Below are 288358 nucleotides of genomic sequence, written 5' to 3'. Positions count from 1 at the left end.
GCAGGGCAATGAGGATTAAGTGAATTGCCCAGGGTCACACAGTTAGTAAGTGTCAGGTGTCTGAGGACAAATTAGGTCTTCCTGAATCCAGGGTCAGTACTTTACCTACTGCGCCACCTATCTGCCCCCTCAGTCTTAATTTCAATGCTGATTTTCAAATTCTACAAGAAAATGACTACATCCTCATGAATTGGGATTTATCTCAGATGAGAGTTGATTCTAGGGAGTCCTAGAAGTTCTTTTGTCTAAGAATACTTTTTGCATATGGTCTATTAGAATGGAAAGGCCCTGTAGGCCCCTAGAGGACCTAGGTTCAAATCTCACCTTTGACATGTGTGACTTTGGGCAAATAACTTAACCTCCCTGACCCTCAGTTCCCCAACTCTGTAAAACGAGGTGGGGTGGCCCAGATGGTTTCTGGGATGTCCTCCAAATATAAATCTAAAATCATGTGAAACCAATATAAATAGGCCTCGTTCCACTAATGTTGTCAGCTAAGCAAGACAGTACTCAATCCTTACAATACAGGTCTATATTGAAGCATGGAATAGAGAGGGGTTGATGTTGTTTGTCGTTTGTTCTTGAAGAGGACCATGACATCGGGGTGATGTCATATCTTGCACTGAATTGGATTTAAATGATGTAGGGCTGTGTTAGGTCACCAACCTCACTTTCTCCTCCAGAGCCATCTGGGTCCAGTGGTAAGATATACATCAGGACCACTGGAGATGGCCCTGGATGTTTTAAGGCAATTAGGGTTGAGTGATTTGCCCAGGGTCACACAGCTAGTAAGTACCTGAGATGAGATAAATAAAGGATATAAAATGTGACCTCTCAGGGACAGGTGGTAAAGTTAATAAAGCACCAGCCCTGGTTTCAGGAGAACCTGAGTTCAAATCCAGCCTCAGATACTTGACACTTACTAGCTGTGTGACCTTGGGCTAGTCACTTAACCCTCATTGCCCTGCAAAAATAAAAAATAAAGGATATAAATAAAGGAATAAATAAATAAATGAGGTAAATAAAGGAATAAAGGATAGGTATTCCTAAAGAGTTCATCAAGTCTTGGCTCATTCTCAGTCTTTAATATTCCTGCTCTGGAATAAAATTCAGGGTTAGATGGTTTAGTGCTGGAAATAAGGAGTCCTCTAGAATTGAGGTGGCCCAGAACCACAGGTGTGATGGTAAAATGTTTAATAACCAGCCCTCTGAAAACAACTGACACATTTTTTGGTTTAATCTACATTATTAACATTTTCTCCCTCACTTTCTTTTATTTTTCCATCACTTTCTTAAGTCTAGACAATCAACAAAACAATCAAGCCCTGATTGTCAACATTTGCTCATTTCCAAAGTATAAAATGTTCACGCTGAAATTTTTGTAATTGACTAGCTCTAGCATACTTCTTCCCAGAACCCTTTCCGCCAGCTTTTTGGGCTAATTTAGATTTGGACAAATATTAGTCTGAGAGTAGCAAAGCAAAATATGCAGAACAGTTTCTTTTGGAGACAATTCTGCAGAAGAATGGAACAAGTCAGAACTCTATTCACTGTATACCTTACAGTATGGACAATTAAATTTTAGGGTTAGACAGGGAATGGAATAGACATTTAGTCTCCTTACTACATTTCTTCCAACAGATACTTAATGTACCCATTTCTTCTTCAACCTTCTGGTTTTAAAATTGAATATACTTTGGGTATAATGAACCTTGTTTTACAGAGGAGGGGGACTGAGGGCCAGGGATTTGCCCAAAATCACACATCTCAAAGAAGAGATTTGAACCTAGGTCCTCTGGGGCATATGGGCCTTTTCTATTCTAATAGACTACTTGCAAAAAAAATATTTTTCCACAAAACAACTTCTAGGACTTCCTAGCAACAACTTTTGTCTGAGATAAATTAATTCTCATTATATTAATCAGGTTTTGTCTGTGGACTGTTGGGTCAACCAATTAAAGTACACTATTAATGACAAATGAGTAGACATTCTATTTTGAATGTTTGTTTCAGGGTGACATATTATCTGAACAAGTGTCCCAAGTAATATCCGGTCTTGTACAGGATATCTGTTTATTTTTTTAAATATAGGAATTATCTGGTGCACACTCCCAACTAGAACAAAAGTCACTGCTGCCTAGTCATCTTACTATTATTATTACCATGATTATTAACATGTATGCAAATTATGTTATAAACCTTTAAAGTTGGGGGCAGCTAGGTGGAGCAGTGGATAAAGCACTGGCCCTGGATTCAGGAGGACCTGAGTTCAAATCTGGTCTCAGACATTTGACACTTACTAGCTGTGTGACCCTGGGCAAGTCACTTAACCTCCATTGCCCCACAAAAAAACCTAATAATAATAATAATAATAATTTCCCCAACCACTGCATGCTAATGTGTTCCAGGTCTCACCATCTGACTTGCTCCTGAACTCTGGAGATTCCCAGGCATTGTCATGTAACCCATTAATATTCACTAAAGAACCCTGGACCTTTTTAATCTTCTCTACAGCTGAACTCTCTTCTGCTGTGTCATCCATCTTTGGTGTGGTTCAATTCCACCCCCACCCTGTTTAGAACCCCTCAAACTAGAATTTGTGCTCCCTAGGCGAGAGCAGATTGTCTTGTTTTTGGATTCCCGACTTCATTCAAGTCTCAGCTAAAGTTTTATCTTCTCCAAGATTTTCCCCTTAATCTTGGTGCCTTCACTCTGACTTTATCAAGAGTTTGTCCTACATATGTCTTACTTGTACATAGTTGTTTGTATATTGTCTCCCCCAATTAGACTGTGAACCTCTTGAGAGCAGGGACTATCTTTTGCCTCTCAGTATCCTCAACACCTTAGTACAGTGCCTGACATGTTGTTCGTGCTTGCTGACTTGACTAGATGACAATTTTTGTCTGTTTATATCACTATCATTTCACACAGTGCTTGACACAAAGTAAAGGCTTAAATACTTTTAAAAATTTGCTAATAATAGGAGCAGTTCATATTTATGTAGTGTTTTATAATTTTAAAAATGAAAATGGTAATAGTATTCCCTTTTTAGAGATGAGGAAACTAGGACTCTGAGAAGTAAAAATAACTTGCCCTTTATTAAAACAAGCAGCTAGCAAAACTACTATGCCAACATGCTTTTGAATATCCAGGAAATAGTAGAGGGTGACTCACGGCTGCTATCTCTGCAACCATCACTTTATACTGTATGCATACCCTATTGACAATGTATAGATTGCCCTTGTAAATGAAGGACAATACTTTGGACTTAACATCCATCAAAGGAATTCAACTAAATAAGCACTTATTAAATGGTTACTGTTCGTCAAACACCCGAACTAGACCTTAAGGATAGGAGGACAAAAATGAAAGCAGCTTGAATTCTCTAGGGGGAAACATGTCCACATATACATAAATACAAAATGTCTAGAAAATAAATACAAAGTCATTTATCGTAGGGGAGGGGCACTGGCAACAGAGGGAATCGGGAGAGTACTCTTGAAGGGGAGACTTGAACAAAGCTAGAGATTCCTTCTGAGAGGCAGAGAGAGGGAGGGAGTATAGGTGGACAAACCATGCAAAGCAACAAATCCAGGAGACAATTAACAACAACTAATGTTAATATAATGCTTGCTAAATGGCAGGAACTATGCTAAGGGCTTTACAATTGCTTTCTCATTGGAATGTCATGGGGAATAACAAGTAGGCCTATTTGTCAAGATTGCACAGTAATGTGCAAATTATTTGGGGCAATCGATAATTTTAATAAGGGTTCATTTTGCAATAACAATGGTCATTCCTGTGTACATCTCTGACCCTACAATGACTTAAAATGACTTAATTTTGGTCAGATGAAGCTGGACCGAACTAACTTCCCCATCTTTGGTTAGCTGTGTTAGCTGATTTTGTCAGAAAGATGTTGTGCCACATGCAAATGTCCTATAGCTTGAATTTGAATTCAGCACTTCCTGAATCCAGGTTCAGTTCTCTATCTGCTGTACCACCTAGCTGCCTATATACTGTAATAGCTATTGATTCGGGAAAGTTAACTATTTCAACAACTGTTCAAGTCCACAATAAAACAGGATCATTTTTTAGCAGATTTCAAAGGGAACTTTGGATGAAAATGAAAAACAACTGAAAAACTGCTGGATCAATGATTCCTCAGAAAACAAGCAAAAGGCTTCAGAGGAACCATAGAGTTGAAGGGATTGCTATTGGTTCTTTTTTAGCGTAATTCATGTTGGAAGAATAATGAAAAGATCAGAAGGAGGAGGAGGAGGAAGAGGAGGAGGAAGAGGAGGAGGAAGAGGAGGAGGAGGAGGAGGAGGAGGAGGAGGAGCAGAAGGAGAAGAAAAAGGAGAAGAAGAAGGAGAAGGAGAAGAAGAAGAAGAAGAAGAAGAAGAAGAAGAAGAAGAAGAAGAAGAAGAAGAAAAGAAGAACGTGCTAATTGATGGAATTCGATATTTTGAAGTTGGAAAAGGGTAATTTTTACTAATTAAACTCACTTTTTCATTCAAGATTATATAAAGCATTATCAGCAGAAGTCCAGGTGAGCCTGTAAGACTCATTGAGAATCATCAAACTATAAAATATTAACAAGAACAAAAAAAGTAGTCTTGTGGATTTTTAAATGTCAATGGGCCAAAAAAAAAAGTCAGTGGGTCTGGAAATCTTATTCACATTAAGGAAATGATGACTTCTAATAAGTATATTTGTATATATTGGTCTAGAATTTAAAAATTTCCCCCATGGGGATGGATGCAACAACATGATCTTGTTCCATACCACATCACAAAAGGTTAAAAAGTTGATCCAAGAGATAGAGATAAAAATGCTTCAATCTCCTATCAATGACTAGATTTAAACCCTATTGAAAACCTATTGGCTAATTCCCCAACTGATAAATGTCCAAAGGAAATGAGCAGGTAGCTTTCAGAAGAAATCTAAGATACCAATATTTTACATGTTTTTTTCAGTCATGTTCAACTCTTTGTGAATCTAATTAATAAAGTATTTTTTCCCATTACATGCAAAGATAGTTCTCAACTTTTGTTTATACAAGCTTTCCAATTTCAGATTTTTCTCCCTCCCTCCCCTCCCTCCCCCCTCCCCTAGACAGCAGGTAATCTGATATAGGTTATATATATACATATAATAACATTAAACATATTTCTGCATTAGTCATGTTATAAGAGAAAAATCAGAGCAATGATGAAAAACCTCAAAATAGAAAAACATCAGCACCAAAAACAAAAGAAATAGTATGGTTCATTCGGCATCTACTCGACAGTTCTTTTTTTTTCCTGGATTTGGAGATCCTCTTCTATCATGAGTTCCCTGGAACTCTTCTGTACCATTGCATTGGTGAGAAGAATATAGTCCATCACAGTAGATCAACACTCAATGTTGATGATACTGTGTACAATGTTCTTCTGGTTCTGCTCATCTCACTCATTATCAGCCCATGCAAGACACTCCAGGATTCTCTAAACTCCTCCTGTTCATCATTCCTTATAGCACAATAGTATTCCATTGTATTCATATACCACAACTTGTCCAGCCATTCCCCAATTGATGGATATTCCCTCAACTTTCAATTCCTTGACACCACGTAAAGAGCAGCTATAAATATTTTTGTACATGTGGGTCCCTTTCCCCTTTCCATGATTTCTTTGGGCAAAAGACCCAAAAGTGGTATTGCTGGGTCAAAGGGTATGCACAGCTTTATCGCCCTTTGGGCATAATTTCAAATTGTTCTCCAGAATGGTTGTATGGGTTCACAGCCCCACCAACAATGCATTAGTGTTCCAATTTTTCCATAGCTTCTCCAACATTTATTATTTTCCTTTTTTGTCATTTTAGCCTATCTGATAGGTGTCAGGTGGTACCTCAGAGTTGTTTTAATTTGCATCTCTCTAATCATTAGAGATTTAGAGCATTTTTTCATATGGGAATAGATAGCTTTGGTTTCTTCATCAGAAAACTGCCTGTTCATATCCTTTGACCATTTCTCAATTGGGGAATGACTTGGATTTCATTTAGTTCCCTATATATTTTAGAGATGAGGGCTTTATCAGAAGTAATGGCCATAAAAATTGTTTCCCAGCTTTCTGCCTCCCTTCTAATTTTGGATGCATTGCTTCTGTTTGTACAAAATTTTTTTAATTTAATGTAATCAAAATCATCCACTTTGCATTTTATAATATACTCTATCTCTTGTTTGGTCAAAAACTGTTTTCCTTTCCAAAGATCTGATAGGTAGACTATTCCTTTCTCTCCTAATTTACCTATGGTATCACCTCTTATGTCTAAATCATGTATCCATTTTGACCTTATTTTAGTATAAGGTGTAAGATGTTGGTCTATGCCTAATTTCTGCCATACTATCTTCCAGTTTTCCCAGCAGTTTTTGTCAAATACTGAGTTCCTATCCCAGAAGCTGGAGTCTTTGGGTTTATCAAACACTACATTACTAGTGTCATTTACTACTGCATTTCCTGAGCCTAGCCTATTCCATTGATCTACCACTCTATTTTTTAGCCAGTACCAGATAGTTTTGATGACTGCCGCTTTATAGTAAAGCTCCAGGTTTGGTACTGCTAACCCACCTTCCTGTGAATTTTTTTTCATTATTTCCCTGGATATTCTTGATTTTTTGTTTTTCCAGATGAATTTTATTATTTTTTTCTAGCTCTATAAAATAATTTTTAGGTAGTCTGATTGGTATGGCACTGAACAAGTAAATTAATTTGGGTAGTATCGTCATTTTTACTATATTAGCTCTGCCTATCCATGAGCAATTGATATTTTTCCAATTATTTAGATCTGATCTGATTTGTGTGAAGAGTGTTTGGTAGTTGTGTTCATAGAGTTCCTGGGTTTGTCTTGGCAAGTAGACTCCCAAGCATTTTATATTATCTACCATTACTTTAAATGGAATTTCTCTTTCTAGCTCTTGCTGCTGGACTTTGTTGGTCATGTATAGAAATGCTGATGATTTATGTGGATTTATTTTATATCCTGCTACTTTGCTAAACTTGTTAATTGTTTCAAGTAATTTTTCAGTTGATTCTCTAGGATTCTTTAAGTATACTATCATATCATCTGCAAACAGTGATAGTTTCATTTCCTCCTTGCCTATTTTAATTCCTCTAATTCCTTTTTCTTCTCTGATTGCTAAAGCTAACATTTCTAGGACAATATTAAATAATAGGGGTGATAATGGACATCCCTGTTTCACCCCTGATCTTATTGGGAAGGCCTCTAATTTATCTCCACTGCATATAATACTTGCTGATGGCTTTAGGTAGATACTGTTAGTTATTTTAAGGAAAGCTCCACCTATTCCTAAACTCTCTAGTGTTTTTATTAGGAATAGGTGCTGTATTTTGTCAAAAGCTTTCTCTGCATCTATTGAGATAATCATATGATTTTAGTTGGTTTTCTTATTGATGTGGTTGATTATGTTAATAGTTTTCCTAATGTTGAACCAGCCCTGCATTCCTGGTATATATCCCACCTGGTCATAGTGTATTATCCTGGTGATCACTTGCTGTAATCTCCTTGCTAATATCTTATTTAAGATTTTAGCATCAATATTCATTAGGGAAATTGGTCTATAATTTTCTTTCTCTGTTTTTGCTTTGCCTAGTTTTGGTATCACCACCATATTTGTGTCATAAAACGAATTTGGTAGAACTTCTTCACCTATTTTTCTTTTGTTGTTGTTGTTGTTGTTGTTGTTTTGTTTTGTTTTGTTTTGTTATTTCAGGGCAATGGGGGTTAAGTGACTTGCCCAGGGTCACACAGCTAGTTACGTGTCTGAGGCTGGATTTGAACTCAGGTCCTCCTGAATCCAAAGCCAGTGCTTTATCCACTGCACCACCCAGCTGCCCCCGCCTATTTTTCCAAATAATTTGTATAATATTGGAATTAATTGCTCTTTAAATCTTTGGTAAAATTCACCCGTAAACCCATCTGGCCCTGGGGATTTTTTCTTAGGGAGTTCATTAATGGCTTGTTCAATTTCTTTTTCTAATATGGGTTTATTTAAGGATTTTATTTCCTCTTCAGTTAACCTGGGCAGTTTGTATTTTTGTAAATATTCATCCATTTCATTTAGATTGTCAAATTTATTGGCATACAGTTGGGAAAAATAATTCCTAATCATTGATTTAATTTCCACTTCATTGGTAGTAACATCACCCTTTTCATTTTTGATACTGGTAATTTGGTTTTCTTCTTTCTTTTTTTGAATCAAATTAACCAATATTTTATCTATTTTATTGGTTTTTTCATAAAACCAGCTCTTAGTTTTATTGATTAATTCTATAGTTTTTTTTTGCTTTCAATCTTATTAATTTCTCCTTTGATTTTCAGGATCTCTAATTTAGTATCTAATTGGGGATTTCTAATTTGTTCTTTTTCTAGCTTTTTAAGTTGCATGCCCAATTCATTAAACTCCTCTTTCTCTTTTTTATTCATGTAAGCATTTAGAGCTATAAATTTTACCCTAAGCACTGCTTTGGCTACATCCCATATATTTTGGTATGTTGTCTCATTACTGTCATTCTCTTGGATATATAGTTATTGATTGTTTCTATGATTTCTTGTTTGGCCCATTCATTCTTTAGAATGATATTATTTAGTTTCCAATTGATTTTCATTCTACTTTTCCCTGGCTCTTTCTTACATGTAATTTTTATTGCATCATGATCTGAAAAGGATGCATTTACTATTTCTGCCTTTCTACATTTGAGTATGATGTTTTTGTGCCCTAATACATGGTCAATTTTTGAAAATGTGCCATGTACTGCTGAGAAAAAGGTGTATTCCTTTCTATCCCCATTCAATTTTCTCCAGACATCCATCATGTCTAACTTTTCTAGTAATCTATTCACCTCTTTCACTTTTTTCTTATTTATTTTTCACCTAGATTTATCTAATTCTGAAAGGGGGAGATTCAGATCCCCCACTAGTATAGTATCACTGTCTAATTACTCTTGTAACTCATTTAACTTCTCCTCTAAGAATTTGGATGCTATACCACTTGGCGCATACATATTTAATATTGATATCACTTCATTATCTATAGTACCTTTTAGCAAGATGTAATTTCTTTCCTTATCTCTTTTAATGAGATCTATTTTTGCCTGCGCTTTGTCTGAGATAAGGATTGCTACCCCTGGTTTTTTTTACTTTAGCTGAAGCATAATATATTCTGCTCCAGCCTTTTACCTTTACTCTATGTGTATCTCTCTCCTTCAAATGTATTTCTTGTAAGCAGCATATTGTAGGATTCTGGTTTTTAATCCACTCTGCAATTTGCTTCCGTTTTATAGCAGAGTTCATCCCATTCACATTCACAGTTATTATTACTGTCTATTTCCCTCCATTCTATTTACCCCCTTGGTACTTTCCCCACCTTCTTTCACCCTCTTCCTCCTCACCAACGTTTTACTTCTTACCCCTGCCTCCCCCAATCTGCCTTCCTGTTTTATCACCCCCCTCTCTTTTCTTTACCTTTTTCTCCCTTGCTTTTGGCTTCCTTTCTATCAGTCCCCCCCTTTCCCTTCCCCTTTTGCTTCCCTAAAGAATTAGATAAGTTTCTTTATCCCAATGAATGTATATGTTATTCCCTCTTTGAATCAAATCTAATGAGAGTAGGACTGAAACAATCTTCACCCCTCCTTTCTTTCCCTCTATTGTAATAGGTTTTTTTTTTACCTCTTCATATGATATAATTCATCCCATTCCACCTCCCCTTTCCTCTCCTCCCCATAGACTCCCTTTATAATCCCTTAATTTTTTTTGTATCATCACATCAAAGACAATTTATATTCATACCCTCTGTGTAAAGTCCTTCTCTCTGCCAAAATACATTTACAATTCTTAAGAGTTATGAGTATTATCTTCCCATGTAGGGATATAAACAGTTTAACCTAATTGAGTAACCTTTTTTTTCCCCTCTGTTTACCTTTTTAAACTTCTCTTGAGTCTTGTGTGTTAAGATCTAATTTTCTATTCAGTTCTGGTCTTTTCATCAGGAAAGATTGAAAGTCCCCAATGTCATTAAATGTCCATCTTTTCCCCTGAAAGAGAATGATAAGTTTTGCTGGGTAATAGATTCTTGGCTGCAATCCAAGCTCCTTTGCCTTCTGGAATATCATATTCCAAGCCTTGTGGTCCTTTAATGTTGAAGCTGCCAGGTCCTGAGCAATCCTGACTGTGGCTCCATGATATTTAAATTGCTTCTTTCTGGCTGCTTGGAGTATTTTCTCCTTCACCTGATAATTCTGGAATTTGGCTACAATATTCTTTGGAGTTTTCCTTTTGGGGTCTCTTTCAGGAGGCGATCAGTGGATTCTTTCAATGATGATTTTATCCTCTGATTCTATGATATCAGGGCATTTCTCCTTAATAATTCCTGGAATATGGTGTCTAGATTCTTTTTCTGGTCATGGCTTTCAGGCAGTCCAATGATTCTCAAATTGTCTCTCCTTGATCTGTTTTCCAGATCGGTTGTCTTTCCAATGAGGTATTTCACATTTTCTTCTATTTTTTCATTCTTTTGATTCTGCTTGACTGATTCCTGGTGTCTCATGGATTCCTTATCTTCCAACTGCCCAATTTTAATTTTTAAGGCATTGTTTTCTTCAGTGAGATTATACACCTTTTTTCCATTTGGCCAGATGAATTTTTAAGGCACTGTTTTCTTCAATGAGATTATGCACCTTTTTTTCCATTTGGCCAAATGAATTTTTTAAGGCATTGTTTTCTTCAGTGAAATTATGCACTTTTTTTTCCCATTTGGCCAGTCAATCTTTGTGCTTCCTTTTCCAAGCTGCTGATTCTTTTTTCATAGTTTTCTTGTTTTGCTTTTGTTTCTCTCCCCATTTTTTCTTCTACCTCTCTCAATTGATTTTTAAAATCCTTTTTGAGCTCTTCCAGGAAGGCTTTTTGTTCTTGAGACCAATTCACCTTCCCTCATGAGGTTTCACATGTAGGCAATTTGAGGGTATTGTCCTCATCTGAGTTTGTGTTGACTTCTTCCCTATTGATACAGAAGCTCTTAATGGAGAGGGCTCTTTTTTGCTTCTTACTCATTATTGCATCTTATTTATTTATTTTTTAAGTTGAGGTCTGCTCTGGGGGCACCAGGGTCCCTGTTTTGGGCTTCTTGTGCAAGGGTATAGGTGCTGTGTGACTGGCTTTTTACTCTGAGGCCTTTATAGTATGTGCAGTTCGCCCCCCTGCACTTCCTGTCTGAGTGTGCTTGGCCAGGCGCCCGATCCCTCCTGTCCTCTTCTTGGCCCTACAGCTGGCAACCTGCCCTCCCAGCCGGTGCAGGTAGGTTTTTCCACTGTCCTTCTTGGCCACCAGATTTTTGAGCCAGGTTCCAGGGGCCTCAGTTGTTCAGCTGTGGCCCACAGCTCCTGCTGACTTGCCCCGTCCCCCTCGGTGCTGGGCTGCTGCCCTGCGCTGGGCCTCCCTTTTGCCCAAGTCAGACCGACCTTTTCCGGAAGTCTTCTAAATTATCTCTGATTGGAAGACTGTGTCTCTCTGTCTCTTTGCAGGTTCTGTAGTTTCAGAATCCGTCCAGAGGCTTGATTTAATGTTCTTTTTGAGGAAACAGAAGGAGAGCTCAGGCAGCTTGCTGCTTCCTCTCTGCCATCTTGGCTCTGCCCCCTCTTTGTGAATCTAGTTGGGGTTTTCTTGGCAAAGATACTGGAATTTGCCATTTCCTTCTCCAGCTCATTTGACAAGATAAGGAAACTTGAGACAAACAGGATTAAGTGACTTGTCCAGGATCACCCAGCTATTAAGTATCTGAGGCCAGATTTGAACTAACCCCAGGCCTGACATTCTGTTCATTGTGCCACCTAGCTGCCCAAGCTAGCTATGGGGGCGGGGGGGGGGCGGGGAATGCTCTAAATCATTAGTAGAGAAAAACAAATCAAAGTAACTCTGACATTCTACCTTATACCCATCAGATTGGCAATATTGATCAAAAAAGAAAAATTATACATGCTGAAGGAGCTGTGGAAAAACAAGTACATTATTGCATAGTTGGTGGAGCTGTGAACTTGTTCCACCCATTGCCCCTTCAAAAAAATATTAAAATGTTCATACCCTTTAACCCAGTGATGCTACTACTATGTTTCTACTACAAAGTATGTTCAAAGGAAGAGGAAAAAGACCTATATATACAAAAAAATTTATAATAGTCCTTATTGTGGTGACAAAGAATTGGAAAAAGAGGTACCCATTTGTTGGAGAATGGCTGAACAAGATAGGGTATGTAAATATGATGGAATACCATTGTGCTCTAATAAATAATAAAAGAAGCAGGTTCAGAGAAACCTGGGAGAACTTATATCAAATGATGCAGAATGAAGCAAGTAGAACTGGGAGAACAATTTATATCATGACACCCATATTGTAAAGACAACTTTGAAAGATAGCAATTCTGATCAATAGGATGACCAAACACAATTCCAGAGGACTCATGATGAAACATGCCACCTCAATCCTGACAGAGAGCTGGTCTGTCTGAATACAGATTGAGACTTAAAAAAAAAAAAACACCATGGCCAGTGTGTCTAGACATGTTTGTAACATAGGTTTTATTTTCATGCTTTCTCAAAGGGGTGGAGGTGGGAGGGAGAGGTGAATCTTCATTTGAAAATAAAATTGAATTTTAAAAATCTATGGGCTGGGGCATCTAGGTGGCACAGTGGATAGAGCACCAGCCCTGGATTCAGGAGTACCTGAGTTCAAATCCAGCCTCAGACACTTGATACTTACTAGCTGTATGACCCTGGGCAAGTCACTTAACCCTCATTGCCCCACAAAAAAACAACAACAAAACAAAACAAAAATCTATGGACTATAATTAAATCTAGACTTGAAAAATAAATCATCCAAGATATGCTTAATGTCCAACATAATAATTAGTTTCATAATAAGGAATTAAAGAATGTTTTAGTCTTGTAAACAATGCTAAATAGAGTGAAAAAGTGGTTATAGCTAAAAGACGTCATATCGCATATTTTTTGGAAGAGGTAAAAAGTTGTAAGGTTTACTGTATGAATCAATAAATGTAATTATCTTACTTTATCCTAAATAATTCACACACCTATAGCCTGCATGAAGGATAGTAATATAGACATTAGCCCATCCTGGCTGCTATAGATTGATATTTAAATTCAAGATCCTCATGACTCCTGCTTTAGTAAGGTAAAAGAAGACTGTTTATCCAGAACTTTGATACAAAAATGGGATATTTTATCTAATGGCAAGTTTTAAGGAAAAAAGAAATGTGACATAATTTTGTGCCATCAACCATACTGAAATTCAAGTTGGATTCCTTGATTTATTTAGCAATGGAATGTAGTGGGGTTTTTTCCTTTCTTTCATTTTTTTTTTTTTAATAGTGTGCTAAAGGTAAAATGTGCTGACTTGGTTAAGGAAACTGGCAGATTGAGAGAAATCAGATTGTTTCTCATAGTGAATTTGATCAGAATAATGTTAGCTGTCTGTGACCTTTATTAAAATTACCAGTCACCTGATGTCTGTCAGTCTGCTGTGATTGTAATACTCAAACATATTTAGAGCAGATATCTTTTCTTAGCTTCTCCTCCATTGGAGCCCCATGGGATTTGATGTCAAGGTGGAGAGAGAATGACTTGAATCTTGAGATTCTTATTCAGTTTCTTTGTAACCAGTTCAAATGTACACGTGCTTTTTATAAAATGGCTACAAGACCAGCATGATCTTCCTTCCTTCTGATTTTTTTTTTCTTCTCCCTTTGCCTTACACAGCTGTTTTTCTGCAGTTGTTCCTCTTTCCTTTACAGGGAAAAACAGGCATTTGTTTAAGGTGTTTTTTTAAACAATGTAAAGCCCTTGTTTTTTTCAAGCCTTTGTTTCTTTTCCCCTTCCTACTGCAGTGTGCAGTATGGGTATGTTTATTTTCTTTCTGTCAATTGTTACTTGTAACATTCTGCAGCCAAGTTTTGTCAGAAAATAATTTAGGTGAAAAAAAAAATTAACAAGAGAGAAATAGTTCATGCTGAAGAAACAAATGTTTTGGCAGTTAATAGAGTAACCTCCACACTTTTAAGCAAAACAAAGAAACTTTCTAATATAGTGTTTATAAAGGACAGCCTTTTTGTTATAGTTTTGTGTCTGCATGTTTTTAATTCTTCAGGAATTAAAAAGATAGTTGTAATTGCACAAGCAAAGCTTAGATTTGGGCTTTCAGAAGCCAAAAATCTAAAAGGGAAACTCTATATGAAGTTTCATAGTTTTTTTCTCCAGGCTTTGAAAGAAGTGTCTCAGCAGTAATTATGTTGACATGCATTCACTGAACCAAGTATCCATCAAGCTCTCAAAACTACATGAAACTATATTGTACAAGTAAATCTTTCTGGTGATCACCAACTTGAAACACAAAATAAGAGATTTGTCAAGAGGCTTAACAAGAATAATACCCCAAAATGTGGAGGAGTTCACTTAAGAAGTCGATAAATGCAAGTTTCAACTTGGCTGCCTTCAATGAAACTACCATTGTTTAACATTCTGTTAAGGTGTTTAGAAACTAAGGCGTGCAAATATATCCTTCAAATCTATATCTAGTAGAGATAAAGATCATTTGTGTTCTTTCTTCTTCCTGAACTACTACACCTCACCTATTCTCTCCTCAAATATAGAGTCTGGGGACCCAACTGTTTTATTCTTCTATTTGCTTGGCCTTATTCCTATTTGTTTCTATGTATCAAGTATTAGAGGTAATCCTATGAAAAGGCTATTGAAATTGACATTTAATAAGAGAAGAATGGAGCTGGGGAAGACCCCAATGCTGAAAGAGGATTAAAGTTAATTAGTTTAGTCATTTTCATTGTTACTTTAAGCACAGCCATTGAGGGTCTAGGTAGGGGAAAAGATAAATTATGATACCATGGTGGTCTTGTTCCAACACATTGATTCATTTGAAAGAATTAATTGAAATGATAAATAGTTTTTTTAAGATAATATCCTGGATTGCTTAACTCATCTTTTTTTTTGCCTCTTTAATTCAATAGACATTTATTCATATCAGTTGTGTATAGAGCTAAATGCTTACAATTAGAGCTCAGTCTATTTTGGAGATGTTTAATCATTTCAGTTGTGTCTGGTTTTGACCCACATTTGGGGTTTTCTTGGCAAAAACACTGGAGTGGTTTGCCATTTCCTTCTTCAGCTCTTTTATAGATGAGGAGACTGAAGCAAACAGGGTTAAACAGCTTGCCCAGGGTGTCACAACAAGTATCTAAGGTCAGATTTTAACTTGATGCTTCCTGACTCCTGGCTCCGTGCTCTATCCACTGCACCACCTAGCTGCTCCTAGCAAGGGGATAGGACAAATAAATATAGTAATAATTAATGCATTGATCAGTGCCTAAAAGAAACATAAACAAAGAGGACTTGGTTCTAATTCAAAGATAGAAATTTGTTGAGCTGAATTGAATTGTTCTGTTGGGGGATTTAATTCCAAAATGCTACCCATCCATTCAGCCTGTTGATCTTGGAAGAAAAAAATTTTTAGAATTGCTCAGAGTTTGTAACTTACTTAATTCTACAAGTTTTTGTTAAGTCTTTACTTGATGCAAGTCACTGGGCTAGGTGCTATGTATACAAAGATCAAAAATTGAACTAATCACTTCTCTCAGTGAGTTTACATTCTATGATGAGTATGTCAGGAATAAACTGCTTTGAATATACTTCATATTTGGGGGTGAAGAGAGAGCACTAATAACTGAGCATGAATCAGGGATCACCTCAAGTAGAAAGTGCAACCTGAGCTGAGTATCTAAGAAAGCTAGGGGGATTTCAAGAACATGAGCTTTCCAGACATGGGCCACAGTCACTGGGGCAGGAAGGGAAATGTCATAGAAAGGAAATAGAAAATAGGTTTGTTGGCTAGATCCTTGAAAGAAAGTGATGGGGAATAAGTCTGGAAAGACAAGAGGGAGCTAGATTATTAAGGATTTTAAATGCCAAAGAAACCTATCATGTATTGTAGCGGTGTTAGGAAACCTCAGAAGACCTTGGGGGTCATGTAGTCCCATACCTTTCATTTACAAATTAGAGAACTGAGATCCAAAGGTGAAATGATTTGCCCAAGGTCACAGAGGTAGTAGGTGGCAGTGTGTTGGGATTTAGACCAAAGTCTTAACTCTAAATTTAGCATTTTTTTCACTGTACCATGCTGTTTTTTTAGCACAGGAGTGACAGTGCCAGACTTGTACTTCAGGTTATTTTGGCAGCTGTGTGAAAGCTTGATTGGAGAGAGTAGAGACTAAAAGTAGTGAGACCAGTTAAAAGGATATTGTAGGGGGGCAGCTAGGTAGCACAGTGGATAAAGCACCGGCCCTGGATTCAGGAGTACCTGAGTTCAAATCCGGTCCCAGACACTTGACACTTACTAGCTGTGTGACCCTGGGCAAGTCACTTAACCCCCATTGCCCCGCAAAAAAAAAAAAAAAAAAAAAAGATATTGTAGGAGTCTAAGTGAGAGGTGATAAGAACCTGAAGAAGAGAATGTATGAGAGAGAGAGAGAGAGAGAGAGAGAGAGAGAGAGAGAGAGAGAGAGAGAGAGAGAGAACTAATAATACATATCAGCCAGTTGGGTGTGAGAGGTGAGAGAGAATGAAGAGTTGAGGATGACTTTGAGGTTTTGATTTGATGATGAGCGTGACTTCAAGGATGATAATTCCTTCTGCTAATAGAGTCCGGGATGACTTCAAGAGGGGTAGTTCCTTCCACAGATAGAGACATGTTAGTTGCAGAGTTTAGGGTGGAAGATGAGTTCTGTTTTGTACCTGATGAATTTAAAGTATCTACCTGATGATAGATCTGGCAGATGGTGATGCTGAAATGGAGTTCACAAGAAAGACAAGGTCTAGATACATAAAAGTGGGAGCCACCTCCATAGAGACATTAATAATAATAGTAAATAACATTTATATAGTGCTCTAAGGTTTTCAAATTACAGATATTGCCTCATTTGATCCTTATAATGTCCATGTGAAGTTGGTGCTATCAATATCCTCATTTTATAGGTGGAAGAACTGAGGTAGAAAGAGGTTGTGACTTATCCAGGGTCAAATAGTGTCAGGTGTATGATTTGAACTCAGTTCTTCTTTTCTCTAGCACTTTATCCACTATGTAACTTGAGTCTAAAGGATAAAGGAATGGATAAAATCATCAAGAGAGGGTACAGAAAGAGAAAAGACCCAGGATGAACCCTGGGTATTGCCACAATTAGGATTGGAAGAGGGATGATCTCACAGAACAGAGCAAAGAGTAATGAGACAGGTGTGAGGAGAACCTGGAGAGAGTATTTTAAGGAGGAGAGGGAGAAAACAGTAGCCAGGAGAGAGGGTGCTCAATAATGACTAGCTACAAATAGGACAAGAAGGATGAAGACTGAACAAAGGTTGGTGGAGTTAACAATTAGGGGACCATCGGTGAGGATAAAAACCACATTGCAAAGGATTGAGATTAGAGTAGGAGGTAAAGAAGAGGCAAGGAGAAGATTATTTTTTCATTTTAAATTTTTATTGTTCTTTTGTTTTTAAATAACCTTCATTTCCCAGTATATTCCTCCCCATTGTTACATATAATCATCTCTTTTTTGTTTTGTTTTGTTTTTTAATTTTTTGTTTTTTGTTTGTTTGTTTGTTTGTTTTGTGGGGCAATGGGGGTTAAGTGACTTGCCCAGGGTCACACAGTTAGTAAGTATCAAGTGTCTGAGGTCGGATTTGAACTCAGGTACTCCTCAATCCAGGGCCGGTGCTTTATCCACTGTGTCACCTAGCTGCCCCCCACAATCATCTCTCTCTCTCTCTTTTTTTTTTTTGCAGGGTAATTGGGGATAAGTGACTTGCCCAAGGTCACACAGCTAGTAAGTGTTAAGTGTCTGGGGCCGGATTTGAACTCAGGTACTCCTGAATCCAGGGCTGGTGCTCTATCCACTGTGCCACCTAGCTGTCCCCCATAATCATCTCTTAAAGAAAAAGAAAAGGGGAGGGGGAACAGTTCTGAAAAACTGACTAGCAAATCCACCAAATCCTACAGCATATGCAGTGGTACACAAACCAATATCTGTAAAGACAGGACCAAAGGAAGCAAGCAAGCATTTATTAAACATCTACTACATGCCAGGCACTGTGCTAAGCACTTCCTAGTATTATCTCATTTGATGCTTAAAACAACCCCAGATGGTAGATGTTCTTCTTCTCCCTTTTTCATAGATAAAGGAACAAGCAGATAGAGGTTAAGTGACTTGCTAGACTCACTCAGCTAGGCTGGCTTCAAACTATCCACTGTGCCACCTAGCTACAATGAAAGGAAAGGAATACATGTTCATAGTAGAGAGGAGAAACAGAGAAATAATATGTAAGATAACAGCTTGAGGAGTAAGCAGAGGCCAAATGGAGAGATTTTTGTTTTGGGGATTTTTTTTTTGTACATTTGTTGGTTCTTAAGGATGGGGAAGATTTGGGCGAGTTTATAGGAAACAGGGAATGAGTCAGTGAATATACATTGTGTGTGTGTGTGTGTGTGTGTGTGTGTGTGTGTGTGTGTGTGTAAGAAATTGAAGATTAGGGTTGGATAGAGAATATTCTCTAGAAGAATATGGGAATGTTAGTTTGCTATACCTCTCATTTTCCCTCTCCTGCCTTGCTTTCTATTAGAACTCAATTCTCTCCTGTCCCTGAGTTACAGAGGGAGATTCAAAGGTCTCTTTGAACTTGTTATACATGATTGAATGATATCGATTTTTGCATATATAAGCCTAATTTGTTTTTGGCATTTAGGACTGGCTGGAAAATTTCAAGCAGACACTGCTAGCCCTGAACAACTTGCCAAGGGCCAGCAGAAATAATTTTGTGGGTTGGGGGTAGGTGGGTGATGGAATAAAGAATACTCCTTTTCTGGTTATTTTTCAGCCTTCTTATCCTTAAAATATTAGACTGGTTTACTCAAAAAGGAAAAAAAAATAATGTACATTCACAAAGTTGTAGTTGATTTTATTTGGGATCTGTGAAGCAAATAAGTAGATCACGATGATAATGATGATGCCAATAACAACAATGACTAAAGAGACTTGTGCAGAACTCTCCAAGAATTGGAAACTGACACTTTTATATCTATTTGTAACTCTTTAAGTACTTACTGCTCATAAGTCAAAATAAAGGAAAGAGGGAAAAACAAAAACAAAATACCAGTTCATAATTGTTAAGGTTGACTGTTTTGTTTTGTTTTGTTTCTATCCACTTGAAACATTTGGGAAAGGACCTAGAACACAGATGTGAAGGGTAATGGAATTTAGCTACTTCTGGGTTAATGTGATATAGTGAAAGCTAAGTAGTGAAATGGATGGAGCACAGGATTTTGGGTCAATAAGACTTGAGTTCAAATCCTGTCTCAGATACTTACAAGCTATGTAATCCTAGGCAAGTCACTTAACCTTTCTCAGACTCAGTTTCCTCATCTATAAAATGGTGATAATAATAGTATTTACCTCATAAGGTTGTTGTGAACATCAAATGAGTTAACATTTATAATGTACTTTGCAAACCTTAAAGTACTATATAAATGCTATTTACTATTATTATTATTATTATTATTATTATTACTATCAGGGCATGTAGGTGGCACAGTGGATAGAGTGCTGGGATTGGAGTTAGGAAGATTCCTATTCCTGAGTTCAAATCCATCCTTAGACACTTACTACCTGTTTGACCCTGGGCAAATCACTTTACTCTGTTTGCCTCAGTTTCCTCATCTATCAAATGAGCCGGAGAAGGAATTGGCAAACTACTCCAGTATCTTTGCCAAGAAAACCCCATGAAGAATTGTAGATGACTGAAAATTACTGAACAATGACAACAATTATCATCATCATGTGCAAAGTTGTCTTAAGTAAGTTTTATGAGACACCCTAGATCTGTGATTTATTCATCTTGGTGAAGTTCAGGATGAAAGATTAAGAGAGTTGTCTGAGACACGTTGGGACAAAGAGGTTAAGTGACTTAGGACCATGCCATTATTAAGAGCAAAAAGCAGGAGGCAGCTAGGTGGTACCATGGATAAAGCACTTGCCCTGGATTCAGGAGGACCTGAGTTCAAATCGGACCTCAAATACTTGACACTTACTAGCTGTGTGACCCTGGGCAAGTCACTTAACTCTCACTGCCCTGCAAAAAATAAAAAAATAAAATCCCTAAACTATTAAGAGTAAAAAAGAATCTTACAGTACCTGAGTCCAATACTTATATTTTACAGATGAAGAAACTAAGGCACAGAGAGATTACTGACTTGTCCAGAGTAACATAAGTATCTAAGTATTGCTCTGGTCTTCCTGATTCCAAGTCCAACACTCTAGCCACCATGAAATCAATGCCTTTTCTTTTTTTTTTTTATTAAGCATTTTTATTTAAAGTTTTGAGTTCTGATTTCCTCCCCATTCCTCCCCTCTCCTCTTCCTGAGGGGATAAGAAATTAAATATAAGTTATACATGTGCAGTCATGTAAAACATTACCATGTTAGTAATTTTGTATAAGAAAACTCAAATAAAAGAAAAATTGAAAGAAAGAAAGTGAAAATAGCATGCTTCAGTCTGTGTTCAATCAGTATCTTGGGTGTGGATAGTATGCTTCATCATTAGTCCTTTGGGAATCAATGCCTTTTTTAACACTATTAAGTAGTTTAGTGAAATAATAGGGCATGTTGGAACCTACATAAAGTATTTTAAGTGAACTTATTTGAGGTACAATTAGAATGAATACAAGTATAAGTTTAATATAGGCTACCCACAAAACCAGGTCAGGGTATGTAGTATTCCCAATAGAATGATATATTTTTATTGTTGAATTATATATTTACTCATAGTAAAACAAACATCAGTATTTACGATGCAGATGATTTGTCAATTTTCAGAAAACCAATTAAAGACTTTCCATTAAAAGCCCAAGTTGATTTTTTTAAATGATACAAATACTTTCTGATTAATTTCCACTTGGTAGATTATGTATTATCCTCAATTTAAAAGTTTGCAGTTTTGCATTTGGATATTTATGGGACATTATTTCAGTCAATTCTAATAGGCTACAACTCTCCTTTAAAAACTGTACTCAATCATTAGTGGCCTAGATCTTTGGACTCCTGAATACCAATGTAGCAACTGTTCTACTATACCCTATTTTTAGGACACTTTCGTTTTCAATTACAGATGAGACTTTCTATGCGGATTCAGAGTGGAAAATATTAATGAGTAGGAGGAGAATAGTCTACCCACTGAGCAGAAAGAACAGTTTTAAGCTTTTCCTGACAGGCAGTAATCCATATTTAAGTGTTTGTGGGCCCCTGAGGAGTTCCCTTTAGTGGAATGCTCATTTGATCACTTTCTGGAATGAACCCTTGAGTTCCTACTTCTACATCACTAATGTATTTTTTCCACTATTAATTATGCTTAATTGGCATATTAGTTTTGGGATTATTAATAATAGAAATGATAGAAATGGTAAAGAGGGCCCTAATTTTTGTAGGCTAGTACTCTGTGGATGATAAATAGCTTAGATCATTATTCATCAAAGGAACACTAGATGGCGTTTGGGGAACAACAGAGAGGAAGACATTCCTAGGAAATTTTTTTTTTTAATTTTATAAATCATAATAAAAAGAGAATGTTCTCCATTTAGTGAATTGTTGGGAGCTTCTATATGTTTCTGCTCAAATTTTAGAAACAACTTTTCTTTGATTCAAAGTCAGGTGAGACAATCAATCTGAAATGAAGCTTTTAGCTCCAGTTATTTCAATAATCTTCTGATAAATTCAATAAAGAAATGTTAATTCTGCAGAATGCTATGCTAGGGAAGGAGGATAAAAATGTAAATGAGCTCCTCACAGTGCTTATAGTCTAATAAGGGACTAAAGCAAAGTAGGCAGACTGAGTCTTGACTTGCAGTTTCATTTGGAAGTCATTCAGACAGAGCTGGTATCCTTCTTTTAAATGTATCTATTGATCCAAATCACAACAAAACGAATGTAACCTGATTGTCTGGAGAAGAATATGCAGTTAGAAAGATAACAGCATTTAGAACTAGAAGGGAGGTTATATAGGATAACCCCTTCATTTTAGGCAGCAAAATTATATCTATGTTGAGCAAAGGTTGTATAGTCAGGAAGACCTGTATTTGAATCCTGCTTGAGATACCTACTTAGCTGTGTCCTATCCCAGACTCATCTGTAAAATGAAGGTAATTATAGTACCTATCTTGCCAAGTTATTGTGAACATCAAATGAGATAATACTTAAAGTGTTTTGCAAATCTTAAAGTGTTATATAAATGCTAGTCATTAATATTAAAGATGAGGAAATTATATAAAGGGAAATCAAGGGACTATCCCATGCGCATATAGATGAGTAGCAGAGATGTCATTTGAATCCAGGTCTTCTAACTCCAAATCTAGCACTTTTCACCACTGAACTATGTTGCCATCCAAGTTTTGTAGCCATTAGTCTATACCAATTATAACTGGTAAGTATAGATTTCCATATCATAAACTGCTGTGGAAGATGGTCATGTTAAAATGAAATCCGTCAGTGACACAGCATTGGTAAAAGGGGTATGGGCCTCTGGTATCTAGAAGCTAATGTGCTCCGGTGCATCTGAGGTTTCATTAATGTGGGAATTCCCTATAACAACGGAATAGGCAACCCATTAAAGAGGACTACCAAAACACAACGGTCTCTAATGGAGACAAGGGAATTGCAATTTGGAACAGGAAGAGTCTCATGGACTGCACAGCCTCTTGAAGCTGTTACATAAGTTGTTTTGCAAAATTACAAGACATCCATAAAGTAGGTTGGGGATGCTTTGGGAGTGGTTACATCTTGTTCAGAACAGCAGGCTCTAGATACAGTAATGGGGAGTTTCCAGAGAAATCACAAGACTGGCTTCAACTGGTTCAAACCTATTCCAATCATGGGGTCAGGGTCATGTAGCTCTGATGGCTTCATTCAACATGTCCTATGCATCTCTCAACTATGTTCTCCCATACTTTTACCATAGGGACTCCACTCAATGTACTAGGGGGCCTTCTTCATATTCTTTAGACATTGGGAAGGTTCCAGAAGAGCATAAGGACTATGCTATCTCTTGTTGATCTTACCTTTCATGGGTAACTAGCCACTTCTTCCAATCATACATTTCTCTGATAACATCCTTTATTTAACTTTTATGTAATAATACTTTTGTTGTTCTTACTCAAATATACCATATACTTCTTCATTATTCAACATTAACTATTTTTTTCTGGGGCAATGAGGGTTAAGTGACTTGCCCAGGTTCACACAGCTAGTAAGTGTCAAGTGCCTGAGGCTGAATTTGAACTCAGGTCCTCCTGAATCCAGGGCCAGTGCTTTATCCACTATGCCATCTAGCTGCCCCCTGGGTGGCACTTTATATGCTCTTAGGTGACCAGGAAACTTCAACAAGGCAGGGAGAAGTCTGTCAGTTCCCAGCAATAGCTTTACTGCCATTTAGGGAAATTTAACCCTTCCTGTCAGGAAACAGGAAACTCTGATTCTATCACATCACCTCTATGCCTTATTTATTTATTTTTAGATTAGAGCACTATTACAGCTAATGTTAGCCCACATGGAAATTTAGCCAAGTTTTCCTACCTTACATCCATTACTTGTCAGCAGTCTTTTTAGAGATAAAGGCTACTTTTGCTAGTTAATGAATGGGTTAGGGAGTAACATGCATTCAGGAAAGAGATGTGGGGCAGCTAGGTGGCTCAGTGGATAGAACACTGGCCCTGGATTCAGGAGGACCTGAGTTCGAATCCGGCCTCGGACACTTGACACTTACCAGCTGTGTGACCCTGGGCAAGTCACTTAACCCCCATTGCCCTGCAAAAAAACAAAAAACAAACAAACAAAATAACTTGTAGGAAAGAGATGTGGATTTTGAAGTCAGCTCCTTAAATTATACCACATGGGAACCTGTCTACTCCTACCTCCATGCTAGCTTTATGACAGACATGGTAAAAAAAAAACCAAACAAATATGTGTGTGTGTGTGTGTGTGTGTGTGTGTGTATGATCTTTGAATTCATTTTATTTTGATTGGCTAGAGAAAAAAAAGATTATTTTGAACTATGTTATTTTTCTGGCATGTGCTCAAGTAAGGCTTTGAAGACTGGGATGGTTTATTCCCATCAGATATGTATCCATGGACAAGCCACTTAACTTATCTGGACCTCTTCTTCTAAAGTTGTATATAGAATGGAGAGGGATAGAGTTGAGGTGGATAAACTAATCTCTAAAATCTCTCCAAAGTTTAAATTTTTTGCTTCTTTTTGTTGTGACCTCCAAGAACAACTCAAAAAATTTTTTTTTCTGGTTCTTCTTCTTCTTCTTTTTGTGGGGTAATGAGGGTTAAGTGACTTGCCCAGGGTCACACAGCTAGTAAGTGTGAATCCAGGGTCAGTACTCTATCCATTATGCCACCTAGCTGTCCCTGGTTCTTCATTTATAGAAAGAATTGTTGGAATCAGGATAGAATCTCACAACAGAGGACATTTTTATTTTTGGTTCTTATTTTATAGAAAAAAAAATTGGAGTTGGGATATAGCCTCACATTGAAGGAGATTAAATTCATATTTATGTGTTTGCTAAAAAGTCAGCCTCCTTAGTTTATAATCTCACCATGTAAAAATGACAGAATTATAATACTCTAACCAGTTAGTTCAGTATCCTTTGTAAAATGAGGGAGTTTTTTCTAAGACCCTTGTCAACCCAAACCTCAATTGCTCCTAAGGCTGTGCAGCCTGAGGACATCCTTTGTGAGACAACTTAATGAAAGTCAGGTTACTTGAGAAATGTAATCATTGGCAAAGATGATCTCGTTCACTGAAGCATTGTGAGAATTAATGACATTTTGAAAGAGCTTGAAAAGCCAGGAGTAAAGGGTATACATTGACAATCACCAGGGCTTGGAAAGTTCATTGAGATTTCAGTAACAAGAGACTCATGCTTGTCTCTTCTTCAGGAGCACAAGAAGAAGGAAGGGCGATGCAAAGTGTGATTAATGCTTTTTGTCTTTACCAGAGACCAATCACACGTTTCTAAAGGTGACCTAGCATTCTGCCTTTATATCTCCTGATAACTTTTATAAAATAAATCAGTCTCTAACAGTCATCTGCCTTATTTGCAATTCTGAATAGCCTAGTAACATCATTTAATTCCATCAGAATAACCACACAGTTTCTTTTCAAATTTCCTTCCTACTTTTCTAATCTTCTTATGCATTACTTTTTGTGATGCCGCCATATTGTACTACATAATACCCTCTGTTCAAGACTTTGAACTGGCTGTCTCCTGCCTTACCATATACTCTTGTCTTTGACTCTATCACTGAGAATCCCTGGTTTCCCTCAAGATTCAGTTCAACTGAAGCCTTTCCTGATCTCCTTACTGTTAGTGAAATCCTCAGGAAAACTTGTATTTGAATCCTGCTTGTGATACTTACTAGGTGTGTGACTCTGGGAAAAATATCACTTAACCACTTTGAGCCTCAGTTTCCTCATCTGTAAAATGAGAAGGTTGGATTTTATGGCTTCTAAGGTCCCTTCTAGCTTTATATCTATGAAATCTCCTGTTTCCACGTAATGTTCATTTTGTATACATTTATGGGTATATATTTTGTCTTCCTTACAATGTAAATTATTTGAAGGAAAAGACTGGCTTTTTTTTTTTTTTTTTTTTTTTTTTTTTAAGGCAATTTGGGTTAAGTGACTTGCCCAGAGTCACACAGCTAGTAAGTGTGTAAAGTGTCTGAATCCGGATTTGAACTCAGGTCCTCCTGAATCCAGGGCCGGTGCTCTATCCACTGTGCCACCTAGCTGCCCCTTGGCTTTTGTCTTTTTACACCTACAACATTTCCTGATGCCTAGCAAGTGCTTAATTAATGCCTGTTGGCAGACCGACAAATCAGAGGAGGTGAAATAAATCAGACAACAGTAATCCCTTTGCTAGCCTCTCCTGCTACTCCTTTGACCCATTGTATTCTAAACCAGGGACAGCTAGGTGGCACAGTGGATGGACTGCTGAATCTGGAGTGTGGGGCTCATCTTCCCTGAGTTCAAATCTGGCCTCAGACAATTACTAGCTCTGTGACCTTGGACAAGTCACTTAACCCTATTTGTCTCTGTTCCTCATTTGTAAAATGAGCTGGAGAAGGAAATGGCAAACTATGCCAGTATCCTTGCCAAGATAACCCCAAATGGGATCATGAAAAGTCAGACACAACTGAAAAATGACTGAACAACATTTTAAACCAGACATTGAGTCATTGATAATATAATTACTCTCTTGTATCTTCAGGAATGAGAATGAAAGTTTAAAAAAATCACAATTAATTGAAATCCATAGACAATCTCATTTTGGTCAACTAACAGGCAGGGAAATTGACTTCCTCTTGATTTGAGTTTTGTTGTCTCTTTCTGGACCTGTCCAAAAGTTAATTGAAGGAAGGGGAGAAGAAAATAAACATGGGGCCTCGATCATCAGAAAGTTGGTATTCTGCCTGAACAACTGTGAGTTGGGCCTATTACAAAAATGACAGATTACTGCTACATGAATCTGGGAACAAAGGCACCAAGTATAAGGGAGTATATTCATATGACTGACTTCTACACTTAGTAACATGAGACTTCAAAGCCCTTCAATTTTTGCATTAGTGACTTTTCTGAGCTTCTGAATGATCTGCTTCTTGTCAGTTTCAGCAGAAAAGGATGAGGACTGAAAAGGGTATGGAGGCCAAACTACCCCTCCCCCTACTTTGGATTATCCCAGAGGGAAATAATTGCATTTTTGATGGATTCTGGATTCATGGTTTTTGACATTCATATTAAATATAGCAATAACTACTTGCAATAATATCTTTTCTTGTGGGAGCAAAATCATGTGAATAGTTAAGGCAGAATGAAAGGAATCATGAAAGTGAGACAGGATCAACGGTTATCACTGGGTTCTTTTTCTTGAAAAGACTAAACTCAGTGATACTGAAATATATTTTGATTTCCTATTAGTAGGAACCTATTAAAGAAGCTTTTCCTAGAGATAGATATGGAATAGAATGCAATCCCATGAGCCTTCAGCTTTTCCCTTAACCTCTGATAATATGAATATAGATTATACTGGAACTGAAGGATGAATTCCAATCTATATAGCAATAACATATTTATATAGGAATCTTTGATCACAAATCACTTTTTCTACATTGTCTTTTTTATCCTTACAACAGAGAAAAATTAGTTTATGTTTTAGAAGAAGAGATTGAGACTTTTTCCATTATTGTTTCATTTTCAGTCATATTCAATTCTTTGTGCCCCCTTTTATGGTTTTCTTGGCAAAGATACCAGAGTGGTCTGCCATTTCCTTCTCCAGCTCATTTGACAGATGTGAAAACCCTGTACATGCTTAGTAAATGATAACTGCATTGAGTAGAAAGAAAAGTCAGAGGTAACGAAGAAGCACAGATGTGTAGAAGCCAGCCCAGGCAAACATAAGAGAGCCGTTTGTTAAATTTTCCACTGTGAACATTCATACCTCAAAATCAGCCAGTGCTACAAATCAGATCTTTATTGGGTTTTTTTTTTGATTGTCTGTATTTAAGAAAGTGATGGGAAAATATTAATGATGCAGATTAAATTTAAATGTATCCTGAATACTTTCCTTCCCCCTGCCCCTCCCTAGATCTGGTTGTTAAACCTTTTCCCCCATAACCCCTAGAAGTAGTTTTCTTTCTGTAGTTTCTAGTGATTGAAGTGGCTAGATGTCCATATCAAAATGGAGAGGATGTTTCAGAAAACAGAGTCACAAATACATAAATATTGAAAGAGTTCCCTAAAGATCTGTCAGAAGGTATGAGAAAAGAACAGGACCAGATTTCTTCTCCATGGCACCAGAATTTTGTGAAATTAGACATAGTGTGCATTTTTCTTTTATAATTTCTAGTCTTCCTACTATATTCTCTTATAGTTATTTTTTTCTTACGTCTACTGAATACTTAGATGAAAAATCCCTCAGGGTTACTTCCTTCTACTTGCGGATCTGGAAAACCTTACTATCACTTTCAAAATGCAGTTGGCCCTTATCTTTTTTCCTATCATCCCTTTTACCCTTATGATTTATTAATAGAAATTAGATATATTCTATTGTCCAGATAGCCTGGGAAGATGGTTCTTTTGATTTTTTACACATGAAATACAACATGTGATGGGCCTCACTTGAATGAAACACTAGACTCACATTCACAGGTTTGTGCACCGTGCTAATGCCCAATTCACTGAAATGAAGATAATATTGAATATCTACCAGGAGACAAACTAGCTTGTAGTTTATAAGTTGGACTGTGAGCTGTAGATAAGTATATAGTCAATGTTAATTCTTTATTAAAACACTGCAATTAAAGGAGGCCAAAGACTGAGCTCTGCAAGTCAAATCACACTGTGGTATTGCTAAAGTTGTACAAGTGCTGTTAGAGTCTTAAAATTTTTTTTCCTCGGGGACAGAGGCTTAGTTGCCACAGCCTAGTGGAAGCTTTGGACTCAGTCAATTCACTATGAAGTCTTCCTCCTCCAATTTATTATTAATACCATTTTTTGTTATTCTGTCCTTGACAGCTACCAGTTGATATGACATTTTGGGGTATAAATAATAATAGGAGGGGAAAGATTCATATATGAAATTATGAATCTCTACTATAGTTCGATCTTTTGAAAAAAAACATAATTCAACACGTTAGTTTAAAATCTGTTTTGTTTGTCCATCTTCCTATAAATTTCCTTCTGTGCTTTTAAAAATGCATCAATGACCCTCATTTCTTTCCTTTTTTGACATCATTATCTCTCCTCCCAAGTATTCCCCCACCACGTTAAAAAAAAACACCAACCTCTCAAATGACATATAAACTGTTCTTCCCATTCTCAATTGTCTCTTTGCTCTTTCTCACACCACTCAATAGCTGAGTATTTAAATGTCATAGGACCGGTTAGGGAATTAGGTAGGGGTGGAGTGAACTGTTATGAAAAAGAAAACTAGAAAAATCTTTTTAAAAATCTTTTTACTGAATGCCTTATGTATGAATTTCTTCTTTTGTTATATTTAAACCATTCAAAGTTGTATAGGATTTCAGAAATGAAAGGAACTTTAGAGATTTTATTTTGTTCTAGTCTAATCTAGTCTATCCTTCATTTATTCATTCATTTATTTACTCATTCATTCATCTAATTTATCTATCTATCCATTTATTTACTTATCTATTTGTTTCTGTATCTCTGTCTCTGTCTTCCCCTCCCCCTCCCTCCTCTCTTTGTCTCTGTCACTATCTGTCTCTGTCTGTGTCACTTTCTATCTCTGTCTGTGTCTGTGTCTGTCTCTCTCTCTCTCATGAAAACTTGTAAAATTCACCACAGAGAGGTGAAAAGACTCATTCTAGGTAATACAGTAAGTGGCAGAGCTAACTGAGGTTCTAAATAAGGTTTCTAACTGAGGTTTCCTGATTCTAAGCTACTAGAACTAAATTCAACAATCATTTATTAATATTGCATTGTATGTCTGATACTATGCTTGGTGCTGACGATATAAAGATGAAAGCCAAACTGTTGTGGGCCGGAGGTATTAGGGAGGTGTGATTTAACCTTATACACACACTCCCACAACACCGCCTAGTACTATTGTGAGAAAGGAAGTTATGGTGCAGACCTAGGCCAGTTTGAGTTAACTTTCCCCTCAAGGAAGTTTCATCTGAGACCCAGCTGTGTTGGCCCTTTGGGCAAGAGGATAAAAGTAGCTTTTAGGGAACTCCTGAAACCCCAGGGAACCTCCTTGCCAACTGCTTTAAACCTTTTTGCTGGTGGTTTTTATTTGGTTTTATCTTCCAGAAGTGCTTTTAACCATCTTGGGATCTGTTCTACCTAGGGTTATTGGAATATATTTTTAGTAAAAGGACTGTTTGAATCCTGGGGCTGTGATTGATCCATCACACCAGATAAGTGACTGGGACAAAAAAAAAAAATCCCAGCATTCAAGAGGCTTACGTTCTACTGGTTTCTCCTTTTGTGGTTTTTGGCATCATTTAAAGAAAAATAATACTGTGAAGAACTTTACAAAATTATCCAATGCCACATTTTTTAAGGCTTCATTTTGGCTTGGTTTTCTGAAACTATTTCCAGAGGGACAATTAGCACTTCCCACTTCAGCTCTTTATCTCACAGTTCATTTTATTTTGTTTCCCTTTCAGATTTGGTTCCCTTATCAATACCTAAGCTCTTAAAGTGGTTCACTAGATCCTGGGCCACTAACTGGAGGATGCAAGTGCTACAGCTCTACAAATAAAAGGCTTCACTTTAGAAAATTTTGATTTCATAAGTTTCAACCAAATGTTGGGTGTCTGTACTAACACAACCAGCCAGGGATCCTGCAAAACGGGCACAATTAGAGCTCCTAGGGTTTGATTATAACTATGCAGCTCAAGCCAATCTCACACCGGGCTGGCCTCTTTTCACCCTGCTTAAACAATTGAGGTGTCCCCAAACTTTTAGGCATAACTCTTGGGGTGGAGTCTTGGAGATAGCACCTTGGATTAGATGGTGAGTTCTTTGAAGGCAGGCACTATTTTGGCCTTCCTTTGTATATCTAGCATTTACACAGTACCTGGTTTGTGGTAAATGCTTAAGGTATGCAAAATCGACTTCTGTGGGAAGCTGATCTACTCCAATACAAAATCAGAAAATCAGAAGCTAGTGTTGGTGCTGCTACTCTGTCCACATACAAGTTATCATACATAGGCCTACATGGGCCTGTGGTATGTGTATCCTAGGGATCTAACAGGCATATATTTTGAGGCCAAAACAAGATATATGTCACTCTTCTAAGGCTTGGTTATGGAACATGTATTGTTGAATAAAGGCAGAATCAAGGATTAGATAGATAGATGACAGATAGATAATAGAAGAAAGATAGATAAAAACAAACAAGTAAATGGATGAATGAATAAGCAAGATCAACAAGACAGAGTATTTCATAGAGATGTAACCTTTATCAATAATATAAAATCAGCCTTTATACATTGGCTCCACTTCCCTTCTTAGTTGGCTTTTTAGGGTTGCCAAGGGTTTCTAATGTTTAACATTTAAATGACGCTTTCTGTTCTGCAATGGGTTTCTGAAATTGTATTTGACCATAGGAACTGGTAAAAGGAAAAGTGGATATTCGGTTTGTGAATTCCTGATTTTCTTTAGTATCTTTTCACAGTAACTAGTCAGGTGCTTCTTTTTCTTCCTTGTTCTGTCAGTTGGTACTTCCTTGGTAAGAAGAATACCACAATATCAATGAAAAAAAAAATATATATGTATGTATGTATGTATGTCTCTCATCTCTATCTCTCCCTGTCTCTGTCTCTCCCTTTCTCTCTCTCCCCCCTATCTTTGTCTCTCTTTATGTCTCTATCTCTCTTGACTTGACATTCATTACTATACCTATTTTATAGTTAGTGACTCTTACCCTAAATCTCTATTCCTTTTATTATGAGCTATTACAAGTAAAATGAAAGTCTAAAACCACTAAATTTGATTATTACTTAGATTCATGCTCTCCAAGGAGTCAACAGGAAGCAGTAGGGTGAATTCAAAGATGTGTAACACTCTTCTTCCTCCCTTCTTACTTGTTCATTAACTTGGTTTGCTTCTCGTGTATTTTAGCCAAATCCCAGAAGAGTAAATGAATATACAGCGTGGGTTTCTAACTTAATCTATGTTTTTTTTTTGCATCAGAATTTCAGACCACTCCCCTTTAGTGTCTTTTGTCATCCCTTTCAGTATAGGGAAGAAAAGGGAGAGTTAAAAGGAAATACTAGCCTGAAAAATTCCTTAATTGAATCAATTGATCCCTGAGGGAAGAGATGGGAAGGGAAACCATCAATGAGATTTTCTTGTCATAAAATATATTAAGTAATGTTGGATTTCTGCCAGAAAATCAAAATCTCCCTCAACTTTTAATTGTAATCATGGATGAAACATTTATATTTAATCTTTTAAATATCTTATTTCTATTGGTAGTTTTTGCTTATATCACCTTCATGTCCCTCTATCTTTCTTTCTTTTGTGGGGAGGGCAGGGCAGTGAGGATTAAGTGACTTGTCCAAAGTCACACAGCTAGTACATGTCAAGTGTCTCAGGCCATCTAGATTTGAACTCAGGTCCTCCTGAATTAAGGGCCAGTGCTTTATCCACTGCACCACCTAGCTGTCCCCTCCCTCTATCTTTCTTACTCAGTGACCCATTCCTTGTAATAAAGAATTTTTTAAAAAATGTGGCAGAGGGGAAGCTACTCAGTAAAACCAAGTAATATATCAACCATGTCTGATAGTATACACTATATTACACACCCACATTTCTCTACCTCTACAAGAAGGAAAGAAGTAATTTTTTTCAATTCTTCTCTGGAGCAAAGTGTGGTCATTATTTTTATCCAGGTTCATTTTCTTTTTTGCTGTTGTTCTTTTCATTTATACCATTGTGATCTTCGTGTATGTTGTTTTCCTGATTCCGTTTATTTTACTTTGCATTCATTCATTGAAGTTTCCCAGGAAACTCTGAATTCTTCATGTTGAAATGTTTACTTCTGTGAGTATCTAAATATTATTCAATAGTAAATTTATATCTTGTATCTTTAAAAACATTTTTTGGTGGAAGGAAAGGCCGTTTTCATCCTGACCTGAAATGCGATTGTATTTGATGATGAAATGTCTCAATTTGTTATTAAGATCAGATTTTTATGTTTATTACAGAAATATTTCAGAGAAGATATGTTTTTCATAAACACTGTCAAAATGATGGTAATTTTAAGCACATCTGATTTCAGTGAAGAATCACTCTAGCATCCCTAGGAGTCAGTCGTCTGAATAACTCCACTGAGAGTGCTACAGAAATGGGAAAACATAATAAAATAGATGGTGAGCATGGTAACTAATAATAGTATTAGATATTGATCATGAGAGTTTAATTTAGAGGTTCTTTTTTAGTTCAGCTAAAATCTTTTAAGAAGTACTGATAAAAGACAGGGGGAAAGCAAACCCAATAATGATGCTGCTGTTTGTATCAACATAATACTGGACAGTTGACAAAGTTTTTTCATTATTAAAAAAATGATGTGAGGGAGGATTTTCCAGATGAAGAAACTGAGGCCCAGCAAGATTAGGTGACTTGGCACAAGGTCACATGGTAGTACATAGTAGAATTAGGATTCAAAGTCTTCATCATCATCACTGTCTTTATGATTCATAGCTGGAATTTATATGTCACTTCAAGGTTTGCAAAGTGATGTGTCATGTTATTGCATTTTGTCCTAAAAATAACAATGGGAAGTGGATGCTATTAGTATTATTTCCATTTTACAGACAAGGGTTAAGTGACTTTCCCAGGGTCACACAACTACCTAGACACCCTAATGAGTCATAGAAATGTAGGATGATAGATTTAGTAATTTTAGTGCTAGAAGAGACCTTAGAGGGTATCCTAATTTTCCAGATGAAGAAAATAAGCCCCAGAGAGATGCCAAGATTACACAAATAAGCATTTATTAGGTGCTTACTATGTGCAGACATTGCTTTTGGTGCTAAAGATACAAAGACAAACAGAAACCAAAACTGCAAGGAGCTTATATTCTTGGTGGGGCTGTGTTTGACAACATACATGTGTATGTCTATACACACATACATATATGCACAAAACATATACATATATATTCAGAGATGCATAGCATTCTTCCTTCTCACTTGCATTTGAGCTTGAGATACTTGCTGTATATTTTCACTGAATCAGAATAAAGCAAATAAATGTACAGACTGAGTTTCTAACAATCTATTTTCTGCATTAGTGTATATACATATGTGTGTGCATATGTTTTTATATATGTCTATGTGCATTGCCTATATGTTTGCATATATATGCATATCTACACGAAACCATATATGCATGTTAATTACAAGTAACTCCAGGGGTAGGTGGGGCACCACTAGAAGAACAGGCAGCTTATCAAGTATCTTACATAGGAAGTGGCATTTAAAGAAGCTAGGTATGACTGAGGGTTGAAGCAGGGTGTAGGTAAAGCCACCCTTCCTGTTGTGCTGGCTCAGAGCTTACATGCTTCAAGAATTAAGAAGCTCCCAACTGCTTCTGGGCATGTGTGCTTCAGTGCTGAAAGACTCTTGTACTTTGGGATGATAAAGCAATTCCCTCCTTGACCACTGAGCAGGAAGAACTAGTGACTCATCAAGGAAGTGACCAGTCCTCATTCCTTTCTCTTCTTTCTTGGCTCTGAAGCATCTTAATACCCTTTAAGCCTTTCACTGGAGGGGTGGATTGGGACTGGTGCCCTTCCTCCATCCCAGCATCATGGTGATTGCTTCCATGTGGGACCTAGACCAGGGGAAGTCAGTGAGGTGAGCTTGAGTCTGGGCCCTGGCTTGCTTTTCCAGCCTTGTGTTTCCTTTCCTGAGTAAGTGAATAAACATTGATTTTGAGGTGGATATATCCATGCTTGGAGGTGACCTAATGTGTTCTAGAGCTTTAGAGATTCAGATGAAGTTGACTCATAGCAAGAGAATATTCTATATTAGGAAGGATGATCACCAATGAGAAGAGCAGTTCAGAGCTGGCTGGCCAGAAAACATGGACTTTAAGAAGACAGGGAAGAACCAAGGTGACATATATCAATACCCTTTTAGAAATCTGCTATAAAGGTTTATAGTTTGATGAGGTTTAAGTACCAAAATCCCATGAGAATATAATGTTAGTTAACTAGTTCAATTACTAAATCCTGTTCAATCTTTCTGTCAATGCATGCTTAAGAATGTTTTATTCTTAGCGTTTCTTTTGAATGGAAGAAATAAATACCCATCCTATACTGATTCATATTTTGGATTGTGTACATTTTCACCCCTTACTTTTTTTGTTTTTGTTTTTGTTTTTTGGTGAGGCAATTGGGGTTAAATGACTTGCCCAGTGTCACACAGCTAGTAATTGTTAAGTGTCTGAGGCAGGATTTGAACTCAGGTCCTCCTGACTCCAGGGCCGGTGCTCTATCCACTGTACCACCTAGCTGCCCCCACCCCTTACTTTGTGAAGTGCCTAAAGATGAGCCAAAAGCAGTGGCTTAAGGAATTTTTCACAGAAGCCTAATAGTGTAAGATAAGGACCCCAAGTCCTCATTTGAAAGCTAGTCTTTCCCAGGACTGAACCTGGTCCAGAATACATGTGCATAGAGCTAATGACACCCTTTTTGGTAAGGGAGTGGGTGCAGAGTCCCAGTCCCTATGGTGTAGCAACCATTTATTATGATATGACTGGGATGCTAGGAGGTATAAATGAGAAGGGCAATGGGGGAGAGACAGTCTGTGCAGAGGAATAGAGATGTGATATTGTCTTGTCTGCAGAACAGAAAAGTCAGTTTGGCTGGTGTGTGAAGGGCAGTAATGTGTAACTAGCCCAGAAAGTTAGAAAATAGTGAATTGTTATAATATTGTCGGGGATAGAATTGGAGGAGTTTTGAAATATATTGTTACTCTTTTTTAAAAAGCAAGATATGCATTAAAATTATAGGTAAATCCTATAATTCTTCCTCATCATTTTCTTCATGATCAGCTGTTTTCCATTTCTGAATAGGCTTTGATCAAGTTATGTCTAGACTCCCAGCTTCAGAATGATTCCTTCTTTCCTAGAATCTCTCTTGCTACTCAATCTTTGACCCAAAATTTGAGGTTGATTAAGATGTTTTAAAGCTTTTCTCTTTAGATGATTATTATAAACATTTAACTTTAGGGTTCTTTTTACTTCGGCTTAAACACTCTTTAAGGAAAAATACTAACAAAATACAGGTATATTATGATAATTTTACCCATAATGGATTCTAGCTTGTACTATAGTTATTTATATGTAGTATTCATCCCATCTCGATGTCAGGAGAAACAGCCTGGCATAGTGGTTTGGGTGTTGGACTTAGATTCCAGAGCACCTGGATTCGAATCCCACTTCTTATGCTTACTACCTATGGACAGACATTTAATTTCTCTGAAACTCAGTTTCTTCATCTGTAAAAATGGGAATACTAGTATTATTTACCTCACAAATTTGTTGTAAGGCTCCAGTGAAATACTATATGAAAACCCCTTTGAAAATTTCAAAGCACAATATAGATATTGATGATGATAATCATTATTATTGTTATTTGCTCCTTAAGGACAAGAACTGGTTCTTTATCTCTTGACCTCGTACAGTACTTGTACAGAGTAGACAATTGTTTGTTGAAATCAAATGCTATTCTTCACATTAACCTCCAGCCTCTTTTACCTTTATAATGTCTAAATATTTATATTCCAAATCAGATGAGATAATATACATGAAAGTATCCAAAGAGGAACAAAAAGATTTATATGTAACATGTCAACAAGTTAAATCAACAAGTATTTATTAAGCACTTGCTATGTGTCAGCACTGTCCTAAGTGCTGAAGACTTTAATATAAGTAAAAAGGAAAACTGACACTGCCCTCAAAGAGGTTACATTCTAGCCAGGGAAGAGAACTCATAAAAGGAAGCTGAAAAGGGAGGAGAAGTTACCCAAATGGGAGCACATTGGATAAATCTGAAGAGTGATGAAAGACTGGTTTGAGTTCTTCCTCAAAACAGAGGTTCTGGGAAGAACTCAGCATGGAAGAATGCTGCAGGGGCAGAGGGAACAGAAAGCTGAAATATGGTAGCAAAGTTCAGAAAGTGAAGTGTGGCTAGTGTGGGCTGGACTTTAAACTTTGAGTCACTTCTGTTGCCTGTCCCAGTGCACTTCACTTTTAATTCATCTTTGCTATATATTTGAAAAAAAAATGTTTATTATGGTCTTCTAATTTCAAACATATCTAGCATGCTTGGGGTACTCAGTAAATATTAAATATGAGATCTGGATGAGGAAACTCTCTAATGACAAAAACTCATCTAAAATCAATATTGTTGAGTGCTTGTGATGAACATTTTCAAAAGGACCACCATAAAGATAATCACAGCTTATATGCCAACATCTGTTAAAGAGGATGAAGATAATAGAGGACTAAATATTAAATAGAGAACTCCATATGAAATCCACATGTGCTTGGTGATACTTGGTGACTTCCAAAGTGAGTACAGAGGAGGAGGATGAAAAAATATATTGGGGGGAAGCTAGGTGGTGCAGTGGATAGAGCACTGACCCTGGAGTCAGAAGGACCTGAGTTCAAATCCAGCCTCAGACACTTGACACTTGATACTTACTAGCTGTGTGACCCTGGGTAAGTGATTGCCTCACCAAAAAATATATATATGTATGTATATATAATATACAATATAAATATACATAAATAATTATATATAATATAAATAAAATATTTTTCATATATGTATATGAAAATATGGCTCAGTATTAAGAAATAAGAAATGAAAGGCTTGGAGATAACAGAAAAGCCACCTCCCTATATATAGTAGGAATTCTTTAAGAACAGAGATCTCCTATTTGTTCTAGTCCCTAGAATACTGCTGATCCTCCTAAATGAGACCCATACTCACAGAAGACAGTTCAACGCAATTTTCCATGCAGGAAAAATCAAGTGGATGATGGATAAATTCCTATTGTGCACATGATACTATCTTTAGATAGAGAAACCATAGAGCTATCCTATCATTTGATCCTCACAACAAGCCTATGAAGTAAGTATTATTGTTGTTGTTGTTGTTATTATTATTATTATCATCATCATCACCTCCATTTTAGAGTTGAGGAAACAGGCCAACCAAAGGTTGTGACTTTTCCAGGGTCTTCCTGATTCAGGACTCCCCCCCTCCATGCCCAGCACTCTATCCACCACATCCCCTAGCTGCCTTATGGAATCATGATTCTTCTTTTCCTTTTCATTTGCCACAGAAAATGTTTAGAATTACGTTGTGAGAAATTAAAAAGGGGGTCAGATATCAGTGGTATCCTGCAAAAGATGAGCCTTCTTCAAAATGGAAGTTATTAGAAGGAATGTGTCTGAGTAGCTGCTTTCTCCTCGCCATCACCATTAAGATTGACGAGCCTTAAAAAAAAAAAAAAGATTGACGAGTCTTTGAAAAGTTGCTTAGAAGTTGATTCAAAGAAACCACTAGTCCTTATTTTAGCACTTGCACCTGCAATAGGCACCCTAGATAGATCCCCTACTTAAACACTTATTTGCCTATGTAAATAGAGGACAATAATCCAAAGTAATCAGCCAACTGGCATTTAGTAAGCATCAGTTATAGGCACTGTGCTAAGCACTAGGGGTGGAAATAAAGGCAAAAAAAAAAAAAAAAAAGCCACAGTCCCTGCTCTCAAGGAGCTCCCAGTCTAGTGGAGGAGACAATATGCAAACAACTTTGTACAGACGAAACCTATAAAGGATAGATTGTGGGCAGGCTCAGAGAGAAGCACTAAGATTAAGGACAAGGAAAGGCTTCTCATAGAAGATGGGGCTTTAGCTGAGACTTAAAGGAAGCCAAGAAAACCAGGAGGTAGAGATGAGGAGGGAGAGAGTTCCAGGCATGGAGAATAGTCAGGAAAAATGCTCCAAGTCAGGAGATAGAGTATCATATCTGAGTAATAGGAAGGAAACCAGTGTCACTGGGTCACAGAGTATGGGAAGGGGAGTAAGGTATAAGAAGACTGTAAAGGTAACAAGGGTCCAAGTTATGAGGGCTTTAAAAGTGAGGGGGGGCAGCTAGGTGGTGCAGTGGATAGAGCACTGGCCCTAGAGTCAGGAGGACCTGAGTTCAAATCTGGCGTCAGACATTTAACACTTACTAGCTGTGTGACCCTGGGCAAGTCACTTAACCCCAATTGCCTCACCCGCAAAAAAAAAAGTGAGAGAAGAATTTAAATTTGATCCTGGAGTGGGGCAGCTAGGTGGGTGGCACAGTGGATAAAGCACTGGCCCTGGATTCAGGAACACCTGAGTTCAAATTTGGCCTCAGATACTTGACACTAGCTGTGTGACCCTGGGCAAGTCACTTAACCCCCATTGCCCTGAAAAAAAAAATTGATCCTGGAAGTGACTGGAGTTTACCAACTAGGAGAATCCAGGGAGCCAGACCTGTACTTTAGGAAGATCTGTTTGACAGCTGAGTGGAGGATAGACTGGACTGGGCAGATGTGAGGCAGGAGGCCAATCATCAGGCTAAGGAAATAGTCAAGGTATGAGATAATGAGGGGTTATACCAGGGTGGTTAACAATGTCAGCAGAAAGAAGGGGACATATAAGAGGGATGTTAAGAAGGTAGAAGTAACAGGACGTAACAAGCAATTAGATATGGGGCAGTAGTGAGAGCAAGGAGTCGAAGGTGACACCTAGGTTTTGAGCCTTGGTGTTGACTAGGAGGACAGTAGTGTCCTAGACAGTAACAGAAAAGCTGGGAATATAATAATAGTAATAACAAACATTTGTATAGCATTTGAAGGTTTGTAACACACTTTACATATTTTTGCATGGCTTTTATTTTTCTTTCCAACGTGTGCTTTTGTGATGTAGTACCTAGATTTGATTATAGCTGGACCACTTATCTCTTCAAATGAAACAACAAATATAAATTCTGATGACTCTGAATAGCTAAGAAGTCATGCAGCTTCTCTCTATTATTCCCTTCCAACCTACTCCATTCTATGAATTAAAAGATTGCTATCTCTTAGATGTACAATCATTTAGAGCTTGGAGCTCATCTAATTCAACTCCTCATTTCTTTCTTTTTTGTTTTGTTTTGTTTTTTTGCGGAGCAATAAGGGTTAAAGTGACTTGCCCAGGGTCACACAGCTAGTAAGTGTTTGAGGCCGGATTTGAACTCAGGTCCTCCTGAATCCAGGGCCAGTGCTTTATCCACTGTACCACCTAGCTGCCCCCATCAACCCCCTCATTTTTACAGATAATGAAACTGCCAGGGTTAGGCAAAGAGCTGTGATCTGCTTTCCCTAAACCTCTGGAACTAGAGACACTCAGCTATTTGGGTTGAAGAAAGTTTGCCTTTAAACTGCAGGTAAATTAGACTGCCAAAATATGCAGCCAATGCCTAAGGTGAGTTTCATGGTAAGTAAACTTGAAAGCAAGATTATATAACCGATTAAACCCCAAATCAGATAATCTTTATGTATCTTCCCTGTATGCCAACCGCTGCTTGTGCCCTGTGAGATCTCAGGATGCAATAAGCTACAGTGATGTGAATATTAAGACATGAGATTGATTTTTCTTTTAACATATCAGCACTTAAATATCCAAATGAATGTTCTTCCCATGCCAGTGATCACTGTAGAAGAGAATATACTATTCCAAAATTACTGCTATTACTCCAAACATTTTTTAGAACTCCCCTTTTCAGTGGAGAGGCAGCTAGGTGGTGTAGTGGATAAAGCAACAGCCCTAGATTCAGGAGTACCTGAGTTCAAATGTGACCTCAGACACTTGACACTTACCAGCTGTGTGATCCTGGGCAAGTCACTTAATACTCATTGCCCCGTAAAAAAACAAAACAAAACAAAAAACCCACCTCCCCTTTTTAAATTATCCTATGCTTATGCCATTCTCATCTTGAATGACCTTTCACCCTTCTCTCCCACAATCCATATTTATTATATCCTTCATGTTTCAGCTTAAAATTCTCTGTCTCTGAGAAGTATTTTCTTACTAAATCCATTCCACTGTTACTGTTGCTTAATGTCGCAGGCATGCCTAGGCCTAGGACCAGAAAGATTGGATAAGCCCTTTTCCTCTCTACTATCTTCTTATCAAAGTGTGACTTTAGCCATCAGGTTTGAATTCTTCTTGTCCTTGGTACTATGAATGTGTCAATGAGTTATAATAGAGTTCACATCCTAGAGCAGGCCTTCAAAGGGAAATGGGGATACCTACATGCTTTTTTCTCCTCTGTTCTCTTACCTTTGCTCATATCATTCTCTAGGCCTGGCATGCCCTGCCCCTTTAATCTTGCATGATCTTCAAAATCCCAGTTCAAAAAAAGCCTTTCCTGATTTCCTCTCATTTGGTCATGATCTTTTCCTTCCCTTCGACCTAATAAAACCCTCTTCTTGCACCTCTTGTATGGATTTATCTTGTATTGTTTTGCGTTATATATATAAATCTAGTTATTTCTTGTGTGGGTCATATCTGCCCAGTTGGATTGGGAAAACCTGGACTACATCTTATTTAATCTTTTCATTCTCCTAAGCACCTAAAGCTCTATAAAGAGTAGTTTGTTTTCCCTCCAGCCTTTTATTATTGTTGTTGTTACTACTGCAATTTCTACTCCATCTTTCCCCCCACCCCCACCCCTTGCTGACCACTTATATTTGCTACAAGAATATGAAACATGGCTTTTCTGAGCTGTAGCCCAGAAGAGGGAGTGACAATCACAAAATGCCATTACTGGTGGAAATTGGCAGGGACACAAGGAGTTGTCTGGTAGTAACTTTCCTCTGCAGATTATGGTACTGCCCAATTTGCTTGGTTTTTGTGTGCTTTCCAATCTAACAAAACCCCAATATCTAAATTAATATGGTAAGAGGATTCAAACCCAGGTCTTCTGACTTCCAAACCAATGTTTATTATATTAAACCATGCTGTTTTCCATTGCTATGTTCCTCTGGGAGAGATATTAGAAAGAAAGAGAGAGAGAGAGAGAGAGAGAGAGAGAGAGAGAGAGAGAGAGAGAGAGAGAGAGAGAGAGAGAGAGACACGGAGGGAGGGAGGGAGGGAGGAAAGAAGGAAGGAAGGAAGGAAGGAAGGAAGGAAGGAAGGAAGGAAGGAAGGAAGGAAGGAAGGAAGGAAGGAAGGAAGGAAGGAAGGAAGGAAGGAAGGAAGGAAGGAAGGAAGGAAGGAAGGAAGGAAGGAAGGAAGGAAGGAAAGAAAATTCTCTGTTTAGTTTGATCTGAAATGACAGTTTAAGGAATTCCTAGAGAGGAAGGAATTAGATCCATTTCTCATCCTTCCAGCATGTTGCTAAATTGTTTACTTTATTATCCTTGGGCTATTAATTCCCCAAAGTGTGGAAAGAAAACTGTATTTGGAATCAGAGGACTCTAGCTTGGATTCTTGATTATTTACTTACTACCAATATCACCTTGGGCAAGTTATTTAATCAAATCTGGGCCTTTATTTCCTCATTTGTAAATGATCTCTAAGGTCCCAACCAAGGCTAAATGTTTGCTATAATCCTTATTTTGTAGACTAACCCTCAGGGTTTTGTTTTTTGTTTTTTGTTTGTTTGTTTGTTTTCAATTGCTTAAAGCTTCTAGAATTAGGTTTGACTTCTTTAATTCCCTTAAACAATCAAGGTGTCTCCACAAATTGGATATGTTGTATAATCAAAGCAGCCCAGCCCTATTCTAATTTCTGGTTACTATAAAGAATGTTGTTGGGGTTGTTTTTATTTATAGAGTATGAAATTTGGCTGCTCAATAATATATTCTATTCTCTCATTTCATAACACTGTTGCTATGAACCAACTTCCCTATTGCAATATTTTTTTTAAATCCAAAAACATGTTTTATCTGAATTATCAGTGTTAAGTAGGGTGCACTTGGACAGTACTAAAATTGAGTCATCTACTACTACTTTTTTTTTTTTTTTTAGTGAGGCAATGGGGGTTAAGTGACTTGCCCAGGGTCACACAGCTAGTAAGTGTGTAAAGTGTTTGAGGCCGGATTTGAACTCAGGTACTCCTGACTCCAGGGCCAGTGCTCTATCCACTGCACCACCTAGCTGCCCCCATCTACTACTTTTGCTGCCCCACATTCTTGCCCCATACAGTACTGGTTCCCAAAATCTCTCAGGAAAGTGCTCCCTGTCTGGGGGTGGAGGGGTGGAGGAAGCAAAATACTTGGATTTTTTTTTTCTCTTGATAAACAACCAGTTATAGTTTCATCAGTGTTCATGGCTCTTCATCCTAATCTTTTAAAATGCTTTTTGAAAACTTAGTTATCACTTACCCACAGCTGCTCCCTGCCCTGAGAGCCCTCCCTTGTAACAAAGAAGTGCATGAAATCAAAACAAATTGGCACAATCCCCATGTTTCCTTTCATACTAGAACTATCTTATTCTAAATCTATAGTTTACTGGAGGCATACAGGCAGACAGATAGATAGATAGACAGGTGACACAGGGCAGGACTTAAAATCAGAAAGACCTGAGTTTGAATTCTGCCTCAGATACGTACTAATTATGTGATCCTGGACAAGTCCCTTAACCTCTGTGCCTCAGTTTCTTATCTCTAAAATGGGGGTAAAAATATCTATCTCACAGGATTCAAATGAGTTAACATATAGATCACTTTGAAAACCATGAAGTGCTATATAAATACTATCTATTATTAGAGATAGGAGCGTTTATGAACTGCTTACTATGAGCTAAGAATTGAGAATAGAAATAAGGTGCAAACTAGGCCTTTAAGTAGCTTCCATATTAAGGGGGGAAGTTAACACATGCAGGACAGCTGAAAAGTGGGAGATGGGAGACGTGACATGGTGTATAGATGACCTGGAAGTGGTAAGGAGAGCTGGTTCTGGGCAAAATTAACCTATCAGAGCCAGAAATCCCAAAGACAAAGTGCAAGGATGGGGGGCTGGGGGTGGGCGTTAAGGAGAAATGGACGTTGATGGCTAGAGTCAAAACAGTATGGTGTGGAGATGGAAATGATAAGGAAGGAAACTTAAGAATCTTCTTTTATAATATCCTTCTCTTTCTACTTTACAATGATTATCTTCTTAGGGCACTGCCCAAGCTCCCCAAATGGAATATGGTGGGAAGAGCTTTATGATCGTTGTTGTTATTGTTGCTGTTTTTGTTTTGTTTTGTTGAGGCAATTCGGGTTAAGTGACTTGCCCAGTGTCACACAGGCAATAAGTGTTAAGTGTCTGAGGTCAAATTTGAACTCAGGTCCTCCTGACTCCAGGGTCAGTGCTCTATCCACTGTACCACCTAGGTGCCCCTATAATTGTATTCTTTTGGGCATGGTAGGCTTATTAGCATTTCTTGCTTAATTCAAGAAAAGGGGAAGGAAGTAAGATGATGGCCCTAGCACTTTGCTCCTGAAGTCAGGTTAGGCTGATTACTTTTGTTCTTTAGGAGACAAAGAGCAGGTTTGCTACATAACAGAAGCTTTTGTGTTTCAGCCAGCAGGTGGCAACCAAATTAAAGCTAAAAGTTTACCTAATCACATTAACAGGTGAAAACATTGGTTTTGCACTTTGGAAAACTGAATGACAATTGCCAGACACAAATTGGCTCTGAAGTCAAAAACCATGAAAGAATTAAAAAAAAAAAATTTTAGGTCTGAGACTTGATTTTTTTTAAAGTTTGTTTTCCATTTTTCTCCTTGAGGTTCCTTGTTATATCTTAATTTTTGTGAAGGGCTGTCAAAAGAATCCTCTAGAGTCACACAACATGATGCTTAAAATAATGAGGCTGCTCACTTACCTTGACAGCTTTAAAAAGCAGAATTAAAAAGCAAATTTTTCTAATGGTTTAAATTGATACTTCATTTTATCTTTGTTTGGTAAAGCTGTTTTCAATTGGCCCAAGAGAAATTCATGGGTAACATTTATTTACTAGATTTTTTTTTTAAGAATACCTCAATTTTGTGGCTAGGGAGCCCTTTAAAAATTAGAACGAAACTCTTCATAATGATAGTGTAGTACTTGGAAAATCATAGAACTTTTAGATGTGGAAATTATCTAGTTAAACATAATTCATATTGCAGAGGGGGGACACTGATGCTTAAGGTCACATAGTTAGTGTCAGAGTCTGTCCTAGAATCCTAGGCTTCTAATGCACAGTTCACTGCTTTCCCCAATATGTCCATACTGCCTCTTACATGTAAGTGTGAATTAAATAATGATTCCATCATTCATTCTCATTCATGTTTGTGACTACGATTCAGCATGATGTGGATATAATATAGTAGCTAGCATTTATAAAGGGCTTTAAGACTTGCAAAGACTTTACAAACATTAGATATTCTTAACTTTTCAACTATTCTGCATGTGTTAACTTCTCCCATTAAGATGTAAGCTACTTAAGGGCCTAGTTTGTACCTTATTTCTATTCTCAATTCTTATTATCCTGACTTTATAGATGAAGAAATTAAGGAAGACAGAAGTTAAATGACTTGCCCAGGGTCACAAAAACTAGTAAGTGTCTAAGGACAAATTTGAACACAGGTCTTCCTGACTTCAGGTACAGCATTCTGTTCACTATGGAGTCACCTAGCACCTTTGTATATACATGCCACAGTTATCCCTTCCACATTGCGGGGATTAGGGATATCACATGCCTGTGATTTGAAAAATGCATTTAAATTTGTTTGGTTTTTCTTTCATTATAGAAAAGAAGTCTGGCTTTTTTTTTTCTTTTTCTTTCATGGGGTGTTGGTAGTACCTTATTGTAAAATTTGGGTTATTTGGTCACAGGCTATTTGTAGGTCAGCGTTAAGTAAAAATATTAGCCTTTGTGTGTTGTCTATTGGTTTTCAAGTTCTTTTTGCAAATTTTAACTTTTTACTTATTTTACCTTGAAAAAAATAAATTATGTATATTTATGGTGTTACGTGTCAAGATAATGAAATGTAATAGATGAGATTTAGCAGATACTCAGGAGCCCACCTGGAGATTAATTTAAACTGATTGAATTGGATAAGGCTACTGACTTGACTGGATTACTGGCTGACTTCTAGTTAACTAGATTCTAAGCACATTGGCTGGTACTTAAGAGTACTTAAGAAAGCATGGTTCTCAGAAGCTAACAATGTTGAACTTTGACCACCTTCTGACCCAGTCAACCAATCAGCTTGAAGAACCTCCCATTGCTGAGAAGGGACAGGAAGGAGGAAGCAGAGGCTGCCCAGGAAGCTCGTTCTCTTTTGGTTCCTGACCTCACAGTGGTGGAGACGAGACTTCAGAGGACTTCACAGGGGAGTTGAGGAAAGATAGGATTGCCAGGTTATACGAATTCTGTTCTCAATCTTTCTCTTTCTTTTACTATCTTTCAATAAACCCTTAAAAACCTAAACTCATTTATCAGTGATTTTAATCAGTTCCCCCCAAACTGGGGGGACAGATTAGAACCTACATTTAGAAATTTAAATTACACCATTAAAAGAAAAAAATGTGTTGATATTATATAATACTATACATATATTTTATGCATTTCTGAGTTCCTAAACTTTTTCTGTGTCATATGCTGGCTTTCACGTGCATCTGCAAAACTCCCAAAAAATTCCTATTTAATTTCTTATGCCAACCCGGGATATATCAAAACCATGGTGGGGAAAGTCGAAATGTGGAAGGGATAACTAACAGTATGTTGCATATGTAAATTATTTGTGATAGAATTGAAAGGGGGCAGAAGGGAGAGGTAAGATGAGTACATATACATAGAGAGTGCCAAGGTAAGATAAATATATATGTGTGTGTGTGTGTGTGTGTGTGTGTGTATATACATTTATACACAAATTCGTGCATGTGTATAAATATATGTATTATATATGTATGTATGTGTATATTGCCAATTATGTACCAGACATTGTTTTAAGTACTCTTGCAAATATTCTTTTATTTGATAGAGACAGTAGAGATCATCTAGTGTCAGTATTACATGTTATTTGATTGGGAGTAATTTCAAAATCTAATCCCATATTTTAAAGATGAAGAAACTGAAGCCTATCGAAGTTAAGTAACATGCCCCAAACCTCACAGAAAATAAAGAGCAGAAGTCCTCTGGCATTTTTTTCCAACTAAGCTACATCCACATGTAGAATATTGGTTTATTTATAAAGCACATTGTATTATTATACATGAATAATATCATACACCTAGAGCTGGAAGGAACAGCTAGTTGGCATAGTGGATAGAGTACTGGGCCTGGAGTTAGGAAGATCTGAGTTCAAATTTGGCCTCAGATACTTACTAGCTGTATGACCCTGGGCAAGTGACTTAACATTGTTTGGCTCCATTTTTTTCATCTGTAAAATGAGCTGGAGAAGGAAATGGCAAACCATTCCAGTATCTTTGCCAAGAAAACCCTGAATGGGGCCATGAAAGAGTAGGGCACAACTAACTCGACTGAACAACAAAAAGAACTTGGAAAGGACCATAAGGGAGCAGTCAATCCAGCACCCTTATTTTTTGAGATGAGAGAATTGAAACAGAAATTAAGTGTGATTTAGTGAAAGTTACACAGCATTTGAAATCAGGGAACCTAGTTTTGAATCCTGCCTCTCTCCTTTACTATCTGTATGACCTTAGGCAAGTATTCTGCTGAGATACAGTGGCTTTGGCCTCCTTGCTGTTCTTCAAATAACACCCTCTGATTCCTGACCTTTTCACTGGCTGTCCCTTTGCTTGGAATGCTTTCCCTCCTCATCCCCTGCCTCCAGCCTTCACTGGCTTCCTTCAATTACCAGCTAAAATCCCATCTTCTCCAGAAAGCTTTTCCCAATCTCCCTTAATGCTAGCGTCTTCCCTCTGCTATGTCTAATTTATCCTGTATAGGACTTGTTGGTACTTGGTTGTTTGCATAACATCTTGTGCCATTATATGATGAGTGACTTGAGAAGCAGAGAATGTCTTTTACCTTTCTTTGTACCCTCATTGTTTAGCACAGTGCCTGGAACATAGCTGACACTTCTTAAATGTTACTAATTGACTGACTGAGCTTCACCCGTTTTCTCACTTGTTCTGTTAAATTAGAGAGTTGGATGAGCTAGTCTCCTTGGCCCTTTCCAGCTTCAGATCTATGATTCTATGTTCCTAATGACTGGTCCAAGCCAGGAATTAAGTTGCAAAATAGTAAATACCTTTTAAGATGTGTGTAGATTATACATTTACTTAACTAACAGTTATAGTTTCTATCTTTTATACAAATGACTGAATTTAATTTTCCTTTTTAAGATAATCACTGATAGACTTGCAAAACTCTCCTTTTTTCTTTTCTCAAAGGGAAGGAACATAGGTTTTTGGAAATAAAGTACTATAAAATATGAAAGCTCTTTCTTTCTCCCTGCTTTTATATATATATATATATATATATATATATATATATATGTGTGTGTGTGTGTGTGTATGTGTGTGTAAGTATTAAGTACGTGTGTATGTATGTGCATATGTGTATATTTATGTGTGTATGTATTTTATATTTATTTGTGTATATTTATGTGTATGTGTATATGTATATGTGCATATTTTATATGTATACATATATATATTAAAATTACTAGAATCTTTAGAAAGTCTTGCTGAAACCCCAGGTTTGTACCAAGATAAAATCAATATCCTTCTACTAAGCACTGCAAGGGGATTCGGAGCAGACTTATGGCACCAGGAACCTGATACTGGCTTTATGTTGGTGGTGAGCTTCAGTGAATAGTCAACCCCAGATATCAATGGACAGTCTGTGGGAGCCTCTCCCTGCCACCTTTAGATCAAAATGTCTAATGGTTGGTTGGTTCCAAGTCCCTTAGCTTAGGCAGTATGTATTGATGGATTGATTATACATACCACTTCCTGTCAGTAAGCATGGAATAAAGAAAAAAAACACTGGATTAGAAAGTAGAAGACCCCAATTCTAGCTCTGCCCCTAAATAGTCATGTTACCTTGAGCAAGTCAGATTGCTCTCCTTGCACTTCAGTTTCCCTCTCTGTGAAATGAGAGACCCAGACAAGGCCCCTTTCAGTTTTAAAATTCTATTATATGTCAAACCTGCCTTTCTGGAGGGATGACTAATCAATAGTTCCCAATGTAGTATGGAACCTACTTTCCTTCTAAATGTCTCATTCTACAGTCTTTCTGCTTTCCTTACAGATTGATACTCAGTCATACTGGAAGGGGCTATGGAAGGCAGTGGGAATTCCTGGTGCCATGGGGGCCAAAGGATCATGGCTCACACCAAAATAATTTTTTCCCATCCAGCTACTCATGACTTGTGGACTGCGAGTGGCTCCTGAAGTCAGTGATATTGGAAAAGGATGCCCTAAAAATACAGTTCTTATCATAATCCTACAAATATAATGCCTATAAGTATATGGATTCCTATCTATTATCTCAATAGGTATATGTATGTCTATTTTAAAAATTCAGATCTGTAATTTCATCAGTGTGGGGAATTTCAAGTGTAGAAACTCCTTCTATAGATAATAGATAAATAACTCATCTTTAATTTTTATAGTCTTAAGGAATTGTCTAAGACATTGAAACTTTAAGTGACTTGCCCATGATTACACAAACAAATATTTATCAGGGTCAAGTTTTGAATTTAGTTCTTCCTGACTCCAGGGCCATCTCTCCCTCTATTCACAGTGCCACTGACTCAATGATGTTACTGACATCAATCTAGGTCTCTTAACTACCCACCTAATTTCTCTAAGTTGTTACTTTGTGGGCTATTTAAAATGGTTCCTGTTAATAAAATATGAGCAATGATAAAACCATCAATTCTTTTAAAAAATAAGTTGTTATTGATGTCTTCTATTTCCTACAACATCATAGCTATAGACCAAAATAAAATAAAATAAACTTTTTAAAAGCCTAGTTTATTCTATCTTGTCCAGACTGGAAGTGCAGAGGTCACTCGCATGCTTGGTCCTATTCTAATGAGAAAGGAGATTTGACCTGCTCTTTTTCTGATCTGGATGGTTTGCCCTGCTTCAGGCAAACGAGAGGTCTGCCACTGGGAGTAAAGAATGGGCTAATTAATGTTGAACATAATGCAAACATCCTATGCGCTCAGCCCACTGATGCTCACAATTCCAAAGCTCAAGAGATTTATCAGCCTCAGCATCCTTGGCAGCTGAGCTTATAGTCATTTACCACCATGCTGGGATAGAACTATAGACTCTTAAGTTCCAGGAGGGAAGAGCCTGCCTAGGTTGTATTCTTTGTATTCCTCATAGAGGCCAGTGAGGTCCCTTACAAGTCTTTGGCCTTTAGAAAGCATTTACTGGGAGACATCCTGAGGTACTACCTAGAAAGTCTGGTTTTGGAATCAAGAATACCTGGGGTCAAGTCTTGCCGGTGACCCATATTAGCAGAGTAATCATGGGCAAATCATTTCATATCGTGGTATCCTGGGCAACTCTCTGAAACGATGAGCTGCCAATTTCCATCAGTGGAGAGAGTTCCTACACCAGAGTTCTCCACACTCATAAAATCACAGGTCTAGAAACTTCATCCCCTCAAAGTTACTAAATGTTGAATATTACAACCAGGAAGATATCATGTCATACAACTAACTTATTTTACAAGTAAGAAAAAAGGGATTAGAAATTCTGTTTCTCTTACTTTTCAAATGTCATAATCATATGTCTTTTTTTCTCCTTTCATAACCATTATATTTCAAAAAATCTTCAGTTTCAGCAATGGTAGGCACTTCCTGTGGACACAGCCCATTTAGACCTTCCCACCCTAGAAAGTGTTTCTCCACAGATCCTCCAAAGAGAAGCTTTCCTCTAGGTCTTTCTACAATTGGTGAGCATGAATAAAATACTCTACCTGCCCTTTTCTTATGCTTTGTTCGTAAGACATGGCTTACTTCCTTTCCTAATCATCCATTTGCTCAATTATATTCCTTTTGCTTCATGAGCATAAGTCATAACTGCTGCAATCTGCTAATGCCCAACAGAAATTGGAGAGTACTACAATGTACAACCATAGAGCATAGCTGGGAGAACTTTTTTTGTAGTGCCTCTGGCTCTTAAGCTACCCACCCCACCTCCTGCCCTTTAAGAGTAAGGGAACAGGGGCAGCTAGGTGGTGCAGTGGATAGAGCAGCGGCCTTGGATTCAGGAGTACCTGAGTTCAAATCCGGCCTCAGACACTTAACACTTACTAGCAGTGTGACACTGGGCAAGTCACTTAACCCCAATTGCCTCACTAAAACAAAACAAAACAAAACAAAAAGAGTAAGGGAACAGGGGGCAGTTAGGTGGCTCAGTTGATAAAGCACCAGCCCTGGATTCAGGAGGACCTGAGTTCAAACACTTGACACTTACTAGCTGTGTGACCCTGGGCAAATCACTTAACCCCCTTTCCCCCCCCCCAAAAAAAAGAGTAAGGGAACATTGATCTGGGGGAACAAAAAGAGGAGGTAATCAGAGTCAGAGTTGGGGAGAAAGATATATAGTTTGGTGGCTGTAGGGAATAGTAGTTAAGGTCAAAATAAGAAAGACAAGGCTTTTTACTGTGGCTGGCTATTGGATAGCTGGCTGGCTGGCTGGCTGGCTGGCTGGATGAAAAGAAGCATTTTTAACCACTTCATCTGTACCAGGCACTGTTTTAGGAGCAAGCAATACAATACAGTACAATACTATACAATTCAATACAAGCAAACACGACAGTTCCTTCCTGTAAGGAACTTATATTCTAATAGAGAAAGACAACATATAAAGAGAAGTTAGCATGTCACCATGTCTTAGAAATGGCCTGGAAGTTATGCAGAATCTTGGTTCTGAGTAACATAAAAATGAAAGTGCACTTATCAGAGTCCAGGGTCCCAAGGAAGAGGCCAGGTTCCTGTGGAATGGAATAAGGAAACTGGTCAAATTATTGCTGTAGAGTTTGAGATCAGAGGTCACTGCCAATGACCACATAGCCAAGACAGAGAAGCAACTACCCTTTCTTTCATTGTTGTTCAGTCATTTTGGTCATGACCCCATTTGGGGTTTTCTTGGAAAATATAATGGAGTGGTTTGCCATTTCCTTCTCTAGCTCATTTTACAGATGAAGAAACTGAGGCAAACAGGGTTTGCAAAGCTAGGAAAGGTGTAAAACCACATTTGAACTCAGGAAGATGAGTCTTTCTGACACCAGGCCTTATACTCTAACCGCTGTGCCACCCAACTACCCAACTGAGTTCCACTTAATGCTGGATCCATCATTCTACCTTCTCTGTGTCATGAGTGAGCCAAGATTCTGAGTCTGTATCCAATGACCTGTTCAATGCATACTTCTCTATGGGAAGTATGCATTGAACAGACTGTAGGAAGTATGAAACTGCTTTCTTATGTCTCTTCAGAGATGAACTGAAGCTGTATATTGCCTAGGACTCCTGGATCCAAATCAGTTATGTTTGGAGGTCAGGGAGTGAGATTTGTAATGTGAGCTCAGACCTTATTAGTTATTTTATACTTTAAAAAACTCATGCATTGTGTCCTTTGGTTGTTAGGTATGGTTATTTCCTTATTGATTTTATATACAAAGGGACTAGACCTGTGATTTCACTGGTATAGGGCACTCCCAGAAGAGGAAACTTCTGGGATTTTATTCTGAATAAACTTATTGATTCTATGCTGAGTAAAAACACTACATGTAACCTTCTGGCATGTGTGCTTGCGTCTTTGGAGAATTAACTTCATTATGCCAAAGTCATATGACTAGTGCTCATTGAATTTCTAGCCTGTCACAACTTTATTCCAATCTACCTTTCTAGTTATTATATGTTATTCACCTTCACAAATGCTTTGGTTCAACAAAACTGGCCTTTATGCTATTGCTTACATATGGAATCATCTCCTATTTCTATGGTAATTTTTTTATAGGTTGTCCCAATCACTGAAGTACAGTCCCTCATTACTTTTTCCTCTTGGAATCTCTAGGATGTTTCAGATCTTAATTCAAATGCTCCCCCCTCTTCAAAGGGACAAATTTCTCCCTCAAAATATTACCTTGTATTTCTTTTACATAAAGGTATTTTAAGTTTATGCATTGTCTCCTCTATGAAATATAAGCTCCTTTGGGGTAGAACTATCATTTATGTCTTTTTTTTTTTCTGCAGTTGCCTTTCTGCGCCTACCACAAATCAGGCACTTCATAAATACTTGTTGATTGATTATTGAAATACAGAAAATTCAAAAATAGGTAAGACAAGCTAGAAGGTGGGGGCTCAAAGTTAAGTTCTAATTGGTAGATATACAAATCTACACACCCCTACAAATTCTGCGGTACTACCATATAATGAGAGACAGAGCTGATGGATAGGCCTCTGATTCTCTGTTAACCACAGAAAATACGCACTTATTTAGCACTTCTTTCCCTGATTGGCAGGTACAAACTGTTAGGGTGAGTGTAAGAGTTCCTGGTGGGAAGGTATCACAGCCACCTGGTGGTTAAAGTAGCAAAGTGCTTTTAAAAATTGTCTCCATAGTAGGCAGAACTGTTCAGAAAACAAATGGGAGCATTCTTGGGAGAAAAAACCAAACACACAGCCCAGGTTTTTCTCTTAATCCTGGAATTGTCCTTCTGCAAAACTGTTTTCTTTTCCTAACCTTTCTCTTTTCCATCTGCCTTTCCCTCTGGGTTCCCAGAACCCAAGTCACATAGTAAGAAAAGTCACCTCTGGGGCCAGCTAGATGGCTCAGTGGATAGAGCACCGGCCCTGGAATCAGGAGTACCTGAGTTCAAATCTGGCCTCAGACACTTAACACTTACTAGCTGCGTGACCCTGGGCAAGTCACTTTAACCCCAATTGCCTCACTTAAAAAAAAAAGTCACATCTGGCTTACCAATATTACTCTGATTCCCCTCCCAGGAGAGTGCATTTCAAAACAGATCCTTGGGAGAGAGTAATGATTAAATCAAATTTACTTCTAAGCCAGAATTTTAGAGGTTAATATCTTTAGGGTTGGTTTTTCTTTTTGTTTTTGTTTTGGAGGGGGGTGGTATGGGAGTGGGGGAAGCCTTTCCAGTGTACTCCAAATGACTCCAATGGAACACTACTGTGAATCATTAGACCTGCCCTGACTTACAAGTGATAATTCCTTCTTTGCTACAGTTCTATTTGTGATATGGGGTTGTTGAGGGAAGGGGGAGACAGAGTTGCCCAATTATATTCTTTTCTGCCAGATACCCCAGAGGAAAATTCAGCCGCTCCTAATGACTTGGAGAATGCATTTTTTCCAGCCCTGGGATTATTTCAAGTAGCTGAGTTAGTAACAACTACAATTTATAAAGCAAAGGTCTTCCTAAATTAGATACTTGTAATTTATAATTAAGCTTAATTGTAGTTGTTGATTAGGGTTGCCAGTAGTAATTTCATGTGCCGTACTGTAGAAGACCATGGACTCTGGGGGTTTTCTTCCCCTCTCTTGATGCTTTTTCATATCTTCAAATAGCTCAGTGAGATAAAGACAGGTTGAGACTAATGGCATAGCAGTGAGTCCCAGTGTGACAGTGACAGTGGAATTTCTAAGAAGAAAAGGGAAAGAAGGGTAGAGACAAAATGAGATTTTTTTTTTACTTCCCTATTCCAGGAGGTACAGCTGATGCTACCTTTTTTCCCCCCAACAGCCAAGAAAGCATTTTATCAGCAATTACTGTTTTAGTAGAGTATTGTGTATGAAAGTAGCATAGATACTCATTTTAATTTGCTAAGAGATCAAGACTATAGAATGAGCTGTAAGCTTAAATCTTAGCATCATAATGCTTTTTGTTCTCAGGGCCTATGCTATGGGAACCCTGGAAATCACTTTTTAGTATGGCTCTATTGTATATAAATATTGTGGTGGCAGTAGAAATGAAAACACATTTATAGAGTGCTTTAAAATGTATAAAGTGCTATCCTCACAATCCTGCAAGGCAAATAGTATACCCATTTTACCAAAAGGGTAACCAACTTCAACATTCTAATGCTGTCTGGCACAGAAACACATTAAACAAACCCCCAGCCTCTAGTCAATTGATTTTTGTTTTCATCTTCATCTATGATTGCATTGATATACAGAATTTCTGGTGAGAAATTTCCTTCTACCAATGCTATCAGCTTCTGTTCTACCATTTGCAATCTTAAAGAATTTCCTGGGGCCCTGAATGGTTACCATTTGAATTTCCCACAATGTACAGTCCCTGAAAACAGTTAAAAGATCAAGAATGTTTATAACTGATCAGACATGCAGCCTTATTCTTCAGTAGGTGTGTTTTTTTTAACCTCCTCATTTGTATAGTTGCAATTGTGCATATTTTTATTTTTATTCTGTTTTGTTCATGTCGAATTACTTCATGTCTTCTCGTATTTCTTTAAATTTTTCTTAACTTTGTTTATTTCTGTTGAGCAGCACCATCTTTCCAGTTATCCAGTTTCTAACCTGTGTAATCAGCCTACAGAGATAGGTTAGAGTCCAATAGTGAAAGCCTTTAAATACCAAACAGAGGAATTTCTGTTTAATCCCAGAGGCAATGAGAAGTCACTAAAAATTCTTGAGCAGAGCAATGACACAGCACTTTAGCAATACCATTTTGTCAGCTATGTGGAAGATGGATTGGTGAAGGTAAAAGCTAGAGAGTAGGAGACCAATATGGAATCTGTTTCAATAATCCAGGTCAAAGGGGAGGGATACCTCTCTATATTAATGGACATGTAATTCAAGAGAAAGGGATGGATGCAAGAGATTTTGTGGACATAGAATGCCAAAGACTTAGCAATTGATTGGATACTGGGGATGGTCATTGTGGATTTTGATTGCTAGAAGAATATGATGCCCTCAACAGAAATAGTGAAATGGGGAGATGGGGAAGGTTTAGTGGAAATGACAATGAGCTCAGTTTTGAGTCTGAGATACATATGGAACACCCTGGTGGAGATGTCTAGTGAGTACTTGGAGATATGGGAATAGTGGACAGGAGAGACATTAATGCTGGATATGTAGATTTTGGAGTCATCTGTATAAGCATGATAGTTGAAGCTATGGAAGTCAAGAATAGAGAGTGGAGGAGGAGGGAGAAGGAAGGGAGAAAGAGACTGAGATAGGGAAAGAAAAAGAGATAAAGAGAAGGGGAGAATGAGAGGGGAGAAGAGGGAAGGAGAGGGAAAAATACAGAACAAGACCAAGCTATGAGATATACCCAAACATAGCAGGGACATAGATGACACTACTCCATAGAAGATTGAAGATAGGTTGTAAGGAGATAAGTGCTGAAGCATGAGAGAAATGTAGCACAAAAACCCAGGGAAGAGAGAATATCCAGTAGAAGTAGAAAACATGCTGGCTATGTGTGAATTGGTCCAATCATTTTAGAACATGATTTGAAATTATGCAAGAAATGCTTGGATATTAAAAAATAAAATAAACTATTTCTACCTTTTGCTTTAATAGCACAATTCTATTCCCTGACATTGTTTTCCCCAATCTAAATAAGCCCATTTTTCAAGAATTCTTCTTTTTTTGCGGGGCAATGGGGGTTAAGTGACTTGCCCAGGGCCACACAGCTAGTAAGAGTCAAGTGTCTGAGGCTGGATTTGAACTCAGGTACTCCTGAATCCGGGGCTGGTGCTTTATCTACTACACAATGTAGCTACCCCAAATAAGCCCATTTTTGCAAGTAAGAAAATCAATTAGGTTAAACTGACAGTGATTATGTCTGATTGCATATGCAATACTATATACTTGAGATCCACACCACCCCCACTGCAAAGGAGGTAGTTGTTTCCATATTTCTTCTCCTGGGTAAAGATTGGTTATTATAATTTTTCAATGTTTGGGTTCATTTTACATTTTGTTTTTGTTTGTGTCATTTATTTGTGTCTGCTTTTCTCTTAGTTATGCTTCCTTCACTCTGAGATTTTATTTCCATGTTTCCATGATTTTTTCCCAATCCTTCATTCATGTCTTATGTAACAATAATAGTCTACAGTTTATCTTCCATAATTTGTTTATTCATTTTTCAACCAATAGGCATGCACTTTCTTTCCATTGTTTTACTACCACAAAAACTGCTGATTGTTTAGGTACTATTTTGGCATTTTTATCTTTTTGACATCCTTGGGGTATATAACCAGCAGTAGTGAAAGGGTATGAAGTTTTGTGGTATTTTGCATACTTCCAAACTGTTTTTTGAATGGTTGAACCAATTTACAACTCTACCAATAATGTATTAGTACGCCAATCTTTCTATAGCTCCTACAACATGGACTATTTCTATCTTTTGTCATCTTTGCCTTAGAGAGGCAATATTACATAGTGGATAGAAAGTTGGCCTCCAAACAAGGAAGAACTGGATTCAGATCCTGCCCTTAACATACCAACTGGTTATGAGACCCTGGGCAATCACTTGACCTTGGTGCTCTAGATAATTTTCTAAGACTATAAGTTGCAGAAAAGGTGTTAATGTGGCATTAGTAGAAGGAATGTTCTCATCTAGGAGTTCTCTATATCAGTGAAAAGGACAGCTAGGTGGTGTAGTAGATAGAACACCAGCCTGCAATCTGGAAGACCTGAGTTCAAATCCACTTCAAACACTTACTAGCTGTGTGACCCTGGGCAAGTTACTTACCTCTGTTTACTTCAGTTTACTGATCTGTAAAATGAGCTGGAAATGGTAAACCACTCTAGTATCTTTGTCAAGAAAACCCCAAAAGGGGTCACAAAGAATTGGACATGACTGAACAGCAATAAATACCAATGAAATTATAGGTCCAGTCTCTATCCTTTATCTGTCATCTCTGCTATTTTGGGAGGGAGGGGGTTGAGATAAAGTCTCAGAGTTGTTTTACTTTGCCTTTCCCTCATTAGAGATTTGGCACAATCTTCCATATAGGTAATGCTAGTTTGCAATTATTTTGATAACTGTTAATATCCTTGAATCACTCTTCTATTGGAGTGAACTTCTTTTTAAGTTACCATGATAGTTTTATTCATTTAATTTAGTAAGTGAGCAGAAAGAATAAAGTGTACTTTTGCTTGGGATTTGTTGAGCCTGGGTAGAATGCCATTTGCCCAGAAGCTAGCATGAATCACCCTTTTGAAATGCTTCAGTTTGACTCATGATGTAAGCACTGCATTATAACTGGATAACTCAGCACAAATCTCTTCAAGACAAAAGTTATCTTCAAATTACCACATAATCTCTTCATGAGAGTCCTTTCTGGTCATTATATAGTGGTCGGAGAATAAATACTTGAATGAAAAAAATGAATGAATGAACGGGCAACATTTATGGCAAGCCTGTGACACTCAGAAATTAAATCTGCTTTAGGGGAAATGTAGGTCTTGATAATCCAAGGAAGCGGAAGCGAGTTTAAAATTTCCCAGTTGTCAAATGGTGTATTTAGGGATTTCCCACACTTGCTAATGAAACCTTCTTTACCTGTGTAGATTAATGGGGCCAAACAAGTGTCTTTGGTTGTTCAGAAATTACTCGATTACTGAAAAATTAGAAACTTTGGGTTGTTGTCCGATTGCCACAAGTTCCCTGAGAAACCTGAAAAGGGGTCTCAGATCACGTAGGATTTCAGTGCGATTTCTTTTTCTTTTCTTCTCTCTTTTTTTCTTTTTTCTTTTTCTTTCTTTCTTTCTTTTTTTTTTTGCAGGGCAATGAGGGTTAAGTGACTTGCTCAGGGTCACACAGCCAGTTCAAGTGTCTAAAGCCAAATTTGAACTGAAGTCCTCCTGAATCCAGGACTGGTGTTTTATCCACTGCACCATCTAGCTGCCCCCAATTTCAGTGCACTTTCAAAAGAGGAAGGAAATTCATGTTAGCAGGATCAACTCAGAAAATGAAGCTGTTTATACAAATTGTCTTGTGACAAATAAACCAAGTCTAGGTGAGAGGTAGAGAAAGCAAGGGTCATGCATATTCCAACAAAACAAAGACTGTTAAGTGTTCAGCATATAGTAAGTTTTGATGATTTTTTTTAAAAAACCAAATGGCGACAAAAAGTATTTTCACTGAAATATTAAATTCTCAAACTAAAAAGTCCAGAGTAATGATGTTCATATAGAAATGGAAACTGAGTCAAGAGCAAGTAACTTTTTCTACATGTGAGTCATATGTTTAAGATAGAAAATAAATGCATAAGTTTTCATGTTTAGTGAACCAACATGTATCATATGATCAGAAATCTAAATCTGGAAGGAACCTCAGAGGCCAGCTGGTCTAACTCTCATTTTATAGATGAGGAAATTTGGGACCAAAGAGTTAGAGGTTTCCCAAGATCACCTAGGAAGTAACAAAGATGGGATTTGAACCTAGGGACTCTGACTCCAGAGCAGTAAGTACTCTGTGGTCTGTATTGTTTTATCAGAGTTAAATTTATTCAAAGTTTTATGCTTTTTTCAAAGTATCTTTACTCATTTTATTTAGGCTTCACAATAACTCTTTGAGGTAGGACAGATTTTTATTTATTTTTTTATTTTTTTGGTGGAGGGCAAAGGGGAAGGTTGATCTGGTCCTGTGATTTCACTGGCATAGGAAGCCTTTGGAGTAGAAACTCCTTATAGTAATGCAACTTGTCTGGAAAAGACACTCTTAGCAGAGTTGTCGGAGATCACTGAGAAACTAAATGACACAGTATGTGTCAGTCAAGCATGACTTGAACACAGGTCTTTCTGTCTCCGAGACTAGTCCTTCATTCTTAACATCATGATGATTCTTTCATCTCAGACAAATGTTACAAACTCCATTTCACACTGGTAAAGAAACTAAAACTTGGGGAAATGAGATGACTTGTGACTCCAGCCCACAGTGAATGTTGGTGGAGCCTGGAAAATGACCCACATTTCTGAACTCCAAGACTAATGCTTTCTCCAATTCTAATAGACTTCCTGCCTCTCGACAGGGAGTACATGATGCCTTCCATAATTTTTTCCTTTTAAAAGGTCCTACTGACTAGAGGATTTAACTCTGAGTCACATACAGCATGCTTTTAGAGGATTTTATCCTGAACAATAAATGAACCAAGGCATTTGGAATCTATTGTGGCTAAGGTACATGTCTCCCTTGCACCATTTCCATATGCACTCCCTTGACTTGCAGGAAACACATTTTCAACTTCTCCATGCCTATTTCCAGGGCCCTTGCCAATCAAAATTCCTGCATCCAGCCTCGGTTTTACCATTCACTCTCATCTCATGTAAACTAGGGTCACTGATTATTTGAGGAAGAGGAAAAGGATATTATATCACCTGGTCTAACAGCAACACACACCACTTCTAGGATTACATATTTCCCTTGTCTCATTGTTCACTGAAAAGTGGTTCAAGGTAAAGTTATTGAGTGACTGCAAATTATATTATCCACAAATCAGCCACAATATTTTATTTAGGAGAATTATAAAAACATAGGGAAGGACCTAAAAGTTAAAGAGCACCCAGTACTGAAAACCTCAGTGTTTGGATGAAAAACAGTAAGTCAGTTGTCATGCTAACATCTGAGTCATCACTGATTAAATAGACAGCAGATGCCTCAGACCTTCAAATATAACACATGCAGAGAGAACTGTTACAGAGTTGTTGAAGAAACCACTCTTTTGCATTTCTTGGCTCCCTAGTTTGTTAAAAATTTCAAGCTTGAATTGCATCAACAGGCTTTTTTTTTCCACATTTAATGATTATAAACTTTTAGTTGTGTTGATAAAGGGGCCAAATGATGAAGAAATTAAAAGAGAATGTGCTTGCAAAGATGTAACTGTACTGAGCTTGGCTTGACTTCAAACTGTGTCATAACCCCTATGACTGCATTGCAAATGTCTGGCTGTGAATGGTGAGTCCTGATGGAAAATAAACTAAGCATTCCACTTACTTGGTAGGTTTTTATTTTAAATCTTTTGAAATAGTATAAACTTCTTTTCTTCTTTTTCTTCATCATCATCATCAACAACAAGTTGTTACTATGTGCTAGTCTGTGAAGACCCAAGGGCAAAGATGAAAGAATCCCTGCCCCCAAGGAACTTATGTTCTATTGGAATAAACTGCATATAAAAGACAATCTGCAGTGGAGAGTGGGAAGGTGGGAACACTAGTAGTTGGAGTGCGTAGAACAAAAAAGGTCAAATTTGAAAGGGGATGATTTCAGAGAAACCTGGGAAGACTTGTATGAACTGATACAAAGTAAGTGAGCAGAATCAGAATAATTCACAAAATAACAACAAAAAATATTGTAGGGGGCAGCTAGATGGCGCAGTGGTAAAGCACCGGCCCTGGATTCAGGAGTACCTGAGTTCAAATCTGGCCTCAGACCCTTGATACTTACTAGCTGTGTGACCCTGGGCAAGTAACTTAACCCTCATTGCCCTGCAAAAAAACAAAAAAACAAAACAAAAAAATATTGTAAAGACAAACAACTAAAGACTTAAATAAACATAAAGGCCAACCACAATTCCAGAGAATTCCTGATGAATCAAGTTACCTAGCTCTTGTTAGAGAGGAGCCCCAATGAGTTACAGAGTCTAGGCATTTCCTACCTTTTCCAGAAATATTTTGTTTCCTTTAAATATCTCCAGGATGTTCCTCTCAAAATTTATGCACTCAGATATATATCCAAAAAGAATATCATGATCTTTTCCTTCTGTACCTTCCCTTCCTCAAGATTTCCCTGTTGAGGGAACCATCTTCTCCACATTGGGATTTGTAATCTCACAAGTCTTTCTTTTTACTTTTTCCTTACCTCCTATATCCAATTTGTGTTCAAGCCCAAAAATCTCCCACATCTTCCCCTTTGTTTCCATTCACACGGGAAGCTGGCATCCCCTCTCCCTTCACTTATTTTAATAACTTCCTATTGGCTTTTCCAGCTTCCATTTTCTCCCTTCTCCATTCCATTCATACAGCTGCCAAAAACACCCAACAAAAACAAAAAGAACAAAAACAAAAAAACCTTCATAGGCTCCCTTTGCCTCTAGGATAAAATACAACTCTTCAGACTGGCAATCTGGCTCCAACCTGCCTTTTCTACCTTTTTCATATAATTTGCCTTTGTGAATGCTACAATCCTGCCAAACTTGACCATGAACCATTGCTACAATTCCATGCATTTGCACAAAATACCTCTAATGCTTGGGAATGTAACTTTTCCTCTTTTGCTTCTCTGGATTGATATCTTTCTTCCAGGGACAACTCAAATGCTGCTTCTTCTTTGAAGCCTTCCCTCATTCTTTTTTTTTTTTTTTTGCCCAGGGTCACACAGCTAGTAAGTGTCAAGTGTCTGAGGCTGGATTTGAACTTAGGTCCTCCTGAATCCAGGGCCAGTGCTTTATCCACTGTGCCACCTAGCTGCCCCCTTCCCTCATTCTTATTACCCCTGAATTGATAATATTCTCTCTGGCTTCAATTTGTAAGACTGTTAAATCTTGTATTTTATAATTTTGTATGAGCTACATTAATACCCTCCCAAGCCCTTCCTGCCCTCCCTTCCACCATGAAACAATGTAAGCTCTTCAAGGCTTAATACTTCCATTTTTTTGTCTTGGTAACCTCAGGACCCAGTGCACTATCCTTTCTCCCCTTCTTTTTACTCCCATGGTGATCATCTTAGTATAGGCCTTCATCACTACCACTCTGGACTATAATTGACTTCCTAGCTGGTTTCTCTTCTCCAGTCCATCTTTCTTATAGCTGCCAAAATTATATTATTAAAGCTCATCTCTTACTATGTTTCTCTCCTGATCAAGAAGCTCTATTTTATCATATTTAGGATTCAGAGTCCCAAATAATCTGACTGCAGCCTAGCTTCCCAAACTTTCTACACATTACTTCCCTTCACATACTATAGCCCAGAAAACTGGCCTACTTGTTGTAGATCACAAAATTATCTTCTATTTCCCAACTCTGTGTCTTTGCTTCTGCCTCTTAGAATCTCTCACTTCTATTCAAAGCTAAATTCAAGGGCCACTGGGTATATGACACTTTTCATGATTTTCCCCAGCTGCTATAGTGCCTCCCTTGAATTCCCCAGCCCAACCCCAAATTACCTTGCATTTACTTGGTATCCATTTTGCAGCTAATTTTTGTGTACATGTTGCCCCCCAATAGAATATGACTGTTTTGTCTTTGTATCCTCAGCAGCTAGAACAGTGCTTGACACAGAGTAGGCTCTTAATAAATGTTTGTTGATTAATTGACTAATTAATCTGAAGGAACATAGTGCAATCCTTTGGGGGAATCTCAGATTGAGGAATTAACCAAGTGCTTTTTCAACCCTACAACCCTGTAAGGCAAGTAGTATGAGTATTATCCTTTCCATTTTATTGAAGAAGCTCAGAAAGGTAAAACAATTTGTCAAAGGTTAACACAGCAAGTGTCAGAGCTTGGACTTTAACCCCAATCTCTGCATCCAAGAAAGGTGTCTTATACAGTTACCTTTTGGAGCCTCATTAGGGGGAGCAAATTATGGAAAGGAATAGAGATTTGGGGAATTGTTTTTTGTTTTTTTACTACCTTTCCCAGAACCAGAGAATTTGATAATCGAAAGGGACCTTACAAATGGATGAATCTAAATACATGGCAGAACTTGCTGTTTTTGTTTGTATTTGTCCAGTGTCAGCACCAACTAATTATTGAAGATTTTCTCTTATGTGAATGCTTGGCCACAGAAAGAAGTGTTGTTGAAACAAAGTGTTGAAAAACTATTTTGAATCTCATAGTTTATCCTGGAACAACTGTGTTGACACTTGCAGTGAAGGTACAAAAGCAATGGGTAAAATTGTTGGTGTCTTATCATGGATAAGTGACACCCAATTATTTGTAGCCATTGTATTCTTTACCATGGGGCAGCTAGGTGGCACAGTAGGCCTGGAGTTAGAATAACTCATCTTCCTCAGTTCAAAATCTGTCCTCAGGGACTTACTAGTTGTGTGACTCTGGGCAAGTCACTTAACACTGTTTGCCTGAGTTTTTTCATCTATAAAATGAGCTAGAGAAGGAAATGGCAAACCACTCTAGTATCTGTCCCTAAAAAAACTCCAAATGGGATCATGAAGAGTTGGGCGTGACTGAAATGACTGAACAAGAACAAATTCTTTACTACCATGTACTTGCAATGAAAAAAAGCCAGGTGTTTGTTGTTGTTGTTGTTGTTGTTTTGTCAGTCAACAAGTATTTATTAGGTGCCTCCCATGTGCCAGTTTTACTTTATGTTTTTTATAAAGTACTAAACATTATTAATTTTATTACATCTCAACCTGTGAATATTTATCTTTTTAATATTCCCTGGGATGAGATGGTAAGTATACATAAAGTACTTCTGCTTCATATTAAAGTTATGGCTGGGGGCAGCTAGGTGGCTCAGTGGATAGAGCACCGGCCCTGGATTCAGGAGTACCTGAGTTCAAATCCGGCCTCAGAAACTTAACACTTACTAGCTGTGTGACCCTGGGCAAGTCACTTAACCCCAATTGCCTCACTAAAAAAAAAAATAGTTATGGCTGTCTTGAGGAAAAGCACTTATATAATTGAGCTGCTGAATTAGCCACTTTTTCCATGGAACACCATTTTTATTTGAAAAAATGACTGACAAACTCGTCATTCAGATTTGGATATTTTGTAGATAATTTCTCAAAATTGAATGAAGTGATCCTGTCACTTCAGGGAAAACAATTGACAGAATTTGTTTGCCAATGATAAAATAAAAGCTTTTGAGCAAAAATTAGAATATTTAAAAACTTTTATCTCTAATCATGACAGCTTTCCAATACTTAATGATTTTTACTGATGAGGGGGTGATATAAATAAATGTGACTTTTTTTAATGAATGTGAATTGATATTACATAATGAGATGTGTCAACATTTGATAGATCTGCATCTCTCATTAAACCAATACTTTCCAAATGAACAATCCATAATGTAATAAAATCACATGTTGGGTAAATATCCATTCAAAGTACAAGACAGACCAGTGGATTTTAATGCACTGGAGCATGAAAAGTTCATTGATAGCATCTCCAGTTTCACATTGTAACTAATATTTAAGAAACTATTACCTGTCAAGTTTTGGTGTATTATCAAAGAAGAATATCCATGATAATATGAAAAGGCTACTAAAATATTTCTCCCTTTTCCAACTCAGTCAGATTTTTCTTCATATGGTTCAATCAAAACAACATATCAGAACAGATTGAATGCTGAAACAGATATGAAAATCCAGTTATCTTCTATTAAACTAGACATTAAAGAGATTAACAACAAATGTAAAACAACTAATCTTATATTCTTATAAATTTATTTTTGAAAGTATTGTTATTTTTATAAAAATATATTACCTATATAAATTTAATGGGTTTGTTTTTAATTTTTAAATGAATTAATAAACACTTTACAATTTATGTTTCAATTTCTAATATGAAATATAAATAGGGCAGGTAGGTAGCACAGTGAATAGAGTGCCAGCCCTAGAGTCAGGAGGACCTGAGTTCAAATTCGGTCTCACACACTTACTAGCTGAGTGACAAGTGACAAGTCATTTAACCTCATTTGCTTAAGTTTCCTTATCTGTAAAATGAACTGAAGTAGGAAGTGCCAAATCACTCCAGTATCTTTGCTGAGAAAACCCCAAATGGGGTCATGAAGAGTCAGACAACTAACTAAACAACAACAAAAATAAATATAACTACCATAAACAAAATTTCTTTGGAAATCTTCAATTTCTAAAAGAAGAGAAAGGTCCTGGGACCCCAAAATTTGAGAATTGCTGGTCTTGAGTTTGTGGAGGGATGAGGATAATGGCTCATTGTTGCCTACCATTTCCTTCAAAGGTTGGTCAACTGGACAGTTTGTAAATGATAAGCTTTTTGTACATTTTAAAAGTTCTGTTTATAAGTGTTGCCATTGATTCAGTTAAACATTCAAATTTTTAGTCAATTTTATAGTAGCATGTGCTATTAATTTGAAATACTATATATTGGGGGTGGGGCAGTAAAATGCATTCTTAGCTCTTTGTGAGAGTCTAAGAAAAGACACTTCTAGCCTATAGCTTTGAAATTGAACATTTATCCTGACAATCTCAGCTTGGGTAAAGCCCTTGGGTGTCCTTAGAAAAATCTGAAAATTTGTTCCACTGAGTATTGTGTGTGTTATTGTCTACTGGGAGCTTTGAAGCTTCATTTGAATGCTTTTGACTTGACTTATCACAAAATAAATACTATGCAGAATAATTGGGGGGGGGAGAATCAGTATTAAGTAATATAAGCTTATTGAGAAGAGACTATATATTTTTTTGTATTTGTATGCCTAGCACAGTGCTTGCACATAAAATACTTGTTAAGCGATTGATTAAAATGTGCATACTTATAAAAAAATAATTTAAAGTGTTCCTCTCTACAATATTTCTTTTTTTTTTTGAGGGGAAATGAGAGTTAAGTGACTTGCCCAGGGTCACACAGCTAGTTCTCTACATTATTTCTATGTGTTTCCCCCTAGATGTCCACCTACCTTGTTGGTCCATTAAGGCTGCCTCTGCTACCAGTGAGTGCCACCAAAGATGTTTAGGCATATATACCAATAATTAGGAAGAATCCTGACCCAAACTTATTCCCAGCCAAGGGCAAAAAATTACTACTAATGTTTGAAAGGTAAAGCCATGATCATACATCTGAGTGATTGTAAGGCACCCATGTCCATGGGGTTAAGCTGAGGAATGAGTCAGGTGTTGTTGTAGTTGAAGTTTCACTTCCCTGCACTTTGCTGGAACATAAGGTACTTCCTGGAAACTTCAAGCTTTTTTTCCCTTGAGGCATGTCTGGCTCCCTTGCTTGGTCCATACTCACCCACCATAACCACAAAGTCTGGATGTGTCATTCATCTATCAGTTTAAACAGGAATTAGGCAAAGGCACAAGATTCTGGGGGTAGCACATGATATCAATATACAGAAAGGGAAAATAAAAATTAGATGATTTTTAAAAAGAAACATGCAAAGGGGAAAAACATTAACAGGAAAGAAAGGGAAGTGATAAAGATGCCTTTCCTAGACTAGATGCACATATATGTTTGTATGTATTTATGTGTGTATGTATATGTATGCATATGAATTTAAATGCATTTCTGAGTTATAAAGTCTCTTTTACTTTGAGACTGCTACCTTTGCTATAATTTATCCATGGAAAATGAGAGGGCTGTCATCAGTATTTGCTATATAGATCTGAATTATACTTGAGGATATCAGTCAGGAGGATACAGTCTCTGACTTTGAACAATTGATACCTCCTAATAATCTATTGTCCCCATCATCAGTGTCCCCTTCCTTCCATCTAGGTAGGTGACATGGTCTAGTGCAAAGAGCAATGGATTTTAAGTTGTCAGAAAATCTGTTTCAAATTCTAACTCTACTATTTAAAACTGAAATATCTGTGGGCCAATCACTTGACCTCATTCTTTCCTTACTTAGAGCCTTTCTTAGAGTCCTTACAAAGGACTTCACTCTTCTCATCTATGAAATGATGGGGATTGGACTAGAGAAAGCGCTTTGGATGCCATACATACAGAGAAGTTTATTTGTATGTGTGTGTGTGTGTGTGTGTGTGTGTGTGTGTGTTTATTTTTTTGGTGAGGCAATTGGGGTTAAGTGACTTGCCCAGGGTCACACAGCTAGTAAGTCTTAAGTATCTGAGGCTGGATTTGAACTCAGGTCCTCCTGACTCCAGGGCCAGTGCTCTATCCACAACGCCACCTAGCTGCCCCCGAGAAGTTTATTTTTGATCCTAGAGGTAATAGTCACTAGAATTTATTGAGAGGTTGGAGCTGGGGGTATGATGCAACTTGAATTTTAGGAATATCACTTTGATGGCTATGTGGAAGCAGCTAGTGGCACAGTGGATAGATCACTGAGCCTACATTCAGGAAGACCTGAGTTCAAATTTAGCCTGAGACACTTACTAGCTGTGTAGCCTTAGGCAAGCCACTTAACCACTGTCTACCTCAGTTTCCTCAATTGGAAAAAAAGGGATAATAATAGCACATACTTCATAGCCTTGTGAGGATCAAATGAAGTAACATTTGTAAAAGCACTCAGCACAGTGCTTAGCACATAGGAGGAACTATAAAAATGCTTATTCCTTTCTCTATTCTCTTTTTCTCCCTATACTTTTCCCTTCCCTATTCCCTTCTCATTTCTATCCTTTCCCTTCCCTACTCTCTTCCCCTCACTGTTCTCTTCTCATTCCTATCCCCTTGCCTTCCTTATTCTTTCTCCTTCTCATTCCTATTTCTTTCTCTTCCCATCACTGGAGGATATACTGGAATGGGGGAAATCCTTGAATTAGAGAGACCAATTAGGAGGCTATTATAATAGTCTAGGTGAGAGGTAATGAAGGCCTGTATTGGATAGATTGGAAGGAGAAAACAAAATCTGAGAATGGAATGGATACTTCAGGGGAGTGAGAATGAGGAGTCAAGGATGTCAGAGGCTGTAAATCCTCTTCTAGGTCTCTTAATATTTCAGCAACATTCAGGGTTTCTAAATTGCCCTTCATTGTTTCTCTCTATAGGATTAACCCAAATATTTTCCTGATCTTACATTTCCTTGATGATGTATTTTATGCCTTTTCTTGATTGCTGCTCACGAAGGGTGGAATGGGGGGGGGAGATGAGAAATATGTTGTAACCTACTTATATCACAATGCCTAGGACCCTTTGATTCATCTGCATTTTTGTTTCCCCAGATAGTGTGCCATGATATGTGGTCTGTGTGTGTGTGTGTGTGTGTGATCACCTAGAGAATATTGGTACTGAAAGATGGGTTTTGTGCTGAGGATTAACTTGCGATTTTTGAAAGCTCTGCAAAATTTCTCAAATCCAATTGACCTGCTTGCTTCCTTACTATTATTGAGCTTTAGGTCCAGTTTGTGGTCATTCTGTTGGGGAAACACAACACAGAAAAGGTAGCTGAAAAACAGGGAGAGGCAGAATAGACCCACAAAGGTATACACCACCTGGGAGGTGGTGAAGTCCAGAAAGTAAAAGTACAGTCAGGACAAGAATGAAGCATGACCCATCTGAGTCTACCCTAAAATGAGACCCCTAGAAAGAACTCACTAATGGGATAAGAGGCTGGTATGGCAGAGGGTTGGTTGTTCTATGGGGAAAAGGCCCCTTTACTAAAGGAAATTCTACTTATAGAATATGTCTTTTATTTATTTATGGTTGTGATTTAGTCTCCTACTAGATATATATGCTCCTTGAAAACAGAGATTATACTTTTTATTTCTCTTCTCATGCCTGGCACAATATTCTGTACACTGATGATACATAATTGGTGAATGAATGAATGAATGAATGAATGAATGAATGAAATCAGTCTTAGAAAAGACAAAATTGGGCTTCTCAGCTTTGAAACAGGGACAGTGGTGGCTAAAGAGGTTGAAGTAGCTTTTGTCTCTGGAATTTTTTTAATGGCAAACTGGGTTTTGAATGCAGAAAAGAAACTATCAAAGCAGATGCTATGTGTAGTTTTCTTTTTTTTTTCTTTTTTTTTTTAGTGAGGCAATTGGGGTTAAGTGACTTGCCCAGGGTCACACAGCTAGTAAGTGTTAAGTGTCTGAGGCCGGATTTGAATTCAGATCCTCCTGACTCCAGGGTCGGTGCTCTATCCACTGCGCCACCTAGCTGCCCCTATGTGTAGTTTTCATGTTACTGGGCCAGAGAGAATGGGAATAGAGAAAGAATACCTATTCTGGGATAAATTTTTAAACTCTTTTATATTATTTCAATGTCTGTTATAAAAGTTTTTGACAATGAAATGTTATCATTAATAAGTAGTAAATCAAAGGTTACGTGATATCATGATCACAGAGTTAGTAAGTATAGGACCAGGATTCAATCCCAAATTCCCTGACCACATAACTAGGGCTCTTTCCACTAAACTATATTGCTTCTCTGCTCTGCTTCTTAACATATCCTCTATTATTCCCATCTTTGGTAGATATCCTACAAATTTTTTAAGATCCAGACAAAATGGCAGTTCTTCCTTTAAATATTCCTAAAGGTGGAAATGACTTTTATGGCTTGAGTGGTATTTTCTTTGTGTCTCTCTTGCAATCATAGTCTATTTTATATTTTATATATTTGTGCATTTATCATATGCCCCATCAAGATTATAAGCAAGAACTCTTCTAGTGTAAGGATTGGGCTCCATTAATTATCCAATCTGCTTTAAAAATATTACCTTTGTTAGATAAGAATACTTCCTGATTGACTCAATCAGTTGGAACCACATGTGAACTGTGCCTATACATCTCCTTAAATAAGTCGAAGCCATTTCAATGAGCTATGTTCATGCCCTAAAGAATTTGCATAAAAGGAAGGCTCTACCTCAGAATTATATAGAGATTTTTAGGGCTGGAAGTGGAGATGAAAGAGCTGGTATCATCCAAGATGCAACAGTCCTGGGGCAATGAGGAGGGAGGGCAAAGAGGGGAAGAAAGGGGCGGGGGGAGAAGGAAGGAGAGGACAGAGGGAGGGAGGGAGAGAGAGGGAGAGGGAGAAGGAAAGAGGGAGAAAGGGAGAGAAGGGGAGAGGGAGAGAATGAACTGAGATGTGGAAGAGAAGAAAGATATGAAGGGTTATTCTCAAAGGAAATGACTCAGGCTTATACAGTCTGTGGACCCATCTAGTCAAGAACTATGGGAAGTCTCAAGAAAAGGTCTGCTTTTTAACCAACAATATAATCTGTTATTTCCTTATGCAATCACTTCAAATAACATGAATTTTGCCTCAAACACAAAGAGGCCAGTGACTAATTAGCTTTAGATATAAATGCAAATTTAGGTACAACACCCAACTCTTACATAAATTTTAGGAAGTTTCCTAACTGGACACTCAGCAATTGTGATCGACCTATTTTAACTTCTCATTTAAAATAAATTCTCTAAATTTGCTGAAGAAGGAACTTCTTGGACCTTAGGGGCCATTATATTGTCCCTAAACTAAAACAAACTAATTGCTCTAAAGGGGTAACAATTAATTACATCTCTTTAGGGCAGCTAGGTGGTACAGTGGATAGAGCACTGGCCCTGAAGTCAGGAGTACCTGAGTTCAAATTCGGCCTCAGACACTTAACACTTACTAGCTGTGTGACCCTGGGCAAGTCACTTAACCCCAATTGCCTCACAAAAAAAAAATTACATCTCTTTAGAACTTTTCATTTCTTAGTACAGTGCTTAAGGAATGTTTGTTGAAGTAAATGTAGTGACATTGACATAATTTAATAATATTTTTGGTTTAATTTCTCAACTGTGAAATAGACCATTTTCAGTATATAAATTAAGCTTTAAGACAGCTGATACAGTTGTATTTATGATGAAAGGTGTAGTTTTCTTTTGCTTCCCTTATTAATTAAATCTCTTATTGATGGAAATCTGAAGTTCTGTGTGGTTTTTTCCCCCTAAACTGATTATTTTTGAAAGCAAAAGAAATCACTTGTGAAAAATGTTGCAATTCTTGTATAACCTCCACGCTCAATAACTATTCTGTAATAAAACTGTACATTACTTAATAGACTGCTAAATCAAAATGTCAGAAATAATCCACTCTTTGAGACTAGCATTGCAGTGGAGACATTTGTTCATGTATTTATTTTTGAATGCAGCTTTGTAAAATATCTGTAGCTTCAGAACCTTCTAAAACTGTTTGTTTAAAAACTTGTTTGTTTAAAACAGGCTTTTCCTTCCTTCCTGTGTCACCTAGTATCTGCTCTATTTAGTATGAATGAATGAGAGAAATGTTTTAACTGTCTTAAGTTAATAATTACTTTTAAAGATGTTTCATAACAGGCATGTTTGGCATATAATCAGCAATGGGAACCTTTTAACACCTTCAAGGATATGAGGTTCCTAGAATTTGTTTCTCAGAGGTGGGAGAAGAGTGTACAATAATATTGTCTACTTGTAAAATGGGTCCTCTTGCATAAGGACAGCTTGTTAAAAGCGGCTCCATTTTAAAGATAAACCCCTTTTTAAGGATAAGAAATTCAATTAAGTCAACATTTACTAGGCACTTATTATTTGAAAGACAACCTAGAGTAGTAGGTGTGAAGGGTATTGTTTACTCCTAGGGATCCTTACTTATTCCTTTTTTTATCATTATCTCCCTGTGATTTTTTTTTTTGTGGGGCAATGAGGGTTAAGTGACTTGCCCAGGATCACACAGCTAGTAAGTGTCAAGTGGCTGAGGCTGAATTTAAACTCAGGTCCTCTTGAATCCAGGGCTGGTGCTCTATCCACTGTGCCATCTAGCGGCCCCTCCCTGTGATTCTTGGTCTTTTATTCCCCCATATGAATTCTAGTATTATTTTTTTCTAGCCTCTGTCACCTAATTCTTTGGTAGTTTGGTATGGAATAAGTAAGTAATTAATTTCAGTATTATTATTATTTTGTCATATTGGCTAAGCCTACTTATGAACAGTAGATAATTCTTGATTTATTTAGGTCTGTATTTTCACAAAAATATTTTGTTGCTGTTGTTTGTCCTTCTTTCTATAAGAAGACCATGACATCAGGAAGTGATATCATGACTTGCTTGAGTTGTATTTAAGTGAGGAAGGGCTGTGGAAGGTCACTGACCTCACTCCCTCCTCCAGAGACATCTGGGTACAGTAGCAAAATATATCAGAAGCAGTGGAGAAGGCTCTGGATGTTTGTATTTATAAGGTTACTGTGTATATCTTGATGGGGATACAATCTGTAGATAAATAAGCATAATGCAAGGAAAATTGAGTACTGAGAGAGCACTAACATGGAGGGGGAATCAGGCAAGGCTTTCTGGAGTAGGTCATATCTAAATTGAATCTTGAAGAAAGAAAAGACTTCTGAGGTATGAGGAGGAGGATGGAGCAAACTCTAAACCTGGGGGGAGGAAGGAAAGGGCAGTTAGTGTGAAGATAAAATATTGCATTCAGGGTATAGTAGTTCGTTTGAGCTATATAACATATCGTTGTGAAGAGAAATAGTACAAAAGAAAGTTGGAAAGGTTAGTGGGAATCAGATTGGGAAAGACTTTAACTGCCACACAAAGGAATTCATATTGTATCCTGTAGTTGGTGGGGAGCAACCGAAGGCTTTTGAGCAAGAGAATACCTTATGAAAAATTCCTTGACAGCTGTGTAAAGGAGGGATTAGAGAAGGAAGATATGCAAGCAAGGAGATTTTTTTTTCAGGCCACTGAGGGTTAAGTGACTTGCCCAGGGTCACACAGATAGTGTCAAGTGTCTGAGGTCAGATTTGAACTCAGGTCCTCCTGAATCCAGGGCTGGTGCTTTATCCACTGTGCCACCTAGCTGCGCTAAACAAGGAGATTAAGAGGACATTCCACAATTGTCTAGTTAAGAGCTGGTGAAAGCCAAAGCTAGGGTTTGTGCCTTTGTGAGCAAAGAGAAGAAGTTTTAGAAATCAAATCAACAAAGGAATAAAAGCACTCTATTCATGGGAGCACATAGGTAGAGTAGATGGATCTGGACTGTAAATTTATTTTTCTCCAGGACATTAGAAAATGTTGAAATTGCATAAATATTTCCTGAAAAAAATACATAAATAATTCTTTGTCTTGCAGTTGAAACTATGTGCACCCAGTAAGAACCCAAATAACTGTCCAGCAATACCTGGCCAGTTACTGGGGAAAAGGGGGAAATACCCCTTTCTTCATGTGTATCAGAGCTAATGGAGTAAAATGAAAATAATATGCATAACGTAAAGAAATCACATGGACATATATAGGCCTGTAATAGTATGTTCTTTGGGAGAAAAAATATGCAGTCATTCTGAGACCTGGGCAGCATTTTATAACGTTTTAGTAATGTGCGAATGTAAACCTTTTGCATTATTTATTTATTTATTTAGATTAATTAATTAATTAATTTTTTTAGTGAGGCAATGAGGGTTAAGTGACTTGCCCAGGGTCACACAGCTGGTAAGTTTTAAGTGTCTGAGGCCGGATTTGAACTCAGGTCCTCCTGACTCCAGGGCCGGTGCTCTATCCACTGAGCCACCTAGCTGCCCCATTTTGTATTATTTATAATTTGACTTGTCTAATGTCATAGAAAGGGTTAAGTCATCCCCACACTTGGCAGCAGATATCACTTATCTTTGGACAACAAACTGCAGAAAGGAGGGAGGAAGGAAGTTGTAGAAGAATAAGAGGCAAAGAAATAGGGGAGGGGAGAAAGATGAAGTAGAAAAGAAAGCAATTTGGTGGGAAAGGAGTGCATTTGCTACCACTAAGAAGTCTCAGGGACCAGCTGTACCAAGCCAAAAGTCACCCTTTCCCTGTCATTCAACATATTTTTTTGGATTTTGCCTGGCTGAAAGTATTATTATAACATGATAGCTATCTTGAGACTAAGAATGCTCCTTAGATTTGTACTCTGTGGTACATATTCTCAACTATTTTGTGTGGGGGAAAACCACCAAATACTTAAAGCTGACTTTGCTACAGCTTCCTGCAGAAATAAAGGAGGGGTAAATATTTCTCTTCTTTTGTGAGGAAAAAAAAGTTAAGATTTACAGAGTTTAGAAAGATACCCAAACCACTTGTTTCTATTGATTTTGTGTTTTAAGTTTAGGAAGGAAGTAAAGAGGACATGTATGGGATGGTAATATTGAAAGTCACTTATCAGGAGTTTAAAAGTTATAAATTTATAAGGAATTTAGTAATTTAGCTGTTTTTCAAGGTCTGAACTTAACAAATGTATCTTGAAATCCAGAGTGTTAAACATGTTTTTGGAATATGCATTATCCATAGCAGATGCTTAATAAATGTTTGTTTAGTGTGAATTGAGTTGAATTTTCTAAGCCGGAGAGAATTCTGAACTCTTGTGACTTGATATTCTGAGGGTATTTTTAATTCAAGAATATGTTTTTCATTCAACCTCAACCCCCCTCCCCCTTTATAAGAATTAATTTTCTAGGGTTATTTCTTGTGTCTTGGATAGACAGGGCAGTAGGAAACACTACTACACTTTGATATAAAGCTGTGTAACTTTGTGTGGTGGTAAGAGTCAGGATCACTTTATGAGAGGTAGTTTGAACTCAATGAAACATATAACCGCCCCGCCCCCACTTAGGAAAAAAAAAGGTCAGCTTTATGGTACTGCTTTTGCCACAGGTCAATTTATTTTCCCTTTATTGTTACTTTCCAAGCAAGAGGTCTTAGAGCTGGCACCAAATGGGTTAAGAAAAGCTCTTACTCATGTTACATGAAGTAGCAGAAATAATCAGATGGAAACAGGAATTGGAAGAAAGGGACTGTGCTGAGGTTCGCTTTGTCTCAGAGTGAGATGCTGCTCATGCGATTTTTCTGATTATTGGTGGACACTACTAGAGCAGGAGTTTAGTCAAGCAAATACACTCCTATTCAAGTGAAAACTCCCACCCCAGCTGAGACCACTAGAGCGGGAGGTGCCCTGGGTGGAACAATACTCTGGAGTCGCGGCCTCTAATTGGAGAGACAGGAAGCATTTAACAAGGGTAGCTCCTCCCCATGACACTGTTTCAAATGCTATACTCGGGTGGGAGGGGCCATCGCGTGCTAATGAGCTGAGTTGCCAGGCAAGACAGGAACTTCGCTCCTGTTCTCTCTGTCCAAGTGTCTCCAGAAATTATGCTGCTCCTCTCACGATGAACTGGCTCTCTGGTTCTCAGGGAGTTGTGTTGACTGCCTACCATCCCAGCAGCAAGGATGATGCCCTGGTTGGGGATAATGCCAAGCAGGGGGAAGAAGCCACCCTGACAAGGTGAGTGCTCCAGCTACGAGAAGGGGATAACCCACTAAACTAAACCGAAACCTCCCATCTGCTCCAAGAAAGTAGTGGCAGGGAAATTGATCAGGGAAGAAAGTCATTGGGTGGTAGCACCCCACTTGGCAGCTGCAGAAATGCTTGGCAGGTAGATTTTCTGGGTTTCTGGCCCTATTCAAATCCGAGTTGGCAGCGTCCTAAGGGATGCCTACTGAAGATGCAGGAGGACTGGGAATTGTAGCAGGTGCAGTCGTGTCAGTGTCGGGAGATTAAATGACCGGGTTGGAGATACTTATGCTTGAATGAGCAGGAGGGGACAGGCATGGGCACTTATTGTTGGCTGAAATGTCTGTCAAGCGGTCGAGGACGCTGTTGTACAACTCGGTATTAGATTAGTAGTATACAGTAGTTTCTCTTCTTTCTGAAAGCAAACCTTTCAGGTAAAAAGCCAGATACTGGCCTGTGGCTGTGTGTTGTACATTCTGCTACATTCTGTTTGTATATTTAGTGGTGTGTGTGTGTGTGTGTGTGTGTGTGTGTGTGTGTGTTTCTCTGTGTGTGTGTGTAACTAAAAAAAAAGTTTCAATTGTCAGGCCACCCAAGTGTGATGAAGTTAATATTAAATGATTTTATAGGCCCAGAGGACAACTGGACTATAAGATCACTGGGTGTACATAGTATCTTTTTCTCTATCTATGTACTTTGTTCTCTTTTCCTTGGGGCTTTCTATTTTTTTCTCTTTTCTCCTAGTGACCTTACTGAGCTGAACATTGACACCTCCTTCATTAGGTATTTATTGTAAATATTTGCCCAGCAGGTGAGAAACTTGCTCCAAAGCCTGCAAAAACAAATGGTGACTTTGAGTATTCACTGAACTGCATTAGAATATTACCTACTGAATGCTTCATAAAACACCTCCCTCCCCCCATCAAATAATAAAATAATAACAAAATAACCCTAATCCCTTTGCCCTTTCTGTCTGCTTTGACCTCAGGAGAATTCTATCTTGCCAACATACATACACACATACACAAATACATACACACATACTCTATTATTTAAATTTTAAATATAGTGACATATACATACATACACACGCACATATATATCTCCTATTATTTAAATTTTAAACTTAATAACTTTAGGGGAGATGACAAGAGAGGAATACCAGCTTTGTTGGTCTTTTGGTTAGGATTTTAGTCTGCACTCAACCCCCCTCCCCCCCACACACACATTGAAACCACACTAAGTTTTCCATTCAGTCTACTACTATTTCTAGGCTAAGAGAAATGGTTGTATAGTAGAAAGAGTGCTGAGACATGAAGTCAGGAGAACTGGGGTCAAATACCATTTTTCTTCCTAACTTTGTGACTGTGGCAACTCCTTTAAACCACTTTTAGTGCCTTAGTTTCCTACCCCGCAAAATGAGGATCAAAGTACTTCTGTGCAGCCTACCTCCCCTCCTGGTTGTGTAGAAAAGGCTTTGTAAGCATTAGAGTGCTCTGGAATTGTTACTTTTAAATGTTAATGTTAAATTTTTTTAGTCTTTTAAAACAAAATTTGAATTTCCTGAGAGAGGGAGTTCCAGTGGTGTCTAGAAAGTGTAGCTCACTGTTTCTTTTAGGACCGAGTGAGCATTAGTGACTATTTAGCAGTAAGCAGCATGCCTCAGAAATGCCATCACTTCCATAACCTGGTCTCACATGACAGCTGAAATGCTTCCAGAATTGTGCAAGGACAGCACTTTGTGGAATGATTTTAGTAAGGGGGTGGTTCCAGGATGTGTCCTTGCCTCAGGCTACACATCCCTTTGTGGAGGTTTCTCCTACTAGATTTTTAACTTGGCTTCTTCACCTTCCTAAAAAGCGGCCACCACTTAGATGGGTGGACCCCCCCCAGTGAAGGATTTGTGAGAGGACTTGAACCAGATCCCCCAGGATGACATAGTCTGGTTAAGTTACTACATCCACCCTGGAGGGAGGGAGCCCCTATATCTTCGAGATCAAAGTTCAATCAAAAATTGTTGTTTATCCTTCATTCTTGAAGAGGACCATGATGTCATGACTTGCACTGAATTGGATTTAAATTAGGGAGGGAGGCTGTGCAAGGTCACCAACCTTACTTTCTCCTCTAGGGCCGTCTGGGTGCAGTGGCAAAGTATAGAGCAAGATGACTGGAGATGGCCCCAGTTGTTTAAGGCAGTTGGGGTTAAGTGACTTGCCCTGGTCACACAGCTAATAATTGTTTTAGGTGAGATTTGAACTCAGGTCCTATTCTCCAGGGCCGGTGTTCTGTCCTTTGTGAAACCTAGCTGCCCTTAACCAAATGTATTTCTCACTTTAAAGGCAATAGCTTGAGGAAAAAGGGAATCAAAGTTCTAAACTTTTGTGGAAAGTCAAATTGTTAACCCGCATTTATTAAGCACTTTCTATTTGACCAGTCAAACCAAGCCAACTAGCATTTATCAAACACTTACTATTTGCTCGAGGCACTGAGCTAAGTAAGTGTGGAGTATAACCAGAAAGAGGAAAACAGCACCTGCCCTCTGGGAATGGTCTGGCTAATGAAGGCAATTGCATGTATACTACTATTTGCAAACAAGTTCCATTAAATACTCGTTCACTTAAGTGGGAATTGTGAAAGGTTTCTCGTTGAGGGTTGGATTTGAATTGTCCAGAAGGAAAACTGGTAAACCCGGAGGCAGATGTAGGGGTTGAGCATTCCAGGCATGGCGGATGGCATGGATTTGGGAGATAGATGTCATGTGCAAGGAAGAAGCATTGAGGAGGGGGCAGCTAGGTGGCGCAGTGGATAAAGCACTGGCCCTGGATTCAGGAGAACCTGAGTTCCAATGCGGCCTCAGACACATGACACTTACTAGCTGTGTTACCCTGGGCAAGTCATTTAACCCTCATTGCCCCACAGAAAAAAAACAACAACAACAACAAAATAATCAGGGGTGAAGTAAAGATGCCCACCATCTCTATTATTTCCCCCCCCACACACACAAAAAGCATTGAGGAAACCGATGCTACTGGATTGTAGGGTATATGAAGAGTAATAAAGTGTAAGGCAGAAGGAAGGGGTCAGATTATGGGGAGAAAAAAAGAGTTATTACCTGGTTAATATCTCTAATTGCTTTTCTTTTTTCCTGCCTACCTTTCTTCTCATCTGAAATCCCCTTCTTTAAAGTCATTTCACTTTCTTAGATTATTGTGCTCTGAAAGCTAATCTTAAAAGGTACTTAAGTTATCCGGGGATTTGAATGTAGGACCCTTAGGGGGATAGCTTTTTTTTCCCCCTGTTTTAGTGGCTGGATTTAATGTACTAAGCATGGCTTTAAAAGATTAAATAATTATTGAGTCTTAGGTTGGAACCCAGTGGTTAGCCTAAAGGCACTGATTGGGAAGGGGATACCTTAAATACCTGGGTTGTAGTCTGTGTCCCCAGTCTTGAAGAGGTTAGTTTTGCTGAAAAATAGGGTGAAGGGGATGCTGTGGTTCAGGAGCTAAACTCAGATTGTTTCACATTTTTACAAGGGCAAAAAGAAATGTAATTAGCTATTTAATTCAATATTTAGTTTAGAAAGAAAACTTTGTTGATTATAAGGTATTTGGATTTAAATATTGTCTCTGAAATACTGTTTTCTTGTTGGATCATGCTTGACCTTTTCTTTCTATCTTTTTTTGTTTTGGAGGCAATTGGAGTTAAGTGACTTCCCTAGGGTCACACAGCTAACAGGTTTGGATTTGAACTCAGGTCTTCTTGACTTCTGGGCTGGTGCTGTATCCACTGAGCCCACCTGGATGGCTCATTTGACTTTTTAAAGACTTCATTGTCAAGGTTCTTATGGTACACTGTTATCTAAAACTTTTTCTAAAGCTTATTCTGTTAGTTGTCTGACTCCCTGAAGGACTTAGTACCAGGTTCTGGAGCTCCTTCCACAAATGCCTTGTTTTTGTTATTTACTCTTCAGTGAACAAGTTGTCCCCCCCCCCCTTTCTAATCTAAATATGAGATGTTAGTTCTTTGAGTTTGGAATGAAATATACATGATCAGGTGTTCCAGAAGGAAATTACTTTTTTTTTAATCAGAAGTCATTTAAGTAATTTTTGTTTATATTTTTATGTCCAAATGTATTAACCTTTTCTTCTGTGAGAGCATGTTTTTCTTTTTTTAAAAAAAAAATTATTTAGAATTTCCCCTGTTACATGTAGAAAAAGGGAAAAAAACCAAATTTTTTCATGAGAGCATATTTTTTTCAACAAATACTGCAATACCTCCAGTCTCTTCAATTTTATATCTTTACTCACTTGTTATTTTAATGGAAACCTTTGTGTTATATATATTTTTTTATTCTTCTGACTTCATTAGTACAGAATATATTCTCAACTGCTATATATTTCTGTATCTACTTTTGTTTCCCCTGCAGTTAATTTATGGTGTCCTTAAAAATCTTAATTTTTGAAAGTTGGTAGTAAATTTTTTTTCTGAAACTTTCAGAGTAAACAAACCCTGTTTATATTAATATTTTCCAGGATTATTGCGGCTGTACCATTTAGCATGCATAACTAAAGCACTGTATTTGCTAATCAATATACAAAATTTCTCAGTCAACTGTACTGTAGGAATAGTACTAATTAATCAAAAAGAAAATCATTACCCTGTGTTGATATAGAGCAGTGCTGTCAAATTCAACTAAGAAATACCAGGTTTGGGGGACATACTAAACCACACATAAGGATCCCTGTAGGATGTAGGTTGTCTTAGAAAATCACATATTAACATTATCTATGTTCTATTGTATTTTTGTTTTGATATTTATTTCCCAATTACATTTTAATCTGGTTCAAACCACGCTTTGATGTATTCAGTGACAACTCTGATGTGTGTGCTCTCTTTGTTCCAGCTGAAGGGTTCCTATTTTGGGATATGAGAAGCTTGCTAAGGGAATATGGAAGGATATTTGGTAAATAACTATTTTCCTATAGAACTCTTCAAAAGTATGTCAGTAGTGTTAGTGAAAAAAAAGTTATGCACTGAATAAGTTTTCTTTTTAAAAATGAAAATTAATCTCTTATTTTCTCATGTAATCATGTATACCAGACTCTAGAATTTACTTCTGTTCATATCCAGTAAGGAGTATGGGAAAGTTTACTGGAAGCCAAAGGGAATGGGGGCCAAAAGAAAAGAAGTTGGCAATTCTTACTTTACATAGCCTAAGATACTATAGAACCCAGTGACCCTGGAAGTAGGCAGATAGATACTGATTTTCTTTAGCATGTACATTAATGAGAGAAATAATGATTGAGAGTGAGGAGACTGGCACATTTAAAGGGAGGAGTAGACGATGCAGAAAGGGAAAAATTAAGGAAAGTTTTCACTAATTTTTCAATCTTCTTTCCCACCAAATATTTTCCTTTTCTTTGCAATTTTAAAAATTCTACATATTTTAAAGGCATATGCTTCATATTCTGATCCAGTCAAAAAATGCAAACAGACTATTGTATCTCATTGGAAATAGCCTAGAAAAAATGGAAAACATTTTGTTCTTGAAACAATACTGTGGTGCGTTCAGAATTGCAATAGCCACTATACCTCAAGAACTCCACAAGTCTTTCTACTGTATTCCATCCTCCACTCAGCTGTCAAAGTGATTCTGTAAAGTACAAGTCTGACCATGTCACTCCTTCTACTCTATAAACTTCAGTGGCTCACCATATCAACTCTTAGCTCAAATAAAAAATACCTTGGCACTCAAAACCCTTCACAACTCAGCCCCATTCATCCACTTTTCTATTCTTCTTATACCTTTAACTGAACTGTAGTATTTCTGTCAGTTATTTTAAAAACACTCTGAGAAGGGTCTATATGCTTTGCTAGACTTCCATAGTGGTACACACACACACAAAAAGGAAGAACCCTTGACTTTGTATCATTTTATCAGTGTTTTTTCTTTCAGTGTCCTTGTGGCAGTACATAAAATATGGCTAATGGGTGAGATCTACATCAAACCAGAGAAAAGTGCTCACATTTTACCAGGCTCTGCATGTTTAGATCTTGAGGTGAAAACCTAGTGTGAAGTGACCTGGTATGCAATCTACTTCCTTTATTATCGTTACAAAATGTTTCCCTTATGGACTTCCCTACTGCTTTTTCATTTCAACAATAAGCATGAGTAAATCAGTCAGGTTTAATGATGTGATTGTACGTCTTTGTTAAACTATGAATTTCTACTTATTCTATGGAGGAAGATTAGTATGGTTGGAAGACCTGGCTTTTTCCAGTCTCTGGTACTCCCCAGATGATCTTAGGCAAACTGTTTTATATGCTTGGCCTTCAGTTCTTCAATCTGTGAAATGATGGAGTTGGGCTAGCTGGCCACCAAAGGCCCTTCCACCTCTAAATCTATGGTCCTATGATTTTATATCATGATTTTGAAAACAAAGTTTAATTGTGCACTTTACCCAGTACTCCATACCAAAAGCCATAAAATAATGTCTTCTTTCCTTCTACAGATCCTAAGAAAAAAAATTAAAATTAGTTGATTCCTAACCTAGCTTCTCCTGTCCCCTTTTCTTCATTATAATCCTGACTGACTTTTGAAAGGGAGAGAAGTACTTGTTTGATTTATGGGGAAATGCATTTTGAATTTCACCAACTAAACAATTCAATTACAAATGAACTTTAGGAAAATAATATTTTCTTAAATTTGGGATTGCCCCCCCCCTTTTTTTGCTTCCAATGATCCATTAATTGAGTGTTTAATTTCATCTCACTATACCAATACCTAGTTTTTCTATCTTTAATGTATTCTCAAATCGAATAGACACCCTTTTTTTTGGGGGGGGGCAGTGAGGGTTAAGTGACTTGCCCAGGGTCACGAAGCTAGTAAGTGTCAAGTGTCTGAGGCCAGATTTGAACTTAGGTCCTCCTGAATCCAGGGCTGGTGCTCTATCCACTGTGCTACCTAGCTGTCCCAGAATAGGCACTCTTTAAAGGCACTAACGGCAAATTGTTAAAATAATATATGTAACTATCCCACTTAATTTTGTAATCAGATCATTTGAATTGAATGTGGGGAATAATATATGGTTTCAGCCCCCATCCATGCCTTCCTCTACTAAAAGACTAGGCAAAAACTATAAATCAATAGCAAAGTATTTAATTGGGATAGAAAAGTGAAATAGAATAATTCTAAATTTCTTCCCTTCCCCCATACAAATAAACACAGGTTTCCTAATAATAGTCATGGCCAAGGTGGGGGATGGTCTGTTTAGCGATCTACTTCATGATTCTGTAATCTCCCTTGTTGATGTTGTTATAATCCTTCTACTATTGATTTTACTAAGGAAGGCTTCATGGCTTCCATACATTCAATCTATGCCTTTAAGAGGAAATGTATTCTTAGAGTAATCCCCTCCTTCCACCCCCCCACCCCGCCAGTGACTCTAGTTACCACAATGTCTCTCTAGAGGAAGCTAGGTATTATAGTGGATAGAATTAGGAAGACCTGAGTTCAAATGTGGCATCAGACACTTTTTAGCTATGGGACTTGGAGGCAAGTCACTCAACCACTTGTTTACTGGTTTTTCAACTGTAAAATGGGTTTGATGATATTGACATCTACCTCCAAGGGTTGTTATGCGGTTCAAATGGGATACTATTTACACAGTGCTGAGCGCTGTGCCTGGCACATAGTAGGCACTTAATAAATGCTTCCTAGTTAATCGGCCTCAAATCCTTACCTAGCTCTGAGGTTACAAAGAAGGTTTTGCTGAAGCAGTGACAAGATGTTCCTGATTCAGCCAAAGGGGCCCCCCTCTTACTCTTAGCTCAGTTAGGACAACTGAATTCTCTGTCTCAGGGTGCTGGCAGTGTGCCTTCTGGGAGGTCATTACCTCCAGCTGAGTCTTTATTGAGGCCAGGGATAAACACTTATCCTTCTCTTTGCCTTTTCATCTTCTCCCCTTATGTCCCTCAGTGACTATCATATGACTGTGCAAATTGCCTCAAAACAATGCCGTAAGCCCCCAGCACTACCTGAGGTTGGGTGAGAGAGGAAAGGCTTTGCTACCATTCTGCCAAATTCCTCTAGAATGTACAATATCTGTGTTTTTCCATCCCTCTTTTAACATGTCTATTTCTGATTTATAGTAATGATAAGCATGCTAGGATTTTTCAGAATGTAGGGATCCTAGCTGAATCAGAGTAAAACATAATCATTTAATTACTTATTCAGTAACATAGGATCAGTGGAATTGAAGATCACATGGCTGATATGGAGATAATTTTTTTCAATTTTTAAAAATTAATAAAGTATTTTATTTTTTTCCGTTACAAGTAAAGATAGTTCTCAAACTTTGTTTATACAAGCTTTACAATTTCAGATTTTTCTCCCTCCCTCCCCTCCCTCCCCCCTCCCCTAGACAGCAGGTAATCTGATATAGGTTTTATATATATATATATATATATACACACACATAATAACATTAATCCTATTTCTGCATTAGTCATGTTATAAGAGAAAAAAAATCAGAGCAATGATGGAAAACTTCAAAATAGAAAAAAACAACAGCATCAAAAACAAAAGAAATAGTATGGTTCATTTAGCATCTATACTCTGCAGTTCTTTTTTTTTTTTTTCCTGGATTTGGAGATGCTCTTCCATCACGAGTTCCCTGGAACTCTTCTGTGCCATTGCATTGGTGAGAAGAATATAGTCCATCACAATAGATCAACACTCAATGTTGATGTTACTGTGTACAATGTTCTTCTAGTTCTGCTCATCTCACTCATCATCAGCCCATGCAAGACCCTCCAGGTTTCTCTGAACTCCTGCTCATCGTTTCTTATAGCACAATAGTATTCCATTGTATTCATATACCACAACTTGTCCAGCCATTCCCCAGTTGATGGGCACCCCCTCAACTTCCAATTCTTTGCCACCACGTAAAGAGCAGCCATAAATATTTTTGTACATGTGGGTCCCTTTCCCCCTTCCATGATCTCTTTGGGAAAAAGACCCAAAAGTGGTATTGCTGGGTCAAAGGGTATGCACAGCTTTATCGCCCTTTGAGCATAATTCCAAATTGCTCTCCAGAATGGTTGGATCAGTTCACAGCTCCACCAACAATGGATTAGTGTTCCAATTTTCCCACAGCTTCTCCAACATTTATTATTTTCCTTTTTTGTCATTTTAGCCAATCTGATAGGTGTCAGGTGGTACCTCAGAGTTGTTTTAATTTGCATCTCTCTAATCATTAGAGATTTAGAGCATTTTTTCTTATGGGAATAGATAGCTTTGGTTTCTTCATCAGAAAACTGTCTATTCATATCCTTTGACCATTTCTCAATTGGGGAATGACTTGGGTTCTTATAAATTTGATTTAGTTCCCTATATATTTTAGAGATGAGGCCTTTATCAGAAGTACTGGCCTCAAAAATTGTTTCCCAGCTTTCTGCCTCCCTTCTAATTTTGGATGCATTGCTTCTGTTTGTATAAAAAATTTTTAATTTAGTGTAATCAAAATCATCCACTTTGCATTTTATAATATACTCTATCTCTTGTTTGGTCAAAAACTGTTTTCCTTTCCAAAGATCTGATAGGTAGACTATTCCTTTTTCTCCTAATTTACCTATGGTATCACCTCTTATGTCTAAATCATGTATCCATTTTGACCTTATTTTAGTATAAGGTGTAAGATGTTGGTCTATGCCTAATTTCTGCTATACTATCTTCCAGTTTTCCCAGCAGTTTTTGTCAAATACTGAGTTCCTATCCCAGAAGCTGGAGTCTTTGGGTTTATCAAACACTACATTACTAGTGTCATTTACTACTGCATTTCCTGAGCCTAGCCTATTCCATTAATCTACCACTCTATTTTTTAGCCAGTACCAGATAGTTTTGATGACTGCCACTTTATAGTGGAGCTCCAGGTTTAGTACCGCTAACCCACCTTCCTGTGAATTTTTTTTCATTATTTCCCTGGATATTCTTCATTTTTTGTTTTTCCAGATGAATTTTGTTATTATTCTTTCTAGCTCTATAAAATAATTTTTAGGTAGTCTGATTGGTATGGCACTGAATAAGTAAATTAATTTGCAGTATTGTCATTTTTACTATATTATATATTTTAAATATATATATATATATTTTACTATATTAGCTCTGCCTGTCCATGAGCAATTGATATCTTTCCAATTATTTAGATCTGATTTGATTTGTGTGAAGACTGTTTGGTAGTTGTGTTCATAGAGTTCCTGGGTTTGTCTTGGCAAGTAGACTCCCAAGTATTTTATATTATCTACTGTTACTTTAAATGGAATTTCTCTTTCTATCTCTTGCTGCTGGACTTTGTTGGTCATGTATAGAAATGCTGATGATTTATGTGGATTTATTTTATATCCTGCTACTTTGCTAAACTTGTTAATTGTTTCAAGTAATTTTTGAGTTGATTCTCGAGGATTCCTTAATATCATCTGCAAAGAGTCATAGTTTTGTTTCCTCCTTGCCTATTCTAATTCCTCTAATTCCTTTTTCTTCTCTGATTGCTAAAGCTAACATTTCTAGTACAATATTAAATAATAGGGGTGATAATGGACATCCCTGTTTCACCCCTGATTTTATTGGGAAGGCCTCTAATTTATCTCCATTACATATAATACTTGCTGATGGCTTTAGGTAGATACTGTTAGTTATTTTAAGGAAAGCTCCTCCTATTCCTAAACTCTCCAGTGTTTTTATTAGGAATGGGGGTTGTATTTTGTCAAAAGCTTTCTCTGCATCTATTGAGATAATCATACGATTTTGGTTGGTTTTCTTATTGATGTGGTTGATTATGTTAATAGTTTTCCTAATGTTGAACCAGCCCTGCATTCCTGGTATAAATCCCACCTGGTCATAGTGTATTATCCTGGTGATCACTTGCTGTAATCTCCTTGCTAATATCTTATTTAAGATTTTAGCATCAATTTTCATTAGGGAAATTGGTCTATAATTTTCTTCCTCTGTTTTTGCTTTGCCTAGTTTTGGTATCACCACCATATTTGTGTCATAAAATGAATTTGGTAGAACTCCTTCTTCACCTATTTTTCCAAATAATTTGTATAATATTGGAATTAATTTTCTTTAAATGTTTGGTAAAATTCACCCGTAAACCCATCTGGCCCTGGGGATTTTTTCTTAGGGAGTTCATTAATGGCTTGTTCAATTTCTTTTTCTAATATGGGTTTATTTAAGGATTATATTTCCTCTTCAATTAACCTGGGCAGTTTGTATTTTTGTAAATATTCATCCATTTCATTTAGATTGTCAAATTTATTGGCATACAGTTGGGAAAAATAATTCCTAATCATTGATTTAATTTCCACTTCATTGGTGGCAACATCACCCTTTTCATTTTTGATACCGGTAATTTGGTTTTCTTCTTTCTTTTTTTGAATCAAATTAACCAATATTTTATCTATTTTATTGGTTTTTTCATAAACCAGCTCTTAGTTTTATTGATTAATTCTATAGTTTTTTTGCTTTCAATCTTATTAATTTCTCCTTTGATTTTCAGGATCTCTAATTTAGTATCTAATTGGGGATTTCTAATTTGTTCTTTTTCTAGCTTTTTAAGTTGCATGCCCAATTCATTAATCTCCTCTTTCTCTCTTTTATTCATGTAAGCATTTAGAGCTATAAATTTTACCCTAAGCACTGCTTTGGCTGCATTCCATAGATTTTGGTATGTTGTCTCATTATTGTCATTTTCTTGGATATAGTTATTGATTGTTTCTATGATTTCTTGTTTGGCCCATTCATTCTTTAGAATGAAATTATTTAGTTTCCAATTGATTTTCATTCTACTTTTCCCTGGCTCTTTCTTACATGTAATTTTTATTGCATCATGATCTGAAAAGGATGCATTTATTATTTCTGCCTTTCTACATTTGAGTATGATGTTTTTGTGCCCTAATACATGGTCAATTTTTTAAAATGTCCCATGTCCTGCTGAGAAAAAGGTATATTCCTTTCTATCCCCATTCAATTTTCTCCAGACATCCATCATGTCTAACTTTTCTAGTAATCTATTCACCTCTTTCACTTCTTTCTTATTTATTTTTTGGCTAGATTTATCTAATTCTGAGTGGGGGAGATTCAGATCCCCCACTAGTATAGTATCACTGTCTAATTCCTCTTATAACTCATTTAACTTCTCCTTTAAGAACTTGGATGCTATACCACTTGGCGCATACATATTCAATATAGATATTACTTCATTATCTATAGTACCTTGAAGCAAGATGTAATTTCCTTCCTTATCTCTTTTAATGAGATCTATTTTTGCCTGCGCTTTGTCTGAGATAAGGATTGCTACCCCTGGTTTTTTTACTTTAGCTGAAGCATAATATATTCTACTCCAGCCTTTTACCTTTACTCTGTGTGTATCTCTCTGCTTCAAATGTGTTTCTTGTAAACAGCATATTGTAGGATTCTGGTTTTTAATCCACTCTGCAATTTGCTTCCGTTTTATAGCAGAGTTCATCCCATTCACATTCACAGTTATTATTACTGACTGTCTATTCCCCTCCATTCTATTTACCCCCTTTGTACTTTCCCCCCTTCTTTCACCCTCTTCCTCCTCACCAACATTTTACTTCTTACCCCTGCCTCCCCCAATCTGCCCTCCCTTTTTATCACCCCCCTCTCTTTTCTTTACCCTTTTCTCCCTTGCTTTTGTCCCCCCTTCTATCAGTCCCCCCCTTTCCCTTCCCCTTTTGATTTCCTAAAGAATGAGTTAAGTTTCTTTATCCCAGGGAACATATATGTTATTCCCTCTTTGAATCAAATCTAATGAGAATAGGGTTGAAACAATGTTCACCCCTCCTTTCTTTCCCTCTATTGTAATAGGTTTTTTTTTTTACCTCTTCATATGATATAATTCATCCCATTCCACCTCCCCTTTCCTCTCCTCCCCATAGACTCCCTTTTTAACCCCTTAAAATTTTTTTTTGTATCATCACATCAAAGATAATTTATATTTATACCCTCTGTGTAAAGTCCTTCTCTCTGCCCAAATACATTTACAGTTCTTAAGAGTTATGAATATTATCTTCCCATGTAGGGATATGAACAGTTTAACCTAATAGGGTAACCTTTTTTTTTTCTCCCCCTCTGTTTACCTTTTTAAACTTCTCTTGAGTCTTGTATGTTGAGATTAAATTTTCTATTCAGTTCTGGTCTTTTCACCAGGAAAGATTGAAAGTCCCCAATGTCATTAAATGTCCATCTTTTCCCCTGAAAGAGAATGATAAGTTTTGCTGGGTAATAGATTCTTGGCTGCAATCTAAGCTCCTTTGCCTTCCGGAATATCATATTCCAAGCCTTGTGGGCCTTTAATGTTGAAGCTGCCAGGTCCTGAGCAATCCTGACTGTGGCTCCATGATATTTAAATTGCTTCTTTCTGGCTGCTTGGAGTATTTTCTCCTTCACCTGATAATTCTGGAATTTGGCTACAATATTCCTTGGAGTTTTCCTTTTGGGGTCTCTTTCAGGAGGTGATCAGTGGATTCTTTCAATGATGATTTTATCCTCTGATTCTATGATATCAGGGCATTTCTCCTTAATAATTTCCTGGAATATGGTGTCTAGATTCTTTTTCTGGTCATGGCTTTCAGGCAGTCCAGTGATTCTCAAATTGTCTCTCCTCGATCTGTTTTCCAGATCAGTTGTCTCTCCAATGAGGTATTTCACATTTTCTTCTATTTTTTTCATTCTTTTGACTTTGCTTGACTGATTCCTGGTGTCTCATGGATTCCTTATCTTCCAACTGTCCAATTTTAATTTTTAAAGCATTGTTTTCTTCAGTAAGATTATACACCTTTTTTTCCATTTGGCCAAGTGAATTTTTTAAGGCACTGTTTTCTTCAATGAGATTTTGCACCTTTTTTTCCATTTGGCCAGATGAATTTTTTAAGGCATTGTTTTCTTCAATGAGATTATGCACCTTTTTTTCCATTTGGCCAGATGAATTTTTTAAGGCATTGTTTTCTTCAATGAGATTATGCACCTTTTTTTCCATTTGGCCAGATGAATTTTTTAAGACATTGTTTTCTTCAATGAGATTATGCACTTTTTTTTCCATTTGGCCAGTCAATCTTTGTGCTTCCTTTTCCAAGCTGCTGATTCTTTTTTCATAGTTTTCTTGTTTTGCTTTCATTTCTCTCCCCATTTTTTCCTCTACCTCTCTCAATTGATTTTTTTTTTTTTTTAGGCAATGGGGGTTAAGTGACTTGCCCACGGTCACACAGCTAGTAAGTGTCAAGTGTCTGAGGCCGGATTTGAACTCAGCTACTTCTGAATCCAGGGCCAGTGCTTTAACCACTGCGCCATCAAGCTGCCCCCTCTCAATTGATTTTTAAAATCCTTTTTGAGCTCCTCCAGGAAGGCTTTTTGTTCCTGAGACCAATTCACCTTCCCTCGTGAGGCTTCACATGTAAGCAATTTGAGGGTATTGTCCTCATCTGAGTTTGTGTTGGCTTCTTCCCTATTGATACAGAAGCTCTCAATGGAGAGGGCTCTTTTTTGCTTCTTACTCATTATTGCAGCTTATTTATTTATTTTTTAAGTTGAGGTCTGCTCTCGGGGCACCAGAGTCCCTGTTTTGGGCTTCTTGTGCAGGGGTATAGGTGCTGTGTGACCGGCTTTTTACTCTTAGGCCTTTATGGTGTGTGGAGATCCCCCACCCTGCACTTCCTGTCTGGGTGCGCTCGGCCAGCCAGGCGCCCGCTCCTGGCGTCCGTTCCTGCCTGACCCGTTCGTCGCCCTCCCGGCCGGTGCAGGTAGGTTTTTCCACTGTCCTTCTTGGCCACCAGATTTTTGAACCAGGTTCCAGGGGCCTCAGTTGTTCGGCTGTGGCCCAAAGCTCCTGCTGACTTGCCCTGACCCCCTCGGCTCTGGGTTGCTGCCCTGCGCTGGGCCTCCCTTTTTCCCCCGAGTCAGACCGACCTTTTTCTGAAGTCTTCTAAATTATCTCTGGTTGGAGGACTGTGTCTCTCTGTCCCTTTGCAGGTTCTGTAGTTTTAGAATCTGTCCAGAGGCTTGATTTAATGTTCTTTTTGAGGGAACAGAAGGAGAGCTCAGGCAGTTTACTGCTTCCTCTCCGCCATCTTGGCTCCGCCCCCGGAGATAAATTTTAAAGATGAAACTTGGGGAAATTGTAACATCAGAAATGTTCAGGGTGGTCTGATTTGACAGTGGTTGTACAAACCTGTCTTCTAGATTTTTTTTGTCCCATTAGCAAATATTAATAGTAATTTATATTACAAAAACACTTCTCCTCTCAAAAAAGTGATTATGAATTGAGGGGCTGACTCTAAGGTAATTGTATCAATTTGCTTAAAGGTGGGGTTTAAGTTCCATTGCTGAAATTTGTTAATAATGTTCCATTCCACCAAAGCCCTACTCTGATGCCTTGTCTGGGCTTGGAGGTAACCCTTGGTTCTCTAAGACTACCATAAGCTCTGGCAGGTTCCACCAAGCTTGAAAGACTGAGTATGGACTTGGTGACAGACAGACATTACATCTGCTTCTGAATATCAGCCTAGATGAACTGAAGAGGCTCATTGCCAATTTAGTAACAGAAGAGGGTGAATTTTTCAACCTTAGCAATTCTTAATGATTATATTTTAATAATTGGAGGGCCTAGGAGCTCTGTTCATGGAGGTAGTGCCCACCTTCACAAAATTACTACTCTAGGAAATATTGAAGTATAATATTTATTATGTAGAGTATATAAATATAATAATTATACGAGACTTCCTAGGACGAAAACACCATTGGCTCTAATTTATCTTGGGGTGGTGATTCCTTGAGAATGGGATATGATATTCCTTATTGCAGTTGTGACAAATCACCAAATGAGATGGGGAAATGATGAGACATATTGTATGTCCTGTAGGACTTCCTTGCACTGGGTTTTATTTTTTAAAATTTTCATTTGCATAGAATTTTATTGTGTTTAGGAAGAACTCTCATTTACCTCCCCACCCCCCTTCCCTTTTCTGGTTTTGTATGTGAGTAAACTGAAATTCAAATTGGATAAGCAAAGGTAGGTGGGAACTGAAAGTTCCTAGGATCTTAGGCTATTTATAGGTAGTCTAGAAACATATGTAACTTGATCAACTTACTCTATAATTAATGTTTTTACTAGAGTTACTAAATGTGCATCTCTGTTTCTCTCTTGACCAGAATACCAAAGTCAAGGTCTTGTAATGACAGATCCTTGAATAGAAGGACATTTTTTTTTGTTTGCATGAAATGTTATATGGTTTCTTGTCTGATACTGTCCATTGATTGTCCATTCAAATTCTTGCATTAATGAACTGGGCTGAAACAAAAAATTTCATTGAACTATATTGTCTTATGCTTGAATCTTAAGAGGCAGTCTTTTGTAAAGGAAACAATGTCAGGTAGAGATTTTTTTCCCCCAAAATGAATTTCTGATAGATCATAGGAGAGACAGAGAGAGAGAGAGAGAGAGAGAGAGAGAGAGAGAGAGAGAGAGAGCGAGCAAGAGAGCAAGAGAGCATATTTATGAAAGCACTTAGTATGTGTTAGGGTTAGGCACTGTTCTAAGCACTGAGAATATTAATACAGCACAAAGAAAAACTGTCCCAACCCTCAAGAAGGTTATAATCGAATGCAGGAAGATATATAAAAGGGAGCCAAAAAAGGAGAATGGGTTATGAGCCCAGCTGGGAGTCAGGGGGGGAAAAAAAAGAAAGTGAGCCATGGCTGGCTTGGCCACTTCCTCAAAAGAAGGGTTGCAGCAAGAATGGGAAGGGGGACCTGCCTATAGGGACTGAGGCATCTTAGAGATGCGAAGGCAGCTGTGGTGGAAGTGAAAATGATAGAAATGTAGATGTCAAAATTGCCACAATAGAATTATTTTGAGACAAATTCAAATAGATTTTTTGGGGGGACTGTTTGGCATGATAAAATGATTTAAAAAACAAAAACAAAAGAAATTTAGGAAGAGTACACCAATATAAATTAATGGGGGGAGGTATTGGCCTTTTTCTCAAAAACAGCAAGTGCTTTTTCAATTGCCTTCAGGATAAATTCCAGTTCTCCTTAGCTCACTAGAATCTGGCTTCACCCTACAGGGCCAGACTTATCTCCTCTGTTGTTATTGTTGTTTACTCATTTTCAGTTGTGTCTGATTCTTCATGACCCCATTTGGGGTTTTCTTTGCCAAGATACTAGAGTAGTTTGCCGTTTTCTTCTCCAGCTCATTTTACAGATGAGGATATTGAAGCAAACAGGGTTAAGTGACTTGTCCAGGGTCACACTGCTACTATGTCTGAGTCCAGATTTGAATTCAGTCTGCTTGACTCTAGGCTTGGCTCTCTAGCCTCTGTACCACTTAACTGCCCCTTATTTACTTTACCCAGCCAATAAAAAGTCCTACTCCTAGAATGTCTTGGGTATGAATACCACATTGCTTCCCACCCCTTTTTGAAGTCTTCTCATCTTGTCTTATTTTAATTTTTTAAAAAATCTCTACCTACTTTATGACTTAATCTATTTTGATGGCAGAGACCCTATGTTTTTGTAGGAACACAGACTTTTAAAGCTGGAGAGGACCTTTACAAACCATCTAGTGCCTATCATTTTACAAGTTAGGAAACTGAGGGTCAGAAAGGTTGTGTGACCAACGTCCCACAGATTACTTATGGCAGATTATGAAAGAATATCCAGGTAGATGCCTTTCAGTGAAATATCCAAGCTCAAATTAAGGTACTTAGTACATTTGTAGAAAGAATAGGCTAGACTAGATAAACTCTAAGTTCCCTCCCAACTCTGGGGTGTAACGGGAGCTTCTTTTTTATCTCCTTGTATTTCCCTGCTGAACAATTCCATAGATGAAAGAAACCCCATTATATGAAGGGTTTAACCAAAAGTTGAAGTGAGTGCTAACCTGTTTACTAAATAGCAAGCTTTAAAGTTTGGAGCCCGGCTTGGGCTTACTTAAAATAAAGTAAGGCTGTGGACAGATGATGACCTTAACATTTTTCTCCTTCCCACTCTCTCTCTCTCTCTCTCTCTCTCTCTCTGGCAGGGCAATGAGGGTTAAGTGACTTGCCCAGGGTCACACAGCTAGTAAGTGTCAAGTGTCTGAGGCTGGATTTGAACTCAGGTCCTCCTGAATCTAGGGCTGGTGCTTTATCCACTGTGCCACCTAGCTGCCCCCATTGTCCATCATTCTTAAAGAGGACCAAAATGACATCACTATGTTGCAGTCATGGTACAGTGTGTCCAACTGTGGCTGATCAGACCAATATGGGCTCAGAAAGGTCTACCATAGGTTGGGTACAAATAGCCCATGTGAATATTTGGTGTGGCACTGTGTCTAAATTTCCACATCTCACATTTCTTTTGTGCTACTGCAATTCTGCTTTGCTCAGAACCCAGCACCTTCTTTGATGCATGTATGCCATGATGAGCAGTCCTGTGCCAGTGTCACCCGTGTCTCACAATCGATTCTAAAGTTCTTGAGAGACCTTGAGAGTGTCCTTGTATTACTTCTTTTGATCTCCATGTGAGCTCTTCCTTTGGCATTCGAACAATGCAGCCAGCCCATCAGAGCTGTGCTCTCTGCAGAACTCTGAATGCTTTGAATGCTTGGCCAGTCAGCTTGAGAAAGGACCTCAAGTGTCCTGTACCTTATCTTGCCAGATGATCTGCAGAATCTTCCTAAGAAAATTCCAATGGAAGCATTCAATTTCCTGATGCTGACATGGTATATTGTGATAATAAATTTAAAGGATGGTCCACACCCTCTTTCATTTTTAGTTCTTATCTTCCTTTCCTCACCACCTCCAAACAAAACAAAACAATTGTGGTGTTCAAAGACCCCAAAACAAATAACATTTTATCTCTCTACCCTTTAAAATATGATAAAGTTCAAAGCCTGATTGAGAAGCTAGGAATATGATTTGGAAGATCCATCTGGGGAAATGAAGTTTAAACCTGTCAGATTGTGCAGGAAGCTTCCATTTCTGGGCTGTTTTTTTTTTAATTGTTGTTATGGTTTTGTTTTGGATTCCTTCCTAGTTTTTGCACATATCTTGGAAGGTTAGCAGTGGAACTGAAGCCAAAGATAGGATCTTCTTTATGAAGGTGAAACACGGCTCTATTTGGAAGGAGTTGCCAGGGATCCTTTTCAGTATTTGTTTTCCTGAACTTTGCCTGGACAACAAGGGGTGTTGGAATGTACTCCACAATTTAATTCCAATATATTCAGTGTCCAGATGATTCCAGATGTAAGGTGTATATGTGTGTGTGTGTGTGTGGATACCTTTAATTTCTCTTGTGTTGACAGCAGCTTACCATAAAATCACCCATTTAGAAATTGGGCAGGAGGGACCTGATTATATTTTTTTGTCTTTAGTAAGACCTTAATGCTCTCTTCTACCCTCTATCCTCAAAACCAACCAACCAACCAACCAACCAACCCTGCCCCCCCCCCAATATGTAGGGAATTCTTAACTCTTGCTTAGGATACACAAATGTGAGAGGTTGCTTTGATATAGTGGACAGAAGAGCAGGCCTTATAGTCTAGTAGAGTCTAGAAGTACCTGCCTTTTAAGTAAAGGCCAATCCCTGACATGTCAGTTCTGTAACTCTGGGCAAGTTGCTGAGCCTTGCAGGTCATGGCAATTCTCTAAGGAAATGTGATTCTGAATGGCATGTTTAGAGGGAGTTTCTGTGTTGGGAGTTCCAAATGACATCACAGGTCCTGGGTAAAACAAAAACAAATTAAAAAGATCCAAAACCTTGCCCACATCACAGGTGAGCTGGACCATTTGGGAATGGGTCAGATCTTTGGGTGACCTGGGTCATTTTGGGAGTTGGTTGTAAATTTGGGTGGAATTTATATTTCATGACCCTATGTTAAGGACGGAAAATAGGCAATATATATGAGTCCTTATGTAAGGTTTCCTTACCGTCATACAATGGCAATATTTAGGAGTTTCATTCATGATTGCTTGTGCAGAAATGATATTGCTTTGGTCTTCCTATTCTGTTCTACATGAGGCAGAAGGAAGAAAGATAGTAATTAAACTGTAATTATACTTGTTGTTGGGGATTTCTTTGCAAAGTTTCCTTTCCCCCAAATAAACGAGTAACTAGAAAGGAAGAATATAATTAAAATAATTTCAAAGGTACTTCATGATAAGATTTATCATTTAATTTCTTTAAGCTATTTATGTCAATAGACATATTTGTATTTTGACATATTACAATATATTACTGCAACAACACTGTATTCTTAACATTTAGCTTCAAAGCTGAACATGGCTGCTAGCATTTTTGTGAGGATACAAGAAGTAGATTTGATAATAACTCAAAATAAATGAGAATAAATGAATGAAAAAAGTATTTATTTAAGCACATACTATGTGCTAAGCACTGTGCTAAAGGCCAGGGATACAGACACAAAAGTGAACCAATCCCTGTCTTCAAGCAACTTGCCTTTCTTGAAAAAAAAAAAAAAAAAAATATATATATATATATATATATATATATATATATATATATATATATATATATATATATATAAACTTGACAAACATCAACAAACATGCACTTTCCATATACAAAACCAGAAAATAGTAGAGAATATGAAACTATTAATCTAGTGTTTTTTTTTAAAGGATATAATACATTTTTAATAGTAGGACCACTATTGCCCAGCTTGTGTCCTTTTCTGAACTTCCAGAGGAGTTTGCATTCTAATGAGTGAGACCACACACTTATGGGATTGGGATGGGCAGGTGGTATTTAGGTTTGGAAAGTCACTGGGTTGGCAGGTGGAACTCTTGGGGAGCAGATTCACACATAATTTCCAGTAGTAAGACAATTTTGATTTGATTAGAATTTTAGAGCTCATAGTTAGGGAAATGTTGTAATTTGTAGGAAGGAAGATGGCCAAGTTAGAAAGTGAACCATGACTGGGCTCAGCTAGATAAAGTGGGCTATTTGAGGCACTGGCCAAACAGGGATCTAGGAGGGCCCTAGGTAAGCAATTCCTGAGTCGCTTAATTTGAACAATTTTTATTGCACTTTTGAGATACTTTCACCATTATCACATTCCATTTAGTATACTCTGTAAATTTTGACTTAACTATTTATCATGAAGGGAGGAAAATGTCAGTCATCTTTCTCCTTCAGCAACATTTGTTGTAGGGAGGTGGGGGAGAGTAGGTAAGGAGAAGACACTAGATTTCTTCAGCTAATCTGGCTGTGAAAAGAGGCTGAAAGGAACCTATTAAAATGAAAGTTTTGTGATAAAATAATGGGACTTGGCAGATGCCCAGGAGTCTCCCTTGAAGATTGATTTGGAATTGATTGAATTGGGTGAGACCTAGAGACTGAGAACCTACTTAATGATGATTAAATTGGGACCACACCTGGCCAGTCCTGAGTAGGGTGTGTTCCCAGAGGCTGTGGACTGGGACATCAACAGGAGACCACTCTCAACCAATCAACTTGAAGAACCTCCCATTTGGGGGAGGAGAACAGGAAGTAGGAAGGACTTCATGTGGGCAGCTAGGAAAGTTAGAATTTCCATGCTATAAGGAATCTGTTCTCAATCTTTCTCTTCAATATCTTATATCTTTCAGTAAATCCTTAAAAGCCTAAACTCTTGCTGAATTTATCAGTGATTTTAGCCAGTTTCCCCCAAAAATTGGGGGGGGGGGGACAGATTAGAACCCACATTTAGATTTTAAACAACACAGGTTCTTCACAGAAAATGTTTTACAGACCTTAGAGATTATTCCATGCCAGCAGTACTTTGTTGATATTCCCTCCCCCCCAAGCAGAACAAAAATACAGTAAATAATCCTGCACACCAAATATTTTAATTAAATTAAACAACAAATACTCAAGGAGGCAGCAAGTTGTGCTGGGAATAACAGGACTTAATTAAGATAACTTAGATTCATAGACTCATACATTTAGAGTTGGAAGGGACTCATTATACAGAGGGGGAAACTGGGGCCCAAGGAGATTGAGTGCCTTTTGCCTACAGATAGTAAGCAAACCAGTCTTTTGACTTTAAATCTAGTGATCTTTCCAGTATCCCAATGGGTCTCAATCTTGAGTATTTAGCTCTGCTAACTCACTATGATGTGAGATGGGCAGCTAGGTGGCACAGTAGATAGAGGACAGACCCTGAAGTTGGGAGGACCTGAGTTCAAATGTGACCCCAGACACTTACTAGCTGTGTGATCCTGGGCAAGTCACTTAACCCTAATTGTGTTAAACATCCAGTGCCATCTCTGGTCATCCTGATATACATCTTGCCACTGGACCTAGATGGCTCTGGAGGAGAGAATGAGGTTGGTGACTTTGCAAGGCCTTCCCTCACTTAAATCCAATTCACTGCAAGTCGTGAAATCACTTTGATGTCATGATCCTCTTTGAGAACAAAGGACAAACAACAACAATGAGTGTGAGGTAGGGCAAGTTCCTTATCCTCTCTGAGACTTAGTTTCCTTATATGTAAAGTGAGGAAATTAGACCTAGCTACAAGTCTACAATCCAATTTTGTGCAAAGACACTATAAAGTATCTGGTAGGTAGTATGCTGAGTACATCATCATCTCTTTGAAGCAGTAAGCTTCCATCTAGCACAAATGATCCTTGAACTCTCCTTCCTGCTACCTACAAGGAATTTGGGAGAAGGAAGAGTCGAAAATGAAGATATGTCCTTTATTTACTAATTCACTGTGTAAAAGATGTTTTTAGTGCCCAACACTCATAAATTGGCAATGGGATATCCGAACAATTAACATGTAAGTGTTGAAGGAAAAAAAATTAATGTTAATGGTATATTGAGTGATTTAGGCTCAAGTGTTCTAGAAACAGTTTTATTTAGTATATATCCAGGCTGTGTCTATGAGAGAGAGATTGATTAAAATTAGCATAATGTCCCATGTCTTCTCTGTTCCAAGACACCGAGTTAATGTTTATAGGAATTTTTTGAAAAAGGAAAAGATCACAATATGTTAAAATACAGTTTGGGGTTAACATTCCAAAAATAGCACTTAGTTCCTTCCTGAATCACTTCCTCTGATCAATATCTTAACCTTGGATTTCTAAAAAAGAAGACACTGTTCCTCTGTAGGTCATGACACCAATCACTTCAGGGGGTAGAGAGGCAATCATTTCATCTAGACAAGAGTTAAGTTTGATTATTACCTTTACTCCATTTCAGAGGAAGATCTTAGCCTTTATTCTTCCCACTTTGCTAAGAGGAAAATGTCTGGAAAAGGATTTAGCCTGGGAAGATATTTTTTCTTAATATTTCTAAGGAAACTAAAAGGAGGTTTTTTGTTATGTTTTGTTTTGTTTGTTTGTTTTTTAATGTTTCCACATAGCTTAATTTGGATAGAAGTACTACAAATGTTTAGGTTTCCTGAAGTTAGTTGTAATATAATCTGACAGTCTTGTCATAGTTGGTAACACATTGTAAAGACTTTATCCTGTGAGACCTTCCCTATTTAGTATTAATGAATGAATAGCCAGACATTTACTAAGCATGTAGTACATCTTTTGGCCCGGCAAGAAGATGGCTCAGTGTGCATCCTGCTGTGTCTGGTAGTGCCTAGATGTGCTGAATGCTCACATATCAAGAGCACAGGGCCCCTGGACAGGAGCTTGAGTGCCTGTTTGCAGCAGAAGACAGTAGTCTGAAGCCCACGTAGCAGTGCAGGAAGATCTTGAGAGTAACGTGAGAATTAGCAAATGCATTGGCAAGTATCAATTCTACAGAATGTGTGTGACACAATTCTGGAAACTTGTGCCACACACTCTGAGAACCATTGCTTTACTGGTTGTCCATATAATGGCAAATTGTACCGTGGATGGTTGGTTTCCTTTATCTACTTGGTTTTTCCTATTTGGATGATCATAGATCTTATTAAATAGGCCTGCAAGCTTACAGGGCTTGTCATCCACAAATTAGTTTTAATATAATAATAAAAAGACTTTTAATGGAGAGGTATTACAGATATGGGACGCCCAATTTAATAAATTCTATCGCATATGTACTATCATTGAGTACACATTTTCATGCCTATCATGCTCAAGGCACCCGAGGAAGATGAAACCAGGAATGATGCACCCAGACAACCATTAAATACCAAGTGGAGCCTTTTGCCTTTATATGAAAGTATTTTCACTCCATGACTTCCAAAACCAATTATTTTGTTGATTTTTTTTCACAGATATAGTAAATTTGTTGAAAGCCTTTTTCACAGTGTGGTATAAAAGCAAAATATTCTGTTTTTACCATGTTAGTAGTTAATTTCAATAAAGATTGAATGAATAGACTTTCTGTACTCCAAGAGCTATGTCAATAACTCTGTCTTTAATTAAAGTGATTTGGAAGTCTTCCTGTCTTTCCAGTTCAGATTGGATATTTTTTTAATGAGGATTTTTTCAATCTAATTCAGATGAGCAATTCACTTTGGTTTTATGAGCAAAATGTAAGAAACTCTTGCTATTGCTAAGTAATGACTCCTTGGTCTCACTAAAGCCAAACTTATTACTCTAGAGACTGAAAGTAAATTATAGGAATGGCCCATCTTAGAGCCAAAGGTCTCAGAACAACATAACCAATTTTGGTTTGAATGAAAAGGTTAGTTTAGTTATTGAAAATGTTTCAAAAGAGAAGGTGTGTGAGGTTTGGTTGGGTATGGAGGTCATATTTGTGAGTTGTTAAAGAATCAATATTTCATTTCCTTGCCTTAGTAATATGGTGATTGTTTACTTTGATATCTTCAGGATATTTCAAATTTCCAGACAAAGTAATTCAAATTTGAAAGCTATGGATATGCCATCATCCTATGTTCTGTCTCACTTTATGAGTGAGTGACTACCTAGCCTAGGCAGATTTGTAAAGCTTCTAGCCAGGGAGTTCCTGTCACTATACTTGGTCATAAAATCATATTCTTAAAACAAGAACCTTAGAAGTCATTAATCTCACCCTTTAATTTTACAGAAGAGAAGACTGAGACAGAAAGAGGTTAAGTGACTTGTCTTGGGTAAAAAAGCTGGTAAATGTCTGAGTCAGAATTTGAAACCAAGTTGTTACTTAAAGTCCAGTGCCTTATTCCTCATAGCATACTTAATGGATTCCATCATTTTATTAGTGTTACTATTTCCTTGGATAGGGTAGACTCTACCCCATTTATGTCTTCTCATTCTTTAATGATTTTTGTTTATTTTTCCCAGAATGCCTTTCTAGAGGATCCATGAAATGCAACAGAGGCCTTCCTTTAAATTTTTTTTTGGGGGGGGGGGTGAGGCAATTGGGGTTAAGTGACTTGCCCAGGGTCATACAGCTAGTAAGTGTCAAGTGCCTGAGGCCGGATTTGAACTCAGTTCCTCCTGACTCCAGGGTGGTTCCTCTATCCACTGTGCCACCTAGCTGCCCCCCTTTAAATTTTTATAAATTTTTATAGGCATCAGTGCAACACCTTGTTCGTGTTTGTTTTCACCTTTTGAGTTAGGAAACAGCTTGGGATCATTCAGGGACTAGGCAATTTCCTAAGTGAAACCATTATACTTTCTCCTCCTTTTCAATTCTAGGTTCAGCTTTTCTTCCTTCCTTCCTTCCTTCCTTCCTTCCTTCCTTCCTTCCTTCCTTCCTTCCTTCCTTCCTTCCTTCCTTCCTTCCTTCCTTCCTTCCTCCCTTCCTCCCTTCCTCCCTTCCTCCCTCCCTCCCTCCCTTCCTCCCTCCCTCCCTCCCTCCCTTCCTCCCTCTCTTCCTTCCTTCCTTCCTTCCTTCCTTCCTTCCTTCCTTCCTTCCTTCCTTCCTTCCTTCCTTCCTTCCTTCCTTCCTTCCTTCCTTCCTTCCTTCCTTCCTTCCTTCCTTCCTTCCATGCACTGATGAACCAAGTTAATGCAAGATTGAGGCCAAGACCTAGGTTTTTCTCTTTTCTCCCCATCAATTCCTTCTCAGGACCTTGGCTGTAGGCTTCCACAACTAAGCTACTGTGTGTTTGAATCTTTAAGTCCCACTAACTCTGTGGTTTTACACAAGCTCCACAGGACATGAACAGGTTCCTCCACCAGACTGTGAAAATTTTCTGTGCAATATCATTCTACTTTATCCAAGTGGCTTTCAAACACATATAAATTGATTGAGGTATTTTTTGAACTTAGTCTAAAGCCTATGATTGATTCAATAAAGGTGCCCAGGCATTTTTCACAATTAATGAATAATCCAGGTATGTTGTCATCTGAGTAAGGTATTATGGCATCACATCTTATCACTTACTCTAAGTAGGGTGGTATAATTGTCTAAGCTGAACCCTTACATATATATCAAAAAATCTCATATGTGCTTAATGTTAAGCCTGGGAGGTATATGTGAAGAGTCTTTAAGTTTTGGTCCACTGAGTCAAAAACAATTTCTCTTTTTTGGTAATTAATAAGTGAGAGGGCCAGAATTTGAATTTGAGACCTTTGATCCAAATCTAGCACTGGTAACACCATTATACCACATTACTGCAGCAAAGATAGTGGAGGGCTAATCATGAGAGATTGATCTTGACTCTGAGGCAGCAAGGAGTATTAGAAATTTTTAAGCAGAGAAGTGGCCAAAATTTTTTCTGGAAGGACTCTTTATTAGACTAATTAGAAATGGGAAGACTTGTTAACAGTTGATTTCATGCCTATGTTAATTTGAATTTTCCATGAAAGGAAAAAGACTTGGGTCTTTCCACCTATGAGGGGTTTGAGGATGGGGGTGGGGTAAGAAAGGAGCAAGAAAAAAAATCATCTTTTTCTCTTTTCCTAGTTCTTCAAGATATCACATTTAGTAAAATTACGATAGAGCTCTGCAATCTAGTTTTTGAACGGGTAACCAAATGAGATTCCTGTTAAAGTAATTTATCTTAAAATGGTGGGGGCTGTTTTGTTGCCTCTGTATTTCTTGTCATCTTTAGTAGAGTTGAATCTCTCAAGGCTCATTTATACCATTATTATCTCACTTCTTAGCTTAGATACGATCTTAGTTAATTATATTTAACCTTCTTTTTATTCCTTAACTAATAGTAGTAAAAAGAAAAAAAAAAGCCTAATCTCTCTAATTATACAACCTTGTTCCATTAAGCCTTGCAGGATTATACTTTGAGAGTGGCTGTGTCAAATGCTTTATTATGAGGTTTGGAATGAGACACTACTATTCATACAGCATCTTAGATTCTAACAAATCATTAGCATTTGAAATAAATTGAGAAACAGTGAATTGTATTGTTTCTGGTAATCCATGCATTTTAATATTGCAATGCAAACACAGAATTGTATTATTTGGTATATAAAAAAAGGAGGGTCAGTCTAAAATTTTAAAGGGCAGCAGCACCATTTACTTTAGGCTGTAACATACTTCCCCATGAGCCAAATCTAGGCTTTTGGGGGTGATTAAAACAAAGGACTAGGGTATGTTTGATTTTACCTTCCGCTCTATACCCACCTCTCAACCCATTGACCCTCTCCATATGGTTAGTGGAGCAGAGTGCCCTGAATTTGCCATCAAAGGACCTGTTATCAAGTCTTGGCTATGACACTACCTATTTGTGGGACCTTAGGTAAGTCTCTGGGCCTCAGTTTCTCCATCTGTAAAATGGGCGTGGACCAGAGCAGGAGTTCTTATTTTTTTTGTGTCATGCAACCCTTTGATCATCTGGTGAAACCTATGGATCCCTTCTCAGACTATTATTATTATTATTATTTTATAATATACATAAAATTAAAAAGAAGTAATAAAAATAATAATTCCTTTACAAAGAAAACCAATTATATTGGAAAACACATACATATACATATACAAACATATAAACATACATGCATACACATACATGCATACATATTTTAAAGTTCACAGGACCTAGCTTAGGAACCTCTGGAGAGGAATGCTAAGAACTCTTCCACCTTGATATGTGTGATCTTTGCCTTGGAATTTCCTTTTACTTGAAGGCCTGGAAGGGGCTTAGAGAAGAAGAAAAATATGCAATATGCACCCTTTAGCTGGACAAACTTAAATACTTAGAAGTGAACCCAGTCACATGTGTTGCTTTAAAGAAAAAACAAAAAAGAACGGATGTGGGGGAGGGGTCCTTAGGACAGCTTGCTGAATCTCTCTTGAAATTGTGCTTTGTGACTATATAGTTGGACGGCCCTTGTTCCCCTTACTGATAAGGTCTTGGGACTGTGGATCCTTATCAAACAATTTGTGCAATGTGTTTATGTCTGATGCATACTTCCCCTGCTGGTCTTCTCCCTTTCCTCATTTCTACTCTCACTTTTCAATGTGGCTTTTTTCCCTCTTCTTTCTTCTTCCTCTTCCTCATTTACCTCCAATGTCTTTCCTTCAATTAATATAAATCGGAGCTTACTTGTCATTTTTATATGCTGACCTGAATGCATCCAGGATGTGTAATGTTCTGGGTATGGGGACAGGACTCTTTTCCATGAAGGTGAATCAGAAACTCTTCTGTAATTTAGATCTTTCAGAATTTTTTGGCCTGTAAAATCTGTCATCATTCTACTAGCTTACCTGGTGTTGAGTCTTTCCGAATTTAGTTAAATTGGTGGTATCTCCAGACCACTATGGGGTTCTTACTTGAAACCTTTTCAGCATGATAGGAATTATTAGGGTCTATATAGACTCTGGGGACATTATCCACTGCAGTGACTTTAAGGGATTACTTAACTGTCAGCACTACCTTTTTTATACCCTGTTCTTAATCATTATTTTAGCAAACTTTTTGAGAGACCTTAAAAGTGCTATATATTGAATCATTCTTGATAGTATTAAACTAAGTAAAATTCTAGAAATTTTGGTTTTTTTTTTCAAAACTGCATAAAATAAGAGGCACACCAGAGAATGTATTTCTGCTCTTAGAAATAATCTAGGTGGCACAGTGGATAGAGCACCGGCCTGGAGTCAGGAGGACCTGAGTTCAAATCTGACCTCAGACACATAACACTTACTAGCGGTGTGACCCTGGGCAAGTCACTTAACCCCAATTGCCTCACAAAAAAAAAAAACAATCTAAAACTGACTGCTTAGTTACCCAGAATGCAAAATGCAATTTTAAATATATATCTTCATCATCAGTGTGTACTCTTGTTTTTTTTTTAACATAGCATATCCAAGTGTGAAGATGGTTTCATATTTTCTTATTTGTGTTTCATTCGAATAAAAGAAATAATAAGGGATATATCTCACTCTCTAAAATAATTGAATTGGTTGTCATCAACATTCTGAAATAGTGCTTAAAAGCTGTTGAGTTGCATATAAAACTTAACACTGTGTAAATACAAATCCATTTAGAGAGGTGAGAAGATAGTGCTAGATTTGGAACCAGGAAAATGTGAGTTCAAATTCAGCCTCTGTCTTTGACTGGCTGTGTGTTCCTGGGCAAGTCAGTTAGCTTTTCTGGACTTCTCTTTCCTCACCTGTTCAATGAGGAGTTTGCATTAGGTGGTCTCTAAAGTTACTTCCAGCTCAAAATCTGTGATCCTATGATTTCTAACATTTATTGGGCCAGCCATATATTGGCTTATTCTTTTCTTTGAAAAGCACTTTTGTTTTGCCTAACCATTATTGGCTAGGGTCCAGAATGTTTCTCAAGTTGTGCTAATTTTCTTTTTCACTGTTTTCAAGTCTAAGCTTTGATGGATTGTATTTGAAGTTCAGATCATTTTGTTTGGAGACTATATAATTTGTGTACATGGCAATGTTCTAATGTAGATATGCCCTGTGAGTTAGGATTTAATAAGCATCATATGAGTGGATAGTATATTTTCATAAATACAAAACAAAGGTACAAATTGACTTTATGACATGCAGTTGGTAGATTTTTGTGCAGGTTTATAAGCAGTATGAATTTAATTCACTTAAAATTTCCTCAAAGCTTTCATTTTAAACTAGGGACTTTTTATTGAATTTGTGATGCTTAAGATGTTACACATGGATTATCTAGCCTAAATGTATCTTTATTATAAATCCTATAGCAGAAGCCAAGATTTCTTTCTTTTTTCCTCCTCCTGCAGTTTCAATTTAAGCAGCTAGTTCAGGAGAAGAAATTATAGGTGATTTGACTAGGATCAACTTCTTCTAAAAATTATATCACTAAGCACACAAAGAAAGATTTTTATAATATGGTGTGGAGAAAGACTTCTCTTCTATCCCCTTACAAGTAGAGATGAAAAGAATTGGAGAAAAAATACTGAACTAGGGAAATGGACTTTTGTCTGACCTTCCTCTCCACCCACTCCACCCCCAACTAGAAAGTTTTATATTATATTGTTGTTTTTTTTTTTTTTTTGCTGGGCAATGGGGGTTAAGTGACTTGCCCAGGGTCACACAGCTAGTAAGTCAAGTGTCTGAGGCCGGATTTGAACTCAGGTACTCCTGAATCCAAGGCCAGTGCTTTATCCACTCTGCCACCTAGCCGCCCCATATTATGTTTTTTTAATAGAATTTCAGATAAAATTTTTTAGTGTCCATATGTTGCTATACTGCCTTTACTGTCTTTAAATGATCTCTGAAAATTATATGATAAGACATTATTAAATCATTACAACTCTAGTGCACTGGAAAAGGAAAATGGAGGATTCCAATATTGAGTGAAAAGACCATAGGATTTTGGAAGTGATATTTTAAAATAATCCCTTCAGTTTTTATAAATTGAGGTCCAGAAATGGGGAAATAACATGCCTATGTAACCAGGAAGTGTTAAAGCCGGGGTTTCAGTGTACTTTCTACTACATCACACTGATAATCAGTTCAGTTGTGGACATACTGAATGGCATATGTTTATAATTATGGCCAGAAGGAGAGAAGACAGACAGGTAAAGAAATGAAGAAACGAGTGGTCAGAAAGCAGGGAAAAGAAATGGCAGAATCCAGGGTCATGCAAACCAAGGATGATACAGAATTTGAGGATTATTAAAAGATCTGGTGATAATAAAGTCATTAGTGACTTTGTAGGGAATATTTTTCTTTCCTTTAAAAAAAATATTGGTATGTTTTTTTATTTCACCCACATTTCCCAATGTGTTTTGTCCATTCCTAGAGTCACCCCTTATAACAAAGAATCAAATCTCTCTCTCTCTCTCTCACACACACACACACACACACACACACACACACACACACACGCACACACACACGCACACAAGCACAACAAAATGTTAAACAATTTAGCAAAACTAACTAAGCCACCAAAACATCTGACATTATCTGCAGTGTTCCATGCAGGTTTTGTAAATAAGGAGGGTGGTACCTTTTCAGACCAGACCAGGCTTGGTCATGTGCAGTAATTTCATCACCTGGTTTTAAATTTTTTATTTCCATTTACATTGCTATAGTCCTTGTATATACTGTTTTCTGGTTCTCCTGCTTTCTCTTTGCAAGGAGTTGAGGCTGACACTTATGTTTAGAACCTGGATCACTAGGAGTATAGCAATTCCCTCAATAGTAATAGTGAAGTTAGAAAACAGAATGGGGTTGGGGGGAAAGACTATGAATTTAGTTTTGGACATTGGCATGCTTATGGAAAAATCAAGTTTGAGGTGTCTTATAGACAGTTGTGGGTAGGAGTCTGGATGCCAAGAAAGAATTTGGACCTGGATAAATCATCCTGAGATTCATCTGCATAGAGAATCCATGGGAACTGATTAAATCACCAAGCAAAAAAAAAAAATATATATATATATATATATCAGGGAAAAGAGAAGATAGTTCAGGACAGAACCTTATGCCACACCCAGCCATGTGTAGTAAGTATGATCTAGAAAAAGATCCAGTTAAAAAGATTGAGGAGTGGTAAGAGAAAGTAAGAGGAGAACCAAGAGAAAGCTGTATCATTAAAATTGAGTAAGAAGAAAAGTATCAAGGAGAAGAGGGTGAGCAAACAGTGACAAAAGCTTCAGAGAAGTCAAAAAGTATAAAGATTGAGAAAAGACCATTAGAATTGGCAATTAAGAGATCACTGGTAACTTAGAGAGCAGTTTCAATTGAATGATGAGGATAGAGGCTAGATTGCAGTTTCTTTTTAATCATTGAACTCTTTAGACTCAACAGTGGGATGTCTAGGTCAAAAAGTATGAATGTTTTATTCATTTTCTTTTTGTTATTTTAAATTCCTTTTTCAAAAGGTTATAACAATTCCTAGGTCGACCAATAATAGTACATTATTGCTTGGGTCTGGTGTTATTCCCTTAACTCTAAGGGTCCTCTTTGTGATTTTTAGATGCATTGTTAAGGCCCAGTGTTCTAAACATGTAACATGTGGATTATTCTCATTTACTTCCCATTAAACACAAATACAATAAATCAGACATTACTACACACACATTAAAAAATTTTATACCAAATAAAATGGTATAATTGGTAAAATAAAACATAGAGGGAAAATAATTTTTTTTTTTAGTGAGGCAATTGGGGTTAAGTAACTTGCCCAGAGTCACACAGCTAGTAAGTGTTAAGTGTCTGAGGCCGGATTTGAACTCAGGTACTCCTGAATACAGGGCCAGTGCTCTATCCACTGTGCCACCTAGCTGCCCTGGAAAATAATATTATTAAAAATAATTCTCTAATGGATTTCTGGGACACTAGACATTCAATAAATCCTGGATGGAAAATCTTTCCAAGATGTCCCTGCCAATGCAAAGGGCATCTTAAAAGAATTAAAGGTTCATAATGCCTTACATCGCTGAATTTGTGTCCTTGAACTATGGATGTACTGTATTTATATCTTTCCAGTTTTTAATAGATAAGAATAACTTTCTGGCCCCTTTTTATCACCTCTTTACCAATATGAAAATCATCACCCTATATCATTTATGAGGTATTTATGTTTACACCGCAATTCATTTTCTCAAACTGTTCAAATCCCATCTGAAAGTTGTGCTTTCTTAAATAAAGTTCCTTTTCTGCCCTTTTTAGGCATCAAAATATTTGTCTATAAGAATGACACTGTATTACATCCTTTGACAGTTAATAAAAACTCCATTCCTTCACTTAAAAATGCTCTTTCTGTCCCTTTTACCACTAAATTGTTCCCTGTGACTGAAGCGGTATCTTAGAGGAAGAGGAGAGAAGAGGACTGGGTGAGTGGATAAGCGATTTAATATGTTCTACTGTAGTTTCTTTTTAAAAGAAGGTTTTGCCTTTACTATTGTAGAATGTTTTATCACAGAAGTTCTTTAAGAAAATTTCATCTACTCCCTCTTCCCTGCCCTACAGATTCCTCCAGGGCTTTGCTCAGGCACCACCTGCTCATTGAACACATCACTCCTCCCTTCTAGTCCCTTCATTAGTCATTTCAACTTCAAATATTTCTAAACCACTTTGCTCTCTCTTTTTGTTACTTGTACTTCTTAACCTATATTATACTTATCTGTGTGCACTTTGTATCTTTCCAATAGAATAAAACATTCCTTCCAGGAAGTATTTTGTTTTCATCCCTAGTGTCTCATACACAGTAGGCTTCTAATAGGTTTGCTGAATTAAACTGTGTCCAGATACAGCAGGGCATATAACAAAGCTTTTCTTCTTAAAGCCCACTGTCGTTTTCTTTCTTTTTTGCTGATTTTTTTCTTTTCATTCCTCCTGGGAAGCTGTTACTACTTGTAATACTGTATATAAAATTTTTCTTTAATAATAATACAAATGGTAGCTATATTATGACATCTTATATTTATCTTTGGATACCAAGTGGCAATTCTGGTGTCCCTAAATAACCATAATAATTGGCATTTATCAGTCAGTAAGTCAACAAGCATTTATTAAGAATTCACAATGTCAGACACAGTTCTTCAAGAAGATCACTGTAGGACATGCATTTTCTCATTTCAGTCTCAAAACAACCTTATAATTCTACTATACTGTCTGTTTTATAGGTACAGTAACTGAAACTCAGAGATGTGATGTGAATTGCCTATGTCACACTCTGTATAAGTCATAGGTAGGCTCTGGACCTAGGTCTCCCTGATTTCCAGACAGCTTTCTAATTTCCTCTTTACACCCTGCCTTCTCAGTAGAAGGGAAGAAGGAAAAACCAAAGGAGGGGGACCAGAGATTCATACAGGCTCTGATATATCATTCATAACCATGAAACATAGGAAATAAATGTCTAAAGAAGATTAGGATAGTAGGCACTATGATATTTTAAAAACGAAGCACTATTTTCAAATCCACAGCCTCCTTACTACAAAAAAGTAATAAAAGTAAATCTCTTAGAATTTTGATAAAGCGTTTTTATGACAAAAATGCCAGAAGATAGAAAAGGTAAAAAAAATCTTTAAAAAGGAAAATACAGCTAACTCTGTTAAAACCTCAGTACATTGAGAAATTTTGCCCTCACTTCCAAAAAGTCTTCCTTACCATAGATATGCACATGAAACCCACACCCATTTCTGAAATCAGCAAATATTTCTTAAGCATTCATTATGTGCCCTGAACTTTCATGGGGGAATTGGATTATGTGATTTATTTTTTAATTTTTAATTTTTGCAGGGCAATGAGGGTTAAGTGACTTGCCCAGGGTCACATAGCTAGTAAGTGTCAAGTGTCTGAGGCTGGATCCTGAATCTCAAAAACAGAAATGAAACAGCCCCTGCCCTCAAGGAGCTTACATTCCCTAGGGGAGACAAATCTAGGTTGTTAAAATAACCAGAGTCTGATCACAGGATTCTATAAACATTTTAGAACATATAGGTTCTCTTCCTTTTTCTCTAATCATCTTTGGAAATAGACTTAGTAATGATATTACTGGGTCAAAGGGTATATAGATAGTTTAATAAATCTGTGGTCATAATTCCAGATTGCTCTCCAAAATGGTTGGGTCAGTTCACAATTCCACCAACCATGAATTAGTGTCTCAATTTTCCAACATTCCCTACAACATTTGTTGCTTTCCCTTCAACCATTGTACTTAATCTGGTAGGTATAAAATGATATCTCAAGGTTGTTTTAATTTCCATTTCTCTAATCAATAATGGTTTAGAACATTTTTTCACATGACTATGAATTGTTTTGATTTTTTTCATTGGAATAAATGCCTGTTGATATCTCTTGACCATTTATCAATTGTGGAATGACTTGTATTCTTATAGATTTGACAAAGTGCTTTATTTTTTATATGAGACTTTTATCTGATAAACTGTCTATAAAACTTCCCCTCAAATTGGCTCCTTTCCTTCTGATCTTGCCTACATTTATTTGTACAAAACCTTTTTTTTTAATGTATAAGGTATTTTATTTTTTCCATTACATGTAAAGATAGTTCTCAACTTTTGTTTATACAAGCTTTACAATTTCAGATTTTTCTCCCTCCCTCCCCTCCCTCCCCCCTCCCCTAGACAGCAGGTAATCTGATACAGGTTATATCTATATATCTCTATATGTATACATATAGATATAGATATATACACACACATATATATATACACATAATAACATTAATCCTATTTCTGTATTAATCCTGTTACAAGAGAAAGAATCAGAGCAGTGATGCAAAACCTCAAAATAGGAAAAAAACACAACAGCACCCAAAACAAAAGAAATAATATGGTTCAATCAGCATCTATACTCCACAGTTCTTTCTTTCTTTTTTTTTCTTGGATTTGGAGATCCTCTTCTATCATGAGTTCCCTGGAACTCTTCTGTACCATTGCATTGGTGAGAAGAATATAGTCCATCACAGTAGGTCAACACTCAATGTTGATGATACTGTGTTCAATGTTCTTCTGGTTCTGCTCATCTCACTCATCATCAGCTCATGTAAGACCCTCCAGGTTTCTCTGAACTCTTCCTGCTCATCATTTCTTACAGCACAATAGTATTCCATTGTATTCATATACCACAACTTGTCCAGCCATTCCCCAATTGATGGGCACCCCCTCAACTTCCAATTCCTTGCTACCACGTAGAGAGCAGCTATAAATATTTTTGTACATGTGGGTCCCTTTCCCCCTTCCATGATTTCTTTGGGCAAAAGACCTAAAAGTGGAATTGCTGGGTCAAAGGGTATGCACAGCTTTATCGCCCTTTGGGCATAATTCCAAATTGCTCTCCAGAATGGTTGGATCAGCTCACAGCTCCACCAACAATGCATTAGTGTTCCAATTTTCCCACAGCCTCTCCAACATTTATTATCTTCCTTTTTTGTCATTTTAGCCAATTTGATAGGTGTCAGGTGTGTACAAAACCTTTTTAATTTAATATAATCAAAATTATCTATTTTCACCTAACTTTGCTTCCTATATCTTATTTATTTTTAAATTGTTCACCTATCCATAAACTCGATAAGTAATATGTTCCATGATCTCCTAATTTTCTTGTAATATTTCTATATGTAGGTCATGTATCCATTTTGATTGTTCCATTTTTCTACCTTTCTATTTTTTAGGCAGTTTTGATAATTATTGCTTTATAATATAGTTTAATATCTGGTACTACTAAACCTTGTTCCTTGACATTTTTTTCATTATTTCCTTTGGATATTTTTGACTTCTCCCAAATAAATATTATTATTGTTTTTTCTAATCTAGTAAAATAATATTTTGGTAATTTAATTGGGATGGCATTGAATATATAAATTAGTTTAAGTAGAATTGTCATTTTTATTATATTGGCCCTGCCTACCAATGAACAATATTTCTCCAGTTATTTAAATCTGATTTTACTTGTATAAAAAGTTTTTCTTACAATTTTTATTTAAATAATTTCTGGGTTTGTTTTGGCAGGTGTACCCCCATATATTTTATATTGTCTAGAGTTATTTTAAATGGATATCTTTTACTATCTCTTCTTGTAGAGCTTTATTTGTGATATATAGGAATGCTAATGATTTATGTGGATTTACTTTAAATCCTCCTAGTTTGTTAAAATTATTCCTTGTTTCAACTAACTTATCAGATGAGTCTTTGGAATTTTCTAAGTATATCATCTGCAAAGAGAGTGTCAAGATAATGGAATGTGACATATGAGATTTGACAGATACTCAGGAGCCCACCTGAGTGGATTACTGGCTGATTTAACTTGATTACTAGTTGACTAGATAGTAAGCACATCTGGCTGGTACTTGAGAGTACTTAAGAAAGCAAGGTTCTCAGAAGATTAGAAACTCTGAACTTCCCGACTGACTAGGGCGGGACCAATCAGCTTGAAGAACCTCCCATTTCTGGGAGGGGACAGGAAGGAGGGAGGAGGGAGGAGGGAGGAGGGAGGAGGGAGGAAGGAGGAAGGAGGAAGGAGGAAGGAGGAAGGAGGAAGGAGGAAGGAGGAAGGAGGAGGAAGGAGGAAGGAGGAGGAAGGAGGAAGGAGGAAGGAGGAAGGAGGAAGGAGGAAGGAGGAAGGAGGAAGGAGGAAGGAGGAAGGAGGAAGGAGGAAGGAGGAAGGAGGAAGGAGGGCCTGCACAGGGAGCACTGTCCTTTTTGGTTCCTAACCTCATCATGGTGGAGGGGAGAGACTCCAGAGGACTTCACAGGGGAATTGAGGAAAGATAGGATTGCCAAGTTGTAGGAATTCTGTTCTCAATCTTTCAATAAACCCTTAAAAACCTAAACTCGGGGCAGCTAGGTGGCACAGTGGACAGAGCACCTGCCCTGGATTCTGGAGGACCTGAGTTCAAATCTGACCTCAGATGCTTGACACTTACTAGCTGTGTGACCCTGGGCAAGTCACTTAACCCCAATTGCCTCACCAAAAAAACAAACCAAAAAAAAACCTAAACTCATTTTATCTGTGATTTTAGTCATTTCCCCCCAAAACTGGGGGAACAGATTAGAACCTACATTTAGAAATTTAAATTACACAAGAGATAGTTTTAATACCTCATCCCCTACCCTGATTCCTTCTTTTTTCTTTTCTTCTCTTATTGCCATTGCTAGGATTTCCAGTACAATATTAAATAATATTGGTGACATCCTTGGGCATCCTTGTTTTGCAACTGATCTCACTTGAAAGGCTTCTAGTTTGTTCCCATTAGAAATAATGCTTGCTGATGGTTTTAAATAAATGCTTTTTATCAATTAAAAAATCCATTTATGCCAATACTTTCAAGTGTTTTTAATAGAAATCAGTGTTATAATTCATCAAAAATGTTTTCTTCATCTATTGACAAGATCATATGTTTTTTAAAAAAACTTTTATTATTGCTGGGAGAAAGGATGAGGCATTTATACATATTTGAACTTTGTACTTAGAACTTTTTGTTCTTTTTAGAATTTTTTGAGGTATTTATGGCTGTCAGGAAACACAATAAATTGGGAAGTCAGTCGGGGTCTAGGAAGAAGATATCTGTAAATACAATAAATCAGAAAGCATGATGTTTGCTACTCTTTAGATAAGTCATGAACCAAAATGTCTGCTTCCCCTTAGATAAGTCAGAAACCAAGATGCTTGCTTTTCTCTCTCAGCTGGTCAAGGCTGGTTTCAGCAGTTGCAGGCATCTCTTAGTTTAGGTAATATTTACTTTGCAAAAGATCACTGGTATGTAAAGCAGCTTTGGGCACCAGAAATTTTCCTGATTAGCTAGTTGTTGTGCTATTCCATTATCTGGTTCCTTTGTGAAAAAGGAAAGCTCTAGCATATTTAATTGGTTAATACATGCATTTCAGAGCCCATGTTCACAAGATTTATAGAAAAGAGATACGAGATGATTTTGTGGGGAAAGGCATTTGTAGCAGGGTCAAACAGAAGATGTTGCTTGAGGTGAGTTTTGAGGGAAACTAGAGTTTTGAAGAGTGGGAGGTCAGGAGGGAGAACATTGCAAGTATGGAGAAGAGCAAGTACAAGGGCATGGAAGCATTGCACCTCAACAAGTTAGGATCTCTTTTTCTTCTTTCTCAACATCAGATTGTGACCAAGGGCATGATTATTTTTAATGGTCCGAATGAGAAGTGTAAGCTATGACTTTGAAAAAATGAAGTGACTTTCAACTGACTGGACAAATATTTATCAAATATTTGTTATGTTCAAGTCATTGGAATGGAGTTCAGAGAAGGAAATTATAAATAAGATACAGTCAAGGAACTTGGCACTAAGATGATTGAAGCACTAGTCATTTATTTATGAGGGTAAAACCCTTGAACCTGACTTCAGTAGTATTCTTCTCTAATGAAATTACTTTACTGCTTATTGACTGAAATTGTACCTAAAATGACCTCATTTTATAATATCACCTTGCTTAGGAGGGCAAGATATCTGATCTCCTTCCATATGCTCATTTGGAAGACATTAAGGTTGGCCATCCAGAAAAAAACATATTTGATTAAAAAGAAAAATGCCCTTATTGAGCTGGGGGTGTTTATGATCTCCACTTGTCCTCATAACTGTTTCCAACTTTTACCACCATGTACTTGCTTGTAAATAATGGAGGAGAGCAAAGGGTGATTTGCCAGTCTCTGGACAATAATCCTTCGGGAAGGGGAACACTGAACCTTATGAAGTCAATTCTATTGGCTCTCATGTAACCCTGGATGGGAGTTGAGATGGCTGGTAGGTGCATCTTTACTACTTGTGACACTCTAAGAGTAACAATGACTTTTACTTTTGGGTGAACTCATTTTCAGAAGTAATTGATGTGTAAACAAGATAGCCTCCAGAAGAGAGGCACCCCTGATTCTAGCTGTTCATTGAATTGAAAGCTTCAATTCTCCTACCAAATTAAGGGACTCCCTCTATTATCTCTACTTTTCTTGGGGAGAACTGTGTGTGCCCAGTGCAGATGGGGAAAGACATTATCTCAGGAAATAAGCATCGCATTATTAGAGGACAGCATAACTGTGATCCTGCTAGTAGGAAGGGGTGGGCAGACCACCTCAGTGGAAGGCCTAAACTTGCCAAAGGCAGCTCAGCTCTTTGAGACAGTAGCTTGTTGTAAAAAGATTATTTATCCATACCTAATGGAAGAACTGGTGTCAGATATGGATAGTCTTGTAGATAGTATGAATCTTAAAATCACTAGGATTTAGGATTTACCAGTTGCAGAGTATGTGATTTGTGTTGATTTGGGGGGGGATTTTTTTTGGGGGGGTGGGGCAGTGAGGGTTAAGTGACTAACCCAGGGTCATATAGCTAGTAAGTGTCAAGTGTCTGAAGCCAAATTTGAACTCAGGTCCTCCTAAATCCAGGGCTGGTGCTTTATCCACTGTGCTACCTAGCTGCCCCCATGTTGATTTTTTTCTTTAAAATTACATTTTTTTTTTTTTAGGGAGGCAATTGGGCTTAAGTAACTTGCCAAAGTCACACAGCTAGTAAGTGTTAAGTGTCTGAGGCTGGATTTGAACTCAGGTACTCCTGACTCCAGGGCCGGTGCTCTATCCACTGCACCACCTAGCTGCCCCTAAAATTACATTTTGATACTGTGATCTGTATGGTTCTAAGTTGGGAAGTATTTTCCAGCCCATTATGCTATCTAGTGGAGAAGCAGTAGTAAGTTTTGAGATGGGGGCTTGAGCCAAAGCCTGCATAGGATGCCTGTAATATGCCTTTGTGATAATCATATACCATTGCTGCGTCTGGTATTTCTGATATAAGGTTTGTAATAATACAAATGATATCAGAGGTCAAATATTAATCTAGCATGTGGGTAAAAGGGGAAGGCATAAGGAAGTGAAAATACATGCCATTCTGTTTCTGGGAATGTGGAAAAATGTTTTTCAAGTGGTTACCAAAATGACTGATTTTATCTGTGATTTCATATTAGTAGTTTAGAGTTAGCTTGTCTTTTTCAGTGTCTGGATGGGTTTTGGGCCTGCTTTCTATAAGCCTTTCTGCAACCTGAGTTTAGGGTGGTGGTTTAAGAAAACTGTGACAAAAAAAAAAAAAGAAAGAAAACTGTGACCACCTTTTCTTTACTTTTCTGACCTCAGACAATCCATTTTGAAAGTGTTAAGATAGAATAAGAGTATAGAGATTGAACCTATGATTTTATTGGTATAGATAACTTCCTTAGGGAGGAAACTCTCTTTACCAAGTCAGGAGGCTATTTATTTCCTTTTCTGTAACTTAATAGAGAGTTGCCCAGAGGATTGAGAAGATAAGTAATTTGCCAAAATTTGTCAGAGGTAATTATTGAATCTAGGGTTTTCTAACTCGGAGGTCTGCCCTCTATCTAACTACAAATGGTGCCTCTCATGCTTGCTAAGATGAGTTACTTCAAAGTAAGACTCTTTTGTTGTTGTTCAGTCATTTCTGTTATGTTCAACTCTTCATGACCCTATTTGAGGTTTTCTTGGCAAAGTTACTGGACTAGTTTGCCATTTTCTTCTCCAGATCATTTTACAGATGAGAAACTGAAGCAAAGAGGGTTAGGTGACTTACCAAGGGTCACACAGTAATTCTCTGAGGCCAGATTTAACTCAGGAAGATGAGTCTTCCTGACTTCAGACCCAGCACTCTATATCCATTGTGTCACCTACATTCCCTCAAATCTTTAGTATTCACTTACAAAAAAATTCCTTAGGCTTTTGTCTTTGTCTTTTTGGTATTATTAGTCCTCCAAACAAAATAACTATCAAAAACTAGAATTTCTCGGTCTTCATAACAAATCTTGTGTATATATGATGGTTTTAACTGACTTACCATCCTGTGAACTATATAACATCTTAAATATGTAAAATGTATTCAGTGATTTATAGACTGTCTATGAATTTAAATATTTTGTGGAACCCAATATGTGCTAGGCACTCTACAATACATACAATAGGTAGACACAATACTTGGGTAGGAAAGAGACAAGTCAATGCATATAATCAAATATTTGGATACAGAGGTAAGATTAATATAACTGAGAGAGCATCAGGCTTGGAAAAAGAACATCTGAACATTCTACTTACTGGCTGTGTAACTTTGAGCAAATGGCTTGCCCTCTCAACCTTTTTCCCCACATGTGAAATAAGGAAGTTGAAGTTGGTGATCTCTAAAGACTCTTCCAGCTTTAAAATTCTATGCCTCATGTCTCATTATTAAACTGGCTGATTGGATGAGATGATTTTCCAAGGTTCTTTCCAGTTCTATGATTCTGTAGATTTTAATAACCTTTAATGAAACAGTTTGTGCATTCAATTGGTTATTATGTTTACTTTAAATTTTAGCCAAGCCTTAGAAAATATATTTCATGCTTGCTCTTAGGCTTGAGAAACCACAAACATGTAACTATTAGCAGAGTTCCTTAGATTCCCTTACTCACCATTTCCCCCTACCACTTCCGTATCTTCATTGGTGGTTCTACTATCTGTCATGCTTCTCTCAGGCTCATGACATCTGAGTCATCTTCAAGACAACTTGCTTTATCTTTTTTTTTCTTGCCACCCTAATTAGCCCAGTACCAAGTCTTACTGCTTTAATTCCACCCCCACCCCAGACTCATTCCTTCTTCCTTACCAAAGATCTGGTCTCAGTGCCAAATCATATTTACTTTTAATTCATAGCCACTTGGTTATTAATCTTCTGGCTCTGACTCCTGCAGTTTACCAACCCATTAGTAAAATTTAACCTTTCTAGATAATCTTCATCAACTTTATTCCCTAATTACTCAATATCATTTAAATATCCATAGCCATGGTTTCACTAAGACACTTGACACTTACTAGCTGTCACTTAACCCCAATTGCCTCACTAAAAAAAAAAAAAGAAAAAAGAAATAGCTCTGAGCAGAGCTGCTCTTTGTCATTGTGCAAATAAAGGTAAACAGGGTTGGCTTTAGATGGAATTTTGAAGTAGGTGCTCACCTTGCAAAATCTTTTTTGTATTACTTTTCCTGTTCCCTCAAGGACTCATGTAATTTCATTTTCTTATTGTTTTTCTTACTACTTTTTGTTTCCTCCCTTCAGTTACTTCCCAACAAATACCTCCCTCCTCTATTTTCCCTTAAAAAATGCAGTTAAGAAACACTTCTTAGTATAATGATTGCAATGAAAATACTTTTCATTTTTCTAGCTAATAGTCGAAACTAAGTTGGCTTTAACTTGAATAATTTGGAACCAACACTGACGGGCCTCTGTAGCTCCAGATCTAGGAATCTTATGACATGAGTTTTGTTGTTGAAAAATGTCCTGGTTCACCTTTTTATATTTCAAGTCACACTTTGGACATATTCTGGCTATGGTTGTTGTTCAGTAGTTTCAGTCCTTTTCATGAACCCATTTTGGTGTTTCTTGGCAAAGATACTGGAGTCATTTGCCATTTCCTTCTCTAGCTCATTTTCCACAGGAGGAACTGAGGCAAATAGGGTGAAGTGGCTTGCCTAGGGTCACACAGCTAGTAAGTGTCTGAAGCCAGATTAGAACTCATGAACATGAATGACTCTTCTTGATTCCAAGCCCAGTGCTCTATCTACTACACCACCTAAGTGACCATGGCCAAATCACTAATTATCTCATTGCTCCAGACTACTCAGAATGTAAATTACAGATGAAATGCCTGTGTTTACAGTAATGAAATCATGGGTACCAACCAAAAATAATTTTTGAGCATTTTTCCTTATAGTGCTGGTAGCCTTCTCACATTTATCTTTTTAAGACAATTTTTTCCAATCCTTTGACATAACACTTTGCATTAAATGCTCAAATAACTCCTACAAAATATATTCCCTTGAACAAGTTTGGCAAAAACTACTTAATGGCATGATTTTTGACTGATACTTCATGTAATTAATTACTAATTGCTTATATTTTAGTGTCAATGAATTGTTACCTGGTGTTAATAATGCAATAATTCCTTTTACTAAGTCAAAACAAATGGTCAACCAGCCAGTGCCTAGAAGACATTGTGTCAACCTTTCTAAAGTTTCTTTCAGTGTTGAGATAATGTGTTTTTTTTTGTATTTTAAACCCCACAAGTAAGATGGAAAGTAGAAACAGAAGGGAGAAGATTCATATAAACTGAACAGACAAATTTAGGTATCATCAAATTCACTGTTTTTTAGTTCAGGTCCTTGTGGCTTCTCAATTCTATTTCCATTCGAGCTATCTGGGAATATAAACCCTATGAAGACACTGAACTTTCTGTTTTCTTCACCACTATAACTCAGTATCTATTTTAAGGCCTGGCATGTTATATATACTCACTATGAGTTGGTTGATCATAGTGGTGATAATTTGAGATAGATGGCCTTATTACTAGTGCGTCTGGGAATTTTCACTCTTAATTTCCATTTCACAGAGTGAAACAAATGAACTTGATTATCCAGGGCAAAGATTGCCAATCTGTAAATTCAACTGGTAAATGGAGACAATCCACCAAATTTTTCATGGTTAAATTCAGTCTGTAGATGGTACTGGTGATAGACCTATTGGAATTTTAGCTTTGACTCCCCCCCCCCCCCCCCTTCATAATCTGGTTTCCCATTGTAGAAAGAACCAAGATTTGGGATGTTGGTGCCAGCAAGGAAGTCTCAGATTAGCATCTTGGATTTGTATTTACAAACTAAGGTTCCTTTGGCAGGTGGCTAAAAATAGGCTTGGCCTTATGTCAGAGTTGGTTCTGATATGACTTTGAGTTTGTAAGTACTTTGTTACATTGTTCTGTATTTCCAGATCACATAAAACTTTGCAGACTTTTTTAGAAGATATAGAAGGAAGTAGTATTTTCTGATTCCATTTGTAATTATAGGAGCAGCTAGGTGTCACAGTAGCTATGGTGTCAAGCCTGGTGTTAGGAAGACTGGAGTTTAAGTCTGGTTTCAGATGCTTACTACCTGTGTGACCCCGGGTAAGTCACTTAATCCTGTTTGCCTCAGTTTCCTCATCTGTTAAATGAGCCGGAGAAGAAAATGGCAAAGAATGCCAGTATCTTTGCCAAGAAAACCCCAAATGGGGTCACGAAGAGTCAGACATGACTGAAATGACTAAACAACAATAACACAGATTTATCTCAAAAGTATTCATTAACAGATTAACCCCCCCCCTCACCATCTACCCCGCCACACCATGGTACTGAAGATTACTAGATTTGGGTTCTAATATTATTTCTTCCTTTGACTCAATGTATGGCTAAATTATTTCATTTCCCTAGAACCCAATTTTGTTGTCTGTATAAATTAGGTGGTAATATTAAATGATTATAGTTATGGAGTTGGGAGGGAGCCTCATTTTTTTTCCCACAAGGCAATTGGGGTTAAGTGACTTGCCCAGGGTCACACAGCTAATAGGTGTTAAGTGTCTGAGGCTGGATTTGAACTCAGGTCCTCCTGAATCCAGGGCCGGTGCTTTATCCATTGCACCACCTAGCTTCCCCTAAGGGAGCCTCATTTTGCAGAAGCAGAAATGAAGCCTAGGAAAGTTCAGTGAACTTACCCCAAGTCATACAGATAGTAAATGTTAGAGGCGAAATTTGAACTCATGTTCTCTAATTGCAGAGCCAATATTCTTTCCATTATAGCACTGTGTTCTCTAGGATTTCTTGTGGTTCTTAAGATTCTATGATTTTGTGATTCCCTATTTACAATTTATAATTACACTGATGCAAATATGACAATTGGTACAAATATCACATTATAATCTAGAAAGCAGAAGTCAGCTAAATACTTTGCAGTTCTCATATGCACTTGTATACCACTTTGTATAGTGTTTATGTGTATATACCTTATCACCTGTTTTAATTTGTAAGCTTTAGGGCAAGGAGTGGTTGTTATTTATTTTTGTACCTGCCCTAATCAGCACATTTGTTGTGCAATCTTTCAGTCATGTCCAACTCTTCACAACCCCATTGGAGTTTTCTGAGCAAAGATACAGGAGTGGTTTGTCATTTCCTTCTCCAGATTTTTTTTAGAGATGAGGATCTGAGCAAATGAGGTTAAGTGAATACCACATGTGTGCAGAAACTCTTTTGAACTCATCTGATACATTCTCTTTAATCTTAGGAAAAATAATATGTAGCATTTACATAGCACTTACTGTGTGCCAGACTGTGTGCTAAGCACTTTTATCTCATTTCATCACAACATCCCTGGGAGGTCAGTGCTATTATTATCCTCATTTTACAAATGAAACTGAAGCAAACAGAGGTAGAGTGACTTGCCCAGGAGCACATAACTGGTAAATGTCTAAGCCTGGATTTGAACTCCAGGTCTGTCACTCTATCCATTGCACATATCAGGCATCTAAAAAATGTTTTTCGAATGAATCAATGAGTAAAGGAGTATGGTTGCTTTGGTGAAATAATATAATGTAGCATGGTACAATAATGAAAATGAAACAATATGTATGCAGCTGTTCAGAACATCTGGAGGTAAGCTTGTAGAAAGGAAGATAAGATTTTCTCACTTATTAACCTTGTTCTCCAGGCTGTCAGAAAACATGAACATGAAATTCTGTGATCCCTAGATATTGAAACTCTCATAGTTCAGTTTCCATATTAAAAGTGACTTATAGGCTTCTATGTTGTCTTATATCACTCTCAGTGTTTTGGTTTTCCTTCTATCTGTATAGAATATTTTTTTAAATGCTGGTTTTTACCTTAGAAGCCAAGGAAAATCCATTCTTAATGGGATTTAAAATGTAATTTTTATCTTATTTGGGAAATTAAAGATTGAATTCCATTTTTTCCAGATAAACGTCTCTTTGAATACATAAAACCTAAAGTGAGAAGAACTGGGCTGGTAATGAGTAATTTTGAGTTCTTTGCATATAGATTATGTGTGTCAAAGTTTAATCCCTGAGTAGTTTCCTTTTGTTACTTAACACACTAAGAACATTTGCCAGTGGCTAAAAAAGTTTTTTAATGTTTTAACATACATTCTTATGATTTTAATTAGTTGAGGTTTGATTCACATAGCTTATACTATGGACATTTAAAGATGAAAATTAGGCTAACAAACAGATGAAAAATGGAACAGATTTATCAGTATTTTTTATAATACTCATCAATGATGGTTGAACTTCCATATTTAGACTTTTAACTGTTATGCTGTTTGTGTAACAGCTATGCAATGTGAGATTTAAAATTGGATATTAGATCATAAATCTCCCCTACTTAACCCTTCCCTTAACTCATCTCCCAGACTAGTAAATGGAAGAAGCTTCTGGTTTTCTAGATAGAGCCTTTATTGTATATAAGGTGTTGTTGATTAGAAGGATAGGAAAACAGAAATACAGTACAAATCGTCTTAAATCTAGGCTTAGTCTATATTCCTTATAAAAACTCACCAAACCGATTTAGGCCACCTTTGGAGTGAGTCAGACCGTCTGTGCCGCGCCGCCCGGCGTCCCGCCAAGCCGGCAAAAAAAGGCTACTCTCCTTCTCTCCACCCCGGAAGTCCCAAAAAAACCCGGCAGGCAGTCTGACATGCGCAGCAGGCGCACTGTACCTGGCAGGCAGTCTGACATGCGCAGCAGGCGGACTACCCGGCAGGCAGTCTGACATGCGCAGCAGGCAGACTGTTCATCTCCTCCCCAAAAGGGTGGTCCTTGAAAAACTGGCGTCTTTCAGTTATCCTAACCGACTGTTAAAAACTTTCATATTTTACCACATTTCCCCCCTTTGCTTCCTCAAGAAACGGAATGTTTCCTTGATGGAACAGTAAAAAGAACATAATAACTTTTGCTGACTAATAATATGCGAACAACAATACAGAAAAGGAAGAGAGGAAAGTTTTTGTCCAGAGGGGCGATTTTTTTTTTTTTCCTCATGAACCGACGCTTTGACATTAGTCTTGCAAAGGGAGAGCCTCTGCAGAGAGTACATGTTACAGATAGTATATAACAGAAAGGAGATAGTAAAAGCTAATAAAGCAAAACAGTTCATATAAAGTCTCTGAGTTCTCTTGTCTTCTTGAAGTGGTAAGATGTCATCAGGAGGAAACTGGATTCTGGTCTGGAAAACTGGATTCTGGACTCTGGTCTGGAAAGCTGGATTATCTTCTTTAACTGTTTGAATTGCTGTATTTTTAAAACCTTAGCATAGCATTGTCAATGATCAAATTAATAAATTCCATTACATTCCCTCCTTTATATGGTTAGACTTGTAATAGAGGGTTGAGGTAGTTATGCAATGTGTAACACTTTTTACCACCATGTGTCTGGATCAAAGCCAAATTTAGTATGTGTTCATGACACCTGAAAATGTTATGGAAAGGTTATCATACCATATCTCATGGTTCTGAGACAGCCAGTGATTGTGCTAGGCCACAGGTGAATTCAACTGAGATAAAAAGATAAATAAGTTCAGTTAAATTAGGTTAAATTAGGAGGGAGAGAGGATGAATACTGGACTGTGCCTAGTAATTGTGCTCTACATAGTCACCATCATAAGCAAACCATGGACTTACGTATACCTGTCTCTCCTTTTGTTGCACATATATTCTCTCCAGGGCCTGCATCAGAGTTCACAGCAAGTTAGTCTCTGAAATGATAAGTTTCCATATTTCTGAAATCTCATTAATTTCACCAAAGACAATATGATGGTAAAAATGTGTGCTATGCTGCATAACTGAGAATATATTAGTGATATATACAATAATTCCAAACCATACCCAGAGTATAATGACATATAAATAATAAACGAATGTAAATAGCTGATTATATTAGACATTGTTACATAATCTTCTTTTAGCAATTAGACCACATCATCTTATACATGAATTCTCTAGTATAACAGTAGCAGATACTTAAAGTGGTGATTAATTCATCAAAAAGAAATAAGACTTCAATAAGCAAGATTCAATATTCAATAGCATATACTTAAAATGCCTTTGAAAAGTCACTTAGTTTACAAAATCGGGTTTTTAAAGAAAAGCAAAAGAAACAAAAGTAAAAAAAAAAACAAAGCAAAACCAAAAACCAAAAATAAAAGGCAAAAGATTCGCTAAGCACCCTTTTGTGCTCTTAAAGAATTTAAAGGTGTGGTGAATTCCAGGTCTTTTCAGTGCCTTTCAAAAGTCAAAACAAAACAAAAAGCAAAAAGGATAAAATAAAAAAAAAATAGGTATAGGGTAGGGAAAAGGGTGGGAGAAATTGAGGTGGGCCAGAAAACTAGGCCATGTGCTTCAGTGCTTTTGCCTGTGGAAGGAAATGCTTGTTAAATTTTAAGGTATTTAAGCTGCTAGAGTTTGGGGTATGCCACATTGTTTTAACTGGTTCCCCAATTCTCTGCATGCCAAAGTGGCAGGGGTTTCTGAATTGTCATTGATCTTTCTAATGCTGTCATAATGTTCTTTATGGTAGAAAATGTGGAGTTCTCTAGCATCAGTTTTGTCTGTGCCACTGATTTTCAATAAAGGCTGATTTAATTGATGAACCACAACATTCAGCTGATGCTGCTTAGCAAATGCTACAATTGAATCATTTCCTCCCCACTTTCCAAATTTCTTTAATTCATCAACATATTCTTCAAAAGGGGAGTCATTTACTATAAAAGACTCAAACTCTTGTCTATGGTTAATCATATAAGAAGCAGCTTCTTGTCTGTGTCTGAGATGATTTCTACAGTGACCTTCTAGCTGGTCTGCTAAAGCCCTAAAAAGGCAATTTCCGTCTCCTGATACTTTACGAAGACTGAGTCCCAAAGCATTTAACTGATCAGTGGGATTATTAAATGGGAACTGCCTTTTTCCTCTGAACTCTCTTTGCTCTTTAACAGTTGCTATCTTTAGGGTTTTTACCTCTTTAGCGTCTACCTCAGGTCTATCTGAAATCTCTTCACCTATGAATGGTGCAGGCTTTATATGAGAGCAATGAATCCATGAGTCTTTTTCACCAATTTTAATGGCAGTAGGAGTTGTCAATAATACCTGAAAAGGTCCTTCCCAGGCAGGTTGAGTTCCACTGGTTTTCTGAAAATTCTTTACATATATTTTATCTCCTGGGTTGAAGTTATGCAATGAAAAGTCTAATGGTCCTGCCTGGACCACAGCTCCTGCCTCATGGAGTTCACGTAGCCTGGTCTGTAATTCCTGTATATAGGAAGCAACAGAAGTATCACCTCCCACCAGTGATGTATAAACTGGGGAAAAAGTTTTAGCTTGGATAGGAGGGTGACCAAAAAGCATTTCATAAGGAGATATATGAAGTTCTCCTCTTGGTCTACTTCGTAGATAGAATAATGCCAATGGTAGAACATCAGGCCATTTCAAATGGGTTTCAGTACATAATTTGCCAATCATACTCTTAAGCTCTTTATTCATACGTTCGACTTGGCCTGAACTTTGTGGATGGTAGGGCGTGTGGAATTTTGGAGTCACTCCCAAGAAAGAATAGATTTGGGATAAAATCGAATCAGTGAAATGTGTGCCTTTGTCAGAATCGATGCGGGCTGGTGGGCCAAAACGAGGTACTATCTCTTTAAGAAGAATTTTGGCAACAAAGGCAGCTGTGGCTCGGGGGCTGGGAAAGGCCTCCACCCACCGAGTGAGCTGATCAACTATAACAAGGCAAAATTTATAATGTCCTGCTTTTGGCATAGTAATATAATCAATTTGTAAGTGCTCAAAAGGTGTATATGCTAGAGGACGCCCTCCATAAGCTTTGGCCTTAAAAGCATACTGATTATAAGACTGACATGTGGAGCAGCCCGAGCAGATTCGAGATGCTGTATTAGTCACACCTGGTGCTATCCAGGTTCTCTTAATAGAGTCTACAATGCCTTGTGTACCAAAATGGCCTTTTCTGTGAACAGAGAGGCATACCTGGTGGTAGAATTTCCGGGGAAGAAATGGCTTACCTTCCGGAGACACCCAGATGCCATTGATCTGTTTCGCCTTAAATTTCTTTTTCCACTTTTCTACTTCAGAATCGTCATAGGTTAGGTTGGAAGGAATATCCTCAGAAGGTGAAAGGTTAAATACATGTTCAGGAGCTTCTAATGCAGCTAGCTTGGCTGCAGAATCGGCTCGTGCATTTCCCTTTGAAACAGGATCACTATTCCCTGTGTGGGCAGGGCAATGTACAACGGCTAGGGAAGAAGGCAGTTTTAGGGCATCTAAGAGGTCCTTGATAAGGTCCCCATTGGCAATAGCCTTGCCCGAGGATGTTAGAAAGCCTCGTTGACGCCAAATCATACCAATAAAGTGGCATATGCCAAAGCCATATTTCGAGTCAGTAAAAATGGTGGCACTCTTATCTTTAGCTATATTACAGGCCTGTGTAAGAGCCACAAGTTCAGCAGCCTGTGCACTAAAATGGGAAGGCAGAGAAGCTGCCCAGAGGGTGTCATAATCAGAAACTACAGCAGCTCCAGTAAAACGGGTTCCCTCTCTCATAAATGAGGAACCATCTGTATAGAGGACAAGATCAGGATTTTCTAAAGGTGTATCAAAAAGATCATCACGGGGTTTTTCAGCCATATCAACTAAAGAAGCACAGTCATGCAACGGTTCCCCCGAGAATGGTAAATTAGGGAGTAGTGTTGCTGGATTAAGAACTGTGCAGCGTTTTAAAGTGATATTCTCATTACCTAACAGGGTTATTTCATACTTAGCCAGCCTTTGATCTGAAAAGGCTTGTGTCCTGTGACGTAGTAAGAGAGCCTCCACTTCGTGAGGGCATTGCACAGTTAGAGGGTTACCTAGGACCAAATCAGAGGCTTTTTCTACCAAAAGCGCTGTGGCCGCCACTGCTCTAAGGCAAGGTGGCGCTCCAGCCGCTACAGGGTCCAGCTGAATTGAATAGTAGGCTATAGGACGTTGGTTAGGCCCCAGTGACTGAGTCAGGACTCCAGAAGCCACCCCCCTTTGTTCATGCACAAAGAGAGTGAAAGGCTTACTATAATCTGGCAGTCCTAGGGCAGGTGCTGATAACAAGGCCCGTTTTAATTCTTTTATGGCTGAGAGATGCTGGGGATCCAACTGTAAACTGTCTGGAACAGAACTTTTTGTAAGAGCTATGAGGGGTTTAGTAATTTCACCAAAAGAGGGTATCCATTGTCTACAGTACCCAGCTGCTCCCAGAATGGCTCTCAACTGCCTCTTAGTAGTGGGGGCAGAGAGTTGTTGAATGGCCTGGACTCTTTTAGAAGAGACAGAGCGAGTTCCAGCAGCCAAAATAAATCCTAAATATTCTACCTGGGGCAAACACCATTGTACCTTTGTCTTGGAAACCTTGTGTCCTCTCTTGTGCAGCTCCAGCAGTAAGTGACGGCTATCTTCCTGACAAATTTCAGCATTAGGAGAGGCCAAAAGTAAGTCATCAACATACTGTACTAGTATGGAGCCCTTAAAGGTAATAGAGGCCAGATCCTGCTGTAAAATTTGGGAAAATAATGTGGGACTGTCTACAAATCCCTGTGGGAGTCTAGTCCAGGTCCACTGTCTATTTTTCCAGGTAAAAGCAAATAAATATTGGAAGTCCTCATGTACTGGTATGGAGAAAAAGGCAGAGCAAAGGTCTACCACTGTGAAACATGTAGATTCATAGGGAATCGATGAAATTATCGTAGCCGGGTTTGGAACTATGGAATGTCTAGGAATAACATAATTATTAATCGCTCTAAGATCTTGCACAAAACGATAAACAGGTTTACCATCTGGCCCAGGCTTGGGTTTTTTAACTGGCAAAATGGGAGTATTGCATGGAGAGTGATGACATGGAATAATAATACCCTGGCTTTTCAAAGCCTCAATTATAGGGGTGATCCCTTCTATTGCTTCCCTAGACAATGGATACTGTGGAATGGAGGGGGGTGGTCCCCCCTTAACTTTAAAGGTAACAGGCATGGCAGACTTAAGGAGCCCCACCTCATTAGGGGATGAGGCCCATAAAGACTCAGGAATGTCAGAGGGGATTTTGGATACCTCCCCTGCTGTTCCTTGAGCTTCTGTAAGTAAAATTGGTAATAAATGAACAGTATCCTCTGGCAATTGTAAGGAGACAGCCCCATCTGGAGCACAAGATATGGTTGCTCTAAGCTTGCAAAGGAGATCACGACCTAATAAATTTACAGGGGCATCAGGCATGAGTAAAAATGAATGTTCCACTGTTAAGGGCCCCATAGATACCATGCGAGGATTCAATTTTGCCACTCTCTGGCTCTTTCCTGAGACTCCCACTACATTCAAAAATCCTACAGGTCTACACCCAGCATCTGGTTTGCTTACTAATACTGATTTAGAGGCTCCTGTGTCTAGCAGACAATCATAATAAGTCTCCCCCACTTTTAAGGTGACATGTGGTTCATTACTCTGGGGAGGTGAATGGACTGGCACAAGTGCATTCAAAAAATCCGGATCTGGGAATATATGGCTTTCATTATCTATGTTCCATTCCTCCCCAAGACACCATCATTCCTGTGTCCTCTTCTGAGGGGGGTCTTGGTTACCATTATTCTGGTACTGCCTTTCTGTATTCCTCCAAAAAGATCTATTTCTATTTTGATTTCGCCTGTAATTAGAATTAGAATTTCTTCTCCAAGTCCTACACTCTCTCAATTCATGCCCCTCCTTACGACAGTAACAACACACCTTAGTGTCCTTGTTCCAGTGTCCACATGGCTGACTAGGAATCGCTGGTGCCAGAATGCTCTGTTTAGGGTGATCTGGATCTTCCTCACGTGAGTCAAAGACATAATTTGCAAGTTCCTTAATTCTATCTACTGAGAGATTTCTCCAGTCTGGACATTGTTTCAGAAAGTATCTGCGTATTTCTGGCAGTGAATTATAAACAAATGTGTTGAGAATGATACAGGAATCTCTTAAATCTACTGGATCCAATCTGGTGTACTGTCTAGCGGCCTCACAAAGTCTATCATAAAATCTGTTTGGTCTTTCATTAGCCTCCTGAGGTAGGCTTAAAAATTTCTGCCAGTTTTCCGGTTTTCTAGAGCAAGATTCCATTCCCTTCAGAAGTGTTTCTCTAGCATCTTTTAATCTTTGGAAATCCCTATCATCATTATAATTCCACTCTGGATCCTTTAGAGGCCATTCCACATCGGCCTTACCTTTCGCAACAAGGGCATTTCCTGCTGAGATAATATCTGTAATCTCAGTTGGGGACAGTAAAGTTTCCAAAAGGCAAGTAACATCAGCCCAACTGGGTTGATATGCATTAAATATAGTCCTTAACTGTGAAATTACAGTGTTTGGATTTTTCTCAAAACTAGGGATGATTGATTTCCATGCGCTCAAGTCACTTGGTCTAAAGGGGCTATATTTTCTGACTTGAATTGGCACTCCCTTCTTACTATGTTCTATAGCTTCCTGCAGAGGGAGTAGTTTCTGCTGATCTGATTCTGAACTTGGATCATCTCTAGTAGAAACAGCCATTTTGAGGTCTCTCTCCATATGTGAGAGTTTCCCCCACATCATAACAATGATAATAACAAAAACAATGATAATAACAAAAACAAAAAAAAAACAACAAAAAAAAATAAAATCCTTAGTCGTATGAACTATGGATGTGGTATTAAAAGGTATTTCAATTGCAGGCATAAAATTTCTACTTATATTAAACGTATTTTCCCAAAGATTCTCACGTATACTATTATACAAAAAACCTTTTGCTGCCTGAATGAGGAAAAAACCAATAATGTTATGAAGGACCATTGAGTAAACTATTCCTCTAAGTCGGGATGTTATGCTGTCCCAATACATTCCGATGAGAAAAATCAAAGGGATGGTAGAATATTCTAGCATCTTGCCCTTTAAACTGGGCTGGCTTTTCTGTTTAAAGCAAGACTTTTAGAGGCTTAAAGTCTTTAAGGGAGATTAGACAAAGGGAAAGTCCGCGGGGGGGGGGGGGGGGGGGGGGTATTTGGAAAATCCACCGAATTAGCCGGCTTATGGCCAAACTAGGGAGGGTGGGAGGGTCCTTAAGGTCCCTTCGGGGTCGCCAAACTGTGAGATTTAAAATTGGATATTAGATCATAAATCTCCCCTACTTAACCCTTCCCTTAACTCATCTCCCAGACTAGTAAATGGAAGAAGCTTCTGGTTTTCTAGATAGAGCCTTTATTGTATATAAGGTGTTGTTGATTAGAAGGATAGGAAAACAGAAATACAGTACAAATCGTCTTAAATCTAGGCTTAGTCTATATTCCTTATAAAAACTCACCAAACCGATTTAGGCCACCTTTGGAGTGAGTCAGACCGTCTGTGCCGCGCCGCCCGGCGTCCCGCCAAGCCGGCAAAAAAAGGCTACTCTCCTTCTCTCCACCCCGGAAGTCCCAAAAAAACCCGGCAGGCAGTCTGACATGCGCAGCAGGCGCACTGTACCTGGCAGGCAGTCTGACATGCGCAGCAGGCGGACTACCCGGCAGGCAGTCTGACATGCGCAGCAGGCAGACTGTTCATCTCCTCCCCAAAAGGGTGGTCCTTGAAAAACTGGCGTCTTTCAGTTATCCTAACCGACTGTTAAAAACTTTCATATTTTACCACAGCAACTAAACAAAACAAAAGGGAAGAGCAATTATACTAGACATAAATATTCACAGAAGAGGATTGTACTTCAAAGTTTGAAAGGCATCAAACCATTGATTCTCAAGACATATAAAGGAGAGTTGGATACCAAATATTTTGGGAAAAATGTATGCCTCTTACAACCACCAAAAAGATCCAATAAAGAAAAGATCCTAAATAATGACCCAGATGCCTTCTTTCTCCTCTCTTCATGAGAATAATTAGTGCCCATTATCAAACTCATCCTTAATGGTGGTATGATAACAGAAGATAGGTTTTTGCAAAATGCTCTATAGCATACTATGCCTAAAATCATACTCTATTGTCCTGAGAGTACAGAGAATACAAGATCTAGCTGGGTTTCTTTCTTTTATTTTTTTGGGGGGGTATGTGAGGAAATTGGGGTTAAGTGACTTGCCCAGGGTCACACAGTAAGTGTGAAGTGTCTGAGACTGAATTTGAACTCAGGTCCTCCTGACTCCAGGGCTAATTCACTGCACCACCTAGTTGCCCCTTTATTTCTTTTTAAAAAGTCATTTGAAGGGGCAGCTAAGTGGCACAGTGGATAAAGCACTGGCCCTGGATTCAGGAGGACCTGCGTTCAAATCTAGCCTCAGACACTTGACACTTATTAGCTGTGTGACCCTGGGAAAGTCACTTAACCCTCATTTCCCTGAAAAAAAAAAGGAAAAGTAATTTGAAGTAGTGAAGGAAATTGGGGACTTAAAGGCTTTCTCCTATAAGAAGTATTCGGGTTAAAATCTTACAAGATTCCTCATTCTATGTAACATAAGGCATGCTTCAGAGATCCTCCAAATATCATCGTCAAGCAAGATATAAAGCAGGAAGGCATAGGGGTATATATTTACAAAAAATGTTTGACATTGTTGTGGTAAAATTCTATTGCAAATTCCAAATGGAAGATCTATTCCTTATTGATTGGGGTTATTAACCTACAGTCTGTGAATTTGTTGTTGCTTTTTTAAAAATTGATAAATATATTTCAATAAATTGGTTTCCTTTCTTATCCTCTGTATTTTATTTTATGTATTTTAAAATTATTAAAAGAAGAGATTTCATGGGATTTCAACTGTCAAAAGTGTCCATGGCACAAGAAAGTTTAAAGAATTTCTGCTATAGATAATATAATATATTCCTCCATGGGTTACTGTTTACAGGTGACATTGTACTGATTGCATTAAGAGCAAGAATATTATAAATCCTCTTTAATGAGACTAGAAACACAGCCATAAGAGTTGGTTCTAATAACCTCCATGGAGACAGCAAGAATATCCATCACCCAAACTCTGATTTTGCATATTGAATGACCAACCCAATGAGGTCCATCAGTAAATATAAAATTGCATGTGGACGATGTGGGCCCCAAATTTAATAGTCAGAAGATCATGATCTAGGTTGAATTTGGATAATTGTAGAGTATTTTCCATCATTCTAAGCAGCTCATTGAAGCAAAGTTAACATCTTAACATCAATAATCTAACAATCATTCCATATGGCTATGAATCATGTAATACAGCATGATTCAGTACACCAAATACTCATACATTACTCAAAAGATTCAAAGTTATAGGTGACTTAGGGAGCAATGGAATGATAGAAAGTAGATGTTAGTAGGCTACAGCATCATAACAGTGAGGAAATGTGACATGATGCTACAATCCAGGATTTGTGTTATTGGAAAAAAATGTGGATTGGTCATATAACAAGCCAGGAGATAACAGTTGATAGACATTTCTGTGACATAATGCTTCCCATGAAATCTTAAAGGACCTAGTGAAACTGCCTTCAGGACTTTGGCCTCTCTATTTTTGAGAGGATACTATATAAGAGTCATACGGGATGAATTATGGATGTAGTGTGAGATATACTGAATGAGGAAATACATTTTGCTGAGACTATAGAGGCAGTAACGCAGTATCTCAGTATGACTGTTGGATTCTTCCACTAAAGATAACTGGTTTATAAAATGCATATTATTAACACAATAGTAATTGCTGAGACTAAATTGATTTAATGGGTCTTCTTACCTTCTATTGCTTAAGAAAAACAATTGCTCTTATGTTAGTTTCTTTACAAGGATGGTGATTAAATCACAGTTCTGAACAAAAGAGATCCCTTTCATTTCTTTCAAATAGTAGTCCCTTTATAAGAATTTGTGGCCTGGATAAATAAAACTAGAATGTTTCCTTATTCTTTGGTATTTGTTATTGAGGTTGTTATCTTTATTGTTCTTACCATCTCTAACCTTCTTACCTTGTCCCCATCATAGGCCCTACCTTAGCAAGAATTTACTTAGGGAACATTTGCATTTTCCCAAAAGTTACTCAGAGTCTGATTTTGGATTTCTGAGCAGACAGGGGTAAGTCTTAGGCTTTCAGCCTTGCCCTGTATCAGCCCTGGTCTTAGGGATTCCTGGGAACTAGTCCAATTTTGGATTCTTTCTTTTTTAGTTAATGCACTAAAAAGATAAACAGAAGACTAAGTTTTTATTTCTGAGCTCAATTGCCCTACATAGCTTCACAGTTTGTAGACACTTTTGTGAGCTCTGTGTGCATTCAAGGGTGATGAGGCTATCATTAAGTAAGCATCTCTGGTCTTTTGGGGATTTCTCAGCAGCAGATCTTCTCTGCAATTGTTTATTCTGTATTGAACCATGTCAGTGACCTAATTTCTAGATCAGAGATTTTGTTTGGGGTTGTCCATTCTATCTTTCCTTCCCTCTTAACTGCTCCCCTCCTTTAGCCTTGGTTACAGAGGAATAGAGAGGAAGAAAGGATGAGGAAGGATGAAGAGAAGTTACTGAGGTCAACTTAAATCACCTGCGCTGGATTCCAGAACTTTTTCAATAAAGACATTATTCGTTGGGGGCAGCTAGGTGGTGCAGTGGATAAAGCACTGGTCCTGGATTCAGGAGTACCTGAGTTCAAATCCAGCCTCAGACACTTGACACTTACTAGCTGTGTGACCCTGGGCAAGTCACTTAACCCCCATTGCCCCCTAAAACAAACCAAAAACCAGAAAAAACAAACAAACAAAAATATTATTCATTGTGCTTTTGCACAACGCAATATTGATCTGAAAATTAATTTAGTTTGAGTGAATAAATGATACTATTGTTTTCATAGCAAGTATGACAAATGGTACTAAACCAGAATGATTGCATATTAAGATATAAATTACTTAGAATTTTTTTGACATTTGACTTTTTGGAAAAAGGCCAAGCACAATGACAGTTCGTGGGTTTTTTAAGGGAGAAATTAGATTCTGGTAATAAATGTTCCCCAAAACAGGTTTTTAAAATTTTAAGATTCATAAGGAAAAAGCCCCTTCTAATAAATATATAGTCAAACAAAACAAATACCCACATTTGCCATGGTGCAAAAATATATGTCTCAATCTGTGCTGTGTCTATCATCTCTGTCGGGAGGTGACTAGCATTTTGCATCACAGATCCTCTGAGCACTACCTGTTCATATTCTTTGACCATTTATCAATCAGGAATGATTTTCTTTTAAATTTGGATAAGTCCCTTGAAAATGAGATCCTTATTAAAGAAACATGTTGCAAAGATTTTCTCCCACCCAGTTACCTTTTAAACTGCATTGGTTTTGTTTTTGTAAAATCTTTTTAATTGATATGTGATCCTTCCCCCTCTTTTGGTCTTGAACTTTTCCTATTCATAGATCTAAAAGGTAATTTTTCCCTTGTTCCTAATACATTGAAGATGTCACTCTTTATTCTAATTCATATATTCATTTGGAGCTTAGTGTAAGATGTTGGTCTATGCCTAGTTTCTGTCAGATTTCTTAACATTTTTCCCTGCAGTTTTTGTTGAATAGTCAATTCTTACTTCAGTCGCTAGGGTCTTTGCTTTTATCAAACACTAGACTACTGTGTTCATTTATCTAGATTTTTAGTGAAGCCTTTGACAAAGTCATGCCTTTGTGGAGAAAATGTATAGATGTGGGCTACAGTGATTATATAGTTAGGTGTAGATTCTGAACTGATTGAAATGTCTGAATCCATAATATAGCCATTAATTGGTTTTGTGTCAACCTGGAAGAAATGTCCCTAAGGACTAGCTATGATTGATGTGCTCTTTTAACATTTTTATCACACACTTGCGAGAAGGCATAGATATGCACATTCTTATTACACTTAGAAAGGACACAAAGTTCAGGAGGTGGCAGCTAAACACAGTGGATAATAGGGTCAATATCCAAAAAGATCCTGATAGACTTTAATGTTGGACTAAGCTTAATAAGCTGTTATTTAATAGGGATAAATGTAAAGTTCTGTATTTGGGTTAAAAAAAATCAACTTCATGTGTTCAAGATGGAAAATATGAGTAGGCTGCAGTTAATTTGAAAAAGATCTTGGGGTTTTAGTGGATCAGCTGCTCAATCTAAATCAATAGTGTGAAGATAGAAAGAAAGTTAAGATAAAGAATTAATTGTTATTTGAAGTTTTTATGCCTCGGCACGCACTGGCCTGGGGCTCCAAAAACTGCACGGTGCTCCACCCACTGGTTGTAGCAGTTGCCAGGGCTCTAGCACCTCACATCATCACCACTCGCCAATGCCTACCTGGGCCTGGCAAAATTATAATGATTGGAAGCCTAGTGAGGGCAGTCATGTGACTGTCAGAGTGGCCATCCCATTGGCTGGGGCTGTGTGGGGTGTTTCTAGGTTGGGGGGAGGAGAATTGGGCATTCTAGGTAGAAGCTGGAAAGTGACAGGCGTTCTGCTGCATATTTTCAGACGATTCCTGGGCGGTGGTATTTTTTCAGGTATTATAATTTCCCTTTCCCTATTTTATTTCCTTTCCCTTGATCCTACTGATCCTGTTTGTGTTTTTTTTTTTAAGTTTGTTCTTGTTAAAATAAATCTTGTTCTGTTTTGAGTGAGGCTGTCGGTCTCCTTCCTTGCCCCAATATTGCAGCGAGCTGCTTAGCTAACACTCCCTAATTAAAAATTGGTCCCCACAAATCCTAGGCTGCATTAAGGAGGGCATAGTTTTTGGGACAAGGGAGGTGATAATCTTGCAATATTTTGCCAGAGCAATCAACCAACCAACTTTTTTTTTTTTTAAATGGCAGGCACTTTGCTAGGCAATGGAGACTAATAGTCCCTGCTTTCAGGGAAATTGCATTCTTTTAGAGGAGGCAAAATGTACAACTTGTATACATAGAAGCAAAATTTACACAAAATAAATCCAAGTTTGTTTAGGTACTAGTTGCTGGGAGGATCAGGAAAGATATTGTTTTGGAAGTGGCACCTGAGCCAAAATTTGAAGGAAATTGACTATTCAAAGAGGTAGGGGTAAGGAAGTTGTGCATTTCAGGTATCAAGAACTGCCTTGTGTGCAAGTTCTGGGAGATGAGACAAAATGTCGTGTTTGAGGAAGAGCAAAAAGAACAGTTTGGCTGGAATGTAGAGTGGGTAAAGGTTGGATGGAGTCATGTTATGAAGAGCTTTCAGTGCCAAACAGAAACCTTTTCATTTAATTCTGGAGGTAATAGCCTCTGGCATTTATTAAGTGGAGGAATGTCAAGGTCAGATCCTGGGCTTTAGGAATATCTCTTCAGTAGCTGAATGGAGGTTGGATTAGAGAAACCAGACCACATTTGGAGAACTGGGTTCATTTCTGTACTCTAGAGTTTGAAATGGATAGTGATAAACTTGAGAATGCACAAAAATTGACCAACAGGATTATGAAGGATTTTATTAAAGATCTGGATATAGGAGGATCAACTATTTTAGCCTAAAAAAGGGAAGATGTGAAGGCATGATGACTGCATTTGAATTTTTAAGGGCCTTCACTTAGAAAAGTATTTGGGGCAGAACTAGAAACACTATGTGGAAGTTGAAAAGGTAGATGCCAGCTTTGATGGAATTGAAACCTTCTTAACAACTATGGCTATTGGAAAGTGGGGTATTTCAGGATGAGCTTCTTCAGGTTAATGGGTGGTCTATATGTCCTGAGATTCCATGATTCCACATGTGATTCACAAAGCATTTCATGTGTTAATATTTCATTCAATAATTCCAGCATTTTACAAAGTATATTATTAATATTTCCCATTCTCGAGGCAGCTAGATGGCTCAGTGGATACGGCACCTGGCCTAGATAGTCAAATCCATCCCTAGAAACTTACTAGCTGTATGACTCCAGGCAAGTCACTTAACCCTGTTTGCTTCAGTTTCTTCATCTATAAAATGAGCTGGAGAAGGAAATGGCAAATCTCTCCAGCATCTTTGCCAAGAAAACCCCAAATATGGTTATGCAGTTGTTCATGACTGAACAACAGTATTCCCATTCAGTAGGTGACATAGTGGATAACACACTGGGCTTGAAATCAGGAAGACTCATCTTTTTGAGTTCAGATCTGGCTCTCAGACACTCACTAGCTTTGTGAAGCTAGGGAAGTCCCTTAACCCTGTTTGCCTTAGTTCCTCATCTGTAAAATGAGCTGGAGAAGGAAATGGCAAACCACTCCAGTATCTCTGCCAAGAAAACCCCCGTGGGGTCAAGAACTACTAAAATGACTCAACAACAGCAATTCTGAAAACGGACAACAAAAATACTTTGTTGATGATGACTTTTAAAACTATTTAATGGTTAGGAGTGCATCTAAATGTTCCGATCTCTCTCCTTAGTACCTTTTAATTTTTTGGTTAGAGAAATCAATTAACTTGCCTAAAATCACACAACAGTTTTTTTTCATGTCCTAAAAGTAAGAAAGAGCATTTCAAATTTTATCTATTTATAATGTTTTCTTTTATCCTCTAAAAGTATTGTAAGCAATCTAAACTTAGAAAATTATAATCAAAAGCAGCTTTTTTTCTAGTAGTCAAGTGATAGTACAAAATGTTAATGACCAGTTATAGCTTATTTCTTTTTTAGTTATCAAACATCTAGTTTTCCTCCCTCCCATTTCTTCCCCCACTAAAAAAATATAAGCCTCTGTAATAAATATGCTGTCAAACAAAAATTTCTATACTGATTATTTCTAAAAGTGTAAGCAGTATTCTGTATTTTTTGTTATCACCTGTCTGTCAGTGGGTGGGGCAGTATTTTCCAAAGTATTCCTACATTTCTCTGAGACAATCTGCATGTATATATACATACACACATACATATATATGTATGTATATATGTATATATATATATATATATATAAATTATTTTTGTGTGTGGAACAATGAGGGTTAAGTGACTTGCTCAGGGTCACATAGCTAGTAAGTGTCAAATGTCTGAGGTTGGATTTGAACTCAAGTCCTCCTGCATCCAGGGCCAGTGCTCTATCCACTGTCCCACCTAGTTGCCCACCCTTTTTTATTTCTTACAACATGATAGAATTCCATTACATTCATAAAAATACCCCAATTTATTTAGCCATTACCCTATTTATGGGCATTCCCCCTAGTTTCTAGTTCTTTATCACTACAAAAAAAAAAAAACAAACACAAAACAACCCACAACCTTCCATAAATATATTTGTACTGAAAAGGCTTTCCCCCCCTCTATAATAGCTTTTCACATATCCTTGACTGGCATATAATAGTCTCCTTTAATTAATATGATCCTCATTTTTCTTATCTACCTTGAGCAATCCAAAATTTACTGGAATTGCCATTATCTTCCCTTCCAACCTTCTTCTGAAACATTTAGTTGCTGAAAATGCATTGTAATGAAGTTTATTTTTGAAGGATTAGTGGAAAGCAGTATAGAGTTTTCAATTTTAATCATATGATTACTGAACTACAAGGTTTTGTTTTGTTTTGTTTTTACTGTTTGGGTTAGCATTAGAGATCAGCTAGTCTCAGATCCTCCTTTTATGGAAACTGAGGCCTAAAGAGGTGAAATTACTTCCCCACCATCTCACAACTACTTAGTGATTATGAAACTTTAAAATTCTCTGATTTTTAAGCTAGCTACATAGCCAGCACTAGAAGGAAGAACTCTGGGCTCCAGACTCCAGCCTTCTTTCATCAAACCTATCTACTTTTTCAACTGTGAATTAATATTTACTGAGTGCATTTCATCTTAAAAGGTTCCATGAAACTGTGGGTCTATGCTATTAATCTAATCTTCATGGGGCAGGAGTATGTTGTATTTGTTGTGAACTTGACATACCAGAGGGGAAATTACTGTTCCATTCCAATTGCTGTTGGGGGGTAAAAAGTGCTTTCATAAGCAGCCCTGACTTTAAGCAATCTAGATTAAAGAATTAGGAAGTCAAAAGCACATATGAATTTATAAAACTTAGTGGCAAAAGGGCTGCTTTAGTGTGGAAATTGCCCTCTAAGGTGACACTTATCCTACCAATAGTGAACTCTTGATCGCTTTTGCAGTCATTTTCAGTCCTGTCTTTTCGTGACTCCATTTGAGGTTTTCTTGGCAAAGATACTGGAGTGTTTTGCCATTTCCTTCTCCAGGTGATTTTACAGATGAAGAAACTGAGGCAAACAGGGTTAAATGACTTGCCCAGGGTTTTACATCTATTAAGTATCTGAGGCCAGATTTGAACTCAGGAAGAGAAGTCTTCCTGACTCCAGGCCCACCATTCTATCCGCTCTGTCACCTAGCTGCCCCCTTAGGCGACTGATAATCCAGTTAACTGGCAAGGCTTCTTCTGTGATGGAGTTTTAAATTTGGAAGGGGCCTCTGAGATCATCCACTCTACCACCACATTTTATATTTTGTCCAGTCACATCAATAATTAGTGCCAAAACTGGAAACAGAACTCACTTCTTCTAATTGACAGTCCAATACTGCTTATCCCTAGAGCGGACTGTCACATTGTGTTTGAAAAGCATGAGCTCCAGAAGGAGTACTGACCTGGGATTCACAAGACCTGGGTTCAAGTTCCACCCAAGCTCTTTACTAACTGTGCGACCTGGGGAGTTGTTTCATTTTTCTGAGCCTCAGTTATCTAGAAAGTGGACTAACAATACTTGGTTACACCCAACTTGCAGAGTTTATGTGAAGCTCAAGTGAGAGAATGTTTATAAAGTCTTTTGTACCTTAAAATCCCTATATAAATGACAATTATTATTTCTCTGTTCTGTGTTGCTAATTGGTCTTTGTTTTTTTTTAAACACATTATGAAAGATCTTTGAAATTTAGTGAAAATAAAGTTGTTTATTGTTAATTGATTATCCTTGTCCTCTCTAATTCAAACTATCAAGCTAAACTTCTCTTAAGTTACTTTTTTATCTGAAAGCTATAGTAATGAGAATTATAGTCTTTAGCTTGAATGTAGGGGGATGAGGAGAACTGGACCTCTGATTTAATTGGTATTGGAAATTCTCTGATGAGGAAAATCACCTATCAATGCAGATCCTCACCTTCCCTGGGACATGAGTCTAACCAGAGTTGCCTACAATAGGCAGAGGTGTCCAGCCTGGCCCAGATTAAAATATAATTGAGAAATATTTAACAAATAAATTAAAACAGAATACAACATAGGTAATATTATTGTGTGGTCTTCTAAGTGGATAGATGGCCCACAGGAGTGGATAATTACGTGCATTTTTGTGGCCCTGCTTTTGAAGTTGACATTACTGATCTACAGCACTGAGGGGTTATGGGATTTGCCCAGTCATACAACCAGTATGTCGCAAAGACAATCCTTGAACCCAGGTGTTCTGTCTTTAAGGCAGACTATCTATCTTTCATGTTGCCTCTTGTTTGGAGAAATGGGTAAGAGTTTTCAGAAACTGTTAACAGTAGAAGAGGTTTTAAGATAATCTTTTTTTATTTTCTCAATGGCAGAGACATAAAGGTTTGTTGTTTTTTGGTGGTGGTGGTGGTGGTTTTTTTGTTTTGTTTTTTGGCAGTGAGGGTTAAGTGACTTGCTCATGGTCTCCAAAGCTAGTAAGTGTTAAGTTTCTAAGGCTGGATTTGAACTCAGGTCCTTCTGAATCCAGGGCCGGTGCTTTATCCACTGCACCACTTAGCTGCCCCAGATAAAGGGTTTTTAAAAGGTTTTAGAAAACTCAGAAATCAGATTAGTGACAGCTACATTATCATGTTACCTTCCTCAGAAATAATTTTTTTTCTTTATGGCACATGGGTTTCGAAGTTGAGAAAATGGAATTTGAGTTCAGGATTCCGGAATACCTTTGTTAGTTTGTAATCATTTTATTATATGGGTTTGAGAAAATCCTCCTTTCTCTTTCCTTCATTCCAGTTTGATGCTCCATAAAGTAGAACATAAAATATCATTCTCCCAAGGATGTCATGCTTAATTAATTTTTCAAGGCGAGTAGAGCCCATTTAATGTAAGGACCACATATTGAGTGGATCTGAGTTGGTTGATGACCTGGATTTAGACTAAGGCGTGCCCCCCTCTCCCTTCAGAGTGATCTCCAAAGGGGTCAAAATCGGTAGTAAATGAAGAGGAAAGTGCGAAAGAGTTAAAAGAAAAAAAGAAAACAAGTAAAAAGAAGGAAATTAAGTGACCTTGCTATCTAGACCATATACCAAATAATTTGGACCTGGGAAATTGAGAGAATTTCCTGTACTTTTTAAGACTGTGTGAATCATTGCTGATTTATCTGCAAATTTGCAAAGTTTACATGGGAAATTTATAAAAAAAATAAGAAGGGGGAAGGTTTTTAAATTAATTTGTTACTTTTCTTTTCCTGGTCTTTCCCCCCAATATGTGTGAAATATAGACAAAAAATACTTGGTTAAATATTTTAAAAAACTTAAATATCACTATCTCTTTTATTATATAAATTCATTTTATTATCATCGTAGCATTTTATACATAGAGGCTTGTTGGAAGTACTTATTTTTTTAATGTTAGGCAAATATTTTCTTGGAAGAAAATGAATTCATTAATAGCAGAAACTGAAACTATATATTTGCATGAAATTTCCATGCGGGATGAATGTGTCCCCAAGTTCAATAGCTTTCATATTCAAATACTCAAGGAGCAAAAATTCTAAGATATGAGAGTTGTTAAAATTTTCTTTGTAATATTTAGCTAGAAAACATATTTGAAAAGTATTTATTGGTCCTGAAGTTTACTGATGTGTACACATTTCAGTATTTCAACAGATCATAAGTTTATTAGCATGGGTTACTACTCCCTGTAATCTAGAGTTCATAACCTATCCATGCTTTCTCATCCTCTGTGATTCATACCCATGTCCTCTCATAAATCCCCCATAGAGGATTCATTCAATTTGCTGGATCTTTTTTCTTATACTTTGAAAATTGAGGTGGGTATCATTGCTTATAATTAGGCTGTCCATTTGTGGGTTTTGGTTTTATTTTGGGGGGTGAAGCAATTGGGGTTAAGTGACTTGCCCAGGTCACACAGCTAGTAAGTTGTCAAGTGTCTGAGGTCATATTTGAACTCAGGTCCTCCTGACTCTAGGGCCTGTGCTCTATCCACTTTTCTACTTAGCTGCCCCATGGCTGTCCATTTGTTAACCTTTGTTCTTCCTACTTCTTTTTGTAAGCATATGCTTTCTAGATAATTATGGGAAGACATGGATGAGAGTAGACAGGATGGGCAGCGATGGGTGGGTTGTGACTTTCACCTCTGGAGGGAGCATATATATTGATGAGATCATACCTTGTGATGATGGATAGAATGTTGGACTTTGAGTCAGGAAGAACTAAGTTCAAATCAAATCTCTTTTCCAACCTGAAATCATTGTGTGACCATGGGCAAGTTATTTAAACTCTGGTCTGCAGGTTTACTCACTTGTAAAACAACATTAATAATATCTATAGGATCTATTTTACAAGGTTGTTATGATGCTCACTTGAGAGCTAATGTCTACTTTGGACTTTAAAGTGTTATATAAACAGCAAGGATGATGCTTATTTTTAGTAGTTGTAGTATGAATATGTTTCCCTCATTGGTAAATACGCTGCAGCCTACTTTTTTTTGCCCACTACATGTTTTCATGGTTTTCCATCCATTTTGATTCTTCACATATTATGTTGTTCACATAAGAGTATTGGTAGTAAAATGTGGGAAGTTAGGAGTTTTGTATTAAGGATCACAGTGGGATGAAAAACAAAATATCCCAAGTCATTTGACTCAGAGTTCTATGGATATGGTGCTTTTTGGTAATTTTGAAACTTTGAGGGCTGTTGCTGTCAGGATGGTAGCAATCCAATTGCAAGGGAAGATCTCTGATATCCTAAACAGAATCTAATCATAGCTAGTCAGAATTCTCTGGATAAACGACCAGTTTAAGGAGTGATCTGCCTGGATAGAATGTGTTGCAGCATTGGCACCTCATGAAATGATCCATCCTCTCTCCACTTCTTCCCCTCTCTGCCTCACTGAGTGCCTTGGGAGTTTTATGCTCTCTTAAAATCTTGCTTATTTGTTTTCTGTAATTTTATGATGGGTTTTATCTCAAGATAAAGATATGCTGATTTTTATTGCATTCTGAATAAGCACTGTAAATAAGGAAAACATATTATGGGAAAGGACAAAGGGGAGAACCCCTAAACTTGGCTGTTAAGCTCACCTGAAGCTCTCACTTTTGCTTCCCCTCTTCCCATCAATGGGGACTTTAATCATGTCTGATGCAATAATAATGCTGTTACATTCGGGTCAGCCAACAAGCATTTATCAAGAGCTTACTATGGACCAGGCTCTGTGCTAAGTGCAGAGAATACAAATACATGCATAAATACAGTTCCTGCCCTCAAGAAGCTTACATTCTGTGTCCATCAATTGAGGAATGATGGAAGAAGCTGTGGTATATAATTGTAGTGGAATGGTCTTGTGCTATAGAAAATGACAAACAGGATGATTCCAGAAAAACCTGGAAAGACTCATGAACTGATGTATAGTGAAGTGAGCAGAGCTGGGAGGACATTGTGCATAGTGACCGCAGTATTGTTCAATGAGCAATTGTGAATGACTTAACTACTATCAGCAATGCAATCATCCAAGACAATTCCAAGGGACTCATGAGGAAGCTTACTATCCACCCCCATAGAAAGAACTGATAAAAAGAGCACTTGTGGATTGTACATATAGAACCTGGTTGCTGTCTTGTGGAGGGGGGAGGAAAGAGTGGGAGGGAGGGAGAAAAATTTGAAACTCTAAATCTTATGAAAATGAATGTTGAAAACTACCCTTACATGTCACTGGAAAAAAAAAAAAAACAAAATAAATGTTTGTTGCAGGAAAACAAAAAAGAAGCTTAAATTCTGGTGGGGGAAGACTACAAATAAAAGGAAGCTGAAAGGGGGCTGCAGGAGTGCTTTTTAAAGTACAGAACAAAGGAGAGGACTGAGGCGTGACTTGGCCTGGTTGTCCTCCTTTGGTGGAGATTTTGAGAGGATTCTCCAGTCTTGAGGGAGAGGCTTCAGGAGTGGAGAGTGCTTCCAACATGCTAATTCCAGGGTTGGAGTGAGCTTCCAGAGGACATGGTAGAATATGGGGAGTGCAGCGCATTTACTTATTCCCTATTTGATGGGCATCTACTTTGTTTCCAATTCTTTGATAACACAAAAAGTGCTGCTATAAATATTTTGGTGTATATGAGGACTTTCTGTCTTTGGCCTCCTTAGGCCAAGCAGAGGGTATTTTGTTTTTGTTTTTCTTTTTAAACAAGTAGTAAAAGCTTTCGAATTGCCTTCTCACTTTTGAAAATGTGCCTTTTCTTTTTCTGCCATCTGTAATCTTAAATGATTTACTATAAAATGATGGTTAAACCTAAAATTGGTAAGCCTCCCGACTTGAGGATAAGTTTGAAAAATGCTGATGAAACATTCTTCCTTTTTTTCCCCCCCTTTCCTAACCAACCCCTGGGGCTTAAGTGCTTTTTGGTTGCTCGTATACCAGGACAGGTCTGAACTTGCAAAATGATATTCAAGATGAAAGCTTACTGAGATCACAAATTAAATTCCAAGGAGAGTACTTGGGAGCAGAATTTAAGGGTCAGGTTTATAAAATGCCCTTGATTCAGTTTTGAAAAGGGGTTGTGTGACATATTGGAGGACTTCTGGAACAAGGCAAGTCTTGTAATTAAATGCTCCAATGGAAAACTAAGCCTTAGAATACAAAGTAGTGAAGGGATTATTACTTGTAACAATAGTGATCATTGTTGAATTAGATTTTGGTTTCTTTCCAAAGATTGTCTAATAATTATACTATCTTATGTTTTATGTAGTATAGCCCTTTGCACATAGTAGGCTCTTAACTAGTTAATTAAAGCATAACTCTTGATAGTTTCAAAATGCTTTATGTACATTTGAGAGAGATAATGGTAGCCAACAGTTATTTGGCCTTTGAGGCTTGCAGTATGACTTCATTTGGTCCCTACAACAATTGAAAGGTGGGTCCTTCATTTGGTATTTTATCATCATTTTACAGATGAAGAAATGAAAGTGCAGAGGTTAAATGATTTACCTATGTTTACAGTCTGTGCTGAAATAGGACTTAGATATAGGTCTTCTGACTAGGGCCCTTACTTTTTTTTTTTTTGGTTTTGGTTTTTTGTGGGGCAATGAGGGTTAAGTGACTTGCCCAGGGTCACACAGCTAGTATGTGTCAAGTATCTGAGGTCGGATTTGAACTCAGGTCCTCCTGAATCCAGGGCTGGTGCTTTATCCACTGAGCTACCTAGCTGCCCCCGGCCCTTACTTTTAAAAGGAAATAACCAAAAATTGTGATAACATTCACTCAGTAAATGTTTCTTGATTACCTACTGTGCCTTGCAGATAGTAGGCATTTAAATAAATAATTTTGAATGAATTATGTGTTAAATATTGTGCTAGAGCAAAGGTGATACAAGGGACATTAAAACATAACTTCCCCCACACCCCACACCAAAACTTCTCTGCCTCCCAACACTGCACTATCACAGTAACATCAATAGCAACTGACAATGATGACAATAATAATAGTCATAGTAAGTCACTTACCTTGTTTGCCTCAATTTCCTCATCTGTAAAATGAGCTGGAGAAGGAAAAGGCAAACCACTCCAGTATCCTTGCCAAGAAAACCCCAAATGAAGTCATGTCGAGTTGGACAGGACTGAAAATGACTGAACAAAGACATTTATTTAGCTCTTTAAGGTTTGCGAAGTGCTTCACTTACCTTAACTCATTTGCCCAATGGGCAGGCTCAGAGAGTACCCCGTTAACCACCTGATAATGTGTTTTTCTGCCTGGAGCATTTCTAACTAGGTGTTCTGTAAAGCCTGTCACAGTGGATTAGCACTGGCCCTGGATTCAGGAGGACCTGAGTTCAAATCCAGTCTCAGACACTTGATATTTACTAGCTGTGTGGGCAAGTAACTTAATCCTCATTGTCCAGAAGAAGAAGAAGAAGAGGAGGAGGAGGAGGAAGAGGAGAAGGAGGAGGAGGAGGAGGAGAAAAGAATAGAAGAGGTGTCTGTGAGGAACAAGGGGTTAGTTCTGTGATGGATTCTGCCAATATAACAGACACGTGTTGTCAGATGGGGAAGGGAAAGAAAGGGGGAAGGAGAAGGAATAAGCATTTATATAGTGTCTACTATGTGCCCAGCACTATGTTAAGTATTTTTTTTTGTTGGGCAAGGAAGGTTAAGTGACTTGATCAGGGTCACAGATCAAGTGTCAAGAGTTTGAGGTCAGATTTGAACTCAGGTCCTCCTGAATCCAGGGTCAGTGCTTTATCCACTGCCACCTAGCTGCCCCCTATGTGAAGTAATTTTTACAAATAATTGTATGCCATATGCTGGGGAAGGCCTCCTTGTGATTGCAAAGGCTGCTGTACCTCCTTCACATCCTGAAGGAACTGGAGTGCAGGTTGAAGTATCCTGCCCCAAGGGAACCAGCTGAGCCTCCCTATCTTGTGCCATTAGGGTAGTCATGCTTTTGGGCCAGGTGCCTGACCTAGAGGAATGTCATTCCTCCTTTGTGCTGAGCCTCATTGTCAGAGCCTTTCTTTGTTGTGTATTGAATGGTACACTAGAAGGAAAACTGAATATAAGTAACTGGTTAGGCTTGAGAGAAGGAATTTCTTTTTTTCTTTTTTTTTTAACTTAAATTTTATTTTCAATGAATAATCCATCTTCACTTCCTCTCACTTCCCCACCCCCACTGGAAAAAGAAAGGAAAACAAAATCCTTGTAACAAAGGTGCTTATTCAAGCAGAACAAATTCTTGCCTTGGCCCTGTCCAGAAACAAGTCTCAGTCAAGAGAAGGGTTCTTAACCTTTTTGGCAGTCTTAGTGAAGCTATGCACTCCTTCTCAGAATAATGTTTTTAAATGTATAAAATAAAATACATAGGATTACCCTATGTATTGGTATTGAAATATAGTTATCAAAATGTATTTAAAAGTTATAAGACTGGGGCAGCTAGGTGGAGCATTGGATAAAGCACCAGCCCTGGATTCAGGAGTACTTGAGTTCAAATCTGGCCTCAGACACTTGACACTTACTAGCTGAGTGACCCTGGGCAAGTCACTTAACCCTCATTGCCCCATCCCCCCCCATAAAGTTATCAGACTATGTTTACATGACATTACATGTATAATTGAAACTGTTTTCCCTCTCAGTGGGGAGGTAAGGGGCAGGAAGGAGGGAGAGAACTTAGAACTTAAAATGTTTAAAAATGAATGTTAAAAATAGATTAAGGGGCAGCTAGGTGGTGCAGTGGATAAAGTACTGGCCCTGGATTCAGGAGGACCTGAGTTCAAATCCAGTCTCAGACACTTGACACTAGCTGTGTGACCGTGTGCAAGTCACTTAACCCCCATTGCCCTGCAAAAAAACAAAAACAAAAACAACCCCCCCCAAAAAAATAGATTAAAAATGTTTATTGGGGCAGATAGATGGCACAGTGGATAGAGCACTGGCCCTGGAGTCAGGAGGACCTGAGTTCAAATCCGATCTCAGACACTTAACACTTACTAGCTGTGTGACCCTGGGCAAGTCACTTAACCCCAATTGCCTCACTAAAAAAAAAAATGTTTATTGACTGTCAAGAAAAAAAAAAGTTCTTGAACCTCAAAAGAAGAGCAAATAGTGGAATGAACAGTAGACTCAGAATTAGGAGAGTTCAGCGGGAGTCCTAGCTCTTTTATCTAAGTCTGAGTGAACTTCCACAAGTCACTTCCTCTTCCTGAGACTTCAATTTCCTCATTTGTTAAAGGGGAATATACAGTATAGTAATCACCATAGAGCTATTGTGTGCAAAGCAATTCATAAATATGATTTGTTATTACGGTAAGAAAAAAATTAATGTAAGATGCAGAGTCACTCTAGGCATTTTCTTGTTTAAAGAAAAAAAAAATCATATTCCCAGTGAGTGAGGTAATGATTATTAGGTTTGTGGGTTCATTGATGTACTCTGTTGCAACTTTGAATCCTCTGTAGTCTTCTTTTTCTTCCTTTTTCATTCCTCAGCCCTGAGTTAACCATCCATTTTCTCCCTCTCACTCAGTTTTATTTATGCCCTTTTCTCCCTTACCCCCCTATTTTCTCCTACTCTGAGATGGCTGAATGATGCTGATGGGAGTAATGAAGCTGTTGGCTATATCCACTACAAATCTATGCTATTTAATATCAGTTTGACTCTAATTGTTTCATAGTCAACCTTTAGTTTCTCTCTAATTGACTCGCTATCACATTCCTTTAGCATCTTTCCCAAATCTTCATTTCAGTTCTTCAACCTTCAGCTGTTATTCAGTTTGACTAACCGCTTTAGTGAAACTAGAGAAGCCATCCTGTTTTTGGCTTCCTTAGTTTCCCTTCTACATTCAAAACAAAACAAAACAAAACAAAACCTGACACATACATGCACATACATACTTCCTTATAACCTCTTCCATCTTCAGTCATCTCTTTTCCTTTGGTCTCAAAAAATGAAGGTGACCACTACTTTGCCAAGGCTAACTCTTCCATGTGTATTATTGATCTCGTTCCCTTCCATTAAAAAAAAAACTGCATGAATTTTTCTCACTCTTTATTGGTTTCTTACCTTCTTTGTATATACACTATTTTGATAGTGCTGAGATAAATGATTATTACTTTCTCATGTTAATAATCAGTTATGGAACTAGGATCAGGATATTTTTTCAGGAGCCTGTAGGTTGTTCAGTCTCCTAAATCTTGTTGAGACCCTGGCCACATGGGGAAGCTAATGAGTTTCCTTCTCATTACTTCTACTCAGATTTGGGTGGGAATGTATTTTTTTATTAAATTGCCCAAGCCTGGGAGGTTATTTGGAGGTAAATTATGTGATCAAAGTCGTGTTCCCTGGCCCCTCATCAGAATAGGTCCATTTCATTAGAATATTTATTATCTCTCATTACTTGTTAACCCATCAAAGTATTCTTCCAAGGGCATTTAAGGATTGATTCCATTCCATGATTTGTCTCTGGTCTAAGAGAGACAGCCAAATGGCTATCCTTTTATTAATAATACGCTGGCATTATTAATAAAAATGATTAATTACCCGGAAACTATTTCTCTCAAACTCTTTAAACATCACAATGCAAACATTCTCTCAGTGCCCATACTTCTAGCCTTGAAGTCTGTGGACTTCTCCCTCTTTATCACAACTGCCTAATCAGTTGTCAAGTCTTCTGCTGCTTCTACAATATTTCTTGCATCTTCCCTTCTTTCTGCTCTTGACTTAAACTACCTTAATTTGTCTCTTTTGGTCCTAATAATAATTGGGGGGGGGTGGCTAGGTGGCGTAGTGGATAAAGCACCAGCCTTGGATTCAGGAGTACCTGAGTTCAAATCCAACCTCAGACACTTACTAGCCGTGTGACCCTGGGCAAGTCACTTAACCCTCACTGCCCACAAAAATAATAATAATAATAATAATTGGGGGGGGCGCTGCCTTTAAATCTATTATCCTCTCTCAATCTCTTGGCCTCTACTTCAAAAATAAGAGAATAACAGCATTTTGGAGATGGAAGGGAATTCTATGACCATTTAATCCAATTTGTACCTAGAAAATGAAGCCTCTTCACAAGGGGCTTGACCAGCGTCTTTCAACCTTTGCATAAAGATCCTCCTTCCACCCTCAAAATTCAGGAAGGAGGAATCTATACTTCTTGCCACTATTTCCTCAAGACACATTTCTTCCTGTCCTTTTTGGAATCAGGTTTCCAATCCCTACCACTGCAGGAAAAGCACTCTTAACTAAATACCAAATCCAAGGGACTTTTTTTTTTCCAGTGTGTAAACATCCTTTAAACAGGGGGCTTCCTCTTTTATTTTTCTGTTGCTTTTTGCCGTTAACCTCTCTCCTCTTAATAGTCTCTCTTTCTTTGGCTTCTTTGATGCCTCTGTATCCTGGTACTCCTACCCCTTTGTTCCTCTTTGGGTGCCTTTACTTATTCTCTTTCTTCCTTCTGTTCTAGTTATACACATCCCACAAAGTTCTTTTCTTCAGTTCTTTTCTCTTTCAACATCCTCTTTTTTCTTTTCTTTATTTATTTTGTTTGCTGGGCAATGAGGGTTAACTGACTTGCCCAGGGTCACACAGCTAGTGTCAAGTATCTGAGGCTGGATTTGAACTCAGGCACTTCTGAAAATCCAGGGCCGGTGCTTTATCCACTGTTCCACCTAGCTGCCCCAAACATCCTCTTTTTTATAATCTTATTCATACCCTGGATATGACTCCCAAATGCATACTTCTAGTCCTGCATCTGGTCTTATAATTCTAATTGCATCTTGTTATGTTAAAACCTAGCTTCTTGGGGGAGCTAGGTGGCACAGTGGATAAAGCACTGGCCCTGGATTCTGAGGACCTGAGTTCAAATTTGGCCTCAGACACTTGATGCTTACTAGCTGTGTGACCCTGGGCAAGTCATTTAACCCTCATTGACATGAAAAAACAAAACAAAACACCTTAGCTTCTTAACTATGAGTCTCAACCCCATATGGGGTCACATAACTGAATGTGGGGGTTGCAAAAAATTTGGCAATGGCAGCTAGGTTGCTCAGTGGATAGAGCACCGGCCCTGGATTCAGGAGGATCTGATTTCAAATTCGGCCTCAGACATTTGACATTTACTAGCTGTGTGACCCTGGGCAAGTCACTTAACCCCAATTGCCTCACCAAAAAAAAAAAAATTAAAAAAAATTTGGCAATAATAAAAGGTTATGTATACTGTAAGGGCTAAAATTCTAGCTATGATATCTAAAATCTAATGAGTGGTTACCCTAAATTAGAAGCTTTAACAAGAGTTTAGACTTTTAAGAATTTATTAAAGTGGGGGCGGCTAGGTGGTGCAGTGGATAAAGCACCGGCCTTGGATTCAGGAGTACCTGAGTTCAAATTCGACCTCAGACACTTGACTTACTAGCTGTGTGACCCTGGGCAAGTCACTTAACCTCCATTGCCCAGAAAAAAAAAACAAGAAAAAAAAAGATTAAAAAAAAAGAATTTATTAAAGTGCAACCAAAAGTAGGTGACCAAGTAAAAGACCCCAGCATCCGCCCTCTCCAAACCAAGTTCAGGAACCCAAAAGATCCCAACGCTTCCTTCCTCTTCCCAGAAGCCTCTTCTACAACAGGAAACAGGACTGTCCCCGTCCCCTCCCCCCCCAACTCCAAACTAATTGGTTGGCAGCTCTGATTGACAGGACTAACAGGTGGCTCTACGGATGCGAGTTCTGGACGATGGCCAACTTCCAGAGGCATACCAATTTTCACAATACCTATGTTATATACCTATATACTGGGAGATCATGTAAAAATTTCTAAGGGGAAACAGGGTTGTGAGGAGAAAAAGTTTAAGAAGCCCCGCATTAAAAGGACTGCTCTATTTAAAGTCAGATTATCTGAGTTTGAACTCTGGCTCTATCGGCAAGTCACTTCACTACCTCGGGCCTCAGTATCCTCATCTGTAAATCGAGGGGCATGGACTTCGATGACTTTAAAGCCCCTCTCCATTCTCAATCTTATCTTTTCCATCTGGATATTCTTTTAGCTCCTGGAACTCGGTATTTCCAAAAGTAAACTCAATTTCACCACCAAATTTGCATCTCCTTCTAGCTTCTCTGTTTTTCTTTATGACATTAACACATTGTGATCAACATTAAAAAACTTGGAGGTCTTTTTGAATCTTTTCTTCTTCTACCTGGAGTGTTACCTAGTCTTGTATTTCACCCCAATAATAATTCTCTCACTGGTCCCCTTCTTTCTGCTCTGCTGTTCAGCTTTCTGTTCTTCCTCTTTTAGGCTCCCACTTTGAAATGCCCAATAGACAGTTGATGATGCAGTGCAGAGCTCAGGAGTGAGACTAGGTCTGGTTATAATCAAACCTCCAGCTTTCCTGACTAATTCCAGAACTCTTTTCACTAAACCATCATACTTCTCCATAGACCCCCGAGTTTTGTGAAGGGAATTCATATATCAAAGTTATCATAAGTATTCAAGGAGCAGTAGAAAGAAAGTGCTATGGGGTTCAGAGAGATTGGTGACAAGCCTTAAGGGAAGGCTTTATGAGAAATGGTGCTTGAGCTGTACGTTTAAGAATGGACAGAGATGATAAATGCTTGTTTTATTCTAGAAATTAAAAATAAAATAATACTAAAAAGAATTTTAAAAAGAATGGATGGAGACGATAAATACTTGTTTTGTTCCATCAATTAAAAATAAAATAAATATTTTTAAAAATAATAAAAATGAATGAGTGGAAACGATAAATTCTTGTTTTATTCCACAAATTAAAAATAAAATTAAAAAAAGAATAATTAAAAGAAAAAGAATGGATGGAGATGTCGGGGATCTGTACTTTCAGCATAAAGGACAGCCTATGCAAAGACACAGATTTAGTGGAGTGCCTGTAGTGTTTGGGAAATAGAGAATCTTTTAGTTTGACTCACAATATGAATGTTAGAATGGATGGAGGGAGAGGGACTAGATTTCTAATGAGGGAACTCCTAGATGAGGAGACTTCGTTTTTACTAACACAAATCAATGACATTCTTTCAGATTGTGGTCCTAAAAATTTGTGTGTAGCATTGAGAAGTTACCCAGAGTTAACAGCCAATAGGAATCAAAGGCAGGACTTGAATGTTAGAAATGGAACATAGATACAGGAAAAGTACTTAGGGGTCATTGTGGAGTATCTTGGATGTCAAGCTTCAGGCACTGGTCCCTTAGACGATGGGAGTCTTTTGAGCTGGGGAGTATAACATTATCATATGCTTCTTTTTTCTCTACTATGTTATTCTGAAGACGTAAAAGGTGATTTTCTGAAATATTTATAGAGTATAGATAACATAATACATAAGTTGTATGTGATATGTTGGCTAGTCAATCACCAAGCATTTATTAACGGTTTCCTAGTTGCCAGGAAGGTAGTTAGGTGGTGGAGTGGATAGAGTCTAATATAGTGGTTAGAGGCTTGAAGTCACATCTGGCCTCAGATACTTACTGTGTGACTATGGGTAAGTCACTTAACCCAGTTTGCCTCAGTTCCTCATCTGTAAAATGAGTTGGAGAAAGAAATAGCGAACCACTCCAATATCTTTGCCAAGAAAAACCCAGATGGGATCATGAAAAATTAGACATGATTGAAATGATTGAACACATATGTCAGGCATTGTATTAGCTTGGAACATAAGGAATGGTTTTTTTGGGGGGGGGCGGGACAATGGGGGTTAAGTGACTTGCCCAGGGTCACACAGCTAATAAGTGTTAAGTGTCTGAGGCCAGATTTGAACTCAGGTCCTCCTGAATCCAGGGCCAGTACTTTTATCCACTACACCATCTAGCTGTCCCCTACAAGAAAAGTTTAAAAAAAAAAAAAGAATTGCCTCTCCTCAAGGAACTTTAGTGGGAAAGAAAGCATGTCTGCATCTTGTCAAAGTAGTTAATGCTAGGGGGCAGCTGGGTGGCAAAGTGGATAAAGCACCAGCCCTGGATTCAGGAGGACCTGAGTTCGCATCTGGCCTCAGACACTTGACACTTACTAGCTGTGTGACCCTGGGCAAGTCACTTAACCCTCATTACTCCCCCCCCCACACATAGTTAATGCTGAATTTATATATAAGTTCTTTGATTATTTTTATAGTGCTTTAACATTTATAAAGTGATTTCTTCACAATCCATATATGAATTAGATAATCCAAATACCATTTCTATTTTATAAATGAGGAAATTGAGTCTCAGAGGTAAAGTGATTTGTCTTTAGTCACCCAGCTCCCAAGTAGTATGTCAGAGTTGGTCTTTGAACCCAGCTCTGCAGACCCCAAATCCACTTACTCCTCTTTGCAGCAGCTGGGGTTTTCAGAACAATAAGGACCATTCTTCAGAACCAGTCTAAGTACTTCCTGAAATATACTAGATTAGAAAACAACTGTGCATCCTGTCCTAGCTTCATATGCAACACTCCAGTTTCTTTAATTAAAGGTAGATTAGAGTGAGGCCAGATTAAGGATGCAGTCGACCTAAAAGAAAAAGAATGGGGATATTCTTTTCAAGCAAGGATTCCAGAAAGTGTTGATTGAGGAAATCTAAAAAGCAGTCCAGATAACGAGGTTAGAGTCACACAACTTTGTGTTGGGAAAAAGTAGCAGGACAAAATCAAGAGCCTCTGGGGCAGCTGTGAAATGGAGACGATTGTCAAGTTAACTTGTAGTTTGCCAAGGTACCATGGTGGTGTTGGTGATAGGCTTTCCCTGCTGAATTTTCAAGATGTCTTTGAAAACCTGTAAACTGAGAGAGATCAGCGCATTCTTATTTCTCCCACTCCCTTTTTCTTTCCCATTAAAAAAAATATCCTCCTTATGACACATTGCTGTTACTCTTTTCCCTCCCCAGCTTCTTTTTTTTCCCCCCTTCCCAGCTTCTTGACCCTTATTCAGCAGCATATTTCACCCCTTGGCTACTGAATGACCAAAGGCCCTTCCCCTCCTCTTGGCTGGAAGCCCAGAAATCCACAACCTCCCACCTCCTGGCTGCAAGCCCTAGTTCCCTGCTGGGAGCTGATTGAAGCTCCATGCCAGTGCCTGCCTGCTGTTTCTTGACCTGGGGACAGTACCTTCTATAGCACCATGTACTCAGGGCACTCAATAGATGTTTGTGGAATTAATTAATTAATGAACAATTGGAGCAGAAGCCCAGTAAGAGAAGGTAGCCTCTCAGAAAACTCTAGCTTCAAAATATTTTTCCTCTGAGGACCCCTTTTGACTGCTGACTTAATTGCCTGGATTTTTCTTTCTTGCTTTCTTTTCCCCCCTCCAACGTATAAGTATTCCATGCAGGCAACATTCACAGGAAACTTCTTTGTCTTGTTTTTTTTGGGGGGGGGCAATGAGGGTGACTTGACCAGGGTCACACAGCTAGTAAGTGTCAGCAGGACTTGAACTCAGGTCGTCCTGAATCCAGGGCCAGTGCTTTATGTACTATGCCACCTAGCTGCCCCCTAAGATAGGAAACTTCTTATCCTTGACCCAAATGGAGTCCTCAGTTGAATTTCTTCTGACTCTAGTTCGTACCCAGTATTGATACTATTTGTGTCTCTAATTGTGAAATAAAATTATTATTTTTAAAAAAAGCATCCTAGGGGCAGCTAGGTGGCGCAGTGGATAAAGCACTGGCCCTGGATTCAGGAGTTTGAGTTCAAATCCAGCCTCAGACACTTACTAGCTGTGTGACCCTGGGCAGGTCACTTACCCCCCATTGCCCTGCAAAAAACAAAAGCATCCTATACTATTAGAGCTTCAAAAAGCTTTTGCAGAAATAGCTTAAACAAGTATTAAGTAGGTGTGCTGTGCTATGAAAATAGAGCTTTATCTCTGAGAAATGGGATGATGTGATGGGAAGTTAGGAATTTTTCTTTTTGTCAATTGTGACTAAGGAAAGGATTTTAAGAAAGCCTGTGTTCCCAAGTAGCTAATAATTATAACATTTCATGACAGATTCTACCTGTTTGTTTTAAATTAGGAAGGTTTGTTGCAGGTGTATAATCCTCAAAAGAGGATGAAAACTGAGCTAGATAGTTGTTTTTCAGAACACTGGCTGAAATGTGTTGAGACCTCAGAGGCGTCTCAACCCTTTCTTTCATTTTTATACCTGAAGAAACTGAAGCCCAAATGTTGAGTGATTCTCTTCCTCAGTTCCCCTCCTCCAATGTGAAATTGAAACTCAAGTTTTCTGACTTCCTAGCTAGCACATTTTCCTACTCAATACTTTAGGATCCTTAGTCTTCAGTATTGGTTAAAATTGTTCCCCACCCTTGACTTAGAGGATGTTGTGAGGATAGCTCAGGAACGGGACTGAAGACAGGTATGAAAAGAATTTATAGGACTTACCTATTGATTAGATATAGTTGGTGAAGGAGTAAAGAATTATGGCATCCAATATTCTTACTGATTGAAGAATGGTATTCCTAAAGAAACAGAATTTTGGAGGAGACATGAGGTTTTTTGTTTTGTTTTGTTTTTTTGTTTTTTGTAGGGCAATGAGGGTTAAGTGACTTGCCCAGGGTCACACAGCTAGTAAGTATCAAGTGTTCTGAGGTCATATTTGAACTCAGGTCCTCCTGAATCCAGGGCCATGCTCTATTCTACTATGGCCACATAGCTGCCCCAGAGACATGAGGGTTTCTTTGGGGGGGGGGAGGGAAATGGGATCTCTGTTTTATATATAAGTTTGCTATAATCAATTTGGGAATCTTTTTATATATTGTTATATTATTCTCCAAAAATCTTATGTGAACAGCCCTTTCCCTACCCCTTTCCCCACAGGTACATCAACTTTGACTTTGATCATTTCTAACTAGAAGATAGAAGGTTGCAACTTAAAGTTTTAATATGCCTTTCAATGATTTATTAGAATTTTATGATTCTCTCAGGGAGTTATTAATGTGTCTTCCCTTTGGGTTACCCCCACCTCACAAGGCAGGCTTCCTGGAGGACAGTTAGCCCAGGTTAAATATACTCTATAGATCTACACTCCTAAAACTAGAGCTTATGAGTCCCAAACAGTGTGTTTACTGTTCTTGGAGTCATAGAGAGGATACAAATAGCTCCACTCAAAGTTATTTACTACAATAGTAGAGCAAGAGGATTGAAAATAGAACATTCTTCTCATAAGTTTAGAGCACACTCTCCAAAGATACAGGCCACCAATGGGGAATATAAGTACAGAGATCACAGCTTTTCACACATTAAGGGCCTAATTGAGGGGAACTTGTGCATAAGGACAGCTCCCTCTTCTAATGCTTAGGGGTTCCTCAGGGCCTTTAGTGATATTCCTGGGCTGCTTCTCTCTGGGGAAGACTTCTTGGCAGGGGACCTTGCTTCACAGGTTGTCTGCAGTCCCTAGCATCTGACTGAGCTACTTGGCTCTGGTATTATGAGTATTTTGTTTTTGTTTTTCAAGTAACAATTTTTTTCTTTGTTTGTTTGTTTTTTAAATAATCTGTACTTTGGGGAAACTGTACCTCTTCCCCTCTGCCCTCCTCCAGCAAATGAAAAAGCAAAAACAAATCCCTTAATATATAACGGCCATAGGCTGCAAAATTCCTATATCAGCCATGTCTGAAAATAGATGTCCTTTCTTCAATTTAAGTTAATCACCTCTCTGTAGGGGCAGCTACATGACACAGCAGATAGAGCACTGGCCCTTGAAATTGGAAAGACCTGAGTCAGATCTACCTCAGACACTTGCTGGGTTTAGTGAGGAGAATATTCCTTTCATCTTTATCCTTTTGGATATATGGGTTATCATCACGTGGATCTGAGTTCTAGTCTTTTAAAGTTGCTTTTCTCTGTGTTGGTATTGTACAAATTATTTGCCTAATTCTGCTCACTTCACGCAATCATTTCATACATGTCTTTCTAGTATCCTCTGAAATTGCCCATTTCATCATTTGTTATGGCCCTTAATTTTCCACTTTTGCTTACCATAAAAAGAGCATTCTAATTATCGTTGTATAGACCTAGTTGGAGTGTAGTAGGTCAAAGGTACACACCATGTCATTTTCTGGACCTATTTACACCAACAGTGCACTAATAGAAAAACTAATATCAGTTTTTTCTTCTGTACCTTCCACGTTTTCCATTTTCCTATTGTAAGTTTGGCAGTCTAATGGATGGGAAAGGGAACCTCAGAATTGCATTTTTGCATTTTCTCTAGTTATAGTGTTTTAGGCCTTTTAGCTTGGATTTCTTCCTTTGAAATCAATAGGTTAATGTAGAGAGAACCAGTCCCCTCATCCTGGGACTGGCAGCAAGTCCTCCCCCAGTCTTCTCTCTTGATAGTCTTGACCCTGAAGGTTCCTATCTGTAAACAGATACGATCTCCATGCTGGTGCCAAGCTTTTAGCATCATGAATTTCCTACTTCACAAGTGTTTGGGGGAAACAATGACCTTGAGTTTTCCATCTCAGGCTGCATGCAAAAGGCCTCCATCAGTCCCCAATGAGGTGAGAGTGTCCTTTAGGATCAATTTTTTTTCTCCATCACTGCCTTTTTGTGAGTTTGTTTAAACTCTCTTCCCATTGTCCCTTTAAGTTACTGGGCAGAGAAAAGGCTCAGGCTATTCAGGCCTTGGGGTAAGCCCTTTGTCTTCTGCTTTTTCAGCCTTATTTCCTGACCTTTTCATATGCAAATGAACCCCCTTTGAGGCCTGTTCCCTTATAAACTGCAAATAGGCCAACGTCTGGACCCCATTAATTTCATGTAGTGATTGGGGTACCCTGGTCTATGCCCTCTCATAGTAATTATAAATGTTATTATATTTATAAATATTTGTTTTTATATGATAGGCAACTAGGTGGCACAGTGGATAGAATGCCAGCCTAGAGTCAGGAAGTCATCTTCCTGAGTTCAAATCTGGCTCACATACTTATTAGCTATGTGACTCTGAGCTAGTCACTTAAACCCTGTGAGAATTGGAATGACACCCCCTGCTGGGAGTGTGAGCTCTGGCCTGAAAAGAAAGCATGTGACCTTAGTGTCTGGAAGTTACCACCTGTTAATTGTGTCAATCAAAGTTACCAGCCAATTAGCTTGGAGCTGTGTGAGAGGACTGCCTGGCTTCCTTTTTGACAGGGGGCTTCTGGGAGAAGGGGGAGCATCTGGGCTTGGGCTTGGCGGAAGAGGCAGCAGGGGACAGGCAGAATAGGGATACTTTATCCACGTGTTTCTCTTTATTAACCCCTAATATACTTTAATAAATACTTAGTGCCCAAAGATTGGTGCTATACGTTTTCTAATTTAAGATGACTACTCATTAGATTTTAGACATCATAGCTAGAATTTTAGGCCCTTACACCCCATTTACCTCAGTTTCGTCATATGTAAAATGAGCTGGAGAAGAAAATGGCTAACCACTCCAGTCTCATTGCCAAGATAACCCCACATGTGGTCACAGAGTTGGACACAACTGAAAAACAACTGAATAAATATTTTATACTTGTATCTTTATTTATTCATATATTTAATATCTATTAGATATGTAATGTTATCTATTTAGAGTTTAGTTAGATTTTACATTTATATTATGATTAATTTTATAACTAATCTCTCCACCCAAATGTTCATTTCCTTTAGCCATTTCTTCTTATAGGGAATGAATCTACTCATATATTTTGTTCCTTACAGATTCTGGATGTCAAAATTTTGTCAGACACAATGGAAATATTGTTTTAAAATCCCTTTCTCTTTTTTAATTTAAAAGCTTGCTTTCTCTTGTGAATAACAATTGCATATTTGTATAATGAAAATCATTACTTTTTGTTCCAGAAATGGATATATAAATGAATATGTATATTTGTATATATCTATATCTTTTATATGTAATATAAATTGAGATGAAAATAGGAAGGAAAAAATTGATTTTTCATGATTAATATGTAGAACATTGATCCAATTGGAGTTAAACAAAGTGCATTGTAGGTGTGGCTATGTATCCCCTTTTCCCCATAATGCTATCACATTTCCACAATAATATTGATTTAATGATCCCTTTCCCCATTGTTTTTTTCGATAAGCTACACCCAATTTTTTAAATGAGTCCCAGAGAGGTGGAATGAGTTATCTAAAATCACACTACTAGTGACAAAAAACCCAAGCCTTCTGGCTTTAGACAAGTCCCCTTTCCCTCCTTCATCATTCCTGCTGCCTTTGATAGGTAATATATTTAAATACAAATTTTCTGTTGCAGTATGTTTTTCTTCTGGCCCCAACTTTCTTAACTGTTTAATAGTTGATGGAGAGATTTCAAAATTGGTACTGTGAATCCAATAGACACATAAGTAATTGAAATGTATGATTTGTTATTTAAGTCCAGTTTAGCAAACATTTGTTCAGCACCTGCTTTTTTTTTTTTTTCAAGATACTAGTAGGAGCTGGGAACCTAAAAGATGAAAAATAACAGGTTCCTGCTTTCCAGAAGTTTACAACCTAATGGGGGAGATAGGATATATTCAGAAATAAGTATTATAGGTGATAAGGGAAAATTGCTCTAAGAACATTTGTGTCACTAGAGATCACTTTCAATTGGGCAGATGGCTGAGGAGGTGGCCATGTAAGCTTGGTTTTGAAGGCAGAGAAATACAGATGAGGAAAGGACTGTTTTAAAAACAAATCTGTGGGGGCAACTAGATGGCATAGTGGATAGAGCACCGGCCCTGGAGTCAGGAGCACCTGAGTTCAAATCCGGCCTCAGACACTTAACACTTACTAGCTGTGTGACCCTGGGCAAGTCACTTAACCCCAATTGCCTCACTAAAAATCAAAAACAAAAACAAATCTGTGGGGGCCCGCTAGGTGGCGCAGTAGATAAAGCACTGGCCCTGGATTCAGGAGGACCTGAGTTCAAATACGATCTCAGACACTTGACACTTACTAGCTGTGTGACCCTGGGCAAGTCACTTAACCCCAATTGCCTCACTAAAAAACAAAAACAAAAACAAATCTGTGGGGGTCAGCTAGGTGGCGCAGTAGATAAAGCACTGGCCCTGGATTCAGGAGGACCTGAGTTCAAATACAGTCTCAGACACTTGACACTTACTAGCTGTGTGACCCTTGGCAAGTCACTTAACCCTCATTGCCCAGAAAAAACCAAAACCAAAGCCAAAACAAATCTGTGTAAGGAAGCTGAATACTATTGGAATCTCTATTTATAAGGTTCCCCCCACTCCACCCCATTCCATTATAGGCCCTTATCACCTCTCACTAGTATTATTGCAATAGCCTCCTCCTAATTGGTCTCCCTGCCTGCCTAGAGCCTCTCCCCAGCTCCATCCATCCTCTGTATAGATCCCAAAGTGATTTTTCTAGGGTAAGTCTGACCATGTAATGCCTTATTCAATAAACTCCGGTATCTCTATCACCTCTAATATCAAATAGAAATTCTTCCATTTGGTTAGCTCTTCATAGTCTAGCCCCATCTTCTCTTTTCTAACTTTGTTATGACATTACTATTTTCTCCACACTATAGTCCAGACTGGCCTTCTTGCTGCTCGTTGTCACATGACATCTGAGCCCTGTCTCTATACCTTTTTACTCAATGTTCTCCATCTCTACTTCTACGTGATCATTTTCATGGTCTTGTCCTCTCTCTTCCCCAGCTGTTATTTTTTTCCCTCCTAGTTATTTAGTATTGATTTTGCATATATCTCGAATATACCCTATGTATGTATATGTTGTCTCCCTATGAGAATGAAATTTCCATGGGATCAGGGACTGTTCCCCCCCCCTTTTTGTAAACCCAGTTCATTGGTATACCTGGCCTAGTTTAACAAATACTTGTCAATTGATCAAAATAGTATGAAATAAGGCAGGAAAGGTAGAAAGGAGGAAGCCAGATTCCAGAGAGCCTTAAGTAAGAGGTCAAGATATTGTGATTTTATCCTACAGATTGTAACAGGAAACCTCAACAAGTTTTTTGAGGAGTATACATAGTCAGACTCCTGTTTTAAGAAGATTAACTTCTTAATGTGTGGAGGATGGATTGGAGAGAGGAGAGACTTGAAGTAGGAGTCTAGTGAGCATGCTGGCTATTTCAGTAGTCCAGAAGCTGAGTAAAAGGGAGAAAAAGCAAGAGGTTTCTTGGGGGCAGTATAAATATCCTGCTAACTTAAATCACTTGTGGAATCTTTGTGATTTCACTCAGAATGAAACTAAAGAGACAAGTTGCTAAGATATGGGTTTCAAAAGACAAGGTTTATTGCTCCTATTTAGATTCAGAGGACCATCATTTGTTTCGATTTAAAAGGGACCTCAGACATCAGAGTCCAATGGCCTGCAGCCCAGAGAGAAATGACTTGCCAAAGGTCACACAGGAAATAAGTGGGAGAGCTAGGATTCAAATCCAGGCCCTCTTTTCTCAAAAATCTTTTACATTATACTGAAGTATTTACATTCCACAGAAACTCATGATTGGAATGAAATCTCAGAGGCTTCATGCAACCCCAAACTAAACAGGTAGTGTAACACTAGTGGCTTAGTCATACTTCAAATATAAAACAGATGCTGCAGGGAGTGGGAGAACATCTTTCAATCCAAGGATTTCATAATAAGAAGTGGTATAGAAAGACAGAGACCAGATATCATGGAAAACATTGCAGCAGTTTGTTTTGTTGGCCCTGCTGCATCATTGATTTTGAAACCAGTTTATTCCATTGTTTTGTGTTGTTTTTAAATAGCTCTAATTATCAGAAGGATTTTTTTCTTGCTTTCATTAAGCCCAAATCTGTCACTTTCCATTGTTTACCTGACTCTCCAGGACCAAGTAGAACAATTGTATTACCTTCATGAAGCTCTTGATAACTTTTCCAGAAGAAGAGTTATTTTATCAGGCCATTTCATCTTCTAGCTTAAATATCCTCGAATATCCTTCAGTTGTGAGAAGCCTTGTGAGATGTCTTCTCATGGTCCTGGCTGCTTTTTTTTTCTGGAATTACTCCTGTTTTTCCAAAAATATAGGTCCCAGAACCAAATAAAGTAGTCAATGTTGTCTGAATTGGGAAAGGGTCAGTGGGATTGTCACCTCTGGATCCTATTCTTCTATTAATGCAGCCTGGGATCCTTTCAGCTTTTGGGGCTGCCATATTGTTCTCCTCACTTGTATTGAGCTTGCAGTACACTAAGACCCCAGATCTTTTTCATACAAGAGCATCCATAACTCTCCCTATACTTTATTCTATTGCTTTCCCCCCTAATCTATGTGTAATACTTTAATTATTCCATCTTATTTGATTAATTTTGCCAGGGACATGCTGGTAAATGTTTAACAATAGGTTGGAGGTGCATGGGAGGGGATGCATGGAGGATCTACTTTTAAGTTTAATCTGTATCACTGACATTTTCCCTATCACTTTATAAATGTGGAAACTGGAACCTCTGGAGTTGAAGTGTGACTCAAAGGTAGAATTTAGATAAAAACCACCCATTTCAATTGCAAAATCCTATCACAAATCTTTTCCTGATTTTAAGCACTACTCCTAGCTGCTTCCTAGCCTCCCAACTCCCCACACCTGTTCCTGTAAATGTGATATCTTCTTCTGAAATTGCGTAGCATTTTTTTTTTTTTGGCCTCACAGCAAAATGTACAAATACACCTATTTGTATGCTTGGCTTCTCCTCTAGATTATAATCTTTTTGATGACCGGACCTGTCTGTGTCATACTCATTTTGTTTTCATTTGTTTTTATAGTTAACCTTACTGGATCTTAACAAAAATAAATATTGAAATACATAACCCAGTAAAAAATTATACATGAAACCATCAACTTCTGTTTACAGTTTGTTTAAAAAATGTGCATACAAACTTTAACAAGATTGTAGCAAAAGATACCCTTTTTGTTTCCATGCCCTTCCTGAACTGGCATTTTGTTCTATGTATTTTTCTGGATGTTGTTACTATTGTTTACATAGCCATAGACAGTGATCTGCTGTAGTTCTGTTTCTGCTTTCTTTACTCTGTATCAATTCATATGGCTTCATGGAGTCTATTTCATTTTTCATAGTTGTAATTTTTTATGCTATAATTCTATTATATTTCTATTTACCAATAGCTTTTAAATTCCTTTCAGCACAGTGTAAATTCCTTGGGGGAAGAGACTGGCTTGTTTTGGTCTTTGTTATAGCCAGTGTCTAGCACTTAAGAAATGTTGAATTAGCTATAAAGTATAATTGGTTTATCCATTTTGCAATTGTTGGACACATAGTTTCCATTTTTTTTTTGTTCTTATAAATAATACTGCTAGGAATATATTTGTAGAGATGAATCAATTTCTCCTCCTAAAAACATTGTTATCATATATTCCTGGTATAAGGGTCCTTGTGGCAAAGAGTATAAACATTTTTTTAGCTTTTATTGTATCATTTCATATTTTTTTCAACAAGTTTGTGTCAATTTCCCACACTTAGCAGAGTAACTGTGTGCCACTTTCTCCATAGTCTTGCCAACACTGAATCTTAATGTTTTATCTTTGTAACTTCTTCTAGCACAGTGCTTTGCACATTGTAGATACCCCATAAATATTTCAGTTGAATTAAATTGAAATGAAACCAAATACTTTGATTACAGGAACTGAAAGACCTGTGGCAAATACTGATCGGCCTACTTTTCAAAGGTGTATGTATGCTGCCATTTCTGAAAGAGCAGGCTGTCCTTGTCTATCATGGTTTCATCTTTGCTCCTATATTTATATTCATGTACGCAGTGTTCTCTATCCCCAGCTTTATTTCTGTGACCTTCAGGAAAGCCATTTTTTATATCCACAGGCTTTATATTGAGCAATAGTTATGCACAATGATTATTAATCTCCTGACTTCTTCAGGAAGAAATTTTCAGAGGACCTTATTCTTAAAGGAAGAGAGAGCTTTAATAATCTCTTAAGCTACGATTCTCTGCTTTGGCATTTTGTGGAGGAGAGGGAGAAGGAAGGAGGAGAGAGGCAATGTTCTCTGCAAAACTGACTAATGCACTTAGCAGAGCATCACCTGAGAAACAAAGGACTTAAGTTATCTCTTGGTGAACTTGGAATCTGACCAAATATCTTTAGAATCTAGTTATTACTACAGGGGAGTTACTTGCTAGGTGAGATTGGGGTGGGGAGATATTGGAATGGATTGGGCTCAGGAAGTAGAGTCTACTAGCTGCACAAATCCTACCTGTTCTCTAAATGGAAGTTTCCCCTAAACTACAAGTAAATCAGTCTTACTGCTAATTATAATTAGCAATTCCTGTAAATGTCCACACCCTTGTGTGGGTCTTGTAGGGAGTTGAATATGAATTTCTTGACAGTATAACTTTATGGCTTGTGTGTGTGTGTGTGTGTGTGTTTGTGTGTGTCCATCCGTCCGTCTGTCTGTCTATCATCTATTTATCTAATGTAGTTCATTCCTCAAACATTTTGGAAGATTTCTATTCTAATTGTTCCTCAGTTCAGCAAACATGTTGAAACCCCATGGAATATAAAGATCGGTAAGAGTATCTACCTTCAGGGAGCCCGTAATTTAGTATCTGGGGAAAAGAGAATTACAAAAATACCTATGGTATGAAGTAGAATGACTATATAAGGACCAAGTGCTGTGGGAGGTTGAAGAAAAGAAGATATCACACCCATTTGAATTAGAGAAGGCTTCATGGAGAAGGTAACTTTTGAGGTGAATATTTAAAGGATGAATAGGATTTTGAAAGATGAAGGTGAAGGGGCAAGATATTCTAGGTAGAAGGATACCTTGAGCAAAGGAATTATGGGGAACCAGAGTAGGTGTTTTTTGGAACACATTCTTTACAGGAAAAAAATTCTTAGTAACTTTATGTGTAATCCTAAAAAATGAAAACAACCCATATTTCCAAAAGTTGAGGAAATGGCTAAACAACTTTTAAATGAAATGGAATGTTATTGAGCCATAAGAAAGAATAAATGTTACTAATACAAATAAACATTAGAAGATACATTTAAATTGAAACAGAGTGAAGAAAAAACAGAAACAATATCTGACAACCTCCCCCCCCCCCCTTGATAATGTGTTCTTGATCCACTGATTGTAGCTATTTAAATAACAGTAACAAAATCTGGAAAAATACAGAGAAGAAAAGTGTACTGGGCAGAAAATGTCTGTTTCATGCTCATCTTTTTGTTTTAATGCTAAACTTGTTGTTTAGTTTTCAGTAGTGTCCCACTCTTTGTGACCCATTTTGGGGTTTTCTTGGCAAAGATACTGAAGTGGTTTGCCATTTCCTTTTCCAGATCATTTTACAGATGAGGAAACTGAGGTGAACAGGGTTAAATGACTGGCTCAGGATTGCAGAATGCTAAAATTAGCATCAATGAAAACAAATATTTAAATAGAAAAACAAAAAAAAATTGTGGCACCATTAACTTGTTTAATCTTTTAAAAACACATCCATTAATTTTAACAAAATAGTAACTAAAATGCCTTGTTTCCATGCCCCTTTCAGAACTTTTTCTTATGACACAGTAATATTCTGTTGCGTTTATAGAGCACAGCTCAGCAATCTCTCATTTTTGTAACACACGTTTTAGTCCACTTTGACTAAATAGAAAAGTTAAAGATGTCATGGAGATAAAGATGGGAGGATAGATTAAGATCATACTGTGGAGGTCTCTGAATATTCTATTTTCTATTTAAATTCTGTCTCCATTTTTTTGAATACAATAAAGAATAGTGAGAGTTCTAAGTATCCTACTTAAATCAAGCAAATGTCCTGAAGACAAGCAGCCATTAATGTCTCCTGATCAAGAGTATTAGAGAATTAAATCCCTTGAGGGAGAACATTCTTGACTCAACTATTCCACAATTAAAGATTGAAAACCAGGGCAATTAGGTGGTACAGTGGATAAAGTCCTGGATTCAGGAGGCCCTGAATTAAAATCCAGTCTCAGACACTTGACACTTACTAGCAGTGTGACCCTGGACAAGTCACTTAACCCTCATTGCCCTGGGGGAAAAAAAGAAAGAAAAAGAAAAAGATTGAAAACCATATTCAGACAAACAGCAAAATTTTATTCAGTGTAATGATTTTTTAAAAATGATACTTGGGGTTTCATAGGGCAATGTCGTCTAAAGACCTGCCTTTAAACACCTTGTGTTCATTGGTAAATCACTTAACCTCATTGAATATGTTTCCTCATTTAAAATAAGGATAACAATATTTGCACCATCTGACTAATTCAGTGTTTGTGATTATCAAATGCTATAAGGCTAAATAAAGCACTTTGTAAACTTGAAAGCTTAAAATGAAGCTATCATTATTACTATTTTTTTAAAATCATAACTATTTTCTTAATTATGGCTCCACTTAAGAAAAAAAAAAGTCCATTTTACTTTAAAAGACTGAAAACCCCAGGAGGTCCAAGGAACAGTCTCAAAGACAACAAGATAAAGATGTTTAATGGATAGAGCCATCACTCAATTTACCAATAAGCATTTCTTAAGTGATTCTGACTATGTGCCAGACATTGTGCCAGGCATACAAAGAGAGGCAGAAACAGCCTTTGCCTTTAAGAAACTTGCATTTTAATGTCAGGGACTACAGGTAAATAAGTACATACAATATCCATACAGAGTAGATGGAAGGTAACCTTAGGAAGGAAATTGTGGAAGTTTTAGAGCTGAGGGGAAACTTTAGTTCTTTTTTGGTCCCTTCATTTCATAGATAAGGAACCTCACGCCAAGAGAAAAGTGAAATGATTTGCTTAAGGTTAATAATAGAACCTCGAATGATAGGACTGGATTTCATCTGTTCACCCCCAGTTCAGTGCTATTTAAATGACACCCCTTTTCCTCCCTTTAGGCAAGAGTAATAGGAAACTGCTGGGGATGATGGCGCATGTGTATTCCAGGGAGTTAGAACTGCAAACTAAATACTTGCTTTACTTTATTTTTGTGTGAACTGCCCCAGTCAGTTGGAGTTTCTTGAAATTAGGGATTTCATTTTTTGCCTGGCACACTTAATAAATGCTTGTGTGGTTTTTATTAATAATTTTTCTTGGTGCCTTTTTAATACCACCATAATATTCTCTAGTATCTCTCCATCCCATATACAAACAATATTTTTTAAGACAAAGGAAAGAAAAGAAAAAAGAAGAAAATAATCAGCATGAATGTTCAACATAGCTTGTTGACTATCAATCAACAATATTTATTAAATGCCTACTATGTGCCTGGCGCTGTGTTAAATGCTGGGGATTCAAAAAGAGGCAAAGAACAGTCCCTGACTTCAAGGATCTTACAATCTAATGTTGGAGACAACATGCAAACTAATATATACAAAGCAAGCTATATAGAGCATAGGAAAAAAAAAAAAAGACAGACTGAAGGCAGTGGAAGCATTGGGGAAGCTTCCTGTAGTGAGATTTTAGCTGGGACTTAAAAAAAAAGCCAAGGAGATTTGTAGTTGGAGGAGAGGAAGGGAATGTTCTAGGCAAGAGGGTAGAGCTAGAGAGAATGGTCAGGGTAAGAGATGGAGTGTCTGGTTTGTGGACCAGCCAGCAGGCCAGTGTCACTAGATCTAGGAGTGTCAGGGAATAAGTTATTATGAAGACTGGGAAGATAGGAGGGGGATAAGTCATGAAAGGCTTCAAATGCCAAGCAGAGGCTTTTGTATTTGCTCATTGGAGCAATAGGAAGTCACTGGAGTTTATGAAGGAGGGTGTGTATATGGGTATAGGGGTAGATTACATGATTAGACCTGTGTTTTAGAAATATGACTTTAGTGGCTAAAAGGAGGATGGATTGGAGTGGGGAGAGACTTGAAGCAGGCAGACCCATTAGCAGCTTATTGAAATAATCAAGGTATGAAGTGATGAGGGCCTGTCTGTTCCAGCATGGTGAAAGTGTCAGAGGAGAGAAGAGAAAAATAAAAATAACAATTTTTAAAAGCAACCCCCCCAAAAGACCCCCTTATTACCCTAGCCTCATAGCTCAGCTCAGTCAGAAGCCAAAAGCTGCATAGATGATAGCCAACCAGTGAAGCAGGATCCCCTGCCAAGAGGTCTTCCCCAGAGAGGAGCAGCCCAGGAGTATCACTAGAGGCCATGAGGAACCCCTAATCATTAGAAGAAGAGGGAGCTGCCCCTCTTTTTGCAAGCATTTGAGCATACGAAGGGTATTTAAGAAATCTTTGAAAAACAAAGCCATTGAAAAGGTTCACAAAAGTATCAACATGTATTTACAGCTTCCCAGAAATTTCTTACTGTGGTGCCAAGAGCCCAGGACCCAGTGGACCATGGAAATCCTGAGGCAGCATGTGGGGAAATGGAGTTGCTGGCTAGATGACAAGTTTCATGTCCGCAGGACACAGGGGAGGTCAGTGACAAGGTAGGGAGCAAGAAAGTGTTATGAGCTAGAACTGCTGCTCCTGGATCCTTCCCTGGTCCCAACTCTTGCTGAGCCCCTGAGGCAGATTCAGCAGCAGGTGGTGATCTCTCAGAGACATCCACTCCAGCTACCCCAAATGAAGGGGGAGTAAAATCCTCTATAACAGGACGATTTAGGATTTCCTTATCAAGTGTACATTTCAGAGATATGTTACGAGCTCTAGCATCCACATTTTCTAAGGAAAGACATGAAGAACATTGTGAAGAGTAGCCATATGCCACTTCATCTCTCTTTGTATCCTTAAATGCAAGACTGAGTAGAAGAAAAACTTGTCTCCTAGGACTATAGATACTAGGTAGCCTTGCCCAGGGCCCCCTGGTCAGGATTCAGAGGTTCGACATTTTGAAAAAGATCTCTAACCATCACTACCTGAAAGTAGTCTGGGCCACGGGCTACCCCTAATGGATAATCTTGGAGCAAAGCCTTGGAGGAGAACACATCTTCTGTTCAAATGGGCCCTTCATGTGTGAAGATCTGTGATCTCTGTACTTACTCACATTCTGCATTGGTGGTGTGTATCTTCAGAGGGTATGTTCTCAATTTATATGGGGAATGTTTTATTTTCAATCCTCTTGCTCTGCTCTTCTGGTAACTAACTTTGAGTAGAGCTATTTGTATCCCCTGTATGACTCCAGAATGGTAAACACATTGGTTGCGACTTGTAAGCTCTAGTTTTAGGAGTGTAGATCCATAGAGTATATTTAACCTGAGCTATTTGTCCTCCAGGAAGTCTGTCTTGTGAGGTGAGGGGAGCCTAAAGGGAAGATACATTAATAACTCCCTGAGAAAATCATAAAATTCTAATAACAAGAGAAAAGCATATTAAAACTTTAAGTTGCAACCTTCTATCTTCTAGTTAGAAAAGATCAAAGTCAAAGTTGATGGACCTGTGGGGAAAAGGGTACCCTTTTAGGCTGTTCACACAACATTTTTGGAGAATAATCTAGCAATATATAAAAAGTTTCACAAAACTGATTAGATAAAAAAATCTCTATGTCTGTGTATGTGTGTATGTATGTATGTATGTGTGTGTGTGTATGTTTGTAACAGAATTCATGTTTCCCTAAAAAAACTTCACATCTCTTCCAAAATTCTTTATTTCACTTGGGAGTACCATTCTTGCAATCAGCAAGACATTCAATGACATATTTTTTCCTGACTCCTCCTATTACTCCTTTACCAGCCATATCTAATCAGTAGACAAGTCTTGTAAATTCTTTTCATATCTTGTCTCTTGTCCCTTTCCTGAGTTATCCTTACAATATCCTCTAAGTCAAGGGTGGAGAACAATTTTAACCAATACTGAAGACTAAGGGTCCTAAGGTACTGAAGTGGAGAATGTGTTAGTTGGAGAGTCAGAAAACATGAGTTTCGATTTCAGGATGAAGTGGAGCAGGAGGAAGAGAATCACTCAACTTCTGGGCCTCAGTTTTTTCAGGTTTAAAAATGAAGGAGTTGAGATTAATGACCTCTATGGTCTCAACTCATGGGAAAGATATCACAAAGATGAAATTGATAGGTCTTGACAATAGCTTGGATATGGAAGGTGAGGGATAGTGAGGAATCCAGCATGACTTATTAGGTTAGGAACCTGAGGGACAGGGATTATTGTATTGCCCTCCAAAGTAATAGGGACATTATGAGCGGGGACAGTTTACAGGAGAAAGATGACAAGTTCTGTTTTGGATATATTGGATTTAAAGTGGGCTACTGGGCATTCAATTCGAGATATGAGAAGGGCATTTGGGGATGTAAGATTGGAGGTCACCAGAGAAATTGGGGCAGGAAAAGTAGATTTGAGGATCATTAGCATAGAGATGGTAATTAAATCTATAGGGGCTGATGAGATCATCAGGTGAAGTGGTATAGAGGGCAAAAAGAACAGGGCCCAGGAGAGAACCCTGAGAGTTTCCCGTGGTTAGAGGGCATGATCTGGAGAAAGATCCATCAAAGGTGACAGAGAAGGAGCAATCAGGAGAGAGTAGTGTCCTGAAAACCTAGAGAGAAGAGAGCATCAAGAAGGAGCAGGTGATTAACAGTGTCAAAGACTGCAATGAAGTCAAGGAGATAGAGGAATGAGGAAAAACCATTGGATTTGTCAATGAGATCATTAGTAACTTTGGAGGGAGCAGTTTTGGTGTAATGATAAGGTTGAAAGCCAGATTATAAAGGGTTAAGTAGAGAGTGAGTCTTTTCAGGTGATATAATGGTATACTTGGAGAATCCTAGAAATCAAATAAGGTGAAACAGCCACTTGAGCAAAATTTCAGGATATAAAATAAACTCATATGAAATCAGCATTTCTATATATTACTAATAAAATCCAGCAGCAAGAGATAGAGAAATGGGGCAGCTAGATGGCGCAGTGGATAGAGCACTAGCCCTGGAGTCAGGAGGACCTGAGTTCAAATCTGGCCTCAGACACTTAACACTTACTAGCTGTGTGACCCTGGGCAAGTCACTTAACCCCAATTGCCTCACCAAAGGAAAAAAAGAAAGAAAAGAACTCCAGACAATATAAATTAATTGGGAATCTCCCTGCCAAGACAAAAATCAGAAATTATATTTACATATTTACAAAACACCACATAAAGTCAGATGTAAATAATTAGAGAAATATTAATTGATTATGGGTAGGTCAAGCCAATATAATAAAAATGACAGTTCTAACTAAATTAATTTGCTTATTCATGCCATAACAGTCAGATTACCAAAAATTATTTTATTGAGCTAGACAACACAATGAAATTCATCTTGAAGAACAAATGATCAAGAATATCAAGGGAATCGATAAAGAAAATTATGAAAGAAAGTAGCTTAGCAGTACCATATCTCAAACTATATTACAAAGTGGTAATCATCAAAACAATCTGGTATTGGCTGAAAAATAAGAATGGTGGATTAGTGGAATAGACTAGGTACACAATACACAATAGTGACTCATCATAGCAATCTTGTGTTTGATAAATCTCAAAATCTAAGCTTTTGCAGCTACAACTCACATTTGACAAAAATTGCTGAAAAAACTAGAAAGCAGTTTGGCAGAAATTAGAGATAGACCAATATCTCACACCATAATGGGTACATGGTTTAGACACAAAGGGTGATATCATAAGCAAATTATGTGAGCATGGAAAATTTTACCTGCTAGATCTATGGATAAGAGAAGAATTTATGACCAAACAAGTGATACAGAGCATCATGGAATGTGAAGTGGATAATTTTGATTACACTAAATTAAAAAGATTTTGCACAAACAAAACCGATGCAGACAAGAGGGAAACTGGGGGAAAAACTTTTATAGTAAATTTCTCTGATAAAGTCTCATTTCTCAAATATATAGAGAACTGTATACAAGTAATTTCTCAATTGATAGTTGGTTAAAGGATATGAACAAACTGTTTTTAGAAGAAAACCAAGCTGTCTACAACCATGTAAGAAAATATTTTAAGTCAGTATTGATTAGAGAAATGCAAATTAAAAGAACTCTCATGTACCAGCTCATACCTATTAGATTGGCTAAAATGATAAATGTTGGAGGGAATGTGGAAAAATTAGGACACTAATGCATTGTTGGTAGAGTTGTGAACTAGTCTAACCATTCTAGAGAACAATTTGGAACTACAGCCAAAGAGCTATAAAACTCTGCATACCCTTTGGTCCAGCAATAATACAACTAGGTCTGTATCTGCAAGATATCAAAGAAAAGGGAAATGGACATATATGAACAAATATTTATAGCAATTCTTTTTTTTTAGCAGCAGAGAATTAAAAATTGAGAGAATGTCCATCAACTGAGAAATAGCTGAACAAGTTGTGGTATATGATTGTGATGAATACTATTATGCTAAAGAAATGATGAGCAAGATGGTTTCAGAAAAACCAGGGAAGACAAAGTGAAATGAGAACCAAGAGAACATTGTACACAATAATGGCAATATTGTATGATGATCAGCTGTGAATGACTTAGGTAATCTGATCAATATAAGGATCCAAAATAATTACAAAGGACTTGTGATGAAAAATGTCGTCCATCTCCAGAGAAAGAATAGATGGAGTCTAAATGCAGATTAAAACTTTTTTTTTTCACTTTTTAATTTTTCTCTCTCTCTGAGTAAGACTGTTGGTGTCCTCAAAGCTCCATACTACCACTTGGGGGCAAGGTCTTGATTTTGGTTCTAAAGAGTTAACAGTCTTCTAGCTGTGAATTTGACCTTTACATAATTTCAAAGCTAAGAGATGGGGATGGTGGTTGGAGATGAAGGTAGTTCAGAAGTATTGCCTTGGCTAATGGCCATAGAAACATTCCTCTCCTGTGTAACCCTGATTAACACAGTAGGTTCTGCAAAAGAATGGTTGTTGCTCCCATATTGAAAACTTATTCAATTCTGTGGTTCCCTTCCCCGCCCCTTTACCCTTCAAAAGTTAAGAGCACCTCACTGGGAGGTCAGGAGACATGGGTTATGCCTCTAACTAGTCATATGACCTTTTTTGTAAGTCTTTACCTCTCTGAGCTTTAGTTTACTTACTAGTAAAATGAGTAAATTAGATTAGTTGATCCCCAAGATCCTGTCCAGTTCGCATTCTCTAGTTCTATTCAATGCTATAAATTTTGGGGGTGTAAACTGTTCATTCTAAGTTCTTACTTTGTACCCCACTGTGTTTGGGAAAGTACAATTAGTCTTGTTTTCCTAACCGTTTTGTTTTGAGTCCTCTTGGCTCAAGTATTTACTAAGATGAGGCATCCTTAGCCAGTTTCTTTAAAGGCAAAAATGACCCTGAGTTTTTGAGAATAGTCCATTTTGTGAACAGTTTCCAAAAGAGGGAATGGGGAATTGGGCCAAATTTAGGTAAATGTTTTGGGAAGGTAGACATTATTTCTGCTGTATAACTCTTGGTATATAGCTCATAAAAGCATACCCATTGGCCTTTGGACACTCTTTTCAGACTAAGCTTTTAACGTGAAGGATAGTTATTTAGAACTGCCCATAAAAAATGAACTTTGGAGCCTGAGGAAAATGGTTTTCTTCTCAGCCCGATGTTTACCTCCTCGATTTTCGTGTTAACCACTGTTCCTACTCACTGGGAGGTGCTTTTAAAACGAACCATTAAAAAAACAACACAACCCACTAGGCTTTCGAAAAGCCATTTATTTTGGAGCGTTTGCACATCACCTTCTCTGTACAGTTTAGTGAAAGGTTAACTTTAATAAATAGCCCTATAAGAATACTGGAGAAATGGGATGATTTCTCCATTGTACTATTATAAAATATATAATCAGAAAGGACGAATAACTTAGTAATAAGCTCTTTTTCCACAGTGTCTTGTTATTTGTCCTTGCTCAGAGGGTACATTGGACACTCAGTGGCACGAAGAACTATTTTAAGCATACTAATGTTTTCATCAACATGTGAGCCCTAAATGCCTTTAGCCAAGGGTGAATTTTGTATCTAGAAAATAAGAGACTTTCTTGAACAAGCACTAACAAAGGGTGATTTGGTTAGGGTTATTCTAGGCAGTGCTACTTTTCAAACTATTAAGAATGACTGGGGGCAGCTAGGTGGTACAGTGGATAAAGCACCAGCCCTGGATTTAGGAGGACCTGAGTTCAAATCCGGCCTCAGATACTTGACACATGCCAGCTGTGTGACCCTGGGCAAGTCACTTAACCCTCATTGCCCTGGGGGGCGGGGGAAGAATGACCAGCATGAAAACAGAAGGCAAACCTTTAAAATCTTGAGGATTCCTATGATCACTGTGAGGCAATTTGCTTCACAGTGGTGTGTATGTATGAAACCATGGACTATGTAAATTATGTGGGTGGGTCAGAAATAAAGGCATCCTAAATTTTAAAGTTCCTCTTAAGCAATCTACAGAAGAAAGTTTCTGTTGAAACAGTCAAGTTTTCTTTCCTGGGTCTTTTTAGTTGTACTGTTATTTGACAAATGGGAGCACAGCAGAAATCATGAAGAATGATTGGTGAATGAATTCCTAACACAAAGAGGGCAGGGATAGATGATCCAGATTGTAGAAAGGGATCTAGGAAAATTCATAAAGGATGCAAAATGTAAGACTTTCAATACCTTTGGGAGGAAAAAAAACCCAATGTGTTAAGGATGTTACAAAATGTTTAATTGCAAATAATGTCCTGGCAGTGATTTAGAAAAGCAAAGGAACCTGTTTATATTATGATAGGTTATATTGTCCCTTTTCTATCTATGTGTAACTTATCAGCAATATTTTAGGGTCATCAGATTTAAATTTAGAAGTTACTTCAAGGAGGGATTTAGAAGCACAGACATGGTGTGACTTGCCTCAGGTCATTCATTTCACTCCATTGGTTATTTCACAGAGAAGGAGGCACCCTGCAATGGTGCACATTGCAATGTCTTAATTTCTTCCCTTCCTTTGAGGCTCCTGGCTTCACAGAGCCTGGGGAGTCTACCTACTAAGGTGCTGGCCCCATGCATACTGATGGAGTACATGGGCTCTCTACCCACTGTTTGTATTTCCCCCTCACCATGAAACTAGCTCACTTTTTTTTTTTTTTGGTGAGGCAATTGGGGGTTAAGTGACTTACCCAGGGTCACACAGCTAGTAAGTATCAAGTGTCTGAGGCCGGATTTGAACTCAGGTCTTCCTGAATCCAGGGTCAGTGCCTTATCCACTGAGCCACCTAGCTGCCCCTGCTCACCTTTTTTAAAAGAAGAAAATTATTTTTATTTTCAGTTCCAAGTTCTCTCACTCTCCTTCCTCTCTTCCCACACTCACCAAGAAGGGAAGAGATATGATACCCATTATACATAGGAAGTCATGCAAAACATATTTCTGTACCTTCTCAGTAAAATAATAGGTCAGGTTATTTTGCCTCCCATCACATTCCCCACCCCTTTCTCCCCCCTCCAAAAAAAGAAAGGGAAATCAAGAAAGGAAATAAAAATATGGTTGAGTCTGCATGCAGAGACTGTCAGTTGCCTGTGTGGAGGTGGATGCAGTTTTACATCATGAGTCCTTTGGAGTTGTGGCAGATGACTGTATCAATCAGAGGTACTAAGTCTTTCTCAGTTAAAATATCTTTACAATATTGCTGTTACTGGGTAGCTTGTTCTCCTAGTTCTGCTCATTTTTCTTTGCTTCGGTTCATATAAATTTTCCCAGATTTTTCTGAAACCATTCACTTCTCACAGCACAAGAGTATTCCATCACATTTATGTACTAAAACTTATCTGTCTTTTTTTTTCATCACACATCTCTTTGCTGACAGACATCCTTTTTCTTTCTTTTTCTTTTTCTTTCTTTTTTTTTTTTTATTGAGGCAATTGCGGTCACACAGCTAGTAAGTGTTAAGTGTCCGAGGCTGAATTTGAACTCAGGTACTCCTGACTCCAGGGCTGGTGCTCTATCCACTGCGCCATCTAGCTGTCCCTGACAGACATCCTTATGCTGCTTCTTTTATGCCATTATTGGTTCGTAATGCATTTCATTGCATCCCTCTCTATTGCCTATTAGGTGACTTTAAGCTTTTCATTTTGGTGCCAGAATTTACAAATGACTCCCTTTACTCTGAAAAAGCAGTATGATACACTGGAAAGAGCCAGATAGGTAACTGATGATCTGGGTTCAAATTCTAGCTTTGCCACTAGATAATTCACTTCACCCCTTCAGACCTCACTTCATTTGTAAAATTGAGGGAGTTGGAATAGCTGGATTCTTAAGGTCCCTTCTAGTTCTAGGTATATACTCTTGTTATCTATTAGAAGCAAAGCAAATATTGAAGAGCTGTGGGAGGCAATGATGATTTTTAGCAGAACCTTTTTATTGGCTGCTCAAGGGAGAAAAGAATTAGGAAGGATTTCTTCTAACCAATTCTTCCCTAGCTTACAATGTTTTTTCTTTCCAGTTGTCAGAGCCCTCTCATGGATTATTAGTTTCTGTTGAATAATACTAAGCATTCACTTCTAAAGCAAAGTGACCTGGGACATTTACAGAAGGCAGGAATGATTAGTCATTGCAAATGAGCACACTAACCCACAAGACCAGTTTTGCTCTTTTAATATTCTTACCTGACCACATTGGCAGTGATTATATTTTTCAGTGTTGTTGCTAGTATGAGAAAGAAAAAAAATTCTGTATACCAGCAATTTCATTGCTTTTAAAAATATTACTTTTTTTAAAGTTTAGTTGATGCAGAAAAGAGGACAGGCTGGATAGGAAATTATAAATTAATGTGATAGTTGGGAGATTTTGAACATCCACTGGAGGTATTTGGGTGGGATATGTTAAAAAAAGATGTCTATCCATAAAACTAAGCAAAGAAAATATAATATACAAAGGTATGGTCTGATTTTTAAAAAATCAAATAATTAAGGGTGGACTATTCCTGGTTAAGAATAATTTTTTAAAGTTTTAAAAGTATAATTGAAGCAACTTAAAGCATTTAAAAATGTATGAATAGGAGCAGCTAGGTGGCACAGTGGATAAAGTACTGGTCTTGGATTCAGGAGGACCTGAGTTCAAGTCCAGCCTCAGACACTTGACACTAGCTGTGTGACCCTGGGCAAATCACTTAACCCTCATTGCCCTGCAAAAAAAATGAAAAAACAAAACCAAAAACAAATGTATGAATATATACAAGTTCAAGTTATTTTCAACTAAATTGGAATTAAAAATATAGAATAAACAATGTGAAATAACTTTTAGTTATGCTATATGATATACTCCTAACCTCTTTTGCCTACTTATGCATCCTTTAGACAAATGACCTGACCTATTATTTTACTGAGAAGGCACAGAACATCCATCATGAGTTCTTTTATCTTCCATTCACATTCCTAAACCTTTTCATTGCCTTTCCCTTTCCCTTCTAGTTTCAAAAGATGGTGTGATTTTCTTCCTTGCCAAGGCAAAACTTTTTTTTTTTTTGGTAGGGCAATGAGGGTTAAGTGACTTGGCCAGGGTCACATAGCTATACGTGTCAAGTGTCTGAGGGAAGATTTGAACTCAGGTCCTCCTGAATCTAGGACCAGTGCTTTATCCAATGTGCCATCTAGCTGCCCCCCCCCCTTTTAAAGGCAAATCTTTATGATTGTGACCTTGATCCCATCTTATCCTATCTCCTTTGGGACAGTCTTCTGTCAATCATTACTTGGCTATTAATAAAAATCTGATATTGAAATATATCTATAGAATTGACAACAAATATCTAAAATCAATAATCATTCTCCAATAGATGAATACTCAAAGCACATGAACAGTTTTCAGAAGAAGAAATGCAATGGCTCATCATCATATGAAAACATGCTTTACACAACTATTAATAAGAGAAGTACAAATTAAAGAAGCAAACCCTGATACTTTACCACAAAGCCAGCCAATGGCAAAGATAAGACAGAAACAATATTAGAGAGGCTTTAGGAAGATAGGCAAACTAATCCTTCATTAGTGGAACTGTGAATTGGCCCAACCATTCTTGAAAACAATTTAGAATTGTGAGAGAAAATGTACTTTTCACGTCTTCCAATGAAACCATTTGGGTATATGGAGATAATGTTGCTGAGGCTATGACCTTCTTTCTAGTCAGAGATGGAAGAGAAAAGATCAAATACATTCCACATTATTCATAGCATCACGTGTGTGTGTGTGTGTGTGTGTGTGTGTTTATGTTAGCCAGGAAATGAAAATAAAGGGGGTGTCCATCAGCTGGGAAGTAGCTGAACAAGTTGTGGTCTATGAATGAAATAGAATATTATTGTGCTGCAGTAGCCTTAGATTATGAGGAATTAAGAGAAAGTCAGGAAGACTTGTGTGAAGTGGTACAAAGAAAACACATCCAAGAGCACAACATACACAATGATGGAAATGACAACAACACTAAAAGGGAGCTGAACTTGGATTAATTGAAATGACCCATCTTGGTCCCAGGGAACAGAAGGTGAAACATACCCCTTCTCTCAGCAGAGGCATTAGGGCAAAGGAGGATGAAACCTAAAGGAATATTGCTGCTAGTGTCAGACATGGTTGCTTTGTTAGTTTTGTTCAAGTGTTTTTCTTTGTCAAAAGTGAGGGTCTGTTGGAGAGAAGCATAAATAGGGAAGTAGCTGATTTAAAAGAAAAATACAAGAAGCAATCAGAATAGATTTTAAAATAGTGAATAAAAATCATTGCTTGTGTTATGATTTTTTTTCTGTGACTATATCTGTATCTCTTTCTAGTCACTTCAGCTCTTATCAGCCTTTCCTTTCTATCTCCTTGAAGCCAATCTTCATTTCACTGCCAACATCCCCTTCTTAACTGTCTCTTGCCCACATCCCATCTCCCATTGCCTCCAATCCCTCCACTATTGTCCCATTCCTCTAGCCTGGATAAACACCTACCATTTCCCTGCCCTCAGGAAGTGAGCCTGGAATTAGCTCATCACTTTGATTCTCATGCCCATTTCCTCCTTCCCTGGGACTCTCCAGCTATGAAGAACAATATTTTTTTTTTAATGTATGAGGTATTTTATTTTTTCCATTACATGTAAAGATAGTTCTCAACTTTTGTTTATACATGCTTTACAATTTCAGATTTTTCTCCCTCCCACCCCTCCCTCCCCCCTCCCCTAGACAGCAGGTAATCTGATATAGGTTATATCTATATATCTCTATACATATATATATATACACACATATATATATACACATAATAACATTAATCCTATTTCTGCATTAATCCTGTTATAAGAGAAAGAATCAGAGCAGTGATGCAAAACCTCAAAATAGAAAGAAAAAAAAAACCAACAGCACTCAAAACAAAAGAAATAATATGGTTCAATCAGCATCTATACTCCACAGTTCTTTCTTTCTTTTTTTTCCTTGGATTTGGAGATCCTCTTCTATCATGAGTTCCCTGGAACTCTTCTGTACCATTGCATTGGTGAGAAGAATATAGTCCATCACAGTAGGTCAACACTCAATGCTGATGATACTGTGTACAATGTTCTTCTGGTTCTGCTCATCTCACTCATCATCAGCTCACGTAAGACCCTCCAGGTTTCTCTGAACTCTTCCTGCTCATCATTTCTTACAGCACAATAGTATTCCATTGTATTCATATACCACAACTTGTCCAGCCATTCCCCAATTGATGGGCACCCCCTCAACTTCCAATTCCTTGCTACCACGTAGAGAGCAGCTATAAATATTTTTGTACATGTGGGTCCCTTTCCCCCTTCCATGATTTCTTTGGGCAAAAGACCTAAAAGTGGGATTGCTGGGTCAAAGGGTATGCACAGCTTTATCGCCCTTTGGGCATAATTCCAAATTGCTCTCCAGAATGGTTGGATCAGCTCACAGCTCCACCAACAATGCATTAGTGTTCCAATTTTCCCACAGCCTCTCCAACATTTATTATCTTCCTTTTTTGTCATTTTAGCCAATCTGATAGGTGTCAGGTGGTACCTCAGAGTTGTTTTAATTTGCATCTCTCTAATCATTAGAGATTTAGAGCATTTTTTCATATGGGAATAGATAGCTTTGGTTTTGAAGAACAATATTTTCAGTAAGGTGTAGGACCACCAGTTCTTACTATATGCCACTGAACCCTCCGAACCTCCAGGCATTGCCATCTACTTTGTAACCCTTCTTTATGTAGCATCTCTCACAATTAGAATGTTGGCTTTTTGAGAGCAGGGATGGTTCTGCTTTCCTCTCCTCTCCTCTCCTCTCCTCTCCTCTCCTTTTCTTTCTTTTTTGTTTTTGTTTTTTTTTGCAGGCAATGGGGGTTAAGTGACTTGCCCAGGGTCACACAGCTAGTAAGTGTCAAGTGTCTGAGGCCGCATTTGAACTCAGGTACTCCTGAATTCAGGGCCAGTGCTTTAACCACTGTGCCATCTAGCTGCCCCCCTTTTCTTTCTTTTTTTGTGAGGCAATTGGGGTTAAGCAACTTGCCCAGGGTCACACAGCTAGTAATTGTCAAGTGTCTGAGGCTGGATTTGAACTCAGGTCCTCCTGAAACCAGGGCCGGTGCTCTGTCCACTGCACCACCTAGCTTCCCCGGTTCTGCTTTTCTGTTTGCATCCCCAGTAACTTAGCGGGTGTTTGAAGTTGTTTTAATGTAATTTGAGTGAGGTTTGACTTGCATATCAGGTTCAGCATCTGTGATCCCTCCGCCCAATGCCTGGTTCTCCTTCATTCAGATAAGAACCCACAGAGCTTGGTACCAGTTTTGTTCAGGTACCACAATAGGACCTGACTTACTTCCATGCTCTCTCACTGTCCCCTTATATTCAGAAATATTTTCCCTCAACAAATCTGGCTGGCTTTCCTTTTTACCTCTTCCCTCTGCTGTACTTTGTTCTCTCTTGGGTTTCTCTGCTCCCTCCTTATCTTGGTATCCCCAGCCACATTGAGACTACATTAAGCCAGGCACATAGCTTAAATGCTTTTTTTCATCCATTCATTCTAATGTACCAATCTGACCATGGAATTCCCTTTGGAAAATACTGGTAGTAGTTCCTTATTGCCTGTAGGGTGAGATATAAACACCTTTGTTTGTCATTTGATGTATATAACCTGATTCCAATCTAGCTTTCAAGCTATATACTTGATGCTTCTCTTTGTGTACTTTGCATGGTGGAATAGAGCAAGCACTGGACCTGGAGTCAGGAAGGCCTGAGTTCAAATACATCCTCAGACAGTAAATTTGACCTTGGGAAGTCACTTAATCTTTGCCTGCCTCAGGTTCTTCAACTGTAGAATGGGGATATTAACAGCACCTACGTTCTAGGGTTGTTGCGAAGGTCAAATGAGCAAATATTTGTCAAGCTTTTCAAAAACCTTAAAGTACTATATCAATGCTAGCTGCTCTTCTCCTTTTCTTTCTCCTTCGTCTTTCACCTTCCTCCTTTTGCCAGCTTTCTTCCTCCTCAGAGGAGGAATTTGGTAAAGACCAAACTGTCCTCCCAGTTTCAAGGTTCTCCAGCCTTCATAACTGCTCTGCCTATCGTCTCCCATGTGGTGAAAATCTTTCTCTATTCAATCCTTCTAGTTCAAACCCAGGCTCAAGCGTTCCTTTCCTCATGAAATCATCCTGATTTCATCTACAAAGGGATATCTGCCCCTGTTCCTATGTAATTTAGCTTTCTACCCTTTTTTTTTTTTTACAATCTATGTTAGACTTAATTTGTGTATATGTCACTGTTCCCTTATTAGCTTATAAGATCCTTGTGGTCTGGGACTCTTGCCATATTTCAACTTTCTGCCTCCCAGAGCTTAGGCAATCTATTCTTTGCATACTGTAAGGTTTTTGTTTGTTTGCTTGTTTGTTTGTTTGTTTTTGGTGGGGCAATGAGGGTTAAGTGACTTGCCCAGGGTCACACAGCTAGTAAGTGTCAACTGTCTGAGGTTGGATTTGAACTCAGGTCCTCCTGAATCCAGGGCCAGTGCTCTATCCACTGCGCCATCTAGCCAGCCCCCTTCTCCCCCCCCCCATACTGTAAGTTTTTAATAATTATTTGGTGAATTGAAGTAAATTGTCAATTAAGTCAGGGTGGTAACTTAGTATAGTCAAAGGAATTATTGTAATGCTATATATAGCAACATACATAGGCGAAAAATATCTGAGAATCAGGATACTAACTCACTTTTTTATCTTGGGGTTGTTTAATAATAATAATGACAATAATAAAGAGAAATTTATTGTGTTTACTATATGCTAGGTACTGGGTTAAGTACTTTACCTGAAGATGTGCACCCTAAGGGCCATGATGTAGCCACTAGCCATAGTTTTAGGAAAATCTCAGAAAACAAAAGTGATGCCCATCTTTAAAAAGGTTTTTTTTTTTTTTTAAGAGGTCTCTAAATCAGATTCTTCAGTTTAACATCAGTAATTGGAATGATATGAGAATTTACCAAGCTACAATTGCTTAGTTGGGAAGACATCCCAAGGGAATTACATCATTCTGAGGGAAGTAGATTTTGCCAGGCCAACTGAACTTCCTTTTACTACTAAGAAATATGTTATATTGCCATCTCTTTGAATATATTATTTTAATCTGTTTCATGAAACATTTCCATTAATACATTAGGAAAGTATAGTCTTGTTTCTCCCACTGTTAGTTGATCTTAAAGTCCCTACCAAAATAATTTTTATTAATAGGTTTTGAATTAAACTTGGACAATCAATGGGGGCAGCTAGGTGGCTCAGTGGATAAAATACCTCCCTGGATTCAGGAGGACCTGAGTTCAAATGCAGCCTCAGGCACTTGACACTTGCTAGGCGTGTAACCCTGGGCAAGTCACTTAACCCTCATTGACCCACGCAAAAATAAATAAAATAAAGTATCAGTATTTAAATTCATACTTATTTAAAAACACACACACACAACTTGGAAGATAAAACTAGGAGGACGCTTGATAATTAATGGTTAGGGTGCTTAGCACAAGGATTTGTAAAGCCTGTGAAATGATGGGTAGATCTTCAGTAACACTCCACATTCCCTACTCTACTCCAGAGTTTCCATTTTATGGGAACTTTATATGTTGCTTAACAAGAACAAGAAGCAGGGGTGGGGAATGGTCCAATCTTTCTGTCTCTGTCTCTGCCTCTCTGTCTCTTTCTTTCTGACTGTCTTTCTCTGTCTCTGTCTTTCTCTCTGTCTCTTTGTCTGTCTGTCTCTGTTTCTGTCTGTCTCTGTCTTTCTGTCTTTGTCTCTGTCCCTGTCTCTCTCTCATCAGCAAATCACTCCTCTGAGCCTTGGTGTCTTCATCTGCAAAATGGGGATAGTGGTAATTATGTCTTTAACTCACCAGGGTTGTTGGGAAACAAAGGGTTTGTCGATTACTGTGTCAAAGTGAATGTTATCACCTGTTAGCTTATGTACATTTTTACAGTATGTGGGGTTTTTTATTGGGATCCAGATCCTAAAAAAGGAGTAGGGGAAGGAGATCCTTTAAATGGGGATGTGTTCCTTCCATAGAGGAAGAGTCTCGATCACACAGCTGGGGTTATGGGGGGAAATGCTTACTCAGAGGAGGTGAGGTTCCTAGGAGATGAAAGGGGAAGGAAACTACTCTTCATGTAGCACAACCAGGTGGGAAATAATTGGGTGTTGATTGTAATATAAATGATTTCTTTGAGTGATTATTTTCAGCATACCACATGTCTGGATCTCTCTTTTGGCAACTTTTCTGTATATCTTTATGCCTTGCAGATGTTGCTTTGTGCTTTAAAACTCTCATTTCCAAAATAAACATACTATCCTATAACATTTTGTTAAAATACAGTCGAAGAAAGTAGTAAACTGCCCTCTACCAGAAGACCTACAACAGTTTGAAGAAGGCCCAGATTTTTAAGTAGATACATTTACTGAGAAGCATAGCATTCTTTAAATAGAAAAGAAATGACCACACATGTTTATTGATGTAAAAGGTAATTACAGAAAGTACAATGACATTTGTACAGAAAGTACAAAGTCCATGGCTGGCTGATCCCTACTTAGGAGTTATTGCTTTCATTGGCTTTATGTCCCCTTGTCGAGAGGGAAAAGTGGATTTTCTTGTGCTGATTCCCCAAAACTTACCTTCAGTGCCTCAGTGTTGCTACACTATGCCTGTATAGACACCTGTCTATCTATTCAGTACCTGAATCTTATCAGTAACAAATTATTAGATTCATTCTTTAGTGAAAAGTGACATGGTTTCCTTTTTATTTAGGTTTTGAAAATGTAAACTTAATAGAGAAGGTGTGTTTATATAGTACTTTTTTCTAAACAGTACCATGACTGGATACTTTACTTTTTTCCACACATTCTATCTCAATGGAAATTTACTGGGAATTTTTTTTTCCAGGATAAACACATTCCTTTGGCAGTGAGAAGCCTTACTTGATTGTGATTCAGCATAAAACCAAGCCTCCTCCTTGTGAAGAGATAAACCAAAATATAATTTTGCATTAATCATCATGGTTCAGCCCATCAGTCAACATTATTATTGAAGTTCCATATTGTACTAGGTACTGTTTAGAGATTCGAAAAGAAGTGTAGACATCGTCCCTGCCATCCAGAACTTACACTATAATGAGAGAGACAAGAACACAAAAGAAACTGAAGAAAAACAAAAACTACATAAAGTATAGGATACGATTATAATAGACCATAGCAAAACCTATAGAAATAAACTTAGTAATATACCCTTTGTGACAAGGCTGGAGAAATCAAAGCTATGAGATGCAAAAAATTTAACTTTAGGGTCACATACATTTTTTTTAAAAGGTGGGGTTTTGGGGGAAAATTTTAGTATTTTTCAACTATGTGTAGTTTCATTTTTTTCCAATTACATGTAAGAACTATTTTTTACATTTACTTTTTAAATTTTTGAGTTCCAAATTCTCCCCTTCCCTCCTCTTTCCCTTCCCTGAGAGGGCAAGCAATTTGATTTAGGTCACACGTGCAGTTATGCAAAACACATTTCCATATCAGTCTCCAATTACATATAAAAACAATATTTAACATTTGGGTTTTTTTAAAATTTTGAGTTCCAAAGTTTGGTGTATTTTTAAGTGAGATTTAAAATACACTCATTTAAAAAATTAGGATGGGAAACATAAAAGATTAGTTGATAAACAGCTTTAAAACATGTTGCAATGCTAGTCTTCTGTGACAGTTGGGAAAAAAAAAAGAAAAAAGCCAAAAATAGGATGGAAGGAAATGGGAAAAATTTTTAAAAATGGGGAGAGAAAAAGCTTAAACAGACACCAGGACAGAATGCAATAAAGATAGCCACAGAAGAAAATAATAGTACAGTTCTAGAAACATTCACTATTACAATTAGAAAAAACAACAACCTTAAGAATTTCAGTGTGAACCCTTCATTTTCTAGATAAGAAAATCAAATGAGATGATGCATGGAAAGCACTTTGCAAACCTAAAGTACTATATAAATGCTAGCTATGAGACTCCACAGCAAATATCATGGGATCTCTTAGTATTAGGCTTCTGAGTCTGTGTACTAGTCTCTTGTTGCATAAGGATTACAGGAAAGCTCTAATAGCCTTTACAAATGAAACTTTCCTACACTTCAACAAGTACATATACTCTGTTGGGAAAGATGAGATGTTCACATATAGATGTACACAATATAAATACACGATAAATATTTGATGGGTGGCATTAACAGGTAAAGGGGTCAGGGAAAGCTTCATGTAAGAGGTGGCTTTTTAACTGAGATTTGAAGGAAGATCGAGATTCAAAGGTTTTGTGAGGAGAGAGTACATTCCAGACTTGAGATGTACAAAAGAACTGAAGAGTGTGTGAATGGGAGTCCTGTATAATGCTGGAAAGGTAGGTTGGAGCTAACTTATGAAGGACTTAAAATGCCAAACAGAAGGAATGGGGTGTCACTAGAGTTTTTTGAGCAGAGGAATGATGTAGTCTGACCTGTGCTTTAAGAAACATTTGGGCATTTTGTGGAGGATGGATTTGAGAGAAAAAATAAAGCAGGGAGACCAATTAGAAGACTCTTGTGATAATGGAGGTGAGAAGAAATAGGGCTTGAATGAGGGAGGTGAAGAGAAGGGGACTGATGCAAGAGACATGGAGACCAGATCGGGGCAGCTAGGTGGCACAGTGGATAGAGCACTGACCCTGGATTCAGGAGGATCTGAGTTCAAATCTGACCTCAGACATGTGACACTTACTAGCTGTGTGACCCTGGGCAAGTCACTTAACCCCAATTGCCCCACCAAAGAAAAAAGAAGAATTGACCAGATCTTGTCACTGTTTGGATAGGTAGGTGTAAGGGGGGCAGACTATCCTGCCCACTACACCAAATGTAAGGGGGCAGATCTGTTCTGTCATTATTATGCCAATTGCAGGGTGGCATAACTTCCGAGGAAATACTGAGATATTAAAGAAAGAGGGACTTATACCAGTTTGGTTCTTAATAGGTCTTATCAGGGTTAGGTTAATTGGGGGCATATATTCACAAAAGGCTCATCTTTCTGGGCAGCAGCAGGACAAAGTAACATCATGGATCCCTGTACCAATCCCAGGCCAGGCTAGGTATTATATACAAATTGAACAAAGAAGGCATATTGCCAGGGTGTCTCAGGGTCACATGCAAGTTTCCCATAGGATAGTTGGAGCTTCTTTTGCTGTTTACATTTACTCAAGGTAGTTTATTTTTTTCTGTGGAATTATAGGTCATATTTTCCCATTCTGGCCTGCCCCTGTTCAGTAGGGTGAGGGGAAAGTGAGAAGTAAGGGATGATTCTAAGGAAACTAGAAGAATACTAGTGTCCTCAAGAGAAGTTGGAGAGGGTTTTCTTTTTTAGATTATGGCATTTTGAATTTGAGATGCCAGTTTAAAATACCCAGTAGGTATTTGGCACATAATATTCAGTTCAAAATATCCATAGGTGATTGGTGATGCAGTGCCAGAGCTTGGGGCTAGCCCCTCTGGTGTGAGGGCTTGCCAAGCCCTTTTCAGGGCTGTTCATCCACCTTTGATGTTCATTTTTTACCTGACTCTCACCAGTGGCTCCAAGAAGCCCTAGAGTGTTCATCAGCCACACCCCATTAAAACCATCTTGGCAGATGAGCTAACTCAGGTTGAGGGTAACAACAGACCTCAAACCTGTTGGTGAATTAAGGGAATGTCTACTCCAAGCATGCAAAGACTTTGCCCAGCAAAATGTGCAAATGAGAAGGATTTGTTCCAACTATGCTGTACAGTGCTTAGAGCTTTGCCAGAAATCAAAAATACCAAGGCCATCCACTGCATCCCTTGGCCATTGCTTGTCGTCCTGACTTTTGTCTTGCCACTGGACTTCTATGACTCTAGAAGAAAGGGTGAAGCTGATGACGGTGCAACTGTACCTCACTTAAATGTAATTCATAGGCAAGTCAAGACATCACCCTAGTGATGTTTTTGGTCCTCTGAAAACAAAGGATGAACAACATGAACCTGAGCTCTGGAGAAAGACTTGGGCTGTGCTTATGGACTTGAAGATCATCTATATAGATAACTGAAACCACTGGGAATTTATGAAATTATCAAAGGAAAGTATGTAAATTAGAGAAAAGCTTTCTATGGGCAGGGCAGGTTTCTTTTTTTTTTCCTTTGTATCTCTCTCACTCCCCAACACAACGACTAGAGCATATTAGGTGCTTAATGAAAGAATAGGAATAAATAATGAAATACTCTAAGCACTTGTCCTATAAATCAGAAAAAAGTAAAGGAAGATCTGGCCTGTGGGCTAGAATTTCTTTACTTTTTAAACTAATTCATAATAACAGTTTGACTTGGAAAAAACTTTCAATCACAGTAAATAGATATAGATTAACAAATTATTATCTTCTAGAGTTTATTCTAATGAACAGATGACACTGATTTGTGATTAGCATGTGGAAAGTACCATCTCTTCCTTTGTTGCTCTTCTTTCACATTTTGTTATCTTATTCAAGCAGTATATAAAGAGGGGATTGATTCTAAAGCCAGAAGAATTCCTCCTTTCTTTTGGAATCTTATTATACCATTTGCCTAACACTAGAAGGAACAGACACATTAATTTATTTTATTTTATTTTAGTTTAGTTTTATTATACTTTTACTTTGAAATTAAACATTTTTATACTATCTCCATTTTTTTGGTCATATGGATAGGGGGAAAAAAGGTATTTTCTCTACTGCTTGATGTAGCTTGGATCTCTAAGGTTTTCTTTTTTTTTTTTTTTTAATTTTTTTTTACGGGGCAATGGGGTTAAGTGACTTGCCCAGGGTCACACAGCTAGTAAATGTTAAGTGTCTGAGTTCGGATTTGAACTCAGGTCCTCCTGAATCCAGGGCCAGTGCTTTATCCACTGCGCCACCTAGCTGTCCCTTCTGAGGTTTTCTTAACTGCTGGTTCTTCTTTAACAAACCACTTTTCATAATTAATGAGAAGTATATTTCCACCTGGTTGGAACTCTATATTATGGCAAATTTTAAATGAATGGTTTTATTGCATTTATGCTTTATTATTATGTATATTAGCAAACAATTAGTCAACAAACATTTAAGTGCCTACTTGTATCAGGCACTGTGCTGAGTATGTAACTACCACCAATTTCAAGGAACATGCATTCTGTCAGAGAAAACATGTACAAAATGAGTTTGCTTGCTTATTTTATATGTGTATACACACATATGCTATTGTTGTTCAGTTCAGTCATCTCTAACTCTGTGACCCTGTGGACCATAGCACACCAGACCCACTATCCTCCATTATCTCTCAAAGTCTCTCCAAGTTCATGCTCATTGTCTCCATGATACTATCTATCCATCTCATCCTCTGCCCTCCCCTTTTCCTTTTTGTCTTCAATCTTTCCCAACATTAGGGTCTTTTCCAATGAGTCTCATCTTCTCTGTATGTGGTCAAAAAGTATTTAAGCTTCAACTTCAGTATTTGTCCTTGTAGTGAATACCCTGAATTAAGTTTTTGGGATCTCCTTGCTGCTCAATGGACTCTCAAAATCTTCTCCAACACCACAGTTCCAAGGCTGTCCCTATAGTCCAACTTTCACAGCCATACGTTGCTACTGGGAAAAGCATAGCTTTGACTATACAGATCTTTGTGGGCAAGGTGATATCTCTGCTTTTTGCTGTCTAGATTTTCCATAGCTTTTCTTCCAAGGAGCAAATGTCTTTTAATTTCAAGGCTGTAGTCACACTCTGTAGTGATCTTTGAGTCCAAGAATATAAAATCCAACCCTGCTTCCATTTCTTCTCCTTCTATTTGCCAGAAGGTTATAGGAGCAGTTGCCAAGATTTTTGGGTTGGTTTTTATTTTTTAATGTTAAGCTTCAAGCCAGCTTTTACACTCTCTTCTTTTCACCTTCATCAAAAGGCTCCTTAATTCTTCCTTACCTTCTGCCATCAGAGTGGTATCATCTGCATATCTGAGATTGTTGGTATTTCTTCCAGCAACCTTAATTCCAGCTTTTGATTTATCCACCCTGGCATTTCACATGTTGTCCTCTGCATATAAATTTTTTTAAAAATTAGGGGACAATATATAACCTTGTCAGACTCCTTTTCCAATCTTAAACCAATCAGTTGTTCTATGTTCAGTTTTAACTTTTGCTTCTTAGCCTGCATATAGGTTCCTCAGGATACAAATAAGATGATATGGTACTCCTATCTCTTTGAGGACTTGCCACAGTTTGTTGTGATCCACACAAAGGCTTTAGTGCAGTCAATGAAGCAGAAGTAGATGTTTTTCAGGAACTCCCTTATTTTCTCCATAATTCAGCAAATATTGGCAATTTGGTCTCTAGTTCCTCTGCCTCTTTGAAAACCACATAGTCTAGAAATTAAGAAATCATCCTTATGTATAAACTTTAGTTTCAGTAGTGAAATTTATTAAGTAAAGCTTTATGTTATACAAAAGTATTGTTTCAGTTTGGTTTACCTATATGGAAAGCAGAACTCTATAAATTGAAATGTACTTGTAAAATTCTAACTCATTTTAATTAACTTATCACAAATTGTCTATTATAAAGACACAATTTGTTGCCTATTTCATTAGATTGTAAGTAGTTGTAGTTAAAACTGAAAGATAATTTATGAAATTGTAATTTTTTTCTTCCTTATTCTTCCCCAGGAGAGCATTTACTATTCAGAACAGAAAGGCAACCCAGATATTCACTAATTCTCTCTCCTTATTTTATAGATGAGGAAATTTAAGCCCAGAGAGGTCAAATGTCTTGTCATCACACAGGTAGTATGTGACAGAGTCAGAATTTGAACCCAGGTTGCTGATATCCTAAAATTTAAATTATTCATAAGATTTTCATATAGAAATGTTGTTACAGGAAAAAAAAAGAAAAGAAATGTTGTTACAGATCAAAAAGAACTACTTTAATCTATTAGAAATTTAAGTGTATATTTCCAAATGAGACTTACTTTGTTTTAACTGTTCTTTATTATTCAGTAATGAATTGTTTTCTCTTTAATTTATAGTCGCAGGTCTGGCCAATATACAATGAACCATGAAAGCTCCAAAAAAGTTGCAGAAAAGCCACCATTTGATCGGTCGAGTTCTCAGGATTCATTGGATGACTTATCTTTTGAATACTACTGGACAGAACTGGAAAATATTAAAAAATCTATAGAAAACAGACCTGAAGAGGTGGTGGTTGTAAAAGAGCCTGATGGTAATAAAACATGGTTTCAGTCTATTTATATGTTAATGTAGCTAATGCATATGGGCAGAAATGAAAATAGGAAAAAATTCTTGAAATAACTTCCCTAAAAATAGTATTAATAACATTTCAGCGTGAAAATTATTAGGGAAAAGATAGTACACAGATTTAGTAGGCTTATGCAAATAGCATACATATGTGTTCTTAGTTTTCCTGATCTAAAAAACTTGGATGTGACCTTTTATATTCATTTAGATTATTGACAAAAATACTAGAATGAAAGGATATTGGATTTAAAAGTGGCTACTTCCTTTTTTTAATGGAACTGTGATCTTCTGTTAAAATATAGCTTGTATTTAAAAGCATATAATAAATTTAGCGTAGCAGTTTTAACACTATTCTGTTTATCCATGTCTTTCAATAAGTGTCATTCTTTTCTATTATATATAATTGAAAAATGTTTTATTCACATCTTTATTTTCTTCTCTCTTTTTTTTTGTCATCAAAATCTTCCCTAATTCACCCTTCTGAAAATGAGTAAATTAAAGACCTTTTTTGTAATAAAAATATGCTCGAGCAAAATGAGTTCATATGTAGGTTTTGTCTGAAAATATCTATCTTATTATATACCTGTATTCTTCCATCTCTCTTCCAGAGGTGGAAAGCATGCTTCAATCTTCTGGAACCACTATATTAATCAGAGTTCTTACATTTTACAAAATTTTTTGTTTTTATAAAACTATATTGTTATTATAAATATTATTTTCTTGGTTCTGCATATTTCACTCTATACCAGTTCCCACACGTCTTCTCTAGCTTCTCTTAATCCATCCCTTTCATTATCTCTTATGGTATAATAATATTCCATTATATTAATATAGCATGATTTGGTTAGTCCTTTTCCATGTTCTTATTCTTTCCAGGCTTTGCTACCAAAAAAAATGCTGCCATAAATATTTTTGTACTTATGGATTCTTTCTTTTAACTCTTTTGCATATATGTGTGTGTACACACACACACACACACATGCATGTGTAAATGTTCACATATATTAATGAAATTCTATTAAAATATACATAATTTAGTTGTAATTTTGGGGGTATAATTTAAAAATCACTTTACAGAACAGTTGGACCAATTCATAGCACTAGACAAATTTCCTTCTATAATATCATTGACATACATGCAAAACCACGCATGCATATATGTATAAAAGATAAATTGTATATTTACACATGTATATATTATGTATAGTATGTGCATATATACATATGCATACACACATTTAATAATGTCATTGTGGTGCTAAAGCAGATGTATAGTCTGGTAGTAACATTTTTGGTATAATTCCAAATTATCTTCCAGAATAGTTCCAGACTAACTTCTTTCTATTATATCATTGACATATATGCAAAAATACATATATACATATATAAAATGTCATTGGAATGCACATATGTATATGTGATAAATAGTATGTACATACATATATACACATTTGTTGTTTCAGTCATATTTAACTCTTTATGACCCCATTTGGGTTTTGTTGTTGTTGTTGTTTTTGCAGACACTGGAGTGGTTTGCCATTTCCTTCTTAAGCTCATTTTACTTATGAGAAACTGAAGACAAACAAGATTAAGTGACTTGCTCAGGGTCACACAGCTAGTAAGTGTCTGAGGCCAAATTTGAACTCAGATCTTCCTGACTACAGGCCTGGCACTCTATCCATTGCACCACCTTGCTGCCCCTTATATATACATACACATATATACACATATAATAATGGCATTGCTGTTAAAGCAGATGCAAAGCCCAATAATAACTTTTGGAGTATAATTCCAAATTACTTTTTGGACTAGTTGGATCAGTTCACAAGCTCTAAACTGACTTCCTTCTATGATATTACTGACAGTTGATTAGGTAATGACTTTTAGTCATAATGACTCACTCGAAGCAGCTATTCTATTTTTCAACAGTTCTATTTGTAGTCAATGTTCTCCTTATATTGATTTGCTATTACCTTAATTGTATCTTCCAACCATTGATACTATTCTGCCCTATGGGACAAAAGTAGAACAAATCTACTCTCTCTCCTTCCAGTAGTCCTTGAAATGTTTAGATAGCTAGCATAGCTTCTTTGAGCCTCATCTTATCTCTGCTAAATAATCCTAGCTCTTCTCACTGATTACCATATCATAGGGTTTCCTTATACCTCACCATCCCTTTTTGCTCCTTTTCTGGACTCTTCACTTGGAAAATGTGGTATCTAGAACCTCACACAACTTTCTAAATATAATCTAACTGGTGAGTCCTCTTGAATCTCGAAATGATCATTTCACGACAAAGTCAGAGAAACTGATTTTTAGATCACTATATATTTATCATTAGACTTTGAGCTTCTTGAGGGCAAGAACTATTTTTTTCCTTTCTTTATAATCCCAGCACTCGGCTCAGTGCCTGGCATGTAATAGATGCTTAATAAATATGAGTTAACTCACTGAATTTTAGGTCTCTTTTTTTGTAAAATGTCATCTAGCTAGGTCTTGGGAGAGTTAGGTGGCATAATGGATAGAGTCCTGCACTTAGAACCAGAAAAACTCATCTTCATGATGTTAAGGGCTAAAATTCTAGCTAATCTGTCTAAAATATCTAATGAGTGGTCGCCAATCAATTATAAGCTTTAGCAAGAGTTAGACTTGTAAGCATTTATTAAGGAGAATAAGAAAGAATTTGGTAAAGAGAGAGAGAAAGGCCTAGATTCCTATCTATTAAAGGGAGAGCACATTTCTAGCTCCCTTCTCTGCCAGAGTCCAGAGGAAAGAGAGCGAGAGCGAGCGCCAGTCCCTTCCTTCCTCCTCCCACTAGTCCGCGTCACTTCCTGATGCCAAAGAAAAGACTCCTGGTCTTGCCCTCAAAGACCTTTGTTTCATGGGCGGAACTCTTCTACAGTAAGTCTCCAGCAGGTGGCGTCATTCCAATCGTTACAATGAGTTGAAATCTTGCCACAGACACTTATTAATAACTGCGTTTCCTTGGGCAAATCACTTAACCCTGTTTGCCTCAATTTATCTTCTGTAAAATGGGCCGGAGAAGGAAATGGCAAACCACTTCAGTATTTTTGCCAAGAAAACCCTAAAATGGGGTCCTGAAGAATTGGACATGACCGAAATGATTCAAAGACAAATCTTCATATCTCTTATCATATGCTTTCTGAGATGACTTAACCGCCTCCCCCCCCTTCGCTCCCCCCACATACACAGTGTAGAATTTAATCTCTGTTAAACTTAATCTTTTCTGCTTAGGCCCATTGTTCCAGGCTATTGAGATACTTTTGAATTCTAATTCTATTATCCAGTGTATTTATTACCCTTTTCAAATTGATCCCTCTCATATCTCTTCACAAGTGGATAAACATGTCTTTTATGTTTTCATCTAAGCCAAGTCAATGAAACAAATGTTGAACAAGACAGCACCGATTTTTTTTCCCTTTTTTTATTGACAGCTTTTAAAAAAGGAACTAAACACATATAGATGTACAAATAATACTTTAAACATAGTTTTTCTCCACCATACACTGTCAGAAAAAAAATATTCTGAAGTCAAAGACAATGAACAAGAATGCCATTTGTCTGAGGTGATTTCCTATTGAGCTCAGCTGAAGTGTGGTTGTAGAAGCATGCTCTACGATTAAAAAATATTTAATGATTCTTTCTGTTTTGAATGCCTCCATCATTTCCTGCTATAGTCCCCTCCTGTCTTAAATCCTCCTCTATAAAAAATAAACAGTTAAGCAAAAACCAACAGACAGAACAGCAACTTCCTCTTGACAACATATTGAAACATTTCACACACATAGTCCCTCATGTCTCTTCCCAAAAGAGAGACAGCCAGTTTCCAGTGCCGTGTGCCATTCCTATAAATACCTTCCAGGTTGATAGTATTCCATTAATCAGTATTCTTTAATTATTTTTTCCAAGTTATGGTTCTATTTACCCCAGGTTGTTTTCCACGCTAACAAAACTTGAAAATCTAGTTCAAGGGCTTATTTTAAAATTTCTGGACCTTTTTCCATTTTAACATTTCTTATACTTTCTCAAACCCAATTGTTAATTCTTGTTGAATTTTCTTTCTTTTCCTATGTCATTGCAAGACTTTTTCCTGAATAGACAACCATAACTATTAAATGAATTGTGGTCATTTAATAACAATTTAAGAGAACAGACCTCATAGGCTCCAAGACTGGAATTTTAAGTTCCACTTCTAACACATAATGACTGTGTGACCCTGTGCTAGTCACTGAACCTCTCAGGGCTCCAGATACTTCACAGTTGTGTATCTCCATTAGTAGAAAGTCTTTCTTCATAGGAATTCCCAATGAAATCATAGATCTGGCTTGAAAAAGAAATCACAGCGTTATGTTGTCTTGTATGAGTGCTGTTGATACATTTCTTAGTAAAATCTGTGACCTCGAAAGCTGTCGAGTGGAAAATTAGAACAAAGTAGATGATAATGATAAGGAGCATTTGAGCTAATTTCTAATGCCTGCATAAATGTGAGCTGTTAGGTCACTCATTAAACTTAACATAAATTCCAATAAAAACCAACAACTTTGCAACAACCGATTCAAAGGTTAGAAATACTTTTCCCCACCTACTGTAATTTCTCTCTGCATTTTCATTTGTAAGTTTTGCCTCCCTTCAGTGAAAGAAGTGATTCTAAAGTAAGCAGACTCATATGTATTATTGATTATGACAAAAGAACAAACCAAGAAACACAGGGAGGTCATAGCATATAGAGAGTTGACCTTGAAGTTGGTGGCACTGCTCCAAGCAACTTTCTTAAGACTTTTAAGTTGTAGGGAAGCTTCCAACTTGCATTGATAAAGGGAGTTTCCTCACCAGGAGCTCCATATTGAGATAAAATTACAGGATCTACTAAAAAAAATCGCAAACCAGGTTTGCTCTAGTAATTTGGTTACTCAGTTGTTATGATATATTTCCCTTTCCAAAAGGAAACTTTTAATTTTGTGGTTTTAATATTTCCATTATTTTTATTAAATATTTGAGTACTTAAAAAAATTCTCTCCCATCAGTAATTTGAATTGTCTCAGTAAAAGGCATTTACCATTAAAAACAACTTCCCTGATCTGAAATGTACTTTTTTTTTTTGTAAGGGTAAAGGATATCTAAGGGCCAGTTTAAATAGAATTGCCAAGTACTATTTAAAACTTGAATAATTTAAAGTTTTAGGGGCAGCTAGATGGTGCAGTGGATAAAGCACTGGCCCTGGATTCAGGAGACCTGAGTTCAAATCCGGCCTCAGACACTTGACACTTACTAGCTGTGTGACCCTGGGCAAGTCACTTAACCCTCATTGCCCCACAAAAAAACCCAAACAAACAAACAAAAAAAGAGCTTACATAAAGTTTTAAACCATGGAATCATTTAGTGACTGATGCCCCTCTGTATCTTCTTCTTTTTTTTACTTATAAAAGTATTTATTATTTTCCAGTTCCATGTAGAGATAGTTTTCAACATTTGTTTTTATAAGATTTTTAGTTTCAAATTTTTCTCCCTTCCTCCCCTCCCCCCCTCCCCAAGACAGCAAGTAAGCTGATATACATTATATATGTACCATCACTGTATCTTCTTTATATACATTTTCTTTGCTTATAGCAGCTAATTTTAGGAGTTTTAAAAATCTAGGGGACTGATTTCTGAAATAGATTTAGGAGACCCAGCTATAATGTGTATTTTTAGTGTTGACTTTATTCTTGGTAGCATAAAAAATAGAGATGTTGGAAAATCTAATGATTTCTGAGGTCATTAGAATTTTCTTTATCTTGGTTCTATAAGAAACTCATCTAAACATTGAGGTTTTGTTTGTTTGTCTGTTTGATATCTTTTTTGGTCAAATCCTCAGATAATGTTTCTTAAGGGATGGGGTATGATGAAGTGAGATGGAAGAATTTTGTTAGGGTATATTTTCCTCTATAATGGAAATTTTCTCGGTCTTCCTTGATTTGAATACTATTTTCCCTCTTGATTTAGAGGGAGAATTAGAAGAGGAATGGCTGAAAGATGCTGGTTTGTCAATTCTCTTTGGAGACTGTGCTGGAGATTCTCAAGAAAGCATGGTATTCTTATCAACACTGACCCGGACTCAGGCAGCAGCAGTACAGAAACGAGTTGAGACTGTCTCCCAGACAATGAGGAAGAAAAACAAGCAGTACCAAATCCCTGATGTCAGAGACATCTTTGCTCAACAGAGAGAGTCAACAGAAAAAGTAAGTGTTCTTTTCTGCTATTGGTTGGGTAATGTTAATGAAGAGAAGACATAACTGGTGATTCTGGAAATAATCCATCCCATATGCATTAAGAAGGCTAGATCTGTTCTTTTTCTGTTCTCACAGAAATCTGGTTCTCTGATTTATTTGGACATTTTTGATAGTTGGATGGAGGTAGAGTGAGAACGAAAGCATCATTTTCCCCAAGCATTTCCAGCTCTCCTCTTTCACACTTTAAGAATCAGTCCTTCTGTATCCTTGAAGTTGTATTGCTTCCAGCACTGCCCTCTCCCATGTGTACTTGTTCTAGCCCTCAAACCACCATCTTTGCTTTCTTTTCTGGTATTTCTCCATCCTCCTATAGTATATCTACAACTGTGCCATTATGATTCTAAATGTGGTAGTTCTTCTCTTGTTGGCGGGGAAAGAGTTTGTTATAAAAATCTTTACTTATCTTTATTTTTTTTTGTCTGTTTGTTGTCCTTCATCCAGTTTCATCTTTAATGCCCTCAGCATGACTCTACTTAGTTGGGTCTCTTGCCAAACTTGCTGTAAACTTGTTTTTCCCTGTGGTGCTTCTCACTGTTTTATGAGCCAATATTGCTCATAATCTTCCACCACCCTCCTCCATGAGATTTTGCAAACAAGTTTATATTCTAAACTGGCGTTGCCCTTAGCTGCCAAATCTTTTCTCTTGGCAAGGAGATCTTATAGGATCTCCTTAAGGAGAAGGGTGAGAAAATAGTCTGAGTGAAATCTATGTAGTCACATGCCTACCAGTCTCACTGAGTATGTCACCCCTCAAAGTTGGTAACAACAAATTTTTTTAAAGCACAATTCTAGTAAATTCTTGAACCAGATGGTCTGGAATCTGCTGATGGAGACATCTAAACAGGGGAGGGGGGGGAGGAATGAAAATTAATTAAAATAGTGTTAATTTGTTCAAAGTCCACACTGAATTATAAAATAGATATTTAACAAAATTATGATTAATTGAGACCTTAGTGCTCCTCAGGAACCTGTATTGCATTTGTGATAATCTGTTTTGTACATTTAGCAACTGCAGCAGACTTCAGCCAGCTGTGTTTATATGTACATGAACTACAGGAGTTGAGGGTGTATATGGATGCCTCAGTCTTAAATGCTTTCACATGAAGTCTTGCTGACACTGGGAAATTCACTACAAAAATGAATGCCATCTGCCCCGTCATCCTCGATTGCTAAAGAAAACAATTCAAACCCAGTGCATGAAAATATGCCTTTAAATTTTAAAGTAGAAATATTGGCTGTATTTTCTCAGCCACAGAAGAATAGTCTTCCATTTGTTTATCTGAGAAATTTGGGGTCACAATATTATTATGCTTTTTTTTCTGAGCAAGAGGGGGAGCAGCTCATTCATGTGGACTTGACTCCCTTTATTTGAAATTCCATATCCAGATATTGATATTCCTTGTTTTTGTTTAGCAGTAGAGTAATGGAAGATGCAATATTTAAGGGGCAGTTAGGTGGTGCAGTGGATAGGGAACTGGCCCTGAAGTTGGGAGGATATGAGTTCAGATCTCACCTCAGACACTTACTAGCTATGTGAACCTGGGTAAGTCACTTATCACCAATTGCTTTAAACACCCAGGGCCATCTCCACTTGTCTTGATGTATATCTTACCACTGGACTCAGATGGCTCTGGAGAAGAGAGTGAGGTTGGTGACCTTACATAGCCCTGCTTCACTTAAATCCAATTCACTGCAAGTCATGACATCACCCCAATGTCATGTTCCTCTTCAAGAACAAAGGACAAACAGCAACAATATTGGAACATATCAATTCTAGTCCTTATTTGATCTCTTCTCTGAGTCATCAGAAAAACATACCTGTTCCCTACCAGCTTAGGGAGTATAGTCTGTAGCATATTTCAGTGGGTAGAATATGAATTAGAATCATGACTGGGCTATTAAGCTCCTTCCATTTCTGTGTTCAGATAATACACATTGATTTATGTATGAGGGTAATGGTTTGGTTAACCTTAATCAGTGTTGTTCAGTCATTTTCAGTCATATCTGACTCTTCGTGGCCCCAATTTGGGGTTTTCTTGGCAAAGATACAGGAGTGGCTTGCCATTTCCTTCTCCAGCTTACTTTACAGATGAGGAAACTGAGGCCAAGAGGGTTAAGTGACTTGCCTAGTTTCACATAGCTAGTAAGTGTCTGAGGCTGGATTTGCACCTAGGTCTTCCTGACTTACCTAGCTGCCCCATTAATTAATTACTATGCTAATACTTCTCAGATTCCACAGGGTACATACTATAAAAACAATTCAAATTGGCAACTCCTGCCTAGGGGAAGGGATAAGCCACACTTGTACCTTCTTCATGTAAACCATAGAGAGAGTGTTCTTCAGTGAGTCCAAATTTCAATGAATTATAGATGGCTGTGATCTCAGAAGAAGCACAATTGTAGGTGAGCCAAAGATTCATTGAAAGACGTATGGCATAACTAAATTGGCCAAAGAAGCAGTATCAAACACAGAGAAATCAACACTCCAGAATGCAGCCTGAATCAGATTAAACTGTAATTGGGAAATGTAGAACAAAGAAAATAAAAATATAAAAGAACTTTGATAATGTTAATGTGTTTTTCTGAGTCAGTGTACACACCACAGAGATCCTTATGTAGGGTTTAGTGGTGGCCCCCAACTTTCTATTTGAGTTTGAAACCACTGTAAGGCAACTAGGTGGTGCAGTGGATAGAACACTGGCCCAGGAGTCTAGGGGAGCTGAGTTCAAATCCAACTGCAGACACTTGACACTTACTAATTGTATGACCTTGGGCAAGTCACTTAACCCACATTATTTTGCCCTCCCCCAAGGAAAAGAAATCACTGGGCTAAAACATATTACCAGCAATAATTTTCAAGTACAGGTATCCACACACACATGCAGAAGCAGCATTGTGACAGTGCAATGGAAAATATAATGGATTTAGAGATAAGTTTGAATCCTTGTTCTGCTACTTGCTTCCTGAGTGATCTTGTTGACTTAACCTCTTTGGGCCTCAGATTTCCCCATCTGTCAAATGAGGTGTTTGGACTAAAGTTCTTTCTTACTCTAATTCTGTGAATCTATGATTAGGAAAAAACATTGCTGGTCCTTTATGTAGCAAGACTAGAAACGGGAACAGTCTGCACTGGTAGCCATAATGATTTAAAAGATGGAAAGTATAGCCTCCAGTGAACTGAATACCTTTATGGAAGACTCAGGTAAGGGTATAAGGAAGTAGCATATAGGATAGAGTACTGGGACTGAAGTCAGGAAGACTCATCTTCCTGAGTTCAAATCTAGCCTCAGATGCTTATGAGGTATATGACTGTGGGCAAGTCATGTAACCCTGTTTGCCTCAGTTTCCTCATCTGTAAAATGAGCAGGAGCAGGAAATGACAAACCACTCTAATGTCTTTGCCGAGAAAACTTCCAATGGGGTTATGAAGAGCCAGACACAAATGAAAATGACTAAACATGTGTGTGTATGCATTTCTCTACCCGTATTGTAAATTTCTTGATGATGGTAGTGGTAGTGGTGGTTGTGACTTGTTTCTAATTTTTCTCAACAGCCAGTAGTACCCTGTTCTCCACATTGTAGACACACAGGGATTATTTGTTAGTTAGCTGAGTTCTTATAAGCTTAGCATTTATCTGTTTAGTTTGGTGTAATTCTAGTAAGCATCCCATTGTTTAAGATTAATAGAATTACTGTATTTATAGTACTTTTTTTCCCCTTCTGTTTGTAAGTCAGGCTGACTAAACAGCTTGTTTTTCTATCTTTAGGTTCCATATGGCAGTGAGTTGGACCCAGTCGGGACAAATGAAAACAAATATAAAGAAAAACATGGTAGGTAGTGCCATTTCTCTTTTATTTTTCCCATTATTGGTTGAATAAAAATTCATGACCTGTTAGAAAATTCACTTTCTGCTGAGAATATTGCATAAAAAACACTAAAGTATTGTTCCATAGAGAATAATCTCACAAGGACTTGTCTTTTTGAGGAATTCAGATTTACAGCTAGGTGGTTCAGTAGAGCACTGGATCTAGAGTCAGGAGAACTTGAGGTCAAATTCATCCTTAGACACTCAACCAGCTGTGTGGCTGGGCAAGTCATTTAATCTTTGTCTTCTAAAATGGAGATAATAATAGCACCTGCCTCCCAAGGTTCTTGTGAGTAACAAAGGATATAATAATTTTAAAGTACTTAGTACAAAATTAATGCTATATAATAATACTAACAATAATACCAACAACAATAATAAATTATTATTCAATAAATAGTACTTGGTTGATTTTTGAAAGTCTGAAAATTCTTGATGTAAAAATGATAGCAGATGGTCCTGAATTTTATTTCTTATTTAATTATATCATAATTCTTTATAAAATCTTTATCCTTGTTTGATATATTTCCACATATGTAGTTTTTGTTTGTTTGTTTGTTTGTTTTTTTAGTGAGGCAATTGGGGTTAAGTGACTTGCCCAGGGTCACACAGCTAGTAAGTGTTACATGTCTGAAGCCGGATTTGAACTCAGGTACTCCTGACTCCAGGGCCGGTGCTCTATCCACTGCGCCACCTAGCTGCCCCTACATCTGTAGTTTTTAAGAGAATTTAGAAATTAAAATATGTAAAATATGAATTGATAATAAGAGAAACTCTTTACTGTTAACTGTTATACTAAATAGAGAAGCAAAAACTTGAGTATGTCCAAGTTGTAATTCATTGAGTGTCTCATACTGAAAAGTTGGGGTGAAGGCTTCTAATTAGCAGTCATTTATCACACAGCATAGTTCAGTTACTCTGCTGGCTGTCTGCATGCATGTCAGACGTGCATCCTCAATGTGTGGGTTTGTCTACCCATGGAATCAGGCCATGGAATGTACAAAAAGGATGCAGAGAGAAAACAGGCACAGGAGTTATGGTGGTATTGTAGGCCTGCCTGCTCTACCCTCTTACCCGGTTTGATCTCTTAGCTAATTCAGGTTTTTTGGTTATTGTTGTTGTTTTTTTTTTAATGGCATTGTAGAGGATTGTAAGGCTGTGACTTCATAATTTGGTGGCAGTGATAGTACATCTACGACACTTCTATATGTGAGCAGAATGTGTTGGGATCTGACAAACTCAGTTCAAGAGTCTGAGAATCATTAGAATAACAGGAAAATGAGAGCAGAAGTTCCATATAGTGGGGTATCATAGTATCTAGTGGAAACATGCTAAGGGAGAGGGCAGCTAAGGGGTGCAATGGATAGAGACCTGGACTTGGAGTCAGGAAAACCTGAGTTCAAATCCTGCCTTACACATTTACCAACTATGTGATCTTAGGTAAGACACTGAAGCTTTGTTTGCCTTAGTTCTTTCATCCATAAAATGGGGATAATAATAGCACCTACCTCCTAGGGTTGTCATGAGAATCAAATAAGATTATATTTGAAAAGCCCTTCGCAAACCTTCAAGTTCTGCATAATTGCTAGCTATTATTAGCTAATATATATTTAATGTTATTTTATTTGCATTCTGTGGGTACAGAATTTCATCTAGCTATAAGATGACCAGTTGTCTCCAAGGGTAGCTTCTTCTTCCCCCTCCTCCCTCCCCAACCCCTTTGCCAGCAAATATTTCACTGTTAGGAAAATACAAGTTTGGACTTCCAGAATGCTGGCTTAATACTAGAGATGGGCAATTTATGCTAGCATGAATATATACAATTATTCTTTCCACATCACGGTTTTGATTTATCGCGGGTTGGCATAAGAAATTAAAATGGAATTTGGGGGAAGTTTTGTTGAAGCCGCAGACAACATGGGAAGGCCAGCAAAGCCTATGCCCAAACACTTAACCTACATTTTACAATAAGGTACTGTAAACACCCCATAAAAGAAAAAGAAAAAAATCAGACTTCTCTGGTATGGAGGGAGGGCCAAAAAATTTTATATGGATTTTTCATATCTCAGGGGCACTGCACCCCTAACCCCAAGATGCGGAAGGAATAGCTGTATGTAGGTTTTTAGGGTTTTGTGGCTGGCAGTCACCCAATCACTGAAGAGAGCTTGACCACGAGGTCTTTCCCCTTTTTTCTGGAGTCTAGGCTGCAGTCTATACAAGTGGTAAGTTCTAAAAGGCCAATTCATCATGTTAGCCCTTGCCAGAAGCAGTGCTTGTACCAACCAGGCAAGGAGAGTGTGACCTACTTGTTCCCTGATTTACATCTGCTTTGGCCAGCATACTGTGAAGTGGTCCCAGATCCTCAAATTAGCATAACAAGAGAATCAATTAAACTCAAGTAAAGCCATGCTAGTATCCCAGTGTTTACAACTGCACCTGTGTTCAGTACTGTGCATTGCTCTTTTTCAGCCAGTGAAGAAACCAGTGTTAGGCAAACAGCAGAAAAATCTGAAGAGAATGATGGGAAGCACTGTCTGGGGTTCATTCAAAAGTCTTACTGTCCCAGCAGACTCCCTGAGGGTTGAGGTGCCAGGATTCATTCAGAATGCCTTTCTAACACTTGATTTTTATGCATGTTAATTTAAATTATTTTTGTTCCTTAATTTAGATAGCTCTAAGACTACTCTAGTGTTAAATGTAGGACTTTTCATATTTGAAAATGTGCCTTAATTATCTGTAGGATATTTTCCCATTATTGTGCATGCAAGTTTTCTCCATGTTAATGTCATGATATTCTTATTGAATAAATATAATAGAAAATCCATCATTAAAATACTTATATTTTATTATTTCCTATCTGGTATTTTGGAGAAGAGAAAGACAATTTTATTTAATTTTTTTTGGTGGGGCAATGAGGGTTAAGTGACTTGCCCAGGGTCACACAGCTAGTGTCATGTGTCTGAGGCTGGATTTGAACTCAGATCCTCCTGAATCCAGGGCCAGTACTCTATCTACTGCACCACCTAACTGCCCCACGAAAGACAATTTTATTAAAAGTTCTCACTGGGTTTTTGTAACATGAATATGAATAATAAAAGAACAGTCATCTTTAAGGAGTTTTACAAAATATCTGTGGCATGGTACATCTGACTCCATCCCACAAATGGGAAACTGAGGGAGGGGAATTAAGTGATTCACACCTTGGGAATTTAGTACAAGAGCCAAATGGTTTCTCTTAGTGCCATGTGTTAATACCCATCTGACAATAAACAATAATCCAATTATTATTCTGTGATGAATATGATTCATCATCACTTTGGCTGCTTGGTGGTGAATTATATGCTCACTCTTGGATTTTAATTTGAAAGAAATTCCTTTCTGTATAACAACCTGATGACTAGATGTACTGTAGTTGTGTTAACTTGTATGCTTCTCTTCACTACTCTTTCTTTCTCAGTGTGGGGGAGGAATTTTTTTTAATGTGTGTTTTGTATCTTTATTCCTGTCCCTTTTCTTCTACTAAAAGTATTCTTTCTAGCAAGGTCTAATTGCTTTAAAGAAACCAATTACTGTCTTCATTGTGCCTTTTGGGAGGGTTGGGGGGAGTAGTCAGGGAAAAGGACAGTATTTTCTTCAAAAATTCTCAGCTGCATATAAGGTAGTACAAAATAGTTGCTAATTTTAAAAAGTGGCCAATCAGCTTTCTTCTTTACAGCTGTTTCCTAGGTAACAAGCACACAGTTGCAGAAAAGTATGAACCAGAATAAACCAGGGGCAAAATAGAATGAGAAAAAAAAAAAACTTGCCTTGACCATTTGGTCGCCACCTGAAAACAAAACAAAAAATTAACAGCTAATAGGATACCAACATTGAAAAATGTGTTCATGGGTTGGGTTTGGTTCTTAAGGATAAATATCAGCATTTTGTACTTATCATCGATAACGTTTGCTTTTCTCATTATTCAGATGTAGGCATATTATTATCATTGTTATTTTTAATAATAGCAATAGTAATAAAGCTTTAAATCTGTGCTTCTTTGAAAGTAAAGGAGCAAAAGATGGACTTAATTAGCTGTAAGATTTAACGGATTTGGGGGAGAAATAAGTAGGTGGTATAGTATATAGAATACGGACCATGGAATCAGGAAGACACATCTTCCTGAGTTCAAATCCATCTTCAGGCACTTACTAGTTGTATAACCCTTGGCAAATAATTTATCATTTTTTACCTCAGTTTCCTTATCTGTGAAATGAGAAGGAAATAGCAAACCACTCCAGTGTCTTTCCCAAGAAAACCCTAAATGGGTCACGAAAAGTCAGAAATGAAAAACTGCTCAACAACATCAAAAGTATACTAGAGTTTTAAATGGCTACATTTGTATTTCTTCTTTTTTTTGGATTTAAAAATAATAAATATACTTATACACGTAAAATTATTGGTATCTCAAATTCTTCCCAAACATCTTCATTTTAATTTCCATCCAAGTCTCTGCATTTGTTTAGTTTTCCCCAGGGGTCCTTCAAAAATTCATCAAACTCCTGTGTGACTGGGTACAGGTATTGGATGGGGTATATTTTTTTATCAGACTACTCAGAGCTTTTAAACTGTGAACAGAATGAATAGGATGAAAAAATCTGAACAAACCACAACACAACAGTTCTTCTCACCTAGGCTCTTTCAGTATGTGCTACGTTCAAAGCTGAAAAGTTTCCTGGAGAGTTTTACTTAGAAGACTCATCATCAGAAGTTAAAGCTGCTTGTTTCAGCAGAGAAGTTTAGAATATTAATGAAGACTGTAATGACTGGAGAAAAAAAATTTAATCCTTGGAAATGATGATGAAGTTCAGAACATCTCTGAGTAATATCTGTGGCCCAAGGATTCTCTGGGTACCTTTGTATTCTTCTGCTGGTTTGTTTTGGTACCAGCTGGCTCCAGCCCTGACTCTCACAGCTATTAGCTTTTTGGCACTTCTGGCTTTGAAATTCTCAGAATACTAAGGAGGTGAAATTCCAGTAAAGGGCAGGTCAGGCAGGGAGGGAGTTTCATTCCAGGAAACTTTTTAGCACCAAACAGGTAGAGAAATAAGGTGTTGGCACTATTAAAGAATCACAGCCAGCCCTATGCCTCCTTTGCTAACCAAATGCATGTTTAATATGCAGCACTACTTTTTAACTAATTCCTTAGTTTGGTAAGGTTGATGGCCACCAATAGTGTTTTTTGAATATAATCTATTCCAAGACATATGTAAGTATGGCTGTACAGAGAGAAGGGTGAAAATGAATAGTCAGTTGATAAATTGGTGTATGTGTATACCTCCTTGGAAAGTCCCTTTGTGACATACCATTTTCCAATTTATTTTTTCGATATTCCATTTATCATCTTCTTAGTGTGTGTATGTGTGTGTGTGAGAGAGAGTAGCATCCACTAAAGTCCTTCGATACTTCATCATGGTATACAGGCTACCCTGGGTTTTCAAAGGCTATGTCTTTGAAGTAAAACCCTCCATGTCAGTTTCAATGAAGCTAGAAAGGCTTGTAATGTAAGCCTTGTAAATAGCTGGCATATTTCTTTTGAAAAGCCAGTCTGGCTATTTCTGGAGAGATATCTTGACATGTTGTCCATGAGCTAATGGTTTTTCATTATGGTCACTAGGTGGCACAGTGAATTTGGGGACAAATCCTGTCTCACATTTATTAGCCATGTGACTGAGTAAATCACTTGATCTCTCTCAGCCTCAGGTTCCTTATCTATATGATGGGAATAAAAATAACTCCTACATCACAGAGGTTTTTTTTAAGGATCAAACGAGATAAAATGTATAAAAGCCCTTTGTAAACCTTAAAGTACTGTATAAATGCTAGCTATTTTTTTTCAGACATAGTAACTCTTAACAATTGACTAATGAATGAGAGAAGGCTTATCATTTGCTTTGTAGAAGTACCTACATTGATGCAGAGCACTGACCATATTATAATAAAATACAAGTAGCAGAAAAAAAACATATATAATATTGTTGGCTTTGGGTTTCTTGTGTGCAGATTTGGCCTCTAACCTTGGAATTAGTGAGAAGAATAGTCCATATCAGTCCGAAGATTTACCTGTTTCTGAAACGGACATCAACTTAGAGATTTCCTTTGCAGAGCAAGCAGCCAATTTGAAAGAGAACTCAAAAGAAAAGCTTCTGGAGAACAAAGAAGAGTACAATTCATTACCTGTATGTATATTTCTTGAGGGTTCCTATGCCCCTGAAACTAAGTAGGCCTTATATGTCATGCATTCTCTTAACATATGTGGAATGAATGAGTGAATGAATGAATAAATATTGACTTTAACCTCCCTGAGTCAGACATTAGTCCCTTGAATTCCATTCCACCTCTATAGCTCTGGACATTATATAATATTTAAATAAATAGGTGATTTCATAGATGGAATTTTCATTTCAATACACTCCGCTCTATTGAATATGACACAATAATTTTCACCTTCTTCTTTTCTTTAAAAGTATTAAAAAAGCCCAGTGCTGGCATTTTTTTTTCAATGTTAATTCTTTAAAGTGTATCAATCTAGAGTCAAATTTATTTTTTAATTTTTAATATGATTCTAGGGGAGAGAGGTATTGTCTGCAAGAATCCCAAGCTTTGCCTTGCTTTGATTAACCAGCATGGCTTAGAGATATGCTTTGATATAGGTAAGAATGGGAGTCTTACATCTGTCAATTAATTGATTAAGGACCAATTATGTTTAATTCTTTTAATCTGGCCATGGGATCTTATGCAAATGAGGTTCAGTTTTGATGTAAAACCAAATCCAGAGGATAATTAATAATATATTTTCATTCCAGCTGCTTTACTTGCCAAATTAATACATTCTTTTTTACTTCATTTCTTAAGAAGGCAGGGAAGATGGTGGATAGAGTAATTACCTCACTTATCCAGAATTCTAGGCTTCCTCCAACTTTCTGAAATATATAGTATTGAATCAACAAGTTAAATTTCATGTAGTTTGACCCTCATTTGAAATATCATTACCTCCCATTTTAACCTGTTGTTTAATAAGAACCTTGATTGTTCAGTTTCTCAGTCCCCAGAATTGCAGACATAACAAACTAAAAAGGCCAAATACGAGGGAATATTAGAAATTATTATGAAATGGGTCAAAGAGCACTGGGCTCAGGACTAAAGCACTTGGTTCAAATTCTAGTTCTACTTCTTTACCAGGTGTGTTTTAATTCAAGCAACTAATTTTCCTTCTTAGGCCTTAGTTTCCCCGTCTGGAAAAAAGGAGTGAAAATAATTGCATTAGCTATCGTGCCAGGTTATTGTGAGGAATGCTTTGCCAACCTTAAAGCATTAGAAACATGAACTGCTGTTATTGTTATAAAGAGAGCAGAAGTTATAGCCTGCCAAAGAAGTTAGAGACAGAAATTAATGCAGGGAGAGAACTTGGTTTATTACAAAGTCAAATAATAGCTGTTCATAAGTGTTGACTTGCTTTCCAAGTCTTTCTTGCATCATTCAGGGTAGTCAGAGGCTTGTTCTTTCAATGATCTTCCAGAGGTTCTAGTCAAGCCTCTTAATTTTATTGGTATACAATTATGTACTGTATATAAAAAAACAAATCAGTAAATATTTCCTATTATGTGCCTAGTAATGGATAGGATTTGAAAGGCAGACCTATGTTGAGAGAGATCTCTAGCAATATGATTTAAAAAAAACACTGAATTTTGGAGAAGCCTTTAATTCTATTTTTAAGCAAGCAAAAGGACAGTGTAGCTTCTGCTGAATCACATTCCTTGCTCTCAACAAACTAGACAATCTACTCCATTAACTAAACAAAAATGTGAAGAAATTTCATAAATATTTAAAGGTTCTACCATGAATTAAACATTGGAATAAAGAGCTCATTCTTTTTATTAGGTGCTGTGTTTAAAAAAAAAATTGCTAGGTAAGCCAAATGCTTGAAGTAATAATATTTTAGACTTCTTTGAATATTTATCTGGGATAATGCTTCAATTATTGTATCGTGTTTCTCTTTTTGGAATGTTATAATGATTTCAATTTAATATTGGATTATCTTTTCTATATGGTTAGTTGTTGGTCTTTAACAGTTCAGAACAATGGATTTAGGGTCAGCCACAGGAAAAATCTATGTGCCATTCTTAGCAATTATGAGATGACCTCACCAGATTGAATTCCACCAGTCAGTTCTAGATCAACAACCTGGAAGTTATAAGTGTACAAGCCAATAACTATTTATTTCATCCCTGAATTGATAACATATCTTCCTCATAGTAGGGAGTAGATCTCAAATTAAGCTATCTGAACAGTAATTAATTACCCACCCTGAATTGCTGATTTACTGAGAAACTTCTTGTTCATTTCCTTGTTACTCTCACTGTGCCTACTTAATTTTTAAAAATAATAATCCAAGAGATGCAATGTGTCAAAATGGATAGAACCTGAATAATAGCAATAATAACTGATAGTTATATAGCACTTATTATATGCCAGGCACTGTGCTAAGTGCTTTACAATTATTATTCCCTTTGATCCTCACAACAATCTAGAGAGGTCAATACAATTATAGCCCCATTTTACAGATGAGGAAACTGAGGCAAAGTGTCTTGCCCAGGGAAGCCTAGCTAGTGATTGTCCCAGGCTGGATTTGAACTAAAGTCTTCCTGGTTCTAGGCCTCGCAGTCTATCTACTGTACTATGTAGCTTCCTGACCTGGGTTCAAGTCTTGCCCCTGCCACATAATGGATGTTGCCAAGACCCTTAACCTTTTGGAATGCTCAATGATTCTCTAAGAATGTAATTTTTAGAGAGAGGGAGTTTTCCCATGAAGAGCTTCCTTTTATGAAATCACAGTTCTGGACCAACCCCCAGCATCACTTAACTGGGACAATACAGCACCTTTTAATGGAAATACATCCTTAGTGAGAATTGGATGATCAAGTGTTAATAGTGAGAAAATACCATGTCTGGATGGCTGCTAGGGGGAGGAAAGGATATTAGCCCCCAGGATGCTTTCTTCTGTGCTCATGATTGCCTTATAGATAATCTAGAATTAAAAAGGAAATTGAATTATAAAAAATTCTAATTTGAACTTTCCCTGAATATGTTTAAAGAAGAGGATATGGTGAAAACAATGGATCCCTTTTAAACTTATCTCTTCTATGTTAATACAATAGCCCAATCTCTGATACCTGGAGAAATGTGGTCATTAAAAAAAATAATATAAACAATATAAACAATAGGGCTAGTCATATATGTGTAAAGGGTTCACACTTTTTTCCACTTGAACTAATTTGGGACAGTGGTCCCAACAATTCTGTTGTTAGAACAGAAAAAAAAGATGAGGAAATAAGATTTTTGTCTCAATGACAGGAAGCCTACTTGGAAGTGGGGCAGGGATTTAGCTTGGGTTGATATATGGGACTCTGTGTGTGTGTGTGTGTGTGTGTGTTCAAAACTTTGCAAATGCCAAATAAAATGAGCATTTGCACATACAAAATCAAACATAAAATAAGGATTATATGTGAAACTTTGAATCTTTGTTCTATAGAGCTTGTTTTTCCTTTTAATTATATAATACATTATACATGTAACTTTCAAAACTGTCCTCTTTGTTGTTGTTTCCTTCTGTTCTCAAATATTTTTTAATTTAATGCTTCAATGATGCTATTATTTTCTTTTTTGGACAACCTTATTATTAGAACAGTGCAGAAAACAAGGGAAAGAGAATAAATAGAGGAGACTGCATTGGAGGAGTGTCAGCAAATTTGTTCTACTCCACCATACTGTTTGCTTCCTTTCTCTGTTTTCTCCCTATTGTTCATGTCTTCCTCCATATCTCAGTTTAGCTTGTATAATTTTTGGGGGGTAGGCAGTGAGGGTTATGTGACTTGTCCAGGGTCACACAGCTAGTAAATGTCAAGTGTCTGAAGTTAGATTTGAACTCAGGTCCTCCTGAACCCAGGGCCGGTGCTTTGTCCACTGCACCACCTAGCTGCCCCCATAATTGTTTTTTTTTTTTTCTGATTAAACAGAGTGGTTGTCAATTTGTGTGATCTGAAAGTTAGGGAGGGTCAGGTGAAGGGTTAGGTGGGGAGAAGGGAAGAAAAGTAACAGACACCAAGAAGGAAGAAAATTTAATTATTTTCTCAAATCCTTAACTTGGGACTTGGGACTCAGAATTTGACTCCTTCATGGTCAAATGAGGGGGAAGTATGTTCCCCAACCTGTACCTAGGTACAAGGTCATTGGACATGGGTATGGGTTATACTGGGTAGATTTGTGGGTGCATTCTAGACCCTCAAAGGGATGCTTTTGATGTTTCTTTTATATAATTAGGGTATGGGTGTGCTATGGTAGTGTATGGTTCATGGAAGAAGTGGAGGGTGGGGAGGAGCAGGTCAAACTATCTGGCTCTGAAAACTTTCCTTTCAAGGTTTAAGCATTTGATTTCTGCTCTTGGCTAATTCTCTAACTGGTGTTCTTTGATCTCTTTTTACATATTTCCCCATTCATTTTATACTGTTTTCTTTATAATGAAGATCCTACCTTTTTCCCTTTCCTGGTCTCCAGGATTGCATAGAATGAACGAGTGTGTGTGTGTGTGTGTGTGTGTGTGTGTATGAATCAAAGTACATTTAGTTTTAATCCAGGTCAGCATTCCTTCAGACTCTATGGGCACTTTCATTGGTCACTTGCATCTTTCTTCCCTTAGAAAATTCTTGATCCCAATTTTAATCATAAGTTCTCTGTAAACTAATTACTCCTTTTCATCCTCATATTTCAAAGGCAAGTTCATCTTGTAAATATTTACTCCATTAGTGGTATTTCCTTCAGAATTTCAGACTGCCAAAGGACAAAACGGGTAATACAAGGATTGGTGACTTGGCACCCCAGGACATGAAGAAGGTTTGCTACTTAGCTCTCATTGAACTGACTGCACTGTATGATGTACTTGGAATCGAGCTCAAACCCCAAAAAGCTTTGAAAATGAAAACAAAAGGTAAAGGCATTTAATGAAAATCATTAAATTCTCATGAAGCGGCAGCAATGATGATTTTGGCTTTTTGCCATTTTGCCCACAGAACAGACCTAAGTATGAGTGGCAGAGTTGTAATATTGAGTTTTTCACACCTCACTCATTAAGTATAGAACACACTACATCATGTTATAGGGCACTGGGGGTAGATAAGAAACTGTTAAAAGTTACTATTAAGGGAATTCAGAAGGAGGGATGGCTTTTCACTCCATTTGATGCTGTCATTTTGGGTAATTCTACATATTTCAGTGCTGTGTTTGGTGTACTTATTGATTCCTTACAAATTCAGCTCTAGAGAAGAGTGTTTCAGGAGTAATAATCACATCTTATATTGCAATAGTAGAGCTTATATAAGGATAATAAATAATTTCATGCCTGTCCCTGTGATTGAGAGAGAATGAAGACTTTTTATAAAACTTAACAGAATGGTAGCCTGACCCCTTCAGGTGATTGTAATTTCCCTCTCCCCCCTCCCCCCCAACATCAACCACTATTTTGTTGGTCATTGTTAGCTTCATTAATAGTGGTTCTAACGGACTATCTAGACAATGAAGCATTGTGCATAATTTATGCAAATTCCTCCCCTTCCATGAAACATTATACAGGAACTAGCTTTACCCTTTATCTAGTGAAATTTGATTTTTTTTTTTCATAATGTACTGTAATCAAGAGAGGCAGCTTTGAAGCCAAGAAGACCAAGCTACCTCTGACATATGCTAGCTGTGTAATCCTGGACAAATCACTTAATCTCTCAGGGCTCTAGGCAATTCTCTAAGACTCTAAATTGCAGAGAATATACAGACCTGCATTGGCAAAGAGAATTTCCTCACCTGGGAGTTACCTCCCTATGACAGTGAAATGACAGATTCAATCCCTTTCCCAGAGTGGAATCAATTCTACACCCATTCGATCTGTGCAACAACCCTCTTCACTCCTCAAGTTTGCTTTCTATACCTCTTTCCAAAAACCCACCATGGATTTTTATGGTGCAATCACAGTTCCTTAGGGCTCTCTTAGTGAACCATAAAGGGATTTCCTGTAATGGAAACTGAGTAGAAATTGCTTAGAAAACCATTGAGAAGCTACAGTGTTGTTGTTGTTTTTTTTCTCTCCAACTTTGCTTCTGTTTTAAATACTGCTGCTCCTGTCTCCCAAGAAACCCTGAAAAGTATACCTTTGCCAAATGGGTTTGGGATTGCACCCTCCTGTCCTAGAGTATCTCATTACTCTTGCATAGTTTCGACTGATCAGTTAGAGTAGAGAAATTAACAGTAAGCCAAATGTTTCTAATTTTTTAAAGGTTAATATGATGGAAAAAAATGGATTTAAAGTCACAGGGCTAGAATTTGAGTGATAGCTCTGCTACTTAAATAGCTAGCCACTTAACTCTTGAATCTCATTTTTTCTTGTCTGTGAAATGGAGATTAATAATATTCGTAAAAGCTGAATGTGAGGTTCCCTTGAGATGATATGTATGGTGCTTTATAACCTACATTGTAATAGGATAGGCTTGTATTTATTTTGTACATATTCTTATATGTCTATGCTAGGGCTCCTCTTCCTAAAAGAATGTAAATTTCTTGAGGCTGGTCAGTAAACTAACATTTATTATACACTTACTGTGTCCCAGGCACTATGCTAGGTGCTGGAGACACAAAAGAAGGCCAAAACCAGTGCTGGTTCTCAAGGAGTTCACAGTCTAGAGGGACTGTTTAACTTCTGTCTGTGTACTCTCGCCACTTAGCACAGTGCCTGGTATGTAGTAGGTGCTCAATCACTGTTTCTTGATGGATAATTTAGTTTTTCTCTTCAAATGCAAACATTTCTCTGAACATAAATAGAAAATGGCATTAAACAGTTAAATTTTTTTAACCTCAGTTTAAGGAAAGTTTTGTGAATGTTTTTCAGTATTAGATCCCTTTAGAGATATGAAGTAGCAGCAATTCTTTTCAACAATGTGATGATTGATAGCGTAGTTAAATAAACTTCTTCAGGTTTTTTCTGATCTTTTTAAAGTCCCATACATCTTTTCCAAGTTCTTCGTCTTAACATTATATTTTCTGAAAAGAAGATTTGCTGAATAAGGTCATACTGCCAACTGATTTCTGAAAAAGCAGATGGTCCCTTTATATTATTTCGTTCATTATAGCATTCTGAATTCTGATCTATGCTAAAATAGAAGTTCTCACTCTTGTGGGAGAAGATATGAAAGGATATTTGCCTTTTGCCAGAATATTTAGTTAGATTACACTTTAGTAACCTGATTGCATATATCATTCAGCTCTGCCATAACAGAATATGAGGTCAGGGGCTTCAGATGTGCAAGGAAAGCTTATGGCTTTGAAATCATCATCTCTTTCTATTCCGAATTTTCATACTTTGAAATAGATGGGAAATGTTCTATTTCTTTTGCTTTGTATGCAGACTCCGGTCTTTTCGGTGTTCCCTCTGTCAGTATTGCTAGAGCAGGATCAGAAGAGAGTCCCAGGGACGAGGATACCCTTGATCTTTTCAAAAAGGTGAGTAGATGCTGGAGTAAGTCAGCTGGGTTGGGAATAGTTGAATTCTGAAGATTGATGTCTTTGGCATTAATATTCTTTATAATGGAGTCTGCTGAATTGTCATGTCTTTACACTTGGTACAGTAATCGCTTCAGTTTCAAGGGTTGATGGCATATATATTTCACAGAGTTGCTTTTCGTGGGATTAAGACTGAATAATAATCACTTGACTAACTTTAGATATTATTAAATTGATTGATTTTATTTGACTGACACCTCAGTTTCTTATAGCACAGTTAAAATAGAGGTTCTTGTTTTAGTGGATCCATGAACTTGATTCAGAAAAAAATACCCTACATCCTTATTTTCTTATATCACTGAAATTTTGCATTTTTCCTTAAAATTTGAATTTTTAAAGAATATCTTTTTGAAAAGAGGTCCATAGGCATCACTGCCCAAGGGGATCGATGACATACACAAACAAACAAAAAAGATTGAGAATCCATCCAGTAGTAGGAAATATTCATAAATTAGTTAGGAATCTTGTAATTCTTCCTCTAAAGTCCTACCCTGGTACCTTGCCATGGCATAGCAATAACTGGATTATAAAAAAATTATTACTGGTAGTAAGTGATCAGGCTAGAACCAAACTAGAAAGACTTCAGTGCCAGAGAGTGTATCTCTGAATGATGCATTCACCAACAGCTGGACCAGCAATAACAGCCTTTGGCTGCAGAGATTCATTCATCCTCTAACAACCTACTAAAGGGTGTATCGAGTTGTGGTGGTCTTCATTGGTGGAAGAAGTTATCCCCATGAATGAAACCATAACTACTGAAGTCCCAATAGTAGGAAGTATTTCACCTTTATGAATATTTGTCTGTATGCATCCCTAAGCTTTTCTGTTTACTGTATGTCAAGTTTAATTTAGCAAGTTCTTTTTCTAAAGTAGAGCTCAGCAACCATTTTCTAATTTATCAAGCAGACCAATATATTCGACTTCAATGCACATGTCAGTTATCCTGGGAAATCAAAACGTCCCGAAATCAGCCTCCGCTTCCTTCCACTGGTTGTTATATATTCAGGAACTATTTATTAAGTTTAATACCAACCTAACAATGGCACAGTGATATGTTTATTGCATTTCCCTACCATGCCAAACATTGGACCTTGAAAGTAGGTGTTCAGTAAACGTAGGAGTGAATCACAAAGGAGAGTAGATCTGCTACAGAATCCTACCTGAATCCAGAGCCAACAGTGAATGATTTTTGGATCATCCATCCCACACCTGCCCTCTGTTTGGCTTTTTAAGTCCTTCCTAATCTGGGCCCTTCCCTCTTTTCCAGTTCTTCTATCTTGCTGCCTTACATTCTGTGATCCAGTGGACACTGGTTGTCTTCCTAATTCTCCTGCCACATACACTGTCTCCCAAGTCAAGTATTTTTCACTGGCCATCCCTCATACCTGGAACACCTTTCCTCATCTCTGCCTTACTAGCTTCTTTCACTTCCTTCAGATTTCAGCTGATGTCCCATCTTTTGTAAGAAACCTTTCCCAGTACTTTTTTTTTTTTTTTTTTTTTTATTATTGCGGGGCAATGGGGGTCAAGTGACTTGCCCAGGGTCACACAGCTAGTAAGTGTCAAGGTGTCTGAGCCGGATCTGAACTCAGGTACTCCTGAATCCAGGGCCGGTGCTTTACCACTGCGCCACCCTAGCTGCCCCTTCCCAGTACTTCTTAATGTTAATGCCTTTCCTCTGAGGATACCCCCAATTTACCCCGTGTGTACTTGTTTATAATAATTGTTTGCCTGTTGTCTCCTCTATTAGATTTGAGCACCTTGAGAGCAGAGAATATTTTTTTGCCTTTTTTTTAATTCACAGCATGTAGCAGAAGTGCCTGCGTATATAGTAGGTACTTAATAATCACTAATTGACTGACTCATTGCCAGGCATGGATAGAAATTCATTTCCCTCATATCTCCTACAGTGAGAACTATATTTTGTTAAGTTAAATCACAGTGGATTAACACTTGATTGCATTTAGTTTTATATATCCTATTTTATCTTCCAAGTATCATTTTGGGGTCACAACATGTCCTTTTTTTTTTCCAGAAGTTTAAGTTTAAAAAATTGAAATAGTGCATTTTGAAAATACGAACAATATGTAATCTACTATTTCTGTGTATAAGAAAAATCACAGTTGTACGAGTATTTAATTCCGGCTTTTCCTATGAACCTTTGAGCTTCAATCATATTAGTGTGATGATGTCAGGTTATATAAAATTTCAATGTGACTTTTGAGAAAGTGAATATGTCTAGGGGCTGCTAGGTGGCACAGTAAATACAGTACTGGCCCTGGATTCAGGGAAGACCCTGAGTTCAAATCCAGACTTAGATACTTGACACTTACTAGCTGTGTGGCCCTGGGCAAAGTCACTTAACCCTAATTGCCTCATGCCGCCCCCCCCCCCCCAAAAGTGCATTATGTCCTTGTGAGTTCCTAGTGCTGGTTATCACGTAGTACCGCTATTCATACAGAAATGTTGGGAAATATCAACCTTGGTTTCAAACTTTACTTTTTTCATCTGTTTGCACAGTTGCCTCATTTATGATGAGGTACTGAGTTCTGGAGGGGGGGGTAGCCTGGTGGGGGTTAAGGCAGCTCTGCAACTTCTATTAAAGAAAAGCACAGGTCAGCTATAGGGTTGGATGCTAGGCCACTGAATATAATCCTTTCCTTGGAAAACAGGGGAGAAAGCTATTGTTGGCCATTTAAAAGACTCTCTTTTAAAAGCCATATTTCATTCACTATTTTATTTTAGATAAATAGATATTGACAGTTATCTTATGGATTTGAAAGTTATGGACTTAGAATGTGAAAGGACCTGATTGTCTTCTAGTTAAAACCTCTAATCTAATAGAGGGTTCCTGTAGAATATCACTGACTTGGTGTTCTCGCATCTACTTGAAAACTTCTAGTGGTTAGAAATTTTAGTACCCTAATTTCAGTTCCTCTAAGGGAATGCAGTATTAGAAAAATTTCCCTTTCGTGAGCTGATATATGTCCATCCATTGACCTTGTAGCTTCTACCCACTGGAACTTGATTTTTAACCTGTAGCCACATGGAATAAGTCTACTTCTTCATCCATCTAATAGTACTAAAAAGATTTGAAGAAAAGAGTCATGCCCCATGGATCTTCTTGGGGTAAAATATTCCTTATTCTTTCAGTGGTTCCTATTATGACATGGATTCATGATGTTTTCTTAAATTTTAAAAAAAAAATGTGCAATTGCAGATATATTCTGTCCATTGAAACATTCAGAAGGCTATTCCCAACTTTCATATAGACCTGAAAGACCCCTTCTCAGAATGATTTTAATGCATAAATTAAATAGGATTACAAAGTAAATCCATTCTCATGAAATCAAGTTCCTACACTAGTTTATGAATCCCTGAGACCATCCACTCCTAATCTTGCCTAGATTTTTGACTTTAAAATAAAAAAAAATCAACTTCAATCTTTTTTAGCTTGTATGGAAATTATGACTACCCAGAAGTTTTATGTCTTTTCTATATGAATTTCAATCCATTCCAGCTCATTTTCATTCCTAATTTTTAAATTTTTGTACAGTTTTTGCAACATAATGGCAAGATTTTACACTTAACCCACTTTGGACCTTTTCTGAGATTAAAGAAATCTTTCTGGCCTCTTGATGCTCCATTCAGTCTGTATATGATCTTGTGACGATTTTCTTCCTTATGGGAGGATAACTGTAAGGACTGACACATAGCAAACCCTACATGATAGAAAAGTTAGATTTTTTTTCCAGTTGAATTCTAGCTGTATATACACAATGGGAAAATAAGTTTCATTTCTTGGGCAGAAATTCTTTAGTGAAAACACCTGTTTTGAAAGTTTCCAAACTCCTAAAGCATTTACATCAGTAAATTCTATTTAATTATTTCCCCATGTGGACAGGAGAGTACCTTTAAGTTACTTTTTCTTGGGAAAACCACTACATTTATTTATGGTATTACATATATATGAAGCATTTTATCAAGAAGATGAGTTTAAAAAAATAAAGTTACATGCATCCATTGTGGTTAGGACCATGTACTGTCTATCAATCATATAGAAACTTAGCAGTAAGAATTGTGCCTTTCAGGAAAATCAGATCAAATGGTTTATTTATTGACTTTAACTAAAACAATGGCATTTAATGGGACCTGGGTGTGTGGTTACAATTACAAAACAAGGACAGGGAGCCTGGCAGGAAGGTTACAAGTAAAGGCATCAGTAATTGAGTTTGGAACGAAAGATGGTCCAAAGATGCCTGAGCTAGTTTGTTTGTTTTGTTTTTTGGTGCTGCAATTGGGGTTAAGTGACTTGCCCAGGGTCACATAGCTAGTGTCAAGTGTCTGAGGCCGGATTTGAACTCAGGTCCTCCTGAATCCGGGGTCGGTACTTTATCCACTGTGTCACCTAGCTGCCCCTGAGCTAATTTAATAAGGCCTCTTATGTCTATCTTTTCTGTGTTCAACCCTTGAAGCCATCTTGCCAGGTCCAAAGCCACCTTGGCCCCCTCTAGATCCCCCATGATCTCTAGCTCTACCTTAGTATCCTCCATAGTCACAGACACCTCTGTGACCTTTTTGTTTTGTTTTGTTAAATTTGTTTGGTTTTTTTGGCGGGGCAATGGGGGTTAAGTGACTTGCCCAGGGTCACACAGCTAGTAAGTGTCAAGTGTCCTGAGGCCGGATTTGAACTCAGGTACTCCTGACTCCAGGACCGGTGCTTTATCCACTGTGCCACTAGCACCCCCCTCTGTGACTTTCTAATGTTACCTCCATACCTTTAAGGTACCACTCCAGGTCCATCAGGTTTAGGTGCCTTATAATGGTCACACTCATTCCTCCAAGAAAAGTTCGTGTTTCTCACATGTGGGGTTAGGACACTTCTGGTCTCCAGCTCACTGCTGCCCTTCACTGGGAATCCTCCTCAGCAGTCACTACCACTGCCTTACCTCCAAAGCCTTCATGGCCCATGGGTCCTCCATGTCCATGGCCACCCCTGGCCATCGCCACATCCTCTTTGAATTTTGTTCTTCAAATTGCAAAGGAGAATGGGGTTTCCAGAAATTCCTTACATCAAACCAATCAGGGCTTCTTTGGCAGAGGAAGATCATCAAATGATACAGTCACCTCTCCTTTCAGCCTTCCTGTCTCTCTGTATATACGTTGATCATAGACTGCCCTGTCTTCTTATTGGTCTTATGCCAATTTACTTGAAGTAGTCTGCCACAGATTCAATGGTAAAATTCTCCATCCAAGCCCCAGATAAAGATGGCATTATTATCAGAATTATCTGTTCAAAGTCATGGTGTTATCCTTTGTCCAGGAGACTACCAAATTTATTGAAAGCTATCACAGTCACTTCCACCCATGCTCCATGACCTCCAGCCACCACTGCCATGGGTATGACTGCTACCACCTCCATCACCTGACTTCTGCCTCCGTGGTCCCATTGGCCTTCCCCATAGCTGCTGCTGTTACCACTTAGACTCTGTTTCTGGATGCATAGCCACCACTGTCCCTTCCAACATTCATTGATGGTTGATCTTGGCCATAGCTACCTTCATCACACCCTCCACTACTTCCATTGCTGCTGTTATACTGGTTCTGCTGGTCCTACTCTTTTTTTTTTTTTGCATTTAGAATTTTATTTTCTAAATTACATATGAATACAAATTTTGATATCAAAATTAAAAAAAAACACTTTGTGTTCCAAATTCTCTTCCTCCCTCTCTCCCCACCCCAAGAACTCAAGCAATTCAATATAAGCCATACATGAGCAGTCATGCAAAACATTTCCACATTAGCTAGGTTGTGAAAGAAAACAGACAAAAACAAAACTTTAGATAAAGGAACTAACAAAAAATAAAAATTATGCTTCAGTCGGTATTCAGACACCATCAGTTCTCTCTCTGTAGATGGACTTCATTTTTCAAAGGACCTTCGGAGTTGTTTTGGATCATTGCATTGCTGAAAATAACCAAGTCATTCACAGCAGATCATCTTTTTTTTTTCTTTCAACAAACATTTATTTTATTTTCCATTTACATGTAAGGGTAGTTTTCAACATTCATTTTCACAAGATTTAGAGTTCCAAATTTTTCTCCCTCCCTCCCTCCCTTTCCTCCCCCTCCACAAGATCGCAATCAGTTTATATATGTACAATCCACAAGTGTTCTTTTTATCAGTTCTTTCTATAGGGGTGCATAGTAAGCTTCCTCATTAGTTCCTTGGGATTGTCTTGGATCATTGCACTGCTGAGAGTAGTTAAGTCATTCACAATTACTCATTGAACAAATACTTCTGTCACTACGCACAATGTCCTCTCAGTTCTGCTCACTTCACTATACATCGATGTTCATTAGTCTTTCCAGGCTTTCGGGGATCATCCTGTTTGTCATTTCCTGTAGCACAAGTCCATTCCACTACAATCATATAACACAGCTTTCCATCATTCCTCAATTGATGGACATTCCCTTGATTCTTAATTCTTAGCCTCCACCAAGAGTTGCTATACACATTTTTTGTACAATTTTTCCCCCTTTTCTCTTTTTCATGATTACTATTGTTAACTGTTTCCCTTCCATCCTATTCCTTCCCCATGATATTTATTCTATTATCCATCTTCTTTCATCCTATCACTCTTCAAAGGGATCACAGCAGATCATCTTACAGTATTGCTGTTATTTTGTATATAGTATATTTCACATTGCAACAGCTCATGTAGGTGTTTCCAGATTTTTCTGATAGTATCCTGCTCATCATTTTTTAAAATAGTAAACTACGTTTATATAGTACTTTAAAGAGAGATTTCCTTACAATAGACCCATGAGGTTGATTCTTGCAGCAACAGTAATAGATAACATTATAATAGGACCTTATACCTGACAAAGGATTTTCTTCACAATAGCCCAGAAAAGTAAGTACCATATTTTTTGTTTTGTTTTTGTTTTGTTTCTTTGTGGGGCAATGAGGGTTAAGTGACTTGCCCAGGGTCACACAGCTAGTTAAGTGTCAAGTGTCTGAGGTCGGGATTTGAACTCAGGTCCTCCTGAATCCAGGGCCGGTGCTTTATCCACTGCGCCATCTAGCTGCCCCAGACACCATATGTTTTATCATCCATCCTTTCTCATCATCATCATCATCAATCCATCCTTATTGTCATCCATCAGTCCCCATCTTCATCCAATCATCATCAATTCATTAATCAATCAATCATCATCATCTTACATTACTCTTGCCTCTGCTTCAAAATTTTTTTCACAATTACTATTATAAATTGTTTCCCTCCATCCTATTCCCTTCCCCATGATATTTACTCTATTTTCTATCTTCTTTCACCCTATCCCTTCTCAAAAGTGATTTGCTTCTGACTGTCCCCTCCCACACTCCGTATTCCCTTCTTTTACCCCTTCCTCCTTATCCCCTTCCCCTCCTACTTTCCGCAGGGTCCAGATAGATTACTCCACCCAATCGAGTGTGTAAGTTCTTCCTCCTTGAGCCAACTCTGATGAGATTAAGGTCTTTGAGCCAATTCTGATGAGTGTAAGGCTCATTCACGGCCAGGCTCCTCCTCCATTTCTGCCCCATCTCTCCCCCACTCCATAATGCTGGCCCTACTCTTGAGGGGGATTGTAAAAGCTTTGTTGTTGTCCCCATAGCCCCCCTTATAGGGCTGTCCATAGCTATTGCTCTGGGAGTTGTTACAGTAGTTCTTTGAAGTGCTACTGGGGATTGGCTGCTGCCATAGCCATTGGTTGAACCATACCTTGGGGAACTGACTGGGTACCATAGCCCGTCTTCTGGGTTTGTCCATAGGAGGCACTATAGCTGATTGGCCATAGCCATTGGAGTTCTGTGGTCATAGGGCTGACTGCTCTGTTGGGAATAGCCTGGTCCAGGGTGGGTTAAGGTAAGCCCTTGTGTGACTGAGTGTACTCATCAGAGACCGTGTCTGAGCACATGCACACTGGCTGCAGAGCAACAGAAAGTGGAAGACAGCTGACCACCTGACACCCCGAGGATTCCAAAGTTTTTCATAAAAACTTTCCTGATCCTCCTCAGCCAGTAAGGACCCTGCCCTTGCCCCAACCTTCCAACTATTCATTTTGGACATATTATGCATTTACCTATATATGTACATGTATTTCTTGTGTACACTCTCTCATATATGTGTATGTGTGTGTGTATATATATATATTTATATATTGTATATGTATATATGCCTCTCCTATGGGAATATAAGGTCCATGACTTTTTCACTTTTGTCATTGTATGTCCAACTCTGACACTAGTCAGTACTTGACATGTAGTAGTCACTTAATGAATAATTTTTGATTTGTGTGTGTGTGTGTGTATGTGTGTGCTTTCTTTAGGTGTAATACCAGAATAACTCTCAAGAAATTGAACTAAATTCTTACTTATCCATTAATGCCAAATTCATGAACTGTTCCCTATCTCCCCTTCTCTCACCATTTATCATTATTTTACTCCTCAACCAAAGTTACTTGTGACCATTTGCTCTTTTTCTGAGGCACTAATTGGATATTATGTGTTTGTTCTTTATCCTCCCCTAGCCTATAAACTCTACCAGGGTTGTGTTTTAATAAATTTCACATCTTCTCTTTTTGCCTAGCACAGTGCTCTACAGTCATCATTTAATGTATGTTTGTGGCCTGAATGAATGAAACAATATTAGACCCTTAGAGGTGTGTGCGTTTTAATGATAATTTGCCAACAGAAAGGGTTTTGAAAAAACTTGCTTTAAAATGTCTTTGAAAAAAATTAAAAAAATAAAATGTCTTTGAACAAAGTGAAAATGAGATGCAAATGTGCAATATCAGAATGCAGAAGATTGATTAGATCAGAGTCCAGGCTCCTGCAAAACAGAGAAACAATTATTTTTGGAGCTTTTAAAATGAGCATCCTCATTCTCTACTTGTTTGCAATAACACAGCTGTTGTGTGAAATCACATAGTTTTTCTCATTTTTTGTAACTAAGGCAGTATGAAGAGAGCCATCTTTTTTCTTGAGTGCAACATGAAATTAATTATGTTTTCAAGTTCTTCGGCTTGTTTATTAGAAGGCAAGTAACGCAATGGCAGCTAATCATAGAATGCGTACCTGAATATGGTGTAATCAATTTCAGTCATTTATATGTAAAATAGATATGATATTCTTGACAGTTATATTTCTAAATAGTAATTTTTTTTTTTGTACAGTTGATTTCTCGAATAGAAGAGGGAGGATTAGAAACTGAAGGACTTTTACGGATACCTGGAGCTGCAACAAGGATAAAGGTACTAACTGACTGAATATACTTATGAATAGATTTAATACTTAATTACAACTTTGAGTCATATTATAGCAACTTTATTATTTGATTCCTATGTTACAATAAAAATCTTTATGCAAAAATTAAAATAAGTATTCATTTTAACCGAATTTTTTTAAAAATCAGAGTAATATGTAAAAATTAATAAATCACCTGTTATTTCACAAAGATGAAATAGAAGTGTAACAATCCCATTTCTCTAGGAAACAGAACACTTAGTTAATTCCTCCACTCACCTACTATTCTGTGGAATGATACATTGGGCTTGTGTTGAGTGATACTAGGTAGATTCAAATTGAGGAATATTCCCTTCCATTGTTGACTCCAAATATCTACCAGAGCAGTAACTTTGACATTGGCAACAAATTAGTCTCCTAATCTGTTCCACTGACAAAATTTACATTGTCCCAGCCCCTCATTACTAGTAAGTAGTCCTAGGATTTCCTTTTCTTATTCCACATTTTATGCCATTATAATTCTAGTCTTCTTTCTAAGCAAAATTGTGAGGTAGATGAAGTTTTTGTCTTCTGAGACCCTTCCCTCCCAAACCCAAATCCCCACAAAGTCTTCTAACTACTTTCAGGATGGATTGTTTTTATACACTATTTAAAAAAACATAAGTCTAAAAGGCTGACCAAGAAAGGCATTGTGGTAAACAGAGAGACTACTAGATTAGGAATAGAGCATCTGAGTTTGAATTTGGATCCTATTAGTGATGACTTATGTGACCTTTGGCAAATCACTTAATATCTCAGCCTCAGTTTCCTTAGCTGGGTTTTATATTAATTCTTTCTCCATTCTCTATTGCCATATGAAAAATGCTCTACATCACTATTGATTAGAGAAATGCAAATTTAAAAGTGAAGCCATTTTAACTTACAAATAGCTTACATGCTATCAGGGGGACAGTATTGTACATACGTACATACACACACACAGACATACATATAAATTGTTCAGTCAGTTTTCAGTCCTACTGACTCTTCATGACTCCATTTGAAGTTTTCTTGGCAAAGATACTGGAATGGTTTGCCATTTCCTTCTCCAGTTCATTTTATAGATGAAAAAATTGGGGCAAACAGGATTAAGTAACTAGTCCAAGGTTGTATACCTAGTTAGTGTCTGAGGCTGGATTTGAACTCAGGGAAATGACTTCTGGATTCCAGGCCTGGCACTTAATCTACTGTACCACCTAGCCACCCCATATAATAAATATAATGCAGATAAATACAAGTTAGTTAGGGGGGCAGCTAGGTGGCACAGTGGATAGAGTACCAGCCCTGGAATTCAGGAGGACCTGAGTTCAAATCCGCTTCAGACACTTGACACTTACTGGCTGTGTAACCCTGGGCAAGTAACGTAACCCTCATTTGTGCCCCCCCCACCCCGAAAATACAAGTAGTTAGGAAAGTCTTCATGAAGACAGAGGAATCTGTGCTGCATCCTGAAGGATGAGACAGATTCTGTAAAGTGTAGGTGAGGCAGAAGTATGTCTTAGTCTTTCAGGGAGACCTAGTGCAACAACATGAGATGGCAGATGGATTGAGGACTGTGTGAGAGAATAATAAAGAACAGGCCACTTTACCACAACAGTAAAGATCCAGACCCTAAATCTTGAGCTAGGATGCTTCTAGGCCCAGAGCAGAGTCCAGATACATTTTAGAAAGGTTTGTGTGAATTTCTAGCTGCAGATGCATTTCATTGATTTATTTTTTTGACTTGTTTCCTCATTTATAGAACATTCGCTTCTGCCAGTTTGGCACTTGCCAAGTTATATCGTGATCTCTACTGTGGTATATATATATTTAGGCTGCTCAAAGTAATCACACAGTAACTTAATGTGACTTATCCACCATCCCAGCCTTTCTCCTCTGAAGCTTACACAACCCCAGAAACGATTAGGAGCTTAATGTATTTAAACATATTGTCATTGTCCTACACTTGTTAAGCACTAAGCAGTTCCTACACCTGGTAAGTGACACATTTAAGAGTGATTCTGAGATCAGTTCAAGTCCTGTTGAGAAATGCATTTGTTTAATAGAAACACTCCCTCAGAAACAGGTAATGTGCGTGTATGTTCTCTTCATACAGCAGTGCAGTGCCTTAGTTCGCTATTCACAATGCATCAGTGCCCACACTGATAAAGAGTGATTGCCAACTAACAGCAGAGTGATAGAGAGCGTTTGCTTCAGTGCAGAACACTGCATCTAAGGTGTGGATTCCTAGGAGAGGAAATCTGTCCAAAAGGACAATCTAAACCAAGTGTAATTTCCAGAAAGGCCAATTAAATGGATTCAGCTGGCTCAACCATCCACCCAGCCTCTTGTCCACAAACCAAATTATGCAGCAGCTGTCTTTTGTAAATATATGAAGATAGGAGCTAAGTGCTTAGTTGATTTTTTTCCTTCAACTCCTAACTGAAATGGTGTTGCTGGCCTCACTTGTTTCTCGTTTTGCCCCCGCTTTTCTGAGTGAAGCTTTCTTTTTGAAAAAATATTAAATTAGCATCGAGGAAAAGAATTCTGCACTATAACTAGCTTCAGGGGCATTTTGAAGAAGTTACTAACCTGATAAAGGGAATGCTATAGAAATAGTTGACCTAGATTTTATTTATTTTTTATTATTTTATTATTTTTTTGCAGGGCAATGAGGTTAAGTGACTTGCCCAGGGTCACACAGCTAGCAAGTGTCATGTGTCTGAGCCCTGACTTGAACTCAGGTCCTCCTGAATCCAGGGTCGGTTCTTTATCCACTGTGCCACCTAGCTGCCCCCTGACCGAGATTTTAGCAAAGCATCTGATGATGTCTCTCTTATTCTTTTTTTTGTACAAAATGAAGAAACTTCATTTTGTTAGTAGATGTTAGTGAAGCTAGGTAGATTGTTGGGGGGGGCAATGAAGGTTAAGTGACTTGCTCAGGGTCACACAGTTAGTAAGTGTCAAGTGTCTGAGGCCAGGTTTGAACTCAGGTCCTCCTGAATCCGGGGCCGGTGCTTTATCCACTGTGCTATCTAACTGCCCTAGGTAGATTTTTAAGCTGTTTAAACAGCTGGACTCTGAGTAGTTGTCAGTAATCATTGGAGAGTTCTCTCCAGTTCATCACTAGAAAGATATGAATGACCTCTTGTGGATCACCCTAGGATGTTTAGCCTTATAATATTTAACTTAAAAAAACCCCCAACAACACAATGACTCATGTAAAGGCAAAGGTGACATGCTTAGAAGATTTGTAGATGATGTGTAGCTGAAAAGGATCAATAACATATTGATTGGACGAATCAAATTCCAAGAAATCTAGATAGACTGGGATTTTGGATTCACTCTAGTAAGAGGTGATTTAATTAGGAATAGCTAGGTTCAAAAAACAAATTTTGAGTATGAAATGGCTAAATAGCATTTTTTTCTGGAAAAAAAATTTGGGATTTTAATCAGACATGAAGCATAATTCAAGTCAGTATTATCTGATATTGCAGGCATAAAAAACTTAATTCAGTCCTGGATTGAAGGGTGTCCAGAGTAGGGGAGGAGATGCTAATCTGTTGTACTCTGTTCTGGACAGAACACTTTTGGAATATCATATTCATTTCTGAGTGTCACATTTTAGTAAGGTTATTGATAACATCCAGAAAACATAATCAGGATGGTACAGTTACCTCAGTGTAACTCATATGAGGAATTCATTGAAGGAATTGGGGCTGTTTAACCTGGAGAAGAATAGTCTTAGGGTGAGACCTAACCAGTTTTTTAAGTATTTGAGACTGTCACTTCGAAAATGGTTTGAACTTTTTTATGCTTGATATCTTTCTCTTTTGGGGGGGGGGGAGGGAGAGGCAAATTGGGTTAAGTGACTTGCCCAGGGATACACAGCTAGTACGTATCTGAGGTTGGATTTGAATCAGGCCCTCCTGACTCCAGGGCCAGTACTTTATCCACTGTACCACCTAGCTGCCCTGCTTGATATCTCAAAAGACGGAGCATTTGGAGAAAATTTCAAGAGTCAACTTTAGACTAACTTTTTTTTTTCCGGGGCAATGAGGGTTAAGTGACTTTCCCAGGTCATGCAGCTAATTAAGTGTCAAGCGTCTGAGACCTGATTTGAACTCAGGTCCTCCTGAACCCAGGGCCCAATGCTTTATCCACTGAGGCCACGTAGCTGCCTCCCATAGACTAGATTTTAAGGACGATACTTCCTAATGTTAGAACTATTGAAAAGTGGGCTAATTTCTCTTTTTTTCAGCATTCCTTCAAGTGAAGACTGGATGACTATTTTTAGAAATGTTAAAGAGAATTCTTGTTTAGGAACTTGTTAGATTACCTCTGAGGGTCTCTTCCAACTCTGAGCTTCTGTGGATTCCTTAAAGTAATGGAAAGAAGATGTAGAGATATCTAATGACTTTTTGTCAAATATTCAGTATTTTCTGTCTTACTGGGTTTGTGGCTTGGAGACAAAAAACAAAGTCAATTGTCAAGCATTTGTTAAGTAATGTGTTATGTGCTAAACACGTTAATAGATGCTGTGAATCCTAATATATGGAATGAAACAATCCTTACTTTCAAGGAGTTTATATAGTCTCTCTTTCAATCTTTTTTTTTGGGGGGGGGGGCAACGAGGGTTAAGTGACTTGCCCAGGGTCACACAGCTAGTAAGTGTCAAATATCTGATACTGGATTTGAACTCAGGTCCTCCTGAATCTAGGGCCGGTTCTTTATCCACTGCACCACCTAGCTGCCCCTCCCCTTTTCATCTCGTCTGACTCTTGTAACTCCATTTGGGGTTTTCTTGGCAAAGATACTGGAGTGGTTTACCATTTCCTTTCAACTTATTTGACAATGAGGAAACTTGAGGCAAACAGGGTTAAGTGACTTGCCTAGGCTTCTCATAGCTAGTAAGTGGCAGAGGTCACATTTGAACTCAGGTCCTTCTGAATCCCGGAGTCCAGCACCTTTACTTACGGCACCACCTAGCCATCCCACATTATTCCCCTTAGGGAGCCTGGTATTCTAAGAAGTATATTGGTATTCTAGAATATATACCCTTAGGAGCATGGTTTTCTAAGAAAGTGGTAGATGTTGATATGAGTAGATTTATTAGAAGTATTATTATTCATAGTTATAAACCAAAGTATCAAAATACTCTGCCCAGTCAATTTCATCAGTGGCTTTGGGATAATTCAACTTATTAGTTCTCATTCTAATTTTGGAATTAATAATTAAAACCAATAAACAATAATAGGTGGCTTAAGGTTCAGCTTTTTTTTGTCACCCTACGGCATTTAAAGACATTCATAACCAGTTAAATTTTGTCTGGCTTTATCAAATAATCTTACTTGTTCACATTGTTTAGTTTTCCATTTATCTCTACCGAACATCCACCTTCCTCCTGTACTCTTAGGCATAAAACTTGACTATGAAATCTAGTTTCATGCCCTCTTGCTTTGTAGTTTCCAACAGAATTGTCTTAAAAAACTGTATTTTCATCCTTTTAAAACTATCCTGATTTAATCAGGATAGAGAACTCCTTGGTGAGGGAAACACAATCTACCAATAAAGACTGGCAACCATTCTGCAGCTTATAGTTGTAGCATACCTAGGCTCTTGAAAGGAAGTGCCTCGCCTGGGTTCACATGCAGTGAGTATCTGAGGCAGTGCTTGAATCCACATCTTTGTGACTTGTAGGACTACTTCACACTACACTACTCTCTACCACCTCTCCTTTATTCCAGTCAATAAATTCTTTCACTTGCACTTAGAGGAGCTTCAAAATATGACCTGATTGCTAGACATTCATATTTATTTAAGGCAGAATCGTGAGCTACTTTTTATTATATGAAGATCCTGGTAAAACCCCCCCATTTTTGCCTATGAGTAGCAGTGTGTTTAGCCAGGTCAACAACATTTAATTAATAGCTTACTGGGTTCTAGGCCCCCGTGCTAAGGAGGTAGAAAAAAGAGCAAAAACAGGGTTTCTGCTGTCAAAGAGATCACACTTCAGTGGAGGAGGACAATAATAAAATTTTGGGGGGGGGCAGCTAGGTGGCGCAATGGATAGAGCACTGGGCCCTGGATTCAGGAGTACCTGAGTTCAAATCCAGCCTCAGACACTTAACACTTACCAGCCGTGTGACTCTGGGCAAGTCACTTAACCCCAAATGCCTCATGTAAAAAAAAAAAATTTTTTTTTCTAAAAAACTATCTACAGTAATCACAGGGAAGAAGGTGAGATTTGAACTGAGTCTCAAAGGAGGTTAATTATATATGGTAGGGTAATGAGGGTTAAGTGACTTGCCCCAAGGTCACATAGCTAGTAAATGTTAAGTGTCTGAGGCTGGATTTGAACTCAGGTCCTGCTGAATTCAGGGCAGTGCTTTATCCACTGCGCCACCTAGCTGCCCGACTAATTTTATATTAATACAGGATGACTGGTGTGGCAGCCGGTGACACTTGGAATGATTTTTAGGTTTCCATAGTAAGAAACTTGTACAATATGAGAAATACGCGAAACTATCCGTGGGACGAAGCTTGGTTTTGGTGTTCACTTTTGTTCTCGTGTCTTTCAGAACCTTTGCCAAGAACTGGAAGCAAAGTTTTACGAAGGAACTTTTAACTGGGAAAGCGTCAAGCAGCATGATGCCGCCAAGCCTCTTGACGCTTTTCATTCGAGAACTGCCTCAACCATTGCTCAGTCTAGAATATCTCAAAGCTTTTCAGGCTGTACAGAGTAAGTAGTGTTCCCTTCTATGGATGCAGACTCTGTGAGTGGAAACCTTATGTTCTTATAGGCAAGGCCGTCTTTAGAGAGGTAATTGTTATTACTTGTATCTTGAGCAATAAAGGAATCAGCAACATTTATTTGGTTAGAGATCTAGGGCAGCTGGGTGGCATAGGGGATAGAATGCTGGATCTGGAGTCAGGAAGATGAGTCCTTCCTGAGTTCAAATCTGACTTCAGAAACTTTGTAGATGTGTGACCCTGGGCAGTGTGGGGACCAATTTTTAATTGGGGAGTGCTAGCTAAGCGGCTCGCCGCAATATTGGGGAAAGGAAGGAGACCGACAGCCTCCCTCAAAACAGAACAAGATTTATTTTAACAAGAACAAACTTAAAAAAAAACAAAACACAAACAGGATCAGTAGGATCAAGGGAAAGGAAATAAAATGAGGAAAGGGAAAGTATAATACCCTGAAAAAATACCACCGCCACAGGAATCAGCTGAAAATACGCAGCAGAAGGCCCGTTGCTTTCCAGCTTCCACCTAGAATGCCCAATTCTCCTCCCCCAAACCTAGAAACACCCCACACAGCCCCAGCCAATGGGATGGCTGCTCTGACAGCCACATGACAGCCCTCACTAGGCTTCAATCATTATAATTTTGCCAGCTCATGTAGGCGTCGGGGATTGGTGATGGTGAGGTGCCAGAGCCCTGGCAAGGGCTACAACAGTGGGTGGAGCACGTGGGGTTTGCGGAGCCCCAGGCCAGTGCGTGCCGAGGCATAAAACCCTCAAATAACAATTAATTCTTTACAGCAGGTAGCTTAACCCTGTTTTCCTCACTTTCCTTCTCTATAAAATGAGTTGGAGAAAGCAATGGCAAACCATTCCATTATCTTTGTCATGAAAAGCCTAAATGTGTGACCTGGGCAAGTCATGTAACCCTCATTGCCAAGGAAGGAAGGAAGGAAGGAAGGAAGGGAGGAAGGGAGGAAGGGAGGAAGGGAGGAAGGAAGGAAGGGAGGAAGGAAGGGAGGGAGGAAGGAAGGAAGGAAGGAAGGGAGGAGGGAGGGAGGGAAGGAGGGCGGAGGGAGGGAAGGAAGGAAGGAAGGAAGGAAGGAAGGAAGGAAGGAAGGAAGGAAGGAAGGAAGGAAGGAAGGAAGGAAGGAAGGAAGGAAGGAAGGAAGGAAGGAAGGAAGGAAGGAAGGAAAAAGAAGGGGATCACAAGGAGTCAGACACAACTGAAAAACTGATTGGAACAACAAAAGTGGATCTAGTAATATCCCCAGGGATTCCTGAAGCACAAGTCTGAACTCAGCTATAAAAGAAATGATTTATTTTTCTGTGCGGTACCCAATAAATAGGATCAGATAGGAAAGCACATGTAATACCTTTGAGATCTATTATGTAGGTCCCCAACAATCCAATTAGACTATATTACTTTAATTGGGACCTAAAGAAATAGATCTCAATGAATTCAATTGAATTAGTTGGATTTATTGGGGACCTAAAGAAATAGCGATCGAAGATATTATATATGTCTTCTTCCTGTTTAGATTTATAATGTGCTATTTAAGGAGGATAGCCCATTTGTGCACCAGAGAATCTCCCTGCAATTTCACATTTCTTTTATGATTGAATGAACTACATAAGATGCCTATATTCAACTCTTCACTTTCCTGGCCAAGTCGTCTAAGAAACATTTATTGGAGAAGTATATCACTGTGGGTTTAGCAGTTACCATAAAATCAGTAAGCTTCGTGAGAAAGTCTGCCAGATTTTCATGACTGATATACTTTTGAAATCAGCCTACACAGGCATAGATTTAGGCATTTTGTTTGTTCCCTCTTGGATGTGGTCACCCTACTTGAAGTCCTCATGTTTTTGTGGTTTACTGGATTTGGGTAACTTTTGAGTTACTGCTGATAGTAGTTCTCAAGTACCGTCTCTCCTGGCAACATTGAGCCAATAACTGGATTGCCTACGTGCTGCTTCTATCTCCACTGCAATCAGAAAGGATGGGGAGGGGAATGACTGGCCTCCCAGGTCAGTACTGACATCAGAAAGCCTCTCTCTCATATCTGTAGAGCATAATGGTGCTGTCTTGGAAATGTCTTTCTTCCTCATTCAATTCAAAAACATTTACTACATGCTCAGTGTGCATGTGTTGTGTGTGTGTGGGTGGGGGATTGTTTGGTGTTCAGGTGTGGTTACTATGGCAGGGTTTTGGGGGAGATTGGCAAAGTTTGGGTAAGACACAGTTCTATTCTGACTAGCTTACAGGGTGGTAAACCTCATGCTGCATTGTTAAAAGCCATAATGTGAAATAATGCACAAAAAAGTAGATGTAAGAATTGGAGGCAAAGTGCTACCTGACATTTGTGAAGGACAGTGGGAAGGTTGTTTGTGATTGGGAGCAGTCAGGAAACCTTCTTAATAAAAGTTTGGTAGATTTAGGGGCATCTAGGTGGCGCAGTGGATAAAGCACCGGCCCTGGATTCAGGAGTAGCCTGAGTTCAAATCTGGCCTCAGACACTTGACACTTACTAGCTGTGTGACCCTGGGCAAGTCACTTAACCCCCATTGCCCCACTTAAATAAAAAAGTGGTGCCATTAAAAAAAAGTGGTGGCATTTTATGCTAATCCCTAAAAAATGGGCAGAAGTTAAGCAGGAAGGCATGGTGGGCAAGAAGACATTCCAGATATAGGGAATGGCACATACAAAGGCATATAATAGGGAGGAAAAGTACAAGGAAAGATGAGAAGTCCAATTTATCCGGGTCATAGAGTATGTTCAGGAGGAATTTGTAAGATAGAGTCGGCAAAGTAGGTGTTGTCAGGGTATGGAAAACCTTGAATGAGAAGCTAAAGATTTGAACTTTATTCTAAAGGAATTGAGGAAGTACCCAAAGGTTGTTCTTGGAGCAATGAGATCACGTGGAAAGAGAAGCCTTGAAGCCATATGAAGCATGCAGTGGCTGGCATTTGAAAGTATTGGGAAAGGAAAGAGAAGGTGGAAATACCAGTTAGAAAGATACTTCAATAGACCAAGCTGGTGGTAATGAAGGCCTGTATTCGTGTTGTGGCATAACCTCCAAGAGCACTTGAGTACAAGAATAAGTAAGGGGGGTGGGGGGGAAGAGAATTAGATCTGTGATCTTGCTGGTCTAGGGACACATCCTCTCCTAATACAGTTGAGCAAGTTCTTGTAACTTATGTGTCTTAAAGAGTTGCCTAGACCAGAGTTTCTTAAATTTTTCCACTCATCATCCTTTTTTTCCAGAGAAATTTTTATGCAACCCCAGGTATAAAAGTATATAAAAATAGGTATAGATAACCTTTTACTGTTGCCAAATTTTTGGAGACCCCCATATTCAATTATGCACCCACAGTTTAAGAGGCTTTGACCTAGACCACTAATAAGTTAAGTGATTTGCCCAGGGTCACACCAGTTCATCCTTTACTCTGAGGTTGGGCTTTCCATCCACTATGTTATGATGCCTCTCTACAAGAAATTCTTTTAAAATTTATACATTTTTCTTTAGGTAGTTTGGACTTACTGCATACACACACACATACACACATGTGTGTATGTATATGTATAGCATGTGTGCATGTACTATATAGGTATACATGTGTGTATATGTGCATGCATAGTATATACATGTGTATAGCACACGTATATGCGTGCATATATGTATATGTGCATATGCACATATGCATACACATGTGTAGAGATAGACAGACATGCATATTTCCAGGGTATATGTTAAATGTGCTAATTATATCCTTGAAAGCTGTTATTTAGGGTAAACCTATATTTATCTCACAACAGCCTCTTTATTGTACTATTCTCATTTTGCACCATCATGTTGTGAAATTCCACCATAACTATGTTCTGCTGAATATCCATACATTACATCCCTTATGGTTGGTGAAAATCCAAGCTCAAACATTGGTTAGCTTGCTATTGTCATATTAATTATACTATTAGCATTGTTGTAGTACCTACCAGCCCTAATGTTTCATCTAATATTACATTGTCATGAAAATAATGCTTTTATATGTGCTTTGCTTTGTAATTCAGTCGCCCAGTAATATGCACAGTTAACCCTATCCACATCATAACTTTCCCCATCATGGTTTCAATATATCGTGGGTAGGCATAATAAATTAAATGGCAATTTTGAGGAGTTTTGGGGAAGCTGCAGATGACATGTGAAAGCCAGCAGATGACACAGAAAAAGTTTAGGAACTCAGAAATGCATAAAATATTGGTTTTGTATTATATGTCAACATATTTTATCTTTTATTACTATAAACACCACATAAAAGAAAAGTAAAAGAAATTCAGACTTCTCTGTTATAGAGGAGGACCAAAAGTTTTACATGGATTTTCCAGTTTGCAGGGGGCAACCACGCCCCTAATCCCCATAATTTGGAAGGGAGAACTGTATACATGTATTTGAAAGGACTTGGTGATAGAGACAGAAAATGATTGCTACCAATCATACTGCTGCTTTTCCTGTCCTTTCTTGATGTATCACAGCTATTAGCCTTGTGACGACCTGTTATGTTGAATTTAATGGAATTAGGATATTCTTAGATGATTAGCACTAAAACAAACAGGTGAGTTTTGGCCTGTCCTGGTCTGGCAAAATCTTTTCAGTTTTAATTATAAAATTTAATTACCAAAATCTCAAGTAAGGGTTTTCCCTCCTTGAGGGGAATCTCTGTCATGTGCCAAATGAAGAAAGAGTCAAAATCCAGTGTTGTTTCTTTTCTGTAGGTGTCAATCTCATATAACCTAGATGCCTGAAAAAAGCACTGCTGTGTGCCTAGAAACATAAGGCATTTAAGTCATATGCTAACAGTTGGAAGTGAGCATCCAATGTGAAAGTGAAGCTCTGCAGAAGCAGCTGCATTTACTCATCCACTCACAGAAAATCTCCAAACAAGCATTGCTGCTCACTTGTTTTGCTCTCTATGTTCCCGATGGATTTTTGACCTAAAAATAATCGTAACTTTTCTTTTCAATCACAACAAAAAAAGAGAGTTCCAGAGCTCAGGATAGTTATTCTCTTCACAGATCGTCCAACCAAGAAGCACCAACTACAGGCTCTGAATTTTCTTGTCATTCTTCTGCCCGAGACCAATAGGAGACACCTTGAAGGTCAGATGAGTTGACTGTTATAGAAATATCTAATTTACTAAACATTTAGTAAATACCTATGTACTAAGATACTGCACTGGGTGTTGGGATTACGAAGATAAAACTGAAACAGCCCCTTTCCTCAAGATGCATTAAAGTGCGATAGATAGGTAGAAAAGTACACAAATATATAGAAATATTAGAATACAAAGGAGTTTGGCAAAATAAGAGAGAGCTTATTTGTTGTTGCTTTTTTAAAAAATACGGATATAGTAGGCCCTTTGGCAAGGATGGAGAAAAAAATATAGTTTTGTAAATCAATATTATTATATCTTAGAAGTTTCACTTGAAAATAGATCCACACTTCTCCTTCAATTAGGAAATTAACAATTGCCTTCAGCTGACTGCAGTCTTGATTGCAAGGACAAGTGGCTGAGTTTGAAATGAAAGTGTCACTTGAGTTGGGAGTTTTGGGTTTTTAGAAGTAAACACTTTTCTTGCCCAAGAAGATAATCTAGTACAAGCAAATGTAATGTTTCCTCTTCAAAGCTGAAAATAATACTGTTTTTAAAAAATATCCTATTTTATCCAATCGGTATAACATCATTTCAAAGTGAAATATGTATATTTCTATCATATTTAAATGATGAAAATATTTATTTTCTTCTTTGGGTTGATGACTATGTAGGCAATCAGTAGTCTGTGGTTCCCCCTTCTGACCCTTCCTCTTCTCCTCAGCCGAAAAAAGGAAACCAGCAAAAGTATATGGAAAGTAGCAATAAAAAAACTATTACACTCAGCATCAGAAACATTTATAATATGTTAAGGGCTAAATTCTAGCTAGTCTGTCTAAAATATCTAATGAGTGGTCGCCAATAAATTATAAAGCTTTAGCAAGAGTTAGACTTTTAAGCATTTATTAGGAGAATAAGATTTGGTAAAAAGAGAAGAAACGGCCTAGATTCCTATCTATTAAAGGGAGAGCACATTTCTAGCTCCACTCTCCACCAGAGTCCAAAGAGTGTGAGACAGAGCACTAGTCTCTTCCCTCTTCCTCCACTAGCCAACGTCACTTTCCTGACGCCAAAGAAAAGACTCCTGGTCTTGCCCTCAAAGACCTCGCTTCATGGGCGGAACTCTTCTACAGTAAGTCTCCAGCAGGTGGCGTCATTCCAATCGTTACAATATATGCATGAACCTTTGTTTTGGTATTTAAAGAACAGAACAAAATATTGGGGAGGTTTAAGATGGGAAAGGTCACTTTCCCCCCTCTATTCTCCTTCTGTCTCCTGCCTCAATTTTTGCTTAATATTTTATAATATTATATTTACTTAGAACATAAATCTAATCATGGAAAACCAAAGAAAGCTGAATCACTGCTGAGTAAATGCATGGGATATTTCACCTTTTATTTATTAGCATGACTTTTAAGACAACACAGTTTTAGCTGTGTTAGCAATGTGCCACTGTGCTCATGAAATAAACATGAATGTTCAACTTCTGTGGATGAGGCATCCTACATGCGTCACATATGAGTATGAAGAATTTTCTTATTTATTCTTTCTTCCTAATATAGAAACATATTCTGCCTGACTGGTTGATAGATAACATTTATAACCTGAGATAGTTTTGTGGAAGAACTGGGGAACTAACTGGAAGATGCTTGGTAACATATGTCGTAGTACAACATATGACTGCAAAATAAATCCGACCAATTTCTTTTTTAATAGCAGAGTTTGGTTTAACAATAAAAACACTTACAATTTATGTGACCTGTCTTACATAGCATGATATTATTTCATCCTCACAATAAGTGTGTAGTAGAATGTACAAATTCAGAGATGTTAAAGGATTTGCCAAAATCATTGAGCTGTGCTCAGGGTCAGAATTAGAACTCAGATTTAAAAAATTTACATATCCAGAGCTCTTTTCCATTCCCTCCACACTGAGTACCTTTGTTTGAAGTAGCCTCATTTGGAATCTGGAAGCTTTGGATTCAAATCCCACCTCAGACATTTATTAGCGGCATGTCCCTGGGCATGTCACTTATCTGTAAAATGAAGGGATTAGACCTAGTTATCATTAAGTTCTCTTCCAGCTCTTTATTTGTGATCCAATGAGCCTATGAAAAGGTTATACATTTAACTCCAAATCAGAAGCTTTGGAAATATTTTGAGTGGTGGCAACGTTATTGGAATGTTTTAAAATTCTGTGGCATATTCTTTTCATTATGCTTAGAAGTGGAAAAATTTCATCTTTCGGAAAAAATTTGTTTTTCTAAATAATCAATAGCCATTTGAAGTGAATCTCTAGATAAGTAGTCCTTTTTTAAAAAAAAAAATCTCATGCCTAGAACGCACTCTCTCCTCCCTGCCATCTTACAGTATCTCTGGCTACCTTCAAAAGGCAACCCAGGTGCTACTTCCTGAATGAAAACTTCCTGATCACCAGAGTTATTAGTATATTAGAAATATAATTGAAATTATTTTGTATTATGTACATATTGTATCCTCCAGTAGAACACAAGCTCCTTGAGGGTAGGAACTTTCTTTATCTTGATCCTTCCCATCAGCTAACACCAAACCAAGCAGTGCTTAAATGTTTATCAGATTCAACTGAAATATGACCATAAAGTAATGACTCATTTTCTTCTTTATATATAAACTCTTAAATCACTTGCACTGTCATTTATTTATTTATTTATGCCTTTATTTTGTTCATTCATTGATTGTTAGAGAAGGAAGTAGTAACAGGCTTATGAAATTGGGCAACAATAGATATAAGGTCAGGAGGGTTAGTACAGTGGTACTATTATATTTTTGATGGGGGCTAGCATTCTTGCTCCTGAGCATGGCTTCTCTCCATTGACATATGAACAGGGACCAGAAGGGAGGGAAAAGCGGGTTTTTTGCTTTTTATTCACTTTGATTATAGCTGTTGGGTGCTGGGTCACCTCATTGAGCAGGGACATTCAGTAGATCAGGTGTTAGAGTAAGTGTTGACAGAAATGAGAGTTGGTATTTATTATTTTCTATATCTCTATAGAGTTAGCCGTTTTTGTGCCTCTTGGGTCTATGGAATTTTGGAAAGATGAGCTTTTTCTCCTCAGGTATTGCAGGATAGTTGGTTAATATTTTTTTTTCAATGGGGCACTTGTGTTCCTCAAATAGATTTTTTTTTAAAGTTTGAAAAATAATTTTGTTACAGAACACAACAGTACTTACTTCATTTTGTAAGGATTCCCCAGCTTGGAAGTGGGCAAAATAACCCAGCTAAGTTCTTTAAGGCAGGTTACAAACTGGTTACAAAAAAAGGGACAATTTACAAAGTTTTTTTTTTTTTTAAAAAAGCAATCGTGGCTGAAGAAAATTGATGTTAAGTATTTATTGGTACTAACGTTTATGATCATGGATAAGGTACTCAGATATTATTGTGTATATCCAATATCACCTCTACAAAAATCCTTATGTAATTATTCATTGTGACATAAAAATTATCCTAGAGTGAAATAAAGGATTTGTGTAGTATGTTCTGTACTATCCCTTTGAGTTGCTTTAAATTAGCAAGGAATACATACATATTAAAATTAAACTGGTTTATTAATTAGCTTGTTATTTTATGACGATGAAGAAACAATTAGCCTGATCTTAGTTCTTTTCAGATCACAAGAAAATGTTTTTCCAAACATTAGCAATTAATCATTTTGGGGATAATTTGGGCTTGGTTCTTCATTCTTAGATCATAATTAAACTTGCCCAGGAGTTAGGTTCCAAATTTTCAACTATCCCACTGTTAGAAATGAAGAATGTATAATCCATGATCTTTTTTTCATAGTCTTGTAGAATGCATAATAGTTAATCATGGTTTAATATAAATCAGTTTGTTCTAAATATGTTTATATTAATTAGTATTTTTCCGTGATGTAGAAATAAAGTTGGATGTGATTGGTCTGGCCTTCTTGTGAAGGACAGTGAGTTGAATATGAAGATGTAATGCATTTCTTAACCTCTTTTCTCAAAGTTAACTGTGTTAAGAAAATAATGGAAAGAACCTTAATTTATGACCTAATTTCTGAGTAGAACTATTCAACATTTCTTTGATTTATGGTAGGTACGATTTATAGGTTTTAATTTTATTATTCCTAAGAAAGATAGGGGGTGGTTGGCGCCAAATAGCTGAACATTATAAGCACAGGGGTCTTAACTAGCTTTTGTTGCCCATTTCTTCCCTTTTCTCTACCCCTTCAAAATCAATCACCATGAAAACTTCTAATTTCTAATTCAATAAGGTTAATATCCCAACAGGAACTCACTAGAGACTTCAGGGATTAGCTGAAAAAGCAGCGGGGTGAGTCAGAAGACTGCAAATTGCAGTCATGATTCTGACACTTAGGAGAAGGGTTACCTTGGGCCATCTGTAAAATGAGTGGGGTTGCATGAGATGATGTTGAAAGTCCTTTCCTTCTCTAAATCCTATGATCCTGTTGATCCAGGTCAAGGATGAGAGAGGGAAAAGTGGGAGAGAATATAAGAATCAACATTGCTCCTTGAAAATAGACCCCAACTTTACCACCTTGGTGGTTCATTCAATACAAACACAAACATATTTAAGGGGAAAGGCCAGAGGTTAGAATAGCAAATGTAAATGAAATGGAGACTATCAGAATGATGATGGAATCAATCAGTTAACAGACATTTATTAAGTGCCTTACTTTGTGTAGGTTCTGGGAATACAGAGAGAAAATGAAATAGGCCTTCCCCTCCAGGGGCTGACATACTATCATAGGTTTGTTATTGCCTGCTGGCTTTTGTTTCATGAAATGTATTTTTAAAATTATATACAAATCCTCAAGCCCCTCTTGCTGCTGTGTTCTCATCTGTTATCTTCATGTGTAAGACAAATTTAAGAGTGTGATTTCTATTTCAGGCTCTGCTTGAGTTCCTTCAAAGAGTAATAGACAATAGAGAAAAAAATAAAATGACCGTGAGGAATGTGGCCATGATTATGGCCCCCAATCTCTTTATGTGCCCAGGACTGAGCATCAAGCCCAATGAACAAGGTGAATTTGTGATGGCTGCTGGGACAGCTAGTGTAATGCATTTCTTAATTAAATACCAGAAACTTCTTTGGACGGTGAGTACACTTTCTAAAATCCTTTTTATACTATTATACGTCATCAAAGCAATATTTTTATACTAACTTTGAACAGTTCATTTTAGACTATAGACATGCAAAATGGGCTAGATTTATAGCCCTTTGCATAAGAGTGATTGAGAGTTATGAGCTCAAAGAACAAGAACAATCACAACAGTGGATAGAGCACCGGCCCTGGATTCAGGAGGACCTGCGTTCAAATCCAGCCTCAGACACTTGACACTTACTAGCTGTGTGACCTTGGGCAAGTCACTTAACCCCAATTGCCTCACAAAAAAAACAAAACAAACAAACAAAAAGAACAATCACATGGGTATGTCTGCAAGAAAAGTCCCTAAGACAGATACCTCATGTCTTGTCACTGAAAAACATCTTAATAATCATGTGACGGTACATCCTAGCCCTAGATAGGGCGTCAGAGGAAGCTGAGTGGTTCAGTGGATAGGGTGCAAGACCTAGAATCAAGAAGACATGAGTTAGAATCCAGACTCAGACATTTACTGTGTGACCCTGGACACATCACTTAAGTTCTGTCTGCTTCAGTTTCCTCATCTATAAAATGGGTTTAAGAATAGCACCTATGGGGCGGCTAGGTGGTACAGTGGATAAAGCACCGGCCCTGGATTCAGGAGTACCTGAGTTCAAATCTGGCCTCAGACACTTGACACTTACTAGCTGTGTGACCCTGGGCAAGTCACTTAACCCCCATTGCCCTGCAAAAAAAAAAAAAGAAAAAGAATAGCACCTACCTCATAGGGTTGTCCTGAGAATCAAATGAGATCATATTTGTAAAGTGCTTTGTAAACATGAAAGCACGATGTAAACACCAGCTATTATTATTAATAAGAATTATCTCATTTTACAGATAAGGAGATTGAGGCCTAGGTAGTTGGCATCTGAGGTGGAATTTGAGCCTGTCTATTTATTTTGGAGGTAGCTTTTAGCACTGTAACACAAGGCCTCACAGCCAGGCGCAAGAGGGACAACATGACATAGTAGGTAGAGAGCTGACTTACAGGCCAGGAAGATGTGAGAACAAATGCTGTCTCCCAGCTGTGATATGTGTCACCCTGGGCACAGTGCTCTCAGCTCTCTAGGCAGCTTTTTAAAGACTGGAAGATGCAGAAAGGTCTGTTAACGTCTCCTTACCAAAAAATCACAAGTTCAGCATTTATCTCTCTATCCACAATGAAACCAGGTAAAACCTTCATTAGATATTATCCAATGAAATGCAAGCCAAGTATTTTCTGTGATGCAAGGGAAAGAACATTAGCCAGTGGTCAGAAGTCCTAAAATCTAATCCAACTTCCATCAAAACCTAGCTTTGTGACCTTGGACGCGTCTCTTTTTTTGTTGGCCTTCAGTTTCTTTGTTAAATGAGGAAAGTAAGCTTAGGTGGCCTAGAAGTATTCCTTCCAGCTCAGACATTTTGTAAATCTAATTACTATTCCAACAAATTTGATAATGAGGTTTTCTCCTACTCCTCTCTCTTCTAGAGACTTCCATGATTTTGTCCAGTAGTTCAGTTCAAATAATTCAGATCAGTTTTTCTGGAAAGCCTTGCCACAAGGGATATTTACATTTTATACATTTCTCTGTTATTAGGCAACATCAGTTCTCCCTTTTTTCTTTTCCTTTCTGTCTGGTACTTTATGACATGCATTAAGATAGACAACATATAGAACTCATCCATCAGCATATACAATATACACCTCGAACTGAGGGTACAAATAGACAATGAGTTGGGCCCAGAATTAAACAGAAGGAGAAGAGGGGGAATGGAATGCCTTTGGGAAATTGTAAAATTTCTTTAATGACCCCAAGCTCTTCCCCCAAATCAGAATCTGTCTTTTTTAATAGTAATTGTCTGCCAGATATAGCAGTCTCCAAAGAATGCAAAATTATTATCACACAAAGCAGTGCAAAGGCATGTGCTTGGTGTGACTAGGCACAGAAGACCTGGAATAAAGGGATATTAATAAGAGCAATGCACGCTTGAAAAAGAAGATGGGCTGGAAAAAAAAATGGGCTGGTCACATGATAAAAGCAAGGGATGAATGAGCCCATGTGTTCCACTGGTATACCTGTGAGATTAGGAGAAACTGAGGATAGCCCTGGGACCTGAGGTGGACTCAGGGAAACATATGAACAAGAGTCTCACAGGATGGTCACACATGGATGGGTAACGCTCTTTATTGCTGCAAGGAGTATTCACACTTGTGAGATCACAGATCCATTTGAGTTTGAAAACCTTGGTCAGATGGATAATCTGAAATTAATTGAAAGGAAGAAGAGGTCCTATGATGTCCTAAACATTGTAGTGATAGCTTGATTGATTTAAATCATTCTCCAGTGATACTTAATGTTCTATGACAGGTATTCAAAACCTTTTTGGTCATTAAAAAATATTGGAGAAAATCTTCATTCATTAAAAATATTTTTGGACTTGAAAAAACTGGGTGTTAGAATATCTGAGTTTTTCCTGGATGGTTCCCATAAATATGTAATAGAATAGATTAAATTAACAGCAGTAGCAGTGATGACAACGACAACAACGTCTCACATTTACATAGAGCTTTAGGATTCATAGAGTGCCTCATATATATGATCTTATTTAACCATGTGAGGTAGGTCCTTTTATTATCCCCATTCTACAGATACGGAATTGGAGGGGAGGAGAAGTCAATCAACTTGCCCAGGGTCATTCAAACTAGGAAGTAGTAAATGTAGATGAAATTTGAACCCGGATCTCTCTGATTTTGAATGCAGGACTCTGAAGTGTCTACTGTGTATAAGACATTGAGAAAATAAAAACCAAACACAAAGTCACCATTGCTTTCAAGGAACTTCACTTGATTTTTCTTTTCTCATGTAAATACACCTGTGATGTAGATGATTTTTAAAATGTTTATTATGTTAAAGAGAAAAATGTAGTTGTAAAAGCACATATAGTATTATTACACAGTTACCTTTCAGTAGCAATCTCAATTTTTTTTGCTACTAAACCATTATTTTTATTATAACTTTCCCTTCTACATTGTAAATTTATGTAATTTATGTTTTATGATATGCTGTTATCATGTATTATTTTTATGAAGTCCGTATAATATGAATATTGTGGTTTCATTCATCAAAATTGGCTTTCTTTTTGACAGTCAGTTTTGCATTGGCTTCTTGAAGTTAGAAAACTAATCATCTGAATTTGGGAAGAAGGGCCGCAGATGGCTCTTGGGCCTGATGGAAACAAAAGTTTTACTGTGGTTCAGTTGAGTCAGTCTAAAACATCCTGATATGAATTGTTTATTTAAAGTAAATGCCAAGATAAAGGCTCATATTTATATAGTACTTGAAGGCTGAGAAGGTATTTTATAATATCATCATCAGGGAGGTGCTATTCTTACCCCCATTTTATAGATGAGGAAACTGAGCCTCAAAGCATTAAATGAGTTGTTCAAAAGTCACACAACTAATAAAATACTTGAAGATTCCAAACTCTAGGTTTCCTTACTCCAAATCTAGTGGGGTTTTAAAAGATTTTATATAATTATAATAATATATGTTTATGATTATAATAATATATTTTAATGGCACCTTTCCTTTCTAAAATTTTGCAAGCGAGAATTATAAAACATAATAAATGTCTGGAACAACCACAAATATGCCACCAAAATGATTTTGATTTAAAATTATTTAGATGAAAAATGTGGTTATAGAAAAAAAAAACTCCATTTTGTTTCTTCTTAGATTCCCAAGTTTATTGTGACTCAAGTGAGGAAGCAAAATAGTGAAAACCATAAAAAAGACAAAAAGGACAAAGCTGTGAAGAAACTACTCAAGAAGATGGCTTATGACCGAGAAAAGTATGAAAAACAAGACAAAAATCCAAATGATGTAAGAAAACATCAGAGTGTATAAGTATATTTAAATAATTTTTCCTGTGTTTTATGTTAAGGTTGCCTTTTTAAATGGGGATTGTAGCTAAACAAATCAATGCTTTGTTCTTTTTTGGTTTTGGTTTTTTTTGGTTTCTTTTTAGTGAGACAATTGGGGTTAAGTGACTTGTCCAGGGTCACACAGCTAGTAAGTGTTAAGTGTCTGAGGCCGGATTTGACCTCAGTTCCTCCTTACTCCAGGGCCGGTGCTCTATCCACTGTGCCACCTAGCTGCCCAATGCTTTGTTCTATTAGTAAATGAAGGGGTTTTACTCAAGCAAAATCGTCTAATTTTCTTTTTTTTTTTTTTTTTACATATAAGGTATTTTATTTTTTTCCGTTACATGTAAAGATAGTTCTCAACTTTTGTTTATACAAGCTTTACAATTTCAGATTTTTCTCCCTCCCTCCCCTCCCTCCTCCCCTAGACAGCAGGTAATCTGATATAGGTTATATCTATATATCATATCCATATCCATATAGATAGATATATATATATACACATAATAACATTAATCCTATGTCTGCATTAATCCTGTTACAAGTGAAAAAATCAGAGCAGTGATGCAAAACCTCAAAATAGAAAAAAAAAAACAACAGCACCCAAAACAAAAGAAACAGTATGGTTCAATCAGCATCTATACTCCACAGTTCTTTTTTTTTTTCCTTTGATTTGGAGATCCTTTTCTATCATGAGTTCCCTGGAACTCTTCTGTACCATTGCATTGGTGAGAAGAATATAGTCCATCACAGTAGGTCAACACTCAATGTTGATGATACTGTGTACAATGTTCTTCTGGTAAAATCATCTAATTTTCATTTCTTTTGGGCAGTATATAGCACAATGGGAAGAAACAAGTGTGTGAATAATAAAAGATCTTTTTTTTAAAGTTAGTATTGGTCATTAGGACACATAAATTATCAGCAGATTGCCCCAACAATATTGGAAATTTCACAGGATTTTTTAATAGTTAATCATTGAGATGAATAATGTATTTTTATTTTCCTTTTGGCTGGAAGAGAAGAAAGAGTTGGGAAAGAGATAGCATAAGGTTTAGACCAGAAAATAGCATAGTAGTAAAAAAATGTATTTTCTTCATTAAGGCAAATAATACTCTCAAACAGATTGCAGTCAATCAGAGATGAAACATTGAACACATATGAATGAATTTTAGTTTGAGGGAGAGTAGTGAGTTTGGAAAGAGTTAAATTGGAAAGGCGAATAAGCTTTTACTTTATTTATTTTAAAGGACTTATACGTCTTTTACCTGTTCGGTTATTTTCTATATCATCTAGCAGACATTCTAGTATATTAAGTAACTGGGATTGAAAATAATGAAAGGTATCTATTAAAAACACACACACACACACATTTGTGTAGCTGGTACACAAATAGGAGATCGTGAAGTCAAATGTTTCCATTGTTCTGTTTATGGAGAACCCCATCTTTTTCTGCAACCATGTTTAGTTAAGTAGTGACATCTTGTGGCTAGATGTGGAAATGCAAGGACCTTCCATTGTTTGACTTTTTCCCTCCCCCTCCCAACTTTGGTCTCTTAAATTTGCCGTTAAGACACTCATTCCTTAACATATTCACAATTCCTCTTCATGTAAATATTTTAGGGGAAATACTGTAATATTCAATATCATAAAATAACCTATTTCAAATTGAGGTTTTTTAGGATTGGGAAGAGCAGAAAGGACTTATGATAAGCCTAGGCTTGTGAATCGAAAATCACTTCAAAGGGATGAAAATCTTTCCTTGTGTTCAAAGGTTTTTTTCCTCTTCTCTTATTTGATTTCATAACATCTTTGAAATTTAGAAGACTTGTATTGTTATGCCCAGATTATACCTAGCAAAATAGTTAGCTAAATTCTTTTAATTGTAACCTTTGGTCAAAAACCAAACAAAAGTTCATGTTTTCTTTATAAAATGTGTTATCATTCACTGTTTCTTACCTTGAGTATAGTATACCTTATTTATTCACACTTCTTTATTATGTGTTAATTAGACATACAATGAATTGAAGTTTACCTCTGAAGTATCTATTAAGAAATGGCTCACCAAACTATTGTAAGGGACACTTTTAATCTACTTAATAGGACAAACTTTCGAAAGAACTTCAGCACATGAATTATTTGCATATAAATATGACTGCTGCTAAATACTAATGAATCTTCTCTATTCATTAAAGTAGGCCCTGGGGGAAGGAACAATTTATTAGAAATAATAAAACCATATGCCATTAAAATTTTTATAGTTCATATTGGCCTTATCTTAAATTGGAATTTGTAGGGCACTACTAAGGGAGAAACTTCCTGAACCTCACTTTCTTTTTCTGCTAAATGTGAAAAGGGGTTATGGGAAGACCAGTTAATGTCTATATTCTAACATTCTATGATTTTATAATCATATTAGTTTATATGAGAAAGTATGTAAGAAAATGACTACAATTTTCTGACTAAAATGGAGTAGGAAGAAAGTGCTGCCCATGTGGTTAATCATAGACTTATTCAGAGTTAATGCTAGATTTTACCTTAAAAATCCTAAAGCCCAAACCCCTCATTTTATAGGTGAAGACCAGTGAATTTAATTGACTTGCCCAGTCACTTAGCTAGTCGCTGGGAGCAAGGCTGGTGGAACTTGGATATATTCTTTCAGTTTTCTGGGTCCTTGCAACTGCAATTCCTTGGCTTGGCACAGAGAAGGCTAGGCATTGCAGGGCTGTGACAGTGCACTCTGGATTGTTTGTAGCTGTGGTTGCATTTCTTTAGCCACAACCCCATTTAAAATGCAGGCTCTGGTTTCATTTAACAACCTTTTTGACCCATGAGTATAGTCGAAGGTATTGTTTCATGCATCTGCTTTAGGCCCTGGAAGAGAGTCAGGAGTTACTCGGGGACCCCATATGGAAAATTCAATTATATTATCAAACATCAAATCTTGTTTCTTTTTTAAGGCTTTCTAAAGGTTTTTTTTTTTTTGGTAGCACATAAAAGAATATGATACTTTAATGAGACAAAATATCGGCAACTCATTTTTATTAGCATTTAATTCACAATAAAATGCAAAGTAAAAATTAAAGGCATTTGGGTAATGAAGGAACAAATTATAATTTTAGAATTGTTCCTTCTCGCTCTCCTGGCCCCCTCCCCTCAGTCCTCCCTTTTAGTTTAGGCAATTGAAATGCCTTCCTATAGTTGTAAAATAACGCGCTACATCTGGCCTTGTTCTTGGAAAACTCTTATTTCCAGGTTTCTCACTAGTGTGTCTAATCATCTGTTGCCTTATTGAGGAAGAAAAAGCCATTAGGTTCATCCAAGGCTTCAATTTTACACGTAAATTAGGTTTTTTAAAAGGAGTGTATGGAAATTAATGTTTGATCTTCTAAGAGTTAATATTTTCTAATATATGACATTGATACAATAGCCCCAACCTACAGAGAGAAAAATCTGAGCAAGGCAGTTTTACTGCATTACCCATGGAGCACCTAATGAGGGAAGATTTGGATTGCAGTTTACTTAGTTGAATAATAAGAAATGAAGTCAGATTTTAAGCTCCCCTTTAGATCAGTATGTAGACCACATGAGGGCCATATGAAAACATTTTCTCCATTACAATATTGTTTACATGTTTAAGAAATTAACTGTAAAATTTTTAAAAGGCTGTTAAATCCTTTACTCTAACTGATATTTAATGGTTAGTCAGTCAAGGAATCCTGCTCTTTTGGGTGACTTTTTGCATAAGCTAGGTTCTGAAACTGATCAAAGCTCCAAGCAAAGTGGCCTGGATTGCTGCAGAGGCAGCAGCTAGCCAGTGAGTCTACAAGGAGCTTTAGCAAGTTGATGGGATGTGTTGAGACAGCAGTGATTGTGCCACAGATTGAGAGCAGACCTAGAGTACCACCTTAATGAACAGGAATGGTTTGTCTTTCCAGAGTTTAGCAGCTCGATGGTGTTATAATCCTAATAGTGTTTGGGTTTTATATGACTTGATGTTAGAGCTTCAGAGTAGTTAGCATAGGCATGTAGGCCTCTGACGTTGGGCATAGTTTGTAACGTTTTGTATAAATATCATTTGTCCATATCTGCTCAGAATAGCAGTCCTCTGAGCCTAACAATCACTGCTTGGAACTTATTCCTTTCCCAAAGAGAAATGGTTTTTAGTAGATTCAGAATGAGAGTTGTACAACTTTTCATCTCCCCCAAATACCCCCAACCAGATTTATGTGTACACACACAAACATTTTAAAGCGTGCTTACAGAATGACACATACATTTTTGTGATGATGCATTTTGCTTATCTATGCTTTATTTTAATCAGAAAGAGCTTCTGTTTGGGAGCAGGAAGAGTGGTTGTGTAATCACTGATACAAAAGAAAAGGGAGGAAAAATTGCATTACTAAATTACAGAATACACAGAACAAAACAAAAAGTCAAGAAGGAGGCTCAGATGGCACAATTTTGTTACTGGCTTCTTAAATTTAACGTATATTTTTGCAAAACAAAATATATGTAAGAGAAATTCATGTTTTTATGGACTCTCCTCTTTGTTCTTTATGATGATTATTGATTCTTAATGAAGGGGAGGGGGCAAAAGGATAACATCCTAGAAGGTAGGAACTGTATGTGTGAGGCTGTATACATTTGAAAGAGCAGTATATTTAGAGTGAGGCCCCAGGTTCAAATCCCACTAAGTATGTGATCTTGGGCAAGACACTTAATGTTTTGGGGTCTCAGTTTACTCATCTGTTAAATGATGGGGAGCTAGATCCGGGCCCCTTCAAGCTCCTAACTCTAAAGCCCCTCACAGCTCTAAATGTATGATCCTATGATACTACAGTTATCCCTTCCACACTGCAACTTCCCCCTTGGCAGTTTTGATATATCACGCGTAGGCATAAGAAATGAAAATGGGAATTTGGGGGGAGTTTTGTGGAAGTTACAGATGACACTGAAAAAGTTTAGAAACTCAGAAATCAATTATATATATATATATAAACACATACATATATATGCATATGTATGTATAATTTTGTAAAATATTAACATATTTTCTCTTTTAATACTATAATAATTCAGACTTATTCTCTGGTACAAAGGGAGGGCCAAAAACATTTTACACAGATTTCCCAGATTGTGAGGACATAGTGCCCATAACCCCTTGATGTGGTAGGGATAACTGTATTTATAATGGTGTCTTTACAGCAATGTCAAAGAGATGCAGATGGACTGTAACAAATGATATTCAATTGATAATAGCTCAACTCTGTGTTGATATAAAATTGGAGAATTCACAGCTTAGTAAGAAGTTCTCTTGGGATTGAGACTTTGAACATAAAATTACACAAGCCTAATTCCCTTTCCTTTCATGGGAAGAAACTGAGAGTGGGACAGGGAGGGAGAGATCCCTGTATCTATCACATCAATAAGGTCACCGCCATTGGAACTATCTCATGTAGTACCTGCCAGTACTCACAAACATATTGTAGAATAATCATCATAGAATTTTGAAAGTTTGATGAGACCTCAGTAGCCATCTAGTCCAATCCATAGCTAGAGGAAATCTCTTAAAAATGGTTATCTTGCTTGCTTCTGCTTGAATATCTCCAAAGAGGGTGATCCCATTCCCTCTTGAGGCAGACCCTTGTAGAATTGATCGTTGTAGAAATCCAGTCCCTTCCTATTCATGATTTCTCTCCCATGGTATATACCAGTGAGGCAGATTCCTTGATAACTTTGGGAGACCTGAGAGCTAGTAGTGACTAAGATTCTCTTCTTGAAACATGTGCCTTCTTCTGCCAGAACTCCAGTGTCAGAAGTGGGTTGATGTGGCAGGGGTGGTCTTTGATGTAATCCCTGATATAGCTTAGGACCATAGGACCTTATTTGTAGGTTGCTTTGGGCAGCAGAATTAAGATCAAGTTACATATGGAGTTTCCATTGCTAAAACAGATTTTGAGAAACACATACATACATGCCAAGCACCCTCAATTCACACAGTGTTTTGGAATAAGGTCAGTGTGCCTCTCTTTCCAAGTGCAACAATGATTCATTTGAATTAGGTATATGGTAACCCTGGTTTTCTTCAGTTCCCCCTTTTCACAAATGGCTAAAAATTATGTTCGAGAAATTTCTATCTTTTGATTTTCTTTTCTACATCCTTTTTTTTTTTAGGGAGGAAGGGATGAGTTTTATTGAAATGGTAATTCATTCACCATTTTTGGTTAGAAAAGTATAATATTTTTCAAAGGGCACTTAAACTTGAGTTAGAACAGTTGGGTTCCCCCCCACACCCCCGCAATTATTCCATGGAAGTTTTTCTGTCTTAACTATCTTAATTAATGGAAAGTGTTTTTTTTTTTCAGATTGATACATTAAAATTGGTAATTGAACACTTACATTCTATTTGAGATACTGTACTAGGGACTACAGGGAAAGAGAATATTAGTAAGATATGGCCCTGACCTTTAAGGAACTCACAATTTAATAGGGAGATAAGAGACTATGCAAATAACTCTAATTCAAGGTAGACTATTATGAGTGGCAAAGAAAGAGAACAAAGACAATGCCATGAGGGCTAGGTGAGAGAGTGATTACTTCTGGCTAGAGGGAATCAGGGAATGATTTATGGATGAGATGTTTGAGTTGAGCTGAGCCTTGAAGGATGAGTAAGATTGCAATAGTCAGGGCACATTAGGAAATGGGAGGGAAGTAGCTCTGGGATCAGGGAGTAGAAAGCCTGGAATTTTAGACCCGGAAAAAAATTTATATATTATTTAACCTACTTCCTCCCAATTTTACAGATGCAGAAACTGGGTCCCAGAAAAATAGAGTGACACAGATAAAACCAGTGCTATAAGGAAGCCAAGTCACCTGCCTCTCAGCCCAATATTCTTTCCCCCACAACAACCTATCCTAGTTTCCCTGGCACAGAGAAGGGAAAAAGTAGAGGAAAAATAATGGAAATTCTTTTGGGTGTCCCAAAAGTCTCAGTGTATTTTAAACTATTAAAGCTTCTTTTGGGACAACCATGTATTAGTCTGGATTGAGACATGTCTCCACACTAAAAATATTTACTAAAACTATCACATTCATACATTATTTTCATATCATTTTGAGTTTTTGTCCATGTTTATCTTGAATCTTTTCTATGAGAAACTGTGTTCCCACAAATATTAGCATTCATTTGCTTATTCAGATTTTTAGTGGATGAGTAGAAATCAATTTGTTTAATGTGATTATCCTTGCCAAATAAGAAAGAAAATCTGACTCTTTCCACGTGTTCTCCCTTGTTGCCTTTATTATCTAAGATTCCTTTCTTGGATAACTGACTAAAACTTTGACTAATAGCATTGATTTTGTTTTAAGCAATACTGCATGAAGAAAACCTTTTTTGTTGTTGTTGTTGTTGTTGTTAGTTATTTTATTGGTATTTTTGTTTTTGCATCACCTTCATTTCCCTGGACGTCCCTCTACTCTCCCAGAAAGACCTATATAACAAAGAATAAAAAGAGATGAGGAATCGACCTGTAATACCCTTGATAAAGGGGCTCCTGGATGAAGAAGCTCCCTTTACAAATGTAGGTCAGTCCTTTCTCTACACCTTATGCTCTAGCTCAGGGCTTCTTAAACTTTTTCCACTCGTGTCCCCTTTTCACCCAAGAAATTTTTACCGACCCTGGTTATATTGGTACCCATAACCTTTTATCATTGCTAATTTTTTCATGACCCCTGTAACTAACTGCATATGGGGGTAACAAAAAATTTGGCAGTAAGTATTTGATTTGCATACCTATTTTATATACCTATATACCTGCGGTTGTATAAAAATTTCTCAGGTGAAAAGGGATCTCAAGTGGAAAAAGTTTAAGAAGCCCTTGTCTAGATGCTAATAAGTTTCTTAGAGAAGAGGTGTCAAACCAGTGGCTACTTATGCCCACAATACTCCTAAAGTTGACCCAAACCAGTTTAAAATATAATTAGAAAATATTTAACAAAACTAATAAAAATACAATAAAACATTGAAAATGTTAATATGTGGTTTTCTTTCTTTTTTTTTTTGGTGGGGCACTGAGGGTTGTGACTTGCCCAAGGTCACACAGCCTAGTAAGCATCAAGTGTCTCAGGCCAGATTTGAACTCATGTCCTCCTGAATTCAGGGCTGGTGCTTTATCCACTGTGCCACCTAGCTGCCCCAGTATATGGTTTTCTAAATCAAGATGTGCCCACAGGGATCCTTATGTATGGTTTGATGGCCCTTTTTGAGTTTGACACCCCTGACTTAGAACAATGAAAGATTAAATGATTTCCCCAGATAAAAAATGTGTCAACTTGGACTCGAATCCAAGTTTTCCTGGTTCTAAGGTCAGATTTCTATCTACTATGCCAGAGGGGGCAGTTCAGCAATACTAACCACACATCAACCAATTCATCATTTCTTCAAAGAGTGTGACACATTCCTATGTTTTTTTTCTATAGGGCCAAGGCTAGCAGTTATAATTTAATAGCCATCAGTTTTAATTTTTTCATTGTTCTTTCAAAATACATTGTTGTAGACATTGTTTATATTTTTCTTAGTTTTGAGTAAGTTCATATAAATCTTCTCATGCATCTCTCTTCTTCACTTTAATTGTTTCTTATAGTATAGTAATAATTATATTACATTCATGAACCGTAACTTAACTATTTCTTAATTGGTCAGCATCTACATTGTTTCTAGTTTTTCTCTATTACAAAAAGTACAGTTATAAATATTTTGGTGTCTGTTGGATCTTTCTGTCTTTGACCTCCTTGGTGTATATGCTTAGCAGTGGGATTTCTAGGTGAAAGGGTAGAGACATTTTTTATATACTTCCCTATTGCTTTTTTTTTTTTTTTTTTTGCAGGGCTATGGGGATTAAGTGACTTGCCCAGGGTCACACAGCTAGTAAGTGTCAAGTGTCTGAGTCCGGATTTGAACTCAGGAACTCCTGAATCCAGGGCCAGTGCTTTATCCACTGCACCACCTAGCCACCCCCCCCCCCGTCCCTATTGCTTTTTAGAGTGGTTAGACTAATTCACAATCCACCAAAAGTATTATTTTGGCTTTCTTCATACAACCCCTATAACACAAACTATTTCTCATTTTTTTCATTTTCTGTGAAATTTCAGAATTGTTTTGATCTGTATTTCTCTTTTTATTAGTGACTTAGATCAATCTTTAATATGATTTTTAACAGTAATTCTTCCTTGGAGAATCATATACTTTTACTACTTCTCCACTGGGAAATTAGATATTTATGTTATATACTCCCTATAGACCTTGGACATGAGATCCTTAACAGAGTGCTTGATGCAAAGATTTATTTTCCCCAATTAGCCTCTTCTTTAAAATTTTAGTTGCATTGAATTTATTTGTACAGAACCTTTTAAATTTCAATTTATCTTTTATTATTTACTTTATCTCCTTTTTGGTTGTAAATTCTTCTCCTAGCTAGAGCTGTAAAAGATATCTGATCTGCTTTTTTTTTTCCTAATGATTTTTATGGTGTGACCTTTAATATTCAATGCTATACCAGTCAAACTACCAAGGGGATACTTTATAGAGCTATATAAAATAATAAAATTAATTTGGAGGAACAAAAGCTCTAGAAGCTCAAGGGAAATATTGAGATAAAATAGGAATGAAAGGAGGATAGCATTTCCACACTCAGATTATACATAAATCAGTAATCTTAAAACTATTTGCTACTAAAGATAGAAAATAGATCAGTGGAACTTCTCAAAATAGCAAGAATCAGAAACAACTGAATGAAAAAAAAAACAGAATTCAGGGAACCTGAGAATGTAGATTACTTGGTGAAAAAACCTACAATTTGATCAAAATTGCTGGAAAAATGGGAAAGCAGCTGGGCAGAAATTAGATTTAGAGCAACATCTTACACCAATATACTACAATAAGCTGAAAATGTGCCCATAATAAAAATATCCATTTTGTAAGAATAACAGCTAACTCAGTTTTAAGAGATACAATTCTCATTTCTTCCCTTTTTTGGGGTATGTGTGTGGGGCAATGGGGGTTAAGTGACTTGCCCAAGGTCACACAGTAAGTGTCAAGTGTCTGAGGCTGGATTTGAACTCAGGTTCTCCTGAATCCAGGGCTAGTGCTTTATCCACTGTGCCACCTAGCTTCCCCCCACTCCTTCCTTTTCTACTGTGAAAAGATTGCTCCATCCTCAAGTGCCTTTACTAAGTTACCAATACTATGTTTTAGGGCAATAATAGTAATATGAGAAGGGACTCTTTCCATCATGTAGCTTAAAATCTAATTGGGATATTTCCCTCCCTACCTTCAAAACAAGTAACTCCCACCTCCAAAAAAAACTGACCATAAAGTGCCTGGCTATTATGATCAGTGATAGAATTTGTTTGGCCATATTTGAAGAGGCCTTCACGTTCTGATAAAATTGCCATATTCCTGTAATTAACGCTTAAAGGTATTTTAAAAAATACAATTGTGTATATATAATAAATGCTTCTCAAAAGAATATATAATTTTGGTTAGAATCATTTGTGAGATTTTAAAAAGTATTCTAGGGGCAGCTAAGTGGCACAGTGGATAAAGCACTGGCCCTGTATTCAGGAGGACCTGAATTCAAATCTGGCCTCAGACACTTGACACTTACTAGCTGTGTGACCCTGGTCAAGTCACTTAACCCTCATTGCCCTGAAAAAAAAAGTATTCTAAAATTCTCCTAAACTTGCTGTCATCCCCCTTTTTTCTACATCCTAATTTAAATATCACTTTTTTCAGGAACTTCAAAATCAATTATTTTTTTCTGTTGAAATTCTACCCATTCTTCATTCTGTTTTTATTTTCGGTTCCAAATTCTCTCCCTCCCTCTACCGCCTCTCTCACCTGTAGAGGATGCAAGAAGTATATTACCCTTTATACATTTGAAGTCATGCAAAACTTATCTCCATTTTAGCCATATTGCAAGGTGTAAAAATATTTTTACTGACTAGCCTAATTTTGGGGGCTAAAGTTGACTGGGGTACTAATTCTGGGACTGTTGACTAACTGGCTATCTGACTGCTATTAACTTAGCATGGACTGTTTATAAAGTTCCACCACACTGCTCTACTCCCAAATTGATAAGCAAAATATTAAGAAGCCTCTTAACCAAATAATCAAAGCAGAGTTTATTTATGAGATACTATTTAAAATTAAGAATACAGGGAAATAAAATGTACAACCTGACTGCTCTCCTGCAGTCTCTTTCCACTGCCTCTCTTTCCCACCTGCTGCACTTAGAACTTTTTTAATACAATAAGGGCCTGAACCTTCTCTTTCCTCAGGGTACTCACTTGCTCAGCTACTTTCACTAACTCCGCCTGTACCCTTTCACTTTGTAAATCCTCCTGCTTCTAACTTTCCTATCCTTACTGTCACCACTGAACCCCTGTGTTTCTCTCTCACTGACCTTCTGTCTGTCTGCTCCATCAGTCTGCCCTTCAGCCTCTCTTTTCCCTGCTCCTAGTCCTTCTCATCTTCTCCTGTGTCCTTGTATCCCTGTCTCTAGTCTGCCACGCTCCAACCTTTCTAATCTCATCAGCCGCCACTTGACCTCTTCTCCGCCTCGTCTTGTCCCTCCAAACCTCTCTAATCTCGTCCTCTCTCATCCGACCCCCCTCTATCTTGTCCGTCCTCCCTGAGTCTATTTCCCAGGTCTATATATACCTTTTCTTCTCTCCACTCAAATCTCAGGGCTTCTTGCACCCACATACCAAGCTAATCCGCTAGCCAGGGCTGCGGCTGGTTGGGGGCGGGGGTGTGCTCCAGCTTCACGTGCCTCCCCACAGGCTACGCCAGAGCTCAGCATCTCTCAGATACCTCCACTCAGGTCAGAGGGAGCTGGGGGCTTTTTCCCCCCAGCTGTTTCACCTGGCGTCTCGTACAGCCCACGGGGCTTTTTGACACAGCTGAAGCAGAGGGGGAGGAGCACTAGCCCCTCCCACACAGAAGTGACCCTGAGGGCCTAAGGCTTTCCAATGTCAGCCCAAAGGTAGGGTCCCCAAATCAAAATAAATCTCCACAAAGGGTAAAGAAGCAATAAAAATAAAGCAGAAAAATATGCTTCAATATGCATTCAGAATTCATCAGTTCTCTGGTGATAGCTTTTTTTTTTGTCATGAGTCCTTTGGAATTGTCTTGGATCATTGTATTGGTCAAAGTAGCTAAGGCTTTCACATTCGAACATCCTTACAATATTGCTCTTATTGTGTACAGTGTTCTCCTAATTGTGCTCATTTCTCTTTACATCATTCATATAATTTTTCCCAGGTTTTTCTGAACCCATTCCACTCACCATTCCTCAATTGATGGGTGTCCTTTTAGTTTCCAGTTCTTTACTGTCACAAAAAGCTGCTATAAATCAAAATCAATTCAAAAACAATTAATAATAAGACCAACTATGAGATTTATTCCTTGGCTTATTTTTATGTTTAATGTTTTTTGGATGGTCTTTTTCCCCCCACATCATTATGACTTTCCACTGACTCCCTTCTTCTTATCCCATAGAGCCTATCCTTATCATGAATAAACTTATCAAGAAAAAACAAATCAACATGTCTGAAAATGTATGTTTTACTTTGTAGCTCTAATCTACCTTTTATTGTATAGCTCTAATTTACCTTTCTGTTGAGAGGCAGAAATGTTTCATTATTGGTCTTTTGAAGTTGTGATTGGTCACTGTATTGATCAATGTTCTAAAGTCTTTCAGTGAAGTTTTCCCTTGTACTATTGTCATCATTTTGTTAATTGTTTTTCTGGTTCTATTCATCTCTGCATCAGTTTGTAGAAGTCTCAGTTTTCTCTGAATTCCTCATATTTGTTGGATCTGATAGCACAATGATATGCCATACATAGACGAGTTTGTAAGCCATTTCCCAATTGATAGACATCATCTTTCCCCCCTAGTTCTTTGCAACTATAAAAATGTCCTGCTTTTTATATTTTTGAAATAAAAAATTGCCTGGGGGCACTGAGAGGTTAAATTACTTGCCCAGGACTTAAATCTAGGTCGTTCAGACTCCAGTGCCAGATTTATATCCATTATGACACAAATATTCCAAACAAGTTCAACTGTAGTAAAAGTCTAATACAGGGTGGTCTAAAAGTAATGAAGGGGAGCTAATAACTTTTTGAAAATTAATTTTTCTTTATTTTTTGCCATTTATGAGATTTGATTTTTCACATGTAATGTAAATTCATTTTCTATACATACTCTCTATGGTGCTATGGTATTGTAAATTAAAAACAAAAAAATAAAGGAGTTATTAAATATTTGTAACTTTTGGCCCACCCTGTATATTTTAAAAAAATTCTTATAGAGGGACTTTTTTTGGGTTTATCTGCTTTGGTAGAGGAGCTGCCTTATAACGTCAAGACCTCTTATTAATAAAATTAGTTAAAAATAAATGTGGTACTTTTCCTTCTATCTTTGCTTAGTAGTGGTATTATTGGTCAAAGGGTATGTAATGTTGCCTTTTTTGTATAATTGAAAATTGTGTAAGATTAAATTAATAACAACTTTTCCCCTCCCCCAATGAAAGCTACTTGTCCATCATTTACAGAACATAGTAGAATTTGATACTTTGATCCGATTTTTCATTAGTGTTAGTGATCCCTTCACCAATGATGATCACAACCTCACCACACCTTAAGGAGACAGTCTTCATGAGTTGCCATTGTCCCCTCCCCTTACCCAGAAAAAAAAATCATATCCTGGTGGCTGGGCTTCTTTGAATTTATTTCTTCTTCTTCAGGTGACAAGATATACAGGGTGTCCCAAAAGTTTTAGTGCAACTTAAAGCTGCACCAAGACTTTTGGGATACCCGGCATAGTCTCTTGTCAGTTCCTTTACAGAATGCCTTTTGTTCTAGCTTGTTAGGATTTACCATAGTGCTCTATGGGCATAACCTACAAAGAGGCATGCCAATTTCTGACACATAGTAAGTGCTTGATAAATTTTGGTTTGTTGAATTGACTAACTGGTCAAACACTAATACAGATGGGTTTTTTGCTTTCCTATATAGGCCTGGTGTCTGTGAAGCATCTCTAGTATACATTACTGTTCTCATTTCAGAAACTCCTTTAAAAATAAAATACTTTATTAAATTAAAAAAAGAGGTAAGGGACTAAGGATATGGAATATGGTACACACTGTCAAATATAGTCAATGTGCTTGTTGCTTTTGCTTAAATATTTTTATTATGAGGGAAAGCTCAATGCTGTGAGAAGCATGAAGAAGAAATAACTAGGTTGTAAAAACAAGAAGTTGTCAATAAAACTTAAGAAAACCAAAAAAAAAATGAATTATGCCCCCTGTTTTCAGGTGTCTCACAATACATTTTTATGTTTTGTTTGACCTCTCAGAAATCACATATCGATGTTTGTATGTATAAATTAAATAACCTGTACCTTCATCAGGAAAAGGATAACAGTAGCTCATTGTATGCATTTCTTATATGTGGTCTAAAAGGGTAACCCAATTAGCTGAGAATTGAACCAATTTTGTAGCTAAACAAGGGACAGTGTGTTTCATTTTTCAGACCTTGGAGCGCAAAGATTAGGTACCCTGGAAGTTAGTGCAATTTAGGTTGAGCAACATTAAAAAATACAGTCCTCACACATACAGAAACTTCTTTCTGAATCAATTTCATAAATTGCCAGGAAAAGGATGCAGTAGCAGATAGTACTCAGAAATCAGCACTTAATATGGCAGTAATGGTTATTGCTGTCATTCTTTACATCTTTAAAAATAATTAAGCATTACTGTATGCATATTATAAAGTTCCCTGATCGCCATTAAAAGGATATTTGAGGTTCTGATGTAATTTGCTAAATTACATTATACAGTAGTTAAGGTTTTTATGTAGTAGAGTAGTAAAATGTGCAGTAGTTAAGCACACTTACCATATAATGCATTGCACAAAGTTACACGTTCCAGCTGCTCCCTGCTTTGTTCCAATGTCATGATTGCTTTGCAGGCTGATGTTCCTCAGGGAGTGATTCGAGTACAAGCGCCCCATCTCTCGAAAGTTTCCATGGCAATACAGCTCACTGAAGACCTGAAAGCCAGTGATGTTCTCGCCAGGTTTCTCAGCCAAGAAAGGTATGGGCCCGTGTCGATTTTAATTATTCTGTAGCGTTTCTGGATTTCTGTGGGTTTCCTCTTTCAGAATGGGGTGGGAGTCATGAGAGGTGGGGTTAGGGGAGGAGTTTCAAACTACTTTGTTTAAAGAACTGAAAGGAGTACTGCTAGGTAAAGAGATGTTCTTCTTCCTCACCTCTGCCTCCTGGCTGCCCTGGTCTCCTGCAAGACTCAGCTGAAATCTTGGTCTGCAGGAGGCTTTTTCCTAGTACCCCCTTCTTGAAAACAAAACAAAACAAAACAACCTCCAACATCACACACACACACACACACACACACACACACACACACACACACACACACACCCTAATGCCCTCTCTCAAAGATTACCTTCAATTTACCCTGTATAAGTCTTATTTGTACATAGTAGTTTGTGTTTTGGCCTCTCTTGGCGTCGTACAGTTTAGTGCAGTATTTAGCACAAAGAAAGTGTTTAATATGTACTTGTTGCCTGAGGAGTGGAGCTGATTGTAATGAATTTAAATTTTCTATTTGATAAAGTTTTTTGGTTTTTTTTTTCATTTATTTGTTTGGTTGTTTTTTTTTTTTTGGTTGATCCCATTTCAAGTAGATGGTTAAAAGTTTCTTCATAGCTCCTGTGTAGTCCTGGCATTAGTAGTATGGCATTCATCTAGTTGGCATGGTGTAGAGACTGCTGAACTTGGAGTCAGGGAGACCTGAACTCAACTCTAGCTTTGGACACTTACTAGCTGTGTGACTCTGAACAAGTTACTTCTCTTTGCCTCAGTTTCCTTATCTATAAAATGGGCACAATAAGATCCCCCTACTTTCCAGGGTTGTTGTGAAGATGAAATGAGATGATATTGTAAAGCACTTTACAAACTTTAAAGTGCTATGTAAATGCCATCTGTTACTACTGCTGATGCTGCTGCTACTACTACTACTTCAGAATGTTGATAAAATATTAAGGTAGTACATACATACACAATATTTTGCAAACCTTAAGATGCTATATAAATATGGTCTTATTTTATGTATTACTGTCACGACTACTAATTCAGAACAAGTTGATAAAATATTAATATGTTACCATATATAAAGCATTTTACAAACCTTAAAGTGACATTTAAATGTCTATTATTATTACTGCTACTACTTCAGTATAGGTTGATAAAATATTTAAAGCACTGTATAAACAGGAGTTGTCATTACTATTTTGCCAGCTGAGTTAGGAAATTACTGCTAAGGAGTATAGTATTTCAGTCCTTTCTATCTTAGTAGATAGCCTTCATATGTAATTGTGGCCCTTCCCCTAACCCTTTCATGCCAGTTCCCCCCTCTCCCCCAAAAAAAAGTCCTTTTGGAACTTAGCTCAGGCTGGGTGGATGGCAGATAATCAGTCCATCATTGGACCCATACTCAAAGAATATTCAACATAGTAAGACCTTGCAAAGTTTGTTTCTTTCCTTATATATCTTTCAAAATCCATGATTACTTCCCACTCCAAGATTAGGAACCAGTAGAATATTAGTGGACAATTCCCAAATTAGGCATTAAGTATTTATTAAGCCCTTACTGTATGCTAGGCTTTGGGGGAAAACAAAGAGAAAAGGAAAGCAAGTCTTCAAGGAGACAGCATGTATACAAGTAAGTATATGCAGAATTATAAAAAAAAATAAGTAAAAATAATTTTGAGAGAGAAGGCACTATGAACTGCAAGGATCAGGAAAAAACTTCATGGAGAAAGTGTTTGAGTCAGGTCTTAAAGGAAATGAGGGATTGTAAAGGTGGAGTCAGGGAGATGAGCATGGGAACAGTCACTGCAAACACATGGCTGTAGAAAATTAAATCCTAATGGTCTGTAAACCGTGCCCTAATTTTGAACATACACCTTCCCTTAATACTATAATGAAGAGTTTGTTGCTCTGTCCCTTTGGGTATTTTATTAAATTTTTCTCTGAATATCTTCTTGAAGCTATTTAGCTTTTGAGAAGTGGATACATTTTTATTTTGCAGGTTTCCCCAAAATAGATTGGTTTTCAGCAGTTACCTATTGACTGCCTCTATTAAAAGTCAAGGTCATATTTAAAAATACCTGTTTTCCATTCTCATCAGTCAAAGGTGTTCATTTTAATTTTTAAAATATTGGTTAAATAATAACTTACTGCTTTAAGTTTTATAAAAGGATTTTTTTCCAGGTTCTATGAATAGATAGTTTGAGTCTATTTTATGCCCATTTTTTAGATGAGGAAACTTAAGCTCAATCTTGTACAGAGACAGACCGTATCTGACCAGCGAAGTCAAACTGTGGTCTTCTTACTTCAAGATTACACTTTTTACTACATGATGTGAATTCAATGAATCTGAGCTCGAGTAAGATCTTGCCTACTGTATGTATTATTATTTATTTTTTTTTTTGGTGAGGCCAATTGGGTTAAGTGACTTGCCCAGGGTCACACGGCTAGTAAGTGTTTAAGTAATCTGAGGTTGGATTTAAACTCAGTTCCTCCTGAATCCAGGCCGGTGCTCTATCCACTGCGCCACCTATCTGCCCCGTATGGAGTAAGTTTAAATCCTTCAGACCGGTGTTCAGGATCTTTTACTACTGGACCCATCTAGGTTCATTGTTCCACCTAGCACAGTGACTTAACTAGCTGTGTGACCTTGGGCAAGTCATTTAACAGCTCTCTGCCTTAATTTCTTCATCTGTAAAATGGGGTTAACATTTTAAGCACCTACTTCCCAGGGTGGTTGTGAGAATCGAATGAGATTATATTTATAAAGCACTTAGCACAGTGCCTGGCACATAGTAGGTGCTTAATAAATTATTCTCTTCCCCAACCTCCCCCCAGCCTTCTCCCTGTCTTTACAGCTTGGTTCCTTACTTTAGTCCTTCAATGGATATGGGTATTTTTTCCATTGATGCTGATAGAAACCCATGTCTTTTTTTTTTAATTGATAAAGTATTTTATTTTTTTTCCCATTACATGTAAAGATAGTTGTCAAATTTTGCTTATACAAGCTTTCCAATTTCAGATTTTTCTCCCTCCCTCCCCTAGACAGCAGGTAATCTGATATAGGTGTTATATATATATATATATATATATATATACACACACACACATAATAACATTAAACATATTTCTGCATTAGTCATGTTATAAGGGAAAAATCAGAGCAATGATGAAAACCTCAAAATAGAAAAACCATCAGCACCAAAAACAAAAGAAATAGTATGGTTCATTCAGCATCTACACTCCACAGTTCTTTTTTTTTCTGGATTTGGAGATCTCTTCTATCATGAGTTCCCTGGAACTCTTCTGTACCATTGCTTAGTGAGAAGAATATAGTCCATCACAATAGATCAACACTCAATGTTGATGATACTGTGTTACAATGTTTCTTCTGGTTCTGTTCATCTCACTCATCATCAGCTCACGTAAGACCCTCCAAGTTTCTCTGAACTGCTCATCGAAATCCATGTCTTCTTATCCTGTACAACCTTAATATATGTACTTCATAACTTCTCCTCATAGCATCTACTCAACATGCTAAAAAGCTTTCCTCTAGCTAGGTCCTTTTGACATTTCTCTAGGTATCGATGAAGGTGGCTAGATGGATACATGCACATATAAATAAGATAGATGGACGGATAGATGATAGTTAGATAGATAGATAGACAGACAGACGACGACAGTAGGCCGGAAGACAGGCCAGGCAGGCAGGCAGGCAGACAGACAGGCGGCAATCAGAACATGCCAGACACCATGCTAAGTACTTGAGCTACAAAAATGAGGAACAGTAAGGACAGAACACCCTAGAGTAGGGTGAAGTGGTAAGGATTTCAGGCAAAGTAAGGTCAAAGCTCATACTTGTCAGAACTCAGAGGGGTTCCAAGTGTGTAGTCCAGGGTTTTAGTGGGGAGGAAGTGGGTACAATGGCTGGAGTGGAGCTTGACATACTGTAGAGGTGGCTGGGAAATAGTGTGTAGGCCTTCTTCTGGGCAAGGTAAAATGAAAGTTCATTTGTCAGAGCCCAGAGTGATTCCAAAGGTTTCAGGCCAAAGGTTTGGCTTTGCCATTTCTTGTTCTTTCTTTAAATGACATCTTTTTCCCAATGGATCCAATCCATTCTACTCTCTACACACACACACACACACACACACACACACACACACACACACACACACACACACACGCACACACGCACACACGCACACATACTCACATTGTTGCCTGAGAGAACAGTGAACTTAAAATGGGATGTCCCTGTGCTCTATTTTGTGACCTTGTGCAAATCATTTAAAACTCATTTGACCTTAGTTTCTTCATCTGTTAAATAAGGATAATAAAGATGCTACCTATTTCACAGAGTATGAGATCAAATGAGGAGGGTACTATGGGAAGGATGGGGGTTGAGTTCTCTGGAACTAAGGAGAGTGATGGCCAAAAAAAGAAAAAAAAGACTTCAAAAAGATCAAGGAGATCCTGCACACAATGGGCTTTGTAAACTGTAAAAATGCTATGTCAGAAATTATTATTTCCATGTTATTCCTCCTACTTGTGGTGATTAAAATTATAAGGGATCTCCCTATTACTGTCCCAAGTTTTAGGGAAAATTAGCTGGGGTTTTAATATGTAGCTACTTAGAAATTAGAGGCTACTGTAACAGTTTGGGGCATTACGCATATTAAATATTAGTAAAGAGAGAATGCACATTGCTCAGAATGATCAGAAGGCCTGTCTAAGATAGAGGGGAGAGAATCATCTGCATCCTGCCTCCTTGAGCATTCCAAACCAAGAGAGCAAGTCAGAGCAGAAGCTTCCTTAGGTCAGGAGTAGAGGTGGCCCTTACACACTGCTTAAAATTAATTGGCTAGCATCATTCAAATCTATTGGTTCATTGGACTTGAGGGTGGTCCATGAGCAGTACACACTCACGTCAGAGTACAGAGGGCTGACCCTCTGAGGGGAAAAGTTTTCAGGTAGGTGTGGTTTTTATTGATGTAACTTCCTGTAGGTAGTCAGCAAGGTCATTCTACATTTCCTTTGAAATTCTCCTGACTCTGGGCTAGCCCCTAGAAAGGTCAGGCAAAGCTCTCTGGCTTAGGACCTAAAGTAGGACCTCTGAGAGTTCCAAAACTCCATTATTTTCTCACATACTAAAAATGGCTATTGGGGCAGTCCCAGTCTAATCATTCATTTTTTTTCCCCTCTGCCCTAAGTGTTGTTGTACTGCAGCATTTGCCCTGTACTTTATTATTCTTGCATTTCATTGTATTGACTTTCCTGTGTAATTTGTGAAATTAATCTCTCTAATTTAAAGTCACACCTTATATGTGATTGTGCAAGTTGTTCTCAGATTGCTGCATGGATGTCTGATAAAGTAGATTATAAATTCCTGAAAGGGGGTATGGGAGTTACCCTTTGCCTTTTCTTTTGTATCTTCTATAGCATTCAGTAAAATGCTTTCCCCATAGGAGAGCTCATACTGATAAAGACTTTTTGACTGAATTCATTATGTACATGTTAAACACTTACTATATTCTAGGGACTGTGCTGTAGCCTGTGGTTGCCAAAACAACAACAAAAAGAAGTACTTCCTGGGGCAGCTAGGTGGCATAGTTTATAAAGCACCGGCCCTGGATTTAGGAAGACCTGATTTCAAATCTGGCCTCAGACACTTGACACTTACTAGCTGTGTGACCCTGGGCAAGTCACTTAACCCTCATTGCCCAGCCAAAAATAAATAAATAAATAAAATAAAAAGAAGTATTTCCTACCTTCAACAAAGTTTACATTCTATTGGGAGGAATACAAGCTGTACACATTTAGTACATACAAATCCTGTACCAAATCAATAATATTGTTTTAAGATGGGTTGTTCAGTCATTTTTTTCAGTTGTGTTCAACTCTTCATGGCCCCATTTGGGGTTTCCTTGGCAAAGATACTGGAGTGGTTTGCCATTTCCTTCTCCAGCTCATTTTACAGATGAGGAAACTGAGGCAAACATGGTTAAGTGACTGGCCCAGGGTCACACAGCTAGGAAGTGTCTGAGGCCAGATTTGAACTCAGGGAGAAGAGTCTTCCTGGCCTGTCACTCTGTACATTATGCCACCTAGCTGTGTGAGATGGGTAATAAGCCTGTTATTATCCCTAATTTACAGATGAGGAAAGACAGATTAACTCAGAAGAGTTAAATAACTTGCCTTATGGTCATGCAATTATTAAATACCTTTCATGGTCAATATGCTATAGTAGGGGATACTATAACCACATACTAACTCATCAGACCCTGATCTTCTGGATCTCTACATGTCAATCACATATCCGAGCTGTGTTTCAAAAGCAAATGTTTACTGGAAAAGCAATGAGTACTTACAGTGAATTGTACTAATAGAGGGTCACAAAATCACAGATTTAGATCTAGAAGGGCCCTTGGAGCCATCTGCTCAAGTGATTTCCCTAATAAAGATCAGGTCTAAGCATGTCTCCCCATCTAATCAGTGACCTCCAAATGGTTCTCTATTACCTCCCAGATCTAATATCAGCTCCCCTGTTTGGTATTTCATAACTTTACTGCTTCTTCTATCCTGCCTCTCCCCAGCCTGTCTTTTGGCTTCACTGGCCTCACTTGTTCTACCTCATACATTTGACCCGCCATCTTTTGACTCTGTTTCATTGCTGGTTATTCCCTGGTACCGGACTGCTGTTCCCTTATCACTTCTGCATCTGCACTTCCCTGGCTTCTTTTAAAACTCAGCTTAGTTCCCATTTTGGACAAGAGGCTTTTCCTGGTCTCTTTTTCCCATGCCCCCCAATACTCCCAGTCCCTCTCCCTCTGAGATGATCTTCCATCTAACCTCCTGAGAGCATCCAGCCTACCGTTCCATCAATCTGTCATGTGTGTAAATAGTTATTTATATGCTGCCTTCTACGTGACAATGGGAGCTCCTCAGTTGAAGACTGAGGTTCAGAGACTTAAGGATTTATAGGTAACTTGTCTAAATCCATACTGGTGATAAAGGTGAACTTAGGGGAAAGAGGATGGTTGAAAATTCTGATTCTAGAGCAAGCACACTTTCTATGATACCATGATGCCTCTCATTTTTTTTCTTCTAGGTGTTGCTCTAGAGCACCAAAAGCAACCCAGAGGTCCTAGGGAAGGAAGAAAGAAAACCTTAAAAATAAACAACTTACTAGAAATCTTGGTTCCATAAATAGAACTGATTCCTTTTAATATATTCCCAAGATTGAAAAAATATATATATATGATATATATACACATATACATATACATACACATATATACATATACATACATACATATATATGTGTGTGTATATATATATATATATATATATATATAACGAATGTATGTCTCTCTAATTGAATTTTAAGTTCCTTAGGGTAAAGACTAGACCTTATACATCTTGGTATTCCTCTCAGGACACAACCACTGTGCTGTGCTTGGTAAATATTTATTGAATGAATGAAAGGAATGTGAAAAATATAGTGAAAATATTTCTTTTTAACAGCTATCCAAGTGTCTTTTTGATACCCAGATACCATATATTATTGGAAATGAGTGTGTTATTTTCTTTGAAATCTTATGTCTTTAGATATTTCAAAACTAGAAGCCATAAATTTTTATATTAATAAGTTTATTGGTAATTGATGTGTTGGGCATTTTGTTTAAAATTTTATGTCTTTACATAGTGATTTGTTATTTATTTTGCTTTGATATGCACGAGTGGCTGAGTTAATATTAATTTACAGGTGACATCTTATTACTGATTCTGCACATTTAGCAGATGGGAAGAATAGAAATGTGTAGATAATTACAGTGTGTCTAAGTTGTGAATTTTCCATACAGCCCAGAATCCCCTTAGCACATTAAAAGGATATGGTTGCAAGCTGTTTGATGGTGTGACTAATCAGTTTGTTTTCTCTCCAACAGTGGAGTTGTCCAGACACTCAAGAAAGGGGAAGTTTTTTTGTATGAAATAGGAGGAAATATTGGTAAGAACAGGTTTTTCTACCTTCCCTATAAGATCTGACATTTATCATCTTTATTATTAACATCTCTGGAGCAAAATGGGTCAAGAATATAAAATAACATTATAGATGCTGCTAAGTCATGGTTTTGTCTATGATCTACTTACTCATAGCTTTTTTTTTTTAGACTTTTTTTTTTTAGTGAGGCAATTGGGGTTAAGTGACTTGCCCAGGGTCACACAGCTAGTGTTAAGTGTCTGAGGCCGGATTTGAACTCAGGTACTCCTGACTCCAGGGCCGGTGCTTTATCCACTGCGCCACCTAGCTGCCCCTACTCATAGCTTTTTAAGAAGGAATTTTGGATGGTCAACTCTTTCTCTTCAAGCTCTGAGCCACCTCCACATAAACTTTCCCTCTGAGTTTAACTTCAGATTTAGGCAAATTCCCTGCAATTGGAAAGACTCTCATACTCTCTAGTGATGCAAATTTTCCAAACACTACTTCCTTCATACTTAAATTACAACTCACCTGCAGGAATGAGGTACTTAGTGGCCAAAAAAGCATTTTTGATGTTGTATTTTTTTTTAAAGGAAAAAACCAGAAATGTTTCTGACTCTGGTTTTTGTTGTTGTTGTTTGCCTAATATTCTATACACAATGGGGATTTATGATATTCCTTGTGTAGAATGGAAATAGCATAAATGGATTTTAAAAAATATTTTGTAATGCTTCATGGACATTTAAAAATTTTTCAGTTTAAAAATATCTCTTTTTTATCCTTTAAAAATAATTAACTTGGGGGGCAGCTAGATGGCGCAGTGGTTAAAGCACCAGCCCTGGATTCAGGAGTACCTGAGTTCAAATCCAGCCTCAGACACTTAACACTTACTAGCTGTGTGACCCTGGGCAAGTCACTTAACCCCCATTGCCCCGCCCCCCCCCCCCAAAAAATCTAAAAAAAAAATAATTAATTCGGGGCAGCTAGGTGGCGCAGTGGATAAAGCACTGGCCCTGGATTCAGGAGGACCTGAGTTTAAATCTGGTCTCAGACACTTGACACTTACTAGCTGTGTGACCCTGGGTAAGTCACTTAACCCTCATTGCCCTGCAAAAAAAACAAAACAAAACACAAAGAATTAACTTTAATTTTTATTTAGAATTTGAAAATGAGTAGGGAAAAATGACTTAAAAAAAGAAAGTAAGGAAAAGAATGTTTTGTTTTGTTTTGTTTTGTGGGGCAATGAGGGTTAAGTGACTTTCCCAGGGTCACACAGCTAGTTAGTGTCAAGTGTCTGAGGCCAGATTTAAACTCAGGTCCTCCTGAATCCAGGGCCAGTGCTTTATCCACTGCGCCACCTAGCTGCCCCCAAGAATATTTTAATTTAAAAAAAAATTATTTTGAAACAACCACAGACAGCTGGATTAGGAGTCAAGAGACTTGGGGTCAAGTCTCATATCTACTGCCAACTTGCTGTTTGATCATGGGAAAGTCATTTAACTTCTCTGGGCTTTAGTTTTCTCACTTGAAAAAGGAGATTGGGCAGCTAGGTAGTGCAGTGGATAAAGCACTGGCCCTGGATTCAGGAGGACCTGAGTGCAAATCCAGCTTCAGACACTTGACACTTACTAGCTGTGTGACCCAGTGCAAGTCACTTAACCCTCATTGCCCCGCCCCCCCCAACAAAAAAGCACAGAAGAAACAGAAAAAGGAAGAGATCGAACATGGATGGTTCCTACGTCCCCTTTCAGGTATAAAAATCTATGATTTTATGAATCTATTCAAAATGAAAACTTAATTTAGGTGAGTTTGTTTCTGAGACTTAAAGAAAAGTATGTTGCCTGTAAGTGGAACAATTAATAGCTCATTTTCTTAAAATTATAAGGATATTTGAAACTTATAGTTTAAACCTTTCCCATCCAGATTTTGCAAAATGAACCATAAGATGCAAACTCACTTCCTTCTTGCTAAATAAAATTTAAGTTTTCATCTTTCCTCTTGGGAGTTAAGAATGACATATGGAATGTCCTATAAAGAAGAGGCTTCCAGGGGCAGCTAGATGGTGCAGTGGATAGAGCACCGGCCCTGGAGTCAGGAGTACCTGAGTTCAAATCTGGCCTCAGACACTTAACACTTACTAGCTGTGTGACCCTGGGCAAGTCACTTAACCCCAAGAAGAGGCTTCCAGGGAACATCAGAAGTAATATTTTTTACTAGTTTCTGTGGATATTCTATGTTAATGATTTCATTTTATTTATGTAGGTATATGTGTGTGTGTTTATAAATTTTTATATAGTTCTGCAATACTGTCCTTGGTAATAATTTTGGGGGAATGAAGAAAATTGGGGTTAGGAAGCTGATATTTTTTTTTAAGTCCAAAGTTTCTGAATTAAAATTTGAAACTATCTGGTATCTTGGAAAGAACAGTGGCTCTATTATCAAGACTGGGGTTCAAAATCTTCTTCTGTCACTTAGTATCTGTGTGACATTGGGTAAGTCGCTTAACCTCTGGGCATCTGTTTCCTCATCCTTAAAGAACGGCCTCTGGGGTAACTTCTGATTCTAGATCAATTATCCTAAATTTTTAAAAAAATGGACATCTTCACCATTGTAACTTGGTAACATATATGTCTTTAATAGGAGAACGCTGCCTTGATGATGATACCTACATGAAAGATTTATACCAACTCAACCCAAATGCTGAGTGGGTTATAAAGTCCAAACCGTCCTAGAAGACTTGCAAACTGCAGACAATTATGTGGCTTGACTTAATGAAGATTGTTGGATTGAAGAAAATGAAAGAAATCGTGGGATTCTTTTGTTATTCTAATATACCCTACTATTAACGAGTGACACTTTGAAGCCTTATAAAAAATAAATCTCCCTTGACAGTTCACAGTTGGCACAGCCTAAAGAGTATTTTCCTTATTTTTAATATGATTTGTGCTCCTGCCAGAATAATGGATTTTATTATTATTAAGGAAACAAAAGCCCCTTGAGTGAGATATGGAGGAAATTAATTGGTTTATGGCCTGTGTTATATACTCTGTGTAACATGTGCTAGTTAGTGTAGGTGATTGGATTTAATATTATAGGAAAATGTATGTGTTTGAATTCCCATGCCCCTTTCCAATCATATATACTCTTGGTACATTTTTTTTAAACCCATGAATGAGGATCACATTTTTTTTAAGTTTTTTTTTGTTTCATTTTTTCTGATGATAATACATTCCAGGTGTGACTGGTTACTAAGATAGTACATCTCTCAGAACCAGTTGACTTGAGTAGCACATCTTGCAATGTTAGAAAGCTATTATTCGCATTAGTGAGGCATTGTTTTAACAATTATTTGCTACTCCTGCCATATCACATGAGGTGATTCAGAATTTTTTTACATGTATCTGACACATGCACAGAACTGTATCCACTTTCTAGAAAATAGGACTGTCAAAAACTGCCAATTATCACTGAACCATCGAATACTAATGTTTGAGAATAAATAAAATATATCCATGAAGAGGAATGGGATTATGGAAAGCCAAACCACTTAGCATACTCTGTATTCCTTTAAATGGAAATTTAAAAGTGGTAGCTGGTGCTCTGCATTGTCACAGGCGAATTAGAAATGTATGCAAGGTCATGTAATGCAGTAATGGTTGGAGAATACATTGTATACAGAGAGGGATTGCAGAGTCATAAAAGTCTGCTGGTTCACATAATTCTAGTTGGTAGGACCCAGTGCACATGAGCAGGCTGATGTTCATAGGCTTATTTTACAAATAATCAGAATAAATTTGTTATATGTAGTGGAAAGTACCATTCACAGGAATTTTATTGCACAAACCATATTGTGACTAAAGATCTTGAGACTGCACTGTAAATAAGAAGGATCAAATGGAAGAAAAATGTTAAATATTTTATGAGTTTTGAGTGTAGTAAATAAAAGGCAATGTAAATGAGTAACTCAACAAACTGTGTTTATGACACTTTTTGGGAGGACTTAAGAAAATTTATACATTTTATCAAGAACCCTTGATGTCATTTTAATTAAGAGGAAAGTGTTATTAATAAGAAGAGTTGTAAATTTTCAGCATATAATTACAAAACCATCCTGTGGATATGATCACTTAAATAACTGTGGTGATTTTGTGCCATTTTTCTTTTTTATTATTTAAACAAGATCTTTTATAATTAAATACATTTTTCTTAATCTATCTTCTCTCTTGAATTATTACTTCTAATTGTATGAATGCATGAGTAATGCTCAACCCAAAAGGCTATAATTGTTGAATTTTTTTTTTTTAGTTCTAAATGATTTCCACTCTTCATTGGCTATTATGTAACTTTCCAAATGGAAAGACATGTGGGAGACATAAAATTGTTTTCTTTCTTGTTTTCCTCTCTTGTTGACTTCTCTCCTTGAGGAGATCTCAATAGGGATTTTGCCTTATGACTAATTTTCACAACATATATTAATGAAATGTATGCCAAATAATGCTTTATCATTCTATCCAGCATTATCAGCATTATGGTGAAAACAGCCCAACATAAGGGAAAAAAACCGTTCACAGGGAATATATTTTTTCATTTTTTATTTTTATTTTTTCAGGGCAATGAGGGTTAAGTGACTTGCCCAGGGTCACACAGCTATTAATGTAAAGTGTCTGAGGTTACATTCAAACTCAGGTCCTCCTGAATCCAAGGCTGGTGCTTTATCTACTGCGCCACCTAGCTACCCCCACAGGGAATATTTTTATTCGCCTGAACTTTGTCAACAAAGGAAGCACATAAGATGCTGATTCAAATCAATAGGAAGAGCAGAATTTTCCTACCATTCTTATCATCTCTTTCCCAATCACCATTGTCCCATTTCAACCTAGAAAAGGGCACCAAGTTTTGGGGGTCAGTCATTCCATAATTTTTGTTTGTTTTTTTGTTTTTGCAGGCAATGAGGGTTAAGTGACTTGTCCAAGGTCACACAGCTAGTAAGTGTCAAGTGTTTGAGGCCGGATTTGAACTCAGGTACTCCTGAATCCCGGGCCGGTGCTTTAAACCACTGTACCATCTAACTGCCCCCCATTCCATAATTTTGAACCCCCCAATTGGAGCATCATCATAACATACATTTCCCTTTATTGGAGCAAAAACTTTGCTTCTTTCCAAAAGGACAAACAAACAAAACACTTTTATCTTTCCCTTAAGTGTTTTCCAAAAAGACAACTTAACAACAACCTTTTTTGATGACACATTTCATTGTCCTTTGGTACAAGCTTTGAAGATAGAATTTTCCAATGCTAAAATAATGTTACATCATCTCCCCCCTCCCCCCAACAGAGTTCCTTATTGTCTTTTTTTGTTTGAATTTTAACTCCATGAGTTGGTTGTCTTGCATGTTTGTTTTTTGTAAGAGAGCACAAACGAGAAACCAAATGTGTTGGGGTTGAGAGTCGTGCAGAACAATTCTAAAGGGGATTGTTCTAAGGGTGGAAAGTAGATGAGCTAGGGTTTTTTTTGTTTTGTTTTGTTTTGTTTTGTTTGCAGGGCAATGGGGGTCAAGTGACTTGCCCAGGGTCACACAGCTAGTAAGTGTCAAGTGTCTGAGGCTGGATTTGAACTCAGGAACTCCTGAATCCAGGGCCAGTGCTTTATCCACTGTGCCACCTAGCTGCCCCGATGAGCTAGGTTTTAAAAAATAAAGATTTCTGTTTTTATTATATATGTTTTATGTTTTCTGAATGAGGTCATTATAATTTGATACTATTAAAAGCTGTTGTTGAAAATGTTATTGAAAATCCCCTGAAAATTTGCCTTGGGAAAAGCAGTTTAAAATCATGTGATTTTTCATATTTGTTCTTTCTGTTTTTCAGTTGGATCACCTCCTGCCTTCATGAATGTTTCTTAAATATTTGTAGGTGGCAGTAGGTGGCAGTATTGCCCAGATATTCTTTTGTTTCTCAACCTGGATGGCTTAGGATCTAATACACAGACTTTAGAAATTCTGAAGCCGATATTACAGTGAATTTTCCAAAATAATCCTGTGTAATAGACATCATTCTTATCTGTTAAAATACTAAGGTATAGGAGGTAGAAAGAATTGTATCACGTAGGTATCATTTCATCCTGCTGGGAGCTTATCTTCTAAAATGATTCTTTCTCTTTCCTCCTTTCTCTCCCCTTTCATTCATCTGTTAATTTATTAAAAGCAAATATGCTTATTAATGCATTTCAGATATATAAGGGATTTTGCTTAATATAATACAAGGAATGACATAAACAGTTATCATTTAAAACTCAGTGTATATTTTAGGTTATTTACAACCCAAAATTTGAAGGCAAAGTAAGGTGTTTGACAAATGAATGGTGAAGCTTAAGCATAATCAACTATTTGCATAGCAAATGACATATTGAGAAAAGTAATACCTTGTATCCTTTAAGTTAATAGGAATACTTTTCAGTAATGCTTTAATGTGGGGAAGAGGGCAGGGAATGAAAGACATCATTATCCTTTGCTTAATTCATTTTCCCCCAAAACCTCTCTTTATATGCAAACAGATGTCAAAAGTTTTCAGTACAATCTTTCATGGCTTCTCCCATTATCAGCGTTTGGGGGAATAAAGTGACATAAAAACAGTACTTATTATTGTGAAGGGCAGTGTATTCGTGAGGCACTGGGCAGGGATTCATGCCCTCTTACCCTTGAGAATCTTATGGGCTAGGTGAAAGGGACAAGGCATATTCACAGAAGGAAAGGACATGAGAAGTGTTAACAAGGTGAGATGAGCTCGGAGTCAGGAAAGAAACCTTTGGGGGAGAGGTCAGTTGAAGGAACTCTTCATGAAGGGGTTAGCACTGGAGCTGACTGGGGCCTTGATAGATGATGGGCTTTTTACTCATGGAGGATGCGGGGAAGGGATATTTCAAATCAAGGGAATAGCATAAGCAAAGGTCCCATGAGGAGAACATTTGGGTTATGGCAAGCAATCCTGATTGGCTACAAAATATAGTTTTAATAGGGAGGCAAATGGAGATCATACTGGAAAAAAAAAGATTGACTTCTCTAGGACCTAGAGCCTTGAGTGTCAGGCTAAAGAATTTGAGGAGCCATGTCTTTGAGCAAGGAAGAAATGGGATCAAGGTTTCATTTTAGAAATCACTTCATTAGTATTAATTTAATTGCTTTGAAAACTTAAGAAATTTTATTAAGTAGAGCAGTTCATAGCCCCTTATGTTTAGAAATCCAGTCTGTGTAGCTAATAACAGTGGCAAAGACCATTTTTTGAGCATGTAATGGCTCCATAAAGATATAAAGACAATAACAAATAAGAAGATCTTTGCTCTAAGTTAAAGTTATCCTAGATAACTCACAGCACCATCATATAGAACAGAGATCTTTCTTTTCAACTTGGTCAAGAAATCCAGGGGAGAAAATGAATTGCCATCTACTTCTTGTTTTTTGTCACTCATCATTGTTCAGTCATTGTTCATTCATGTATGACTCTTTGTGGCCCCATTTGCAGTTTTCTTGGCAGAGATACTAGAGTGGTTTGCCATTTCCTTTTCCAACTCATTTTACAGATGAGGAAGCTGAGGCAAATGGGTAATTGACTCGACCAGGGTCATGTGGCTAGTAAGTGTCAGGCTGGATTTGAAGTCAGGAAGATGACCTTTATTGCATGATACCTTGCTGGCTCTTGGGTGGATTGTGTGCTTGCACCCCCAGTTGAAGTTTTTGATTCCCTACAGCCAGTTCTCAGTTCTACTATTTCTGGATTGCTTGTTTGTTTCAGATTTAACAACTAGTGATAGCAAAATCCTTCTAAAATTCCCATTGGCCTCAATATTTAAATTCATGGATATCTATTCATGTAATGCCTCTGGTTCTTTCACATCCCTGTAGTGTGCATGCTCATTAGGTTTAGCATCAAGTAATCCCAGGATATCTGACAACACTTGATTTATTTTTGGGGGGGGGCAGGGCAATGAGGGTTAAGTGACTTTCCCAGGGTCACACAGCTATTAAGGGTCAAGTGTCTGAGGCCAGATTTGAACTCAGGTCCTCCTGAATCTAAGGCCAGTGCTTTTATCCACTTTGCCAGCTAGCTGCCCCCTCTGACAGCACTTGAAAAGTCTGCTATTTGGTCTCTACGTGAAGCCTATCCCCATTCCAACCACTGAAGTAACTTTTCTAAGTATAAATCTGACCATATCATGTTCTCTTCCCCCACCCTGTTCCCAAGTCAATAAATTCCAATGGTTCTCTATTGCCTCTGGATCAAATATAAACTTGCCTACTTGGCATTTAAAAACTCTCTCTTCACACATGGACCCTTCCTACCTTTCCATTCGTTTTTGTCATTACTCCCCTCATAGCATGCTACAGTCTAGCCATATTGAACTACTTGTTGATTGTCACACATATCATGCCATCTCTGTTCTCTTGCACTGGCTGTCTCCAATATACTCACTTCTGGCTTCTAGAATCCCAAGTTTCCTTCAAGACTCAGACTTCTGTACACAAAAACTTTCCTGCTCTCCACAGCTTATGATTTATCCCCAAATGACTTTGTTTTCCATTTCATCCATCTTTCTATATCTCTGTCTCTGTATGTCTTACTGACTAATCATCTATACATATGTACATACAATATGTGTATATATAATTATACAATACATACATATAAGTGCATGTTGTTCCCTTCATTAGAATTAAAGCTCCCTGAGGGCAGGGTCTGTTACACTTTTGTCTTTATACATTACTATTATTTAACACCTTGCCTGGTAGAGCACTTGATAAATGCTTGTTGGTTGATTTGTTGGTTGGAGGAACTCTTTCCTTGCTTCTTTTTTTTAAAAAATTGATACCCAAAATATAAGCAGAAAGGCACTGATCACTCATAATAAGGAATGTCTACATAAAACCTAAGATAAGATCTGATGAAAACCAAAAAAGTTATAGAACTAGGAACCTTCATATGGGACCTAATTCTTTTGTTGGAGAATGTATGCTTCTCTAAGCAGAAATCCTGAGAATTAGTTTCAGTTGAAAGTGCAGAACCTCATTTCAAACAAATCACTCTCCTTTAAATTGATTTTTAAAAGCTGTACTTTGAATCCTGACCTTATAATACTCACCTTTTGCACTACTTCAAAGCACATAAGCATTTCATCTTTCTAGTTTCTTTAAGCTAAGTAGCATGACATAAAAATCACAGAATTTGGATTTTGACTGTATATGATACAGTGCATGCCTTTGGGGGAGTTTACAGTCCAGAGCCCAGAAACTGCAAGACATAAACAATTTTCAGTGGAAGGCACTAGCAGCTTGGAGTGAATCAGGAAAGGCTTCCTTAGAAGGTGGGCACTTCACATGATTCTTTAGGGAAACTAGAGATTCTAAGAGGAGGAGATGAGAGAGGAAGCATTTAAACAATTCTACATAAATCAATTTACCTATTCAGTGTCAAACCAGACTAACAAAATTATTTTATAGTTAGAAAAAATAATAACAAAATTCATCTGGAAAAACAAAGTCAAGGAATATCAAGGGAACTATGAAAAAAATACACAGGAAAGTGGGCTAGCCATACCAAATTTGAAGCTATACTATAAAGTGACAGTCTTCAAAACTATTTGGTAATGGCTACGAATAGGTTAGGCACAGGGAAACACAGTAGTAAATGACTATAGTAATCTGCTGTTTGATAAACCCAAAGACTCTAGCTTCTGGGGTAGGAACTCAGTATTTGACAAAAAATGCTGGGGAAAACTGGAAGATAGTATGGCAGAAACTAGGCATAGACCAACATCTTATACCTTCCACAAAAAAAGGTCAAAATGGGTTCAAGATTTAGACATAAAGGGTGATACCATAGATAAATTAGGAGAGGAAGGGAATAGTTTACCTCTCAGATCTATGCAGAGGAAAACAATTTATGTCCAAATAAGAGAAAAAGGATATTATGAAATGCAAGATGGACAGACTTTGATTACATTAAAATTAAAAAGGTTTTGTACAAAAGAAGCAATGCAGCCAAAATTAGAAGGGAGGCAGAAGACTGGGAAACAATTTTTACAGCCAGCATTTCTAATAAACGCCTCCTTTCTAAAATATATCAGGAATTAAATCAAATTTATAAGAATCCAAGTCATTCTCCAATTGAGAAATGGTCAAAGGATGTGAACAGACAGTTTTCTGATAAAGAAGTCAAACGTATCTACTGCCATATGAAAAAATGCTCCAAATTACTATTGATCAGAGAAATTCAAATTAAAACAACTCTGAGGTACCACCTTACCCCTATCAGATTGGCTAATATGACAAAAATGGAAAATAATAAATGTTGGAGAAGCTTTGGAAAATTGGAACACTAATGCATTGTTGGTGGAGCTGTGAACTGATTCAACCATACTGGAGAGCAATTTGGAACTATGCCCAAAGGGCTCTGGGACTGTTCATACCCTTTGACCCAGTGGTACCACTGCTAGGTCTGTATCCCAAAGAGACCATGGAAAAGGGAAAAGGACCAACATGTACAAAAATATTTATAGCAGCTCTCTTTGTGGTGGCAAAGAATTGGAAATCAAGGGAATGCCCATCAATAGGGGAATGGTTAAACAAGTTGTGGTATGTGAATGTAATGGAATACTATTGTGCTATAAGAAACAATGAGCAGGAAGAGTTCAGAGAAAACTGGAAGGACTTACATGAACTGATGCTGACTGAAATTAGCAGAACCAGGAAAACATTGTACATAGTAAGAGCAACATTGTGTGAGGAATAATGGGGATAGATTTGGCTCTTCTCAGCAGTGCAACAATCCAAAACAGTTTAAAAGAACTCATGATAGAAAATGTTTTCAACATCCAGAAAAAAAAAGAACTGTGAATTATGAATGCAGATTGAACCATACTGTTTCTACTTTTGGACTGTTTTTTTTCCTTCTTTTTGAGGTTCTTCCCTTGTGCTCTGATTCTTCTTTCACAAGATGACTAATGTAGAAATATGCTTAATGTGAATGTACATATACAACCTATATCAGGCTGCTTTCCATCTTGGGGAGGAGGGAGGGGAGGGGAGGGTGGGAGAAAAAAAATTTGGAACTAAAAATCCTATGAAAACAAATATTGAAAACTATCCTTATATGTAACTGGAAAATAATAAAATACTTTTAAAAGAAAAAAAAAACAAAGGAAAAAAGTAATTGTAACCAGAGGTGATACAAAGGTGAGAATTCATCCTTGTACTAGAGATAGGAATAACTGTGAAAACACAGGAGTTCTCACCTTTCCTGGGCAGTATAAAGGAAAGACTAAACAAAGAAAGATATATAAACCTCAGTCCTCAAAAACTTTTGATGACAGAGATCAAGAGAAAGGGCTAGCATTATCTATCCTAAGAGGAATATCTGAGAAGAAAGGAATCAGATGTAAACTTTTCTTGGAATTGAGGGACAAGAAAACTCTGGCCTGAAGGCCTTAGGTGTGAAAATCATTGTGAATTATAGCTCATTACTATGCAAAAGGACAGATGTGAGAACTCAGCCTTGTAGCAGGTACTAGAAATAATATCAAAACTCCGGAGTTCTCACCTTTTGTGGGTGGAGTAAGGGGAGGAGCCAAACAAAGGAAGAATATAAAAAGACCCCCAACAAGTCACTGCTACAAACCTTGGCTGCCAGAACTGGAGGAAAAGACTGAACATTATCTTCCTAAGAAAAAATATTGGAGAAGAATAGCATCAGAGGAACATGGATGTCAAAGAGCTAATTGAAAGCTTCAAGAAGGATCTCACTTGTTCTATATGCCTGGGTACTTCACTGACCCAGTACTGTCAAATTTGGCCACACCTTTTGCACACAGTGTCTTCTCCAGTGCAGAAAGGTAGCTGATGACACATTCACCTGCCCAGAGTGCAGAGGAGTCATAAATTACAGGGATTTGATAACCAACAAAAGCCTGCAGAATCTGTCCATCACTGGCAAAATGCTCAGGCCTCATTTACTGTACAACAGGTGGACCTAACATCTGTGTTCAACATGCAGAAAAAGAGAAGCTCTTCTGTGAGGAAGACCAGAAATCTATCTGTGAGTCTTGTTCATTAGCCCCAGAGCACAAGCATCATCATGTTCTTCCATGGACAAGGTTGATGAAAAGCGCAAGGACAAGCTCCAGGAGACACGGAATATTTTGCAGAGAAAAGAGGAGAAATTGAAAATTGCATTGGACAAAATAAAAAGGAAAGAAAGAATATTGTAAGGAGGATGTAATGACTTTTAAGCAATTCATTATATCTGAATACGAGAAAATTTACCAGTTCTTATGGAAGGAAGAAAATCAACACCTGCTAAGATTGGAAGAGGAATTCAGAAACAAAATGGCAAAACTTACAGAGAACAAGGAGAAAATATTACAACAAGTCCAAAATCTGCAAAGAATGCTATTAGATGTGGAGAATTTGGACAAAGCTCCATTAGAAATGCCCCAGGTTATGAAAACTCCATTGGAAATGAATGAGGAGCAGCTACTTGAAGAAATGGAGCTTGATTCCTCTACCTGGAACACCTACCGAATCACTGGATTGAGAGAATGCTCATGAATTACCAAGACATATAACTTTGGATCCTGCAAGAGCCCATCCTCATCTCATCTTGTCTGCAGATATGAAGCATGTCAAGTGTGGAAACATCCCACAGGACCTGCCCTGACAATGAAGAAAGATCTGAGGATGTTTTCGTTGTATTGGGGGCCCAGACCTTTACCTCAGGCAAACACTATTGGGAAGTAGAGTGGGAGATAATACAGCGTGGAAAGTGGGTGTCTGTAAAGTTTCAGCCATCCAAAATGGGAACTTCCCCATATTGCCCGAGGATGTAACTGCTCTAGAAGGCTTCAGATCTGGAAATGCTTACTTCAACTGGAAATTAAGAGATATCTTTGTTGTGAGTAAGCCCATAGATAAGATGGGCATTTTTCTTGATTATGAAAAGGGACATATAGCATTTTACGATGTTAAAGAAAAGACCCTTATCTATAGTCCCCCAAACATTATCTTTCATGGGACTCTTCACCCTTACTTTGCTCTTTCCGTTCATAATGAAGAAGGAACTCTTGCATCACTCAGTATATGTCCCAGGAGGAATGAGTGACAAGTAACCAAAAATGACTCTAAAAATGTCTTTCTATGGATTTGAACTCTTGTTGAAATGGTCATTAAAGTTATGTATGATTTTCAAAAGCAATGTATATAAAGTCCATCTTGTTTGTAAATTTTTTTTAAAAAGTATATGAAAAATGGGATGCCATTTACAAGAAACACCAGTTTGGCTAGACTGCATAGAGGGAAGCCATGTATAATTTGGCTGAAAAGGTAGGTTGGAGTCAGGTTATCAAGGGTTTTAAAGACCAAACAGTTTATATTTGAATATAGATTTAATGGGATACCACTGAAGTTCACTGAGTAATGGGGTGACATAGAACTGTCTTCTCAAAAACATCACTTTGGTAGCCATGTAGAGGAAGTATTGGAGAAGGAAGAGACTTGAGACAAGATGACCAACTGAAAGGCAATTGTAGTCATCTAGTCTTTGCTTAAAGACCTTCATCTATTAAGGGGTAATCTATTTCTTTCTTTCTTTTTTTTTGGGGGGGGGCAGGGCAATGAGGGTTAAGTGACTTGCCCAGGGGTCACACAGCTACTTAAGTGTCAAGTGTCTGAGGCTTGGATTGGAATACGGTCCTCCTGAATCCAAGGCCAGTGCTTTATCCACTGTGCCACCTAGCTGCCCAATCTATTTCTTTCTAGGCACTCTATTCTACCTGTAGTAATATCAAGCATAAATTCTCTTTGCAACTTCTATCTCTTCCTTCTATTTCACATAATCACAGAATTTCAGAGTTGAAAAGGACCTCAGCAGTCATATAGTCCAACTTGTACCTGAAATGAATCATTGCTATAATACTCTACAACAAGTTTTCTTCCCAGGGATTGCTTAAAAAAACCTCCTATGAAGGAGGTACCCATCTCTTAAGGCAGTGCATTCCACTTTTGGTTAGCTCTAGTCAAGCTAGAGTAGCTATAAAAACAGTATGCTGTGACCAGTTATGTCAGCTTTTGGAAAGACAAGAAGTAGCCCACTTAGAGGAGTCTCAGTTAAATGGATCACTTTATAAATGTGTTGCAAAGTCCAGATGAGATTGTGAAAAGAGATAATCTGGGGCTGAGAGGATCTCATTTTGTAGAAAAAGCTCTTGACAAATTGATTCAAAAATGTTCCCAATACTTGATCACCTCAAATTTCCACTGTAAGAAAATATTCTGGGCAGCTAGGTGGTACAGTGGATAAAACACTGGCCCTGGATTCAGGAGGACCTGAGTTCAAATCTGGCCTCAGACACTTGACAGTTACTAGCTGTGTGACCCTGGGCAAGTCACTTAACCCCCATTGCCCAGGAAAGAAAGAAAGAAAGAAAGAAAAGAAAAGAAAGAAAGAAAGAAAGAAAGAAAGAAAGAAAGAAAGAAAGAAAGAAAGAAAGAAAGAAAGAAAGAAAGAAAGAAAGAAAGAAAGGAAGGAAGGAAGGAAGGAAGGAAGGAAGGAAGGAGGAAGGAAGGAAGGAAGGAAGGAAGGAAGGAAGAAAGAAAGAAAGAAAGAAAGAAAGAAAGAAAGAAAGAAAGAAAGAAAGAAAGAAAGAAAATATTCTTTCATATTGTAGGAGTCCCAACCCTATAGATGTGTGCTCTTTGAATCTGTCATGAGTTTTAAGGGGAATTAAGTTGGGAAACCAATATAAATAAGGCTTGAACTCACTGATTTACCAAGAATGATCAACACTGGACATTTACTGGAGCTTGTTTTCTATTGGGTTTCTTTTATCTTTTTGGCAGAAATGAGATACTACAGAAGTCCTTTTCCTTTTTCAATGGAACTGCCCAAGGCTGTGTCTAAGAAATTTCACTTCTAGATAAAAATGAGCTGTGACAGTATACATTTCTTGTGATAGTGAATGAGGTTCAGGTTAAGCCTGGAGCTGTTACCAATTTTCACCAGCTTCTCTATATGAGCTACTATAGTGATATTTTTGACTTTTCTACCATATGTAGCTAGAAAGCACACACACACAGAAAAAAACCATAAATGAATACATGTGCACTGAAAATTGGGGTAAGGAATTTTCTTAATTGAGCACCTTTGATTCACTAAGAGGCGGTGTGGCAAAACAGTCTTAGATCTGGAGTCTTTATAGGGTCAGAATTCAAGTTCTTACCTAGCTTTTCACTGCCTAGGTAAACTCAGGAATGTAGCAAAACCTCTTTGAATTCCTTCATTTTTCAAATGAGGATTTTAAGCTGGTTGACCTCTCGGTACCTTTCAGCTCCATCACTGTATGAGTGAATGAATGTCTATTCCCTTAAGTTTAGCAATGAGTATGCCTATTAAATTTCATTTGCTAAAATATTAAATCACGTAACTCATGGATGTTTCACAAATATTCTCTAGACTGTGAACACAGGCATTTCATAATTGCCTTTTATGTTGAATGCTTAAAATTTTTCTGGAAAGCATTCATGTACAATTTTCATATGTGGTAGTATGCATATCTGTTTTATCCAAGAGGGAAACATTTGTTAAGAGAGGAAAAAAACCCTGCTTTTGTGATATTTCCATCTAAAACAAAGCATCCTAACTTTCTCACAAGCAGGCTTTTTATCTCAAGATTGCAAGTCTTGATTTCTCAACTAAAGGCCCTGGCTCAGGCAAGCTTCAGAGAGGCAGGCCTACTCTAGGCTCTTTCTCCTACCCTTTTGAAGTCTAGCCATCCCTGTACCTCGGCAGCTCAAAGCTCGCCTTTTGTTACCTCTCTTGTAACCTTTACAAAACGAAGGCTTTTATGTAATCTCTGCCTTAAGACACATTTTTCTATAGTCAGGCCACAAATGGAAAAAGGAATCTGCTCTGCAGGGCAAAGATTCTAAGAATGAAATTTTTCTAATTTTTCTTCTGATTTTTTTCAGTAGCCACTCTACAAATATTGACAATGAACTAATGATTGGGTCTTTCATGCCTTTCATGAGCTACTTTTTCAAATGGGAAATCTTCAGACAGTTTTCATTCTTGTCATCCTTTTTGCATATGAGGAAAACTTGAAAATGGTTTTGAGAATAATAAGAGTAGCTGTGGACTTTAGAACTGATATTACCTTTCTTCTAAGGACCTCAAACCCTATTCTAGGCTGTAATAATATACTTTACATATATCTCATTTCCTCCCAACAACCCTATGGGACAAGTACTGTAGGTATTATTATCTCCCATTTTATAAATGAGCAAACTGAAGATTAGTAACTTGCCTATGGTTACATAGCTAAGTGTTAAAGTCAGACTTTATACCAAGCTCTTCCTTTGAAGTAGCTAGGTGTTTCAGTGAATAAAGTCCTGGGCCAGCAGTCAGGAAGACCTGAGTTCAAATCCAGCCTCAGACACTCACCATCTGTATGACCTTGGACAAGATCTTCTATCTTATTTAGTTTATCCTAAATTAACTCAACTTGTTAGAGGGCTAATAAGATTATTATTTGACTTAAGATGTGGGAGGTTGATTTTTTTTTTAATAGAGAACTTCAGTGTCAGAAAGAATTAAGTTTGGATTCTTTTTGTAGTAGCTTTTGAATACGATAAAGTAGTTTTTAAATAGTATTCCATTGTGCTTCTCTGGGAAGTTGTAAGACATAAGAGATCAATGCAAGATCTTTGGAAGTCTAATATTATGCAAAGAAATTCAAATCTAGTTTTATATATGCAGAAAGAATCTTAAGGGAGTGATGTGGCGTTAAATTGCTAGTCCAGTATCTCATATCTGCTACCATGTATACCAGTGCCTTGTCTTTGTCCAAAGTGTCTACTGTGTACTGGTATTCTAAACAATCCATTTGGTTGACAACACTACAGAAAGAGCTTGGACTAAAGGTCCAGGGATTTAGCTACTAATTCCAGCTATGCTCCTGATTGGTTGTGTGGCTTTGGGCAAGTCAGCTCTGTAATTCAATATCATTAAATATTTTCTACCTTCCATGTTGTTTAATTTACATTGAATTGCTCAAAGTGATGGATAATTGACTTAAGATGTGGGAGAAGTATTTTTTTACAGTAAAGAGAGAAGTACCAGAAAGTATGAAATTTGGATAAATCTGATAAAAAAGTTTTAGTCACTTTTGAATAATATAAAATAGCTCTAAACCTCTAAAACCGCCTTCACCCAACCTGCCACTTCCCACTTCTTTGTTGAGGTAGTGGAAGATGGAAATGAAATATCACATATAATGGGAGACTTTTTTAATGTCAGTTATTTTTCTTTTTTCATTCTTTGTTACAAGGAGTGGCTGTTTGGGAGGTAGTGGGAAGAGATGAATGATGTAAATGATATAAAAACAGGGTATCATTGCACATAACATGTATTTTAAAAACCCCAAAACAAATGTAGTCACTAAACTACAAAATTTTCAGTTCTTTATAACAAGTATATTTAAGTTTAACTACACTGTACTGGTCTGATAAATGACCCAAGGAAATAATTGGTCAGACTGGAAAAATTGATTATGTGCAAACTAAAATTAATGTTTAAGAATTAGGGAATTCATGGTCACAGTCTTTTCTTTCCTTTTTACACACAAAAATGAAGAAATACTTCTCCCCCTAGGATTTTATTCTCCCATTCTCATCTAATCTCTCAAAAATTAGTTGCTGGTTTTCACTGTGTGATCTCAGACAAGTTACCTAACCTCCCTGGGTCTCATTGTTCTCATCTGTTAAATTGAAATTTTGTTATTGTTGAGATTTTCTTTTTAATGCTTTCTGAGATTAGTCCAACATGATTAGTACCTGTTTCTAAATGAAGCAATCTGGACAGTTTGATGCTAAAGGAAGAATTAGTGCTTTTATCACTGGAGAAGAGCTATTCCTTGGTTAGCTCCTCATTTAACAGTCTTTACTGAGAGAAGTTAATTTGGCATCACTGCCTTTCTACAGTAATTAAAATAATGTCCACTGCTAAGCTCACTATAATCTTTTGTGTCTAGACTGAGGCTTGTTTCTTGGATTGGAAAACATGATGTTTTACAAAATACTTAGAGCAAGCTTTATGAGGAGCAGTACACGGAGAACTATTTACTGAAACGTAAACAGAAACTGATTTATGTTTGTTTGGGGGTGTATTCTGTAATGTGAAAATAGGTAACTTGATTTGCTTGAGTCTCCCAATTATCCAGGTAACCAGAAGAACTGTATAAGCACTGGCTTCATTGGCTAACACATCAACAATCTTTTGCATGATCAAGAATAAACCTAACTGGACATTGAGTAACCCTGAAGCCAATCAAAGAAATCTAACTGCAGGATACAGGACTATGGATATGGACCTTATCTTCCCCTACAATTCTTTTTCTTTTTGAAGAGATCTCCTTTCATCAAGACCTTGAACTGAACTGCCTGTCACCAAGAATGCCTTCTGATTTGTGTATCAAAAGCCAAATTCTCACCTCCTGGAATTCCTCACACACTCCTTCCTCCCTTTGGGAATGGGGCCTTACCTGTCTTGGTTTAAACTGTATATTAACCCTTTCAATCTATTGCATGGTGTCCTATTTGGCAATAGGCTGAATAGCACCCATGATCATGCTAGATTTTATTTCCTGCTTAATAAAACCTTTACTTTAATTTTTACAGGCATTTGTCTTTCTCTGGTTTTCCTTCCCTTTTAGAAAGAAGGGGATTTAAATCTCAAGGACTGGCCGTTGTGTTTCTCAGGAGAACTGGCCTTGGTGTTATCCAGTCTTGCCCTTTTGGGAAAGAGAGATCTAAATTTCATTTAAGGAGCATTTGTCAAAAACAAAAACAAAACACAAAACCAAAAAATTTTTTTAAACGAGAGCATTTGCCTCGGCTTACAGTAACTTATGAAGAGAAAATGAACTGAATTAGTTAGAGGATCTTAATGATAAAGGTTACATTCTACCCAGAAGAATATGTTAAGTCAAATCAATTCCAAATTCAATAAATAAATATTAAGCAGCTACTATGGTGCTTGACACAGTGCTAAGCACTGGGGATTCAGAGAGGCAAATGATAATCCCTGCCCTCAGAGAGCTTACATGCATCCCACAAAATATAGCCACAGGTCCATGCTTTCATTACAAATATTTTAGTAATTGGAATGATTGAGTTGAATTGGGAAAATGGTACAATACAATTCAGAATAAACAAATTATTTTTCTGAGAATTCAATGAAATACATAAAGGACCGCTGTAAAGTGTAACTTTGAATGATTAAAAAATACACATGGTTATAGGATAAGAAAAGACTAATCAAGCACTTCAAAGTCAAATATATGGGGGGCATCTAGGTGGTACAGTGGATAAAGCACCAATCATGGATTCAGGAGGACCTGAATTCCAAATCCAGTCTCAGACACTTGATACTTACTAGCTGGATGACCCTGGGCAAGTCACTTAACCCTCATTAACCCCGCCAAAACAAACAAAAAAGTCAAACATATGTGAAGAAAGTATG

At 37.6% G+C, this 288358-nt stretch overlaps 1 protein-coding gene across 1 annotated transcript; it reads left to right on the top strand.

The window, feature by feature from the left end:
• The first annotated feature begins 75444 nt into the window (after positions 1 to 75444).
• On the top strand, positions 75445 to 272973 carry ARHGAP18 (Rho GTPase activating protein 18). Its single transcript, XM_043964431.1, is given in 18 exon segments — positions 75445 to 75614; positions 191351 to 191544; positions 197583 to 197818; positions 201637 to 201700; positions 207775 to 207950; positions 212590 to 212755; positions 215216 to 215235; positions 215237 to 215314; positions 224589 to 224666; positions 231258 to 231335; positions 231337 to 231418; positions 236497 to 236567; positions 236569 to 236580; positions 241486 to 241692; positions 245458 to 245604; positions 260680 to 260804; positions 268765 to 268826; positions 271440 to 272973. Coding segments are annotated over 18 exon segments (2004 nt in total). The 5' UTR covers positions 75445 to 75498; the 3' UTR covers positions 271532 to 272973.
• Positions 272974 to 288358: the final 15385 nt, after the last annotated feature.

The sequence above is a fragment of the Dromiciops gliroides genome, chromosome 4 (genome assembly GCF_019393635.1).
Source record: "Dromiciops gliroides isolate mDroGli1 chromosome 4, mDroGli1.pri, whole genome shotgun sequence".
NCBI classification, from domain to species: Eukaryota; Metazoa; Chordata; class Mammalia; order Microbiotheria; family Microbiotheriidae; genus Dromiciops; species Dromiciops gliroides.
This window is presented reverse-complemented; position numbering and strand designations above follow the sequence as displayed.